Source organism: Atractosteus spatula, unplaced genomic scaffold (genome assembly GCF_055471065.1).
Source record: "Atractosteus spatula isolate fAtrSpa1 unplaced genomic scaffold, fAtrSpa1.hap1 Scaffold_25, whole genome shotgun sequence".
Taxonomy (NCBI): Eukaryota; Metazoa; Chordata; class Actinopteri; order Semionotiformes; family Lepisosteidae; genus Atractosteus; species Atractosteus spatula.
The window spans coordinates 40,001-295,071 of NW_028296819.1; the positions used below are offsets into that span (position 1 = coordinate 40,001).

The 255,071-nt window shown below is 58.7% G+C and overlaps 129 non-coding genes and 7 pseudogenes across 129 annotated transcripts; all 136 read left to right on the plus strand.

Moving 5' to 3' along the window:
* Positions 1-776: 776 nt before the first annotated feature.
* LOC148807932 (U2 spliceosomal RNA) lies at positions 777-967 on the plus strand. The gene has a single exon (XR_016088524.1). It is a non-coding gene; the product is annotated as a U2 spliceosomal RNA (small nuclear RNA).
* Positions 968-1,754: 787 nt separating this feature from the next.
* LOC148807933 (U2 spliceosomal RNA) lies at positions 1,755-1,945 on the plus strand. Its single transcript, XR_016088533.1, has one exon. It is a non-coding gene; the product is annotated as a U2 spliceosomal RNA (small nuclear RNA).
* Positions 1,946-2,732: 787 nt separating this feature from the next.
* Positions 2,733-2,924, plus strand: LOC148807934 (U2 spliceosomal RNA). Its single transcript, XR_016088512.1, has one exon. It is a non-coding gene; the product is annotated as a U2 spliceosomal RNA (small nuclear RNA).
* Positions 2,925-3,709: 785 nt separating this feature from the next.
* On the plus strand, positions 3,710-3,900 carry LOC148807935 (U2 spliceosomal RNA). The gene has a single exon (XR_016088543.1). It is a non-coding gene; the product is annotated as a U2 spliceosomal RNA (small nuclear RNA).
* A 786-nt stretch (positions 3,901-4,686) lies between these two features.
* Positions 4,687-4,877, plus strand: LOC148807936 (U2 spliceosomal RNA). The gene has a single exon (XR_016088545.1). It is a non-coding gene; the product is annotated as a U2 spliceosomal RNA (small nuclear RNA).
* A 785-nt stretch (positions 4,878-5,662) lies between these two features.
* On the plus strand, positions 5,663-5,853 carry LOC148807937 (U2 spliceosomal RNA). The gene has a single exon (XR_016088546.1). It is a non-coding gene; the product is annotated as a U2 spliceosomal RNA (small nuclear RNA).
* A 785-nt stretch (positions 5,854-6,638) lies between these two features.
* LOC148807938 (U2 spliceosomal RNA) lies at positions 6,639-6,829 on the plus strand. The gene has a single exon (XR_016088547.1). It is a non-coding gene; the product is annotated as a U2 spliceosomal RNA (small nuclear RNA).
* A 785-nt stretch (positions 6,830-7,614) lies between these two features.
* Positions 7,615-7,805, plus strand: LOC148807939 (U2 spliceosomal RNA). Its single transcript, XR_016088548.1, has one exon. It is a non-coding gene; the product is annotated as a U2 spliceosomal RNA (small nuclear RNA).
* Positions 7,806-8,597: 792 nt separating this feature from the next.
* Positions 8,598-8,768, plus strand: LOC148807940 (U2 spliceosomal RNA; annotated as a pseudogene).
* A 784-nt stretch (positions 8,769-9,552) lies between these two features.
* On the plus strand, positions 9,553-9,743 carry LOC148807941 (U2 spliceosomal RNA). The gene has a single exon (XR_016088549.1). It is a non-coding gene; the product is annotated as a U2 spliceosomal RNA (small nuclear RNA).
* A 785-nt stretch (positions 9,744-10,528) lies between these two features.
* LOC148807942 (U2 spliceosomal RNA) lies at positions 10,529-10,719 on the plus strand. The gene has a single exon (XR_016088550.1). It is a non-coding gene; the product is annotated as a U2 spliceosomal RNA (small nuclear RNA).
* Positions 10,720-11,504: 785 nt separating this feature from the next.
* On the plus strand, positions 11,505-11,695 carry LOC148807943 (U2 spliceosomal RNA). Its single transcript, XR_016088551.1, has one exon. It is a non-coding gene; the product is annotated as a U2 spliceosomal RNA (small nuclear RNA).
* Positions 11,696-12,480: 785 nt separating this feature from the next.
* Positions 12,481-12,671, plus strand: LOC148807944 (U2 spliceosomal RNA). The gene has a single exon (XR_016088552.1). It is a non-coding gene; the product is annotated as a U2 spliceosomal RNA (small nuclear RNA).
* A 785-nt stretch (positions 12,672-13,456) lies between these two features.
* Positions 13,457-13,647, plus strand: LOC148807945 (U2 spliceosomal RNA). The gene has a single exon (XR_016088554.1). It is a non-coding gene; the product is annotated as a U2 spliceosomal RNA (small nuclear RNA).
* A 785-nt stretch (positions 13,648-14,432) lies between these two features.
* LOC148807946 (U2 spliceosomal RNA) lies at positions 14,433-14,623 on the plus strand. Its single transcript, XR_016088555.1, has one exon. It is a non-coding gene; the product is annotated as a U2 spliceosomal RNA (small nuclear RNA).
* A 769-nt stretch (positions 14,624-15,392) lies between these two features.
* Positions 15,393-15,583, plus strand: LOC148807947 (U2 spliceosomal RNA). The gene has a single exon (XR_016088556.1). It is a non-coding gene; the product is annotated as a U2 spliceosomal RNA (small nuclear RNA).
* Positions 15,584-16,372: 789 nt separating this feature from the next.
* Positions 16,373-16,563, plus strand: LOC148807948 (U2 spliceosomal RNA). The gene has a single exon (XR_016088557.1). It is a non-coding gene; the product is annotated as a U2 spliceosomal RNA (small nuclear RNA).
* Positions 16,564-17,350: 787 nt separating this feature from the next.
* Positions 17,351-17,541, plus strand: LOC148807949 (U2 spliceosomal RNA). The gene has a single exon (XR_016088558.1). It is a non-coding gene; the product is annotated as a U2 spliceosomal RNA (small nuclear RNA).
* Positions 17,542-18,319: 778 nt separating this feature from the next.
* Positions 18,320-18,510, plus strand: LOC148807950 (U2 spliceosomal RNA). The gene has a single exon (XR_016088559.1). It is a non-coding gene; the product is annotated as a U2 spliceosomal RNA (small nuclear RNA).
* Positions 18,511-19,295: 785 nt separating this feature from the next.
* LOC148807951 (U2 spliceosomal RNA) lies at positions 19,296-19,486 on the plus strand. Its single transcript, XR_016088560.1, has one exon. It is a non-coding gene; the product is annotated as a U2 spliceosomal RNA (small nuclear RNA).
* A 769-nt stretch (positions 19,487-20,255) lies between these two features.
* Positions 20,256-20,446, plus strand: LOC148807952 (U2 spliceosomal RNA). The gene has a single exon (XR_016088561.1). It is a non-coding gene; the product is annotated as a U2 spliceosomal RNA (small nuclear RNA).
* A 5,817-nt stretch (positions 20,447-26,263) lies between these two features.
* On the plus strand, positions 26,264-26,441 carry LOC148807953 (U2 spliceosomal RNA; annotated as a pseudogene).
* Positions 26,442-27,208: 767 nt separating this feature from the next.
* LOC148807954 (U2 spliceosomal RNA) lies at positions 27,209-27,399 on the plus strand. Its single transcript, XR_016088562.1, has one exon. It is a non-coding gene; the product is annotated as a U2 spliceosomal RNA (small nuclear RNA).
* A 797-nt stretch (positions 27,400-28,196) lies between these two features.
* Positions 28,197-28,387, plus strand: LOC148807955 (U2 spliceosomal RNA). Its single transcript, XR_016088563.1, has one exon. It is a non-coding gene; the product is annotated as a U2 spliceosomal RNA (small nuclear RNA).
* A 787-nt stretch (positions 28,388-29,174) lies between these two features.
* LOC148807956 (U2 spliceosomal RNA) lies at positions 29,175-29,365 on the plus strand. Its single transcript, XR_016088565.1, has one exon. It is a non-coding gene; the product is annotated as a U2 spliceosomal RNA (small nuclear RNA).
* Positions 29,366-30,132: 767 nt separating this feature from the next.
* On the plus strand, positions 30,133-30,323 carry LOC148807957 (U2 spliceosomal RNA). The gene has a single exon (XR_016088566.1). It is a non-coding gene; the product is annotated as a U2 spliceosomal RNA (small nuclear RNA).
* A 767-nt stretch (positions 30,324-31,090) lies between these two features.
* Positions 31,091-31,281, plus strand: LOC148807958 (U2 spliceosomal RNA). The gene has a single exon (XR_016088567.1). It is a non-coding gene; the product is annotated as a U2 spliceosomal RNA (small nuclear RNA).
* A 799-nt stretch (positions 31,282-32,080) lies between these two features.
* On the plus strand, positions 32,081-32,271 carry LOC148807959 (U2 spliceosomal RNA). Its single transcript, XR_016088568.1, has one exon. It is a non-coding gene; the product is annotated as a U2 spliceosomal RNA (small nuclear RNA).
* Positions 32,272-34,931: 2,660 nt separating this feature from the next.
* LOC148807960 (U2 spliceosomal RNA) lies at positions 34,932-35,112 on the plus strand (annotated as a pseudogene).
* A 767-nt stretch (positions 35,113-35,879) lies between these two features.
* Positions 35,880-36,070, plus strand: LOC148807961 (U2 spliceosomal RNA). The gene has a single exon (XR_016088569.1). It is a non-coding gene; the product is annotated as a U2 spliceosomal RNA (small nuclear RNA).
* Positions 36,071-36,877: 807 nt separating this feature from the next.
* Positions 36,878-37,068, plus strand: LOC148807962 (U2 spliceosomal RNA). The gene has a single exon (XR_016088570.1). It is a non-coding gene; the product is annotated as a U2 spliceosomal RNA (small nuclear RNA).
* A 787-nt stretch (positions 37,069-37,855) lies between these two features.
* On the plus strand, positions 37,856-38,046 carry LOC148807963 (U2 spliceosomal RNA). The gene has a single exon (XR_016088571.1). It is a non-coding gene; the product is annotated as a U2 spliceosomal RNA (small nuclear RNA).
* Positions 38,047-38,813: 767 nt separating this feature from the next.
* Positions 38,814-39,004, plus strand: LOC148807964 (U2 spliceosomal RNA). Its single transcript, XR_016088572.1, has one exon. It is a non-coding gene; the product is annotated as a U2 spliceosomal RNA (small nuclear RNA).
* Positions 39,005-39,771: 767 nt separating this feature from the next.
* Positions 39,772-39,962, plus strand: LOC148807965 (U2 spliceosomal RNA). Its single transcript, XR_016088573.1, has one exon. It is a non-coding gene; the product is annotated as a U2 spliceosomal RNA (small nuclear RNA).
* Positions 39,963-40,747: 785 nt separating this feature from the next.
* Positions 40,748-40,938, plus strand: LOC148807966 (U2 spliceosomal RNA). The gene has a single exon (XR_016088574.1). It is a non-coding gene; the product is annotated as a U2 spliceosomal RNA (small nuclear RNA).
* A 763-nt stretch (positions 40,939-41,701) lies between these two features.
* Positions 41,702-41,892, plus strand: LOC148807967 (U2 spliceosomal RNA). Its single transcript, XR_016088576.1, has one exon. It is a non-coding gene; the product is annotated as a U2 spliceosomal RNA (small nuclear RNA).
* A 767-nt stretch (positions 41,893-42,659) lies between these two features.
* On the plus strand, positions 42,660-42,850 carry LOC148807968 (U2 spliceosomal RNA). Its single transcript, XR_016088577.1, has one exon. It is a non-coding gene; the product is annotated as a U2 spliceosomal RNA (small nuclear RNA).
* An 803-nt stretch (positions 42,851-43,653) lies between these two features.
* LOC148807969 (U2 spliceosomal RNA) lies at positions 43,654-43,846 on the plus strand. Its single transcript, XR_016088513.1, has one exon. It is a non-coding gene; the product is annotated as a U2 spliceosomal RNA (small nuclear RNA).
* An 806-nt stretch (positions 43,847-44,652) lies between these two features.
* Positions 44,653-44,843, plus strand: LOC148807970 (U2 spliceosomal RNA). Its single transcript, XR_016088578.1, has one exon. It is a non-coding gene; the product is annotated as a U2 spliceosomal RNA (small nuclear RNA).
* A 5,869-nt stretch (positions 44,844-50,712) lies between these two features.
* Positions 50,713-50,896, plus strand: LOC148807971 (U2 spliceosomal RNA). Its single transcript, XR_016088518.1, has one exon. It is a non-coding gene; the product is annotated as a U2 spliceosomal RNA (small nuclear RNA).
* A 5,816-nt stretch (positions 50,897-56,712) lies between these two features.
* Positions 56,713-56,890, plus strand: LOC148807972 (U2 spliceosomal RNA; annotated as a pseudogene).
* Positions 56,891-57,679: 789 nt separating this feature from the next.
* Positions 57,680-57,870, plus strand: LOC148807973 (U2 spliceosomal RNA). The gene has a single exon (XR_016088579.1). It is a non-coding gene; the product is annotated as a U2 spliceosomal RNA (small nuclear RNA).
* A 787-nt stretch (positions 57,871-58,657) lies between these two features.
* LOC148807974 (U2 spliceosomal RNA) lies at positions 58,658-58,848 on the plus strand. The gene has a single exon (XR_016088580.1). It is a non-coding gene; the product is annotated as a U2 spliceosomal RNA (small nuclear RNA).
* A 785-nt stretch (positions 58,849-59,633) lies between these two features.
* LOC148807975 (U2 spliceosomal RNA) lies at positions 59,634-59,824 on the plus strand. Its single transcript, XR_016088420.1, has one exon. It is a non-coding gene; the product is annotated as a U2 spliceosomal RNA (small nuclear RNA).
* Positions 59,825-60,609: 785 nt separating this feature from the next.
* Positions 60,610-60,800, plus strand: LOC148807976 (U2 spliceosomal RNA). Its single transcript, XR_016088421.1, has one exon. It is a non-coding gene; the product is annotated as a U2 spliceosomal RNA (small nuclear RNA).
* Positions 60,801-61,591: 791 nt separating this feature from the next.
* Positions 61,592-61,782, plus strand: LOC148807977 (U2 spliceosomal RNA). The gene has a single exon (XR_016088422.1). It is a non-coding gene; the product is annotated as a U2 spliceosomal RNA (small nuclear RNA).
* A 785-nt stretch (positions 61,783-62,567) lies between these two features.
* On the plus strand, positions 62,568-62,758 carry LOC148807978 (U2 spliceosomal RNA). The gene has a single exon (XR_016088423.1). It is a non-coding gene; the product is annotated as a U2 spliceosomal RNA (small nuclear RNA).
* Positions 62,759-63,545: 787 nt separating this feature from the next.
* LOC148807979 (U2 spliceosomal RNA) lies at positions 63,546-63,736 on the plus strand. The gene has a single exon (XR_016088424.1). It is a non-coding gene; the product is annotated as a U2 spliceosomal RNA (small nuclear RNA).
* A 3,045-nt stretch (positions 63,737-66,781) lies between these two features.
* LOC148807980 (U2 spliceosomal RNA) lies at positions 66,782-66,970 on the plus strand. The gene has a single exon (XR_016088534.1). It is a non-coding gene; the product is annotated as a U2 spliceosomal RNA (small nuclear RNA).
* A 786-nt stretch (positions 66,971-67,756) lies between these two features.
* Positions 67,757-67,947, plus strand: LOC148807981 (U2 spliceosomal RNA). The gene has a single exon (XR_016088426.1). It is a non-coding gene; the product is annotated as a U2 spliceosomal RNA (small nuclear RNA).
* Positions 67,948-68,734: 787 nt separating this feature from the next.
* LOC148807982 (U2 spliceosomal RNA) lies at positions 68,735-68,925 on the plus strand. Its single transcript, XR_016088427.1, has one exon. It is a non-coding gene; the product is annotated as a U2 spliceosomal RNA (small nuclear RNA).
* Positions 68,926-75,129: 6,204 nt separating this feature from the next.
* Positions 75,130-75,326, plus strand: LOC148807983 (U2 spliceosomal RNA). Its single transcript, XR_016088538.1, has one exon. It is a non-coding gene; the product is annotated as a U2 spliceosomal RNA (small nuclear RNA).
* Positions 75,327-77,862: 2,536 nt separating this feature from the next.
* LOC148807984 (U2 spliceosomal RNA) lies at positions 77,863-78,054 on the plus strand. The gene has a single exon (XR_016088530.1). It is a non-coding gene; the product is annotated as a U2 spliceosomal RNA (small nuclear RNA).
* A 6,732-nt stretch (positions 78,055-84,786) lies between these two features.
* On the plus strand, positions 84,787-84,978 carry LOC148807985 (U2 spliceosomal RNA). The gene has a single exon (XR_016088515.1). It is a non-coding gene; the product is annotated as a U2 spliceosomal RNA (small nuclear RNA).
* A 785-nt stretch (positions 84,979-85,763) lies between these two features.
* Positions 85,764-85,954, plus strand: LOC148807986 (U2 spliceosomal RNA). Its single transcript, XR_016088428.1, has one exon. It is a non-coding gene; the product is annotated as a U2 spliceosomal RNA (small nuclear RNA).
* A 6,104-nt stretch (positions 85,955-92,058) lies between these two features.
* On the plus strand, positions 92,059-92,236 carry LOC148807987 (U2 spliceosomal RNA; annotated as a pseudogene).
* A 787-nt stretch (positions 92,237-93,023) lies between these two features.
* Positions 93,024-93,214, plus strand: LOC148807988 (U2 spliceosomal RNA). The gene has a single exon (XR_016088429.1). It is a non-coding gene; the product is annotated as a U2 spliceosomal RNA (small nuclear RNA).
* A 791-nt stretch (positions 93,215-94,005) lies between these two features.
* Positions 94,006-94,196, plus strand: LOC148807989 (U2 spliceosomal RNA). The gene has a single exon (XR_016088430.1). It is a non-coding gene; the product is annotated as a U2 spliceosomal RNA (small nuclear RNA).
* Positions 94,197-100,454: 6,258 nt separating this feature from the next.
* LOC148807990 (U2 spliceosomal RNA) lies at positions 100,455-100,639 on the plus strand. The gene has a single exon (XR_016088540.1). It is a non-coding gene; the product is annotated as a U2 spliceosomal RNA (small nuclear RNA).
* Positions 100,640-101,434: 795 nt separating this feature from the next.
* On the plus strand, positions 101,435-101,625 carry LOC148807991 (U2 spliceosomal RNA). The gene has a single exon (XR_016088431.1). It is a non-coding gene; the product is annotated as a U2 spliceosomal RNA (small nuclear RNA).
* A 793-nt stretch (positions 101,626-102,418) lies between these two features.
* LOC148807992 (U2 spliceosomal RNA) lies at positions 102,419-102,609 on the plus strand. The gene has a single exon (XR_016088432.1). It is a non-coding gene; the product is annotated as a U2 spliceosomal RNA (small nuclear RNA).
* Positions 102,610-103,386: 777 nt separating this feature from the next.
* Positions 103,387-103,577, plus strand: LOC148807993 (U2 spliceosomal RNA). Its single transcript, XR_016088433.1, has one exon. It is a non-coding gene; the product is annotated as a U2 spliceosomal RNA (small nuclear RNA).
* Positions 103,578-104,364: 787 nt separating this feature from the next.
* Positions 104,365-104,555, plus strand: LOC148807994 (U2 spliceosomal RNA). The gene has a single exon (XR_016088434.1). It is a non-coding gene; the product is annotated as a U2 spliceosomal RNA (small nuclear RNA).
* A 3,135-nt stretch (positions 104,556-107,690) lies between these two features.
* On the plus strand, positions 107,691-107,884 carry LOC148807995 (U2 spliceosomal RNA). Its single transcript, XR_016088526.1, has one exon. It is a non-coding gene; the product is annotated as a U2 spliceosomal RNA (small nuclear RNA).
* A 777-nt stretch (positions 107,885-108,661) lies between these two features.
* On the plus strand, positions 108,662-108,852 carry LOC148807996 (U2 spliceosomal RNA). Its single transcript, XR_016088435.1, has one exon. It is a non-coding gene; the product is annotated as a U2 spliceosomal RNA (small nuclear RNA).
* A 5,941-nt stretch (positions 108,853-114,793) lies between these two features.
* LOC148807997 (U2 spliceosomal RNA) lies at positions 114,794-114,977 on the plus strand. Its single transcript, XR_016088527.1, has one exon. It is a non-coding gene; the product is annotated as a U2 spliceosomal RNA (small nuclear RNA).
* Positions 114,978-115,754: 777 nt separating this feature from the next.
* On the plus strand, positions 115,755-115,945 carry LOC148807998 (U2 spliceosomal RNA). Its single transcript, XR_016088437.1, has one exon. It is a non-coding gene; the product is annotated as a U2 spliceosomal RNA (small nuclear RNA).
* A 3,275-nt stretch (positions 115,946-119,220) lies between these two features.
* On the plus strand, positions 119,221-119,411 carry LOC148807999 (U2 spliceosomal RNA). The gene has a single exon (XR_016088517.1). It is a non-coding gene; the product is annotated as a U2 spliceosomal RNA (small nuclear RNA).
* A 777-nt stretch (positions 119,412-120,188) lies between these two features.
* LOC148808000 (U2 spliceosomal RNA) lies at positions 120,189-120,379 on the plus strand. The gene has a single exon (XR_016088438.1). It is a non-coding gene; the product is annotated as a U2 spliceosomal RNA (small nuclear RNA).
* A 786-nt stretch (positions 120,380-121,165) lies between these two features.
* On the plus strand, positions 121,166-121,356 carry LOC148808001 (U2 spliceosomal RNA). Its single transcript, XR_016088439.1, has one exon. It is a non-coding gene; the product is annotated as a U2 spliceosomal RNA (small nuclear RNA).
* A 791-nt stretch (positions 121,357-122,147) lies between these two features.
* On the plus strand, positions 122,148-122,338 carry LOC148808002 (U2 spliceosomal RNA). Its single transcript, XR_016088440.1, has one exon. It is a non-coding gene; the product is annotated as a U2 spliceosomal RNA (small nuclear RNA).
* Positions 122,339-128,717: 6,379 nt separating this feature from the next.
* Positions 128,718-128,908, plus strand: LOC148808003 (U2 spliceosomal RNA). Its single transcript, XR_016088522.1, has one exon. It is a non-coding gene; the product is annotated as a U2 spliceosomal RNA (small nuclear RNA).
* A 777-nt stretch (positions 128,909-129,685) lies between these two features.
* On the plus strand, positions 129,686-129,876 carry LOC148808004 (U2 spliceosomal RNA). The gene has a single exon (XR_016088441.1). It is a non-coding gene; the product is annotated as a U2 spliceosomal RNA (small nuclear RNA).
* A 6,203-nt stretch (positions 129,877-136,079) lies between these two features.
* Positions 136,080-136,284, plus strand: LOC148808005 (U2 spliceosomal RNA; annotated as a pseudogene).
* Positions 136,285-137,081: 797 nt separating this feature from the next.
* On the plus strand, positions 137,082-137,272 carry LOC148808006 (U2 spliceosomal RNA). The gene has a single exon (XR_016088442.1). It is a non-coding gene; the product is annotated as a U2 spliceosomal RNA (small nuclear RNA).
* Positions 137,273-138,063: 791 nt separating this feature from the next.
* On the plus strand, positions 138,064-138,254 carry LOC148808007 (U2 spliceosomal RNA). The gene has a single exon (XR_016088443.1). It is a non-coding gene; the product is annotated as a U2 spliceosomal RNA (small nuclear RNA).
* Positions 138,255-139,031: 777 nt separating this feature from the next.
* LOC148808008 (U2 spliceosomal RNA) lies at positions 139,032-139,222 on the plus strand. Its single transcript, XR_016088444.1, has one exon. It is a non-coding gene; the product is annotated as a U2 spliceosomal RNA (small nuclear RNA).
* Positions 139,223-139,997: 775 nt separating this feature from the next.
* Positions 139,998-140,188, plus strand: LOC148808009 (U2 spliceosomal RNA). Its single transcript, XR_016088445.1, has one exon. It is a non-coding gene; the product is annotated as a U2 spliceosomal RNA (small nuclear RNA).
* Positions 140,189-140,979: 791 nt separating this feature from the next.
* LOC148808010 (U2 spliceosomal RNA) lies at positions 140,980-141,170 on the plus strand. Its single transcript, XR_016088446.1, has one exon. It is a non-coding gene; the product is annotated as a U2 spliceosomal RNA (small nuclear RNA).
* Positions 141,171-141,955: 785 nt separating this feature from the next.
* Positions 141,956-142,146, plus strand: LOC148808011 (U2 spliceosomal RNA). The gene has a single exon (XR_016088448.1). It is a non-coding gene; the product is annotated as a U2 spliceosomal RNA (small nuclear RNA).
* A 6,195-nt stretch (positions 142,147-148,341) lies between these two features.
* On the plus strand, positions 148,342-148,541 carry LOC148808012 (U2 spliceosomal RNA). Its single transcript, XR_016088536.1, has one exon. It is a non-coding gene; the product is annotated as a U2 spliceosomal RNA (small nuclear RNA).
* Positions 148,542-149,330: 789 nt separating this feature from the next.
* On the plus strand, positions 149,331-149,521 carry LOC148808013 (U2 spliceosomal RNA). Its single transcript, XR_016088449.1, has one exon. It is a non-coding gene; the product is annotated as a U2 spliceosomal RNA (small nuclear RNA).
* Positions 149,522-150,298: 777 nt separating this feature from the next.
* LOC148808014 (U2 spliceosomal RNA) lies at positions 150,299-150,489 on the plus strand. The gene has a single exon (XR_016088450.1). It is a non-coding gene; the product is annotated as a U2 spliceosomal RNA (small nuclear RNA).
* Positions 150,490-151,276: 787 nt separating this feature from the next.
* LOC148808015 (U2 spliceosomal RNA) lies at positions 151,277-151,467 on the plus strand. The gene has a single exon (XR_016088451.1). It is a non-coding gene; the product is annotated as a U2 spliceosomal RNA (small nuclear RNA).
* Positions 151,468-152,256: 789 nt separating this feature from the next.
* On the plus strand, positions 152,257-152,447 carry LOC148808016 (U2 spliceosomal RNA). Its single transcript, XR_016088452.1, has one exon. It is a non-coding gene; the product is annotated as a U2 spliceosomal RNA (small nuclear RNA).
* A 6,236-nt stretch (positions 152,448-158,683) lies between these two features.
* On the plus strand, positions 158,684-158,891 carry LOC148808017 (U2 spliceosomal RNA; annotated as a pseudogene).
* A 793-nt stretch (positions 158,892-159,684) lies between these two features.
* LOC148808018 (U2 spliceosomal RNA) lies at positions 159,685-159,875 on the plus strand. The gene has a single exon (XR_016088453.1). It is a non-coding gene; the product is annotated as a U2 spliceosomal RNA (small nuclear RNA).
* A 6,653-nt stretch (positions 159,876-166,528) lies between these two features.
* Positions 166,529-166,722, plus strand: LOC148808019 (U2 spliceosomal RNA). Its single transcript, XR_016088523.1, has one exon. It is a non-coding gene; the product is annotated as a U2 spliceosomal RNA (small nuclear RNA).
* A 773-nt stretch (positions 166,723-167,495) lies between these two features.
* Positions 167,496-167,686, plus strand: LOC148808020 (U2 spliceosomal RNA). Its single transcript, XR_016088454.1, has one exon. It is a non-coding gene; the product is annotated as a U2 spliceosomal RNA (small nuclear RNA).
* A 797-nt stretch (positions 167,687-168,483) lies between these two features.
* LOC148808021 (U2 spliceosomal RNA) lies at positions 168,484-168,674 on the plus strand. The gene has a single exon (XR_016088455.1). It is a non-coding gene; the product is annotated as a U2 spliceosomal RNA (small nuclear RNA).
* Positions 168,675-169,461: 787 nt separating this feature from the next.
* On the plus strand, positions 169,462-169,652 carry LOC148808022 (U2 spliceosomal RNA). Its single transcript, XR_016088456.1, has one exon. It is a non-coding gene; the product is annotated as a U2 spliceosomal RNA (small nuclear RNA).
* A 787-nt stretch (positions 169,653-170,439) lies between these two features.
* Positions 170,440-170,630, plus strand: LOC148808023 (U2 spliceosomal RNA). Its single transcript, XR_016088457.1, has one exon. It is a non-coding gene; the product is annotated as a U2 spliceosomal RNA (small nuclear RNA).
* Positions 170,631-176,836: 6,206 nt separating this feature from the next.
* LOC148808024 (U2 spliceosomal RNA) lies at positions 176,837-177,020 on the plus strand. Its single transcript, XR_016088529.1, has one exon. It is a non-coding gene; the product is annotated as a U2 spliceosomal RNA (small nuclear RNA).
* Positions 177,021-177,807: 787 nt separating this feature from the next.
* LOC148808025 (U2 spliceosomal RNA) lies at positions 177,808-177,998 on the plus strand. The gene has a single exon (XR_016088459.1). It is a non-coding gene; the product is annotated as a U2 spliceosomal RNA (small nuclear RNA).
* A 785-nt stretch (positions 177,999-178,783) lies between these two features.
* LOC148808026 (U2 spliceosomal RNA) lies at positions 178,784-178,974 on the plus strand. The gene has a single exon (XR_016088460.1). It is a non-coding gene; the product is annotated as a U2 spliceosomal RNA (small nuclear RNA).
* A 3,036-nt stretch (positions 178,975-182,010) lies between these two features.
* Positions 182,011-182,202, plus strand: LOC148808027 (U2 spliceosomal RNA). Its single transcript, XR_016088535.1, has one exon. It is a non-coding gene; the product is annotated as a U2 spliceosomal RNA (small nuclear RNA).
* A 785-nt stretch (positions 182,203-182,987) lies between these two features.
* On the plus strand, positions 182,988-183,178 carry LOC148808028 (U2 spliceosomal RNA). The gene has a single exon (XR_016088461.1). It is a non-coding gene; the product is annotated as a U2 spliceosomal RNA (small nuclear RNA).
* Positions 183,179-183,967: 789 nt separating this feature from the next.
* On the plus strand, positions 183,968-184,158 carry LOC148808029 (U2 spliceosomal RNA). Its single transcript, XR_016088462.1, has one exon. It is a non-coding gene; the product is annotated as a U2 spliceosomal RNA (small nuclear RNA).
* A 789-nt stretch (positions 184,159-184,947) lies between these two features.
* Positions 184,948-185,138, plus strand: LOC148808030 (U2 spliceosomal RNA). Its single transcript, XR_016088463.1, has one exon. It is a non-coding gene; the product is annotated as a U2 spliceosomal RNA (small nuclear RNA).
* A 787-nt stretch (positions 185,139-185,925) lies between these two features.
* Positions 185,926-186,116, plus strand: LOC148808031 (U2 spliceosomal RNA). Its single transcript, XR_016088464.1, has one exon. It is a non-coding gene; the product is annotated as a U2 spliceosomal RNA (small nuclear RNA).
* Positions 186,117-186,905: 789 nt separating this feature from the next.
* Positions 186,906-187,096, plus strand: LOC148808032 (U2 spliceosomal RNA). The gene has a single exon (XR_016088465.1). It is a non-coding gene; the product is annotated as a U2 spliceosomal RNA (small nuclear RNA).
* A 6,192-nt stretch (positions 187,097-193,288) lies between these two features.
* On the plus strand, positions 193,289-193,477 carry LOC148808033 (U2 spliceosomal RNA). The gene has a single exon (XR_016088516.1). It is a non-coding gene; the product is annotated as a U2 spliceosomal RNA (small nuclear RNA).
* Positions 193,478-194,264: 787 nt separating this feature from the next.
* On the plus strand, positions 194,265-194,455 carry LOC148808034 (U2 spliceosomal RNA). The gene has a single exon (XR_016088466.1). It is a non-coding gene; the product is annotated as a U2 spliceosomal RNA (small nuclear RNA).
* A 785-nt stretch (positions 194,456-195,240) lies between these two features.
* LOC148808035 (U2 spliceosomal RNA) lies at positions 195,241-195,431 on the plus strand. The gene has a single exon (XR_016088467.1). It is a non-coding gene; the product is annotated as a U2 spliceosomal RNA (small nuclear RNA).
* Positions 195,432-196,220: 789 nt separating this feature from the next.
* LOC148808036 (U2 spliceosomal RNA) lies at positions 196,221-196,411 on the plus strand. The gene has a single exon (XR_016088468.1). It is a non-coding gene; the product is annotated as a U2 spliceosomal RNA (small nuclear RNA).
* A 787-nt stretch (positions 196,412-197,198) lies between these two features.
* Positions 197,199-197,389, plus strand: LOC148808037 (U2 spliceosomal RNA). The gene has a single exon (XR_016088470.1). It is a non-coding gene; the product is annotated as a U2 spliceosomal RNA (small nuclear RNA).
* Positions 197,390-198,174: 785 nt separating this feature from the next.
* LOC148808038 (U2 spliceosomal RNA) lies at positions 198,175-198,365 on the plus strand. Its single transcript, XR_016088471.1, has one exon. It is a non-coding gene; the product is annotated as a U2 spliceosomal RNA (small nuclear RNA).
* Positions 198,366-199,152: 787 nt separating this feature from the next.
* Positions 199,153-199,343, plus strand: LOC148808039 (U2 spliceosomal RNA). Its single transcript, XR_016088472.1, has one exon. It is a non-coding gene; the product is annotated as a U2 spliceosomal RNA (small nuclear RNA).
* Positions 199,344-200,132: 789 nt separating this feature from the next.
* LOC148808040 (U2 spliceosomal RNA) lies at positions 200,133-200,323 on the plus strand. Its single transcript, XR_016088473.1, has one exon. It is a non-coding gene; the product is annotated as a U2 spliceosomal RNA (small nuclear RNA).
* Positions 200,324-201,110: 787 nt separating this feature from the next.
* On the plus strand, positions 201,111-201,301 carry LOC148808041 (U2 spliceosomal RNA). Its single transcript, XR_016088474.1, has one exon. It is a non-coding gene; the product is annotated as a U2 spliceosomal RNA (small nuclear RNA).
* Positions 201,302-202,088: 787 nt separating this feature from the next.
* On the plus strand, positions 202,089-202,279 carry LOC148808042 (U2 spliceosomal RNA). The gene has a single exon (XR_016088475.1). It is a non-coding gene; the product is annotated as a U2 spliceosomal RNA (small nuclear RNA).
* Positions 202,280-203,062: 783 nt separating this feature from the next.
* LOC148808043 (U2 spliceosomal RNA) lies at positions 203,063-203,253 on the plus strand. The gene has a single exon (XR_016088476.1). It is a non-coding gene; the product is annotated as a U2 spliceosomal RNA (small nuclear RNA).
* Positions 203,254-204,048: 795 nt separating this feature from the next.
* On the plus strand, positions 204,049-204,239 carry LOC148808044 (U2 spliceosomal RNA). Its single transcript, XR_016088477.1, has one exon. It is a non-coding gene; the product is annotated as a U2 spliceosomal RNA (small nuclear RNA).
* A 785-nt stretch (positions 204,240-205,024) lies between these two features.
* On the plus strand, positions 205,025-205,215 carry LOC148808045 (U2 spliceosomal RNA). Its single transcript, XR_016088478.1, has one exon. It is a non-coding gene; the product is annotated as a U2 spliceosomal RNA (small nuclear RNA).
* A 785-nt stretch (positions 205,216-206,000) lies between these two features.
* LOC148808046 (U2 spliceosomal RNA) lies at positions 206,001-206,191 on the plus strand. The gene has a single exon (XR_016088479.1). It is a non-coding gene; the product is annotated as a U2 spliceosomal RNA (small nuclear RNA).
* A 779-nt stretch (positions 206,192-206,970) lies between these two features.
* On the plus strand, positions 206,971-207,161 carry LOC148808047 (U2 spliceosomal RNA). Its single transcript, XR_016088481.1, has one exon. It is a non-coding gene; the product is annotated as a U2 spliceosomal RNA (small nuclear RNA).
* Positions 207,162-213,060: 5,899 nt separating this feature from the next.
* LOC148808048 (U2 spliceosomal RNA) lies at positions 213,061-213,242 on the plus strand. Its single transcript, XR_016088521.1, has one exon. It is a non-coding gene; the product is annotated as a U2 spliceosomal RNA (small nuclear RNA).
* Positions 213,243-214,027: 785 nt separating this feature from the next.
* On the plus strand, positions 214,028-214,218 carry LOC148808049 (U2 spliceosomal RNA). Its single transcript, XR_016088482.1, has one exon. It is a non-coding gene; the product is annotated as a U2 spliceosomal RNA (small nuclear RNA).
* Positions 214,219-220,474: 6,256 nt separating this feature from the next.
* LOC148808050 (U2 spliceosomal RNA) lies at positions 220,475-220,658 on the plus strand. The gene has a single exon (XR_016088537.1). It is a non-coding gene; the product is annotated as a U2 spliceosomal RNA (small nuclear RNA).
* Positions 220,659-221,443: 785 nt separating this feature from the next.
* LOC148808051 (U2 spliceosomal RNA) lies at positions 221,444-221,634 on the plus strand. The gene has a single exon (XR_016088483.1). It is a non-coding gene; the product is annotated as a U2 spliceosomal RNA (small nuclear RNA).
* A 789-nt stretch (positions 221,635-222,423) lies between these two features.
* LOC148808052 (U2 spliceosomal RNA) lies at positions 222,424-222,614 on the plus strand. Its single transcript, XR_016088484.1, has one exon. It is a non-coding gene; the product is annotated as a U2 spliceosomal RNA (small nuclear RNA).
* Positions 222,615-228,390: 5,776 nt separating this feature from the next.
* Positions 228,391-228,586, plus strand: LOC148808053 (U2 spliceosomal RNA). Its single transcript, XR_016088532.1, has one exon. It is a non-coding gene; the product is annotated as a U2 spliceosomal RNA (small nuclear RNA).
* A 785-nt stretch (positions 228,587-229,371) lies between these two features.
* Positions 229,372-229,562, plus strand: LOC148808054 (U2 spliceosomal RNA). Its single transcript, XR_016088485.1, has one exon. It is a non-coding gene; the product is annotated as a U2 spliceosomal RNA (small nuclear RNA).
* Positions 229,563-235,778: 6,216 nt separating this feature from the next.
* LOC148808055 (U2 spliceosomal RNA) lies at positions 235,779-235,961 on the plus strand. The gene has a single exon (XR_016088531.1). It is a non-coding gene; the product is annotated as a U2 spliceosomal RNA (small nuclear RNA).
* Positions 235,962-236,752: 791 nt separating this feature from the next.
* On the plus strand, positions 236,753-236,943 carry LOC148808056 (U2 spliceosomal RNA). The gene has a single exon (XR_016088486.1). It is a non-coding gene; the product is annotated as a U2 spliceosomal RNA (small nuclear RNA).
* A 2,809-nt stretch (positions 236,944-239,752) lies between these two features.
* On the plus strand, positions 239,753-239,941 carry LOC148808057 (U2 spliceosomal RNA). The gene has a single exon (XR_016088525.1). It is a non-coding gene; the product is annotated as a U2 spliceosomal RNA (small nuclear RNA).
* Positions 239,942-245,994: 6,053 nt separating this feature from the next.
* Positions 245,995-246,185, plus strand: LOC148808058 (U2 spliceosomal RNA). Its single transcript, XR_016088520.1, has one exon. It is a non-coding gene; the product is annotated as a U2 spliceosomal RNA (small nuclear RNA).
* Positions 246,186-246,978: 793 nt separating this feature from the next.
* LOC148808059 (U2 spliceosomal RNA) lies at positions 246,979-247,169 on the plus strand. Its single transcript, XR_016088487.1, has one exon. It is a non-coding gene; the product is annotated as a U2 spliceosomal RNA (small nuclear RNA).
* Positions 247,170-247,958: 789 nt separating this feature from the next.
* LOC148808060 (U2 spliceosomal RNA) lies at positions 247,959-248,149 on the plus strand. Its single transcript, XR_016088488.1, has one exon. It is a non-coding gene; the product is annotated as a U2 spliceosomal RNA (small nuclear RNA).
* An 801-nt stretch (positions 248,150-248,950) lies between these two features.
* Positions 248,951-249,141, plus strand: LOC148808061 (U2 spliceosomal RNA). The gene has a single exon (XR_016088489.1). It is a non-coding gene; the product is annotated as a U2 spliceosomal RNA (small nuclear RNA).
* Positions 249,142-249,940: 799 nt separating this feature from the next.
* On the plus strand, positions 249,941-250,131 carry LOC148808062 (U2 spliceosomal RNA). Its single transcript, XR_016088490.1, has one exon. It is a non-coding gene; the product is annotated as a U2 spliceosomal RNA (small nuclear RNA).
* Positions 250,132-250,916: 785 nt separating this feature from the next.
* LOC148808063 (U2 spliceosomal RNA) lies at positions 250,917-251,107 on the plus strand. The gene has a single exon (XR_016088492.1). It is a non-coding gene; the product is annotated as a U2 spliceosomal RNA (small nuclear RNA).
* A 793-nt stretch (positions 251,108-251,900) lies between these two features.
* LOC148808064 (U2 spliceosomal RNA) lies at positions 251,901-252,091 on the plus strand. The gene has a single exon (XR_016088493.1). It is a non-coding gene; the product is annotated as a U2 spliceosomal RNA (small nuclear RNA).
* A 799-nt stretch (positions 252,092-252,890) lies between these two features.
* Positions 252,891-253,081, plus strand: LOC148808065 (U2 spliceosomal RNA). The gene has a single exon (XR_016088494.1). It is a non-coding gene; the product is annotated as a U2 spliceosomal RNA (small nuclear RNA).
* Positions 253,082-253,870: 789 nt separating this feature from the next.
* On the plus strand, positions 253,871-254,061 carry LOC148808066 (U2 spliceosomal RNA). The gene has a single exon (XR_016088495.1). It is a non-coding gene; the product is annotated as a U2 spliceosomal RNA (small nuclear RNA).
* Positions 254,062-254,850: 789 nt separating this feature from the next.
* On the plus strand, positions 254,851-255,041 carry LOC148808067 (U2 spliceosomal RNA). The gene has a single exon (XR_016088497.1). It is a non-coding gene; the product is annotated as a U2 spliceosomal RNA (small nuclear RNA).
* The last annotated feature ends 30 nt before the right edge of the window (positions 255,042-255,071 follow it).

Genomic DNA, 255,071 nt, shown 5'->3' on the forward strand with positions numbered 1-255,071 from the left:
TGAAAAGACAGACGTAGCTAGCAAGCAAGCGAGGTGGACCGGAGCTCCTTCCTCTCCGGTCTCGTCTCTCGTCCATCTGTGTGTCTCTGTGTCTCTCTCTCTCCCCCTCCCCGTTCCCGTGCTCCCTCCGTGCACTTTCCCGCGCCTCGACTCTCTCGGCAAGCAGGCCGGCCCCCTTTTCGGCTCCCGTGCGTTTTCCCTCCAAAAAACTTAGTTTTTTCCTCCTTTTTCCAGGGAGGCAGGCGTGGCTTGTGTGTGTGTGTGTGTGTGTGTGTGTGTGTGTGTGTGTGTGTGTGTGTGTGTGTCCCCGTCCTTGCAGGCGGGCCCCTTTCGACAGCCGGCCGTTTTCCCTCCAAAAAACTTAGTATATACACCTTTTCTTTCTTTTTTTCGGCAGGCAGGCAGGTGTGTGTGTGTCCCCGTCCCTCCCGAGAGAGCGCTGCCCCTTGCCTCTGCCCGCAGGTGCCGACGGTCCGCTTTCGCTTGCAGCTCACTCGGCACGGCTGCTGCTGGTGGGAGGGGCCTAAGCTAAGGAGGCCGGCCGGCTGGCGCCCCCCGCGGCTGCGGTCGTTGTCGGGCCGTTGACAGGAGATCAAAGAGCAGGGCCCCCGCCCGGGACTGGCGGGCAGGCAGGCGAGCAAGCAGGCAGGCAAGAGAGGGGGAGAGCGGAGTCCGGGCGGCCGGCAGCCGCGTGCGGACCGGGCTCCAGAGGCGTCGGCCTGCGCCGCTGCGCGCCAGCCGGACGCCCGCGCGCCCGCCCAAGGCCGGCGTCGGGCATCGCTTCTCGGCCTTTTGGCTAAGATCAAGTGTAGTATCTGTTCTTATCAGTTTAATATCTGATACGTCCCCCATCGGGGGACCACATATTAAACGGATTTTTGGAACAGGGAGCTGGATCAGGAGCTTGCTCCGTCCTCTCCACGCATCGGCCCGGTATTGCAGCGCCTCCGGGAACGGTGCACTACCTTCTCTCAGCGGTGAAAAGACAGACGTAGCTAGCAAGCAAGCGAGGTGGACCGGAGCTCCTTCCTCTCCGGTCTCGTCTCTCGTCCATCTGTGTGTCTCTGTGTCTCTCTCTCTCCCCCTCCCCGTTCCCGTGCTCCCTCCGTGCACTTTCCCGCGCCTCGACTCTCTCGGCAAGCAGGCCGGCCCCCTTTTCGGCTCCCGTGCGTTTTCCCTCCAAAAAACTTAGTTTTTTCCTCCTTTTTCCAGGGAGGCAGGCGTGGCTTGTGTGTGTGTGTGTGTGTGTGTGTGTGTGTGTGTGTGTGTGTGTGTGTGTGTGTCCCCGTCCTTGCAGGCGGGCCCCTTTCGACAGCCGGCCGTTTTCCCTCCAAAAAACTTAGTATATACACCTTTTCTTTCTTTTTTTCGGCAGGCAGGCAGGTGTGTGTGTGTCCCCGTCCCTCCCGAGAGAGCGCTGCCCCTTGCCTCTGCCCGCAGGTGCCGACGGTCCGCTTTCGCTTGCAGCTCACTCGGCACGGCTGCTGCTGGTGGGAGGGGCCTAAGCTAAGGAGGCCGGCCGGCTGGCGCCCCCCGCGGCTGCGGTCGTTGTCGGGCCGTTGACAGGAGATCAAAGAGCAGGGCCCCCGCCCGGGACTGGCGGGCAGGCAGGCGAGCAAGCAGGCAGGCAAGAGAGGGGGAGAGCGGAGTCCGGGCGGCCGGCAGCCGCGTGCGGACCGGGCTCCAGAGGCGTCGGCCTGCGCCGCTGCGCGCCAGCCGGACGCCCGCGCGCCCGCCCAAGGCCGGCGTCGGGCATCGCTTCTCGGCCTTTTGGCTAAGATCAAGTGTAGTATCTGTTCTTATCAGTTTAATATCTGATACGTCCCCCATCGGGGGACCACATATTAAACGGATTTTTGGAACAGGGAGCTGGATCAGGAGCTTGCTCCGTCCTCTCCACGCATCGGCCCGGTATTGCAGCGCCTCCGGGAACGGTGCACTACCTTCTCTCAGCGGTGAAAAGACAGACGTAGCTAGCAAGCAAGCGAGGTGGACCGGAGCTCCTTCCTCTCCGGTCTCGTCTCTCGTCCATCTGTGTGTCTCTGTGTCTCTCTCTCTCCCCCTCCCCGTTCCCGTGCTCCCTCCGTGCACTTTCCCGCGCCTCGACTCTCTCGGCAAGCAGGCCGGCCCCCTTTTCGGCTCCCGTGCGTTTTCCCTCCAAAAAACTTAGTTTTTTCCTCCTTTTTCCAGGGAGGCAGGCGTGGCTTGTGTGTGTGTGTGTGTGTGTGTGTGTGTGTGTGTGTGTGTGTGTGTGTGTGTGTCCCCGTCCTTGCAGGCGGGCCCCTTTCGACAGCCGGCCGTTTTCCCTCCAAAAAACTTAGTATATACACCTTTTCTTTCTTTTTTTCGGCAGGCAGGCAGGTGTGTGTGTGTCCCCGTCCCTCCCGAGAGAGCGCTGCCCCTTGCCTCTGCCCGCAGGTGCCGACGGTCCGCTTTCGCTTGCAGCTCACTCGGCACGGCTGCTGCTGGTGGGAGGGGCCTAAGCTAAGGAGGCCGGCCGGCTGGCGCCCCCCGCGGCTGCGGTCGTTGTCGGGCCGTTGACAGGAGATCAAAGAGCAGGGCCCCCGCCCGGGACTGGCGGGCAGGCAGGCGAGCAAGCAGGCAGGCAAGAGAGGGGGAGAGCGGAGTCCGGGCGGCCGGCAGCCGCGTGCGGACCGGGCTCCAGAGGCGTCGGCCTGCGCCGCTGCGCGCCAGCCGGACGCCCGCGCGCCCGCCCAAGGCCGGCGTCGGGCATCGCTTCTCGGCCTTTTGGCTAAGATCAAGTGTAGTATCTTGTTCTTATCAGTTTAATATCTGATACGTCCCCCATCGGGGGACCACATATTAAACGGATTTTTGGAACAGGGAGCTGGATCAGGAGCTTGCTCCGTCCTCTCCACGCATCGGCCCGGTATTGCAGCGCCTCCGGGAACGGTGCACTACCTTCTCTCAGCGGTGAAAAGACAGACGTAGCTAGCAAGCAAGCGAGGTGGACCGGAGCTCCTTCCTCTCCGGTCTCGTCTCTCGTCCATCTGTGTGTCTCTGTGTCTCTCTCTCTCCCCCTCCCCGTTCCCGTGCTCCCTCCGTGCACTTTCCCGCGCCTCGACTCTCTCGGCAAGCAGGCCGGCCCCCTTTTCGGCTCCCGTGCGTTTTCCCTCCAAAAAACTTAGTTTTTTCCTCCTTTTTCCAGGGAGGCAGGCGTGGCTTGTGTGTGTGTGTGTGTGTGTGTGTGTGTGTGTGTGTGTGTGTGTGTGTGTGTCCCCGTCCTTGCAGGCGGGCCCCTTTCGACAGCCGGCCGTTTTCCCTCCAAAAAACTTAGTATATACACCTTTTCTTTCTTTTTTTCGGCAGGCAGGCAGGTGTGTGTGTGTCCCCGTCCCTCCCGAGAGAGCGCTGCCCCTTGCCTCTGCCCGCAGGTGCCGACGGTCCGCTTTCGCTTGCAGCTCACTCGGCACGGCTGCTGCTGGTGGGAGGGGCCTAAGCTAAGGAGGCCGGCCGGCTGGCGCCCCCCGCGGCTGCGGTCGTTGTCGGGCCGTTGACAGGAGATCAAAGAGCAGGGCCCCCGCCCGGGACTGGCGGGCAGGCAGGCGAGCAAGCAGGCAGGCAAGAGAGGGGGAGAGCGGAGTCCGGGCGGCCGGCAGCCGCGTGCGGACCGGGCTCCAGAGGCGTCGGCCTGCGCCGCTGCGCGCCAGCCGGACGCCCGCGCGCCCGCCCAAGGCCGGCGTCGGGCATCGCTTCTCGGCCTTTTGGCTAAGATCAAGTGTAGTATCTGTTCTTATCAGTTTAATATCTGATACGTCCCCCATCGGGGGACCACATATTAAACGGATTTTTGGAACAGGGAGCTGGATCAGGAGCTTGCTCCGTCCTCTCCACGCATCGGCCCGGTATTGCAGCGCCTCCGGGAACGGTGCACTACCTTCTCTCAGCGGTGAAAAGACAGACGTAGCTAGCAAGCAAGCGAGGTGGACCGGAGCTCCTTCCTCTCCGGTCTCGTCTCTCGTCCATCTGTGTGTCTCTGTGTCTCTCTCTCTCCCCCTCCCCGTTCCCGTGCTCCCTCCGTGCACTTTCCCGCGCCTCGACTCTCTCGGCAAGCAGGCCGGCCCCCTTTTCGGCTCCCGTGCGTTTTCCCTCCAAAAAACTTAGTTTTTTCCTCCTTTTTCCAGGGAGGCAGGCGTGGCTTGTGTGTGTGTGTGTGTGTGTGTGTGTGTGTGTGTGTGTGTGTGTGTGTGTGTGCCCCGTCCTTGCAGGCGGGCCCCTTTCGACAGCCGGCCGTTTTCCCTCCAAAAAACTTAGTATATACACCTTTTCTTTCTTTTTTTCGGCAGGCAGGCAGGTGTGTGTGTGTCCCCGTCCCTCCCGAGAGAGCGCTGCCCCTTGCCTCTGCCCGCAGGTGCCGACGGTCCGCTTTCGCTTGCAGCTCACTCGGCACGGCTGCTGCTGGTGGGAGGGGCCTAAGCTAAGGAGGCCGGCCGGCTGGCGCCCCCCGCGGCTGCGGTCGTTGTCGGGCCGTTGACAGGAGATCAAAGAGCAGGGCCCCCGCCCGGGACTGGCGGGCAGGCAGGCGAGCAAGCAGGCAGGCAAGAGAGGGGGAGAGCGGAGTCCGGGCGGCCGGCAGCCGCGTGCGGACCGGGCTCCAGAGGCGTCGGCCTGCGCCGCTGCGCGCCAGCCGGACGCCCGCGCGCCCGCCCAAGGCCGGCGTCGGGCATCGCTTCTCGGCCTTTTGGCTAAGATCAAGTGTAGTATCTGTTCTTATCAGTTTAATATCTGATACGTCCCCCATCGGGGGACCACATATTAAACGGATTTTTGGAACAGGGAGCTGGATCAGGAGCTTGCTCCGTCCTCTCCACGCATCGGCCCGGTATTGCAGCGCCTCCGGGAACGGTGCACTACCTTCTCTCAGCGGTGAAAAGACAGACGTAGCTAGCAAGCAAGCGAGGTGGACCGGAGCTCCTTCCTCTCCGGTCTCGTCTCTCGTCCATCTGTGTGTCTCTGTGTCTCTCTCTCTCCCCCTCCCCGTTCCCGTGCTCCCTCCGTGCACTTTCCCGCGCCTCGACTCTCTCGGCAAGCAGGCCGGCCCCCTTTTCGGCTCCCGTGCGTTTTCCCTCCAAAAAACTTAGTTTTTTCCTCCTTTTTCCAGGGAGGCAGGCGTGGCTTGTGTGTGTGTGTGTGTGTGTGTGTGTGTGTGTGTGTGTGTGTGTGTGTGTGTCCCCGTCCTTGCAGGCGGGCCCCTTTCGACAGCCGGCCGTTTTCCCTCCAAAAAACTTAGTATATACACCTTTTCTTTCTTTTTTTCGGCAGGCAGGCAGGTGTGTGTGTGTCCCCGTCCCTCCCGAGAGAGCGCTGCCCCTTGCCTCTGCCCGCAGGTGCCGACGGTCCGCTTTCGCTTGCAGCTCACTCGGCACGGCTGCTGCTGGTGGGAGGGGCCTAAGCTAAGGAGGCCGGCCGGCTGGCGCCCCCCGCGGCTGCGGTCGTTGTCGGGCCGTTGACAGGAGATCAAAGAGCAGGGCCCCCGCCCGGGACTGGCGGGCAGGCAGGCGAGCAAGCAGGCAGGCAAGAGAGGGGGAGAGCGGAGTCCGGGCGGCCGGCAGCCGCGTGCGGACCGGGCTCCAGAGGCGTCGGCCTGCGCCGCTGCGCGCCAGCCGGACGCCCGCGCGCCCGCCCAAGGCCGGCGTCGGGCATCGCTTCTCGGCCTTTTGGCTAAGATCAAGTGTAGTATCTGTTCTTATCAGTTTAATATCTGATACGTCCCCCATCGGGGGACCACATATTAAACGGATTTTTGGAACAGGGAGCTGGATCAGGAGCTTGCTCCGTCCTCTCCACGCATCGGCCCGGTATTGCAGCGCCTCCGGGAACGGTGCACTACCTTCTCTCAGCGGTGAAAAGACAGACGTAGCTAGCAAGCAAGCGAGGTGGACCGGAGCTCCTTCCTCTCCGGTCTCGTCTCTCGTCCATCTGTGTGTCTCTGTGTCTCTCTCTCTCCCCCTCCCCGTTCCCGTGCTCCCTCCGTGCACTTTCCCGCGCCTCGACTCTCTCGGCAAGCAGGCCGGCCCCCTTTTCGGCTCCCGTGCGTTTTCCCTCCAAAAAACTTAGTTTTTTCCTCCTTTTTCCAGGGAGGCAGGCGTGGCTTGTGTGTGTGTGTGTGTGTGTGTGTGTGTGTGTGTGTGTGTGTGTGTGTGTGTCCCCGTCCTTGCAGGCGGGCCCCTTTCGACAGCCGGCCGTTTTCCCTCCAAAAAACTTAGTATATACACCTTTTCTTTCTTTTTTTCGGCAGGCAGGCAGGTGTGTGTGTGTCCCCGTCCCTCCCGAGAGAGCGCTGCCCCTTGCCTCTGCCCGCAGGTGCCGACGGTCCGCTTTCGCTTGCAGCTCACTCGGCACGGCTGCTGCTGGTGGGAGGGGCCTAAGCTAAGGAGGCCGGCCGGCTGGCGCCCCCCGCGGCTGCGGTCGTTGTCGGGCCGTTGACAGGAGATCAAAGAGCAGGGCCCCCGCCCGGGACTGGCGGGCAGGCAGGCGAGCAAGCAGGCAGGCAAGAGAGGGGGAGAGCGGAGTCCGGGCGGCCGGCAGCCGCGTGCGGACCGGGCTCCAGAGGCGTCGGCCTGCGCCGCTGCGCGCCAGCCGGACGCCCGCGCGCCCGCCCAAGGCCGGCGTCGGGCATCGCTTCTCGGCCTTTTGGCTAAGATCAAGTGTAGTATCTGTTCTTATCAGTTTAATATCTGATACGTCCCCCATCGGGGGACCACATATTAAACGGATTTTTGGAACAGGGAGCTGGATCAGGAGCTTGCTCCGTCCTCTCCACGCATCGGCCCGGTATTGCAGCGCCTCCGGGAACGGTGCACTACCTTCTCTCAGCGGTGAAAAGACAGACGTAGCTAGCAAGCAAGCGAGGTGGACCGGAGCTCCTTCCTCTCCGGTCTCGTCTCTCGTCCATCTGTGTGTCTCTGTGTCTCTCTCTCTCCCCCTCCCCGTTCCCGTGCTCCCTCCGTGCACTTTCCCGCGCCTCGACTCTCTCGGCAAGCAGGCCGGCCCCCTTTTCGGCTCCCGTGCGTTTTCCCTCCAAAAAACTTAGTTTTTTCCTCCTTTTTCCAGGGAGGCAGGCGTGGCTTGTGTGTGTGTGTGTGTGTGTGTGTGTGTGTGTGTGTGTGTGTGTGTGTGTGTCCCCGTCCTTGCAGGCGGGCCCCTTTCGACAGCCGGCCGTTTTCCCTCCAAAAAACTTAGTATATACACCTTTTCTTTCTTTTTTTCGGCAGGCAGGCAGGTGTGTGTGTGTCCCCGTCCCTCCCGAGAGAGCGCTGCCCCTTGCCTCTGCCCGCAGGTGCCGACGGTCCGCTTTCGCTTGCAGCTCACTCGGCACGGCTGCTGCTGGTGGGAGGGGCCTAAGCTAAGGAGGCCGGCCGGCTGGCGCCCCCCGCGGCTGCGGTCGTTGTCGGGCCGTTGACAGGAGATCAAAGAGCAGGGCCCCCGCCCGGGACTGGCGGGCAGGCAGGCGAGCAAGCAGGCAGGCAAGAGAGGGGGAGAGCGGAGTCCGGGCGGCCGGCAGCCGCGTGCGGACCGGGCTCCAGAGGCGTCGGCCTGCGCCGCTGCGCGCCAGCCGGACGCCCGCGCGCCCGCCCAAGGCCGGCGTCGGGCATCGCTTCTCGGCCTTTTGGCTAAGATCAAGTGTAGTATCTGTTCTTATCAGTTTAATATCTGATACGTCCCCCATCGGGGGACCACATATTAAACGGATTTTTGGAACAGGGAGCTGGATCAGGAGCTTGCTCCGTCCTCTCCACGCATCGGCCCGGTATTGCAGCGCCTCCGGGAACGGTGCACTACCTTCTCTCAGCGGTGAAAAGACAGACGTAGCTAGCAAGCAAGCGAGGTGGACCGGAGCTCGGAGCTCCTTCCTCTCCGGTCTCGTCTCTCGTCCATCTGTGTGTCTCTGTGTCTCTCTCTCTCCCCCTCCCCGTTCCCGTGCTCCCTCCGTGCACTTTCCCGCGCCTCGACTCTCTCGGCAAGCAGGCCGGCCCCCTTTTCGGCTCCCGTGCGTTTTCCCTCCAAAAAACTTAGTTTTTTCCTCCTTTTTCCAGGGAGGCAGGCGTGGCTTGTGTGTGTGTGTGTGTGTGTGTGTGTGTGTGTGTGTGTGTGTGTGTGTGTGTCCCCGTCCTTGCAGGCGGGCCCCTTTCGACAGCCGGCCGTTTTCCCTCCAAAAAACTTAGTATATACACCTTTTCTTTCTTTTTTTCGGCAGGCAGGCAGGTGTGTGTGTGTCCCCGTCCCTCCCGAGAGAGCGCTGCCCCTTGCCTCTGCCCGCAGGTGCCGACGGTCCGCTTTCGCTTGCAGCTCACTCGGCACGGCTGCTGCTGGTGGGAGGGGCCTAAGCTAAGGAGGCCGGCCGGCTGGCGCCCCCCGCGGCTGCGGTCGTTGTCGGGCCGTTGACAGGAGATCAAAGAGCAGGGCCCCCGCCCGGGACTGGCGGGCAGGCAGGCGAGCAAGCAGGCAGGCAAGAGAGGGGGAGAGCGGAGTCCGGGCGGCCGGCAGCCGCGTGCGGACCGGGCTCCAGAGGCGTCGGCCTGCGCCGCTGCGCGCCAGCCGGACGCCCGCGCGCCCGCCCAAGGCCGGCGTCGGGCATCGCTTCTCGGCCTTTTGGCTAAGATCAAGTGTAGTATCTGTTCTTATCAGTTTAATATCTGATACGTCCCCCATCGGGGGACCACATATTAAACGGGATCAGGAGCTTGCTCCGTCCTCTCCACGCATCGGCCCGGTATTGCAGCGCCTCCGGGAACGGTGCACTACCTTCTCTCAGCGGTGAAAAGACAGACGTAGCTAGCAAGCAAGCGAGGTGGACCGGAGCTCCTTCCTCTCCGGTCTCGTCTCTCGTCCATCTGTGTGTCTCTGTGTCTCTCTCTCTCCCCCTCCCCGTTCCCGTGCTCCCTCCGTGCACTTTCCCGCGCCTCGACTCTCTCGGCAAGCAGGCCGGCCCCCTTTTCGGCTCCCGTGCGTTTTCCCTCCAAAAAACTTAGTTTTTTCCTCCTTTTTCCAGGGAGGCAGGCGTGGCTGTGTGTGTGTGTGTGTGTGTGTGTGTGTGTGTGTGTGTGTGTGTGTGTGTGTCCCCGTCCTTGCAGGCGGGCCCCTTTCGACAGCCGGCCGTTTTCCCTCCAAAAAACTTAGTATATACACCTTTTCTTTCTTTTTTTCGGCAGGCAGGCAGGTGTGTGTGTGTCCCCGTCCCTCCCGAGAGAGCGCTGCCCCTTGCCTCTGCCCGCAGGTGCCGACGGTCCGCTTTCGCTTGCAGCTCACTCGGCACGGCTGCTGCTGGTGGGAGGGGCCTAAGCTAAGGAGGCCGGCCGGCTGGCGCCCCCCGCGGCTGCGGTCGTTGTCGGGCCGTTGACAGGAGATCAAAGAGCAGGGCCCCCGCCCGGGACTGGCGGGCAGGCAGGCGAGCAAGCAGGCAGGCAAGAGAGGGGGAGAGCGGAGTCCGGGCGGCCGGCAGCCGCGTGCGGACCGGGCTCCAGAGGCGTCGGCCTGCGCCGCTGCGCGCCAGCCGGACGCCCGCGCGCCCGCCCAAGGCCGGCGTCGGGCATCGCTTCTCGGCCTTTTGGCTAAGATCAAGTGTAGTATCTGTTCTTATCAGTTTAATATCTGATACGTCCCCCATCGGGGGACCACATATTAAACGGATTTTTGGAACAGGGAGCTGGATCAGGAGCTTGCTCCGTCCTCTCCACGCATCGGCCCGGTATTGCAGCGCCTCCGGGAACGGTGCACTACCTTCTCTCAGCGGTGAAAAGACAGACGTAGCTAGCAAGCAAGCGAGGTGGACCGGAGCTCCTTCCTCTCCGGTCTCGTCTCTCGTCCATCTGTGTGTCTCTGTGTCTCTCTCTCTCCCCCTCCCCGTTCCCGTGCTCCCTCCGTGCACTTTCCCGCGCCTCGACTCTCTCGGCAAGCAGGCCGGCCCCCTTTTCGGCTCCCGTGCGTTTTCCCTCCAAAAAACTTAGTTTTTTCCTCCTTTTTCCAGGGAGGCAGGCGTGGCTTGTGTGTGTGTGTGTGTGTGTGTGTGTGTGTGTGTGTGTGTGTGTGTGTGTGTCCCCGTCCTTGCAGGCGGGCCCCTTTCGACAGCCGGCCGTTTTCCCTCCAAAAAACTTAGTATATACACCTTTTCTTTCTTTTTTTCGGCAGGCAGGCAGGTGTGTGTGTGTCCCCGTCCCTCCCGAGAGAGCGCTGCCCCTTGCCTCTGCCCGCAGGTGCCGACGGTCCGCTTTCGCTTGCAGCTCACTCGGCACGGCTGCTGCTGGTGGGAGGGGCCTAAGCTAAGGAGGCCGGCCGGCTGGCGCCCCCCGCGGCTGCGGTCGTTGTCGGGCCGTTGACAGGAGATCAAAGAGCAGGGCCCCCGCCCGGGACTGGCGGGCAGGCAGGCGAGCAAGCAGGCAGGCAAGAGAGGGGGAGAGCGGAGTCCGGGCGGCCGGCAGCCGCGTGCGGACCGGGCTCCAGAGGCGTCGGCCTGCGCCGCTGCGCGCCAGCCGGACGCCCGCGCGCCCGCCCAAGGCCGGCGTCGGGCATCGCTTCTCGGCCTTTTGGCTAAGATCAAGTGTAGTATCTGTTCTTATCAGTTTAATATCTGATACGTCCCCCATCGGGGGACCACATATTAAACGGATTTTTGGAACAGGGAGCTGGATCAGGAGCTTGCTCCGTCCTCTCCACGCATCGGCCCGGTATTGCAGCGCCTCCGGGAACGGTGCACTACCTTCTCTCAGCGGTGAAAAGACAGACGTAGCTAGCAAGCAAGCGAGGTGGACCGGAGCTCCTTCCTCTCCGGTCTCGTCTCTCGTCCATCTGTGTGTCTCTGTGTCTCTCTCTCTCCCCCTCCCCGTTCCCGTGCTCCCTCCGTGCACTTTCCCGCGCCTCGACTCTCTCGGCAAGCAGGCCGGCCCCCTTTTCGGCTCCCGTGCGTTTTCCCTCCAAAAAACTTAGTTTTTTCCTCCTTTTTCCAGGGAGGCAGGCGTGGCTTGTGTGTGTGTGTGTGTGTGTGTGTGTGTGTGTGTGTGTGTGTGTGTGTGTGTCCCCGTCCTTGCAGGCGGGCCCCTTTCGACAGCCGGCCGTTTTCCCTCCAAAAAACTTAGTATATACACCTTTTCTTTCTTTTTTTCGGCAGGCAGGCAGGTGTGTGTGTGTCCCCGTCCCTCCCGAGAGAGCGCTGCCCCTTGCCTCTGCCCGCAGGTGCCGACGGTCCGCTTTCGCTTGCAGCTCACTCGGCACGGCTGCTGCTGGTGGGAGGGGCCTAAGCTAAGGAGGCCGGCCGGCTGGCGCCCCCCGCGGCTGCGGTCGTTGTCGGGCCGTTGACAGGAGATCAAAGAGCAGGGCCCCCGCCCGGGACTGGCGGGCAGGCAGGCGAGCAAGCAGGCAGGCAAGAGAGGGGGAGAGCGGAGTCCGGGCGGCCGGCAGCCGCGTGCGGACCGGGCTCCAGAGGCGTCGGCCTGCGCCGCTGCGCGCCAGCCGGACGCCCGCGCGCCCGCCCAAGGCCGGCGTCGGGCATCGCTTCTCGGCCTTTTGGCTAAGATCAAGTGTAGTATCTGTTCTTATCAGTTTAATATCTGATACGTCCCCCATCGGGGGACCACATATTAAACGGATTTTTGGAACAGGGAGCTGGATCAGGAGCTTGCTCCGTCCTCTCCACGCATCGGCCCGGTATTGCAGCGCCTCCGGGAACGGTGCACTACCTTCTCTCAGCGGTGAAAAGACAGACGTAGCTAGCAAGCAAGCGAGGTGGACCGGAGCTCCTTCCTCTCCGGTCTCGTCTCTCGTCCATCTGTGTGTCTCTGTGTCTCTCTCTCTCCCCCTCCCCGTTCCCGTGCTCCCTCCGTGCACTTTCCCGCGCCTCGACTCTCTCGGCAAGCAGGCCGGCCCCCTTTTCGGCTCCCGTGCGTTTTCCCTCCAAAAAACTTAGTTTTTTCCTCCTTTTTCCAGGGAGGCAGGCGTGGCTTGTGTGTGTGTGTGTGTGTGTGTGTGTGTGTGTGTGTGTGTGTGTGTGTGTGTCCCCGTCCTTGCAGGCGGGCCCCTTTCGACAGCCGGCCGTTTTCCCTCCAAAAAACTTAGTATATACACCTTTTCTTTCTTTTTTTCGGCAGGCAGGCAGGTGTGTGTGTGTCCCCGTCCCTCCCGAGAGAGCGCTGCCCCTTGCCTCTGCCCGCAGGTGCCGACGGTCCGCTTTCGCTTGCAGCTCACTCGGCACGGCTGCTGCTGGTGGGAGGGGCCTAAGCTAAGGAGGCCGGCCGGCTGGCGCCCCCCGCGGCTGCGGTCGTTGTCGGGCCGTTGACAGGAGATCAAAGAGCAGGGCCCCCGCCCGGGACTGGCGGGCAGGCAGGCGAGCAAGCAGGCAGGCAAGAGAGGGGGAGAGCGGAGTCCGGGCGGCCGGCAGCCGCGTGCGGACCGGGCTCCAGAGGCGTCGGCCTGCGCCGCTGCGCGCCAGCCGGACGCCCGCGCGCCCGCCCAAGGCCGGCGTCGGGCATCGCTTCTCGGCCTTTTGGCTAAGATCAAGTGTAGTATCTGTTCTTATCAGTTTAATATCTGATACGTCCCCCATCGGGGGACCACATATTAAACGGATTTTTGGAACAGGGAGCTGGATCAGGAGCTTGCTCCGTCCTCTCCACGCATCGGCCCGGTATTGCAGCGCCTCCGGGAACGGTGCACTACCTTCTCTCAGCGGTGAAAAGACAGACGTAGCTAGCAAGCAAGCGAGGTGGACCGGAGCTCCTTCCTCTCCGGTCTCGTCTCTCGTCCATCTGTGTGTCTCTGTGTCTCTCTCTCTCCCCCTCCCCGTTCCCGTGCTCCCTCCGTGCACTTTCCCGCGCCTCGACTCTCTCGGCAAGCAGGCCGGCCCCCTTTTCGGCTCCCGTGCGTTTTCCCTCCAAAAAACTTAGTTTTTTCCTCCTTTTTCCAGGGAGGCAGGCGTGGCTTGTGTGTGTGTGTGTGTGTGTGTGTGTGTGTGTGTGTGTGTGTGTGTGTGTGTCCCCGTCCTTGCAGGCGGGCCCCTTTCGACAGCCGGCCGTTTTCCCTCCAAAAAACTTAGTATATACACCTTTTCTTTCTTTTTTTCGGCAGGCAGGCAGGTGTGTGTGTGTCCCCGTCCCTCCCGAGAGAGCGCTGCCCCTTGCCTCTGCCCGCAGGTGCCGACGGTCCGCTTTCGCTTGCAGCTCACTCGGCACGGCTGCTGCTGGTGGGAGGGGCCTAAGCTAAGGAGGCCGGCCGGCTGGCGCCCCCCGCGGCTGCGGTCGTTGTCGGGCCGTTGACAGGAGATCAAAGAGCAGGGCCCCCGCCCGGGACTGGCGGGCAGGCAGGCGAGCAAGCAGGCAGGCAAGAGAGGGGGAGAGCGGAGTCCGGGCGGCCGGCAGCCGCGTGCGGACCGGGCTCCAGAGGCGTCGGCCTGCGCCGCTGCGCGCCAGCCGGACGCCCGCGCGCCCGCCCAAGGCCGGCGTCGGGCATCGCTTCTCGGCCTTTTGGCTAAGATCAAGTGTAGTATCTGTTCTTATCAGTTTAATATCTGATACGTCCCCCATCGGGGGACCACATATTAAACGGATTTTTGGAACAGGGAGCTGGATCAGGAGCTTGCTCCGTCCTCTCCACGCATCGGCCCGGTATTGCAGCGCCTCCGGGAACGGTGCACTACCTTCTCTCAGCGGTGAAAAGACAGACGTAGCTAGCAAGCAAGCGAGGTGGACCGGAGCTCCTTCCTCTCCGGTCTCGTCTCTCGTCCATCTGTGTGTCTCTGTGTCTCTCTCTCTCCCCCTCCCCGTTCCCGTGCTCCCTCCGTGCACTTTCCCGCGCCTCGACTCTCTCGGCAAGCAGGCCGGCCCCCTTTTCGGCTCCCGTGCGTTTTCCCTCCAAAAAACTTAGTTTTTTCCTCCTTTTTCCAGGGAGGCAGGCGTGGCTTGTGTGTGTGTGTGTGTGTGTGTGTGTGTGTGTGTGTGTGTGTGTGTGTGTGTCCCCGTCCTTGCAGGCGGGCCCCTTTCGACAGCCGGCCGTTTTCCCTCCAAAAAACTTAGTATATACACCTTTTCTTTCTTTTTTTCGGCAGGCAGGCAGGTGTGTGTGTGTCCCCGTCCCTCCCGAGAGAGCGCTGCCCCTTGCCTCTGCCCGCAGGTGCCGACGGTCCGCTTTCGCTTGCAGCTCACTCGGCACGGCTGCTGCTGGTGGGAGGGGCCTAAGCTAAGGAGGCCGGCCGGCTGGCGCCCCCCGCGGCTGCGGTCGTTGTCGGGCCGTTGACAGGAGATCAAAGAGCAGGGCCCCCGCCCGGGACTGGCGGGCAGGCAGGCGAGCAAGCAGGCAGGCAAGAGAGGGGGAGAGCGGAGTCCGGGCGGCCGGCAGCCGCGTGCGGACCGGGCTCCAGAGGCGTCGGCCTGCGCCGCTGCGCGCCAGCCGGACGCCCGCGCGCCCGCCCAAGGCCGGCGTCGGGCATCGCTTCTCGGCCTTTTGGCTAAGATCAAGTGTAGTATCTGTTCTTATCAGTTTAATATCTGATACGTCCCCCATCGGGGGACCACATATTAAACGGATTTTTGGAACAGGGAGCTGGATCAGGAGCTTGCTCCGTCCTCTCCACGCATCGGCCCGGTATTGCAGCGCCTCCGGGAACGGTGCACTACCTTCTCTCAGCGGTGAAAAGACAGACGTAGCTAGCAAGCAAGCGAGGTGGACCGGAGCTCCTTCCTCTCCGGTCTCGTCTCTCGTCCATCTGTGTGTCTCTGTGTCTCTCTCTCTCCCCCTCCCCGTTCCCGTGCTCCCTCCGTGCACTTTCCCGCGCCTCGACTCTCTCGGCAAGCAGGCCGGCCCCCTTTTCGGCTCCCGTGCGTTTTCCCTCCAAAAAACTTAGTTTTTTCCTCCTTTTTCCAGGGAGGCAGGCGTGGCTTGTGTGTGTGTGTGTGTGTGTGTGTGTGTGTGTGTGTCCCCGTCCTTGCAGGCGGGCCCCTTTCGACAGCCGGCCGTTTTCCCTCCAAAAAACTTAGTATATACACCTTTTCTTTCTTTTTTTCGGCAGGCAGGCAGGTGTGTGTGTGTCCCCGTCCCTCCCGAGAGAGCGCTGCCCCTTGCCTCTGCCCGCAGGTGCCGACGGTCCGCTTTCGCTTGCAGCTCACTCGGCACGGCTGCTGCTGGTGGGAGGGGCCTAAGCTAAGGAGGCCGGCCGGCTGGCGCCCCCCGCGGCTGCGGTCGTTGTCGGGCCGTTGACAGGAGATCAAAGAGCAGGGCCCCCGCCCGGGACTGGCGGGCAGGCAGGCGAGCAAGCAGGCAGGCAAGAGAGGGGGAGAGCGGAGTCCGGGCGGCCGGCAGCCGCGTGCGGACCGGGCTCCAGAGGCGTCGGCCTGCGCCGCTGCGCGCCAGCCGGACGCCCGCGCGCCCGCCCAAGGCCGGCGTCGGGCATCGCTTCTCGGCCTTTTGGCTAAGATCAAGTGTAGTATCTGTTCTTATCAGTTTAATATCTGATACGTCCCCCATCGGGGGACCACATATTAAACGGATTTTTGGAACAGGGAGCTGGATCAGGAGCTTGCTCCGTCCTCTCCACGCATCGGCCCGGTATTGCAGCGCCTCCGGGAACGGTGCACTACCTTCTCTCAGCGGTGAAAAGACAGACGTAGCTAGCAAGCAAGCGAGGTGGACCGGAGCTCCTTCCTCTCCGGTCTCGTCTCTCGTCCATCTGTGTGTCTCTGTGTCTCTCTCTCTCCCCCTCCCCGTTCCCGTGCTCCCTCCGTGCACTTTCCCGCGCCTCGACTCTCTCGGCAAGCAGGCCGGCCCCCTTTTCGGCTCCCGTGCGTTTTCCCTCCAAAAAACTTAGTTTTTTCCTCCTTTTTCCAGGGAGGCAGGCGTGGCTTGTGTGTGTGTGTGTGTGTGTGTGTGTGTGTGTGTGTGTGTGTGTGTGTGTGTCCCCGTCCTTGCAGGCGGGCCCCTTTCGACAGCCGGCCGTTTTCCCTCCAAAAAACTTAGTATATACACCTTTTCTTTCTTTTTTTCGGCAGGCAGGCAGGTGTGTGTGTGTCCCCGTCCCTCCCGAGAGAGCGCTGCCCCTTGCCTCTGCCCGCAGGTGCCGACGGTCCGCTTTCGCTTGCAGCTCACTCGGCACGGCTGCTGCTGGTGGGAGGGGCCTAAGCTAAGGAGGCCGGCCGGCTGGCGCCCCCCGCGGCTGCGGTCGTTGTCGGGCCGTTGACAGGAGATCAAAGAGCAGGGCCCCCGCCCGGGACTGGCGGGCAGGCAGGCGAGCAAGCAGGCAGGCAAGAGAGGGGGGGGGAGAGCGGAGTCCGGGCGGCCGGCAGCCGCGTGCGGACCGGGCTCCAGAGGCGTCGGCCTGCGCCGCTGCGCGCCAGCCGGACGCCCGCGCGCCCGCCCAAGGCCGGCGTCGGGCATCGCTTCTCGGCCTTTTGGCTAAGATCAAGTGTAGTATCTGTTCTTATCAGTTTAATATCTGATACGTCCCCCATCGGGGGACCACATATTAAACGGATTTTTGGAACAGGGAGCTGGATCAGGAGCTTGCTCCGTCCTCTCCACGCATCGGCCCGGTATTGCAGCGCCTCCGGGAACGGTGCACTACCTTCTCTCAGCGGTGAAAAGACAGACGTAGCTAGCAAGCAAGCGAGGTGGACCGGAGCTCCTTCCTCTCCGGTCTCGTCTCTCGTCCATCTGTGTGTCTCTGTGTCTCTCTCTCTCCCCCTCCCCGTTCCCGTGCTCCCTCCGTGCACTTTCCCGCGCCTCGACTCTCTCGGCAAGCAGGCCGGCCCCCTTTTCGGCTCCCGTGCGTTTTCCCTCCAAAAAACTTAGTTTTTTCCTCCTTTTTCCAGGGAGGCAGGCGTGGCTTGTGTGTGTGTGTGTGTGTGTGTGTGTGTGTGTGTGTGTGTGTGTGTGTGTGTGTCCCCGTCCTTGCAGGCGGGCCCCTTTCGACAGCCGGCCGTTTTCCCTCCAAAAAACTTAGTATATACACCTTTTCTTTCTTTTTTTCGGCAGGCAGGCAGGTGTGTGTGTGTCCCCGTCCCTCCCGAGAGAGCGCTGCCCCTTGCCTCTGCCCGCAGGTGCCGACGGTCCGCTTTCGCTTGCAGCTCACTCGGCACGGCTGCTGCTGGTGGGAGGGGCCTAAGCTAAGGAGGCCGGCCGGCTGGCGCCCCCCGCGGCTGCGGTCGTTGTCGGGCCGTTGACAGGAGATCAAAGAGCAGGGCCCCCGCCCGGGACTGGCGGGCAGGCAGGCGAGCAAGCAGGCAGGCAAGAGAGGGGGAGAGCGGAGTCCGGGCGGCCGGCAGCCGCGTGCGGACCGGGCTCCAGAGGCGTCGGCCTGCGCCGCTGCGCGCCAGCCGGACGCCCGCGCGCCCGCCCAAGGCCGGCGTCGGGCATCGCTTCTCGGCCTTTTGGCTAAGATCAAGTGTAGTATCTGTTCTTATCAGTTTAATATCTGATACGTCCCCCATCGGGGGACCACATATTAAACGGATTTTTGGAACAGGGAGCTGGATCAGGAGCTTGCTCCGTCCTCTCCACGCATCGGCCCGGTATTGCAGCGCCTCCGGGAACGGTGCACTACCTTCTCTCAGCGGTGAAAAGACAGACGTAGCTAGCAAGCAAGCGAGGTGGACCGGAGCTCCTTCCTCTCCGGTCTCGTCTCTCGTCCATCTGTGTGTCTCTGTGTCTCTCTCTCTCCCCCTCCCCGTTCCCGTGCTCCCTCCGTGCACTTTCCCGCGCCTCGACTCTCTCGGCAAGCAGGCCGGCCCCCTTTTCGGCTCCCGTGCGTTTTCCCTCCAAAAAACTTAGTTTTTTCCTCCTTTTTCCAGGGAGGCAGGCGTGGCTGTGTGTGTGTGTGTGTGTGTGTGTGTGTGTGTGTGTGTGTGTGTGTCCCCGTCCTTGCAGGCGGGCCCCTTTCGACAGCCGGCCGTTTTCCCTCCAAAAAACTTAGTATATACACCTTTTCTTTCTTTTTTTCGGCAGGCAGGCAGGTGTGTGTGTGTCCCCGTCCCTCCCGAGAGAGCGCTGCCCCTTGCCTCTGCCCGCAGGTGCCGACGGTCCGCTTTCGCTTGCAGCTCACTCGGCACGGCTGCTGCTGGTGGGAGGGGCCTAAGCTAAGGAGGCCGGCCGGCTGGCGCCCCCCGCGGCTGCGGTCGTTGTCGGGCCGTTGACAGGAGATCAAAGAGCAGGGCCCCCGCCCGGGACTGGCGGGCAGGCAGGCGAGCAAGCAGGCAGGCAAGAGAGGGGGAGAGCGGAGTCCGGGCGGCCGGCAGCCGCGTGCGGACCGGGCTCCAGAGGCGTCGGCCTGCGCCGCTGCGCGCCAGCCGGACGCCCGCGCGCCCGCCCAAGGCCGGCGTCGGGCATCGCTTCTCGGCCTTTTGGCTAAGATCAAGTGTAGTATCTGTTCTTATCAGTTTAATATCTGATACGTCCCCCATCGGGGGACCACATATTAAACGGATTTTTGGAACAGGGAGCTGGATCAGGAGCTTGCTCCGTCCTCTCCACGCATCGGCCCGGTATTGCAGCGCCTCCGGGAACGGTGCACTACCTTCTCTCAGCGGTGAAAAGACAGACGTAGCTAGCAAGCAAGCGAGGTGGACCGGAGCTCCTTCCTCTCCGGTCTCGTCTCTCGTCCATCTGTGTGTCTCTGTGTCTCTCTCTCTCCCCCTCCCCGTTCCCGTGCTCCCTCCGTGCACTTTCCCGCGCCTCGACTCTCTCGGCAAGCAGGCCGGCCCCCTTTTCGGCTCCCGTGCGTTTTCCCTCCAAAAAACTTAGTTTTTTCCTCCTTTTTCCAGGGAGGCAGGCGTGGCTTGTGTGTGTGTGTGTGTGTGTGTGTGTGTGTGTGTGTGTGTGTGTGTGTGTGTCCCCGTCCTTGCAGGCGGGCCCCTTTCGACAGCCGGCCGTTTTCCCTCCAAAAAACTTAGTATATACACCTTTTCTTTCTTTTTTTCGGCAGGCAGGCAGGTGTGTGTGTGTCCCCGTCCCTCCCGAGAGAGCGCTGCCCCTTGCCTCTGCCCGCAGGTGCCGACGGTCCGCTTTCGCTTGCAGCTCACTCGGCACGGCTGCTGCTGGTGGGAGGGGCCTAAGCTAAGGAGGCCGGCCGGCTGGCGCCCCCCGCGGCTGCGGTCGTTGTCGGGCCGTTGACAGGAGATCAAAGAGCAGGGCCCCCGCCCGGGACTGGCGGGCAGGCAGGCGAGCAAGCAGGCAGGCAAGAGAGGGGGAGAGCGGAGTCCGGGCGGCCGGCAGCCGCGTGCGGACCGGGCTCCAGAGGCGTCGGCCTGCGCCGCTGCGCGCCAGCCGGACGCCCGCGCGCCCGCCCAAGGCCGGCGTCGGGCATCGCTTCTCGGCCTTTTGGCTAAGATCAAGTGTAGTATCTGTTCTTATCAGTTTAATATCTGATACGTCCCCCATCGGGGGACCACATATTAAACGGATTTTTGGAACAGGGAGCTGGATCAGGAGCTTGCTCCGTCCTCTCCACGCATCGGCCCGGTATTGCAGCGCCTCCGGGAACGGTGCACTACCTTCTCTCAGCGGTGAAAAGACAGACGTAGCTAGCAAGCAAGCGAGGTGGACCGGAGCTCCTTCCTCTCCGGTCTCGTCTCTCGTCCATCTGTGTGTCTCTGTGTCTCTCTCTCTCCCCCTCCCCGTTCCCGTGCTCCCTCCGTGCACTTTCCCGCGCCTCGACTCTCTCGGCAAGCAGGCCGGCCCCCTTTTCGGCTCCCGTGCGTTTTCCCTCCAAAAAACTTAGTTTTTTCCTCCTTTTTCCAGGGAGGCAGGCGTGGCTTGTGTGTGTGTGTGTGTGTGTGTGTGTGTGTGTGTGTCCCCGTCCTTGCAGGCGGGCCCCTTTCGACAGCCGGCCGTTTTCCCTCCAAAAAACTTAGTATATACACCTTTTCTTTCTTTTTTTCGGCAGGCAGGCAGGTGTGTGTGTGTCCCCGTCCCTCCCGAGAGAGCGCTGCCCCTTGCCTCTGCCCGCAGGTGCCGACGGTCCGCTTTCGCTTGCAGCTCACTCGGCACGGCTGCTGCTGGTGGGAGGGGCCTAAGCTAAGGAGGCCGGCCGGCTGGCGCCCCCCGCGGCTGCGGTCGTTGTCGGGCCGTTGACAGGAGATCAAAGAGCAGGGCCCCCGCCCGGGACTGGCGGGCAGGCAGGCGAGCAAGCAGGCAGGCAAGAGAGGGGGAGAGCGGAGTCCGGGCGGCCGGCAGCCGCGTGCGGACCGGGCTCCAGAGGCGTCGGCCTGCGCCGCTGCGCGCCAGCCGGACGCCCGCGCGCCCGCCCAAGGCCGGCGTCGGGCATCGCTTCTCGGCCTTTTGGCTAAGATCAAGTGTAGTATCTGTTCTTATCAGTTTAATATCTGATACGTCCCCCATCGGGGGACCACATATTAAACGGATTTTTGGAACAGGGAGCTGGATCAGGAGCTTGCTCCGTCCTCTCCACGCATCGGCCCGGTATTGCAGCGCCTCCGGGAACGGTGCACTACCTTCTCTCAGCGGTGAAAAGACAGACGTAGCTAGCAAGCAAGCGAGGTGGACCGGAGCTCCTTCCTCTCCGGTCTCGTCTCTCGTCCATCTGTGTGTCTCTGTGTCTCTCTCTCTCCCCCTCCCCGTTCCCGTGCTCCCTCCGTGCACTTTCCCGCGCCTCGACTCTCTCGGCAAGCAGGCCGGCCCCCTTTTCGGCTCCCGTGCGTTTTCCCTCCAAAAAACTTAGTTTTTTCCTCCTTTTTCCAGGGAGGCAGGCGTGGCTGTGTGTGTGTGTGTGTGTGTGTGTGTGTGTGTGTGTCCCCGTCCTTGCAGGCGGGCCCCTTTCGACAGCCGGCCGTTTTCCCTCCAAAAAACTTAGTATATACACCTTTTCTTTCTTTTTTTCGGCAGGCAGGCAGGTGTGTGTGTGTCCCCGTCCCTCCCGAGAGAGCGCTGCCCCTTGCCTCTGCCCGCAGGTGCCGACGGTCCGCTTTCGCTTGCAGCTCACTCGGCACGGCTGCTGCTGGTGGGAGGGGCCTAAGCTAAGGAGGCCGGCCGGCTGGCGCCCCCCGCGGCTGCGGTCGTTGTCGGGCCGTTGACAGGAGATCAAAGAGCAGGGCCCCCGCCCGGGACTGGCGGGCAGGCAGGCGAGCAAGCAGGCAGGCAAGAGAGGGGGAGAGCGGAGTCCGGGCGGCCGGCAGCCGCGTGCGGACCGGGCTCCAGAGGCGTCGGCCTGCGCCGCTGCGCGCCAGCCGGACGCCCGCGCGCCCGCCCAAGGCCGGCGTCGGGCATCGCTTCTCGGCCTTTTGGCCAAGACCAGGGGAGAGATCGTTGGACCGCTACCAGTGCCTGCAGACTTTTGGATCCAGAGGGAATTTTCGTGTTGCTGGTTCCTGTTTTCCGGAGAGTTGCTTTTTCTTGCAAGGAGGATACTTTTGAAGACCTTTGAGAAGAGTGTCGGAAGGCTGTTTTCCCGCAATGGCCGAGGGCCAGGCCCCCCCCGGGTGGGCCAGCCAGGCTCCTCGGCTGAAATGGACCTTGCGTTTTAAATGGGTGAGAGAGAAAGAAATGATGGGTAGATATGAGTTTGAATGCAAGATTTTGTTTGGAATTCTGAAAGCGATACCTATTGAAGTGAAGTGTTTGCAAGGAAACAGGCCTTTTGGCTTTTTTGATGTGACCTTTAATAATGACCAGATCTATAAGAGAGTCTCTGGGAAGTGTGAGGAAATGGTGAATGATGAACTGTTACGGGACTTTGAGATTTTGGGTCTGGCTCAGGATGATGTGCGATTTATAATCGTAACTATGCATGACCCCTTCATTGAGGATGACATTATCACTGCTTACCTGTGGATGCATGTGGATGTCCTGGCAGGCCCCCAGATAATTGGTGACAGATTCCGGGTCTGGAACGGGAGGCGCAGATACCAGGTGCGGCTCAGGCGGAATGTTGGGCGCGCGGACGGGTTCTCGCACCCCCCGTCGGCTTTCTTCCTGGGTCAAAGCAAAGGTTACATTTATTATCAGAACCAGCCGTCCTACTGCAGGAAGTGTTGTTCCTTCGGCCACATGGACAAAGACTGCACTGCCACCTCCTGTTCGAGGTGTGGAGCACGGGACCACACTAAAGGGAGATGTTTCCAGAAAACTTGCTCTCTGTGTGGGGATACAAACCATCTGTATAGAGAATGCGTATGGAGAGACCCGGAGATGGCCAGGGAACAAGAGAGAGGCTTCCCAGATGCCGCACCGGTGGAATCTGACTCGGAGCAAGAAGGAGATGAGGAAGACGAAAGAAGAGAGGAAGGCAAAGGAACTGAGAGGACAGAGGGGAACAGGAATGAAAACGTCGAAACAGGTGACGGCAAAGAGATCGAGGGTGAGGAGAGAGCAGAAGTGGATGTGAGTGAAGCATCAGACACCGGTTTGGACAGCAGCGGTAGCTTACCTGCTGGTCAGGTGGCTAGAGCCGTGGACCTGTTCGAGCACCTGCCGCAAGATGGCCTGGCGATGGACCTGGGTGACTTCGACCTGGAGGGGAATGTGGCAGTCCAGAAAAGGCCAAGGGAGGATTCCGAAGAAGAGCTGCCTGCGGGGGAGGAGAAGAAGGCCAAGGAGGACGCTCACGCAGAGGAGGATGTAGAAGAAGGCATGGCGATGGAATCCTCCCCTGAGCGGGAGGAGGCTGCAGTGTCGCATTGGGGTCAGAAGGGGCACCTGTTAAAAGAAAGAGTACCGGAGTCGCCTTACCTGCGCTGCGTTTCGGTGGCTCCGAGCGTGGTGCAGTCCACTTCAGAGGAGGAGGGCTCAACCCCTTATAGGACAAGTGACACAAGTTCTTCGGAGACGGACAGCTCTGCAGAACCAGATGTGGATCCTGGGGGGAGAGATGGTGGGAGGTCGAGATGACCTTCAAAATTTTAACTGTAAATGTTAGAGGATTGAAAAATAGGTCTAAAAGGATTGCTGTGTTTAAAATTTTGCGTGAAAATAAGTTTGATATATGTTTTTTACAGGAAGTGCATTTGGGTGGTGATACAGATGTGAAGCGGTTTTCTAAAGATTGGGATTCGGGGAAGTCCTTTTGGTGTGTGGGGGGAGTACATTCTTCTGGGGTTGGTATATTATTTGGGAACAACCACATTGAGGTTACAGAAACTTATTTTGTGCGGCCAGGGAGAATTCTTGTGGTGGATGGGGTATACCTAAACATAAAAATGAGATTCATAGTCGTCTATGCACCGGCGGATAGGACATCAAGGGGGGGCTTCTTTTCAGACTTAGTCCCCTGGTGTGTAACTAATAGAAAATTAGTGATTGCCGGTGATTTTAATGAAGATCTAAATAAAAGAACAGCAGGATCCCGAGAAATTAACAAACTGTTGAGGGATTTTGACCTTTTTGATAGTTTTAGTCTCAAAGGGCCTGCAGCAGTAGGGTTGATTCCCCCAGTTACTTGGAGGAACGCAGCAGGGGCCGCCAAAAGATTGGATTACGTGTTCCTGTCTCGAGGGTTGGTGATTGCTAAAGCCTCGGTCGTACCTTTTTATTTTTCCGATCACGAATTGCTGGTGGTAGAGGTGGAAGGGGTGGGGGTCAAGTTTGGTCCAGGTTACTGGAAATTAAACACAGCCGTGCTGAGTGAGGACGGCTACAAAGAGCTAATTAGAGCCAAATGGTCCTTTTGGTTAGGACAGAAACAAGACTGGCCGTCACTAATTCAATGGTGGGAGTATGTTAAGTGGCAGGTGAAGGAAATCTCAATCCGGTATTGTAAGCGCCGAAACCAAAGAAAGAACTTTGAAGTGAGAAGGCTTCAAAAAGAGCTGGAAAACATGTATGAGGAGACAAACAAAGGTGCAGATTTTAATTTCTCGAAGGCCCAGGAGCTGAAGGCGCGACTTAGAGAACTTTACCTTAGACAACCCAGAGAGCTTTTAATCAGAGCTGGCATCGGCTTTCTGGATGGACAAGAAGAGGTCTCAGGTTTGCTCTTTAAATCAGTCAAAGCCAAGCGGGTTAAAAGAGCATTCGGGAGTTTGTTTACTGCAGAGGGGGAGGTGGTAAGTACTCCGTATGAAATGTTGGATGAAGCCGTAAAGTATTTTACTACTTACTTCAATAAGAGGGAGGGGGAGCCTGTAAAGGGGGTTGGTGGTTTGGAGCACATTGAGAAGAAGGTCAGTGCTGAGGAAAACAGGGCTCTAGTGACACGCATTGAGCTAGCCGAAGTTGAGGGGGCGACTCGGAGAATGAAAACTGGGAAAGTTCCGGGGGTTGACGGCATCCCGGTAGAATTTTACCTGACTTTCTGGGATTTGATAGGGTCATCACTGCTCGAAGTTTTTCAAGCAATTCTAGATGGTGGAGCTTTGGGAGACACAATGGCACAGGGAGTTCTGTCTCTATTATTTAAGAAAGGTGATCCTAAGAGGCTAGAAAATTGGAGGCCTATCCAATTATTGTGTGTCGAATATAAAATCTTGGCAAAAATCTTGTGTGATAGGATAAGGAAAGTTCTGCCATCAGTAATACAGCCGGATCAGACCTGCGGCGTGGCGGGTAGGTCCCTACACTGGAACCTTGGCCTGCTCAGAGATACCATTGCTTGGGCAGAAGACAGACATCAGTGTCTGTTGATAGCCAGTCTTGACCAAGAGAAGGCATTTGATAGGGTGGATCATCAATGCTTATGGGATGTGTTAGATCGTTATGGAGTCAGCGGTAGTTTCATCTCTTGGCTGAAGGCCCTGTATGGAGGTGCTTCCACCAGAGTCAACATAAACGGTTTTATGAGTGAACCCTTTGATGTAAGCAAGGGCGTCAGACAAGGCTGTCCTTTGTCTCCAATTTTATATGTAGTCTACATAGAGCCACTATTGGAGTTGATAAGACGAGATAGAAGGGTTGAGGGCATAGTGATCCCGGGAAGCGGAGGCCTCCAAACTAAAGTGTTGGCCTACGCGGATGATGTTGTCCTAACTTTGAGCTCAGATAGAAGTCTTTTAGTCGCACTGGAGCTGATAGAAGTCTTCAACCAATGCACAGGTGCAAGATTGAACAGAAATAAGAGCAGTGTGCAGTATTTCGGCCCTTGGAGTAATAGGGATGAGGTGGTAGGAGGTCTGTCTCTGGAAATGGATTCTTTGAAAATATTGGGAGTGCAGTTTGACAGGGAAGGGACTGGAAGAAGGAATTGGGAGACTCGTTTATCCCAGGTGAATAGCAAACTTGGCCTATGGAAGAAAAGATCACTGTCCTATTCAGGGAAGGTTGTGGTACTGAAAGGTGACATTTTACCAAGTCTTGTGCACATTGCAAAGGTCTTTCCTATGCCTGCTTGTTTTAGACGCTCCTTAACTAAGATGGTGTTTGATTTTGTATGGGGGGGTGGTTATGAGTATGTGAAGCGTCTAGATATGTACAGGGACATCAGGGAGGGAGGTAGAGAAGTCCCAGATTTACCCATTAAACTAGATGCCATATTTGTGGCTGACCTTTGTAAAGCGGTAGATGACAAGATCTCATATAAACATCAGTTCTTTGTCCGGCTTTGGTTCGCCTGGGTCGTCAAGCCTTCAGAAGTGTGGAGGAACGACGTTCCCAAGGCTGAAATTTTACCGTGGTTCTACGAACATGCGGCAGCATGGTTAAGGAAGTACGCAAAAGATGCGGACAGGTCAGTGATTGTCTCTCATAGGCTCTTATATAAGACAGCTAAGAGCAATGAAAAGGGAACAAATGTGGTGGTTCCGACTGATGTCTGGAAAAGGGTGCAACCTAAGAGCCTGGATAACAGGCTCAAAGACTTAAATTGGATGTGTGTTTGGGGACGTCTGCCTGTAAGGGAGGTAATGCACAGACATAAGCTGGCGCGTTCAGCGACTTGTCCAAGACCGCAATGTGCAGAGGTGGAGTCAATCACTCATGTGTTCTGGGGTTGCAGAATTGCAAAAGCAGTGTGGGGGCAGATGTCGGATCTTTTTAATAAACTGGAACCGGGGTTTGTTCTATCTGGGGATAAAATCTTGAGACGGTGGGGCAGGTCTTCAAGAACTGCGAGACATGACCTTGTAACCTGGTTTTTAATCAGTATGGTAAAATTTGTGTTATGGGGATCGAGAAACAATCTGGTCAAACATGGCCATGTGGAAGGGGCTGGGGCAATATGTGGGAGGGTTCGTTTTGAGCTGCAGAAGATGTTGTCAGTAGAAGTGCGTAGGTGGGGTTTTCACGCAGCAAAAGAAAAATGGAAACCGCTGCTGGATTAATGGAATAAGTTTTGCCGTTTGTGGATTGTGATTTATGTTCTGTGATTTTGTCTTGTATTGTCATAATAAATGTAAAAAAAAAAAAAAAAATCTGTTCTTATCAGTTTAATATCTGATACGTCCCCCATCGGGGGACCACATATTAAACGGATTTTTGGAACAGGGAGCTGGATCAGGAGCTTGCTCCGTCCTCTCCACGCATCGGCCCGGTATTGCAGCGCCTCCGGGAACGGTGCACTACCTTCTCTCAGCGGTGAAAAGACAGACGTAGCTAGCAAGCAAGCGAGGTGGACCGGAGCTCCTTCCTCTCCGGTCTCGTCTCTCGTCCATCTGTGTGTCTCTGTGTCTCTCTCTCTCCCCCTCCCCGTTCCCGTGCTCCCTCCGTGCACTTTCCCGCGCCTCGACTCTCTCGGCAAGCAGGCCGGCCCCCTTTTCGGCTCCCGTGCGTTTTCCCTCCAAAAAACTTAGTTTTTTCCTCCTTTTTCCAGGGAGGCAGGCGTGGCTTGTGTGTGTGTGTGTGTGTGTGTGTGTGTGTGTGTCCCCGTCCTTGCAGGCGGGCCCCTTTCGACAGCCGGCCGTTTTCCCTCCAAAAAACTTAGTATATACACCTTTTCTTTCTTTTTTTCGGCAGGCAGGCAGGTGTGTGTGTGTCCCCGTCCCTCCCGAGAGAGCGCTGCCCCTTGCCTCTGCCCGCAGGTGCCGACGGTCCGCTTTCGCTTGCAGCTCACTCGGCACGGCTGCTGCTGGTGGGAGGGGCCTAAGCTAAGGAGGCCGGCCGGCTGGCGCCCCCCGCGGCTGCGGTCGTTGTCGGGCCGTTGACAGGAGATCAAAGAGCAGGGCCCCCGCCCGGGACTGGCGGGCAGGCAGGCGAGCAAGCAGGCAGGCAAGAGAGGGGGAGAGCGGAGTCCGGGCGGCCGGCAGCCGCGTGCGGACCGGGCTCCAGAGGCGTCGGCCTGCGCCGCTGCGCGCCAGCCGGACGCCCGCGCGCCCGCCCAAGGCCGGCGTCGGGCATCGCTTCTCGGCCTTTTGGCTAAGATCAAGTGTAGTATCTGTTCTTATCAGTTTAATATCTGATACGTCCCCCATCGGGGGACCACATATTAAACGGATTTTTGGAACAGGGAGCTGGATCAGGAGCTTGCTCCGTCCTCTCCACGCATCGGCCCGGTATTGCAGCGCCTCCGGGAACGGTGCACTACCTTCTCTCAGCGGTGAAAAGACAGACGTAGCTAGCAAGCAAGCGAGGTGGACCGGAGCTCCTTCCTCTCCGGTCTCGTCTCTCGTCCATCTGTGTGTCTCTGTGTCTCTCTCTCTCCCCCTCCCCGTTCCCGTGCTCCCTCCGTGCACTTTCCCGCGCCTCGACTCTCTCGGCAAGCAGGCCGGCCCCCTTTTCGGCTCCCGTGCGTTTTCCCTCCAAAAAACTTAGTTTTTTCCTCCTTTTTCCAGGGAGGCAGGCGTGGCTTGTGTGTGTGTGTGTGTGTGTGTGTGTGTGTGTGTGTGTGTGTGTGTGTGTGTGTGTGTGTGTGTCCCCGTCCTTGCAGGCGGGCCCCTTTCGACAGCCGGCCGTTTTCCCTCCAAAAAACTTAGTATATACACCTTTTCTTTCTTTTTTTCGGCAGGCAGGCAGGTGTGTGTGTGTCCCCGTCCCTCCCGAGAGAGCGCTGCCCCTTGCCTCTGCCCGCAGGTGCCGACGGTCCGCTTTCGCTTGCAGCTCACTCGGCACGGCTGCTGCTGGTGGGAGGGGCCTAAGCTAAGGAGGCCGGCCGGCTGGCGCCCCCCGCGGCTGCGGTCGTTGTCGGGCCGTTGACAGGAGATCAAAGAGCAGGGCCCCCGCCCGGGACTGGCGGGCAGGCAGGCGAGCAAGCAGGCAGGCAAGAGAGGGGGAGAGCGGAGTCCGGGCGGCCGGCAGCCGCGTGCGGACCGGGCTCCAGAGGCGTCGGCCTGCGCCGCTGCGCGCCAGCCGGACGCCCGCGCGCCCGCCCAAGGCCGGCGTCGGGCATCGCTTCTCGGCCTTTTGGCTAAGATCAAGTGTAGTATCTGTTCTTATCAGTTTAATATCTGATACGTCCCCCATCGGGGGACCACATATTAAACGGATTTTTGGAACAGGGAGCTGGATCAGGAGCTTGCTCCGTCCTCTCCACGCATCGGCCCGGTATTGCAGCGCCTCCGGGAACGGTGCACTACCTTCTCTCAGCGGTGAAAAGACAGACGTAGCTAGCAAGCAAGCGAGGTGGACCGGAGCTCCTTCCTCTCCGGTCTCGTCTCTCGTCCATCTGTGTGTCTCTGTGTCTCTCTCTCTCCCCCTCCCCGTTCCCGTGCTCCCTCCGTGCACTTTCCCGCGCCTCGACTCTCTCGGCAAGCAGGCCGGCCCCCTTTTCGGCTCCCGTGCGTTTTCCCTCCAAAAAACTTAGTTTTTTCCTCCTTTTTCCAGGGAGGCAGGCGTGGCTTGTGTGTGTGTGTGTGTGTGTGTGTGTGTGTGTGTGTGTGTGTGTGTGTGTGTGTCCCCGTCCTTGCAGGCGGGCCCCTTTCGACAGCCGGCCGTTTTCCCTCCAAAAAACTTAGTATATACACCTTTTCTTTCTTTTTTTCGGCAGGCAGGCAGGTGTGTGTGTGTCCCCGTCCCTCCCGAGAGAGCGCTGCCCCTTGCCTCTGCCCGCAGGTGCCGACGGTCCGCTTTCGCTTGCAGCTCACTCGGCACGGCTGCTGCTGGTGGGAGGGGCCTAAGCTAAGGAGGCCGGCCGGCTGGCGCCCCCCGCGGCTGCGGTCGTTGTCGGGCCGTTGACAGGAGATCAAAGAGCAGGGCCCCCGCCCGGGACTGGCGGGCAGGCAGGCGAGCAAGCAGGCAGGCAAGAGAGGGGGAGAGCGGAGTCCGGGCGGCCGGCAGCCGCGTGCGGACCGGGCTCCAGAGGCGTCGGCCTGCGCCGCTGCGCGCCAGCCGGACGCCCGCGCGCCCGCCCAAGGCCGGCGTCGGGCATCGCTTCTCGGCCTTTTGGCTAAGATCAAGTGTAGTATCTGTTCTTATCAGTTTAATATCTGATACGTCCCCCATCGGGGGACCACATATTAAACGGATTTTTGGAACAGGGAGCTGGATCAGGAGCTTGCTCCGTCCTCTCCACGCATCGGCCCGGTATTGCAGCGCCTCCGGGAACGGTGCACTACCTTCTCTCAGCGGTGAAAAGACAGACGTAGCTAGCAAGCAAGCGAGGTGGACCGGAGCTCCTTCCTCTCCGGTCTCGTCTCTCGTCCATCTGTGTGTCTCTGTGTCTCTCTCTCTCCCCCTCCCCGTTCCCGTGCTCCCTCCGTGCACTTTCCCGCGCCTCGACTCTCTCGGCAAGCAGGCCGGCCCCCTTTTCGGCTCCCGTGCGTTTTCCCTCCAAAAAACTTAGTTTTTTCCTCCTTTTTCCAGGGAGGCAGGCGTGGCTTGTGTGTGTGTGTGTGTGTGTGTGTGTGTGTGTGTCCCCGTCCTTGCAGGCGGGCCCCTTTCGACAGCCGGCCGTTTTCCCTCCAAAAAACTTAGTATATACACCTTTTCTTTCTTTTTTTCGGCAGGCAGGCAGGTGTGTGTGTGTCCCCGTCCCTCCCGAGAGAGCGCTGCCCCTTGCCTCTGCCCGCAGGTGCCGACGGTCCGCTTTCGCTTGCAGCTCACTCGGCACGGCTGCTGCTGGTGGGAGGGGCCTAAGCTAAGGAGGCCGGCCGGCTGGCGCCCCCCGCGGCTGCGGTCGTTGTCGGGCCGTTGACAGGAGATCAAAGAGCAGGGCCCCCGCCCGGGACTGGCGGGCAGGCAGGCGAGCAAGCAGGCAGGCAAGAGAGGGGGAGAGCGGAGTCCGGGCGGCCGGCAGCCGCGTGCGGACCGGGCTCCAGAGGCGTCGGCCTGCGCCGCTGCGCGCCAGCCGGACGCCCGCGCGCCCGCCCAAGGCCGGCGTCGGGCATCGCTTCTCGGCCTTTTGGCTAAGATCAAGTGTAGTATCTGTTCTTATCAGTTTAATATCTGATACGTCCCCCATCGGGGGACCACATATTAAACGGATTTTTGGAACAGGGAGCTGGATCAGGAGCTTGCTCCGTCCTCTCCACGCATCGGCCCGGTATTGCAGCGCCTCCGGGAACGGTGCACTACCTTCTCTCAGCGGTGAAAAGACAGACGTAGCTAGCAAGCAAGCGAGGTGGACCGGAGCTCCTTCCTCTCCGGTCTCGTCTCTCGTCCATCTGTGTGTCTCTGTGTCTCTCTCTCTCCCCCTCCCCGTTCCCGTGCTCCCTCCGTGCACTTTCCCGCGCCTCGACTCTCTCGGCAAGCAGGCCGGCCCCCTTTTCGGCTCCCGTGCGTTTTCCCTCCAAAAAACTTAGTTTTTTCCTCCTTTTTCCAGGGAGGCAGGCGTGGCTTGTGTGTGTGTGTGTGTGTGTGTGTGTGTGTGTGTCCCCGTCCTTGCAGGCGGGCCCCTTTCGACAGCCGGCCGTTTTCCCTCCAAAAAACTTAGTATATACACCTTTTCTTTCTTTTTTTCGGCAGGCAGGCAGGTGTGTGTGTGTCCCCGTCCCTCCCGAGAGAGCGCTGCCCCTTGCCTCTGCCCGCAGGTGCCGACGGTCCGCTTTCGCTTGCAGCTCACTCGGCACGGCTGCTGCTGGTGGGAGGGGCCTAAGCTAAGGAGGCCGGCCGGCTGGCGCCCCCCGCGGCTGCGGTCGTTGTCGGGCCGTTGACAGGAGATCAAAGAGCAGGGCCCCCGCCCGGGACTGGCGGGCAGGCAGGCGAGCAAGCAGGCAGGCAAGAGAGGGGGAGAGCGGAGTCCGGGCGGCCGGCAGCCGCGTGCGGACCGGGCTCCAGAGGCGTCGGCCTGCGCCGCTGCGCGCCAGCCGGACGCCCGCGCGCCCGCCCAAGGCCGGCGTCGGGCATCGCTTCTCGGCCTTTTGGCTAAGATCAAGTGTAGTATCTGTTCTTATCAGTTTAATATCTGATACGTCCCCCATCGGGGGACCACATATTAAACGGATTTTTGGAACAGGGAGCTGGATCAGGAGCTTGCTCCGTCCTCTCCACGCATCGGCCCGGTATTGCAGCGCCTCCGGGAACGGTGCACTACCTTCTCTCAGCGGTGAAAAGACAGACGTAGCTAGCAAGCAAGCGAGGTGGACCGGAGCTCCTTCCTCTCCGGTCTCGTCTCTCGTCCATCTGTGTGTCTCTGTGTCTCTCTCTCTCCCCCTCCCCGTTCCCGTGCTCCCTCCGTGCACTTTCCCGCGCCTCGACTCTCTCGGCAAGCAGGCCGGCCCCCTTTTCGGCTCCCGTGCGTTTTCCCTCCAAAAAACTTAGTTTTTTCCTCCTTTTTCCAGGGAGGCAGGCGTGGCTTGTGTGTGTGTGTGTGTGTGTGTGTGTGTGTGTGTGTGTGTGTGTGTGTGTGTGTGTGTGTGTGTGTCCCCGTCCTTGCAGGCGGGCCCCTTTCGACAGCCGGCCGTTTTCCCTCCAAAAAACTTAGTATATACACCTTTTCTTTCTTTTTTTCGGCAGGCAGGCAGGTGTGTGTGTGTCCCCGTCCCTCCCGAGAGAGCGCTGCCCCTTGCCTCTGCCCGCAGGTGCCGACGGTCCGCTTTCGCTTGCAGCTCACTCGGCACGGCTGCTGCTGGTGGGAGGGGCCTAAGCTAAGGAGGCCGGCCGGCTGGCGCCCCCCGCGGCTGCGGTCGTTGTCGGGCCGTTGACAGGAGATCAAAGAGCAGGGCCCCCGCCCGGGACTGGCGGGCAGGCAGGCGAGCAAGCAGGCAGGCAAGAGAGGGGGAGAGCGGAGTCCGGGCGGCCGGCAGCCGCGTGCGGACCGGGCTCCAGAGGCGTCGGCCTGCGCCGCTGCGCGCCAGCCGGACGCCCGCGCGCCCGCCCAAGGCCGGCGTCGGGCATCGCTTCTCGGCCTTTTGGCTAAGATCAAGTGTAGTATCTGTTCTTATCAGTTTAATATCTGATACGTCCCCCATCGGGGGACCACATATTAAACGGATTTTTGGAACAGGGAGCTGGATCAGGAGCTTGCTCCGTCCTCTCCACGCATCGGCCCGGTATTGCAGCGCCTCCGGGAACGGTGCACTACCTTCTCTCAGCGGTGAAAAGACAGACGTAGCTAGCAAGCAAGCGAGGTGGACCGGAGCTCCTTCCTCTCCGGTCTCGTCTCTCGTCCATCTGTGTGTCTCTGTGTCTCTCTCTCTCCCCCTCCCCGTTCCCGTGCTCCCTCCGTGCACTTTCCCGCGCCTCGACTCTCTCGGCAAGCAGGCCGGCCCCCTTTTCGGCTCCCGTGCGTTTTCCCTCCAAAAAACTTAGTTTTTTCCTCCTTTTTCCAGGGAGGCAGGCGTGGCTTGTGTGTGTGTGTGTGTGTGTGTGTGTGTGTGTGTGTGTGTGTGTGTGTGTGTGTGTCCCCGTCCTTGCAGGCGGGCCCCTTTCGACAGCCGGCCGTTTTCCCTCCAAAAAACTTAGTATATACACCTTTTCTTTCTTTTTTTCGGCAGGCAGGCAGGTGTGTGTGTGTCCCCGTCCCTCCCGAGAGAGCGCTGCCCCTTGCCTCTGCCCGCAGGTGCCGACGGTCCGCTTTCGCTTGCAGCTCACTCGGCACGGCTGCTGCTGGTGGGAGGGGCCTAAGCTAAGGAGGCCGGCCGGCTGGCGCCCCCCGCGGCTGCGGTCGTTGTCGGGCCGTTGACAGGAGATCAAAGAGCAGGGCCCCCGCCCGGGACTGGCGGGCAGGCAGGCGAGCAAGCAGGCAGGCAAGAGAGGGGGAGAGCGGAGTCCGGGCGGCCGGCAGCCGCGTGCGGACCGGGCTCCAGAGGCGTCGGCCTGCGCCGCTGCGCGCCAGCCGGACGCCCGCGCGCCCGCCCAAGGCCGGCGTCGGGCATCGCTTCTCGGCCTTTTGGCTAAGATCAGGGTTTAAGCCGGCAAGCCCGCAATTCCGAGGTCTTAGTCCAGGGGGTCGGGAAGGCGAGGAGAGGCCGGATGGACTGGATGGACTGAAACGGGATCGTGGAGAGCGGAACCAGGAGGATCGGAGCAGTGACACGGAGGATTTTTGAAGCGGTGGATCGACTGGACGGCGACGGCGTTTTGTTGGAGTTGGTTGGAATCGGTTGCGGAACATGGCTGGATTTGTTGGGCTGAGGAAGGAGCGGAGGAAGAATTCCCTCCGCTTTTCACTGAGGAGCCGGGATGGATTGGATCAATGGACAAGAGCTAAGTTTAAAACTTTGATTTTGAAACAGTTGCTGGAGGTTAAAATGTCAGATGTGTTTTGTTTGCAAGACTTTTGTTCTAGAGGGATTTTTGATTTGACGATGACGACGGAAATGCTTTGTTTTGAACTGTGGGAAAAGGTGCAAGCCAGGAGGAAGGAGGCCCCCTTGAGCCTCTTCCAGGTGGACCCGATGTTTGCTGGGGAACTAAAACGCATGACGGTTCACGTGTCGGACCCCTTCATTGCGGAGGAAGATATCGTGAACCTTTTGGAGCAGTTTGTGTTTCTACAGGGAAAAGGGAAGAAGGAGCTTGATGAAGATGACAAGGTCTGGACTGGGAAAAGGATTTATTGGATGAGGCTGCGAGAAGGGAGAGAGGGGGTAATCCACCCCCCAGCGTCCTTTACAATTGGAACGGAGAAAGGGTACCTGGAGTATCCAGGCCAACCCCTTACATGCTGGAGGTGTATGGAGCCGGGACATTTTGCGTCACAATGTGGGACAGTGTGTTGCAGTCGATGTGGGTCAAGGGGTCATGAGACAAGGGCTTGTGTGCAGTGTTATGCGTGTGGGAAGATGGGGCATAGGGTTGTGAATTGTAAGGAGGGGAAACAGAAGGGTGGTTTGACAGAACAGAAGGGGATGGGGAGAACGGAAAGTGTGACAGGACCTGGTTTTTCGATTGCGTATAGTGTAGAGGACATAGGTGGTTTGACAGAGCAGAAGGGGATGGGGAGACATGAAAGTGTGATGGAACCTGTTTTTACGATTAGGCAGAGTGTAGAGGACATGACTGGACGCAGTGTGAATGGACCAGGTGATGTGTATGACATTGGAGTTTTTGTGCAGCGTGAGGACAGTGATTGTACTTGTACGGGGAGAGAGGAAAATGCAATGGAATCCAAAGTTGAGGAAATTCAACGGAAGGGGAGAGTGAAAAGAGTTAGAAAGAGAGTGGTGAATGTACGACTTAACGATACAGACGGAGACAGTGGGAGTGGTGTGAATGAATCTTCGAGTGTTAGTAGTGTGGATGAATCAGTTGAGGAGTATGTGACACGGGCAGGAATTTTGGGAAATAGACAGAGAAACGAGAGTGTTGAGAATGGACGGAGGAGTGTTAATGTGAGTAATAGTGGGCGGTGTGAAGACAGTGTAAGGAAGAAAGTTGAATGTGGTTGAGGCAGTATATAAGAGCAGAAGGAAATTTGCATAAGGGGCGGGATTAAGGAAATGAGGGCTGTTTGGGTTTGATGAAGCATATGATTGGGAGGTTACGAATTCTTGTGTATTGAGATGGGCGGGTTGAGGATCAGGTTTTTTGGGGTTTTAAGTTTGAACGACAATGGTTTTGTTTAGAATAAGATGAAGACTTGGTTATGATAGTTTATGTATGATATGTTACCATGACTTGTTGTACGGGTTTGTTATTCTGGGTTGAGTTTGTTTTGCTTTATGTTTTATTAGATTTCAGTATGTCGTACTTATATATTTGGTTGAAACTTATGTGAATGTGAAAAAAACGAACTTTAATGAACTGATTTTCAATAAAATATAAAAAAAATCTGTTCTTATCAGTTTAATATCTGATACGTCCCCCATCGGGGGACCACATATTAAACGGATTTTTGGAACAGGGAGCTGGATCAGGAGCTTGCTCCGTCCTCTCCACGCATCGGCCCGGTATTGCAGCGCCTCCGGGAACGGTGCACTACCTTCTCTCAGCGGTGAAAAGACAGACGTAGCTAGCAAGCAAGCGAGGTGGACCGGAGCTCCTTCCTCTCCGGTCTCGTCTCTCGTCCATCTGTGTGTCTCTGTGTCTCTCTCTCTCCCCCTCCCCGTTCCCGTGCTCCCTCCGTGCACTTTCCCGCGCCTCGACTCTCTCGGCAAGCAGGCCGGCCCCCTTTTCGGCTCCCGTGCGTTTTCCCTCCAAAAAACTTAGTTTTTTCCTCCTTTTTCCAGGGAGGCAGGCGTGGCTTGTGTGTGTGTGTGTGTGTGTGTGTGTGTGTGTGTCCCCGTCCTTGCAGGCGGGCCCCTTTCGACAGCCGGCCGTTTTCCCTCCAAAAAACTTAGTATATACACCTTTTCTTTCTTTTTTTCGGCAGGCAGGCAGGTGTGTGTGTGTCCCCGTCCCTCCCGAGAGAGCGCTGCCCCTTGCCTCTGCCCGCAGGTGCCGACGGTCCGCTTTCGCTTGCAGCTCACTCGGCACGGCTGCTGCTGGTGGGAGGGGCCTAAGCTAAGGAGGCCGGCCGGCTGGCGCCCCCCGCGGCTGCGGTCGTTGTCGGGCCGTTGACAGGAGATCAAAGAGCAGGGCCCCCGCCCGGGACTGGCGGGCAGGCAGGCGAGCAAGCAGGCAGGCAAGAGAGGGGGAGAGCGGAGTCCGGGCGGCCGGCAGCCGCGTGCGGACCGGGCTCCAGAGGCGTCGGCCTGCGCCGCTGCGCGCCAGCCGGACGCCCGCGCGCCCGCCCAAGGCCGGCGTCGGGCATCGCTTCTCGGCCTTTTGGCTAAGATCAAGTGTAGTATCTGTTCTTATCAGTTTAATATCTGATACGTCCCCCATCGGGGGACCACATATTAAACGGATTTTTGGAACAGGGAGCTGGATCAGGAGCTTGCTCCGTCCTCTCCACGCATCGGCCCGGTATTGCAGCGCCTCCGGGAACGGTGCACTACCTTCTCTCAGCGGTGAAAAGACAGACGTAGCTAGCAAGCAAGCGAGGTGGACCGGAGCTCCTTCCTCTCCGGTCTCGTCTCTCGTCCATCTGTGTGTCTCTGTGTCTCTCTCTCTCCCCCTCCCCGTTCCCGTGCTCCCTCCGTGCACTTTCCCGCGCCTCGACTCTCTCGGCAAGCAGGCCGGCCCCCTTTTCGGCTCCCGTGCGTTTTCCCTCCAAAAAACTTAGTTTTTTCCTCCTTTTTCCAGGGAGGCAGGCGTGGCTTGTGTGTGTGTGTGTGTGTGTGTGTGTGTGTGTGTGTGTGTGTGTGTGTGTGTGTGTGTGTGTGTGTGTGTGTGTCCCCGTCCTTGCAGGCGGGCCCCTTTCGACAGCCGGCCGTTTTCCCTCCAAAAAACTTAGTATATACACCTTTTCTTTCTTTTTTTCGGCAGGCAGGCAGGTGTGTGTGTGTCCCCGTCCCTCCCGAGAGAGCGCTGCCCCTTGCCTCTGCCCGCAGGTGCCGACGGTCCGCTTTCGCTTGCAGCTCACTCGGCACGGCTGCTGCTGGTGGGAGGGGCCTAAGCTAAGGAGGCCGGCCGGCTGGCGCCCCCCGCGGCTGCGGTCGTTGTCGGGCCGTTGACAGGAGATCAAAGAGCAGGGCCCCCGCCCGGGACTGGCGGGCAGGCAGGCGAGCAAGCAGGCAGGCAAGAGAGGGGGAGAGCGGAGTCCGGGCGGCCGGCAGCCGCGTGCGGACCGGGCTCCAGAGGCGTCGGCCTGCGCCGCTGCGCGCCAGCCGGACGCCCGCGCGCCCGCCCAAGGCCGGCGTCGGGCATCGCTTCTCGGCCTTTTGGCTAAGATCAAGTGTAGTATCTGTTCTTATCAGTTTAATATCTGATACGTCCCCCATCGGGGGACCACATATTAAACGGATTTTTGGAACAGGGAGCTGGATCAGGAGCTTGCTCCGTCCTCTCCACGCATCGGCCCGGTATTGCAGCGCCTCCGGGAACGGTGCACTACCTTCTCTCAGCGGTGAAAAGACAGACGTAGCTAGCAAGCAAGCGAGGTGGACCGGAGCTCCTTCCTCTCCGGTCTCGTCTCTCGTCCATCTGTGTGTCTCTGTGTCTCTCTCTCTCCCCCTCCCCGTTCCCGTGCTCCCTCCGTGCACTTTCCCGCGCCTCGACTCTCTCGGCAAGCAGGCCGGCCCCCTTTTCGGCTCCCGTGCGTTTTCCCTCCAAAAAACTTAGTTTTTTCCTCCTTTTTCCAGGGAGGCAGGCGTGGCTTGTGTGTGTGTGTGTGTGTGTGTGTGTGTGTGTGTGTGTGTGTGTGTGTGTGTGTCCCCGTCCTTGCAGGCGGGCCCCTTTCGACAGCCGGCCGTTTTCCCTCCAAAAAACTTAGTATATACACCTTTTCTTTCTTTTTTTCGGCAGGCAGGCAGGTGTGTGTGTGTCCCCGTCCCTCCCGAGAGAGCGCTGCCCCTTGCCTCTGCCCGCAGGTGCCGACGGTCCGCTTTCGCTTGCAGCTCACTCGGCACGGCTGCTGCTGGTGGGAGGGGCCTAAGCTAAGGAGGCCGGCCGGCTGGCGCCCCCCGCGGCTGCGGTCGTTGTCGGGCCGTTGACAGGAGATCAAAGAGCAGGGCCCCCGCCCGGGACTGGCGGGCAGGCAGGCGAGCAAGCAGGCAGGCAAGAGAGGGGGAGAGCGGAGTCCGGGCGGCCGGCAGCCGCGTGCGGACCGGGCTCCAGAGGCGTCGGCCTGCGCCGCTGCGCGCCAGCCGGACGCCCGCGCGCCCGCCCAAGGCCGGCGTCGGGCATCGCTTCTCGGCCTTTTGGCTAAGATCAAGTGTAGTATCTGTTCTTATCAGTTTAATATCTGATACGTCCCCCATCGGGGGACCACATATTAAACGGATTTTTGGAACAGGGAGCTGGATCAGGAGCTTGCTCCGTCCTCTCCACGCATCGGCCCGGTATTGCAGCGCCTCCGGGAACGGTGCACTACCTTCTCTCAGCGGTGAAAAGACAGACGTAGCTAGCAAGCAAGCGAGGTGGACCGGAGCTCCTTCCTCTCCGGTCTCGTCTCTCGTCCATCTGTGTGTCTCTGTGTCTCTCTCTCTCCCCCTCCCCGTTCCCGTGCTCCCTCCGTGCACTTTCCCGCGCCTCGACTCTCTCGGCAAGCAGGCCGGCCCCCTTTTCGGCTCCCGTGCGTTTTCCCTCCAAAAAACTTAGTTTTTTCCTCCTTTTTCCAGGGAGGCAGGCGTGGCTTGTGTGTGTGTGTGTGTGTGTGTGTGTGTGTGTGTCCCCGTCCTTGCAGGCGGGCCCCTTTCGACAGCCGGCCGTTTTCCCTCCAAAAAACTTAGTATATACACCTTTTCTTTCTTTTTTTCGGCAGGCAGGCAGGTGTGTGTGTGTCCCCGTCCCTCCCGAGAGAGCGCTGCCCCTTGCCTCTGCCCGCAGGTGCCGACGGTCCGCTTTCGCTTGCAGCTCACTCGGCACGGCTGCTGCTGGTGGGAGGGGCCTAAGCTAAGGAGGCCGGCCGGCTGGCGCCCCCCGCGGCTGCGGTCGTTGTCGGGCCGTTGACAGGAGATCAAAGAGCAGGGCCCCCGCCCGGGACTGGCGGGCAGGCAGGCGAGCAAGCAGGCAGGCAAGAGAGGGGGAGAGCGGAGTCCGGGCGGCCGGCAGCCGCGTGCGGACCGGGCTCCAGAGGCGTCGGCCTGCGCCGCTGCGCGCCAGCCGGACGCCCGCGCGCCCGCCCAAGGCCGGCGTCGGGCATCGCTTCTCGGCCTTTTGGCTAAGATCAAGTGTAGTATCTGTTCTTATCAGTTTAATATCTGATACGTCCCCCATCGGGGGACCACATATTAAACGGATTTTTGGAACAGGGAGCTGGATCAGGAGCTTGCTCCGTCCTCTCCACGCATCGGCCCGGTATTGCAGCGCCTCCGGGAACGGTGCACTACCTTCTCTCAGCGGTGAAAAGACAGACGTAGCTAGCAAGCAAGCGAGGTGGACCGGAGCTCCTTCCTCTCCGGTCTCGTCTCTCGTCCATCTGTGTGTCTCTGTGTCTCTCTCTCTCCCCCTCCCCGTTCCCGTGCTCCCTCCGTGCACTTTCCCGCGCCTCGACTCTCTCGGCAAGCAGGCCGGCCCCCTTTTCGGCTCCCGTGCGTTTTCCCTCCAAAAAACTTAGTTTTTTCCTCCTTTTTCCAGGGAGGCAGGCGTGGCTTGTGTGTGTGTGTGTGTGTGTGTGTGTGTGTGTGTCCCCGTCCTTGCAGGCGGGCCCCTTTCGACAGCCGGCCGTTTTCCCTCCAAAAAACTTAGTATATACACCTTTTCTTTCTTTTTTTCGGCAGGCAGGCAGGTGTGTGTGTGTCCCCGTCCCTCCCGAGAGAGCGCTGCCCCTTGCCTCTGCCCGCAGGTGCCGACGGTCCGCTTTCGCTTGCAGCTCACTCGGCACGGCTGCTGCTGGTGGGAGGGGCCTAAGCTAAGGAGGCCGGCCGGCTGGCGCCCCCCGCGGCTGCGGTCGTTGTCGGGCCGTTGACAGGAGATCAAAGAGCAGGGCCCCCGCCCGGGACTGGCGGGCAGGCAGGCGAGCAAGCAGGCAGGCAAGAGAGGGGGAGAGCGGAGTCCGGGCGGCCGGCAGCCGCGTGCGGACCGGGCTCCAGAGGCGTCGGCCTGCGCCGCTGCGCGCCAGCCGGACGCCCGCGCGCCCGCCCAAGGCCGGCGTCGGGCATCGCTTCTCGGCCTTTTGGCTAAGATCAAGTGTAGTATCTGTTCTTATCAGTTTAATATCTGATACGTCCCCCATCGGGGGACCACATATTAAACGGATTTTTGGAACAGGGAGCTGGATCAGGAGCTTGCTCCGTCCTCTCCACGCATCGGCCCGGTATTGCAGCGCCTCCGGGAACGGTGCACTACCTTCTCTCAGCGGTGAAAAGACAGACGTAGCTAGCAAGCAAGCGAGGTGGACCGGAGCTCCTTCCTCTCCGGTCTCGTCTCTCGTCCATCTGTGTGTCTCTGTGTCTCTCTCTCTCCCCCTCCCCGTTCCCGTGCTCCCTCCGTGCACTTTCCCGCGCCTCGACTCTCTCGGCAAGCAGGCCGGCCCCCTTTTCGGCTCCCGTGCGTTTTCCCTCCAAAAAACTTAGTTTTTTCCTCCTTTTTCCAGGGAGGCAGGCGTGGCTTGTGTGTGTGTGTGTGTGTGTGTGTGTGTGTGTGTGTGTGTGTGTGTGTGTGTCCCCGTCCTTGCAGGCGGGCCCCTTTCGACAGCCGGCCGTTTTCCCTCCAAAAAACTTAGTATATACACCTTTTCTTTCTTTTTTTCGGCAGGCAGGCAGGTGTGTGTGTGTCCCCGTCCCTCCCGAGAGAGCGCTGCCCCTTGCCTCTGCCCGCAGGTGCCGACGGTCCGCTTTCGCTTGCAGCTCACTCGGCACGGCTGCTGCTGGTGGGAGGGGCCTAAGCTAAGGAGGCCGGCCGGCTGGCGCCCCCCGCGGCTGCGGTCGTTGTCGGGCCGTTGACAGGAGATCAAAGAGCAGGGCCCCCGCCCGGGACTGGCGGGCAGGCAGGCGAGCAAGCAGGCAGGCAAGAGAGGGGGAGAGCGGAGTCCGGGCGGCCGGCAGCCGCGTGCGGACCGGGCTCCAGAGGCGTCGGCCTGCGCCGCTGCGCGCCAGCCGGACGCCCGCGCGCCCGCCCAAGGCCGGCGTCGGGCATCGCTTCTCGGCCTTTTGGCTAAGATCAAGTGTAGTATCTGTTCTTATCAGTTTAATATCTGATACGTCCCCCATCGGGGGACCACATATTAAACGGATTTTTGGAACAGGGAGCTGGATCAGGAGCTTGCTCCGTCCTCTCCACGCATCGGCCCGGTATTGCAGCGCCTCCGGGAACGGTGCACTACCTTCTCTCAGCGGTGAAAAGACAGACGTAGCTAGCAAGCAAGCGAGGTGGACCGGAGCTCCTTCCTCTCCGGTCTCGTCTCTCGTCCATCTGTGTGTCTCTGTGTCTCTCTCTCTCCCCCTCCCCGTTCCCGTGCTCCCTCCGTGCACTTTCCCGCGCCTCGACTCTCTCGGCAAGCAGGCCGGCCCCCTTTTCGGCTCCCGTGCGTTTTCCCTCCAAAAAACTTAGTTTTTTCCTCCTTTTTCCAGGGAGGCAGGCGTGGCTTGTGTGTGTGTGTGTGTGTGTGTGTGTGTGTCCCCGTCCTTGCAGGCGGGCCCCTTTCGACAGCCGGCCGTTTTCCCTCCAAAAAACTTAGTATATACACCTTTTCTTTCTTTTTTTCGGCAGGCAGGCAGGTGTGTGTGTGTCCCCGTCCCTCCCGAGAGAGCGCTGCCCCTTGCCTCTGCCCGCAGGTGCCGACGGTCCGCTTTCGCTTGCAGCTCACTCGGCACGGCTGCTGCTGGTGGGAGGGGCCTAAGCTAAGGAGGCCGGCCGGCTGGCGCCCCCCGCGGCTGCGGTCGTTGTCGGGCCGTTGACAGGAGATCAAAGAGCAGGGCCCCCGCCCGGGACTGGCGGGCAGGCAGGCGAGCAAGCAGGCAGGCAAGAGAGGGGGAGAGCGGAGTCCGGGCGGCCGGCAGCCGCGTGCGGACCGGGCTCCAGAGGCGTCGGCCTGCGCCGCTGCGCGCCAGCCGGACGCCCGCGCGCCCGCCCAAGGCCGGCGTCGGGCATCGCTTCTCGGCCTTTTGGCTAAGATCAAGTGTAGTATCTGTTCTTATCAGTTTAATATCTGATACGTCCCCCATCGGGGGACCACATATTAAACGGATTTTTGGAACAGGGAGCTGGATCAGGAGCTTGCTCCGTCCTCTCCACGCATCGGCCCGGTATTGCAGCGCCTCCGGGAACGGTGCACTACCTTCTCTCAGCGGTGAAAAGACAGACGTAGCTAGCAAGCAAGCGAGGTGGACCGGAGCTCCTTCCTCTCCGGTCTCGTCTCTCGTCCATCTGTGTGTCTCTGTGTCTCTCTCTCTCCCCCTCCCCGTTCCCGTGCTCCCTCCGTGCACTTTCCCGCGCCTCGACTCTCTCGGCAAGCAGGCCGGCCCCCTTTTCGGCTCCCGTGCGTTTTCCCTCCAAAAAACTTAGTTTTTTCCTCCTTTTTCCAGGGAGGCAGGCGTGGCTTGTGTGTGTGTGTGTGTGTGTGTGTGTGTGTGTGTCCCCGTCCTTGCAGGCGGGCCCCTTTCGACAGCCGGCCGTTTTCCCTCCAAAAAACTTAGTATATACACCTTTTCTTTCTTTTTTTCGGCAGGCAGGCAGGTGTGTGTGTGTCCCCGTCCCTCCCGAGAGAGCGCTGCCCCTTGCCTCTGCCCGCAGGTGCCGACGGTCCGCTTTCGCTTGCAGCTCACTCGGCACGGCTGCTGCTGGTGGGAGGGGCCTAAGCTAAGGAGGCCGGCCGGCTGGCGCCCCCCGCGGCTGCGGTCGTTGTCGGGCCGTTGACAGGAGATCAAAGAGCAGGGCCCCCGCCCGGGACTGGCGGGCAGGCAGGCGAGCAAGCAGGCAGGCAAGAGAGGGGGAGAGCGGAGTCCGGGCGGCCGGCAGCCGCGTGCGGACCGGGCTCCAGAGGCGTCGGCCTGCGCCGCTGCGCGCCAGCCGGACGCCCGCGCGCCCGCCCAAGGCCGGCGTCGGGCATCGCTTCTCGGCCTTTTGGCTAAGATCAAGTGTAGTATCTGTTCTTATCAGTTTAATATCTGATACGTCCCCCATCGGGGGACCACATATTAAACGGATTTTTGGAACAGGGAGCTGGATCAGGAGCTTGCTCCGTCCTCTCCACGCATCGGCCCGGTATTGCAGCGCCTCCGGGAACGGTGCACTACCTTCTCTCAGCGGTGAAAAGACAGACGTAGCTAGCAAGCAAGCGAGGTGGACCGGAGCTCCTTCCTCTCCGGTCTCGTCTCTCGTCCATCTGTGTGTCTCTGTGTCTCTCTCTCTCCCCCTCCCCGTTCCCGTGCTCCCTCCGTGCACTTTCCCGCGCCTCGACTCTCTCGGCAAGCAGGCCGGCCCCCTTTTCGGCTCCCGTGCGTTTTCCCTCCAAAAAACTTAGTTTTTTCCTCCTTTTTCCAGGGAGGCAGGCGTGGCTTGTGTGTGTGTGTGTGTGTGTGTGTGTGTGTGTGTGTGTGTGTGTGTGTGTGTGTGTGTGTGTGTGTGTGTCCCCGTCCTTGCAGGCGGGCCCCTTTCGACAGCCGGCCGTTTTCCCTCCAAAAAACTTAGTATATACACCTTTTCTTTCTTTTTTTCGGCAGGCAGGCAGGTGTGTGTGTGTCCCCGTCCCTCCCGAGAGAGCGCTGCCCCTTGCCTCTGCCCGCAGGTGCCGACGGTCCGCTTTCGCTTGCAGCTCACTCGGCACGGCTGCTGCTGGTGGGAGGGGCCTAAGCTAAGGAGGCCGGCCGGCTGGCGCCCCCCGCGGCTGCGGTCGTTGTCGGGCCGTTGACAGGAGATCAAAGAGCAGGGCCCCCGCCCGGGACTGGCGGGCAGGCAGGCGAGCAAGCAGGCAGGCAAGAGAGGGGGAGAGCGGAGTCCGGGCGGCCGGCAGCCGCGTGCGGACCGGGCTCCAGAGGCGTCGGCCTGCGCCGCTGCGCGCCAGCCGGACGCCCGCGCGCCCGCCCAAGGCCGGCGTCGGGCATCGCTTCTCGGCCTTTTGGCTCTAAGATCAAGTGTAGTATCTGTTCTTATCAGTTTAATATCTGATACGTCCCCCATCGGGGGACCACATATTAAACGGATTTTTGGAACAGGGAGCTGGATCAGGAGCTTGCTCCGTCCTCTCCACGCATCGGCCCGGTATTGCAGCGCCTCCGGGAACGGTGCACTACCTTCTCTCAGCGGTGAAAAGACAGACGTAGCTAGCAAGCAAGCGAGGTGGACCGGAGCTCCTTCCTCTCCGGTCTCGTCTCTCGTCCATCTGTGTGTCTCTGTGTCTCTCTCTCTCCCCCTCCCCGTTCCCGTGCTCCCTCCGTGCACTTTCCCGCGCCTCGACTCTCTCGGCAAGCAGGCCGGCCCCCTTTTCGGCTCCCGTGCGTTTTCCCTCCAAAAAACTTAGTTTTTTCCTCCTTTTTCCAGGGAGGCAGGCGTGGCTGTGTGTGTGTGTGTGTGTGTGTGTGTGTGTGTGTGTGTGTGTGTGTGTGTGTGTGTGTGTGTGTGTGTGTGTGTCCCCGTCCTTGCAGGCGGGCCCCTTTCGACAGCCGGCCGTTTTCCCTCCAAAAAACTTAGTATATACACCTTTTCTTTCTTTTTTTCGGCAGGCAGGCAGGTGTGTGTGTGTCCCCGTCCCTCCCGAGAGAGCGCTGCCCCTTGCCTCTGCCCGCAGGTGCCGACGGTCCGCTTTCGCTTGCAGCTCACTCGGCACGGCTGCTGCTGGTGGGAGGGGCCTAAGCTAAGGAGGCCGGCCGGCTGGCGCCCCCCGCGGCTGCGGTCGTTGTCGGGCCGTTGACAGGAGATCAAAGAGCAGGGCCCCCGCCCGGGACTGGCGGGCAGGCAGGCGAGCAAGCAGGCAGGCAAGAGAGGGGGAGAGCGGAGTCCGGGCGGCCGGCAGCCGCGTGCGGACCGGGCTCCAGAGGCGTCGGCCTGCGCCGCTGCGCGCCAGCCGGACGCCCGCGCGCCCGCCCAAGGCCGGCGTCGGGCATCGCTTCTCGGCCTTTTGGCTAAGATCAAGTGTAGTATCTGTTCTTATCAGTTTAATATCTGATACGTCCCCCATCGGGGGACCACATATTAAACGGATTTTTGGAACAGGGAGCTGGATCAGGAGCTTGCTCCGTCCTCTCCACGCATCGGCCCGGTATTGCAGCGCCTCCGGGAACGGTGCACTACCTTCTCTCAGCGGTGAAAAGACAGACGTAGCTAGCAAGCAAGCGAGGTGGACCGGAGCTCCTTCCTCTCCGGTCTCGTCTCTCGTCCATCTGTGTGTCTCTGTGTCTCTCTCTCTCCCCCTCCCCGTTCCCGTGCTCCCTCCGTGCACTTTCCCGCGCCTCGACTCTCTCGGCAAGCAGGCCGGCCCCCTTTTCGGCTCCCGTGCGTTTTCCCTCCAAAAAACTTAGTTTTTTCCTCCTTTTTCCAGGGAGGCAGGCGTGGCTTGTGTGTGTGTGTGTGTGTGTGTGTGTGTGTGTGTCCCCGTCCTTGCAGGCGGGCCCCTTTCGACAGCCGGCCGTTTTCCCTCCAAAAAACTTAGTATATACACCTTTTCTTTCTTTTTTTCGGCAGGCAGGCAGGTGTGTGTGTGTCCCCGTCCCTCCCGAGAGAGCGCTGCCCCTTGCCTCTGCCCGCAGGTGCCGACGGTCCGCTTTCGCTTGCAGCTCACTCGGCACGGCTGCTGCTGGTGGGAGGGGCCTAAGCTAAGGAGGCCGGCCGGCTGGCGCCCCCCGCGGCTGCGGTCGTTGTCGGGCCGTTGACAGGAGATCAAAGAGCAGGGCCCCCGCCCGGGACTGGCGGGCAGGCAGGCGAGCAAGCAGGCAGGCAAGAGAGGGGGAGAGCGGAGTCCGGGCGGCCGGCAGCCGCGTGCGGACCGGGCTCCAGAGGCGTCGGCCTGCGCCGCTGCGCGCCAGCCGGACGCCCGCGCGCCCGCCCAAGGCCGGCGTCGGGCATCGCTTCTCGGCCTTTTGGCCAAGGTCGGAGGTCGAGGGAGGGACGAGATCGGAGGACAACACCTTTCTACTGAGGACGCCGTTGGATTGTTTCATTTGGACCCCGGACTGTTTTCTTGGATTTGCGTTTGGATTTTGGACTTTTGGATTTGCGTTTCACTTGGGACTTTTGGTGCGTGGGCTGCTTGGCAGCCGAAAGGCTGCTTTTCGTCATGGCTGCGGATCCCGGGGAGGCGACGAAGGACGGGCTGAACCCCAGCGTACGATGGACCATCCGCTTTCATTGGAAGGCGGAGACGGAGCCTCCGGGACGTGAGCTTTTTGAAGACGAAGTGCTGTTCGGGATACTGGGATGTAAGGCGAGCGATCTTTTATGTCTGCAGGGGAACCGGGCACAGAAATTTATGGATGCCACCTTCACCAGTGCTACACTGCACAAGGAGGCGGCGGAGAGATGTGCACGAGCGAAGGCGGACGGGAAGCTGCGTGAGTATGAGTGCGGGGGCCTGCGAGGCGACAATAAAAGGTGGGTGGTCGTCCACATGTTCGAGCCTTTTTTGACTGACCAGGATGTGACGACCTTTTTGCGTCGGTACGTGGAGGTGCTTCAGGGCCCATATGTCATCAGTGACACCCGTACTGTCTGGACTGGGAAGCGCCGCTATCAGGTCGAGCTACGGCAGGATCTAAGGTCGCCGGACGGCTTCGCCCACCCACCGGGCAACTTTTTCATCGGGCCAGGTAGGGGGTATTTGTATTATTGGAACCAGCCGGATTTTTGCAGGAAGTGTCGTGGCTTTGGACATCGCGAGGGGTCGTGCACTGTCGGAGAGTGTGGGAAGTGCCACCGCACTGGCCACTCCACACGGGCATGCCCAGTAAAGGAGTGCTCCCTGTGTGGGAACACGGGGCATTTGTTCCGGCAGTGCAGCCAGAGGGGCAAGGACCTGGAGAAGGAGATCCGAGACTGGGTACAGCGGCCAGAGGAGACCGACGGGGAGGAGGAAGACCGACCGGAGGGCGGCAAGGCCCACAGGAAAGGGGGTAAGCACCGGGAGGAAAGGCAGGAGGAGGATGGAGGGCAGGAAGGAGGACAAGGAGAACTCGCAGGAGAAGAAGAGGCACGACCGGGAACTTCACGGGAGGTGAGGAACCCTAGCTGGGCAGATGTGGTGAGGGGGACGCGCCCCCTAGTGGCGGCAGAAACACCTGCAGCGTCGGGGCCGGTGGGAGAGGAGGGGGGGGCACCAGCTCTTACCCCCCTAGGAAAGAAACTGCAGAAACGGTCCCGAGCTGGGAGGCGGCAGAAGGAGACCCAGGAGAAGAAGAAGAGGACGGATGAAGGAGGAGACGACGGAGAACACCGGGAGGAGGTGACAGGCCCGGAACAGATGGTGGAAGAGACGCCCCAGTCAGCCTCGAGTGACTCCGAGTCTGATGACACCGCGGACTCTCTGCCTCCCGGACAGGGGTCCGGTCCGGCAATCTGCCACACCTTCTCGGTGGCGCAGGCTGCGACAGACGAGGGCAGCCCGATAGTGGACTGCCAGGCCGGCATGCTTACCCCCGAACAGGGTTTTCAATGCAGCCCCCTGGGGGGGGTCGCCTTTATGGAGACCTCGGACAGTGACACCTCTGCGAGTACAGCAGGGGCGGCGAGCTCACCCGAGCCCGGCCAGGGAGAGGAGATGGAGAGTGACAGCCCCCCCTTAGAGCCACCATGACCCTCGTGGTGGCAACAGCCAATGTGAGGGGTTTGAGGCAAAAGGACAAGCGGACGGCGGTGTTTTCATACCTGTCTCAGAAGAATCTGGATCTGTGTTTCCTCCAAGAAGTACATCTCAAGGACCTCGACGACGTGAGGGCCCTCCAGAAGGCGTGGAGGAGGGGTCCTTCGTGGTGGAGCGTCGGAGGGGTGAACTCTGCCGGTGTGGGTATCCTGTGTGGCTCGCCAAGCTTCGCCGTCCAGATGGTCAGCTCAGTGATCCCCGGACGTCTGCTGGTGGTGGATGGCGCCTTGAAGGGGACGAAGATCAGACTAATCGGTGTGTACGCCCCAGCAGACAGACGCCAGCAGGGCTCCTTTTTGAGAGATCTGGAGCCCTTGCTATACACCAACAGGGAGCTGATCATGGGCGGCGACTTCAATGTCGACTTAGGAGACTCGCACGGCGAGGGAGTTCACCTGCTGAGGTCCTTGATCACAGATTTCAGATTGCGAGACGGGTTTGATAACGTTGCACACCACACCTGGGACAACGGACGGGGGATTTTCAGACGCCTCGATTATATCCTCTCCACTGTAAAGTGGAAAGTCCTAAGCAGGCAGGTGACCCCCACCTGGTTTTCAGACCATCAGTTGCTGGCAGTCTCCTTTGGTGTCGAGGACCCCGGCTTCCAGGCCGGATACTGGAAGCTGAACAAGCAAGTCCTACTTGAGGCGAGATACCAAAGGAAGATGGAGGCAGTGCTTAGAGACCTTGAGAAGAGGAGAGCACTCTTCAGCTCCGCGGTGCACTGGTGGGAATCTTGTAAACTCATCATCGCAACGGTTACCAAAAGATACTGCTGGATCCGGCGAAGACTGGAGGAACGCCAGTGCACCCAACTCCAGCAGGAGCTTGAGGCACTGTATGGCCAGCTGAACCAGGGGGGCGCCTTCGATGGCGAACGAGTTGCGTACGTCAGAGGCCTGCTTAAGGACAAGTGGCTGCAGCGGGCACAGGACTTCCTTTTCAGGCTGCAGGGAATCTGGAGGGAAGGAGAAGAACGCTGCTCGGCCCAGTTCTTCAGCGCCGTGAGAAGACAGCAAGAGCGCAGTCTTTTCGACACCATCCGGCGCGAAGACGGGACTGCAGCCACGGATATACCCGGGATGTTGAGGTGCGCCACAGGATTCTACGAAGCCTTGTTTTCAGAGAAGGAGATCGACTCGAGCACTAAGGACAGGCTCTTGGAGGGTGTGGAGACGGCGGTAGAAGACCCATCCGCACTGGTCGGTCCAGTGTCGGGGGCAGAGGTCCGAACGGCAATGCTGGGTTTGAAGAAAGGCACTGTCCCTGGCGTTGACGGCCTGCCGACCGAGTTTTACCGCACCTTCTGGAGTCAGCTGGAGCCTTTCCTAGTGCAGGTCTTCAATGAGGTCCTGAACGGCGGAGGGTTGGGCCTCTCGATGAAGACCGGAGTCGTCTCCTTGATTTTCAAGAGTGGAGACAAGGCGGACCTGGGCAACTGGAGGCCGATCCAGCTCCTGTGCACGGACTATAAGATCTTGGCCAGGGTGCTGGGCGGCCGCCTGAGAACCGTAATGCCGGAGCTGGTCAAGGCTGACCAGACATGTGGCGTGGCAGGAAGAAAGATCAGCTGGACGCTGCAGCTGATCCGAGACGTCATCTCCTGGGTGGAGGACAGGGGCCTGCCGCTCATGCTGGTGAGCTTGGACCAGGCGAAGGCTTTTGACCGGGTCCATCATGGGATCCTGTGGGCGCTGTTGCGGAAGAAGGGTCTGCCTGACAGTTTTGTTAGGTGGATCAGGACTCTGTACGACGGCGCAATATCCCGGGTATGTATTAACGGCGCAGTGGGGAGGAGCATCCCCGTAAGGTGTGGTGTGCGACAGGGCTGTCCTCTCTCCCCCCTGTTGTACGTCATTTACATCGAGCTCCTGCTGGACCAGTTACGGACGGATCCCGGAGTGGAAGGAATCCGAGTGCCAGGTGGAGGAGGGCAGGAAGCCAAGATCGCCGCTTATGCGGACGACATCACGCTCTTCCTGGGCTCTGAAAGCGGCCTGGGGAGGGCGTTGGACATCGTGGAGGCCTTCTCTAGAGGCACCGGCGCCCGACTGAACCACGCCAAAAGCCTGGTTAAACTGTTCGGGACCTGGCCATGTGAACCACGGACGTTTGGAGGGCTGACGAGGACGACCGGCCCAGTGAAAGTCTTGGGGGTCCTCTTCCACAACGTGGACCCCGCGGGCTTGAACTGGGAGGCCAGGTTCCGAAGGATCAATCAACAGCTGGGCCTTTGGCAGAAGCGGTCTTTGACCTGGATAGGGAAGGCGCTGGTGCTGAAGGTAGAGATCCTGCCCCTGCTGCTCCACCTGGCAGTGGTATACCCCCTACCTGCAGGACGACGGAAGGAACTGGTGAGGACCATTTTTGGCTTTGTTTGGGGGCACTCATACGAGCGCATTAGACGAACGGACATGTGTAGGCCCGTCGCGGACGGCGGCAGAGGGATTCCAGACTTCCTGGTGAAGTTGGACTGTGTGTTCGTCGCCGGCCTGTGCGTCATCCTGCACGAGAACCCGCCCCACTTGTGTAGCCGGTTTGTGAGCCTCTGGCTCTCGACGAGCATGCGACACCTGACCGTCTGGAGCAACACGACCCCGAAGGCGGAGCGGCTCCCACTGCACTACCGGCACGCAGTGCAGTGGCTGCGGGCACACCCGGAGGTCAAAGGAGGAACGACTGCGCTGAGCCACAGGCTCATGTACAAGACCCTTTTGACGTCGGAAAGGCCAGCGATCCTGGGTGTGCCCAGGGAAATCTGGCAGCAGGCCCAACCAAAGGGCCTGGACAACAAGTTGAAGGACTTGAACTGGCTCTGCGTGTGGGGTCGGTTGGCGGTCAGGTCCGTCATGCATGCGCATGGACTATCACGGCAGAGTCAGTGCCCAAGACACGGCTGCACAGGTGAAGAGACCGTGAACCACGTGTTTTGGGAGTGCGGGTTCGTGCAGGGGGTGTGGAGGACCAGCAGACACCTATACGCACAGGTAGGTCTGGATTCCCCATTGTCACTGCGGATGGTGCTGCGAGGAGTGCCCGGTTCCCGTCCCTGGACCGCCAGCTTCTTACTGTGGCTCCTGATCAGTCTCACGAAGCTGTACGTGTGGGAAGCACGGACTGAGCTGGTCAGGAACGGCGTGGAGGTGACCATCGCAGGCATCCTGAGGAGAGTGAAAGCGGATGTGGTCCGAAGAATCCGATGGGATATAATGCGCTGGGGTTTCGCAGCCGCAAAGGAGCGCTGGAAGGACTTGATCACGTGGTGTTAAAGGTGGTGGGTAGATTAAACTTTTAAGCTCTGTTTTTGTACTGTTTTTCTAATAAATATAAAAAAAAAAATCTGTTCTTATCAGTTTAATATCTGATACGTCCCCCATCGGGGGACCACATATTAAACGGATTTTTGGAACAGGGAGCTGGATCAGGAGCTTGCTCCGTCCTCTCCACGCATCGGCCCGGTATTGCAGCGCCTCCGGGAACGGTGCACTACCTTCTCTCAGCGGTGAAAAGACAGACGTAGCTAGCAAGCAAGCGAGGTGGACCGGAGCTCCTTCCTCTCCGGTCTCGTCTCTCGTCCATCTGTGTGTCTCTGTGTCTCTCTCTCTCCCCCTCCCCGTTCCCGTGCTCCCTCCGTGCACTTTCCCGCGCCTCGACTCTCTCGGCAAGCAGGCCGGCCCCCTTTTCGGCTCCCGTGCGTTTTCCCTCCAAAAAACTTAGTTTTTTCCTCCTTTTTCCAGGGAGGCAGGCGTGGCTTGTGTGTGTGTGTGTGTGTGTGTGTGTGTGTGTGTCCCCGTCCTTGCAGGCGGGCCCCTTTCGACAGCCGGCCGTTTTCCCTCCAAAAAACTTAGTATATACACCTTTTCTTTCTTTTTTTCGGCAGGCAGGCAGGTGTGTGTGTGTCCCCGTCCCTCCCGAGAGAGCGCTGCCCCTTGCCTCTGCCCGCAGGTGCCGACGGTCCGCTTTCGCTTGCAGCTCACTCGGCACGGCTGCTGCTGGTGGGAGGGGCCTAAGCTAAGGAGGCCGGCCGGCTGGCGCCCCCCGCGGCTGCGGTCGTTGTCGGGCCGTTGACAGGAGATCAAAGAGCAGGGCCCCCGCCCGGGACTGGCGGGCAGGCAGGCGAGCAAGCAGGCAGGCAAGAGAGGGGGAGAGCGGAGTCCGGGCGGCCGGCAGCCGCGTGCGGACCGGGCTCCAGAGGCGTCGGCCTGCGCCGCTGCGCGCCAGCCGGACGCCCGCGCGCCCGCCCAAGGCCGGCGTCGGGCATCGCTTCTCGGCCTTTTGGCCAAGACCAGGGGAGAGATCGTTGGACCGCTACCAGTGCCTGCAGACTTTTGGATCCAGAGGGAATTTTCGTGTTGCTGGTTCCTGTTTTCCGGAGAGTTGCTTTTTCTTGCAAGGAGGATACTTTTGAAGACCTTTGAGAAGAGTGTCGGAAGGCTGTTTTCCCGCAATGGCCGAGGGCCAGGCCCCCCCCGGGTGGGCCAGCCAGGCTCCTCGGCTGAAATGGACCTTGCGTTTTAAATGGGTGAGAGAGAAAGAAATGATGGGTAGATATGAGTTTGAATGCAAGATTTTGTTTGGAATTCTGAAAGCGATACCTATTGAAGTGAAGTGTTTGCAAGGAAACAGGCCTTTTGGCTTTTTTGATGTGACCTTTAATAATGACCAGATCTATAAGAGAGTCTCTGGGAAGTGTGAGGAAATGGTGAATGATGAACTGTTACGGGACTTTGAGATTTTGGGTCTGGCTCAGGATGATGTGCGATTTATAATCGTAACTATGCATGACCCCTTCATTGAGGATGACATTATCACTGCTTACCTGTGGATGCATGTGGATGTCCTGGCAGGCCCCCAGATAATTGGTGACAGATTCCGGGTCTGGAACGGGAGGCGCAGATACCAGGTGCGGCTCAGGCGGAATGTTGGGCGCGCGGACGGGTTCTCGCACCCCCCGTCGGCTTTCTTCCTGGGTCAAAGCAAAGGTTACATTTATTATCAGAACCAGCCGTCCTACTGCAGGAAGTGTTGTTCCTTCGGCCACATGGACAAAGACTGCACTGCCACCTCCTGTTCGAGGTGTGGAGCACGGGACCACACTAAAGGGAGATGTTTCCAGAAAACTTGCTCTCTGTGTGGGGATACAAACCATCTGTATAGAGAATGCGTATGGAGAGACCCGGAGATGGCCAGGGAACAAGAGAGAGGCTTCCCAGATGCCGCACCGGTGGAATCTGACTCGGAGCAAGAAGGAGATGAGGAAGACGAAAGAAGAGAGGAAGGCAAAGGAACTGAGAGGACAGAGGGGAACAGGAATGAAAACGTCGAAACAGGTGACGGCAAAGAGATCGAGGGTGAGGAGAGAGCAGAAGTGGATGTGAGTGAAGCATCAGACACCGGTTTGGACAGCAGCGGTAGCTTACCTGCTGGTCAGGTGGCTAGAGCCGTGGACCTGTTCGAGCACCTGCCGCAAGATGGCCTGGCGATGGACCTGGGTGACTTCGACCTGGAGGGGAATGTGGCAGTCCAGAAAAGGCCAAGGGAGGATTCCGAAGAAGAGCTGCCTGCGGGGGAGGAGAAGAAGGCCAAGGAGGACGCTCACGCAGAGGAGGATGTAGAAGAAGGCATGGCGATGGAATCCTCCCCTGAGCGGGAGGAGGCTGCAGTGTCGCATTGGGGTCAGAAGGGGCACCTGTTAAAAGAAAGAGTACCGGAGTCGCCTTACCTGCGCTGCGTTTCGGTGGCTCCGAGCGTGGTGCAGTCCACTTCAGAGGAGGAGGGCTCAACCCCTTATAGGACAAGTGACACAAGTTCTTCGGAGACGGACAGCTCTGCAGAACCAGATGTGGATCCTGGGGGGAGAGATGGTGGGAGGTCGAGATGACCTTCAAAATTTTAACTGTAAATGTTAGAGGATTGAAAAATAGGTCTAAAAGGATTGCTGTGTTTAAAATTTTGCGTGAAAATAAGTTTGATATATGTTTTTTACAGGAAGTGCATTTGGGTGGTGATACAGATGTGAAGCGGTTTTCTAAAGATTGGGATTCGGGGAAGTCCTTTTGGTGTGTGGGGGGAGTACATTCTTCTGGGGTTGGTATATTATTTGGGAACAACCACATTGAGGTTACAGAAACTTATTTTGTGCGGCCAGGGAGAATTCTTGTGGTGGATGGGGTATACCTAAACATAAAAATGAGATTCATAGTCGTCTATGCACCGGCGGATAGGACATCAAGGGGGGGCTTCTTTTCAGACTTAGTCCCCTGGTGTGTAACTAATAGAAAATTAGTGATTGCCGGTGATTTTAATGAAGATCTAAATAAAAGAACAGCAGGATCCCGAGAAATTAACAAACTGTTGAGGGATTTTGACCTTTTTGATAGTTTTAGTCTCAAAGGGCCTGCAGCAGTAGGGTTGATTCCCCCAGTTACTTGGAGGAACGCAGCAGGGGCCGCCAAAAGATTGGATTACGTGTTCCTGTCTCGAGGGTTGGTGATTGCTAAAGCCTCGGTCGTACCTTTTTATTTTTCCGATCACGAATTGCTGGTGGTAGAGGTGGAAGGGGTGGGGGTCAAGTTTGGTCCAGGTTACTGGAAATTAAACACAGCCGTGCTGAGTGAGGACGGCTACAAAGAGCTAATTAGAGCCAAATGGTCCTTTTGGTTAGGACAGAAACAAGACTGGCCGTCACTAATTCAATGGTGGGAGTATGTTAAGTGGCAGGTGAAGGAAATCTCAATCCGGTATTGTAAGCGCCGAAACCAAAGAAAGAACTTTGAAGTGAGAAGGCTTCAAAAAGAGCTGGAAAACATGTATGAGGAGACAAACAAAGGTGCAGATTTTAATTTCTCGAAGGCCCAGGAGCTGAAGGCGCGACTTAGAGAACTTTACCTTAGACAACCCAGAGAGCTTTTAATCAGAGCTGGCATCGGCTTTCTGGATGGACAAGAAGAGGTCTCAGGTTTGCTCTTTAAATCAGTCAAAGCCAAGCGGGTTAAAAGAGCATTCGGGAGTTTGTTTACTGCAGAGGGGGAGGTGGTAAGTACTCCGTATGAAATGTTGGATGAAGCCGTAAAGTATTTTACTACTTACTTCAATAAGAGGGAGGGGGAGCCTGTAAAGGGGGTTGGTGGTTTGGAGCACATTGAGAAGAAGGTCAGTGCTGAGGAAAACAGGGCTCTAGTGACACGCATTGAGCTAGCCGAAGTTGAGGGGGCGACTCGGAGAATGAAAACTGGGAAAGTTCCGGGGGTTGACGGCATCCCGGTAGAATTTTACCTGACTTTCTGGGATTTGATAGGGTCATCACTGCTCGAAGTTTTTCAAGCAATTCTAGATGGTGGAGCTTTGGGAGACACAATGGCACAGGGAGTTCTGTCTCTATTATTTAAGAAAGGTGATCCTAAGAGGCTAGAAAATTGGAGGCCTATCCAATTATTGTGTGTCGAATATAAAATCTTGGCAAAAATCTTGTGTGATAGGATAAGGAAAGTTCTGCCATCAGTAATACAGCCGGATCAGACCTGCGGCGTGGCGGGTAGGTCCCTACACTGGAACCTTGGCCTGCTCAGAGATACCATTGCTTGGGCAGAAGACAGACATCAGTGTCTGTTGATAGCCAGTCTTGACCAAGAGAAGGCATTTGATAGGGTGGATCATCAATGCTTATGGGATGTGTTAGATCGTTATGGAGTCAGCGGTAGTTTCATCTCTTGGCTGAAGGCCCTGTATGGAGGTGCTTCCACCAGAGTCAACATAAACGGTTTTATGAGTGAACCCTTTGATGTAAGCAAGGGCGTCAGACAAGGCTGTCCTTTGTCTCCAATTTTATATGTAGTCTACATAGAGCCACTATTGGAGTTGATAAGACGAGATAGAAGGGTTGAGGGCATAGTGATCCCGGGAAGCGGAGGCCTCCAAACTAAAGTGTTGGCCTACGCGGATGATGTTGTCCTAACTTTGAGCTCAGATAGAAGTCTTTTAGTCGCACTGGAGCTGATAGAAGTCTTCAACCAATGCACAGGTGCAAGATTGAACAGAAATAAGAGCAGTGTGCAGTATTTCGGCCCTTGGAGTAATAGGGATGAGGTGGTAGGAGGTCTGTCTCTGGAAATGGATTCTTTGAAAATATTGGGAGTGCAGTTTGACAGGGAAGGGACTGGAAGAAGGAATTGGGAGACTCGTTTATCCCAGGTGAATAGCAAACTTGGCCTATGGAAGAAAAGATCACTGTCCTATTCAGGGAAGGTTGTGGTACTGAAAGGTGACATTTTACCAAGTCTTGTGCACATTGCAAAGGTCTTTCCTATGCCTGCTTGTTTTAGACGCTCCTTAACTAAGATGGTGTTTGATTTTGTATGGGGGGGTGGTTATGAGTATGTGAAGCGTCTAGATATGTACAGGGACATCAGGGAGGGAGGTAGAGAAGTCCCAGATTTACCCATTAAACTAGATGCCATATTTGTGGCTGACCTTTGTAAAGCGGTAGATGACAAGATCTCATATAAACATCAGTTCTTTGTCCGGCTTTGGTTCGCCTGGGTCGTCAAGCCTTCAGAAGTGTGGAGGAACGACGTTCCCAAGGCTGAAATTTTACCGTGGTTCTACGAACATGCGGCAGCATGGTTAAGGAAGTACGCAAAAGATGCGGACAGGTCAGTGATTGTCTCTCATAGGCTCTTATATAAGACAGCTAAGAGCAATGAAAAGGGAACAAATGTGGTGGTTCCGACTGATGTCTGGAAAAGGGTGCAACCTAAGAGCCTGGATAACAGGCTCAAAGACTTAAATTGGATGTGTGTTTGGGGACGTCTGCCTGTAAGGGAGGTAATGCACAGACATAAGCTGGCGCGTTCAGCGACTTGTCCAAGACCGCAATGTGCAGAGGTGGAGTCAATCACTCATGTGTTCTGGGGTTGCAGAATTGCAAAAGCAGTGTGGGGGCAGATGTCGGATCTTTTTAATAAACTGGAACCGGGGTTTGTTCTATCTGGGGATAAAATCTTGAGACGGTGGGGCAGGTCTTCAAGAACTGCGAGACATGACCTTGTAACCTGGTTTTTAATCAGTATGGTAAAATTTGTGTTATGGGGATCGAGAAACAATCTGGTCAAACATGGCCATGTGGAAGGGGCTGGGGCAATATGTGGGAGGGTTCGTTTTGAGCTGCAGAAGATGTTGTCAGTAGAAGTGCGTAGGTGGGGTTTTCACGCAGCAAAAGAAAAATGGAAACCGCTGCTGGATTAATGGAATAAGTTTTGCCGTTTGTGGATTGTGATTTATGTTCTGTGATTTTGTCTTGTATTGTCATAATAAATGTAAAAAAAAAAAAAAAAATCTGTTCTTATCAGTTTAATATCTGATACGTCCCCCATCGGGGGACCACATATTAAACGGATTTTTGGAACAGGGAGCTGGATCAGGAGCTTGCTCCGTCCTCTCCACGCATCGGCCCGGTATTGCAGCGCCTCCGGGAACGGTGCACTACCTTCTCTCAGCGGTGAAAAGACAGACGTAGCTAGCAAGCAAGCGAGGTGGACCGGAGCTCCTTCCTCTCCGGTCTCGTCTCTCGTCCATCTGTGCGTCTCTGTGTCTCTCTCTCTCCCCCTCCCCGTTCCCGTGCTCCCTCCGTGCACTTTCCCGCGCCTCGACTCTCTCGGCAAGCAGGCCGGCCCCCTTTTCGGCTCCCGTGCGTTTTCCCTCCAAAAAACTTAGTTTTTTCCTCCTTTTTCCAGGGAGGCAGGCGTGGCTTGTGTGTGTGTGTGTGTGTGTGTGTGTGTGTGTGTGTGTGTGTGTGTGTGTGTGTGTCCCCGTCCTTGCAGGCGGGCCCCTTTCGACAGCCGGCCGTTTTCCCTCCAAAAAACTTAGTATATACACCTTTTCTTTCTTTTTTTCGGCAGGCAGGCAGGTGTGTGTGTGTCCCCGTCCCTCCCGAGAGAGCGCTGCCCCTTGCCTCTGCCCGCAGGTGCCGACGGTCCGCTTTCGCTTGCAGCTCACTCGGCACGGCTGCTGCTGGTGGGAGGGGCCTAAGCTAAGGAGGCCGGCCGGCTGGCGCCCCCCGCGGCTGCGGTCGTTGTCGGGCCGTTGACAGGAGATCAAAGAGCAGGGCCCCCGCCCGGGACTGGCGGGCAGGCAGGCGAGCAAGCAGGCAGGCAAGAGAGGGGGAGAGCGGAGTCCGGGCGGCCGGCAGCCGCGTGCGGACCGGGCTCCAGAGGCGTCGGCCTGCGCCGCTGCGCGCCAGCCGGACGCCCGCGCGCCCGCCCAAGGCCGGCGTCGGGCATCGCTTCTCGGCCTTTTGGCTAAGATCAAGTGTAGTATCTGTTCTTATCAGTTTAATATCTGATACGTCCCCCATCGGGGGACCACATATTAAACGGATTTTTGGAACAGGGAGCTGGATCAGGAGCTTGCTCCGTCCTCTCCACGCATCGGCCCGGTATTGCAGCGCCTCCGGGAACGGTGCACTACCTTCTCTCAGCGGTGAAAAGACAGACGTAGCTAGCAAGCAAGCGAGGTGGACCGGAGCTCCTTCCTCTCCGGTCTCGTCTCTCGTCCATCTGTGCGTCTCTGTGTCTCTCTCTCTCCCCCTCCCCGTTCCCGTGCTCCCTCCGTGCACTTTCCCGCGCCTCGACTCTCTCGGCAAGCAGGCCGGCCCCCTTTTCGGCTCCCGTGCGTTTTCCCTCCAAAAAACTTAGTTTTTTCCTCCTTTTTCCAGGGAGGCAGGCGTGGCTTGTGTGTGTGTGTGTGTGTGTGTGTGTGTGTGTGTGTGTGTGTGTGTGTGTGTGTCCCCGTCCTTGCAGGCGGGCCCCTTTCGACAGCCGGCCGTTTTCCCTCCAAAAAACTTAGTATATACACCTTTTCTTTCTTTTTTTCGGCAGGCAGGCAGGTGTGTGTGTGTCCCCGTCCCTCCCGAGAGAGCGCTGCCCCTTGCCTCTGCCCGCAGGTGCCGACGGTCCGCTTTCGCTTGCAGCTCACTCGGCACGGCTGCTGCTGGTGGGAGGGGCCTAAGCTAAGGAGGCCGGCCGGCTGGCGCCCCCCGCGGCTGCGGTCGTTGTCGGGCCGTTGACAGGAGATCAAAGAGCAGGGCCCCCGCCCGGGACTGGCGGGCTGGCAGGCGAGCAAGCAGGCAGGCAAGAGAGGGGGAGAGCGGAGTCCGGGCGGCCGGCAGCCGCGTGCGGACCGGGCTCCAGAGGCGTCGGCCTGCGCCGCTGCGCGCCAGCCGGACGCCCGCGCGCCCGCCCAAGGCCGGCGTCGGGCATCGCTTCTCGGCCTTTTGGCTAAGATCAAGTGTAGTATCTGTTCTTATCAGTTTAATATCTGATACGTCCCCCATCGGGGGACCACATATTAAACGGATTTTTGGAACAGGGAGCTGGATCAGGAGCTTGCTCCGTCCTCTCCACGCATCGGCCCGGTATTGCAGCGCCTCCGGGAACGGTGCACTACCTTCTCTCAGCGGTGAAAAGACAGACGTAGCTAGCAAGCAAGCGAGGTGGACCGGAGCTCCTTCCTCTCCGGTCTCGTCTCTCGTCCATCTGTGCGTCTCTGTGTCTCTCTCTCTCCCCCTCCCCGTTCCCGTGCTCCCTCCGTGCACTTTCCCGCGCCTCGACTCTCTCGGCAAGCAGGCCGGCCCCCTTTTCGGCTCCCGTGCGTTTTCCCTCCAAAAAACTTAGTTTTTTCCTCCTTTTTCCAGGGAGGCAGGCGTGGCTTGTGTGTGTGTGTGTGTGTGTGTGTGTGTGTGTGTGTGTGTGTGTGTGTGTGTCCCCGTCCTTGCAGGCGGGCCCCTTTCGACAGCCGGCCGTTTTCCCTCCAAAAAACTTAGTATATACACCTTTTCTTTCTTTTTTTCGGCAGGCAGGCAGGTGTGTGTGTGTCCCCGTCCCTCCCGAGAGAGCGCTGCCCCTTGCCTCTGCCCGCAGGTGCCGACGGTCCGCTTTCGCTTGCAGCTCACTCGGCACGGCTGCTGCTGGTGGGAGGGGCCTAAGCTAAGGAGGCCGGCCGGCTGGCGCCCCCCGCGGCTGCGGTCGTTGTCGGGCCGTTGACAGGAGATCAAAGAGCAGGGCCCCCGCCCGGGACTGGCGGGCAGGCAGGCGAGCAAGCAGGCAGGCAAGAGAGGGGGAGAGCGGAGTCCGGGCGGCCGGCAGCCGCGTGCGGACCGGGCTCCAGAGGCGTCGGCCTGCGCCGCTGCGCGCCAGCCGGACGCCCGCGCGCCCGCCCAAGGCCGGCGTCGGGCATCGCTTCTCGGCCTTTTGGCTAAGATCAAGTGTAGTATCTGTTCTTATCAGTTTAATATCTGATACGTCCCCCATCGGGGGACCACATATTAAACGGATTTTTGGAACAGGGAGCTGGATCAGGAGCTTGCTCCGTCCTCTCCACGCATCGGCCCGGTATTGCAGCGCCTCCGGGAACGGTGCACTACCTTCTCTCAGCGGTGAAAAGACAGACGTAGCTAGCAAGCAAGCGAGGTGGACCGGAGCTCCTTCCTCTCCGGTCTCGTCTCTCGTCCATCTGTGCGTCTCTGTGTCTCTCTCTCTCCCCCTCCCCGTTCCCGTGCTCCCTCCGTGCACTTTCCCGCGCCTCGACTCTCTCGGCAAGCAGGCCGGCCCCCTTTTCGGCTCCCGTGCGTTTTCCCTCCAAAAAACTTAGTTTTTTCCTCCTTTTTCCAGGGAGGCAGGCGTGGCTTGTGTGTGTGTGTGTGTGTGTGTGTGTGTGTGTGTGTGTGTGTGTGTGTGTGTCCCCGTCCTTGCAGGCGGGCCCCTTTCGACAGCCGGCCGTTTTCCCTCCAAAAAACTTAGTATATACACCTTTTCTTTCTTTTTTTCGGCAGGCAGGCAGGTGTGTGTGTGTCCCCGTCCCTCCCGAGAGAGCGCTGCCCCTTGCCTCTGCCCGCAGGTGCCGACGGTCCGCTTTCGCTTGCAGCTCACTCGGCACGGCTGCTGCTGGTGGGAGGGGCCTAAGCTAAGGAGGCCGGCCGGCTGGCGCCCCCCGCGGCTGCGGTCGTTGTCGGGCCGTTGACAGGAGATCAAAGAGCAGGGCCCCCGCCCGGGACTGGCGGGCTGGCAGGCGAGCAAGCAGGCAGGCAAGAGAGGGGGAGAGCGGAGTCCGGGCGGCCGGCAGCCGCGTGCGGACCGGGCTCCAGAGGCGTCGGCCTGCGCCGCTGCGCGCCAGCCGGACGCCCGCGCGCCCGCCCAAGGCCGGCGTCGGGCATCGCTTCTCGGCCTTTTGGCTAAGATCAAGTGTAGTATCTGTTCTTATCAGTTTAATATCTGATACGTCCCCCATCGGGGGACCACATATTAAACGGATTTTTGGAACAGGGAGCTGGATCAGGAGCTTGCTCCGTCCTCTCCACGCATCGGCCCGGTATTGCAGCGCCTCCGGGAACGGTGCACTACCTTCTCTCAGCGGTGAAAAGACAGACGTAGCTAGCAAGCAAGCGAGGTGGACCGGAGCTCCTTCCTCTCCGGTCTCGTCTCTCGTCCATCTGTGCGTCTCTGTGTCTCTCTCTCTCCCCCTCCCCGTTCCCGTGCTCCCTCCGTGCACTTTCCCGCGCCTCGACTCTCTCGGCAAGCAGGCCGGCCCCCTTTTCGGCTCCCGTGCGTTTTCCCTCCAAAAAACTTAGTTTTTTCCTCCTTTTTCCAGGGAGGCAGGCGTGGCTTGTGTGTGTGTGTGTGTGTGTGTGTGTGTGTGTGTGTGTGTGTGTGTGTGTGTGTGTGTCCCCGTCCTTGCAGGCGGGCCCCTTTCGACAGCCGGCCGTTTTCCCTCCAAAAAACTTAGTATATACACCTTTTCTTTCTTTTTTTCGGCAGGCAGGCAGGTGTGTGTGTGTCCCCGTCCCTCCCGAGAGAGCGCTGCCCCTTGCCTCTGCCCGCAGGTGCCGACGGTCCGCTTTCGCTTGCAGCTCACTCGGCACGGCTGCTGCTGGTGGGAGGGGCCTAAGCTAAGGAGGCCGGCCGGCTGGCGCCCCCCGCGGCTGCGGTCGTTGTCGGGCCGTTGACAGGAGATCAAAGAGCAGGGCCCCCGCCCGGGACTGGCGGGCTGGCAGGCGAGCAAGCAGGCAGGCAAGAGAGGGGGAGAGCGGAGTCCGGGCGGCCGGCAGCCGCGTGCGGACCGGGCTCCAGAGGCGTCGGCCTGCGCCGCTGCGCGCCAGCCGGACGCCCGCGCGCCCGCCCAAGGCCGGCGTCGGGCATCGCTTCTCGGCCTTTTGGCTAAGATCAAGTGTAGTATCTGTTCTTATCAGTTTAATATCTGATACGTCCCCCATCGGGGGACCACATATTAAACGGATTTTTGGAACAGGGAGCTGGATCAGGAGCTTGCTCCGTCCTCTCCACGCATCGGCCCGGTATTGCAGCGCCTCCGGGAACGGTGCACTACCTTCTCTCAGCGGTGAAAAGACAGACGTAGCTAGCAAGCAAGCGAGGTGGACCGGAGCTCCTTCCTCTCCGGTCTCGTCTCTCGTCCATCTGTGCGTCTCTGTGTCTCTCTCTCTCCCCCTCCCCGTTCCCGTGCTCCCTCCGTGCACTTTCCCGCGCCTCGACTCTCTCGGCAAGCAGGCCGGCCCCCTTTTCGGCTCCCGTGCGTTTTCCCTCCAAAAAACTTAGTTTTTTCCTCCTTTTTCCAGGGAGGCAGGCGTGGCTTGTGTGTGTGTGTGTGTGTGTGTGTGTGTGTGTGTGTGTGTGTGTGTGTGTGTCCCCGTCCTTGCAGGCGGGCCCCTTTCGACAGCCGGCCGTTTTCCCTCCAAAAAACTTAGTATATACACCTTTTCTTTCTTTTTTTCGGCAGGCAGGCAGGTGTGTGTGTGTCCCCGTCCCTCCCGAGAGAGCGCTGCCCCTTGCCTCTGCCCGCAGGTGCCGACGGTCCGCTTTCGCTTGCAGCTCACTCGGCACGGCTGCTGCTGGTGGGAGGGGCCTAAGCTAAGGAGGCCGGCCGGCTGGCGCCCCCCGCGGCTGCGGTCGTTGTCGGGCCGTTGACAGGAGATCAAAGAGCAGGGCCCCCGCCCGGGACTGGCGGGCAGGCAGGCGAGCAAGCAGGCAGGCAAGAGAGGGGGAGAGCGGAGTCCGGGCGGCCGGCAGCCGCGTGCGGACCGGGCTCCAGAGGCGTCGGCCTGCGCCGCTGCGCGCCAGCCGGACGCCCGCGCGCCCGCCCAAGGCCGGCGTCGGGCATCGCTTCTCGGCCTTTTGGCTAAGATCAAGTGTAGTATCTGTTCTTATCAGTTTAATATCTGATACGTCCCCCATCGGGGGACCACATATTAAACGGATTTTTGGAACAGGGAGCTGGATCAGGAGCTTGCTCCGTCCTCTCCACGCATCGGCCCGGTATTGCAGCGCCTCCGGGAACGGTGCACTACCTTCTCTCAGCGGTGAAAAGACAGACGTAGCTAGCAAGCAAGCGAGGTGGACCGGAGCTCCTTCCTCTCCGGTCTCGTCTCTCGTCCATCTGTGCGTCTCTGTGTCTCTCTCTCTCCCCCTCCCCGTTCCCGTGCTCCCTCCGTGCACTTTCCCGCGCCTCGACTCTCTCGGCAAGCAGGCCGGCCCCCTTTTCGGCTCCCGTGCGTTTTCCCTCCAAAAAACTTAGTTTTTTCCTCCTTTTTCCAGGGAGGCAGGCGTGGCTTGTGTGTGTGTGTGTGTGTGTGTGTGTGTGTGTGTGTGTGTGTGTGTGTGTGTGTCCCCGTCCTTGCAGGCGGGCCCCTTTCGACAGCCGGCCGTTTTCCCTCCAAAAAACTTAGTATATACACCTTTTCTTTCTTTTTTTCGGCAGGCAGGCAGGTGTGTGTGTGTCCCCGTCCCTCCCGAGAGAGCGCTGCCCCTTGCCTCTGCCCGCAGGTGCCGACGGTCCGCTTTCGCTTGCAGCTCACTCGGCACGGCTGCTGCTGGTGGGAGGGGCCTAAGCTAAGGAGGCCGGCCGGCTGGCGCCCCCCGCGGCTGCGGTCGTTGTCGGGCCGTTGACAGGAGATCAAAGAGCAGGGCCCCCGCCCGGGACTGGCGGGCTGGCAGGCGAGCAAGCAGGCAGGCAAGAGAGGGGGAGAGCGGAGTCCGGGCGGCCGGCAGCCGCGTGCGGACCGGGCTCCAGAGGCGTCGGCCTGCGCCGCTGCGCGCCAGCCGGACGCCCGCGCGCCCGCCCAAGGCCGGCGTCGGGCATCGCTTCTCGGCCTTTTGGCTAAGATCAAGTGTAGTATCTGTTCTTATCAGTTTAATATCTGATACGTCCCCCATCGGGGGACCACATATTAAACGGATTTTTGGAACAGGGAGCTGGATCAGGAGCTTGCTCCGTCCTCTCCACGCATCGGCCCGGTATTGCAGCGCCTCCGGGAACGGTGCACTACCTTCTCTCAGCGGTGAAAAGACAGACGTAGCTAGCAAGCAAGCGAGGTGGACCGGAGCTCCTTCCTCTCCGGTCTCGTCTCTCGTCCATCTGTGCGTCTCTGTGTCTCTCTCTCTCCCCCTCCCCGTTCCCGTGCTCCCTCCGTGCACTTTCCCGCGCCTCGACTCTCTCGGCAAGCAGGCCGGCCCCCTTTTCGGCTCCCGTGCGTTTTCCCTCCAAAAAACTTAGTTTTTTCCTCCTTTTTCCAGGGAGGCAGGCGTGGCTTGTGTGTGTGTGTGTGTGTGTGTGTGTGTGTGTGTGTGTGTGTGTGTGTGTGTGTGTCCCCGTCCTTGCAGGCGGGCCCCTTTCGACAGCCGGCCGTTTTCCCTCCAAAAAACTTAGTATATACACCTTTTCTTTCTTTTTTTCGGCAGGCAGGCAGGTGTGTGTGTGTCCCCGTCCCTCCCGAGAGAGCGCTGCCCCTTGCCTCTGCCCGCAGGTGCCGACGGTCCGCTTTCGCTTGCAGCTCACTCGGCACGGCTGCTGCTGGTGGGAGGGGCCTAAGCTAAGGAGGCCGGCCGGCTGGCGCCCCCCGCGGCTGCGGTCGTTGTCGGGCCGTTGACAGGAGATCAAAGAGCAGGGCCCCCGCCCGGGACTGGCGGGCTGGCAGGCGAGCAAGCAGGCAGGCAAGAGAGGGGGAGAGCGGAGTCCGGGCGGCCGGCAGCCGCGTGCGGACCGGGCTCCAGAGGCGTCGGCCTGCGCCGCTGCGCGCCAGCCGGACGCCCGCGCGCCCGCCCAAGGCCGGCGTCGGGCATCGCTTCTCGGCCTTTTGGCTAAGATCAAGGTTTAAGCCGGCAAGCCCGCAATTCCAAGATCTTAGTCCGGGGGGTCGGGAAGGCGAGGGGAGGAACGGAAGGACCTGACGGAACGGAGTGCTGATGGTGGAGCCTGGAAGACTGGAGCGGTGGTGACGAGGATTTGCTGAGACGGTGGTCGGTGTTGGACAACGGCGGTTTTGCTTACCTGGAGGACCCGGAAGGAGCGCTGAGGATTTTGCTGGAACGATGGCTGGGCATCCCTGGGCGAGGAAGGAGCGGAGGAAGAACTCCCTTTCTTTTTCACTGAGGAGCCGCGACGGACCTGTGTGCTGGGATAGAGATAAGTTTAAAAAGTTTATGTTGATTCAATGTTTGGGGGTTAACTTGGCGGACGTTTTTTGCCTCCAGGATTATTGTGCCCGGGGAGTGTTCGAAGTGACTCTCGCATCAGAAGCTTTGTGCTTCGATGTGTGGAGAAAGGTTCAGGAGAAGAAGGATGAGGATCCGGTTAAATTATTTCGTGTGGAGCCAATGTTCGCCGGGGAACTGACAGTCATGATGGTTCATGTGTTTGATTCATTTGTTCCAGAGAAGGACATTGAGGCATTTCTACAACAATTTGTGGATTTGCAAGGAGCAGGGAAAAGACAGTTGGATCCTGATGGTGTATGGAATGGGAAGCGGACTTACCTGATGAGACTGCGACTGGGGAAGACGGCCGAGGAGGGGGTGATACACCCCCCTGCATTCTTCGAGATCGGGACCCATAGGGGCTACCTGGTTTATCCTGGGCAGCCCCTTGCGTGTATGGTATGCGGGGAACGTGGACATTTTGCTTCACAGTGTACGTTGGTGTCCTGCAAGCGGTGTGGGAAGACAGGTCACGTGGCCAGGAATTGCCTGCAAGAGAAAAAGTGTTATCTGTGTGACGAGCCGGGACATGTTTATCAGTGTTGTATAAAGAATGTGAAGAAGAGTGTTAATGTAAATTGTGTGAGTAGGAATGTAAGAGACACGGAGAAAGAAGGGAGTGATGTGCAGGGAGGAATTTATGACTCTGAGGACACGGTAGTGTATGCGGACGGGTTTATTGACAGCGACGAAGAGAGACGGTACTCTGACTTTGCGAAATCGTGTGAACTGGACTTAGTGAAGGAAGGGTACACGGGCATTTTGTTAGAGGGGCGGTTTCAGGGAGATAGTGGGATCGACAGTAGGACGAATGGCTTGGGGAGCGCGGAGAGAGATGTGTCAGGTGTTGAGGAGGGGTCAAACAGACTTAAGTTTCGTTGGGTGAATGGTGATGCTGGTGAAAGTGTATCAGGTTTGACTGTAGATGTGAAGGAGGAAGGGAATGAGAAGGGTGAGGTTAAGGTGGGACAGACAGTTAGGAAAAAAGGAAAAAAGAAAGGGAAGGGATGATGTAGATTTAAGGCATAGACGTTAGATGTTAGATTTCTTTTTTGCATAAGGGGCGGGATTAGGGAATTAGGTGGCGAGTTTGGGTTATATGGCGGGTTTTCTTCGAATGTTTGGACGTGAATAATGTGGAATTGTGATACTGGGTTTACTGTGTTTTTTGTTTTTTTGTTATTAACTGACTTGAATTTGTATAAGTATAACGAAGTTATTGTATTGAATGTTATGTGAAATTGATTGTTGAAATACTTGTAAAAGGGATGGGCAATGTAAATAGGACAGAGGTTTTGGGGTTGGTTAGTGGGAAAATTTGATTTGTTTCACTAGGACGGGATTTTGGATGTATATAGTAGAGTTACGGAAATGGATTGTACTGACAGTTGGGAAAAAAAGGGTATCTGGGTTAATTTGCATAATGGGCGGGATTATGGAGATGAGTGGAGGTTTTGGGGTATGTGATGGGATGTGAATAGGTTTGGTTGCGATTTGATTTGTTTGTGCAATTTTGTTGATATGAATGGGATTTGTTGGTAGTTTACTGAAGATTCTGTTAGCTGATTATGGAATGGAACTTTTGGGTTGAAATGTTATGTTTAATAGATGTACTGTTTCTGTATTAGCCTAGGCGTGTGTGCTGTGTTATAGGGTTGGATGACAAAGGCTGTGTATTTGGGTTAGTGAATTAATGGTTGATATGACCTTGTTTGTCAATATGAATAAGGTATTTGGTTGGTTGTGATTTGTTTCTTTTTTATGTTTTATTAGAAAACAGTACTTTGTGCTTATAAGTATGGTTGAAAATAATGTAAAGGAAAATAATGGAATTTAATGAACTGTTTTTCAATAAAAAAAAAAAAAAAAAAAAAAATCTGTTCTTATCAGTTTAATATCTGATACGTCCCCCATCGGGGGACCACATATTAAACGGATTTTTGGAACAGGGAGCTGGATCAGGAGCTTGCTCCGTCCTCTCCACGCATCGGCCCGGTATTGCAGCGCCTCCGGGAACGGTGCACTACCTTCTCTCAGCGGTGAAAAGACAGACGTAGCTAGCAAGCAAGCGAGGTGGACCGGAGCTCCTTCCTCTCCGGTCTCGTCTCTCGTCCATCTGTGCGTCTCTGTGTCTCTCTCTCTCCCCCTCCCCGTTCCCGTGCTCCCTCCGTGCACTTTCCCGCGCCTCGACTCTCTCGGCAAGCAGGCCGGCCCCCTTTTCGGCTCCCGTGCGTTTTCCCTCCAAAAAACTTAGTTTTTTCCTCCTTTTTCCAGGGAGGCAGGCGTGGCTTGTGTGTGTGTGTTGTGTGTGTGTGTGTGTGTGTGTGTGTGTGTGTGTGTGTGTCCCCGTCCTTGCAGGCGGGCCCCTTTCGACAGCCGGCCGTTTTCCCTCCAAAAAACTTAGTATATACACCTTTTCTTTCTTTTTTTCGGCAGGCAGGCAGGTGTGTGTGTGTCCCCGTCCCTCCCGAGAGAGCGCTGCCCCTTGCCTCTGCCCGCAGGTGCCGACGGTCCGCTTTCGCTTGCAGCTCACTCGGCACGGCTGCTGCTGGTGGGAGGGGCCTAAGCTAAGGAGGCCGGCCGGCTGGCGCCCCCCGCGGCTGCGGTCGTTGTCGGGCCGTTGACAGGAGATCAAAGAGCAGGGCCCCCGCCCGGGACTGGCGGGCAGGCAGGCGAGCAAGCAGGCAGGCAAGAGAGGGGGAGAGCGGAGTCCGGGCGGCCGGCAGCCGCGTGCGGACCGGGCTCCAGAGGCGTCGGCCTGCGCCGCTGCGCGCCAGCCGGACGCCCGCGCGCCCGCCCAAGGCCGGCGTCGGGCATCGCTTCTCGGCCTTTTGGCTAAGATCAAGTGTAGTATCTGTTCTTATCAGTTTAATATCTGATACGTCCCCCATCGGGGGACCACATATTAAACGGATTTTTGGAACAGGGAGCTGGATCAGGAGCTTGCTCCGTCCTCTCCACGCATCGGCCCGGTATTGCAGCGCCTCCGGGAACGGTGCACTACCTTCTCTCAGCGGTGAAAAGACAGACGTAGCTAGCAAGCAAGCGAGGTGGACCGGAGCTCCTTCCTCTCCGGTCTCGTCTCTCGTCCATCTGTGCGTCTCTGTGTCTCTCTCTCTCCCCCTCCCCGTTCCCGTGCTCCCTCCGTGCACTTTCCCGCGCCTCGACTCTCTCGGCAAGCAGGCCGGCCCCCTTTTCGGCTCCCGTGCGTTTTCCCTCCAAAAAACTTAGTTTTTTCCTCCTTTTTCCAGGGAGGCAGGCGTGGCTTGTGTGTGTGTGTGTGTGTGTGTGTGTGTGTGTGTGTGTGTGTGTGTGTGTGTGTCCCCGTCCTTGCAGGCGGGCCCCTTTCGACAGCCGGCCGTTTTCCCTCCAAAAAACTTAGTATATACACCTTTTCTTTCTTTTTTTCGGCAGGCAGGCAGGTGTGTGTGTGTCCCCGTCCCTCCCGAGAGAGCGCTGCCCCTTGCCTCTGCCCGCAGGTGCCGACGGTCCGCTTTCGCTTGCAGCTCACTCGGCACGGCTGCTGCTGGTGGGAGGGGCCTAAGCTAAGGAGGCCGGCCGGCTGGCGCCCCCCGCGGCTGCGGTCGTTGTCGGGCCGTTGACAGGAGATCAAAGAGCAGGGCCCCCGCCCGGGACTGGCGGGCTGGCAGGCGAGCAAGCAGGCAGGCAAGAGAGGGGGAGAGCGGAGTCCGGGCGGCCGGCAGCCGCGTGCGGACCGGGCTCCAGAGGCGTCGGCCTGCGCCGCTGCGCGCCAGCCGGACGCCCGCGCGCCCGCCCAAGGCCGGCGTCGGGCATCGCTTCTCGGCCTTTTGGCTAAGATCAAGTGTAGTATCTGTTCTTATCAGTTTAATATCTGATACGTCCCCCATCGGGGGACCACATATTAAACGGATTTTTGGAACAGGGAGCTGGATCAGGAGCTTGCTCCGTCCTCTCCACGCATCGGCCCGGTATTGCAGCGCCTCCGGGAACGGTGCACTACCTTCTCTCAGCGGTGAAAAGACAGACGTAGCTAGCAAGCAAGCGAGGTGGACCGGAGCTCCTTCCTCTCCGGTCTCGTCTCTCGTCCATCTGTGCGTCTCTGTGTCTCTCTCTCTCCCCCTCCCCGTTCCCGTGCTCCCTCCGTGCACTTTCCCGCGCCTCGACTCTCTCGGCAAGCAGGCCGGCCCCCTTTTCGGCTCCCGTGCGTTTTCCCTCCAAAAAACTTAGTTTTTTCCTCCTTTTTCCAGGGAGGCAGGCGTGGCTTGTGTGTGTGTGTGTGTGTGTGTGTGTGTGTGTGTGTGTGTGTGTGTGTGTGTGTCCCCGTCCTTGCAGGCGGGCCCCTTTCGACAGCCGGCCGTTTTCCCTCCAAAAAACTTAGTATATACACCTTTTCTTTCTTTTTTTCGGCAGGCAGGCAGGTGTGTGTGTGTCCCCGTCCCTCCCGAGAGAGCGCTGCCCCTTGCCTCTGCCCGCAGGTGCCGACGGTCCGCTTTCGCTTGCAGCTCACTCGGCACGGCTGCTGCTGGTGGGAGGGGCCTAAGCTAAGGAGGCCGGCCGGCTGGCGCCCCCCGCGGCTGCGGTCGTTGTCGGGCCGTTGACAGGAGATCAAAGAGCAGGGCCCCCGCCCGGGACTGGCGGGCAGGCAGGCGAGCAAGCAGGCAGGCAAGAGAGGGGGAGAGCGGAGTCCGGGCGGCCGGCAGCCGCGTGCGGACCGGGCTCCAGAGGCGTCGGCCTGCGCCGCTGCGCGCCAGCCGGACGCCCGCGCGCCCGCCCAAGGCCGGCGTCGGGCATCGCTTCTCGGCCTTTTGGCTGCGATCCTTAGTACGTGGCAGGCCCGCGGCTGAGGTAACACCAAAAGACCGGGGAGAGAAGACCGGAGAGGACACCGCCTGGAGGAGACTACGCTGCTGGATTTGCCGGATTTGGACTTTGGATTGGCCTGGACTGCGCTTCGGTTTTTCGTTTCCTGGATTGGACGCTTGGACACCAGAAGACTTCGGTTTTGGTGAGAAGGCTGCTTCGGCAGCCGCAAAGGCTGCGGAACGATGGCTGCGGATCCCGGGGCGGCGAGGACGGCTGAGGAGGGTCCCAAGATCCGGAAGACCATCCGCTTCATCTGGAAGCCGGATGGAGAGATGCCGGGGAGGGACGTCTTCGAAGAGGAGATCCTTTTTGGGATCCTGGGTTTGGACGTGGCGGATATCAAGTGCTTGCAGGGGAATCGGGCGCAGCGCTATATGGATCTCTCGTTCGTGGAGGAGAAAGGACATCGTGGCGCTTCCGAGAAGATCATGAAGGCTAAGGAAAGTGGCAGGCTGGAGAATTACGTGTGTCTGGGGCTCCAGAGCAACAATGAAAGGTCAGTGATTCTGCACATGTTTGACCCCTTTGTTCCCGATAGTGACGTCACGACCTTCCTCCGTCGTTACGTCGACGTGTTGGACCCCCCTCGTATCATCATGGACCCCTACAAGGTCTGGACCGGGAAGAGGCAGTATCACGTTGAGCTGAGGCCAGACGACAGAAGTAAGGACGGTTTCGCCCACCCGCCTGCCACTTTCGCCATTGGTCCAGGTAGGGGGTACTTGTTCTACGGGAATCAGCCGCCGTTCTGTCGGAAGTGTCGGGAGTCCGGGCACCGGGAGGCCGAGTGCAACGCGGCGGAGTGTGGGAAGTGCCACCGGCGGGGTCATCAGGCCCGGAATTGTCCCGTTAAAGAGTGTTCCTTGTGTGGCAACACTGGACATTTGTATCGCAACTGCCTCCTTAGGAACGCCGAGTATGCCAGAGCTGTCCATGACGGATCCGGCCTGGCGGTGGGAGAAACGGAGTCGGAAGGCAGTGAGGCTGGGGACACCGAGGACGAACATCAGGATGGTGGTGGAGCGGTCCCTGGGGGAGCCGGGAAGGATGCCGGATGGACGGTGGTGGTGCGGCCGAGACGGAAGGGGAAGGGGAAGGGGAAGGGGAGGCAGCATGAGGAGGACGGCGACGACCCGCAGGAGGGACCATCTCGGGCCGAAGACGGGGTGGTCGGGAGCTGGGCGGATGTGGTGAAGGCCCCCCCCGCCCGAGCAGACGCAGGACCAACCGCAGCGCGGGGGGCAGGTGAGGAGGAGGAGGAGATGCACCACATGCCCGTGTTGAGGAAGAAGCCTAGGAAGCGGTCGCAGGCTGGCAAGGGACAGATGGAGACGGGCGACAAGAAGAAGAAGACATCCAGGGAGTACTACGGGGAGGCGGAGCTCGTCCCGGAGACGGTAGCAGCTCTGGTGACGGCGCCAGAGCAGGAGGTGATGGCAGACCGGGAGGCGATGGCAGACCAGGAGGAGATGGAGGAGGGGGCAGCGCCAGCGTCAACGCAGGACGGCCAGGAGCTGGGGGACACCGCAGGCTCCCTCCCCCCTGGGCAGGGAGACAGAGTCGTGGCACGGGGCCCCTTCTCTGTGGCGCAGTGCCTTTCAGGTGAGGGGAGCCCTGTGGTGACGTGCCAGGTCGACACCCCGGACCGCGAGTACTCGCGCCGGCCTGACCCTGACCCGGGCTCCAGCCCCAACCCCTCTCCCGACCCCCCTCCCCCCGACCCCGACCCCGACCCCCACCCTGACCGGGGCCCCGACCCCGGCCTCGGTCTCAGCCCCGGATTTGTTCTCGATCCCGGGCCCGACCCCGTCTCTGACATGGAGGTGGGCGTGAGCCCAGTCCCTTCGGTCACCTACATCGAGGGGACAGACACCGACAGTTCGGTCAGTGCAGCAGGGGCAGAGCATCCACCCAGCTCTAGCTCCAGCGACGGTATGGAGAGTGACAGCCCCCCGGAGCAGCCATGACCTTCACAGTGGCCACGGCTAATGTGAGGGGTCTGCGGAACCGGGAGAAACGAGCTGGAGTTTTCCGATATTTGTCCCAAAGGCTTTTGGATATTTGCTTTTTGCAGGAGACCCATCTGAAAGACCACGACGATGTGCTCGCTTACCAGAAGGAGTGGACAAAGGGGCCCTCGTGGTGGAGCGTTGGGGGGGTGAACTCCTCTGGCGTGGGCATCCTGTGTGGTTCCCCAGGGTTTGCGGCACAGGTGGTCAGCTCTGTGGTCCCCGGGCGCCTGCTGGTGGTCGACGGGACCCGGCACGGGGTGCGGACCCGGCTGATCGGTGTGTATGTCCCGGCGGACCGGCGGCAGCAGGGCTCCTTCCTGAAAGATCTGGAGCCCCTGCTGTACACAAACAGAGAGCTGATCATCGGCGGGGATTTTAACATCGACCTGGGGGACTCACAAGGTGAGGGTGCCCATGGGTTACGGTCTCTGATTGCAGATTTTGGCCTGCGGGACGGATTTCAGAATGTCGCACATCACACCTGGGACAACGGAAGGGGGACCTTCAGGCGGCTGGATTATGTCTTCACTTCGGCGAACTGGACGACCCTAAGCAGGCAAGCGACCCCTACTTGGTTTTCCGACCATCACATGCTGACGGCTTCCTTTGGTGTTGAGGACCCTCGTTTCCAGGCCGGATACTGGAAGCTGAACAGGCAAGTCCTGCAGGAGGCGAGATACCAGAGGAAGATCGCTACAGTGCTGCGGGCATGTGCGGAGAGGAGGGACGCCTTCAGTTCGGCGGTGCACTGGTGGGAGTCCTGCAAGCGCACCATCGCGGTGGTGACGAAGAAGTACTGCAGGATCCGCCGCAGTTTGGAGGACCGCCAGTGCACCAAGCTCCAGGAGGAGCTCGAGGCACTGTATGCGCAGCTGAACCAAGGGGGCGCTTACGAGGGGGAGAAGATCGCCCACATCAAGAGCCTGCTTAGGGGTAAGTGGCTGCAGTGGGCTAAGGACTTTCTTTTCAGGCTCCGTGGAGTCTGGAGGGAGAATGACGAAAGCTGCTCGTCCCAGTTCTTCGGCGCCGTGAGGAGGCAACAAGAGCGAGGCTTCTTTGACGGCGTTCGGAGGACGGACGGGTCTGTAGCCACTTCCATACCCGGGATGTTGGAGTGTGCCACAGAATATTACAGCACCCTGTTTGCTGAGAAGGAGACCGACGCCGGTATCAGGAGCAGGCTCCTGGACGGAGTGGAGCCGGCGGTAGACGACCCCGCTGCTCTGGGCGGGGCAGTGTCAGGGGCAGAGATCCGATCTGCCCTGATGGGGATGAAGAAGGGCACTGTCCCTGGCATAGACGGTCTACCGACCGAGTTTTACCTCACCTTTTTTGACCAGCTGGAGCCGCTCTTGGTGCAGGTATTCAACGAGGTGCTGGATCGTGATGGGCTCGGTGCCACCATGAAGATCGGTGTCATCTCCCTCGTCCATAAGGGAGGTGACAAGGCAGACCTGGGGAATTGGCGGCCAATCCAGCTCCTGTGCACTGACTATAAGATCTTGGCCAGGGTGCTGGGCGGTCGCCTGAGAACAGTGATGCCGGCCTTGGTGCAGGCTGACCAGACGTGTGGTGTGGCAGGCCGCAAGATCAGCTGGACCCTGCAGCTGATCCGCGACGTCATCGCGTGGGTGGAAGATAGAGGCCTGCCGCTCCTGCTGGTGAGCCTCGACCAGACCAAGGCCTTTGACCGGGTCCATCACGAGATTCTGTGGGCACTCCTGGAGAGGAAGGGTCTGCCGGACGGGTTTGTCAGGTGGGTCCGGACCTTGTACAACGGGGTGGCATCCCGGGTATGCGTCAACGGAGCGTTGGGCGGGCATATTCCAGTGCGGTGTGGTGTGCGACAGGGCTGTCCTCTCTCGCCCCTGCTGTATGTGCTTTTCCTAGAGATCCTCCTGGACCAGCTCAGGAGGGATCCGGGAGTGGATGGGATCCTGGTGCCAGGTGGAGGAGGGCAGATGGCGAAGATCGCGGCATATGCAGACGACGTCACGCTCTTCCTGGGCTCTGAAGGCGGCCTGGGGAGGGCGCTCAGCATTGTCGAGGATTTCTCAAGAGGTACCGGCGCCCGACTGAACAGGGCCAAGAGCTTAGTGAAGGTCTTCGGGACCTGGCCGAGCGAGCCGCGGGACTTTGGCGGTCTGTCACGGACGACTGGGCCGCTGAAGATCCTGGGGGTGAGCTTTCACTCCACAGATCCTGGAGGTGTCAACTGGGAGGCCGGGTTCCGGAAAGTCAACCGGAAGCTAGGCCTGTGGCAGCAACGATCGCTAACCTGGATCGGGAAGGCGCTGGTACTGAAGGCGGAAGTCCTGCCTCTGCTTCTCCACCTGGCGGTAGTGTACCCCCTGCCGGTCCGGAAGCGGAGAGATCTGGTGAGGAGCATCTTCAACTTCGTCTGGGGTCACACCTACGAACGGGTGAAGAGGTGTGATATGTACAGACCCCTGGCCGATGGGGGTCGGGGGATCTTGGACTTCCCGGCGAAGTTGGACTGCGCCTTCATAGCGAGCCTGTGCACGGTCCTGCACGACAACCCGGCCCACCTGTGCAGCCGGTTTGTCAGTCTCTGGCTGGCGGCGAGCATGCGGCACCTGACGGTCTGGACCAACACGACCCCCAAAGCAGAGCGGCTCCCGCTGCACTACCGCCACGCAGTGCGGTGGCTGCGGGCACACCCGGGGATCAAGGAAGGGACGAACTGTTTGAATCACAGGACCATGTACAGGATGGTGAAGGCGGAAGAACGGCCGGCGATCCCGGGTGTGTCCCGGATCATCTGGCAGCGGGTCCAGCCGGAGGGGCTGGATAACAAGCTGAAGGACCTGAACTGGCTCTGCGTGTGGGGTCGGCTGACGGTCAGGGCCGTCATGCATGCGCACGGGCTCTCCAGACAGAGCCTGTGCCCGCGACACGGCTGCGCGGGCGAAGAGACGGTGGGTCACGTCTTCTGGGAGTGTGCCTTCGCCCAGAGGGTGTGGAGATCGTGCGGGACCCTCTTTGCACAGGTAAGCCCCGATTCCCCCATCACGCAAGCGTCCGTCCTGAAAGGGATCGCCGGCATCCGGGGCCGGAACCGGAAGTTCCTGCTGTGGCTACTGGTCAGCCTGGTCAAGGCCTTCATCTGGGATGCCCGGACAGACCTGGTGAAGCACGGCGTGGAGAAGCCTGCTTTTGGGATCCTGCGGAGGGTGAAGGAGGAGGTGGCCAGGAGGGTCCAGTGGGACATTCACAGATGGGGGTTTGCTGCAGCAAAAGAGCGCTGGAAGGATTTGTGCACGGGACATTAGGGGGGTGTTGGTGTGGGACTGTTTTATGATTTGTTAACGTACTTTTTTCTAATAAAAATATAAAAAAAAAAAAAAAAAAAAATCTGTTCTTATCAGTTTAATATCTGATACGTCCCCCATCGGGGGACCACATATTAAACGGATTTTTGGAACAGGGAGCTGGATCAGGAGCTTGCTCCGTCCTCTCCACGCATCGGCCCGGTATTGCAGCGCCTCCGGGAACGGTGCACTACCTTCTCTCAGCGGTGAAAAGACAGACGTAGCTAGCAAGCAAGCGAGGTGGACCGGAGCTCCTTCCTCTCCGGTCTCGTCTCTCGTCCATCTGTGCGTCTCTGTGTCTCTCTCTCTCCCCCTCCCCGTTCCCGTGCTCCCTCCGTGCACTTTCCCGCGCCTCGACTCTCTCGGCAAGCAGGCCGGCCCCCTTTTCGGCTCCCGTGCGTTTTCCCTCCAAAAAACTTAGTTTTTTCCTCCTTTTTCCAGGGAGGCAGGCGTGGCTTGTGTGTGTGTGTGTGTGTGTGTGTGTGTGTGTGTGTGTGTGTGTGTGTGTGTCCCCGTCCTTGCAGGCGGGCCCCTTTCGACAGCCGGCCGTTTTCCCTCCAAAAAACTTAGTATATACACCTTTTCTTTCTTTTTTTCGGCAGGCAGGCAGGTGTGTGTGTGTCCCCGTCCCTCCCGAGAGAGCGCTGCCCCTTGCCTCTGCCCGCAGGTGCCGACGGTCCGCTTTCGCTTGCAGCTCACTCGGCACGGCTGCTGCTGGTGGGAGGGGCCTAAGCTAAGGAGGCCGGCCGGCTGGCGCCCCCCGCGGCTGCGGTCGTTGTCGGGCCGTTGACAGGAGATCAAAGAGCAGGGCCCCCGCCCGGGACTGGCGGGCTGGCAGGCGAGCAAGCAGGCAGGCAAGAGAGGGGGAGAGCGGAGTCCGGGCGGCCGGCAGCCGCGTGCGGACCGGGCTCCAGAGGCGTCGGCCTGCGCCGCTGCGCGCCAGCCGGACGCCCGCGCGCCCGCCCAAGGCCGGCGTCGGGCATCGCTTCTCGGCCTTTTGGCTAAGATCAAGGTTTAAGCCGGCAAGCCCGCAATTCCGAGGTCTTAGTCCAGGGGGTCGGGAAGGCGAGGAGAGGCCGGATGGATTGGATGGATTGAAGCAGGATCGTGGAGCGTGGAGCTGAGGATCTGATGCAGTGCTGACGAGGAGAATCGGTGTGCGGAGAAAGAACGAGACGGCGACGACGACGGCGGTTTACCTGGACGGAGTGTTGAGAGCGTTGGCTGGAGTTGGCTGGAGCAATGGCTGGGCGTTTTGGACTGAGGAAGGAGCGGAGGAAGAACTCTATCCGTTTCTTACTCCAACGACGAGGAGAACTGGGAATCTGGAAAAGAGATGAGTTTAAGGATTTGATTTTGAAGCAGTGTTTGGGTTTAAAAATGTCTGAGGTTTTTTGTTTGCAGGATTTTTGTGATAAGGGTATTTTTGACGTGACATTGGTTTCCGAGACTTTGGTACGTGATGTATGGGAGAAGATGCAAGCACGGAAAGGAGAGGCTCCTTTGAGCCTCTTCAGATTTGAACCTTGGTTTGTGGACAATGTGCAGCGTTTGACAGTCTTTGTGCCGGACCCTTTTGTGTCGGAGGAAGACATTGCTGGTTTTTTGCAGAAGTACGGGATTTTACACGGACCGGGGAAGAAAGAACTGGATTGGGAAGGGGTTTGGACTGGAAAGCGGACTTATTGGATAAGCCTGTTCCGGGATATGCGTTTTGCGGATGGGTTGTCGCATCCGCCCGGGTATTTCAGAATAGGGTCGGAAATGGGGTCCCTGGTTTATCCAGGTCAGCCCACAACATGTAGAAGGTGTTGGGGTATTGGACATTATGCGAGAGAGTGTGAATGTAAGGTTTGTGCTCAATGTGGATTGCAGACTCACATGGAAAAGGATTGTGTGCGATGTTTTTTCTGTGGGGAATATGGGCATAGTTATAGAGCTTGTGGGGAGAGAAAGGGAAGTTCCGAGTTTATGGACCAGAAGACAGAGTGTAATGCCTCGTTGAGTGAGGAAGGGAGTGAAGTAGGACAGGATAGTGGGAGTAGTGTGGAGGGTGGAGTTGTAATGAGTGAGAGAGAGGTAAAAGGTGTGGAAAGCTTTCGGAGTGCGAGTGTTGTTAGAGAGCGTTGGGCTAAGGAAGTGTGTACGGAAATAAGGGAGAATGGGGAGCAAAGGAAAAATAATGCGAGTGAGAGTGGTCAGTATGCTGAGACGGTAAAGATAGACGCAACGGCGAAGTTGAGTGGGGATGTTGTGGTAGTAAAGAAGCGGAGGAAGAAAGTTGTAGAGAATGGGAAAGGTGTGGTGGGCAGATTGGAAGAAAGAGAAGCGAGTGGAGAAGGATAGCGTAAAGGAATAAGAGTGAGGAAGAGGTGATTTGCATAAAGGGTGGGATTATGGAAATGAGATTGTGTGGGTTGTGGGGATGAAGGTTTTTGGCAGGTTAAAACGTGTAAGAGGTATAGGGTTGGGATTTTGGGTTTTAAGTTTGAATAGTAATGTTTTGTTTGCAAAAAGACAATGTTTGGTTTGTGACAAGTTTTCAGTATGTTATGTTACCATGACTTGTTGTACGGGTATGTTATTCTGGGTTGGGTATGTATTGTTTTATGTTTATTAGAATTCAGTACGTGGTACTTGTAACTTTGGTTGAAATTTATGTGAATGTGATAATGGATTTGAGATTTGGGTATGATATTTGGGGTTTTTTTGGTTATAATGAGTTTTGATTTACGACCTTTGTATTTTGCAATAAAAAAAAAAAAAAAAAATCTGTTCTTATCAGTTTAATATCTGATACGTCCCCCATCGGGGGACCACATATTAAACGGATTTTTGGAACAGGGAGCTGGATCAGGAGCTTGCTCCGTCCTCTCCACGCATCGGCCCGGTATTGCAGCGCCTCCGGGAACGGTGCACTACCTTCTCTCAGCGGTGAAAAGACAGACGTAGCTAGCAAGCAAGCGAGGTGGACCGGAGCTCCTTCCTCTCCGGTCTCGTCTCTCGTCCATCTGTGCGTCTCTGTGTCTCTCTCTCTCCCCCTCCCCGTTCCCGTGCTCCCTCCGTGCACTTTCCCGCGCCTCGACTCTCTCGGCAAGCAGGCCGGCCCCCTTTTCGGCTCCCGTGCGTTTTCCCTCCAAAAAACTTAGTTTTTTCCTCCTTTTTCCAGGGAGGCAGGCGTGGCTTGTGTGTGTGTGTGTGTGTGTGTGTGTGTGTGTGTGTGTGTGTGTGTGTGTGTCCCCGTCCTTGCAGGCGGGCCCCTTTCGACAGCCGGCCGTTTTCCCTCCAAAAAACTTAGTATATACACCTTTTCTTTCTTTTTTTCGGCAGGCAGGCAGGTGTGTGTGTGTCCCCGTCCCTCCCGAGAGAGCGCTGCCCCTTGCCTCTGCCCGCAGGTGCCGACGGTCCGCTTTCGCTTGCAGCTCACTCGGCACGGCTGCTGCTGGTGGGAGGGGCCTAAGCTAAGGAGGCCGGCCGGCTGGCGCCCCCCGCGGCTGCGGTCGTTGTCGGGCCGTTGACAGGAGATCAAAGAGCAGGGCCCCCGCCCGGGACTGGCGGGCTGGCAGGCGAGCAAGCAGGCAGGCAAGAGAGGGGGAGAGCGGAGTCCGGGCGGCCGGCAGCCGCGTGCGGACCGGGCTCCAGAGGCGTCGGCCTGCGCCGCTGCGCGCCAGCCGGACGCCCGCGCGCCCGCCCAAGGCCGGCGTCGGGCATCGCTTCTCGGCCTTTTGGCTGCGATACCAGTACGTGGCAGGCCCGCGGCTGGGGGAACAGTCAAGAGGAAGGAAGGTGAAGGCTTTTTTCTGAGCCTGCCTATAGGCTAGGCAGGAGCTTTTTTTTCTTGTGGCGGAGACGGATCCGGCCATACCTGGAGAGATGGAGAGAAGACCGAGCGGCAGGGAGGCGAAGTTGCGGAACACCATTCGTTTTGTTTTGAAGGAGGATTGCGGAAACCAGGATTTCATCTACCGGGACGTTTTTGAAGATTTGGTCCTTGAAACGGCTTTGGGAGTGCGATGGGAGGACACCTTCTGCCTGCAGAGTTTTCCCGGGAAAAAGGTATACGACCTTTCATTAATCTCTGATGTACGATGTAAGGAAGTATGGGCAACTATAAATGCGCAACGGAATGAGGAGCCGCTAAAGGACTTTTATATAGAGCCTTTGTTTGCAAGGGAAGTGCGGTGGCTGACTGTTCATATGTTTAACCCTTATGTTGTGGAAGGAGACATTTTGATGTTTCTCAAGCGCTTTGTGGATGTGCAAGGTGAAGGGGTTAAGCAAATAGACCGGAAAAAATACTGGACTGGGAACTGGAGATACCGAGTGAGGTTCAGGTTCAGCGAGCAAGCAGCAGACGGTTTGGCGCATCCACCGGCGACATTTGCAATTGGCTCAGATCGGGGATACCTGTTTTACCCGGGACAGCCCCTCGCTTGCAGGCGGTGTGGGCAGGAAGGGCATATGGCCCTCAACTGTGAGACTCAAATATGTAGGCGGTGTGATGGGATTGGGCACACCTCGTCTCTGTGTACGGAGGAAATCAAGTGTAACCTCTGTGGAAAGCGAGGTCATGTTTTTAGGGAATGCCCCAGGAAGGCTGGCAGCTACTCGGCTGCCATTAGTAAGTCCTTGAGGGCTGAGAAAACCGACTCTGCTGACCATGAAGGTGAAGGAGGTAGAGCAGAAGATGGAGGCAGGGTGGCGGTTTCGGTTGTGAACACGCCATCAGAGCAGGAGGCAGCTGAAGAAGGGGTTGCTGGAGGTAATGCTGTGCAGGTGCAGAATGAAGAAATGGAGACAGGTCAACCAAGTGGTGAGAGCAGTGCCGGAACGCCTGGGCTGGCTTTTTTAAAACGAGCGGCCGAGGAGGTGGCGCAAGCGGAACCACTGGCTAGAAGGCAGAGTTGGGGAGAAGAGATGGATGAGAGGGAGGAGGAGGAAGGGGGCGCAGCCACGGCAAGGAGAACTGCGAAGAGGAAATCTGTGGGGTCAGAAGAGCTTTCCGCAAAGAAAGCGGGCAGAGAACGGGTGGGCTCATCACACAGTGACAGGCCTGAGTCTGGGACCCAAGGAGACAACTTACCTTCAGCCGAGGGGGAAGAAGAAGGGGAGATTCGAGAAGAAGAGGCAGTGGAGCTTCGCGGTAGCGCTTCCTCAGATTTCGACGAGACACCATGTGTTCCTGAAACGGCAGGCACTCACGAAAGTGGAGTTTCAATACTCACCCAAGCTCTGAAATCCGGCGCAGATCCACGGCAAGAGGAAGAGAAAGGCCTCTGGCTGGATTCGGAGTTGCCTCGGGACTTTGTGGAAGCCTGCAAATGGGATGAGAAGAAAAATAAGGTCCAGTGGCCTGTTGGGTTTGAGGAGCAAGAGATTCAAAAAAAAGAAATCAAGTATGAGTGTGTACTTGTAGGGAGGGACATTCAGCGGTTCCAGGTGTTTGGGAAAACGCATGCTGAAATAGTTGTCAAGAAAATCCTCTTTTCAGACATAGAGAAACGGTGGAGAAGCAATGGGGGTATGGCTAAGGAGGCATTTGCAGCTGGGGTAATTAGAACAGAGGGTAAAATAACGAAGGAGTTGGACGCGTCTGCTAATTTTCTCAGGCAGTGTGAATGGATGAATGGAAATGTGCGGTTCCCGGTACGAGCTGGTGGGCTAAAAAACATTCCGAAAGCTTTTCCGGGTGTTAAGTTAGACAGTGAAGGAAGATCAAGGAAAGTCTCTAGGTTATGCGTGTACGGGTCTAAGGAGAGTGAGGTGAGAGATGCATATATTGCAGCAATGAATATCATTAGAGGATGGGAAGAGAGAAAAGCTATTCTTAAATGAAGATCGCTACACTTAACACAAGAGGGCTTAGAGATAGAGTCAAGAGAACTGCTGTCTTTCAGTCCCTAAAAGACCTGAAGTTTGAGGTGTGCTTTTTACAGGAGGCGCACTTGAAGAATGAGAAGGATGTTGTGTTTTTTTCGCGTGAATGGGATAAGGGAGGATCCAAATGGAGTGTGGGTGGGGTTCACTCGTCGGGGGTGGGCATTTTGTTTGGTAACTGTGGAATGATTGTGGAGAATTGTAGTGTGATAGTGCCGGGAAGAGCCCTGAGTGTGGATGTATGTTATGGGAACAATAACTTTAGGTTTGTATGTGTGTATGCGCCCGCAATAAGTTCACTGAGAGCGGATTTTTATAAAGAGCTCTACCCGATATGTGCTACTAATAGGATGCTTGTCATCGGTGGTGATTTTAACGTTGATCTCAGTAGACAGGATGACGTGGGAGCTAAGCAGCTACGTGTGCTCCTAACCCGTTTCAACCTAGTGGATTGTGTTTTACGAGTCACAGCAGGTGCCGTGGCGCCCACCTGGAGGAACACAGCAGGAGTTGCGAGGCGCCTCGATTACATTTTTGCTTCAAGAGAGGTGAGAGTGGAGACAACGGCGGCGCGTCCGATGTGGTACTCTGACCACACGTTAGTGGAGGTTGAGCTGTGCCTATCGCAGAGGATGTATGGTCGAGGTATTTGGAGAATGAATGTTGAGATTTTGAAGGAGGAAAAGTATGTGGAAAGCATGAGGTTAAAATTGGATGAGTGGTGGTGTGCGAAGAAGGGGCACATCTCTGCCCTGGATTGGTGGGAGATAATGAAAAAGAAAATTAGAAAGGAGACTAAAGAATATAGCCTTAACCGAAGGAGAAGGGAGGCCAAGGAAGGGAGATTGCTGCAAGAAGAACTGAACAATCTCTACATGCAACTTAATGAGGGGACAGTAGTGAATCTTGACGAGGTGGCGGCTTCCAGAGCTAGACTGCAGGCTTATCACAAACAGAGGGCTAAGAGTTTTTTGTTCAAAGCACGAATAGACCTGTTGTTACAACAGCAGATGTGTGCTTCTTTTTTATTCAGGCAAGTGAGACGGCGGCAAAAGAAAAGACGAATGGATGGGGTTCGGGTAGATCAGGACAAGATTGTAGAGCACCCTGATGAGATGTTAGAAGCGGTCTATTCCTTTTACAAGAATCTCTTCTCAGCAGAAGCCTTAGAAGGAGTCTTAGAATCCGCTGCCCTTGGATGCATCTCCTCACGAGTGCCAGAGAGTGGCAGGCGTCTTTTAGAGAAGCCTATCACCATAGATGAACTTAGGGGAGCCCTGGCAGGGATGAAGAATGGGAAGGCGCCTGGTGTAGATGGTCTCCCTGCAGAATTCTATAAAACTTTTTGGGATTTGATAGGGCCCATAATGTTAGAAGTAACGCACGAGGTTTTCAACAGGAAAATGTTAGGAGACTCGATGCGAGAAGGGGTGCTGACTTTGTTGTTCAAAAAAGGGCAGGCAACTGATCTAGGCAATTGGAGGCCGCTCACGATGTTATGTACAGATTACAAGTTGATTGCTAAAGTTTTGGTTAACCGCATGAAAGAAGTGATGGGGACAGTGGTAGGGAAAGACCAGACCTGTGGCGTGCGGGGAAGGAGGATTGACTGGTCTCTCCAATTAATCAGAGACGCAATAGCGTGGTCCGAGCAACGGAATATTCCGCTAATATTAGCAAACTTAGATTTAGAGAAAGCTTTTGACAAAGTGTCGCACAATTTTTTGTGGGGCGTGCTGGAAAAGATGGGTTTTGGGACAATTTTTATAGGATGGTTGAAGACTTTATATACACAGGTGGGTAGCAGAGTGGTGGTTAATGGTTTTGTTGGCAAACTGGTGAGGCAACTTTCTGGGGTACGGCAAGGTTGCCCGCTGTCCCCTTTGTTGTTTGTCCTTTACATGGAACCATTTGCAAGGATGATAAACGGGGACCCAGGCATAGAGGGTTTACTGCTGCCTGGGAGTGGTGGAGAGCAGGTTAAGATGACTCTGTATGCAGATGATGTTACCTTGGTGTTGACCGCTGATCACAGCTTGCAAAGGTCTTTGGCCATCTTTGAGGACTTCGCCAGGGTATCAGGGGCCAGGCTAAACAGAAATAAAAGTAAAGTTCAGTTTTTTGGATCATGGAGAGACAGAGAAGGGGGCATATATGGCCTGGATTTCTGTAGAGGCCCTTTAAGGATTTTGGGTATCTCATTCCAAAAGCAGGGAACGGTGCACCATAACTGGCTTCAAGCTTTGGAGGCAATAAGGGTGCGATTGCTACGATGGGGTGACAAACACTTAACCTTTGTGGAAAAAGCAACTGTTTTAAAAGTGGACATTCTACCAGCCTTGATTTACTTGGCGAATGTATACCCGATGCCTGCGAGATATAATAGGTATCTCACTAGGGAACTTTTTGGTTTTCTTTGGAACAGAAGATACGAGTATATCAAGCGCCAGGATATGTACAGGTCAATTGATATGGGAGGTAGAGGAGTACCAAATATACCAATTAAGTTAAATTGTATATATGTGTCGGGGTTATGTGTTGCTTTAAGCCACTCTGTAGTGCATAGTTACCAGTTTTTTGTAAAGTTTTGGCTTGCCAACAGCTTGCGACATCTCACCTGTTGGAGGAACGACGTCCCGCACGGGGAGGACTTACCGTGGCATTACAGGCATGCGGTGTCCTGGGTCCGGAAGCATCGAGTGGCAGAGGATGTGCTGACTCTGCGCAACCACAGGGCACTGTACAGCGCTGTAATGGGACAAGAAGAGGACAGAATTGTGGGGAATGTGGCCGCCGAGACCTGGAGGAGGGTTCAACCCAAAGGTTTGCGGCCTGACATGATGGATCTGAACTGGCAGCTGGTCTGGAAGAGGCTTCCCGTGCGAGACGTCTTGCACAGGCATAAGCTGTCCAGACAAGCGGAGTGTCCTCGGGCAGACTGCCGGGCTAGAGAGACAATTGAACATGCTTTTTGGTTCTGTGTTTTTGCTCAGCGAGTGTGGGATAAATGTGCACCTTTATTGGAATCCGTAGAAGCTGGGTTTAAGGTAAATTTGGCCACTATAATGTTTGGGGTTAGAGGACGTGGGAGAACGAAAGGGGCGACATTCATATTGTGGTTTGTTGTGAGTTGTATTAAATTGTATTTGTGGGCGGCTAGGAACACTCTGGTCAAAAAAGGTGTGGTATGGAGTGTGAGTGGGGTTTACAACAAAATTGTGGGGGACATTAAGTGTATAGTGGCTGTAGATAAAGAAAAGTTACGGTATCACGCTGTAAAAGAAAAGTGGAAGTCTTTAGCGGACATTTAGAAGGATTGGTTGATTGATACCCAATAGCTATTTGTTTTTGTTAAGTATTTTTTGTCCGTTCTGTTCTTTTTGGATATGTTCAACGGAATGAATGGTAACTGGGAATCCGTAATGGACATTTGGGACTGGGCATAGTTTTTTTTTGAATCTGTAGTTTCCTTGTAAATTTGTAAATAGACTGTGTGGGAGATTTGGTGGGTGGGGGTTTAATTTGCATAAAGGGCGGGATCATGTAAATAGGGCTCGGGCTGTAGATCTTGTTTTGTGTATTTCCTAATATGTCGCTTCTTTTCTGTACGAATATCTGTTTTGAATTTAATTATGGGGTTGTTTTTTAGTGGGAAGAATAGTGAAGGGGTGGTTTGCGTTTATATAAGGACTGGGATTGTGATTCCTTTTGATTTAGCTGTGTAGTTGTTTTTGTTTTTGTTTTTGTGTTTGTAAATCGCTGTTTTTGACGTTTTGGTGTTTTCTTTTGTATTTTGTATAATAAAAAAAATATAAAAATCTGTTCTTATCAGTTTAATATCTGATACGTCCCCCATCGGGGGACCACATATTAAACGGATTTTTGGAACAGGGAGCTGGATCAGGAGCTTGCTCCGTCCTCTCCACGCATCGGCCCGGTATTGCAGCGCCTCCGGGAACGGTGCACTACCTTCTCTCAGCGGTGAAAAGACAGACGTAGCTAGCAAGCAAGCGAGGTGGACCGGAGCTCCTTCCTCTCCGGTCTCGTCTCTCGTCCATCTGTGCGTCTCTGTGTCTCTCTCTCTCCCCCTCCCCGTTCCCGTGCTCCCTCCGTGCACTTTCCCGCGCCTCGACTCTCTCGGCAAGCAGGCCGGCCCCCTTTTCGGCTCCCGTGCGTTTTCCCTCCAAAAAACTTAGTTTTTTCCTCCTTTTTCCAGGGAGGCAGGCGTGGCTTGTGTGTGTGTGTGTGTGTGTGTGTGTGTGTGTGTGTGTGTGTGTGTGTGTGTCCCCGTCCTTGCAGGCGGGCCCCTTTCGACAGCCGGCCGTTTTCCCTCCAAAAAACTTAGTATATACACCTTTTCTTTCTTTTTTTCGGCAGGCAGGCAGGTGTGTGTGTGTCCCCGTCCCTCCCGAGAGAGCGCTGCCCCTTGCCTCTGCCCGCAGGTGCCGACGGTCCGCTTTCGCTTGCAGCTCACTCGGCACGGCTGCTGCTGGTGGGAGGGGCCTAAGCTAAGGAGGCCGGCCGGCTGGCGCCCCCCGCGGCTGCGGTCGTTGTCGGGCCGTTGACAGGAGATCAAAGAGCAGGGCCCCCGCCCGGGACTGGCGGGCAGGCAGGCGAGCAAGCAGGCAGGCAAGAGAGGGGGAGAGCGGAGTCCGGGCGGCCGGCAGCCGCGTGCGGACCGGGCTCCAGAGGCGTCGGCCTGCGCCGCTGCGCGCCAGCCGGACGCCCGCGCGCCCGCCCAAGGCCGGCGTCGGGCATCGCTTCTCGGCCTTTTGGCTAAGATCAAGTGTAGTATCTGTTCTTATCAGTTTAATATCTGATACGTCCCCCATCGGGGGACCACATATTAAACGGATTTTTGGAACAGGGAGCTGGATCAGGAGCTTGCTCCGTCCTCTCCACGCATCGGCCCGGTATTGCAGCGCCTCCGGGAACGGTGCACTACCTTCTCTCAGCGGTGAAAAGACAGACGTAGCTAGCAAGCAAGCGAGGTGGACCGGAGCTCCTTCCTCTCCGGTCTCGTCTCTCGTCCATCTGTGCGTCTCTGTGTCTCTCTCTCTCCCCCTCCCCGTTCCCGTGCTCCCTCCGTGCACTTTCCCGCGCCTCGACTCTCTCGGCAAGCAGGCCGGCCCCCTTTTCGGCTCCCGTGCGTTTTCCCTCCAAAAAACTTAGTTTTTTCCTCCTTTTTCCAGGGAGGCAGGCGTGGCTTGTGTGTGTGTGTGTGTGTGTGTGTGTGTGTGTGTGTGTGTGTGTGTGTGTGTCCCCGTCCTTGCAGGCGGGCCCCTTTCGACAGCCGGCCGTTTTCCCTCCAAAAAACTTAGTATATACACCTTTTCTTTCTTTTTTTCGGCAGGCAGGCAGGTGTGTGTGTGTCCCCGTCCCTCCCGAGAGAGCGCTGCCCCTTGCCTCTGCCCGCAGGTGCCGACGGTCCGCTTTCGCTTGCAGCTCACTCGGCACGGCTGCTGCTGGTGGGAGGGGCCTAAGCTAAGGAGGCCGGCCGGCTGGCGCCCCCCGCGGCTGCGGTCGTTGTCGGGCCGTTGACAGGAGATCAAAGAGCAGGGCCCCCGCCCGGGACTGGCGGGCAGGCAGGCGAGCAAGCAGGCAGGCAAGAGAGGGGGAGAGCGGAGTCCGGGCGGCCGGCAGCCGCGTGCGGACCGGGCTCCAGAGGCGTCGGCCTGCGCCGCTGCGCGCCAGCCGGACGCCCGCGCGCCCGCCCAAGGCCGGCGTCGGGCATCGCTTCTCGGCCTTTTGGCCAAGATCCAAAAAGTACGTGGCAGGCCCGCGGCTTGAGGACTTGGCTGGGGGACGAGAAGGGCGACGGCGGAGAAGAGGAAGAGGAGAGAAGGCGCGGCGGAACCTTTTTTGAAGTCCGGGATACAGACGAGCCAGGAGGAGGGTCGGAGTCTTTTTTCTTTTGGAAGGATCGGGCGTCTCCAAGGACTGGTGAAGGCGATCGTCACCTTGCAGCGCGGCCTGGGTTCTCCTCAGCTCAGGGGTTACCCTGTGCTGGGGAGCCAGGCGATTTCCCGGGGCTTTTGTGACTTTCTTTTGCCGGCGACATGGAGGCTAGGAACTGGAGGGGTCAGCCTGCAGCAGGGCCTGGACTGAAGAACACCATCCAGTTCCGGTGGTTGGGTGATGTTGGCCTGATGCCGGGGAGAGAGGACTTCTCCCGGCATGTGTTGATGCGAGTTTTGAGCGTGGATTTGAAGGATGTGTTTTGCGTGCAGAGTTATGTCTCTCTGCGATTTTTCAATGTGACCTTTGAATCTGCAACGATGTACTGGAATGTGTTTCGGGCGGCCAGAGAAAAAAAGGATGCTGGACAATTGGAGAACTTTGAAGTGGTGGGACTTTGGGCACAAGAGGACAGAGTGGTGACGGTGCACATGCACAACCCTTTTGTGTTGGAAACGGACATTTATGCTTTTCTGAGTCGGTATGTGGAAATCTTGAACGATGGGTGGATGTTGAGGGATGGGGTGCGGGTATGGACGGGTCGGTGGCAGTATAGAGTCCGGTTTCAGCCGGACAATTCGTCGAAGGATGGTTTCAGGCATCCACCGGCTAATTTTTTCTTGGGTTCCAATCAGGGTTATTTGTTTTATGCAGGGCAACCGAAACTGTGTAGAAGATGTGGGGGGGAGGGTCACTTGGTGGCAAATTGCACTAAGATGATTTGTCGGAGGTGTGGGAAGGAGGGACACGAGGTGAGGGATTGCGAGGAGAGGCCGAGGTGCTCCTTGTGTAATGAGGCGGGACATTTGTTTAAAGATTGTTTTGAACGGCAGCCGGAGAGGGTAATAGCTCTTCGCACCGGACTAGCAGGGTTCCAGGAAGACGAAGGGACGAGCGAGGAGGAGGAGGAGGGAGTGCAGGAAGGTGGGGATATGGAATTGGGTGGTACAGAGGAGGAAGTTAGGAAGGTAGGGGGCGCAGGGAGGGGCAAGAAAAAGAAAAAGGGTAGGGGGAGGGCGAGGGAAGAGGGGGACGGGTTTAGAAGGGGTGGGGAAGGGGTTACAGTGGGGGAGGATAGAGATAAGGGAGCTGGGTTACCGGTGGAGGGGGGAGAGAGGAGTGAGGTTGAGAGAGAAGTAGCTGAAGATAAGGGGGATGGGGCGGGGGGTAGTGGTTTGGTGAGCGATAGGGTAGAGGGCACTGGGGAATCTGGGGACAGGGGAGATTTGGGAGAGGTGGGGGGGGGGGTGGGTTCTGGGGATCTGCAGGATATGGAGATGAGTGATGGTGACAGTACAGCAGAAGAGGGAAGCGGGGGAGATGACTTTGAAACAGTGGTGGGGAAAAAGAAAAAAAGGAAGCGGAAACAGAAGGACAAGCCTGGAGGGGAGTCGCTCTCGCCTCCCAGGTCAATAACGAAAGTTATAGGAAGGGAGGAAGCGGGTGAGGGTGGAGGTGTTGCTATGGAGGCCCCAGCTGTAGGGGGCGAGAGTTGGGGTAATACAGAAGATAGGTTGGGGGAGTGGGGCGGAAGCCAGATAGGTCATATCTGGTCTGCTAGCTCTCCGAGTAGCGTAGGCAGTTATGAGGGTCCAACACACGACACGGCTAATATAGAGGAATTTTTGAGTAGTGCGGATTTTAGTTAATAATGCAACAATGGGTTTTTTTGCCTTTACTGCAAATGTGAGAGGGTTGCAGGATAAGGTGAAAAGGACGGCGTTTTTTATATCTTTGAAGTCCGTGGTTTTTTCGGTTGCATTCTTACAGGAGGTTCATTTAAAGGATAGGAGAGATATAGGGTTTTTTTCTGAGGAATGGAAGGAGGGGGAAGCCAGATGGAGTGTGGGTGGGGTTCGTTCGTCGGGAGTGGGGATGGTGTTTAATGGGAGGGGGTGGGCGGTGGGCGATGCAATGTCTGTGTGGCCAGGCCGAGTGCTGTGTGTGGATGCGGAGTGGATGGGCGTGTGCTTGCGGTTAATCAATGTTTATGCCCCAGTGAACCTTAAGGAGAGGAAGGAATGTTTTGAAGCCATAACGCCACTGCTTTATACAAACCGTGTGGTGTTGTTGGGGGGAGATTTTAATGTGTGTTTGGATAAGGGGCGTGAGGTGGATTTTACAGGACAGTTTTGGGGGAGGGTAGTGAGGGAGTTTGGCCTGAAAGACGCGTATAGGTGTCTTTTCCCTAACCAGCAGGGATGTACGTGGAGGAACTCGCGGGGTGTCAGGAGCCGATTAGATTACTGGTTTGTGCCCCAGGGGGTGCGGGTGGTGGGCATGGTCTTGCGCCCATCGTGGTTCTCTGATCACGATGGGGTGCTGTGTGAGTTGGAGCTCGGCACGTTGAGCTTCGGAAGAGATGTGTGGAGGATGGATGTGACAGTTTTGCAGGATGAGAATTTCAGGAGGCAGTTTCGGGCATGGTTCAGGGAATGGGTTGGGTTGCAAGGTTGTTTTTCATCTTTGGTTGATTGGTGGGAATGTGTTAAAGGGAAGATCAGGGTGTTTGTTGGGGATTTTTGTAGAAGTGTTAGGAGGAAGGATATGAAAGAGGTGGAGAAAGCTGTGAAGAGGATCGAGATGTTGTATACTAGGGAGAATGCAGGGCAAGCCATGGATCACGGTTTATTGAGGGCCTTAAAAGCCCGTTTGAGAACCCTTTTTGAAGACAAAGCTCGGCGATTTTTGGTACGTAGGTGCCAGAATTATATTGACCAGCATGAGACGTGTTCTGCCTTCTTCTTTCAGCAGGTGAGGGTGAGACAGAGGGGGACAGTGATTAAAGCATTGCGCACTAGGGACGGTGATGTGGTGCATACGAACACAGAGATGGTGGAGTGTGCAACAGAATTTTATTCCAAGCTGTTTGAGGAGAAAGTGGTTGATGAAGGACTGGGGAATTATTTCTTGAGTTTTCTGAGAAACCGGTTGTCTAGCAGTGTGAAGGAGACCTTGGAGAAGCCCCTCACTTTAGAGGAATTGGAAAGTGCTCTAAAGTCTCTCAAGGATGGGAAGGTCCCAGGGGTGGATGGGCTCCCTAGGGAGTTCTATGCCGCCTTTTGGGATCTGCTGGGACCAGAGCTCCTTGCTGTCCTGAATGAGATCTACAGGGATGGCAAGTTGAGTAGGACTATGAGGGATGGTTCGATAGTGCTTTTGTTTAAAAAGGGGGATATGACGGACTTAAAGAACTGGAGACCAATCACCTTGTTGTCCACGGATTACAAGCTGGTTGCTAAGGTCCTCGTGAGCCGTTTGAGGACTGTGATGCCGGATTTGGTACATTCGGACCAAACCTGCGGAGTCCCGGGGCGATCGATTTTTTGGAACCTAGTTCTGGTCAGAGATGTGATCGCATGGGTGGAAGCTCAGAGGATCCCTTTGTTGCTGGTGAACGTGGATCAGGAGAAGGCTTTTGATAGAGTTCATCACGGGTTTTTATTTAGGATTTTGGCACATTTAGGGTTTGGGGATTTTTTTTTGCGTTGGTTAAGGATTTTGTACACAGAGGTAGGTAGCAGGGTGGTGGTTAATGGGCATAGGGGGGAGTGGTTTTTGCAGTCTTCTGGGGTGAGGCAAGGGTGCCCTCTGTCCCCCTTGTTGTATGTGCTGTTTGTAGAGGCTTTGGCATGTTGCTTGAGGGCAGACCCGGCGGTGCATGGGTTGTGGCTACCAGGGAGCGGAGGTGAGGTACTTAAAATCCTGCAGTACGCAGACGACGCCACACTGTTTTTGACATCTGAGAGTGGTGTGAGGCAAGCGCTGCACAGGTTCGGGCAGTTCGCAGCTGCCTCTGGGTCCAAGCTTAATGTGCAGAAGTCGGTGGCAATGGGGTGTGGCGGGTGGAGTACAGTGTGGTCGGTGCCGGGCGGGCTACAAGAATCTGAGAATGGGGTAAAGATTTTAGGGGTAGTTTTTCAAAAGAAAGGGAACGAGTTGCTTAATTGGAACTTGGTGTTTGCACGAGTGAGGGTGAAGTTTGGGTTGTGGAAGTCACGGCGGTTGTCCTTCTTGGGGAAGGTGATTGTTTTGAAAGCCGACGTTTTGCCAGCTTTAATGTATCTGGCTTATGTATATCCACTGCCAAAGACCTTTAGGAGACTGTTGACACGGATGGTCTTTGAGTTCATGTGGGGAGGGAAATATGAATACGTCAGGAGGGACATCATGTATATGGAGGTCAGTGAAGGTGGGAGGGGGGTCCCCAACTTCTCCCTCAAACTAGACTGTGTGTTTTTTTCAGGGTTGTGTAGGGTTCTTGGTGGAGGTGCTGGGGGGCGGTGCAAGAGTTTTGTGTGTCTGTGGTTTGAAGAGTGTATGAGGACAGTGTATGGGTGGTCGAATGCGAGGCCGCATGCAGCGTCAGCTCCCGCTCATTATAGGAGAGCGAGAGAGTTGAGGAAAGAAACGTTTCCTTTTGGGGACAAGGATGTCTGCCAGGACCATAGGAAACTGTATACATTGGTGATGGAGACTCGGAAGGTTACTCCGGTAGTATTGGGTATACGGACGGAGGTGTGGACCCGTGTTCAGCCTAAGGGGTTAGATCACGGCTTGATGGATCTGAACTGGAGGATCGTTCATGACAGATTGCCAGTGCGGCAGGTGCTTTATAGGCATAAGCTGTCTAAAACTAGAACTTGTCCAAGGGAGGGGTGTTCTGCAGAGGAAACAGTGCGGCACACTTTTTGGGAATGTGTTTTTGTTCGGGGACTATGGGGGGAATGTCAAGATGTACTGTTACAATTGTGTCCTCTTTTTGTTTTGTCATTTGATGTTATAAGATGGGGGTTCGTGTGCACTAATGTTTCATTGACAACAAGATTTCTGGGCTGGCTGCTTGTAAGCCTAGTTAAACAGGTGGTTTGGGACTTCCGTGAAGACACAGTCAAGAGGAATGTCGAGTGGTCGGTGGGGAGGGCAGTAGGGAGGGTAAAGGGGTTGGTGCGAGGGAGGGTTTTGAGGGATGTGCAGAAATATGGCTATTTTGCTGCCAGGGAGAAGTGGAAAAGCCTTTTTGAATTCTAATAGGTGGACCTTTGTTTCTGTATAGTGTTGTACTGTTGGTGTGTTGATTTGCTGTGTGTGAAATAAATTTTGTTAAAAAAAAAAAAATCTGTTCTTATCAGTTTAATATCTGATACGTCCCCCATCGGGGGACCACATATTAAACGGATTTTTGGAACAGGGAGCTGGATCAGGAGCTTGCTCCGTCCTCTCCACGCATCGGCCCGGTATTGCAGCGCCTCCGGGAACGGTGCACTACCTTCTCTCAGCGGTGAAAAGACAGACGTAGCTAGCAAGCAAGCGAGGTGGACCGGAGCTCCTTCCTCTCCGGTCTCGTCTCTCGTCCATCTGTGCGTCTCTGTGTCTCTCTCTCTCCCCCTCCCCGTTCCCGTGCTCCCTCCGTGCACTTTCCCGCGCCTCGACTCTCTCGGCAAGCAGGCCGGCCCCCTTTTCGGCTCCCGTGCGTTTTCCCTCCAAAAAACTTAGTTTTTTCCTCCTTTTTCCAGGGAGGCAGGCGTGGCTTGTGTGTGTGTGTGTGTGTGTGTGTGTGTGTGTGTGTGTGTGTGTGTGTGTGTGTCCCCGTCCTTGCAGGCGGGCCCCTTTCGACAGCCGGCCGTTTTCCCTCCAAAAAACTTAGTATATACACCTTTTCTTTCTTTTTTTCGGCAGGCAGGCAGGTGTGTGTGTGTCCCCGTCCCTCCCGAGAGAGCGCTGCCCCTTGCCTCTGCCCGCAGGTGCCGACGGTCCGCTTTCGCTTGCAGCTCACTCGGCACGGCTGCTGCTGGTGGGAGGGGCCTAAGCTAAGGAGGCCGGCCGGCTGGCGCCCCCCGCGGCTGCGGTCGTTGTCGGGCCGTTGACAGGAGATCAAAGAGCAGGGCCCCCGCCCGGGACTGGCGGGCTGGCAGGCGAGCAAGCAGGCAGGCAAGAGAGGGGGAGAGCGGAGTCCGGGCGGCCGGCAGCCGCGTGCGGACCGGGCTCCAGAGGCGTCGGCCTGCGCCGCTGCGCGCCAGCCGGACGCCCGCGCGCCCGCCCAAGGCCGGCGTCGGGCATCGCTTCTCGGCCTTTTGGCTAAGATCAAGTGTAGTATCTGTTCTTATCAGTTTAATATCTGATACGTCCCCCATCGGGGGACCACATATTAAACGGATTTTTGGAACAGGGAGCTGGATCAGGAGCTTGCTCCGTCCTCTCCACGCATCGGCCCGGTATTGCAGCGCCTCCGGGAACGGTGCACTACCTTCTCTCAGCGGTGAAAAGACAGACGTAGCTAGCAAGCAAGCGAGGTGGACCGGAGCTCCTTCCTCTCCGGTCTCGTCTCTCGTCCATCTGTGCGTCTCTGTGTCTCTCTCTCTCCCCCTCCCCGTTCCCGTGCTCCCTCCGTGCACTTTCCCGCGCCTCGACTCTCTCGGCAAGCAGGCCGGCCCCCTTTTCGGCTCCCGTGCGTTTTCCCTCCAAAAAACTTAGTTTTTTCCTCCTTTTTCCAGGGAGGCAGGCGTGGCTTGTGTGTGTGTGTGTGTGTGTGTGTGTGTGTGTGTGTGTGTGTGTGTGTGTGTGTGTGTCCCCGTCCTTGCAGGCGGGCCCCTTTCGACAGCCGGCCGTTTTCCCTCCAAAAAACTTAGTATATACACCTTTTCTTTCTTTTTTTCGGCAGGCAGGCAGGTGTGTGTGTGTCCCCGTCCCTCCCGAGAGAGCGCTGCCCCTTGCCTCTGCCCGCAGGTGCCGACGGTCCGCTTTCGCTTGCAGCTCACTCGGCACGGCTGCTGCTGGTGGGAGGGGCCTAAGCTAAGGAGGCCGGCCGGCTGGCGCCCCCCGCGGCTGCGGTCGTTGTCGGGCCGTTGACAGGAGATCAAAGAGCAGGGCCCCCGCCCGGGACTGGCGGGCTGGCAGGCGAGCAAGCAGGCAGGCAAGAGAGGGGGAGAGCGGAGTCCGGGCGGCCGGCAGCCGCGTGCGGACCGGGCTCCAGAGGCGTCGGCCTGCGCCGCTGCGCGCCAGCCGGACGCCCGCGCGCCCGCCCAAGGCCGGCGTCGGGCATCGCTTCTCGGCCTTTTGGCTAAGATCAAGTGTAGTATCTGTTCTTATCAGTTTAATATCTGATACGTCCCCCATCGGGGGACCACATATTAAACGGATTTTTGGAACAGGGAGCTGGATCAGGAGCTTGCTCCGTCCTCTCCACGCATCGGCCCGGTATTGCAGCGCCTCCGGGAACGGTGCACTACCTTCTCTCAGCGGTGAAAAGACAGACGTAGCTAGCAAGCAAGCGAGGTGGACCGGAGCTCCTTCCTCTCCGGTCTCGTCTCTCGTCCATCTGTGCGTCTCTGTGTCTCTCTCTCTCCCCCTCCCCGTTCCCGTGCTCCCTCCGTGCACTTTCCCGCGCCTCGACTCTCTCGGCAAGCAGGCCGGCCCCCTTTTCGGCTCCCGTGCGTTTTCCCTCCAAAAAACTTAGTTTTTTCCTCCTTTTTCCAGGGAGGCAGGCGTGGCTTGTGTGTGTGTGTGTGTGTGTGTGTGTGTGTGTGTGTGTGTGTGTGTGTGTGTGTGTCCCCGTCCTTGCAGGCGGGCCCCTTTCGACAGCCGGCCGTTTTCCCTCCAAAAAACTTAGTATATACACCTTTTCTTTCTTTTTTTCGGCAGGCAGGCAGGTGTGTGTGTGTCCCCGTCCCTCCCGAGAGAGCGCTGCCCCTTGCCTCTGCCCGCAGGTGCCGACGGTCCGCTTTCGCTTGCAGCTCACTCGGCACGGCTGCTGCTGGTGGGAGGGGCCTAAGCTAAGGAGGCCGGCCGGCTGGCGCCCCCCGCGGCTGCGGTCGTTGTCGGGCCGTTGACAGGAGATCAAAGAGCAGGGCCCCCGCCCGGGACTGGCGGGCAGGCAGGCGAGCAAGCAGGCAGGCAAGAGAGGGGGAGAGCGGAGTCCGGGCGGCCGGCAGCCGCGTGCGGACCGGGCTCCAGAGGCGTCGGCCTGCGCCGCTGCGCGCCAGCCGGACGCCCGCGCGCCCGCCCAAGGCCGGCGTCGGGCATCGCTTCTCGGCCTTCTGGCTAAGATCGGAAAGTACGTGGCAGGCCCGCGGCTTGATGACTTGGCTGGGGGACGAGAAGACGACGACGGAGAAGACGGAGAAGACGACGGCGGCGACGGCGGCGGAGAGGAGGGAGATCGAGGACCAACCAGAGGGAGGAGAACCAACCTGCCGGAGGAGGACGGAGGCCGCGGATTCCAAGCTACCACGGGTAGTCGCCCTGGGTTGAGCCCAGGGGGCGAAGTGGGGCTTCCTGATGGCGGCGGCGGCGGCGACGACGGCGGCGGCGGGTGAGTGGACCCGCGACCTGGCGGCTGGGCACCCTCTGTCCCGTGAGGGACAGATGCGGCGCACAGTGCGCTTCGTGGTGAAGACGGCGGAAGATAAGGCTACCTGGATGAAGAGGGACAAGTTTGAAAGAGACATTTTGTTTCATGGACTTGGGATTAAGGTCAAGGATATCACTAGTTTGCAGGATTTCCCGGGGAAAGGTATTTTTGATTTGACAATGGAGTCGGACAAGTTGTGCGAGACTGTGTGGCAGAAGGCGCAATCCGGGAAAAATTCTTTTCCGATGTCTTTGTTTTTGATGGAGCCTCTCTTTGCGAGGGAGCTGAGGACGCTTACCGTCCACCTGTTTAACACGTTGTTGCCTGAGCGAGACATTGTGATGTATTTAACCAGGTTTGTGGACATTCAAGGGGCCGGCAGCAAAGTGGTGGACGAGGCGGGGGTCTGGACCGGGAGGAGGAGGTATTTGGTCAGGCTCCGACCTCAGCCGTCTGGAGAGGAGGGCGTTTTGCATCCCCCTGCCTACTTTAATATCGGGTCAAACAGGGGCTACCTTTTCTACCCAGGGCAGCCCCTGACATGTAAAAAGTGTTTGCAACAGGGACACATTGCAGCGAACTGCCCAGGAGGTTTCTGCAGGAGGTGCGGTGCGGAGGGACACGAGGCGAAGAACTGCGGACAGGTACTGACATGTGATCTGTGTGGGTCAGCGGGTCACGTGTATCGCTCGTGTCCCAGAAAGCAGAAGAGCTTTGCGGACATTGTGAAGGCTCCCCCGAAAGATCCGAGACTGGAATTACCAGGACCCTCCGGTGGTCCGTTTATGTTTTTCGGGACTGTGGGGACAACTAAGGAGGGGGATAAGGGTGGACCAGGGCAAGCAGCAGAGGGGGCGGGTGAAGCGGGTGACGAACACCCAGAGTCCAGGTCCTGGGCTGATATGGTCCCAGAAGGCCGACCAGAGTCCCCGAGCTGGTCCCCGGTTTTAAGTAGGTCTACAAAGAGGAAGGGAGGGAGAGGGCCGAAGGGCCCTGATTTGCGACGCGCCAAGTTGGGGTTGCAAAATCGTTTCCGGGGGCTGCCTATTGAGACTTTAGGCAGCGATTCAGATGGAGTGGAGGAAGACAGTAGCCGGGAGGGGGTAGCATCCGGGAAATCCCTCGAGCCTGGTTTCGAAAAGGTGGAGGGTGCGGGTGGAGCGACGGGAAAGAAAGGAGAGGAGGTGGCGGGGAGGGGAAACGCAAGGGGGGAAAGGTCAGGGGAGGGATTGGAGGTGGAGGGGGGTACTCTTTCTGCCGTTTCAGTCACCCCTGAGGAATCAGAGGAGGTGGAGGTGAGCGAGGAGCCACTTCCTCCAGGTCAAGGTGAGCCGGTAGTGGCTAGTGAGGGAAGTGAGATGGAGGTAGGGAGTTTAAAAGAGATAGAACAGCCGGCTCACCCGCAGGTACCCGGGGATCCCGAGAGCGAGTCATCTTCCTCGGGGGAGGGGAGCTTGCAGCACTCCGGGGAGGGGGAGAGCGATTCAACATCAGCTGAGACAGATAACTCAGAGGTTAGCCAGGAAGAGGAGACTAGGGTACAAACTTCTCATGACCCGCCATGAGTCGTATTATTTGTACGGTAAATGTGAGGGGTTTGAGGAACCCTGCGAAGCGGACTGGCGTCTTCAAAGACCTTGCGAGTCGCCAGTTCGGCTTTTGTTTTGTTCAGGAGGTTCATTTGGGGTCACAGAAGGATGTAGCGGATTTTAAGAAAGAATGGCAAAAAGGAGAGTCCTGGTGGAGCATTGGAGGGGTGCACTCTTCAGGCATCGGGATTTTATGTGGGGTGTCAAATTTTGTGGGGGGTGAGGTTTGTGTGGTTGTTCCGGGGCGTTTATTGGTAGTGGATGGGGTGTGGGACGGCCTGAAAGTGCGCCTGATAGCGGTGTATGGACCGGCTGAAAGGCGCCTTCAGGCAGATTTTATAAGAAAGATCGAGCCACTCCTATTTACCAACAGAACGGTGGTGATGGGCGGGGATTTTAATGTCGATATTGGTGACACAAATAGGGCAGGGGCGCGAGCCCTGAGAGAGTTGGTGAGTCATTTTAAATTGCAGGACGGCCTTAACATCTCGGGCCCGGCCTCTAAACAGTTTACTTGGAGCAACGGCAAGGATATCTTCAGGAGACTGGATTACATCTTCACTACCCTAAGTGGACGGTCTACGGTAGGACATATTGTTCCTGTATGGTTTTCTGACCACATGTTGCTGTCTGCCTGTCTGACCTCGGATGACCCAGGCCCCAGATCAGGTTACTGGAGGCTAAATGTTAAGGTGTTGTCCGAGGTTGAGTTCAGAAGCAGGATAGTTGACCTGATTGAAAGTCTCTGCAGTCAGAGATGGAAATATCTGTCCGCTGTCAATTGGTGGGAGATGTGTAAAAGAGTTATATGCAAGGAATCGGTCAAATATTGCCGAGACAGGAGACGGAAGGAGAGGGAGGATTTAGATCAGCTCCAACAGGAGTTACAGACCCTCTATGAGGGATTTAATCAGGGAGGCTCTTTTGACGCACCGAAGGCGGCGGAGATCAGGCTTCGGATGAAAGAGTGGTGGTTGGCGCGAGCCAACGATTTTCTCTTTAGAGCGAAGGGAAATTGGAGGGAAAAGGATGAGAAATGCTCGGCTATGTTTTTCGGCTCGGTGCGTTCTCGGCAAGCCAGAACTTTGGTGGAGGGCCTAAAGCAAAAAGACGGTTCCGTTACCTCTGACCCAGCAGATATGGTCAGGTGTGCCTCGGATTTTTACAGGGAACTGTTCTCGGGGAAACCAGTGGACACTGACTTGTGGGAGGAGTGGTTGGCGGGAATAGTGACGGTAGAGGAGGGCATGCCTGAACTGGAGGGAGAGCTTTCGGGTGAGGAACTAAGGGAAGCCATGGCAGGGATGCGGAGGGGGACGGCTCCCGGAATTGATGGCTTGCCCATTGACTTTTACGTGGTGTTTTGGGATAAACTGCAGCCTATCCTGCTCGAAGTTTTTAACGAAATTTTAGAGTCAGGGGAGTTAACGGGAACTATGAAAACTGGAGTTCTGTCTTTGATTTTTAAGAAAGGGGACAAGGAGGACCTGGAAAACTGGAGGCCGATCCAATTGCTCTGCACTGACTATAAGATCCTGGCCAGGGTGCTGAGTAGGCGGCTGAGGAAGGTGATGCCGGGTCTGGTCTGCAGGGATCAGACCTGCAGTGTGGAAGGAAGGAAACTAGCCTGGAATCTCCAGTTGGTGAGAGACATCATTGAATGGGTGGAGGAAAGGGGCTTGGAGCTCATTCTGGTAAGCTTAGATCAAAGTAAAGCCTTTGACAGAGTGTGTCATCCCTTCCTTTGGGAGGTTTTAAAGAGACTAGGGATTGGTGGAACTTTTATCCGATGGCTCAGGATTTTATATAACGGGGTCATCTCAAGGGTATGTGTGAATGGAAGGTTGGGGATGGGGTTCGTGGTTAGCCGTGGGGTGAGGCAGGGGTGTCCCTTGTCCCCGCTCCTCTACGTGCTATACCTGGAGCCCTTTTTGCGACGAATCCAGAGTGACCCTTGGGTGGAGGGTGTACTAGTCCCGGGTAGCGGTGGAGCACAGGCAAAGTTGATGGCTTACGCAGACGATGTAACTTTGTTTCTTACCACTGACAGGTCTCTCACTCGGGTTCTGCAGATAGCGGACGCCATGGCTGCAGGAACGGGTGCACTGCTTAATCTCAGCAAGTGCACCGTCAAATATTTTGGCAGATGGAAGAACAGGCAGGATGTGGTAGGAGGTCTCAAACTAGAGACAGGGCCCGTGAAGATCTTGGGGGTCAGTTTCCATACTGCTGACTCTGCCACAATTAACTGGAGGAGTAAGATCTCAAAAGTGAATCAGAAGTTAGGTTTGTGGCAGAGTAGGCATTTGACACTGGTAGGAAAAGTCCTGGTAGTGAAGGTGGATATATTGCCGTTGCTCATCCATCTGGCCTGTGTTTTCCCGCTGCCTCCCAGGTTCCGTAGAGAGCTGGTGAGGACCATCTTCCGCTTCGTTTGGGGCGGAGGATATGAGTACATCAAGCGGGTGGACATGCACAGGCCGGTGGAGGAAGGAGGTCGGGCGGTGCCGGACCTGCCGGTGAAATTGGACTCACTTTTCATCTCGGGGCTGTGCAGACTTCTGAAGGAGAGTCCGGACCACCTGTGCGTCCCCTTTGCACACTTGTGGTTTGCCTCTGCAGTAAAACATTTGGTAGTGTGGACAAACACAACACCCAAGGCAGAAAGGCTGCCATGGTATTATAAACATGCGGTACAATGGCTAAAAAAGCACCCGGATGCTAAGGAAGGTACAGCACTGCTGGACCACAAGGCACTGTACCAGCTGGCTACTGCAAAGGAGGAGCCGGCTATTGTGGGAGTTCCGGGAGAGGTGTGGAGGCAGACGCAATCGGTAGGGCTGGAGAATAAGTTAAAGGACCTCAATTGGTTGGTGGTGTGGAACAGACTTCCAGTCCGAGAGACTTTACACAGACATGGTCTCTCCAGGCAGGACAAGTGCCCACGCACTGACTGCCAAGAAACCGAGTCCATCGCACACGTTTTATGGGATTGTGGGTTTGCACAGAGGGTATGGGACCAGTGTGGGGGCCTTTTAACGCAGGTGAAACTAGACTTTGTGGTGTCCAGACAAGTTATACTGCGTGGAATCCCAAAAACAAGGAGATGGGGGATCAATTTTTTGTTATGGCTGGTGATCAGTTTTGTAAAATATCATCTGTGGGCATCACGCAAAGACCTCACTGAGCATGGGGTCAGTGGAGCACCAGCCGCTGTCGTGCATAAAGTGAAATATGATATAGCATGTCGGGTAAAATGGGATATTCTGAGGTGGGGTTTTGCGGCAGCCAAGGAGAGGTGGAAGGGGCTATTTTCGTTGGGGTGATTATTATGTTTTGTATAGTAAAAGTCGGTATGGTTTTGGTGAATGTTTTGTTTTTTCAGATGTGGGGGTGGGTTTTGATTTGCATTTGAGGCGGGGTTAAGGAAATTGTATTTTGCTTGGGTTTTCAGAGGTGTGGGCTTTTGAATGTTGTTTTCTGTGTTTTTTGAGTAACATGTGGGTTGATTTTTTGTGTGATGGGTCTTTTTTGCTGTTTTGTATGTTTTATACGTTTCTAATAAAAAAAAAAAAAAAAAAATCTGTTCTTATCAGTTTAATATCTGATACGTCCCCCATCGGGGGACCACATATTAAACGGATTTTTGGAACAGGGAGCTGGATCAGGAGCTTGCTCCGTCCTCTCCACGCATCGGCCCGGTATTGCAGCGCCTCCGGGAACGGTGCACTACCTTCTCTCAGCGGTGAAAAGACAGACGTAGCTAGCAAGCAAGCGAGGTGGACCGGAGCTCCTTCCTCTCCGGTCTCGTCTCTCGTCCATCTGTGCGTCTCTGTGTCTCTCTCTCTCCCCCTCCCCGTTCCCGTGCTCCCTCCGTGCACTTTCCCGCGCCTCGACTCTCTCGGCAAGCAGGCCGGCCCCCTTTTCGGCTCCCGTGCGTTTTCCCTCCAAAAAACTTAGTTTTTTCCTCCTTTTTCCAGGGAGGCAGGCGTGGCTTGTGTGTGTGTGTGTGTGTGTGTGTGTGTGTGTGTGTGTGTGTGTGTGTGTGTGTGTGTGTGTCCCCGTCCTTGCAGGCGGGCCCCTTTCGACAGCCGGCCGTTTTCCCTCCAAAAAACTTAGTATATACACCTTTTCTTTCTTTTTTTCGGCAGGCAGGCAGGTGTGTGTGTGTCCCCGTCCCTCCCGAGAGAGCGCTGCCCCTTGCCTCTGCCCGCAGGTGCCGACGGTCCGCTTTCGCTTGCAGCTCACTCGGCACGGCTGCTGCTGGTGGGAGGGGCCTAAGCTAAGGAGGCCGGCCGGCTGGCGCCCCCCGCGGCTGCGGTCGTTGTCGGGCCGTTGACAGGAGATCAAAGAGCAGGGCCCCCGCCCGGGACTGGCGGGCAGGCAGGCGAGCAAGCAGGCAGGCAAGAGAGGGGGAGAGCGGAGTCCGGGCGGCCGGCAGCCGCGTGCGGACCGGGCTCCAGAGGCGTCGGCCTGCGCCGCTGCGCGCCAGCCGGACGCCCGCGCGCCCGCCCAAGGCCGGCGTCGGGCATCGCTTCTCGGCCTTTTGGCTAAGATCAAGTGTAGTATCTGTTCTTATCAGTTTAATATCTGATACGTCCCCCATCGGGGGACCACATATTAAACGGATTTTTGGAACAGGGAGCTGGATCAGGAGCTTGCTCCGTCCTCTCCACGCATCGGCCCGGTATTGCAGCGCCTCCGGGAACGGTGCACTACCTTCTCTCAGCGGTGAAAAGACAGACGTAGCTAGCAAGCAAGCGAGGTGGACCGGAGCTCCTTCCTCTCCGGTCTCGTCTCTCGTCCATCTGTGCGTCTCTGTGTCTCTCTCTCTCCCCCTCCCCGTTCCCGTGCTCCCTCCGTGCACTTTCCCGCGCCTCGACTCTCTCGGCAAGCAGGCCGGCCCCCTTTTCGGCTCCCGTGCGTTTTCCCTCCAAAAAACTTAGTTTTTTCCTCCTTTTTCCAGGGAGGCAGGCGTGGCTTGTGTGTGTGTGTGTGTGTGTGTGTGTGTGTGTGTGTGTGTGTGTGTGTGTGTGTGTGTGTCCCCGTCCTTGCAGGCGGGCCCCTTTCGACAGCCGGCCGTTTTCCCTCCAAAAAACTTAGTATATACACCTTTTCTTTCTTTTTTTCGGCAGGCAGGCAGGTGTGTGTGTGTCCCCGTCCCTCCCGAGAGAGCGCTGCCCCTTGCCTCTGCCCGCAGGTGCCGACGGTCCGCTTTCGCTTGCAGCTCACTCGGCACGGCTGCTGCTGGTGGGAGGGGCCTAAGCTAAGGAGGCCGGCCGGCTGGCGCCCCCCGCGGCTGCGGTCGTTGTCGGGCCGTTGACAGGAGATCAAAGAGCAGGGCCCCCGCCCGGGACTGGCGGGCAGGCAGGCGAGCAAGCAGGCAGGCAAGAGAGGGGGAGAGCGGAGTCCGGGCGGCCGGCAGCCGCGTGCGGACCGGGCTCCAGAGGCGTCGGCCTGCGCCGCTGCGCGCCAGCCGGACGCCCGCGCGCCCGCCCAAGGCCGGCGTCGGGCATCGCTTCTCGGCCTTTTGGCTAAGATCAAGTGTAGTATCTGTTCTTATCAGTTTAATATCTGATACGTCCCCCATCGGGGGACCACATATTAAACGGATTTTTGGAACAGGGAGCTGGATCAGGAGCTTGCTCCGTCCTCTCCACGCATCGGCCCGGTATTGCAGCGCCTCCGGGAACGGTGCACTACCTTCTCTCAGCGGTGAAAAGACAGACGTAGCTAGCAAGCAAGCGAGGTGGACCGGAGCTCCTTCCTCTCCGGTCTCGTCTCTCGTCCATCTGTGCGTCTCTGTGTCTCTCTCTCTCCCCCTCCCCGTTCCCGTGCTCCCTCCGTGCACTTTCCCGCGCCTCGACTCTCTCGGCAAGCAGGCCGGCCCCCTTTTCGGCTCCCGTGCGTTTTCCCTCCAAAAAACTTAGTTTTTTCCTCCTTTTTCCAGGGAGGCAGGCGTGGCTTGTGTGTGTGTGTGTGTGTGTGTGTGTGTGTGTGTGTGTGTGTGTCCCCGTCCTTGCAGGCGGGCCCCTTTCGACAGCCGGCCGTTTTCCCTCCAAAAAACTTAGTATATACACCTTTTCTTTCTTTTTTTCGGCAGGCAGGCAGGTGTGTGTGTGTCCCCGTCCCTCCCGAGAGAGCGCTGCCCCTTGCCTCTGCCCGCAGGTGCCGACGGTCCGCTTTCGCTTGCAGCTCACTCGGCACGGCTGCTGCTGGTGGGAGGGGCCTAAGCTAAGGAGGCCGGCCGGCTGGCGCCCCCCGCGGCTGCGGTCGTTGTCGGGCCGTTGACAGGAGATCAAAGAGCAGGGCCCCCGCCCGGGACTGGCGGGCAGGCAGGCGAGCAAGCAGGCAGGCAAGAGAGGGGGAGAGCGGAGTCCGGGCGGCCGGCAGCCGCGTGCGGACCGGGCTCCAGAGGCGTCGGCCTGCGCCGCTGCGCGCCAGCCGGACGCCCGCGCGCCCGCCCAAGGCCGGCGTCGGGCATCGCTTCTCGGCCTTTTGGCTAAGATCAAGTGTAGTATCTGTTCTTATCAGTTTAATATCTGATACGTCCCCCATCGGGGGACCACATATTAAACGGATTTTTGGAACAGGGAGCTGGATCAGGAGCTTGCTCCGTCCTCTCCACGCATCGGCCCGGTATTGCAGCGCCTCCGGGAACGGTGCACTACCTTCTCTCAGCGGTGAAAAGACAGACGTAGCTAGCAAGCAAGCGAGGTGGACCGGAGCTCCTTCCTCTCCGGTCTCGTCTCTCGTCCATCTGTGCGTCTCTGTGTCTCTCTCTCTCCCCCTCCCCGTTCCCGTGCTCCCTCCGTGCACTTTCCCGCGCCTCGACTCTCTCGGCAAGCAGGCCGGCCCCCTTTTCGGCTCCCGTGCGTTTTCCCTCCAAAAAACTTAGTTTTTTCCTCCTTTTTCCAGGGAGGCAGGCGTGGCTTGTGTGTGTGTGTGTGTGTGTGTGTGTGTGTGTGTGTGTGTGTGTGTGTGTGTGTCCCCGTCCTTGCAGGCGGGCCCCTTTCGACAGCCGGCCGTTTTCCCTCCAAAAAACTTAGTATATACACCTTTTCTTTCTTTTTTTCGGCAGGCAGGCAGGTGTGTGTGTGTCCCCGTCCCTCCCGAGAGAGCGCTGCCCCTTGCCTCTGCCCGCAGGTGCCGACGGTCCGCTTTCGCTTGCAGCTCACTCGGCACGGCTGCTGCTGGTGGGAGGGGCCTAAGCTAAGGAGGCCGGCCGGCTGGCGCCCCCCGCGGCTGCGGTCGTTGTCGGGCCGTTGACAGGAGATCAAAGAGCAGGGCCCCCGCCCGGGACTGGCGGGCAGGCAGGCGAGCAAGCAGGCAGGCAAGAGAGGGGGAGAGCGGAGTCCGGGCGGCCGGCAGCCGCGTGCGGACCGGGCTCCAGAGGCGTCGGCCTGCGCCGCTGCGCGCCAGCCGGACGCCCGCGCGCCCGCCCAAGGCCGGCGTCGGGCATCGCTTCTCGGCCTTTTGGCTAAGATCAAGTGTAGTATCTGTTCTTATCAGTTTAATATCTGATACGTCCCCCATCGGGGGACCACATATTAAACGGATTTTTGGAACAGGGAGCTGGATCAGGAGCTTGCTCCGTCCTCTCCACGCATCGGCCCGGTATTGCAGCGCCTCCGGGAACGGTGCACTACCTTCTCTCAGCGGTGAAAAGACAGACGTAGCTAGCAAGCAAGCGAGGTGGACCGGAGCTCCTTCCTCTCCGGTCTCGTCTCTCGTCCATCTGTGCGTCTCTGTGTCTCTCTCTCTCCCCCTCCCCGTTCCCGTGCTCCCTCCGTGCACTTTCCCGCGCCTCGACTCTCTCGGCAAGCAGGCCGGCCCCCTTTTCGGCTCCCGTGCGTTTTCCCTCCAAAAAACTTAGTTTTTTCCTCCTTTTTCCAGGGAGGCAGGCGTGGCTTGTGTGTGTGTGTGTGTGTGTGTGTGTGTGTGTGTGTGTGTGTGTGTGTGTGTGTGTGTGTCCCCGTCCTTGCAGGCGGGCCCCTTTCGACAGCCGGCCGTTTTCCCTCCAAAAAACTTAGTATATACACCTTTTCTTTCTTTTTTTCGGCAGGCAGGCAGGTGTGTGTGTGTCCCCGTCCCTCCCGAGAGAGCGCTGCCCCTTGCCTCTGCCCGCAGGTGCCGACGGTCCGCTTTCGCTTGCAGCTCACTCGGCACGGCTGCTGCTGGTGGGAGGGGCCTAAGCTAAGGAGGCCGGCCGGCTGGCGCCCCCCGCGGCTGCGGTCGTTGTCGGGCCGTTGACAGGAGATCAAAGAGCAGGGCCCCCGCCCGGGACTGGCGGGCAGGCAGGCGAGCAAGCAGGCAGGCAAGAGAGGGGGAGAGCGGAGTCCGGGCGGCCGGCAGCCGCGTGCGGACCGGGCTCCAGAGGCGTCGGCCTGCGCCGCTGCGCGCCAGCCGGACGCCCGCGCGCCCGCCCAAGGCCGGCGTCGGGCATCGCTTCTCGGCCTTTTGGCTAAGATCAAGGTTTAAGCCGGCAAGCCCGCAATTCCAAGATCTTAGTCCAGGGGGTCGGGAAGGCGACAGGAGGAATGCTGTGACGGAGACGACTGGATGGGGGACCGTGGAGTTTTGGAGCCAGAAGGATCGTGGTGACGAGAAGGGGGAACGGCGGTGGCGAGGAAATTTTGCTGAGCTGGACGGAGTCGGAGGGCGGCGGCGTGCTTACCTGGAGGTTTCCGGAAAGGGCGACGACGCAGTGGCTGGAGTGATGGCAGGGTACCCTTGGGCGAGGAACGAGCAGCGGAAGGACTCCCTCCGTTTCTCGCTGAGGAATTTGGATGGACTGATGACCTGGGACAGAGATAGGTTTAAAGAGTTGGTTCTGGTTAAATGCTTGGGGGTGCGTTTGTCAGATGTTTTCTGCTTGCAGGACTTTGTCAGATGCGGGATTTTCGAGGTGACTCTAGTATCGGACATCTTGTGTTTTGAAGTGTGGCGGATGGTACAGGAGAAGGAAGAGGAGTTTCCTGTAAAGTTGTTCCGTGTGGAGCCGATGTTTGTTGGAGATCTGAAAGTTATGACAGTTTTCTTTTCAGATCCATTTGTCCCTGAGGAGGACTTAGTCTCCTTCTTGAGGCGGTTTGTGGATCTGCAAGGAGCCGGTACGAGAGAGCTGGACAAGGATGGCGTGTGGTCTGGGAAACGGACATATTGGATGAGACTGAGATTGGGGAAGACAGCAGAGGAGGGGGTGATATACCCCCCAGCTTTCTTCATGATCGGGACACATAGGGGTTACCTGGTGTATTCCGGGCAACCCCTTGAATGCAGAGCGTGTGGTGGTCGGGGACATTTTGCGGCGCAGTGCGTGTCAGTGCACTGCAAACGGTGTGGGAAGATGGGACATGTGGTGAAGGATTGTGTACGAGAGAAAAGGTGTTTTAAGTGTGATGGGCTGGGACATGTGTCACGGGTTTGTTTGAGTAAGGGGATGGAGAGGGTTGGGGGGTCAGGGGTAGATGGGAGTGAGGAAGAGGGAGGGGAAATAGGAAACGATAGTGAGAGTAGGGTGGGAAGTTTTGATAAAATAGGTGTGAGGGTGGGATGTAAGAGTGAGAGAGAGAAGCGTTTGAGTTGTGCATTTTTTTTGGAGCCTTCGACAGATGTGGACCGAGATAGTAAGGTTAGTGAGATAAATGGGACTGGTACGGTAGTGGTGCAGAAGGGAGAGCAGTGGAATAATGTGGGGGAGACTAGTCAGTGTGATGAAAGGGGAAGGATGGAAGAGAGTGATGTGAAGGGAGGGATGATTGTTGTTGAAGGGGAGGAAATGTACACGAAGGGAGCGTATACAGAGATTTTGTTTGATAGTGACGGTGACATAGTTTTGACGGATCTTGAGGAGGAATGTGAAAGAGTGTGTTTGGGTGATGATGTCAGTGATAATGTGGTAGCTTCGACTGTGGAGGTGAAGGGTGAAGGACACGAGAAGAGGGAGGTAAGGGTGGGACAGATAGTCAAGAAAAAGGGAAAAAAGAAAGTGAAGAGATGAGGGAGATCAAGAAGGGGTGGAGGTTATCTGAATAAGGGGAGGGGATATGGAGATTTGGTTTACTTTGGGTGTGGGAACTAATGTAAGTGAATATAGATGTGTTAAGGATTTGTGTTTGCTGTGTAATGATTTTGGTTGGAAAAGAGCTTAGGATGTTATTAGTATAAGGGGATTATGGGGATGCGGGTTTTTCTTTTGGGTTTGAGAATTTAATGTGAGTGAACATGGAAGTGCCAAGGGTTTATGTTTAGTGTGTAACGATTTTGGTTGAAGTTAGGATGTTATTAGAATAAGGGGATTATGGAAATGTTTCAGTTGGGTTTGAGAGTTAATGTATGTGAATATGGAAGTGTTAAAGGATTTATGTTTATTGTGTAATGATTTGATTGAAGTTGGGAGGTAATTTGTGTAAGGGGTGGGGTTATGGTGATGAGGTTTTCTTCGGGTTAGAGAGTAATATGGTTTGGGAAGTTAATGTAAGTGAAGATGGATGTGTAAAGGGTTTATGTTCTGTTGTGTAACGATTAAGGTCGAATTTGGGAGGGTCAAGATGATGGGGTTTTGTTGTTAAGTCATGAATGTTTTTTGTTACCCTGAACTGTTGTACGGGTTTGTTATCATGAATTGGTCCGTTTTTGTGGTTATTGTGGTTGAGGTTTTGGTTGGAATTCATGTGATTATGGAATGTAAGGTTTATGAACTGTTTTATGTTATGTTTCCGGTTTGATGGAATATTTGAGTTTAAGGTACAATGATGTTTGGGTTTTGAGTATTTGGTGTAATATTGATTTTGTATTTTGCAATAAAAAAAAAAAAAAAAAAAATCTGTTCTTATCAGTTTAATATCTGATACGTCCCCCATCGGGGGACCACATATTAAACGGATTTTTGGAACAGGGAGCTGGATCAGGAGCTTGCTCCGTCCTCTCCACGCATCGGCCCGGTATTGCAGCGCCTCCGGGAACGGTGCACTACCTTCTCTCAGCGGTGAAAAGACAGACGTAGCTAGCAAGCAAGCGAGGTGGACCGGAGCTCCTTCCTCTCCGGTCTCGTCTCTCGTCCATCTGTGCGTCTCTGTGTCTCTCTCTCTCCCCCTCCCCGTTCCCGTGCTCCCTCCGTGCACTTTCCCGCGCCTCGACTCTCTCGGCAAGCAGGCCGGCCCCCTTTTCGGCTCCCGTGCGTTTTCCCTCCAAAAAACTTAGTTTTTTCCTCCTTTTTCCAGGGAGGCAGGCGTGGCTTGTGTGTGTGTGTGTGTGTGTGTGTGTGTGTGTGTGTGTGTGTGTCCCCGTCCTTGCAGGCGGGCCCCTTTCGACAGCCGGCCGTTTTCCCTCCAAAAAACTTAGTATATACACCTTTTCTTTCTTTTTTTCGGCAGGCAGGCAGGTGTGTGTGTGTCCCCGTCCCTCCCGAGAGAGCGCTGCCCCTTGCCTCTGCCCGCAGGTGCCGACGGTCCGCTTTCGCTTGCAGCTCACTCGGCACGGCTGCTGCTGGTGGGAGGGGCCTAAGCTAAGGAGGCCGGCCGGCTGGCGCCCCCCGCGGCTGCGGTCGTTGTCGGGCCGTTGACAGGAGATCAAAGAGCAGGGCCCCCGCCCGGGACTGGCGGGCAGGCAGGCGAGCAAGCAGGCAGGCAAGAGAGGGGGAGAGCGGAGTCCGGGCGGCCGGCAGCCGCGTGCGGACCGGGCTCCAGAGGCGTCGGCCTGCGCCGCTGCGCGCCAGCCGGACGCCCGCGCGCCCGCCCAAGGCCGGCGTCGGGCATCGCTTCTCGGCCTTTTGGCTAAGATCAAGTGTAGTATCTGTTCTTATCAGTTTAATATCTGATACGTCCCCCATCGGGGGACCACATATTAAACGGATTTTTGGAACAGGGAGCTGGATCAGGAGCTTGCTCCGTCCTCTCCACGCATCGGCCCGGTATTGCAGCGCCTCCGGGAACGGTGCACTACCTTCTCTCAGCGGTGAAAAGACAGACGTAGCTAGCAAGCAAGCGAGGTGGACCGGAGCTCCTTCCTCTCCGGTCTCGTCTCTCGTCCATCTGTGCGTCTCTGTGTCTCTCTCTCTCCCCCTCCCCGTTCCCGTGCTCCCTCCGTGCACTTTCCCGCGCCTCGACTCTCTCGGCAAGCAGGCCGGCCCCCTTTTCGGCTCCCGTGCGTTTTCCCTCCAAAAAACTTAGTTTTTTCCTCCTTTTTCCAGGGAGGCAGGCGTGGCTTGTGTGTGTGTGTGTGTGTGTGTGTGTGTGTGTGTGTGTGTGTGTGTGTGTGTGTGTGTGTGTGTCCCCGTCCTTGCAGGCGGGCCCCTTTCGACAGCCGGCCGTTTTCCCTCCAAAAAACTTAGTATATACACCTTTTCTTTCTTTTTTTCGGCAGGCAGGCAGGTGTGTGTGTGTCCCCGTCCCTCCCGAGAGAGCGCTGCCCCTTGCCTCTGCCCGCAGGTGCCGACGGTCCGCTTTCGCTTGCAGCTCACTCGGCACGGCTGCTGCTGGTGGGAGGGGCCTAAGCTAAGGAGGCCGGCCGGCTGGCGCCCCCCGCGGCTGCGGTCGTTGTCGGGCCGTTGACAGGAGATCAAAGAGCAGGGCCCCCGCCCGGGACTGGCGGGCAGGCAGGCGAGCAAGCAGGCAGGCAAGAGAGGGGGAGAGCGGAGTCCGGGCGGCCGGCAGCCGCGTGCGGACCGGGCTCCAGAGGCGTCGGCCTGCGCCGCTGCGCGCCAGCCGGACGCCCGCGCGCCCGCCCAAGGCCGGCGTCGGGCATCGCTTCTCGGCCTTTTGGCGAAGATCAGAGGTCGAGGGAGAGACGAACGAGAGGACAACACCACAAGGACTGCGCTTTTGGATTGCTTTTTTGGATTTTGAACCCGGATTGCTTTTTGGACAACCCTTTCTTGGATTTTGGACGTCGGTACTTTGGTTTTTGATCCCGGCTTCGTGACTGGGCTGCTTTGCAGCCGAAAGGCTGCATTGACCATGGCTGCGGAGCCTGGAGAGGCGAGGAGGGCTGGAAAGGACCCCAGCATCAAGTGGACCATCCGCTTTCATTGGAAAGCGGAGACGGGGCCACCTGGAAGGGAAGAATTCGAGGATGAGGTTTTGTTCGGAGCTTTGGGGCTGAAGGCTACTGACATCAAATGTGTGCAAGGGAACCGGGCACAGAAGTTTATCGACGCCACGTTCATGAGCGCAGAGATCCACAAGAGAATGGCGGAAAAATGTGGGAAGATCATCAAGGACGGCGGATTGCAGGAGTACGAATGTGGTGGACTAAAGGGCGACAGCAAGAGGTGGGTGGTCCTACATATGTTCGACCCGTTCATTTCAGATGCCGACGTGACAACCTTCCTGCGCAGATACGTGGAGGTGAGGAGGGGGCCTAACGTGGTCAGCGACACACGTACTGTGTGGACGGGGAAGCGTCGGTACGAGGTGGAATTGCGGCGGGATGACAGAGCAGAGGACGGGTTCACCCACCCACCAGCGACCTTCTCAATTGGATCAGGTAGGGGGTACCTGTACTATTGGGACCAACCCCAATTCTGCAGGAAGTGCCGGACTTCTGGGCACCAGGAAGGAGCGTGCGAAGCAGAGAAGTGTGGGAAGTGCAACCGCCAGGGCCACCACACACGGGAGTGTCCTGTAAAGGAGTGCTCCCTGTGTGGAGACACTAGGCACCTATACCGGCAGTGTCAGAGGAGGGGCAAGGACATCGACAAGGCGGTCGCGGAGTGGATGAGGCAGGCGGACGAGGAAAGCGAGAGGGAAGACCGGCCGGCGGGCAGCAGACCCCCAGGTAAGAGGGAGAAGAAGAGGGGAACACAACAGGGGAAGGAGCAGGAGGAGGAGGGGCGCCAGGCAGACGAGGACGGCAAGCGGCCCGGAACATCATGGGGATCGGACAGCGAGCAGCCGGGAACATCCGGGGGAGCAGACGGAGGAGCCGGAACCTGGGCGGAGGTGGTGAGACGAGGGCGCCCCCTGCAGGGGGGGAGAGGAACTGCAGCGCCAGCCACAGCGCCTGTAGAGGAGGAGGGGATGGTGACCCTGCAGAGCGCAGGGACGAAAAGGAAGACAAAGAGGGCGCGGGGGGAGAAGCGTCGGCCGGAGACGCTGGAGAAGAAGAAGAAGACGGCCGAGGAGAAAGGCCAGGAGGAAGACCAGGAGGAAGACCAGGGGGACCTCGCGGACTCTGAGGGGATGGAAGAGGAGGAGGGTGGCGTGTCGGCCTCGAGCGACTCGGAGGCCGAAAGCACCTCGGACTCTCTCCCCCCAGGGCAGGCGCCAGGACCAACACCAAGGAGCGCCTATTCAGTGGCGCCCAACATGAACGAGGAAGGAAGCCCCGTATTTAACTGCCAGCCGGAAACGCCTACTCCGGAACAGGAAGCCCTGGACAGCCCCGTGGCGGTCCAGTATATGGACACGGAGGACGACAGCTCGGTGAGTACAGCAGGGACTGCGAGCTCTCCCGATTTCAGCCGCCTGGAGGGAATGGAGAGTGACAGCCCCCCTCGAGAACCACCATGACCCTTACAGTAGCAACCGCTAACGTAAGGGGTCTGAGGAAGCAGGAAAAAAGAGCGGCGGTTTTTACTTACCTGTCTCGAAGGAATCTGGATGTGATCTTCCTACAAGAAGTTCACCTCAAGGACCTCGACGACGTGAGGACCCTACGGAGGGAGTGGAGGAGGGGTCCCTCGTGGTGGAGCGTCGGAGGGGTGAATTCTTCTGGCGTGGGTATCCTGTGCGGCTCGCCAGGGTTTGTCGCCCAGACAGTCAGCTCAGTGGTTCCCGGACGTCTGCTGGTGGTGGACGGAACCTGGAGGGGAGTGAAGATAAGGTTGGTCAACGTGTACGCCCCAGCAGACAGAAGGCAGCAGGGCTCCTTCCTGAAAGACCTGGAGCCCGTGCTATACACCAACAGAGAGCTGATTGTGGGCGGCGACTTCAACATCGACCTGGGAGACCCGCACGGCCAGGGAGTTCATCTGTTGAGGTCCTTGATTACGGATTTCAGCCTTCGAGACGGGTTTCGGAACGTTGCACACCACACCTGGGACAACGGAAGAGGGAGCTTTCGGCGCCTCGACTATATCCTCTCTACGGTGAAGTGGACGACGCTAAGCAGGCAAGTGACCCCCACCTGGTTCTCGGACCATCGGCTGCTCACGGTCACCTTCGGTGTTGAGGACCCGTGCTTCCAGGCCGGATACTGGAAGCTGAACAGACAAGTCTTACAGGAGGCGAGATACCGAAGGAAGATCGTATCAGTGCTGGAAGACCTTGGGAAGAGGAGGGGGCTGTTTAGCTCCGCGGTGCACTGGTGGGAATCGTGCAAACAGACTCTCGCGACGGTCACCAGGCGATACTGCTGGATCCGGCGGAGTCTGGAGGAACGCCAGTGCGCCCGGCTCCAGGAAGAGCTAGAAGCACTGTATGAGCAGCTGAACCAGGGGGGCGCCTTCAACGGCGAGAAGATCGCAAACGTCAGGAGCCTGCTTAGGGACAAGTGGCTGCAGAGAGCAAAAGACTACCTCTTCAGGCTGCGGGGAGTTTGGAGGGAGGGAGAAGAACAGTGCTCACCCCAATTCTTCAGCGCCGTGAGAAGACAGCAGGAGCGCAGCTGTTTTGAAAGCATACGGCGCGAAGATGGGACTGCAGTCACGGACTTACCCGGGATGCTGGAGTGTGCCACAGGGTTCTACACAGCCTTGTTTCAGGAGAAGGAGATCGACGCCAGCATCAAGGAGAGGCTCCTGGAGGGCGTGGAGAAGGCGGTGGACGACCCCGCCGCGCTGGTCGGGCCGGTGACAGGGGCGGAAATAAAAACAGCTTTGTTCGGATTGAAGAAGGGCACCGTCCCCGGTGTCGACGGCCTACCAGCGGAGTTCTACCGTACCTTCTGGGAACAACTGGAGCCTTTCCTGGTGCAGGTCTTCAATGAGGCCCTGGACAGCAGTGAACTGGGCCTCTCCATGAAGACCGGCGTCGTGACTCTGATCTACAAGGGAGGAGACAAGGCGGACCTGGGAAACTGGAGGCCGATCCAGCTCCTGTGCACGGACTATAAGATCTTGGCCAGGGTGCTGGGCGGCCGCCTGAGGACGGTGATGCCGGCGCTGGTCGGGGCGGATCAGACATGTGGCGTGGCAGGCCGGAAGATCAGCTGGACCCTGCAGCTGGTCCGGGACACCATCGCCTGGGTGGAGGACAGAGGCCTGCCGCTCATGCTGGTGAGCCTAGACCAAGCGAAGGCGTTCGACCGGGTCCATCACAAGATCCTGTGGGCACTCCTGAGGAAGAAAGGCCTGCCTGACACCTTTGTCAGGTGGATTGAGGCACTATACAGCGGTGCCACGTCCCGGGTAAGCGTCAACGGAGCTGTAGGGAGGAGGATATCGGTAAGGTGTGGTGTGCGACAGGGCTGTCCACTCTCGCCCCTGCTGTACGTCGTCTTCTTAGAGCTACTACTGGACCGCTTACGGAAGGATCCTGGAGTGACGGGAGTGAAAGTGCCAGGTGGAGGTGGGCAGGAAGTTAAGATCGCGGCCTACGCGGACGACGTGACACTCTTCCTCAGCTCTGACAGGAGCCTGGGGAGGGTGTTGGAGATCGTGGAGGCCTACTCCAGAGGCACCGGCGCCCAGCTGAACCGCGCAAAGAGCCTGGTGAAGCTGTTTGGAACCTGGCCGTACGTACCTGAAATCACTGGAGGATTGAAGGAGACAACAGACCCGGTGAAGATCCTGGGGGTCCTGTTTCACACCTTGGACCCCTCGGGACTGAACTGGGAGGCCAGGTTCCGGAAGATCAGGCAGAAGCTGGGCCTTTGGCAACATCGATCCCTCACGTGGATTGGGAAGGCGCTGGTGCTGAAGGTGGAGATCCTGCCCTTGCTGCTCCACCTGGCAGTGGTGTACCCCCTACCTGTGAGAAGGAGAAAAGAACTGGTTAAGACAATCTTCGCCTTTGTCTGGGGCCACTCCTATGAGCGCATCCGCCGGACTGAAATGTGCAGACCCATCGAGGAAGGAGGCAGGGGGATCCTGAACTTCCCAGTGAAGTTGGACTGCATTTTCGTCGCCAACCTGTGCGTCATCCTGCACGGAAACCCGCCCCACCTGTGTGGCCGGTTCGTGAGCCTCTGGCTGGCGGCGAGTATGAGACACCTGGCCGTCTGGAGCAACACGACCCCGAAGGCTGAGCGGCTCCCACTGCACTACCGCCACGCAGTGCAGTGGCTGCGGGCACATCCAGAGGTACGGGACAGTAAAATAGCGCTGAGCCATAGGCTGATGTACCAGACAATCACTGCAGTGGACAGGCCAGCGCTCCTGGGTGTGCCCAGGGACATCTGGCAGCAGGCCCAACCAAAGGGCCTGGACAACAGACTTAAAGACCTGAACTGGCTCGGCGTGTGGGGTCGGATGGCGGTCAGGGCCGTCATGTACTCGCATGGACTATCAAAACAGAGCCAGTGCCCGAGGCACGGCTGCACAGGGGAAGAAACTGTCAACCATGTCTTTTGGGAGTGCGGGTTCGTGCAGAGGGTGTGGAAGTCCAGCCAGCACCTTTACGCACAGGTAGGACTGGGGTCCCTCCTGTCTCTGAACGTGGTAATGAAGGGCGTGCCCGGTTCCCGGAAGTGGAATGCAGCCTTCCTGCTATGGCTTTTAATCAGCCTTACCAAGCTCCACGTGTGGGACGCAAGAGCAGAGCTGGTCAGACATGGTGTGGAGAGGTCTGTTCCAGCCATACTGAAGAGGGTGAAGAGAGACGTCTCACGGAAGATCCGGTGGGACGTCCTCCGATGGGGATTCGCCGCTGCGAGAGAAAGATGGAAGGACTTGATCACGTGGTGTTAAAGGTGGTGGGTAGTATAAACTTTTAAGCACTGTGTTTTGTACCGTTTTCTAATAAAAACATAAAAAAAATCTGTTCTTATCAGTTTAATATCTGATACGTCCCCCATCGGGGGACCACATATTAAACGGATTTTTGGAACAGGGAGCTGGATCAGGAGCTTGCTCCGTCCTCTCCACGCATCGGCCCGGTATTGCAGCGCCTCCGGGAACGGTGCACTACCTTCTCTCAGCGGTGAAAAGACAGACGTAGCTAGCAAGCAAGCGAGGTGGACCGGAGCTCCTTCCTCTCCGGTCTCGTCTCTCGTCCATCTGTGCGTCTCTGTGTCTCTCTCTCTCCCCCTCCCCGTTCCCGTGCTCCCTCCGTGCACTTTCCCGCGCCTCGACTCTCTCGGCAAGCAGGCCGGCCCCCTTTTCGGCTCCCGTGCGTTTTCCCTCCAAAAAACTTAGTTTTTTCCTCCTTTTTCCAGGGAGGCAGGCGTGGCTTGTGTGTGTGTGTGTGTGTGTGTGTGTGTGTGTGTGTGTGTGTGTCCCCGTCCTTGCAGGCGGGCCCCTTTCGACAGCCGGCCGTTTTCCCTCCAAAAAACTTAGTATATACACCTTTTCTTTCTTTTTTTCGGCAGGCAGGCAGGTGTGTGTGTGTCCCCGTCCCTCCCGAGAGAGCGCTGCCCCTTGCCTCTGCCCGCAGGTGCCGACGGTCCGCTTTCGCTTGCAGCTCACTCGGCACGGCTGCTGCTGGTGGGAGGGGCCTAAGCTAAGGAGGCCGGCCGGCTGGCGCCCCCCGCGGCTGCGGTCGTTGTCGGGCCGTTGACAGGAGATCAAAGAGCAGGGCCCCCGCCCGGGACTGGCGGGCAGGCAGGCGAGCAAGCAGGCAGGCAAGAGAGGGGGAGAGCGGAGTCCGGGCGGCCGGCAGCCGCGTGCGGACCGGGCTCCAGAGGCGTCGGCCTGCGCCGCTGCGCGCCAGCCGGACGCCCGCGCGCCCGCCCAAGGCCGGCGTCGGGCATCGCTTCTCGGCCTTTTGGCTAAGATCAAGTGTAGTATCTGTTCTTATCAGTTTAATATCTGATACGTCCCCCATCGGGGGACCACATATTAAACGGATTTTTGGAACAGGGAGCTGGATCAGGAGCTTGCTCCGTCCTCTCCACGCATCGGCCCGGTATTGCAGCGCCTCCGGGAACGGTGCACTACCTTCTCTCAGCGGTGAAAAGACAGACGTAGCTAGCAAGCAAGCGAGGTGGACCGGAGCTCCTTCCTCTCCGGTCTCGTCTCTCGTCCATCTGTGCGTCTCTGTGTCTCTCTCTCTCCCCCTCCCCGTTCCCGTGCTCCCTCCGTGCACTTTCCCGCGCCTCGACTCTCTCGGCAAGCAGGCCGGCCCCCTTTTCGGCTCCCGTGCGTTTTCCCTCCAAAAAACTTAGTTTTTTCCTCCTTTTTCCAGGGAGGCAGGCGTGGCTTGTGTGTGTGTGTGTGTGTGTGTGTGTGTGTGTGTGTGTGTGTGTGTGTGTGTGTGTGTGTGTCCCCGTCCTTGCAGGCGGGCCCCTTTCGACAGCCGGCCGTTTTCCCTCCAAAAAACTTAGTATATACACCTTTTCTTTCTTTTTTTCGGCAGGCAGGCAGGTGTGTGTGTGTCCCCGTCCCTCCCGAGAGAGCGCTGCCCCTTGCCTCTGCCCGCAGGTGCCGACGGTCCGCTTTCGCTTGCAGCTCACTCGGCACGGCTGCTGCTGGTGGGAGGGGCCTAAGCTAAGGAGGCCGGCCGGCTGGCGCCCCCCGCGGCTGCGGTCGTTGTCGGGCCGTTGACAGGAGATCAAAGAGCAGGGCCCCCGCCCGGGACTGGCGGGCAGGCAGGCGAGCAAGCAGGCAGGCAAGAGAGGGGGAGAGCGGAGTCCGGGCGGCCGGCAGCCGCGTGCGGACCGGGCTCCAGAGGCGTCGGCCTGCGCCGCTGCGCGCCAGCCGGACGCCCGCGCGCCCGCCCAAGGCCGGCGTCGGGCATCGCTTCTCGGCCTTTTGGCTAAGATCAAGGTTTAAGCCGGCAAGCCCGCAATTCCGAGGTCTTAGTCAGAGGGTCGGGAAGGCGGCGGGAGGACGGGAAAGGCTGGAAGGAGTGACGCAGCGGGAGAAGGATTGACCGGAGCAGCGGAGCGTTGGGTTGGAGCTTGGAGGATCGAGACGGCGGCGGTGACGAGTGGAATTGCTGGCCTGTGGATGTGAACGGGAGACGGTGGCGGAGCGTTCCTGGGACCTGGAAGTGCGTTTCGGATCCGTGGTTGGAGATGGAGGCGGGACATCCTTGGGCGAGGAAGGAGCAACGGAAGGACTCCATCCGTTTCACCTTGCGAGACCGAGAGGAACCCGGGACTTGGACCAGAGATAAGTTCAAGACTTTTGTTTTGAAAAAGGTTTTGGATGTGAAACTGCCGGACATACTATGTTTGCAGGACTATTGTGATCGCGGGATTTTTGAGTTAACCTTGGTTTCGAGTGAGCTTTGTTTTGAGTTATGGAGGAAGATTTTGGAGAGAAAGGGAGAGGCTCCGTTGAGCCTCTTCCGTGTGACTCCTATGTTTGCCGGAAGTTTACGGAAAATGACTGTTTTTGTTTTTGATCCATTTGTTTCAGAAGAGGACATTGAGGTTTTTTTGAATGAATTTGTGTTGTTGCAGGGAAAGGGGGAGAGGGAATTGGACTCTGAGGGGGTTTGGACGGGCAGGCGGGTTTACTGGATGAGGTTACGGTTTGGGGGTACAGAAGAGGGAGGGGTGCTACATCCCCCTGCCTTTTTTGAGATCGGGTCGGAGAGGGGATACCTGGTTTACCCAGGACAGCCCCTCGCATGTCGGAGATGTGGGGTTTTGGGTCATTATGCTGCAAAATGTACTATGGTGTTTTGTAGTCGATGTAAGGAACGGGGGCATGTACTGAAGGCCTGTAGGAAAGAGGTCCGATGTTTTTCATGTGGGGAGCTAGGTCATGTTTTTAGAAGCTGTGTGGGGAGGAAGACGGTTAGGGCTGAGCAAGATAAGTTAGAAGAAAAGACAAGGGTTGCTGACGGGAAAGGGGAGTTGGGTAGTGCGCAAGAGGAGGAAGTGGATAAGATGAGGAGGGATGGAATGGGATCTGCAGGGCTAAGTGTAGATGAAACAGTAGGAGGCAGTGTTGTTAAGGTACCAGATAAGGAGGGTGTGGATGAGAGTGTGGGGAGGGGCAATTGTGAGTTAGCGGTGGAGGTGAAGGGGGTTGCACAAGTTGTGACGCAGGAAGTGGAGAATGTAGTTAGGATAGGGGATTGTGTGGGATGCACGAGTGGGAGCGGAAAGGGTGGGATGAAGACAGATAAGGAAGGTGCGGTGGATGAGAGGGTTAGGAGTCAGGGGGTTAGTGTGGTTATGGATTTAGATAAGGAGGGGATGGGTGGGAGTACGGAAAGGGTTGTTGGTGAACAGGTGGAGGCGCCGATGGATGGTGTGCAAGTAGAGCTGTCCAAAGTGGAAGTGGTGGAAAGTATGAATGTTGGAGAAAGTGTGGGGCGTCCGAGGGAGAAGGCGGGAAAACAAATGGAAAAATGCGAGGACGGGGCGGTATCTAGTGGCAGAGAGGTGAGGGAGGTTGGCATGTGTGATAAACAAGCAGAGAGGAGTGCACCAGAGACTAGAGTAGAGGAGGCGAGAGGAGCAGCTGTAGATGTATGTGCGACAGGAAGACATAGTAACACCAATGAAGATCGAATGCGTACCTGGGATCTTACAGATAGCGATGTGGAGAGGGAGTACGCGGAATGTGTGAAACAATGTAGAATAGAATGGGAGAAGGAAGGGCACATCGAGGTTCCGTTACCGGGTATACCGTGGGACTTAATACCTGCAGCGAGGGTGCCAGAAGTTGAATTGAATGAAGAAAATTTTCCACCCTTAGGGTCCGTAGGGGCCGTGGGGGAGAAGAAAGGTATGAAGACAGGTTCTGTGGTAGTGGAGGGTACTGGGAAAAAAGGAAGCAATGGTGGGCAAGTAAGTGGAAGAGGGTGTACAGAGGGGCATCAACCGGAGAAGGCGAACAATACTTGTAAGGAGTGGAAGCAGGTTGAATTAAACCAGGATTGGCAGAAACGGATAAAGGTCAAACAGAAGAAATGCTTGGCTACAGTGCAAGAAGTAGAACGGAAGTTTCCAGGGTGTTGTATAGAATTGGTGAAGGAAGGGGATACTCCGGGTGCGTTTCGAATGGGTGGGGAAACGAGGGAGGAGTGTAAACAGATTAGCAAGATGTTGTATGGAGCTTTATGTAAAAGTTTGAAGATGTGAACGACGGTCTTTGTGGGTTTTATGTGTTGTGAGTATGGGAATGATTTGTGATTAGGGGAGGGATTGATTTGCATACAGGGTGGGGTTATGTTAATGAATGGTTGATATACGTTTGGTGTAGTTGAGATTTGGGTTTGATATTTGGGGTTTTTGGTTATAACGAGTTTTGATGTATGGACTTTTGTATTTTGTAATAAAAAAAAAAAAAAAATCTGTTCTTATCAGTTTAATATCTGATACGTCCCCCATCGGGGGACCACATATTAAACGGATTTTTGGAACAGGGAGCTGGATCAGGAGCTTGCTCCGTCCTCTCCACGCATCGGCCCGGTATTGCAGCGCCTCCGGGAACGGTGCACTACCTTCTCTCAGCGGTGAAAAGACAGACGTAGCTAGCAAGCAAGCGAGGTGGACCGGAGCTCCTTCCTCTCCGGTCTCGTCTCTCGTCCATCTGTGCGTCTCTGTGTCTCTCTCTCTCCCCCTCCCCGTTCCCGTGCTCCCTCCGTGCACTTTCCCGCGCCTCGACTCTCTCGGCAAGCAGGCCGGCCCCCTTTTCGGCTCCCGTGCGTTTTCCCTCCAAAAAACTTAGTTTTTTCCTCCTTTTTCCAGGGAGGCAGGCGTGGCTTGTGTGTGTGTGTGTGTGTGTGTGTGTGTGTGTGTGTGTGTGTGTCCCCGTCCTTGCAGGCGGGCCCCTTTCGACAGCCGGCCGTTTTCCCTCCAAAAAACTTAGTATATACACCTTTTCTTTCTTTTTTTCGGCAGGCAGGCAGGTGTGTGTGTGTCCCCGTCCCTCCCGAGAGAGCGCTGCCCCTTGCCTCTGCCCGCAGGTGCCGACGGTCCGCTTTCGCTTGCAGCTCACTCGGCACGGCTGCTGCTGGTGGGAGGGGCCTAAGCTAAGGAGGCCGGCCGGCTGGCGCCCCCCGCGGCTGCGGTCGTTGTCGGGCCGTTGACAGGAGATCAAAGAGCAGGGCCCCCGCCCGGGACTGGCGGGCAGGCAGGCGAGCAAGCAGGCAGGCAAGAGAGGGGGAGAGCGGAGTCCGGGCGGCCGGCAGCCGCGTGCGGACCGGGCTCCAGAGGCGTCGGCCTGCGCCGCTGCGCGCCAGCCGGACGCCCGCGCGCCCGCCCAAGGCCGGCGTCGGGCATCGCTTCTCGGCCTTTTGGCTAAGATCAAGTGTAGTATCTGTTCTTATCAGTTTAATATCTGATACGTCCCCCATCGGGGGACCACATATTAAACGGATTTTTGGAACAGGGAGCTGGATCAGGAGCTTGCTCCGTCCTCTCCACGCATCGGCCCGGTATTGCAGCGCCTCCGGGAACGGTGCACTACCTTCTCTCAGCGGTGAAAAGACAGACGTAGCTAGCAAGCAAGCGAGGTGGACCGGAGCTCCTTCCTCTCCGGTCTCGTCTCTCGTCCATCTGTGCGTCTCTGTGTCTCTCTCTCTCCCCCTCCCCGTTCCCGTGCTCCCTCCGTGCACTTTCCCGCGCCTCGACTCTCTCGGCAAGCAGGCCGGCCCCCTTTTCGGCTCCCGTGCGTTTTCCCTCCAAAAAACTTAGTTTTTTCCTCCTTTTTCCAGGGAGGCAGGCGTGGCTTGTGTGTGTGTGTGTGTGTGTGTGTGTGTGTGTGTGTGTGTGTGTGTGTGTGTGCCCCGTCCTTGCAGGCGGGCCCCTTTCGACAGCCGGCCGTTTTCCCTCCAAAAAACTTAGTATATACACCTTTTCTTTCTTTTTTTCGGCAGGCAGGCAGGTGTGTGTGTGTCCCCGTCCCTCCCGAGAGAGCGCTGCCCCTTGCCTCTGCCCGCAGGTGCCGACGGTCCGCTTTCGCTTGCAGCTCACTCGGCACGGCTGCTGCTGGTGGGAGGGGCCTAAGCTAAGGAGGCCGGCCGGCTGGCGCCCCCCGCGGCTGCGGTCGTTGTCGGGCCGTTGACAGGAGATCAAAGAGCAGGGCCCCCGCCCGGGACTGGCGGGCAGGCAGGCGAGCAAGCAGGCAGGCAAGAGAGGGGGAGAGCGGAGTCCGGGCGGCCGGCAGCCGCGTGCGGACCGGGCTCCAGAGGCGTCGGCCTGCGCCGCTGCGCGCCAGCCGGACGCCCGCGCGCCCGCCCAAGGCCGGCGTCGGGCATCGCTTCTCGGCCTTTTGGCTAAGATCAAGTGTAGTATCTGTTCTTATCAGTTTAATATCTGATACGTCCCCCATCGGGGGACCACATATTAAACGGATTTTTGGAACAGGGAGCTGGATCAGGAGCTTGCTCCGTCCTCTCCACGCATCGGCCCGGTATTGCAGCGCCTCCGGGAACGGTGCACTACCTTCTCTCAGCGGTGAAAAGACAGACGTAGCTAGCAAGCAAGCGAGGTGGACCGGAGCTCCTTCCTCTCCGGTCTCGTCTCTCGTCCATCTGTGCGTCTCTGTGTCTCTCTCTCTCCCCCTCCCCGTTCCCGTGCTCCCTCCGTGCACTTTCCCGCGCCTCGACTCTCTCGGCAAGCAGGCCGGCCCCCTTTTCGGCTCCCGTGCGTTTTCCCTCCAAAAAACTTAGTTTTTTCCTCCTTTTTCCAGGGAGGCAGGCGTGGCTTGTGTGTGTGTGTGTGTGTGTGTGTGTGTGTGTGTGTGTGTGTGTGTGTGTGTGTGTGTCCCCGTCCTTGCAGGCGGGCCCCTTTCGACAGCCGGCCGTTTTCCCTCCAAAAAACTTAGTATATACACCTTTTCTTTCTTTTTTTCGGCAGGCAGGCAGGTGTGTGTGTGTCCCCGTCCCTCCCGAGAGAGCGCTGCCCCTTGCCTCTGCCCGCAGGTGCCGACGGTCCGCTTTCGCTTGCAGCTCACTCGGCACGGCTGCTGCTGGTGGGAGGGGCCTAAGCTAAGGAGGCCGGCCGGCTGGCGCCCCCCGCGGCTGCGGTCGTTGTCGGGCCGTTGACAGGAGATCAAAGAGCAGGGCCCCCGCCCGGGACTGGCGGGCAGGCAGGCGAGCAAGCAGGCAGGCAAGAGAGGGGGAGAGCGGAGTCCGGGCGGCCGGCAGCCGCGTGCGGACCGGGCTCCAGAGGCGTCGGCCTGCGCCGCTGCGCGCCAGCCGGACGCCCGCGCGCCCGCCCAAGGCCGGCGTCGGGCATCGCTTCTCGGCCTTTTGGCTAAGATCAAGTGTAGTATCTGTTCTTATCAGTTTAATATCTGATACGTCCCCCATCGGGGGACCACATATTAAACGGATTTTTGGAACAGGGAGCTGGATCAGGAGCTTGCTCCGTCCTCTCCACGCATCGGCCCGGTATTGCAGCGCCTCCGGGAACGGTGCACTACCTTCTCTCAGCGGTGAAAAGACAGACGTAGCTAGCAAGCAAGCGAGGTGGACCGGAGCTCCTTCCTCTCCGGTCTCGTCTCTCGTCCATCTGTGCGTCTCTGTGTCTCTCTCTCTCCCCCTCCCCGTTCCCGTGCTCCCTCCGTGCACTTTCCCGCGCCTCGACTCTCTCGGCAAGCAGGCCGGCCCCCTTTTCGGCTCCCGTGCGTTTTCCCTCCAAAAAACTTAGTTTTTTCCTCCTTTTTCCAGGGAGGCAGGCGTGGCTTGTGTGTGTGTGTGTGTGTGTGTGTGTGTGTGTGTGTGTGTGTGTCCCCGTCCTTGCAGGCGGGCCCCTTTCGACAGCCGGCCGTTTTCCCTCCAAAAAACTTAGTATATACACCTTTTCTTTCTTTTTTTCGGCAGGCAGGCAGGTGTGTGTGTGTCCCCGTCCCTCCCGAGAGAGCGCTGCCCCTTGCCTCTGCCCGCAGGTGCCGACGGTCCGCTTTCGCTTGCAGCTCACTCGGCACGGCTGCTGCTGGTGGGAGGGGCCTAAGCTAAGGAGGCCGGCCGGCTGGCGCCCCCCGCGGCTGCGGTCGTTGTCGGGCCGTTGACAGGAGATCAAAGAGCAGGGCCCCCGCCCGGGACTGGCGGGCAGGCAGGCGAGCAAGCAGGCAGGCAAGAGAGGGGGAGAGCGGAGTCCGGGCGGCCGGCAGCCGCGTGCGGACCGGGCTCCAGAGGCGTCGGCCTGCGCCGCTGCGCGCCAGCCGGACGCCCGCGCGCCCGCCCAAGGCCGGCGTCGGGCATCGCTTCTCGGCCTTTTGGCTAAGATCTGAAGATACGTGGCATGACCGCGGTCTGAGGACTTAGCTGGGAGACCGAGAGAGCAGCGGCGGAGAGGAGAGAGGAGAGCATCGGCGGCGGCGGCAGCGGCGGCGGACGATTTCTACAACCCACCAGATGGAGCGGCGGAGCGGAGAGGACGGAGGGATGGAGCCGGCTCCTGAAGGCGCTTTTGATACGGCAGGGAGGACCCTGGCCGGAGAAGACCGTGGAAGAACTGGAAAAGGACCTGCGAAGGAGGGAGGAAGAAGTTATGCAGCAGCTGCGGCTTCATCTAGAAGTTCGGCGGGAAGACCACTAGAGGGCGCTGGCAGTCGTGAAGGTCAGTTGAGACACACAATTAGGTTTGTGCAGAAGGAAGAAGCTGGAGAAAGAGTTTTGAGGGACAGAGAAATTTTTGGGGATGATATCATTCGTGGTGTCTTTGGTCTGAGTCCCACTGATGTGTATTGTTTTCAAGATTTTTTGGGGAAAAAGACCTATGACCTGTTCTTGACCAGCAGAGCGGTTTGCCAAAAAGTCTGGGAGACAGCCAAAACTAAAAAAGAGGAGAAGCCATTATGTGATTATATTGTGGAACCTTTGTTTATAAGAGAAAACAGACCTCTGATTGTCCAGATGTTTAATCCCTATGTGCCCGAAGAAGACATTGAGGTATTTCTGAAGCGTTTTGTGGACTTAACAGCCAAAGGAACCAAAATAATGGACAGAAATAGGTATTGGACAGGGAAGATTAGGTTTTTTGCCCGTTTGAGGACTGCCAGCACTCAAGAAGACGGTTTTTTGCATCCCCCTGCGATGTTTTTTATTGGAGCGAATCGTGGATACCTCAGTTACCCGGGACAACCACTGACATGCAGGAGGTGTGGAGGTGAGGGACATTTCGCAGCTAATTGCAGGGAGCTGATGTGCAAACGCTGCGGGAAAACGGGACATCTGGGAGCAGACTGCAAGGCGACAAAGACATGCAACCTGTGCGGGGAGAATGGCCATTTGTATAAGGACTGCCCTCTGAGCCATATCTCGGTAAGCAGGGAGGCAGCAGGGGGCGTGTCTGGGGTTGCTGGGCCTTCTTTGTCCCTTTCTGTTTCAGGTACAGAGAAGGGAGAGGAGGCGACTGGAGTGTCAGAAGAAACAGAGGAGGATACAGGGAGAGAAGCAGCAGACGGGGGGAGGCAGAAATCGGTGGAAGATCGGGAGCTAGAGAGCAGAAGTCCCACCCCGGATCCAGAGGTAGACGCGGAAGATGGTTCAGCAACAGTAGAGGACATTGCTGCTCGGACGGCCAAAAACCTTGAGGCCATGCAGGACATAATGAGCAACATTGAGCAAACCATAGGGGTCAGAGAAGAGGTGGAACGAACTGGTGGAACTGCAAAAAGGAAATTAGAAATGGGAGGAAGTAGCGAGGAGGTCTCAACCCCTGAGGTGGTTGCTGACACGGCTCCTCAGACAAGTATGGAACCTGAAAAACAGACAGAAAGTTTTTTGGGCCACAGTAAACGACCCTGTGGCTTAGTTGGACTGATAGTGGCTGCGACAGAGGACTTTCTGTCTGAGCAGAAAATAAATGAGGAGGGGCAGATTGATTTTACATCTGTCCCAAATTTGGTTAAATTAGTACAAGAGGGCGTGGTCTTTGAAGTAGAGGGCAAAAACCTAATTAGGATCACAAGTAGGGAACAGAAGTCCGCTATGGCTGCGCAGCAGGTTCTGGTGGACCTAATTAAGGATAGGGAGGCCCAAAAGGCTGGGGATTTAGCTAGGAAAGACCGCCAGCGGAGGTATGAGGAGTTACGCCGGAAGGTGTGGCAGACAGGAAGCCTCTGGAGGCTTGATATCGAGACCACCAGTGCTTTCCTTAAGCAAACTACATGGTACAGGGAGGGGGTGAGATACCCGAAAGGGTTTGAGAAAATTAAGGACATCCTCAGGCAGTTCAGCAGTGTTAAGATCACTTTTGATCATAGTGGAAGGGAAGTGCTGGGGATGAGCCTTGAAGGTAAAAAGAAGGAGGACGTGATTAGATGCGGATCAGAATTACAGGCATATATCAAAGAGGGTGAGGGGAGAGCCCAAAAAGCCTGGACTTAACCCTTTTTTTCAATGAGCAGCATCTTGACAATTAATGTGCGAGGGCTGCGTGATAGGGCTAAGAGAGTGGCTGTTTTTGAATATATCAGAGATTTGAAACCGACTGTGTGTTTTTTACAGGAGGTACATATCAAGGATGAAAGAGATAAGGAGACGCTGTCCGCCTTGTGGGACCGTGGCCCCTCAAGGTGGAGCATTGGAAAGGTAAACTCTACCGGGGTAGGGATCCTGTTCGGGAACCCTCAAACGGAATGCGGAGAGGTGAGGGTGAGTGAGCCGGGAAGGTTGTTGTGTGTGGATGCGAGGGTCAACGGGATAGACGGTAGGTTTGTGTGTGTGTATGCTCCAGCTGCAATTAGGGAAAGGAGGGATTTCTTGACTAATTTGGGTCCTTTATGTGTGACAAACAAGGCTGTAGTGATTGGCGGGGATTTTAATATTGATATTGATAATGAGAAGGATGGGGATGCCCGAAAGGTAAAGAATATTTTGAGAATGTACAGTTTGAAGGACAGTCATAAAATGAGTATCCCACCCCAAGTGGGATGTACCTGGAGCAACACGAGGGGTGTGTGCAGAAAACTAGACTATGTTTTCGTATCTAGCACAATCAAGGTGGGAACCGTTAAAGTCACTCCAGTTTGGTTCTCTGACCATTGTGTTGTGAATGTTGGGATAGTGGATTTTGGAATTAATTTTGGAAGAGGGGTCTGGAGACTAAATTGTTCGGTTCTGGAAGAAACGAAGTACATAAAGAAGATGGAAAGGTTTTTAACAAGGTTTCTGAATAAAAGACCGGACGACAGATCTCTAGTAGAGATCTGGGAAGAAGCCAAGATGGTGATAGGAAAGATCTCCAGGAAATACTGTAGGGAGAGGAGGAAGGAGGAGAAGGAGGAATTAGAGAATCTCGAGAGAGATTTGGAGAAAGCCTATAACAGTGGAAATGGTACAGCGCCCTCTAGTGAGAAAAAAGTTACAACTCTTGTCAAACAGATAAAGGAGTATTATGAGAAGAGGGCAAGAGATTTTCTGTTCAGAGCGAGGGTGGAGTTTCTAGAAAAATATGAGACATGTTCTACCTTTTTCTTTAACAAGATTCGAAAGAGGCAGGAGAAGAGAGTATTACAAGCTGTCTCTGACTCTGGTGGTGGACAGATTACAGACCAAGAGGGAATGCTGCGAGAAGTATCTAGTTTTTATGGGAACCTTTTTTCAGAAAAGGTAAGTGAAAGGGAAGCAGCGGGAGCGATACTTCAGAACTTGCAGACAACCCTGTCAGAAGAACAGAAAGCTGATTTGGAAAAACCTTTTGAACTGCTTGAGCTGGAAGAGGCGATGAAGTCTCTGAAAAGGGGGAAGGTGCCGGGGGTTGATGGAATTCCAGTAGAGTTCTATGGCACTTTCTGGAGAATTTTAGGTCCTTTTCTTTTGGAACTAATAAAAGAGATTTTTAGCAAGGAACGTATGGGTAAGTCCATGAGGGAAGGCATTTTAACCCTGATTTTTAAGAAAGGAGACCGTACGTCCTTGAAAAACTGGAGGCCCCTAACGCTTTTATGCGCTGATTATAAGATAATGGCAAAAGCGCTTGTCTATCGTGTAGCTCAGGTGATGCCGAGCATAATAGGCAAGGACCAGACTAGTGGAGTGAAAGGGAGGTCGGGAAAATGGACCCTGCAGTTATTAAGGGATGCTGTATCATGGGCTGAACAGAGGAAGGTTCCTCTATTATTAGCCAACTTAGATCTGGAGAAGGCTTTTGACAGGGTCTCGCACAAATTCTTATGGCTGGTTTTGGAGAACTTAGGTTTTGGACCAACGGTGATCAGCTGGATCAGAACCCTATACAACGACGTGGGGAGCAGAGCGGCAGTGAATGGTTGGATAGGAGATTTTATCAACCAGAAAGCCGGAGTGAGGCAAGGTTGCCCTCTCTCGCCTTTGTTATTTGCGATCTACATAGAGCCTTTCGCATGTGCAATTAGAAGAGAGGACAAAATAGATGGCTTGATCTTGCCTGGGAGCGGAGGCGAAAGAGTTAAATTAACCATGTATGCAGATGATGTAACTTTATTAGCAGGCACAACATCTAGTTTGACCTTCGCTTTGGATGTTTTTAAAGTCTTTGCGAGAGCATCGGGCGCCTGTCTAAATGCAGAGAAAAGTACGGTGAAGGCTTTTGGTTCTAGCGAGATATCACAGCAGTGGGCCAGTGGTTTTAGATTATGTACAGGACCCATCAAGATCTTGGGTCTTGACTTTTTACGGAGGGGATCGGGGCAATGCAACTGGGCCTCTAGAATCAAGGAAGTCAGAAGGAAGCTGGGATTATGGAGCAAGTTAAAGCTGACCCTAGTTGGGAAGGTTTTAATCTTGAAAGTCGACATTTTACCGCTTTTAGTGTATTTGGTATACGTGTACCCACTGCCGGCAAGGTACAGACGCCTTTTAGTTGGTGAGGTGTTTCGTTTTATATGGGGAGGGAAATACGAATACATTAAAAGAGTGGATATGGTTCGACAAATAGAACAGGGTGGCAGAGAAGTCCCTGACTTTCCAATGAAGTTGGACTGTATCTATGTGTCTAACCTGTGTGTTGCTTTGAACTCACCTGTGAATCATGCTTATCAGTATTTTGTGAGATTTTGGCTGGCGCAGCATATGAGAATGGTGGTGACATGGTCGAACGCTGTGCCGCACGGGGGAGACCTCCCCTGGTATTATAAACATGCAACAGGGTGGATGAGGAAATATTGGGACAAGGGGGACGCCTCGATATTACTGAAACACAGATGTCTATACCAGCAAATAATAGAGACAACCAAGGTTCCGGCAGAGCGGAGAGGAAAAGAAGCTGTGTGGTCCCGAATCCAGCCACGGGGTTTGGACCATAAGTTTATTGATCTTAATTGGAGAATTGTGTGGGGAAGATTGCCGGTTAGAGAAGTGCTCTATAAGCACAAATTGACAAAGTCTGCAACATGTCCAAGAGAGGGATGTAAGAGCCCTGAGACAATTAAACATGCTTTAATGGAGTGTGGTTTTGCACAAAAAGTTTGGAAGAAATGTAACCGCTTCTTCAGGCTGTTGGACGAATCTTTTAGTATCTCAATGGCAGTAGTGCTGTATGGAATAAAGGGGGGGGGCAAAGTGGGCAGCGTCAACTTTTTACTATGGTTGATAATAAGTATGATTAAAGCAGAGATGTGGACGGCTCGGGACATTCTGATTAAAAAGGGGAAAGTAATAACGGTGCACAGCGTCTATCAGAAAGTACTACATGAAATAAAATGCCGAATAAAAAGAGATACACAGAGGTGGGGATATCACGCTGCCCGGGAGAGGTGGAAGGGTTTAGTTTTGTTGTAAGAATATGTATGTAATTTTGTGTTGAACCCTGTTTTTCTGTTTCAATGATGTACGATGGTAATGTTTAATGTCTTGGACTCTGTTTATGTATTTTTGATGTAAGTTTTATACTTTTGTAATAAAAAAAAAAAAAAAATCTGTTCTTATCAGTTTAATATCTGATACGTCCCCCATCGGGGGACCACATATTAAACGGATTTTTGGAACAGGGAGCTGGATCAGGAGCTTGCTCCGTCCTCTCCACGCATCGGCCCGGTATTGCAGCGCCTCCGGGAACGGTGCACTACCTTCTCTCAGCGGTGAAAAGACAGACGTAGCTAGCAAGCAAGCGAGGTGGACCGGAGCTCCTTCCTCTCCGGTCTCGTCTCTCGTCCATCTGTGCGTCTCTGTGTCTCTCTCTCTCCCCCTCCCCGTTCCCGTGCTCCCTCCGTGCACTTTCCCGCGCCTCGACTCTCTCGGCAAGCAGGCCGGCCCCCTTTTCGGCTCCCGTGCGTTTTCCCTCCAAAAAACTTAGTTTTTTCCTCCTTTTTCCAGGGAGGCAGGCGTGGCTTGTGTGTGTGTGTGTGTGTGTGTGTGTGTGTGTGTGTGTGTGTGTCCCCGTCCTTGCAGGCGGGCCCCTTTCGACAGCCGGCCGTTTTCCCTCCAAAAAACTTAGTATATACACCTTTTCTTTCTTTTTTTCGGCAGGCAGGCAGGTGTGTGTGTGTCCCCGTCCCTCCCGAGAGAGCGCTGCCCCTTGCCTCTGCCCGCAGGTGCCGACGGTCCGCTTTCGCTTGCAGCTCACTCGGCACGGCTGCTGCTGGTGGGAGGGGCCTAAGCTAAGGAGGCCGGCCGGCTGGCGCCCCCCGCGGCTGCGGTCGTTGTCGGGCCGTTGACAGGAGATCAAAGAGCAGGGCCCCCGCCCGGGACTGGCGGGCAGGCAGGCGAGCAAGCAGGCAGGCAAGAGAGGGGGAGAGCGGAGTCCGGGCGGCCGGCAGCCGCGTGCGGACCGGGCTCCAGAGGCGTCGGCCTGCGCCGCTGCGCGCCAGCCGGACGCCCGCGCGCCCGCCCAAGGCCGGCGTCGGGCATCGCTTCTCGGCCTTTTGGCTAAGATCAAGTGTAGTATCTGTTCTTATCAGTTTAATATCTGATACGTCCCCCATCGGGGGACCACATATTAAACGGATTTTTGGAACAGGGAGCTGGATCAGGAGCTTGCTCCGTCCTCTCCACGCATCGGCCCGGTATTGCAGCGCCTCCGGGAACGGTGCACTACCTTCTCTCAGCGGTGAAAAGACAGACGTAGCTAGCAAGCAAGCGAGGTGGACCGGAGCTCCTTCCTCTCCGGTCTCGTCTCTCGTCCATCTGTGCGTCTCTGTGTCTCTCTCTCTCCCCCTCCCCGTTCCCGTGCTCCCTCCGTGCACTTTCCCGCGCCTCGACTCTCTCGGCAAGCAGGCCGGCCCCCTTTTCGGCTCCCGTGCGTTTTCCCTCCAAAAAACTTAGTTTTTTCCTCCTTTTTCCAGGGAGGCAGGCGTGGCTTGTGTGTGTGTGTGTGTGTGTGTGTGTGTGTGTGTGTGTGTGTGTGTGTGTGTGTGTGTCCCCGTCCTTGCAGGCGGGCCCCTTTCGACAGCCGGCCGTTTTCCCTCCAAAAAACTTAGTATATACACCTTTTCTTTCTTTTTTTCGGCAGGCAGGCAGGTGTGTGTGTGTCCCCGTCCCTCCCGAGAGAGCGCTGCCCCTTGCCTCTGCCCGCAGGTGCCGACGGTCCGCTTTCGCTTGCAGCTCACTCGGCACGGCTGCTGCTGGTGGGAGGGGCCTAAGCTAAGGAGGCCGGCCGGCTGGCGCCCCCCGCGGCTGCGGTCGTTGTCGGGCCGTTGACAGGAGATCAAAGAGCAGGGCCCCCGCCCGGGACTGGCGGGCAGGCAGGCGAGCAAGCAGGCAGGCAAGAGAGGGGGAGAGCGGAGTCCGGGCGGCCGGCAGCCGCGTGCGGACCGGGCTCCAGAGGCGTCGGCCTGCGCCGCTGCGCGCCAGCCGGACGCCCGCGCGCCCGCCCAAGGCCGGCGTCGGGCATCGCTTCTCGGCCTTTTGGCTGCGATCCTTAGTACGTGGCAGGCCCGCGGCTGAGGTAACACCAAAAGACCGGGGAGAGAAGACCGGAGAGGACACCGCCTGGAGGAGACTACGCTGCTGGATTTGCCGGATTTGGACTTTGGATTGGCTTGGACTGCGCTTCGGATTTTCGTTTCCTGGATTGGACGCTTGGACACCAGAAGACTTCGGTTTTGGTGAGAAGGCTGCTTCGGCAGCCGCAAAGGCTGCGGAACGATGGCTGCGGATCCCGGGGCGGCGAGGACGGCTGAGGAGGGTCCCAAGATCCGGAAGACCATCCGCTTCATCTGGAAGCCGGATGGAGAGATGCCGGGGAGGGACGTCTTCGAAGAGGAGATCCTTTTTGGGATCCTGGGTTTGGACGTGGCGGATATCAAGTGCTTGCAGGGGAATCGGGCGCAGCGCTATATGGATCTCTCGTTCGTGGAGGAGAAAGGACATCGTGGCGCTTCCGAGAAGATCATGAAGGCTAAGGAAAGTGGCAGGCTGGAGAATTACGTGTGTCTGGGGCTCCAGAGCAACAATGAAAGGTCAGTGATTCTGCACATGTTTGACCCCTTTGTTCCCGATAGTGACGTCACGACCTTCCTCCGTCGTTACGTCGACGTGTTGGACCCCCCTCGTATCATCATGGACCCCTACAAGGTCTGGACCGGGAAGAGGCAGTATCACGTTGAGCTGAGGCCAGACGACAGAAGTAAGGACGGTTTCGCCCACCCGCCTGCCACTTTCGCCATTGGTCCAGGTAGGGGGTACTTGTTCTACGGGAATCAGCCGCCGTTCTGTCGGAAGTGTCGGGAGTCCGGGCACCGGGAGGCCGAGTGCAACGCGGCGGAGTGTGGGAAGTGCCACCGGCGGGGTCATCAGGCCCGGAATTGTCCCGTTAAAGAGTGTTCCTTGTGTGGCAACACTGGCCATTTGTATCGCAACTGCCTCCTTAGGAACGCCGAGTATGCCAGAGCTGTCCATGACGGATCCGGCCTGGCGGTGGGAGAAACGGAGTCGGAAGGCAGTGAGGCTGGGGACACCGAGGACGAACATCAGGATGGTGGTGGAGCGGTCCCTGGGGGAGCCGGGAAGGATGCCGGATGGACGGTGGTGGTGCGGCCGAGACGGAAAGGGAAGGGGAAGGGGAGGCAGCATGAGGAGGACGGCGACGACCCGCAGGAGGGACCATCTCGGGCCGAAGACGGGGTGGTCGGGAGCTGGGCGGATGTGGTGAAGGCCCCCCCCGCCCGAGCAGACGCAGGACCAACCGCAGCGCGGGGGGCAGGTGAGGAGGAGGAGGAGATGCACCACATGCCTGTGTTGAGGAAGAAGACTAGGAAGCGGTCGCAGGCTGGCAAGGGACAGATGGAGACGGGCGACAAGAAGAAGAAGACATCCAGGGAGTACTACGGGGAGGCGGAGCTCGTCCCGGAGACGGTAGCAGCTCTGGTGACGGCGCCAGAGCAGGAGGTGATGGCAGACCGGGAGGTGATGGCAGACCAGGAGGAGATGGAGGAGGGGGCAGCGCCAGCGTCAACGCAGGACGGCCAGGAGCTGGGGGACACCGCAGGCTCCCTCCCCCCTGGGCAGGGAGACAGAGTCATGGCACGGGGCCCCTTCTCTGTGGCGCAGTGCCTTTCAGGTGAGGGGAGCCCTGTGGTGACGTGCCAGGTCGACACCCCGGACCGCGAGTACTCGCGCCGGCCTGACCCTGACCCGGGCTCCAGCCCCAACCCCTCTCCCGACCCCCCTCCCCCCGACCCCGACCCCGACCCCCACCCTGACCGGGGCCCCGACCCCGGCCTCGGTCCCAGCCCCGGATTTGTTCTCGATCCCGGGCCCGACCCCGTCTCTGACATGGAGGTGGGCGTGAGCCCAGTCCCTTCGGTCACCTACATCGAGGGGACAGACACCGACAGTTCGGTCAGTGCAGCAGGGGCAGAGCATCCACTCAGCTCTAGCTCCAGCGACGGTATGGAGAGTGACAGCCCCCCGGAGCAGCCATGACCTTCACAGTGGCCACGGCTAATGTGAGGGGTCTGCGGAACCGGGAGAAACGAGCTGGAGTTTTCCGATATTTGTCCCAAAGGCTTTTGGATATTTGCTTTTTGCAGGAGACCCATCTGAAAGACCACGACGATGTGCTCGCTTACCAGAAGGAGTGGACAAAGGGGCCCTCGTGGTGGAGCGTTGGGGGGGTGAACTCCTCTGGCGTGGGCATCCTGTGTGGTTCCCCAGGGTTTGCGGCACAGGTGGTCAGCTCTGTGGTCCCCGGGCGCCTGCTGGTGGTCGACGGGACCCGGCACGGGGTGCGGACCCGGCTGATCGGTGTGTATGTCCCGGCGGACCGGCGGCAGCAGGGCTCCTTCCTGAAAGATCTGGAGCCCCTGCTGTACACAAACAGAGAGCTGATCATCGGCGGGGATTTTAACATCGACCTGGGGGACTCACAAGGTGAGGGTGCCCATGGGTTACGGTCTCTGATTGCAGATTTTGGCCTGCGGGACGGATTTCAGAATGTCGCACATCACACCTGGGACAACGGAAGGGGGACCTTCAGGCGGCTGGATTATGTCTTCACTTCGGCGAACTGGACGACCCTAAGCAGGCAAGCGACCCCTACTTGGTTTTCCGACCATCACATGCTGACGGCTTCCTTTGGTGTTGAGGACCCTCGTTTCCAGGCCGGATACTGGAAGCTGAACAGGCAAGTCCTGCAGGAGGCGAGATACCAGAGGAAGATCGCTACAGTGCTGAGGGCATGTGCGGAGAGGAGGGACGCCTTCAGTTCGGCGGTGCACTGGTGGGAGTCCTGTAAGCGCACCATCGCGGTGGTGACGAAGAAGTACTGCAGGATCCGCCGCAGTTTGGAGGACCGCCAGTGCACCAAGCTCCAGGAGGAGCTCGAGGCACTGTATGCGCAGCTGAACCAAGGGGGCGCTTACGAGGGGGAGAAGATCGCCCACATCAAGAGCCTGCTTAGGGGTAAGTGGCTGCAGTGGGCTAAGGACTTTCTTTTCAGGCTCCGTGGAGTCTGGAGGGAGAATGACGAAAGCTGCTCGTCCCAGTTCTTCGGCGCCGTGAGGAGGCAACAAGAGCGAGGCTTCTTTGACGGCGTTCGGAGGACGGACGGGTCTGTAGCCACTTCCATACCCGGGATGTTGGAGTGTGCCACAGAATATTACAGCACCCTGTTTGCTGAGAAGGAGACCGACGCCGGTATCAGGAGCAGGCTCCTGGACGGAGTGGAGCCGGCGGTAGACGACCCCGCTGCTCTGGGCGGGGCAGTGTCAGGGGCAGAGATCCGATCTGCCCTGATGGGGATGAGGAAGGGCACTGTCCCTGGCATAGACGGTCTACCGACCGAGTTTTACCTCACCTTTTTTGACCAGCTGGAGCCGCTCTTGGTGCAGGTATTCAACGAGGTGCTGGATCGTGATGGGCTCGGTGCCACCATGAAGATCGGTGTCATCTCCCTCGTCCATAAGGGAGGTGACAAGGCAGACCTGGGGAATTGGCGGCCAATCCAGCTCCTGTGCACTGACTATAAGATCTTGGCCAGGGTGCTGGGCGGCCGCCTGAGAACAGTGATGCCGGCCTTGGTGCAGGCTGACCAGACGTGTGGTGTGGCAGGCCGCAAGATCAGCTGGACCCTGCAGCTGATCCGCGACGTCATCGCGTGGGTGGAAGATAGAGGCCTGCCGCTCCTGCTGGTGAGCCTCGACCAGACCAAGGCCTTTGACCGGGTCCATCACGAGATTCTGTGGGCACTCCTGAAGAGGAAGGGTCTGCCGGACGGGTTTGTCAGGTGGGTCCGGACCTTGTACAACGGGGTAGCATCCCGGGTATGCGTCAACGGAGCGTTGGGCGGGCATATTCCAGTGCGGTGTGGTGTGCGACAGGGCTGTCCTCTCTCGCCCCTGCTGTATGTGCTTTTCCTAGAGATCCTCCTGGACCAGCTCAGGAGGGATCCGGGAGTGGATGGGATCCTGGTGCCAGGTGGAGGAGGGCAGATGGCGAAGATCGCGGCATATGCAGACGACGTCACGCTCTTCCTGGGCTCTGAAGGCGGCCTGGGGAGGGCGCTCAGCATTGTCGAGGATTTCTCAAGAGGTACCGGCGCCCGACTGAACAGGGCCAAGAGCTTAGTGAAGGTCTTCGGGACCTGGCCGAGTGAGCCGCGGGACTTTGGCGGTCTGTCACGGACGACTGGGCCGCTGAAGATCCTGGGGGTGAGCTTTCACTCCACAGATCCTGGAGGTGTCAACTGGGAGGCCGGGTTCCGGAAAGTCAACCGGAAGCTAGGCCTGTGGCAGCAACGATCGCTAACCTGGATCGGGAAGGCGCTGGTACTGAAGGCGGAAGTCCTGCCTCTGCTTCTCCACCTGGCGGTAGTGTACCCCCTGCCGGTCCGGAAGCGGAGAGATCTGGTGAGGAGCATCTTCAACTTCGTCTGGGGTCACACCTACGAACGGGTGAAGAGGTGTGATATGTACAGACCCCTGGCCGATGGGGGTCGGGGGATCTTGGACTTCCCGGCGAAGTTGGACTGCGCCTTCATAGCGAGCCTGTGCACGGTTCTGCACGACAACCCGGCCCACCTGTGCAGCCGGTTTGTCAGTCTCTGGCTGGCGGCGAGCATGCGGCACCTGACGGTCTGGACCAACACGACCCCCAAAGCAGAGCGGCTCCCGCTGCACTACCGCCACGCAGTGCGGTGGCTGCGGGCACACCCGGGGATCAAGGAAGGGACGAACTGTTTGAATCACAGGACCATGTACAGGATGGTGAAGGCGGAAGAACGGCCGGCGATCCCGGGTGTGTCCCGGATCATCTGGCAGCGGGTCCAGCCGGAGGGGCTGGATAACAAGCTGAAGGACCTGAACTGGCTCTGCGTGTGGGGTCGGCTGACGGTCAGGGCCGTCATGCATGCGCACGGGCTCTCCAGACAGAGCCTGTGCCCGCGACACGGCTGCGCGGGCGAAGAGACGGTGGGTCACGTCTTCTGGGAGTGTGCCTTCGCCCAGAGGGTGTGGAGATCGTGCGGGACCCTCTTTGCACAGGTAAGCCCCGATTCCCCCATCACGCAAGCGTCCGTCCTGAAAGGGATCGCCGGCATCCGGGGCCGGAACCGGAAATTCCTGCTGTGGCTACTGGTCAGCCTGGTCAAGGCCTTCATCTGGGATGCCCGGACAGACCTGGTGAAGCACGGCGTGGAGAAGCCTGCTTTTGGGATCCTGCGGAGGGTGAAGGAGGAGGTGGCCAGGAGGGTCCAGTGGGACATTCGCAGATGGGGGTTTGCTGCAGCAAAAGAGCGCTGGAAGGCTTTGTGCACGGGACATTAGGGGGGTGTTGGTGTGGGACTGTTTTATGATTTGTTAACGAACTTTTTTCTAATAAAAATATAAAAAAAAAAAAAAAAAAAAAAAAAAAAAATCTGTTCTTATCAGTTTAATATCTGATACGTCCCCCATCGGGGGACCACATATTAAACGGATTTTTGGAACAGGGAGCTGGATCAGGAGCTTGCTCCGTCCTCTCCACGCATCGGCCCGGTATTGCAGCGCCTCCGGGAACGGTGCACTACCTTCTCTCAGCGGTGAAAAGACAGACGTAGCTAGCAAGCAAGCGAGGTGGACCGGAGCTCCTTCCTCTCCGGTCTCGTCTCTCGTCCATCTGTGCGTCTCTGTGTCTCTCTCTCTCCCCCTCCCCGTTCCCGTGCTCCCTCCGTGCACTTTCCCGCGCCTCGACTCTCTCGGCAAGCAGGCCGGCCCCCTTTTCGGCTCCCGTGCGTTTTCCCTCCAAAAAACTTAGTTTTTTCCTCCTTTTTCCAGGGAGGCAGGCGTGGCTTGTGTGTGTGTGTGTGTGTGTGTGTGTGTGTGTGTGTGTGTGTGTGTGTGTGTGTGTGTGTGTGTCCCCGTCCTTGCAGGCGGGCCCCTTTCGACAGCCGGCCGTTTTCCCTCCAAAAAACTTAGTATATACACCTTTTCTTTCTTTTTTTCGGCAGGCAGGCAGGTGTGTGTGTGTCCCCGTCCCTCCCGAGAGAGCGCTGCCCCTTGCCTCTGCCCGCAGGTGCCGACGGTCCGCTTTCGCTTGCAGCTCACTCGGCACGGCTGCTGCTGGTGGGAGGGGCCTAAGCTAAGGAGGCCGGCCGGCTGGCGCCCCCCGCGGCTGCGGTCGTTGTCGGGCCGTTGACAGGAGATCAAAGAGCAGGGCCCCCGCCCGGGACTGGCGGGCAGGCAGGCGAGCAAGCAGGCAGGCAAGAGAGGGGGAGAGCGGAGTCCGGGCGGCCGGCAGCCGCGTGCGGACCGGGCTCCAGAGGCGTCGGCCTGCGCCGCTGCGCGCCAGCCGGACGCCCGCGCGCCCGCCCAAGGCCGGCGTCGGGCATCGCTTCTCGGCCTTTTGGCTAAGATCAAGTGTAGTATCTGTTCTTATCAGTTTAATATCTGATACGTCCCCCATCGGGGGACCACATATTAAACGGATTTTTGGAACAGGGAGCTGGATCAGGAGCTTGCTCCGTCCTCTCCACGCATCGGCCCGGTATTGCAGCGCCTCCGGGAACGGTGCACTACCTTCTCTCAGCGGTGAAAAGACAGACGTAGCTAGCAAGCAAGCGAGGTGGACCGGAGCTCCTTCCTCTCCGGTCTCGTCTCTCGTCCATCTGTGCGTCTCTGTGTCTCTCTCTCTCCCCCTCCCCGTTCCCGTGCTCCCTCCGTGCACTTTCCCGCGCCTCGACTCTCTCGGCAAGCAGGCCGGCCCCCTTTTCGGCTCCCGTGCGTTTTCCCTCCAAAAAACTTAGTTTTTTCCTCCTTTTTCCAGGGAGGCAGGCGTGGCTTGTGTGTGTGTGTGTGTGTGTGTGTGTGTGTGTGTGTGTGTGTGTGTGTGTGTGTGTGTCCCCGTCCTTGCAGGCGGGCCCCTTTCGACAGCCGGCCGTTTTCCCTCCAAAAAACTTAGTATATACACCTTTTCTTTCTTTTTTTCGGCAGGCAGGCAGGTGTGTGTGTGTCCCCGTCCCTCCCGAGAGAGCGCTGCCCCTTGCCTCTGCCCGCAGGTGCCGACGGTCCGCTTTCGCTTGCAGCTCACTCGGCACGGCTGCTGCTGGTGGGAGGGGCCTAAGCTAAGGAGGCCGGCCGGCTGGCGCCCCCCGCGGCTGCGGTCGTTGTCGGGCCGTTGACAGGAGATCAAAGAGCAGGGCCCCCGCCCGGGACTGGCGGGCAGGCAGGCGAGCAAGCAGGCAGGCAAGAGAGGGGGAGAGCGGAGTCCGGGCGGCCGGCAGCCGCGTGCGGACCGGGCTCCAGAGGCGTCGGCCTGCGCCGCTGCGCGCCAGCCGGACGCCCGCGCGCCCGCCCAAGGCCGGCGTCGGGCATCGCTTCTCGGCCTTTTGGCTAAGATCAAGTGTAGTATCTGTTCTTATCAGTTTAATATCTGATACGTCCCCCATCGGGGGACCACATATTAAACGGATTTTTGGAACAGGGAGCTGGATCAGGAGCTTGCTCCGTCCTCTCCACGCATCGGCCCGGTATTGCAGCGCCTCCGGGAACGGTGCACTACCTTCTCTCAGCGGTGAAAAGACAGACGTAGCTAGCAAGCAAGCGAGGTGGACCGGAGCTCCTTCCTCTCCGGTCTCGTCTCTCGTCCATCTGTGCGTCTCTGTGTCTCTCTCTCTCCCCCTCCCCGTTCCCGTGCTCCCTCCGTGCACTTTCCCGCGCCTCGACTCTCTCGGCAAGCAGGCCGGCCCCCTTTTCGGCTCCCGTGCGTTTTCCCTCCAAAAAACTTAGTTTTTTCCTCCTTTTTCCAGGGAGGCAGGCGTGGCTTGTGTGTGTGTGTGTGTGTGTGTGTGTGTGTGTGTGTGTGTGTGTCCCCGTCCTTGCAGGCGGGCCCCTTTCGACAGCCGGCCGTTTTCCCTCCAAAAAACTTAGTATATACACCTTTTCTTTCTTTTTTTCGGCAGGCAGGCAGGTGTGTGTGTGTCCCCGTCCCTCCCGAGAGAGCGCTGCCCCTTGCCTCTGCCCGCAGGTGCCGACGGTCCGCTTTCGCTTGCAGCTCACTCGGCACGGCTGCTGCTGGTGGGAGGGGCCTAAGCTAAGGAGGCCGGCCGGCTGGCGCCCCCCGCGGCTGCGGTCGTTGTCGGGCCGTTGACAGGAGATCAAAGAGCAGGGCCCCCGCCCGGGACTGGCGGGCAGGCAGGCGAGCAAGCAGGCAGGCAAGAGAGGGGGAGAGCGGAGTCCGGGCGGCCGGCAGCCGCGTGCGGACCGGGCTCCAGAGGCGTCGGCCTGCGCCGCTGCGCGCCAGCCGGACGCCCGCGCGCCCGCCCAAGGCCGGCGTCGGGCATCGCTTCTCGGCCTTTTGGCTAAGATCAAGTGTAGTATCTGTTCTTATCAGTTTAATATCTGATACGTCCCCCATCGGGGGACCACATATTAAACGGATTTTTGGAACAGGGAGCTGGATCAGGAGCTTGCTCCGTCCTCTCCACGCATCGGCCCGGTATTGCAGCGCCTCCGGGAACGGTGCACTACCTTCTCTCAGCGGTGAAAAGACAGACGTAGCTAGCAAGCAAGCGAGGTGGACCGGAGCTCCTTCCTCTCCGGTCTCGTCTCTCGTCCATCTGTGCGTCTCTGTGTCTCTCTCTCTCCCCCTCCCCGTTCCCGTGCTCCCTCCGTGCACTTTCCCGCGCCTCGACTCTCTCGGCAAGCAGGCCGGCCCCCTTTTCGGCTCCCGTGCGTTTTCCCTCCAAAAAACTTAGTTTTTTCCTCCTTTTTCCAGGGAGGCAGGCGTGGCTTGTGTGTGTGTGTGTGTGTGTGTGTGTGTGTGTGTGTGTGTGTCCCCGTCCTTGCAGGCGGGCCCCTTTCGACAGCCGGCCGTTTTCCCTCCAAAAAACTTAGTATATACACCTTTTCTTTCTTTTTTTCGGCAGGCAGGCAGGTGTGTGTGTGTCCCCGTCCCTCCCGAGAGAGCGCTGCCCCTTGCCTCTGCCCGCAGGTGCCGACGGTCCGCTTTCGCTTGCAGCTCACTCGGCACGGCTGCTGCTGGTGGGAGGGGCCTAAGCTAAGGAGGCCGGCCGGCTGGCGCCCCCCGCGGCTGCGGTCGTTGTCGGGCCGTTGACAGGAGATCAAAGAGCAGGGCCCCCGCCCGGGACTGGCGGGCAGGCAGGCGAGCAAGCAGGCAGGCAAGAGAGGGGGAGAGCGGAGTCCGGGCGGCCGGCAGCCGCGTGCGGACCGGGCTCCAGAGGCGTCGGCCTGCGCCGCTGCGCGCCAGCCGGACGCCCGCGCGCCCGCCCAAGGCCGGCGTCGGGCATCGCTTCTCGGCCTTTTGGCTAAGATCAAGTGTAGTATCTGTTCTTATCAGTTTAATATCTGATACGTCCCCCATCGGGGGACCACATATTAAACGGATTTTTGGAACAGGGAGCTGGATCAGGAGCTTGCTCCGTCCTCTCCACGCATCGGCCCGGTATTGCAGCGCCTCCGGGAACGGTGCACTACCTTCTCTCAGCGGTGAAAAGACAGACGTAGCTAGCAAGCAAGCGAGGTGGACCGGAGCTCCTTCCTCTCCGGTCTCGTCTCTCGTCCATCTGTGCGTCTCTGTGTCTCTCTCTCTCCCCCTCCCCGTTCCCGTGCTCCCTCCGTGCACTTTCCCGCGCCTCGACTCTCTCGGCAAGCAGGCCGGCCCCCTTTTCGGCTCCCGTGCGTTTTCCCTCCAAAAAACTTAGTTTTTTCCTCCTTTTTCCAGGGAGGCAGGCGTGGCTTGTGTGTGTGTGTGTGTGTGTGTGTGTGTGTGTGTGTGTGTGTGTGTGTGTGTGTGTGTCCCCGTCCTTGCAGGCGGGCCCCTTTCGACAGCCGGCCGTTTTCCCTCCAAAAAACTTAGTATATACACCTTTTCTTTCTTTTTTTCGGCAGGCAGGCAGGTGTGTGTGTGTCCCCGTCCCTCCCGAGAGAGCGCTGCCCCTTGCCTCTGCCCGCAGGTGCCGACGGTCCGCTTTCGCTTGCAGCTCACTCGGCACGGCTGCTGCTGGTGGGAGGGGCCTAAGCTAAGGAGGCCGGCCGGCTGGCGCCCCCCGCGGCTGCGGTCGTTGTCGGGCCGTTGACAGGAGATCAAAGAGCAGGGCCCCCGCCCGGGACTGGCGGGCAGGCAGGCGAGCAAGCAGGCAGGCAAGAGAGGGGGAGAGCGGAGTCCGGGCGGCCGGCAGCCGCGTGCGGACCGGGCTCCAGAGGCGTCGGCCTGCGCCGCTGCGCGCCAGCCGGACGCCCGCGCGCCCGCCCAAGGCCGGCGTCGGGCATCGCTTCTCGGCCTTTTGGCTAAGATCAAGTGTAGTATCTGTTCTTATCAGTTTAATATCTGATACGTCCCCCATCGGGGGACCACATATTAAACGGATTTTTGGAACAGGGAGCTGGATCAGGAGCTTGCTCCGTCCTCTCCACGCATCGGCCCGGTATTGCAGCGCCTCCGGGAACGGTGCACTACCTTCTCTCAGCGGTGAAAAGACAGACGTAGCTAGCAAGCAAGCGAGGTGGACCGGAGCTCCTTCCTCTCCGGTCTCGTCTCTCGTCCATCTGTGCGTCTCTGTGTCTCTCTCTCTCCCCCTCCCCGTTCCCGTGCTCCCTCCGTGCACTTTCCCGCGCCTCGACTCTCTCGGCAAGCAGGCCGGCCCCCTTTTCGGCTCCCGTGCGTTTTCCCTCCAAAAAACTTAGTTTTTTCCTCCTTTTTCCAGGGAGGCAGGCGTGGCTTGTGTGTGTGTGTGTGTGTGTGTGTGTGTGTGTGTGTGTGTGTGTGTGTGTGTCCCCGTCCTTGCAGGCGGGCCCCTTTCGACAGCCGGCCGTTTTCCCTCCAAAAAACTTAGTATATACACCTTTTCTTTCTTTTTTTCGGCAGGCAGGCAGGTGTGTGTGTGTCCCCGTCCCTCCCGAGAGAGCGCTGCCCCTTGCCTCTGCCCGCAGGTGCCGACGGTCCGCTTTCGCTTGCAGCTCACTCGGCACGGCTGCTGCTGGTGGGAGGGGCCTAAGCTAAGGAGGCCGGCCGGCTGGCGCCCCCCGCGGCTGCGGTCGTTGTCGGGCCGTTGACAGGAGATCAAAGAGCAGGGCCCCCGCCCGGGACTGGCGGGCAGGCAGGCGAGCAAGCAGGCAGGCAAGAGAGGGGGAGAGCGGAGTCCGGGCGGCCGGCAGCCGCGTGCGGACCGGGCTCCAGAGGCGTCGGCCTGCGCCGCTGCGCGCCAGCCGGACGCCCGCGCGCCCGCCCAAGGCCGGCGTCGGGCATCGCTTCTCGGCCTTTTGGCTAAGATCAAGTGTAGTATCTGTTCTTATCAGTTTAATATCTGATACGTCCCCCATCGGGGGACCACATATTAAACGGATTTTTGGAACAGGGAGCTGGATCAGGAGCTTGCTCCGTCCTCTCCACGCATCGGCCCGGTATTGCAGCGCCTCCGGGAACGGTGCACTACCTTCTCTCAGCGGTGAAAAGACAGACGTAGCTAGCAAGCAAGCGAGGTGGACCGGAGCTCCTTCCTCTCCGGTCTCGTCTCTCGTCCATCTGTGCGTCTCTGTGTCTCTCTCTCTCCCCCTCCCCGTTCCCGTGCTCCCTCCGTGCACTTTCCCGCGCCTCGACTCTCTCGGCAAGCAGGCCGGCCCCCTTTTCGGCTCCCGTGCGTTTTCCCTCCAAAAAACTTAGTTTTTTCCTCCTTTTTCCAGGGAGGCAGGCGTGGCTTGTGTGTGTGTGTGTGTGTGTGTGTGTGTGTGTGTGTGTGTGTGTGTGTGTGTGTGTGTCCCCGTCCTTGCAGGCGGGCCCCTTTCGACAGCCGGCCGTTTTCCCTCCAAAAAACTTAGTATATACACCTTTTCTTTCTTTTTTTCGGCAGGCAGGCAGGTGTGTGTGTGTCCCCGTCCCTCCCGAGAGAGCGCTGCCCCTTGCCTCTGCCCGCAGGTGCCGACGGTCCGCTTTCGCTTGCAGCTCACTCGGCACGGCTGCTGCTGGTGGGAGGGGCCTAAGCTAAGGAGGCCGGCCGGCTGGCGCCCCCCGCGGCTGCGGTCGTTGTCGGGCCGTTGACAGGAGATCAAAGAGCAGGGCCCCCGCCCGGGACTGGCGGGCAGGCAGGCGAGCAAGCAGGCAGGCAAGAGAGGGGGAGAGCGGAGTCCGGGCGGCCGGCAGCCGCGTGCGGACCGGGCTCCAGAGGCGTCGGCCTGCGCCGCTGCGCGCCAGCCGGACGCCCGCGCGCCCGCCCAAGGCCGGCGTCGGGCATCGCTTCTCGGCCTTTTGGCTGCGATCCTTAGTACGTGGCAGGCCCGCGGCTGAGGTAACACCAAAAGACCGGGGAGAGAAGACCGGAGAGGACACCGCCTGGAGGAGACTACGCTGCTGGATTTGCCGGATTTGGACTTTGGATTGGCTTGGACTGCGCTTCGGATTTTCGTTTCCTGGATTGGACGCTTGGACACCAGAAGACTTCGGTTTTGGTGAGAAGGCTGCTTCGGCAGCCGCAAAGGCTGCGGAACGATGGCTGCGGATCCCGGGGCGGCGAGGACGGCTGAGGAGGGTCCCAAGATCCGGAAGACCATCCGCTTCATCTGGAAGCCGGATGGAGAGATGCCGGGGAGGGACGTCTTCGAAGAGGAGATCCTTTTTGGGATCCTGGGTTTGGACGTGGCGGATATCAAGTGCTTGCAGGGGAATCGGGCGCAGCGCTATATGGATCTCTCGTTCGTGGAGGAGAAAGGACATCGCGGCGCTTCCGAGAAGATCATGAAGGCTAAGGAAAGTGGCAGGCTGGAGAATTACGTGTGTCTGGGGCTCCAGAGCAACAATGAAAGGTCAGTGATTCTGCACATGTTTGACCCCTTTGTTCCCGATAGTGACGTCACGACCTTCCTCCGTCGTTACGTCGACGTGTTGGACCCCCCTCGTATCATCATGGACCCTTACAAGGTCTGGACCGGGAAGAGGCAGTATCACGTTGAGCTGAGGCCAGACGACAGAAGTAAGGATGGTTTCGCCCACCCGCCTGCCACTTTCGCCATTGGTCCAGGTAGGGGGTACTTGTTCTACGGGAATCAGCCGCCGTTCTGTCGGAAGTGTCGGGAGTCCGGGCACCGGGAGGCCGAGTGTAACGCGGCGGAGTGTGGGAAGTGCCACCGGCGGGGTCATCAGGCCCGGAACTGCCCCGTTAAAGAGTGTTCCTTGTGTGGCAACACTGGCCATTTGTATCGCAACTGCCTCCTTAGGAACGCCGAGTATGCCAGAGCTGTCCATGACGGATCCGGCCTGGCGGTGGGAGAAACGGAGTCGGACGGCAGTGAGGCTGGGGACACCGAGGACGAACATCAGGATGGTGGTGGAGCGGTCCCTGGGGGAGCCGGGAAGGATGCCGGATGGACGGTGGTGGTGCGGCCGAGACGGAAAGGGAAGGGGAAGGGGAGGCAGCATGAGGAGGACGGCGACGATCCGCAGGAGGGACCATCTCGGGTCGAAGACGGGGTGGTCGGGAGCTGGGCGGATGTGGTGAAGGCCCCCCCCCCCGCCCGAGCAGACGCAGGACCAACCGCAGCACGGGGGGCAGGTGAGGAGGAGGAGGAGATGCACCACATGCCTGTGTTGAGGAAGAAGCCTAGGAAGCGGTCGCAGGCTGGCAAGGGACAGATGGAGACGGGCGACAAGAAGAAGAAGACATCCAGGGAGTACTACGGGGAGGCGGAGCTCGTCCCGGAGACGGTAGCAGCTCTGGTGACGGCGCCAGAGCAGGAGGTGATGGCAGACCGGGAGGTGATGGCAGACCAGGAGGAGATGGAGGAGGGGGCAGCGCCAGCGTCAACGCAGGACGGCCAGGAGCTGGGGGACACCGCAGGCTCCCTCCCCCCTGGGCAGGGAGACAGAGTCATGGCACGGGGCCCCTTCTCTGTGGCGCAGTGCCTTTCAGGTGAGGGGAGCCCTGTGGTGACGTGCCAGGTCGACACCCCGGACCGCGAGTACTCGCGCCGGCCTGACCCTGACCCGGGCTCCAGCCCCAACCCCTCTCCCGACCCCCCTCCCCCCGACCCCGACCCCGACCCCCACCCTGACCGGGGCCCCGACCCCGGCCTCGGTCCCAGCCCCGGATTTGTTCTCGATCCCGGGCCCGACCCCGTCTCTGACATGGAGGTGGGCGTGAGCCCAGTCCCTTCGGTCACCTACATCGAGGGGACAGACACCGACAGTTCGGTCAGTGCAGCAGGGGCAGAGCATCCACTCAGCTCTAGCTCCAGCGACGGTATGGAGAGTGACAGCCCCCCGGAGCAGCCATGACCTTCACAGTGGCCACGGCTAATGTGAGGGGTCTGCGGAACCGGGAGAAACGAGCTGGAGTTTTCCGATATTTGTCCCAAAGGCTTTTGGATATTTGCTTTTTGCAGGAGACCCATCTGAAAGACCACGACGATGTGCTCGCTTACCAGAAGGAGTGGACAAAGGGGCCCTCGTGGTGGAGCGTTGGGGGGGTGAACTCCTCTGGCGTGGGCATCCTGTGTGGTTCCCCAGGGTTTGCGGCACAGGTGGTCAGCTCTGTGGTCCCCGGGCGCCTGCTGGTGGTCGACGGGACCCGGCACGGGGTGCGGACCCGGCTGATCGGTGTGTATGTCCCGGCGGACCGGCGGCAGCAGGGCTCCTTCCTGAAAGATCTGGAGCCCCTGCTGTACACAAACAGAGAGCTGATCATCGGCGGGGATTTTAACATCGACCTGGGGGACTCACAAGGTGAGGGTGCCCATGGGTTACGGTCTCTGATTGCAGATTTTGGCCTGCGGGACGGATTTCAGAATGTCGCACATCACACCTGGGACAACGGAAGGGGGACCTTCAGGCGGCTGGATTATGTCTTCACTTCGGCGAACTGGACGACCCTAAGCAGGCAAGCGACCCCTACTTGGTTTTCCGACCATCACATGCTGACGGCTTCCTTTGGTGTTGAGGACCCTCGTTTCCAGGCCGGATACTGGAAGCTGAACAGGCAAGTCCTGCAGGAGGCGAGATACCAGAGGAAGATCGCTACAGTGCTGAGGGCATGTGCGGAGAGGAGGGACGCCTTCAGTTCGGCGGTGCACTGGTGGGAGTCCTGTAAGCGCACCATCGCGGTGGTGACGAAGAAGTACTGCAGGATCCGCCGCAGCTTGGAGGACCGCCAGTGCACCAAGCTCCAGGAGGAGCTCGAGGCACTGTATGCGCAGCTGAACCAAGGGGGCGCTTACGAGGGGGAGAAGATCGCCCACATCAAGAGCCTGCTTAGGGGTAAGTGGCTGCAGTGGGCTAAGGACTTTCTTTTCAGGCTCCGTGGAGTCTGGAGGGAGAATGACGAAAGCTGCTCGTCCCAGTTCTTCGGCGCCGTGAGGAGGCAACAAGAGCGAGGCTTCTTTGACGGCGTTCGGAGGACGGACGGGTCTGTAGCCACTTCCATACCCGGGATGTTGGAGTGTGCCACAGAATATTACAGCACCCTGTTTGCTGAGAAGGAGACCGACGCCGGTATCAGGAGCAGGCTCCTGGACGGAGTGGAGCCGGCGGTAGACGACCCCGCTGCTCTGGGCGGGGCAGTGTCAGGGGCAGAGATCCGATCTGCCCTGATGGGGATGAAGAAGGGCACTGTCCCTGGCATAGACGGTCTACCGACCGAGTTTTACCTCACCTTTTTTGACCAGCTGGAGCCGCTCTTGGTGCAGGTATTCAACGAGGTGCTGGATCGTGATGGGCTCGGTGCCACCATGAAGATCGGTGTCATCTCCCTCGTCCATAAGGGAGGTGACAAGGCAGACCTGGGGAATTGGCGGCCAATCCAGCTCCTGTGCACTGACTATAAGATCTTGGCCAGGGTGCTGGGCGGCCGCCTGAGAACAGTGATGCCGGCCTTGGTGCAGGCTGACCAGACGTGTGGTGTGGCAGGCCGCAAGATCAGCTGGACCCTGCAGCTGATCCGCGACGTCATCGCGTGGGTGGAAGATAGAGGCCTGCCGCTCCTGCTGGTGAGCCTCGACCAGACCAAGGCCTTTGACCGGGTCCATCACGAGATTCTGTGGGCACTCCTGAAGAGGAAGGGTCTGCCGGACGGGTTTGTCAGGTGGGTCCGGACCTTGTACAACGGGGTGGCATCCCGGGTATGCGTCAACGGAGCGTTGGGCGGGCATATTCCAGTGCGGTGTGGTGTGCGACAGGGCTGTCCTCTCTCGCCCCTGCTGTATGTGCTTTTCCTAGAGATCCTCCTGGACCAGCTCAGGAGGGATCCGGGAGTGGATGGGATCCTGGTGCCAGGTGGAGGAGGGCAGATGGCGAAGATCGCGGCATATGCAGACGACGTCACGCTCTTCCTGGGCTCTGAAGGCGGCCTGGGGAGGGCGCTCAGCATTGTCGAGGATTTCTCAAGAGGTACCGGCGCCCGACTGAACAGGGCCAAGAGCTTAGTGAAGGTCTTCGGGACCTGGCCGAGCGAGCCGCGGGACTTTGGCGGTCTGTCACGGACGACTGGGCCGCTGAAGATCCTGGGGGTGAGCTTTCACTCCACAGATCCTGGAGGTGTCAACTGGGAGGCCGGGTTCCGGAAAGTCAACCGGAAGCTAGGCCTGTGGCAGCAACGATCGCTAACCTGGATCGGGAAGGCGCTGGTACTGAAGGCGGAAGTCCTGCCTCTGCTTCTCCACCTGGCGGTAGTGTACCCCCTGCCGGTCCGGAAGCGGAGAGATCTGGTGAGGAGCATCTTTAACTTCGTCTGGGGTCACACCTACGAACGGGTGAAGAGGTGTGATATGTACAGACCCCTGGCCGATGGGGGTCGGGGGATCTTGGACTTCCCGGCGAAGTTGGACTGCGCCTTCATAGCGAGCCTGTGCACGGTCCTGCACGACAACCCGGCCCACCTGTGCAGCCGGTTTGTCAGTCTCTGGCTGGCGGCGAGCATGCGGCACCTGACGGTCTGGACCAACACGACCCCCAAAGCAGAGCGGCTCCCGCTGCACTACCGCCACGCAGTGCGGTGGCTGCGGGCACACCCGGGGATCAAGGAAGGGACGAACTGTTTGAATCACAGGACCATGTACAGGATGGTGAAGGCGGAAGAACGGCCGGCGATCCCGGGTGTGTCCCGGATCATCTGGCAGCGGGTCCAGCCGGGGGGGCTGGATAACAAGCTGAAGGACCTGAACTGGCTCTGCGTGTGGGGTCGGCTGACGGTCAGGGCCGTCATGCATGCGCACGGGCTCTCCAGACAGAGCCTGTGCCCGCGACACGGCTGCGCGGGCGAAGAGACGGTGGGTCACGTCTTCTGGGAGTGTGCCTTCGCCCAGAGGGTGTGGAGATCGTGCGGGACCCTCTTTGCACAGGTAAGCCCCGATTCCCCCATCACGCAAGCGTCCGTCCTGAGAGGGATCGCCGGCATCCGGGGCCGGAACCGGAAATTCCTGCTGTGGCTACTGGTCAGCCTGGTCAAGGCCTTCATCTGGGATGCCCGGACAGACCTGGTGAAGCACGGCGTGGAGAAGCCTGCTTTTGGGATCCTGCGGAGGGTGAAGGAGGAGGTGGCCAGGAGGGTCCAGTGGGACATTCATAGATGGGGGTTTGCTGCAGCAAAAGAGCGCTGGAAGGATTTGTGCACGGGACATTAGGGGGGTGTTGGTGTGGGACTGTTTTATGATTTGTTAACGGACTTTTTTCTAATAAAAAATATAAAAAAAAAAAAATCTGTTCTTATCAGTTTAATATCTGATACGTCCCCCATCGGGGGACCACATATTAAACGGATTTTTGGAACAGGGAGCTGGATCAGGAGCTTGCTCCGTCCTCTCCACGCATCGGCCCGGTATTGCAGCGCCTCCGGGAACGGTGCACTACCTTCTCTCAGCGGTGAAAAGACAGACGTAGCTAGCAAGCAAGCGAGGTGGACCGGAGCTCCTTCCTCTCCGGTCTCGTCTCTCGTCCATCTGTGCGTCTCTGTGTCTCTCTCTCTCCCCCTCCCCGTTCCCGTGCTCCCTCCGTGCACTTTCCCGCGCCTCGACTCTCTCGGCAAGCAGGCCGGCCCCCTTTTCGGCTCCCGTGCGTTTTCCCTCCAAAAAACTTAGTTTTTTCCTCCTTTTTCCAGGGAGGCAGGCGTGGCTTGTGTGTGTGTGTGTGTGTGTGTGTGTGTGTGTGTGTGTGTGTGTGTGTGTGTGTGTCCCCGTCCTTGCAGGCGGGCCCCTTTCGACAGCCGGCCGTTTTCCCTCCAAAAAACTTAGTATATACACCTTTTCTTTCTTTTTTTCGGCAGGCAGGCAGGTGTGTGTGTGTCCCCGTCCCTCCCGAGAGAGCGCTGCCCCTTGCCTCTGCCCGCAGGTGCCGACGGTCCGCTTTCGCTTGCAGCTCACTCGGCACGGCTGCTGCTGGTGGGAGGGGCCTAAGCTAAGGAGGCCGGCCGGCTGGCGCCCCCCGCGGCTGCGGTCGTTGTCGGGCCGTTGACAGGAGATCAAAGAGCAGGGCCCCCGCCCGGGACTGGCGGGCAGGCAGGCGAGCAAGCAGGCAGGCAAGAGAGGGGGAGAGCGGAGTCCGGGCGGCCGGCAGCCGCGTGCGGACCGGGCTCCAGAGGCGTCGGCCTGCGCCGCTGCGCGCCAGCCGGACGCCCGCGCGCCCGCCCAAGGCCGGCGTCGGGCATCGCTTCTCGGCCTTTTGGCTAAGATCAAGTGTAGTATCTGTTCTTATCAGTTTAATATCTGATACGTCCCCCATCGGGGGACCACATATTAAACGGATTTTTGGAACAGGGAGCTGGATCAGGAGCTTGCTCCGTCCTCTCCACGCATCGGCCCGGTATTGCAGCGCCTCCGGGAACGGTGCACTACCTTCTCTCAGCGGTGAAAAGACAGACGTAGCTAGCAAGCAAGCGAGGTGGACCGGAGCTCCTTCCTCTCCGGTCTCGTCTCTCGTCCATCTGTGCGTCTCTGTGTCTCTCTCTCTCCCCCTCCCCGTTCCCGTGCTCCCTCCGTGCACTTTCCCGCGCCTCGACTCTCTCGGCAAGCAGGCCGGCCCCCTTTTCGGCTCCCGTGCGTTTTCCCTCCAAAAAACTTAGTTTTTTCCTCCTTTTTCCAGGGAGGCAGGCGTGGCTTGTGTGTGTGTGTGTGTGTGTGTGTGTGTGTGTGTGTGTGTGTGTCCCCGTCCTTGCAGGCGGGCCCCTTTCGACAGCCGGCCGTTTTCCCTCCAAAAAACTTAGTATATACACCTTTTCTTTCTTTTTTTCGGCAGGCAGGCAGGTGTGTGTGTGTCCCCGTCCCTCCCGAGAGAGCGCTGCCCCTTGCCTCTGCCCGCAGGTGCCGACGGTCCGCTTTCGCTTGCAGCTCACTCGGCACGGCTGCTGCTGGTGGGAGGGGCCTAAGCTAAGGAGGCCGGCCGGCTGGCGCCCCCCGCGGCTGCGGTCGTTGTCGGGCCGTTGACAGGAGATCAAAGAGCAGGGCCCCCGCCCGGGACTGGCGGGCAGGCAGGCGAGCAAGCAGGCAGGCAAGAGAGGGGGAGAGCGGAGTCCGGGCGGCCGGCAGCCGCGTGCGGACCGGGCTCCAGAGGCGTCGGCCTGCGCCGCTGCGCGCCAGCCGGACGCCCGCGCGCCCGCCCAAGGCCGGCGTCGGGCATCGCTTCTCGGCCTTTTGGCTAAGATCAAGTGTAGTATCTGTTCTTATCAGTTTAATATCTGATACGTCCCCCATCGGGGGACCACATATTAAACGGATTTTTGGAACAGGGAGCTGGATCAGGAGCTTGCTCCGTCCTCTCCACGCATCGGCCCGGTATTGCAGCGCCTCCGGGAACGGTGCACTACCTTCTCTCAGCGGTGAAAAGACAGACGTAGCTAGCAAGCAAGCGAGGTGGACCGGAGCTCCTTCCTCTCCGGTCTCGTCTCTCGTCCATCTGTGCGTCTCTGTGTCTCTCTCTCTCCCCCTCCCCGTTCCCGTGCTCCCTCCGTGCACTTTCCCGCGCCTCGACTCTCTCGGCAAGCAGGCCGGCCCCCTTTTCGGCTCCCGTGCGTTTTCCCTCCAAAAAACTTAGTTTTTTCCTCCTTTTTCCAGGGAGGCAGGCGTGGCTTGTGTGTGTGTGTGTGTGTGTGTGTGTGTGTGTGTGTGTGTGTGTGTGTGTGTGTCCCCGTCCTTGCAGGCGGGCCCCTTTCGACAGCCGGCCGTTTTCCCTCCAAAAAACTTAGTATATACACCTTTTCTTTCTTTTTTTCGGCAGGCAGGCAGGTGTGTGTGTGTCCCCGTCCCTCCCGAGAGAGCGCTGCCCCTTGCCTCTGCCCGCAGGTGCCGACGGTCCGCTTTCGCTTGCAGCTCACTCGGCACGGCTGCTGCTGGTGGGAGGGGCCTAAGCTAAGGAGGCCGGCCGGCTGGCGCCCCCCGCGGCTGCGGTCGTTGTCGGGCCGTTGACAGGAGATCAAAGAGCAGGGCCCCCGCCCGGGACTGGCGGGCAGGCAGGCGAGCAAGCAGGCAGGCAAGAGAGGGGGAGAGCGGAGTCCGGGCGGCCGGCAGCCGCGTGCGGACCGGGCTCCAGAGGCGTCGGCCTGCGCCGCTGCGCGCCAGCCGGACGCCCGCGCGCCCGCCCAAGGCCGGCGTCGGGCATCGCTTCTCGGCCTTTTGGCTAAGATCAAGTGTAGTATCTGTTCTTATCAGTTTAATATCTGATACGTCCCCCATCGGGGGACCACATATTAAACGGATTTTTGGAACAGGGAGCTGGATCAGGAGCTTGCTCCGTCCTCTCCACGCATCGGCCCGGTATTGCAGCGCCTCCGGGAACGGTGCACTACCTTCTCTCAGCGGTGAAAAGACAGACGTAGCTAGCAAGCAAGCGAGGTGGACCGGAGCTCCTTCCTCTCCGGTCTCGTCTCTCGTCCATCTGTGCGTCTCTGTGTCTCTCTCTCTCCCCCTCCCCGTTCCCGTGCTCCCTCCGTGCACTTTCCCGCGCCTCGACTCTCTCGGCAAGCAGGCCGGCCCCCTTTTCGGCTCCCGTGCGTTTTCCCTCCAAAAAACTTAGTTTTTTCCTCCTTTTTCCAGGGAGGCAGGCGTGGCTTGTGTGTGTGTGTGTGTGTGTGTGTGTGTGTGTGTGTGTGTGTGTGTGTGTGTGTGTCCCCGTCCTTGCAGGCGGGCCCCTTTCGACAGCCGGCCGTTTTCCCTCCAAAAAACTTAGTATATACACCTTTTCTTTCTTTTTTTCGGCAGGCAGGCAGGTGTGTGTGTGTCCCCGTCCCTCCCGAGAGAGCGCTGCCCCTTGCCTCTGCCCGCAGGTGCCGACGGTCCGCTTTCGCTTGCAGCTCACTCGGCACGGCTGCTGCTGGTGGGAGGGGCCTAAGCTAAGGAGGCCGGCCGGCTGGCGCCCCCCGCGGCTGCGGTCGTTGTCGGGCCGTTGACAGGAGATCAAAGAGCAGGGCCCCCGCCCGGGACTGGCGGGCAGGCAGGCGAGCAAGCAGGCAGGCAAGAGAGGGGGAGAGCGGAGTCCGGGCGGCCGGCAGCCGCGTGCGGACCGGGCTCCAGAGGCGTCGGCCTGCGCCGCTGCGCGCCAGCCGGACGCCCGCGCGCCCGCCCAAGGCCGGCGTCGGGCATCGCTTCTCGGCCTTTTGGCTAAGATCAAGTGTAGTATCTGTTCTTATCAGTTTAATATCTGATACGTCCCCCATCGGGGGACCACATATTAAACGGATTTTTGGAACAGGGAGCTGGATCAGGAGCTTGCTCCGTCCTCTCCACGCATCGGCCCGGTATTGCAGCGCCTCCGGGAACGGTGCACTACCTTCTCTCAGCGGTGAAAAGACAGACGTAGCTAGCAAGCAAGCGAGGTGGACCGGAGCTCCTTCCTCTCCGGTCTCGTCTCTCGTCCATCTGTGCGTCTCTGTGTCTCTCTCTCTCCCCCTCCCCGTTCCCGTGCTCCCTCCGTGCACTTTCCCGCGCCTCGACTCTCTCGGCAAGCAGGCCGGCCCCCTTTTCGGCTCCCGTGCGTTTTCCCTCCAAAAAACTTAGTTTTTTCCTCCTTTTTCCAGGGAGGCAGGCGTGGCTTGTGTGTGTGTGTGTGTGTGTGTGTGTGTGTGTGTGTGTGTGTGTGTGTGTGTGTCCCCGTCCTTGCAGGCGGGCCCCTTTCGACAGCCGGCCGTTTTCCCTCCAAAAAACTTAGTATATACACCTTTTCTTTCTTTTTTTCGGCAGGCAGGCAGGTGTGTGTGTGTCCCCGTCCCTCCCGAGAGAGCGCTGCCCCTTGCCTCTGCCCGCAGGTGCCGACGGTCCGCTTTCGCTTGCAGCTCACTCGGCACGGCTGCTGCTGGTGGGAGGGGCCTAAGCTAAGGAGGCCGGCCGGCTGGCGCCCCCCGCGGCTGCGGTCGTTGTCGGGCCGTTGACAGGAGATCAAAGAGCAGGGCCCCCGCCCGGGACTGGCGGGCAGGCAGGCGAGCAAGCAGGCAGGCAAGAGAGGGGGAGAGCGGAGTCCGGGCGGCCGGCAGCCGCGTGCGGACCGGGCTCCAGAGGCGTCGGCCTGCGCCGCTGCGCGCCAGCCGGACGCCCGCGCGCCCGCCCAAGGCCGGCGTCGGGCATCGCTTCTCGGCCTTCTGGCTAAGATCGGAAAGTACGTGGCAGGCCCGCGGCTTGATGACTTGGCTGGGGGACGAGAAGACGACGACGGAGAAGACGGAGAAGACGACGGCGGCGACGGCGGCGGAGAGGAGGGAGATCGAGGACCAACCAGAGGGAGGAGAACCAACCTGCCGGAGGAGGACGGAGGCCGCGGATTCCAAGCTACCACGGGTAGTCGCCCTGGGTTGAGCCCAGGGGGCGAAGTGGGGCTTCCTGATGGCGGCGGCGGCGGCGACGACGGCGGCGGCGGGTGAGTGGACCCGCGACCTGGCGGCTGGGCACCCTCTGTCCCGTGAGGGACAGATGCGGCGCACAGTGCGCTTCGTGGTGAAGACGGCGGAAGATAAGGCTACCTGGATGAAGAGGGACAAGTTTGAAAGAGACATTTTGTTTCATGGACTTGGGATTAAGGTCAAGGATATCACTAGTTTGCAGGATTTCCCGGGGAAAGGTATTTTTGATTTGACAATGGAGTCGGACAAGTTGTGCGAGACTGTGTGGCAGAAGGCGCAATCCGGGAAAAATTCTTTTCCGATGTCTTTGTTTTTGATGGAGCCTCTCTTTGCGAGGGAGCTGAGGACGCTTACCGTCCACCTGTTTAACACGTTGTTGCCTGAGCGAGACATTGTGATGTATTTAACCAGGTTTGTGGACATTCAAGGGGCCGGCAGCAAAGTGGTGGACGAGGCGGGGGTCTGGACCGGGAGGAGGAGGTATTTGGTCAGGCTCCGACCTCAGCCGTCTGGAGAGGAGGGCGTTTTGCATCCCCCTGCCTACTTTAATATCGGGTCAAACAGGGGCTACCTTTTCTACCCAGGGCAGCCCCTGACATGTAAAAAGTGTTTGCAACAGGGACACATTGCAGCGAACTGCCCAGGAGGTTTCTGCAGGAGGTGCGGTGCGGAGGGACACGAGGCGAAGAACTGCGGACAGGTACTGACATGTGATCTGTGTGGGTCAGCGGGTCACGTGTATCGCTCGTGTCCCAGAAAGCAGAAGAGCTTTGCGGACATTGTGAAGGCTCCCCCGAAAGATCCGAGACTGGAATTACCAGGACCCTCCGGTGGTCCGTTTATGTTTTTCGGGACTGTGGGGAAAACTAAGGAGGGGGATAAGGGTGGACCGGGGCAAGCAGCAGAGGGGGCGGGTGAAGCGGGTGACGAACACCCAGAGTCCAGGTCCTGGGCTGATATGGTCCCAGAAGGCCGACCAGAGTCCCCGAGCTGGTCCCCGGTTTTAAGTAGGTCTACAAAGAGGAAGGGAGGGAGAGGGCCGAAGGGCCCTGATTTGCGACGCGCCAAGTTGGGGTTGCAAAATCGTTTCCGGGGGCTGCCTATTGAGACTTTAGGCAGCGATTCAGATGGAGTGGAGGAAGACAGTAGCCGGGAGGGGGTAGCATCCGGGAAATCCCTCGAGCCTGGTTTCGAAAAGGTGGAGGGTGCGGGTGGAGCGACGGGAAAGAAAGGAGAGGAGGTGGCGGGGAGGGGAAACGCAAGGGGGGAAAGGTCAGGGGAGGGATTGGAGGTGGAGGGGGGTACTCTTTCTGCCGTTTCAGTCACCCCTGAGGAATCAGAGGAGGTGGAGGTGAGCGAGGAGCCACTTCCTCCAGGTCAAGGTGAGTCGGTAGTGGCTAGTGAGGGAAGTGAGATGGAGGTAGGGAGTTTAAAAGAGATAGAACAGCCGGCTCACCCGCAGGTACCCGGGGATCCCGAGAGCGAGTCATCTTCCTCGGGGGAGGGGAGCTTGCAGCACTCCGGGGAGGGGGAGAGCGATTCAACATCAGCTGAGACAGATAACTCAGAGGTTAGCCAGGAAGAGGAGACTAGGGTACAAACTTCTCATGACCCGCCATGAGTCGTATTATTTGTACGGTAAATGTGAGGGGTTTGAGGAACCCTGCGAAGCGGACTGGCGTCTTCAAAGACCTTGCGAGTCGCCAGTTCGGCTTTTGTTTTGTTCAGGAGGTTCATTTGGGGTCACAGAAGGATGTAGCGGATTTTAAGAAAGAATGGCAAAAAGGAGAGTCCTGGTGGAGCATTGGAGGGGTGCACTCTTCAGGCATCGGGATTTTATGTGGGGTGTCAAATTTTGTGGGGGGTGAGGTTTGTGTGGTTGTTCCGGGGCGTTTATTGGTAGTGGATGGGGTGTGGGACGGCCTGAAAGTGCGCCTGATAGCGGTGTATGGACCGGCTGAAAGGCGCCTTCAGGCAGATTTTATAAGAAAGATCGAGCCACTCCTATTTACCAACAGAACGGTGGTGATGGGCGGGGATTTTAATGTCGATATTGGTGACACAAATAGGGCAGGGGCGCGAGCCCTGAGAGAGTTGGTGAGTCATTTTAAATTGCAGGACGGCCTTAACATCTCGGGCCCGGCCTCTAAACAGTTTACTTGGAGCAACGGCAAGGATATCTTCAGGAGACTGGATTACATCTTCACTACCCTAAGTGGACGGTCTACGGTAGGACATATTGTTCCTGTATGGTTTTCTGACCACATGTTGCTGTCTGCCTGTCTGACCTCGGATGACCCAGGCCCCAGATCAGGTTACTGGAGGCTAAATGTTAAGGTGTTGTCCGAGGTTGAGTTCAGAAGCAGGATAGTTGACCTGATTGAAAGTCTCTGCAGTCAGAGATGGAAATATCTGTCCGCTGTCAATTGGTGGGAGATGTGTAAAAGAGTTATATGCAAGGAATCGGTCAAATATTGCCGAGACAGGAGACGGAAGGAGAGGGAGGATTTAGATCAGCTCCAACAGGAGTTACAGACCCTCTATGAGGGATTTAATCAGGGAGGCTCTTTTGACGCACCGAAGGCGGCGGAGATCAGGCTTCGGATGAAAGAGTGGTGGTTGGCGCGAGCCAACGATTTTCTCTTTAGAGCGAAGGGAAATTGGAGGGAAAAGGATGAGAAATGCTCGGCTATGTTTTTCGGCTCGGTGCGTTCTCGGCAAGCCAGAACTTTGGTGGAGGGCCTAAAGCAAAAAGACGGTTCCGTTACCTCTGACCCAGCAGATATGGTCAGGTGTGCCTCGGATTTTTACAGGGAACTGTTCTCGGGGAAACCAGTGGACACTGACTTGTGGGAGGAGTGGTTGGCGGGAATAGTGACGGTAGAGGAGGGCATGCCTGAACTGGAGGGAGAGCTTTCGGGTGAGGAACTAAGGGAAGCCATGGCAGGGATGCGGAGGGGGACGGCTCCCGGAATTGATGGCTTGCCCATTGACTTTTACGTGGTGTTTTGGGATAAACTGCAGCCTATCCTGCTCGAAGTTTTTAACGAAATCTTAGAGTCAGGGGAGTTAACGGGAACTATGAAAACTGGAGTTCTGTCTTTGATTTTTAAGAAAGGGGACAAGGAGGACCTGGAAAACTGGAGGCCGATCCAATTGCTCTGCACTGACTATAAGATCCTGGCCAGGGTGCTGAGTAGGCGGCTGAGGAAGGTGATGCCGGGTCTGGTCTGCAGGGATCAGACCTGCAGTGTGGAAGGAAGGAAACTAGCCTGGAATCTCCAGTTGGTGAGAGACATCATTGAATGGGTGGAGGAAAGGGGCTTGGAGCTCATTCTGGTAAGCTTAGATCAAAGTAAAGCCTTTGACAGAGTGTGTCATCCCTTCCTTTGGGAGGTTTTAAAGAGACTAGGGATTGGTGGAACTTTTATCCGATGGCTCAGGATTTTATATAACGGGGTCATCTCAAGGGTATGTGTGAATGGAAGGTTGGGGATGGGGTTCGTGGTTAGCCGTGGGGTGAGGCAGGGGTGTCCCTTGTCCCCGCTCCTCTACGTGCTATACCTGGAGCCCTTTTTGCGACGAATCCAGAGTGACCCTTGGGTGGAAGGTGTACTAGTCCCGGGTAGCGGTGGAGCACAGGCAAAGTTGATGGCTTACGCAGACGATGTCACTTTGTTTCTTACCACTGACAGGTCTCTCACTCGGGTTCTGCAGATAGCGGACGCCATGGCTGCAGGAACGGGTGCACTGCTTAATCTCAGCAAGTGCACCGTCAAATATTTTGGCAGATGGAAAAACAGGCAGGATGTGGTAGGAGGTCTCAAACTAGAGACAGGGCCCGTGAAGATCTTGGGGGTCAGTTTCCATACTGCTGACTCTGCCACAATTAACTGGAGGAGTAAGATCTCAAAAGTGAATCAGAAGTTAGGTTTGTGGCAGAGTAGGCATTTGACACTGGTAGGAAAAGTCCTGGTAGTGAAGGTGGATATATTGCCGTTGCTCATCCATCTGGCCTGTGTTTTCCCGCTGCCTCCCAGGTTCCGTAGAGAGCTGGTGAGGACCATCTTCCGCTTCGTTTGGGGCGGAGGATATGAGTACATCAAGCGGGTGGACATGCACAGGCCGGTGGAGGAAGGAGGTCGGGCGGTGCCGGACCTGCCGGTGAAATTGGACTCACTTTTCATCTCGGGGCTGTGCAGACTTCTGAAGGAGAGTCCGGACCACCTGTGCGTCCCCTTTGCACACTTGTGGTTTGCCTCTGCAGTAAAACATTTGGTAGTGTGGACAAACACAACACCCAAGGCAGAAAAGCTGCCATGGTATTACAGACATGCGGTGCAATGGCTAAAAAAGCACCCGGATGCTAAGGAAGGTGCAGCATTGCTGGACCACAAGGCACTGTACCAGCTGGCTACTGCAAAGGAGGAGCCGGCTATTGTGGGAGTTCCAGGAGAGGTCTGGAAGCAAACGCAAGCGGTAGGGCTGGAAAATAAGCTGAAGGACCTCAATTGGTTGGTGGTGTGGAATAGACTTCCAGTCCGAGAGACTTTACACAGACATGGGCTCTCCAGGCAGGACAAGTGCCCACGCACTGACTGCCAAGAAACCGAGTCCATCGCACACGTTTTATGGGATTGTGGGTTTGCACAGAGGGTATGGGACCAGTGTGGGGGTTTTTTAACGCAGGTGAAGTCAGACTTTGTGGTGTCCAGACAAGTTCTACTGCGGGGACTCCCAAAAACACGTAGATGGGGGGTCAACTTTTTGTTATGGTTGGTTATTAGTTTGGTAAAATATCATTTGTGGGCATCACGCAAAGACCTCACTGAGCATGGGGTCAGTGGAGCACCAGCCGCTGTCGTGCATACGGTGAAATATGATATAGCATGTCGGGTAAAATGGGATATTCTGAGGTGGGGTTTTGCGGCAGCCAAGGAGAGGTGGAAGGGGCTATTTTCGTTGGGGTGATTATTATGTTTTGTATAGTAAAAGTCGGTATGGTTTTGGTGAATGTTTTGTTTTTTCAGATGTGGGGGTGGGTTTTGATTTGCATTTGAGGCGGGGTTAAGGAAATTGTATTTTGCTTGGGTTTTCAGAGGTGTGGGCTTTTGAATGTTGTTTTCTGTGTTTTTTGAGTAACATGTGGGTTGATTTTTTGTGTGATGGGTCTTTTTTGCTGTTTTGTATGTTTTATACGTTTCTAATAAAAAAAAAAAAAAAAAAAAAATCTGTTCTTATCAGTTTAATATCTGATACGTCCCCCATCGGGGGACCACATATTAAACGGATTTTTGGAACAGGGAGCTGGATCAGGAGCTTGCTCCGTCCTCTCCACGCATCGGCCCGGTATTGCAGCGCCTCCGGGAACGGTGCACTACCTTCTCTCAGCGGTGAAAAGACAGACGTAGCTAGCAAGCAAGCGAGGTGGACCGGAGCTCCTTCCTCTCCGGTCTCGTCTCTCGTCCATCTGTGCGTCTCTGTGTCTCTCTCTCTCCCCCTCCCCGTTCCCGTGCTCCCTCCGTGCACTTTCCCGCGCCTCGACTCTCTCGGCAAGCAGGCCGGCCCCCTTTTCGGCTCCCGTGCGTTTTCCCTCCAAAAAACTTAGTTTTTTCCTCCTTTTTCCAGGGAGGCAGGCGTGGCTTGTGTGTGTGTGTGTGTGTGTGTGTGTGTGTGTGTGTGTGTGTGTGTGTGTGTGTGTGTGTCCCCGTCCTTGCAGGCGGGCCCCTTTCGACAGCCGGCCGTTTTCCCTCCAAAAAACTTAGTATATACACCTTTTCTTTCTTTTTTTCGGCAGGCAGGCAGGTGTGTGTGTGTCCCCGTCCCTCCCGAGAGAGCGCTGCCCCTTGCCTCTGCCCGCAGGTGCCGACGGTCCGCTTTCGCTTGCAGCTCACTCGGCACGGCTGCTGCTGGTGGGAGGGGCCTAAGCTAAGGAGGCCGGCCGGCTGGCGCCCCCCGCGGCTGCGGTCGTTGTCGGGCCGTTGACAGGAGATCAAAGAGCAGGGCCCCCGCCCGGGACTGGCGGGCAGGCAGGCGAGCAAGCAGGCAGGCAAGAGAGGGGGAGAGCGGAGTCCGGGCGGCCGGCAGCCGCGTGCGGACCGGGCTCCAGAGGCGTCGGCCTGCGCCGCTGCGCGCCAGCCGGACGCCCGCGCGCCCGCCCAAGGCCGGCGTCGGGCATCGCTTCTCGGCCTTTTGGCTAAGATCAAGTGTAGTATCTGTTCTTATCAGTTTAATATCTGATACGTCCCCCATCGGGGGACCACATATTAAACGGATTTTTGGAACAGGGAGCTGGATCAGGAGCTTGCTCCGTCCTCTCCACGCATCGGCCCGGTATTGCAGCGCCTCCGGGAACGGTGCACTACCTTCTCTCAGCGGTGAAAAGACAGACGTAGCTAGCAAGCAAGCGAGGTGGACCGGAGCTCCTTCCTCTCCGGTCTCGTCTCTCGTCCATCTGTGCGTCTCTGTGTCTCTCTCTCTCCCCCTCCCCGTTCCCGTGCTCCCTCCGTGCACTTTCCCGCGCCTCGACTCTCTCGGCAAGCAGGCCGGCCCCCTTTTCGGCTCCCGTGCGTTTTCCCTCCAAAAAACTTAGTTTTTTCCTCCTTTTTCCAGGGAGGCAGGCGTGGCTTGTGTGTGTGTGTGTGTGTGTGTGTGTGTGTGTGTGTGTGTGTGTGTGTGTGTGTGTGTGTCCCCGTCCTTGCAGGCGGGCCCCTTTCGACAGCCGGCCGTTTTCCCTCCAAAAAACTTAGTATATACACCTTTTCTTTCTTTTTTTCGGCAGGCAGGCAGGTGTGTGTGTGTCCCCGTCCCTCCCGAGAGAGCGCTGCCCCTTGCCTCTGCCCGCAGGTGCCGACGGTCCGCTTTCGCTTGCAGCTCACTCGGCACGGCTGCTGCTGGTGGGAGGGGCCTAAGCTAAGGAGGCCGGCCGGCTGGCGCCCCCCGCGGCTGCGGTCGTTGTCGGGCCGTTGACAGGAGATCAAAGAGCAGGGCCCCCGCCCGGGACTGGCGGGCAGGCAGGCGAGCAAGCAGGCAGGCAAGAGAGGGGGAGAGCGGAGTCCGGGCGGCCGGCAGCCGCGTGCGGACCGGGCTCCAGAGGCGTCGGCCTGCGCCGCTGCGCGCCAGCCGGACGCCCGCGCGCCCGCCCAAGGCCGGCGTCGGGCATCGCTTCTCGGCCTTTTGGCCTAAGATCCCGTGTGCGTGGCCTGACCGCGGCTCGGGTTCTGAAGCCAAAGGAGGGAAGAGACGGACGGCGCAGCTTTTTTAAGCGACGGCGATTTTTTTCCGTGGCGGAAGGGACTCCGGCCACTTTGAGAATGGAGAAGATTTCCAGCAGGACCGCAAGACCAAGGCACACTGTACGTTTCGTGTTGCGAGAGGAGGCTTCGGACAAGGATTTTGCCAAGAGAGACGCTTTCGAGGACGTCGTCCTTTTCAAGCACCTGGCCTTGCAGCCTGAAGACATCTATTGCCTGCAGAACTTTCCAGGTAAAAGGATTTTTGATTTGTCACTATTTTCTGCGGTACAGTGCACGAAAATATGGTCCACATTGGCTGCTCGCAGACAGGAGGAACCTTTTGTTCATTTTTATCTCGAACCTTTGTTTGCTCGCGAGTCGAGACCCATATGGGTCCATATGAATAATCCTTTCACCCCGGAAGCAGACATCGTCAACTTTCTTAAAAGATTTGTTGACGTGCAAGATACAGGGACAAAAGTAATGGACAGGAAGAGAGTCTGGAACGGCAAAAGAAGGTTTCTTGTGCGTTTCAGAGCAGACCCCAGCGCAGAGGATGGGCTTTTGCACCCCCCTGCACACTTTTCAATTGGAGCTTACACAGGTTACCTGAACTATCCAGACCAGCCTTTCGCATGCAGACGGTGTAACCAGAGAGGCCACTACGCTGCCGACTGTGAAGCGGAGGTCTGCCGAAGATGCGACACCGTGGGACACAGCACCTTGATGTGCAGAGCCGAGCCAAAGTGCAATCTGTGCGGGGCTTCTGGACACATCTACAAGGTATGCCCGATAAAAGCACGGAGTTTCGCAGCAGTGACGGGTGGCTCGTTGGCAGTGCGTGCAACCGCAGCTCCTCTTACGGAAGACAGGGCAGCTGCGCCAGCAGAGAGATCGACACCGGTGTCACTGGTCCCGGACGCTGCTGAGGAGGAGATGGAACCTGAGGGGGTGGAACAAGGGCATAAAGAAACGGATCACGGGCAGACGACAACAGCACTTACCTCAGCAGATGATCGCCACGGCCAGGAAGAAGCGGAGATCCCGGTGAGCGCAGAGGGGGTCCCGGTGAGTGCAGAGGAGGAAGATGGGGTCTCGCTCGCCTCGCTTGAGCAACTGAGAGAGTTGGCGGAGGGCTCAAGCGTGCCCCCTGCGGAGAAAGAAATGTCAGATTGGGGAGAGATAGTGGATACTGCGGAGGCCATGGACACTGCCCTGGCCAAGAAGGGTGGGAAAAGGAAGGCGGAACACTATGCGCCCTTCCTGGTGAAAAAACCGGGCATGGACCCTCTGGACTACCTCGAGTCGATGGCCACAGATTCGTTGGCCCAGACTGAATCCACGCCATTAGGAACGGAGGGTGAGGTAAGTGGTGTGGGAGTCCCCCCCCTCACGGCGGAACCAGGAATGTCTTCGAGCTGTGTCATTCCAGAGACTGAGCTGACCCCGACCCCGGCAGGAGCCCCTGAGGAATGCATGCAGCCACGTGTCGCCCTGCAGAGAAAAGAACAGGACGTCTTTATTTTCGCAGAGGTACCCTTGAAATTCAAGGTATTTTGTAAATGGGACGAAAAGGCCAGCAAACTGATCTGGCCTTCGACCTTTAACGAGCAGCAGCTATCCCCGGCAGGGATCGTGGTGCGGTGTGGGCACTTTGGTGAGGAGATCACAACTCTGGAGGTAAGAGGCTGTAACCAGATGGACGCAGTCGCTAAGAAGATAGCGCTAAACAACCTGGTTAAGGAATGGTTTGCGGGCGACGGAGATCTGAAAGAGAGGTACGAGAGGGAGGTGGAAAGACGCCCAGGCAACGTGGTGGTGAATCTGGATTTTCCGGTGATGTTCATGGAGCGCTGCGCCTGGAAGAACGGAAACGTGCAGTACCCACCCCAGCCATCAGGCTTCCGGCGTTCGCTGAAGTCGCGGACTGGGAGGCAGACTGGAGTGACAATGAGCAGTACACGGACAGGAGATAAAATTAACACCTTATTCTTACAGGGGAAAGACGAGGAGCCAGTGCGTCGCGCATACATGGAACTGATGCAGTCGGTGTGCCGGCACTATGACTCTCCGTAACGGCCCCCAATGTTGAAAATACTAACTCTGAACATTCGGGGTTTAAGGAATTTGGTAAAGAGGACGGCCTTTTTTTCTTTCCTGAAAACCATAGTTTTCGATATCTGTCTGGTACAGGAAGTCCATCTAAGAGATGAAAGGGACGTCATACAGTTCACTCGTGAGTGGGACAGAGGGGACTCTAGATGGAATATCGGAGGCGTCCACTCCTCGGGAGTCGGCATTTTATTTGGTAATCATGATTTTATAGTGGAGAAGTGTGTGAATGTAGTGCCTGGAAGAGTTTTTTATCTGGATATCTGTTTGGGTGAGAGTTGCTTTCGGTGCGTGTGCGTGTACGCCCCGGCAATGATGGCTTTGCGGGCGGATTTTTTTAAAGAACTTTATCCTGTTTGCCTTACCAACAAACGGATCATCATGGGAGGTGATTTTAACGTGGACCTCCGAGATAAGAAGGACCCAGGAGCAAAGCAGCTCAATCTTCTACTAACACAGTTTGGGCTCTACGACTGCGCCTACCGGATCCAAAGGGAGAAAGCAGAGGCCACGTGGAGGAACGCCCAAGGTACTGTAAAGCGCCTCGATTACGTCTTCGCCTCACTGGACGTACCTGTTGAGATGGTGGTGGTGCAGCCGGTAGGTTTCTCTGATCATGCTCTCGTAGAGGCCCATTTTCCACACCTAAAGAGCCAGTTTGGGTGTGGGGTGTGGAAATTAAATACGGAGAGCCTAAAAGAGGACGAGTACATCAGGGCAATGAGGTTCAAACTGCAAACCTGGTGGAAGGAGAGGAATCTGAGCACCCCCCTGATTGATTGGTGGGAACATCTAAAGAAGAGAATTAGAACAGAGTCCAGAGCTTATTGCCGAGCAAGACTCAAACGCGAGCGACAGAAAGGCAGGGAGTTACAGGAAAGGTTAAACACCTTGTTCTCCCAGTGTAATAAGGATATGTCTGTGTGCCTTGATGAGATTTCAGCAGCTAAAGCTGAACTGCGCGCCTACCACGAGCAAAAGGCGAAGAGCTACCTGTTCAGAGCCCACGCGCAGTTCATACAAACCCACGAAACATGTTCCAGTTTTTTCTTCCGACAGATACGCCAGAGGCAGAAGCGCAGCGTGATGGCTGGCATTCAGACCCCGGAAGGGAAAATAGCAACTAGCAGTGAGGAGATGCTGGAAACTGTGAGGCGTTTTTACCAATGTCTTTTCTCCCTAAAGACAGTGGACGAGGCCATGGGGGCAAGGCTGCTGAGCAATATTACAGCACAGATTCCTGTCGAAGCCCAAGATCAGCTTGAGGCGCCTATAAGCTTACAGGAACTTGGCGACGCCTTGCTCGGCATGAAGACTGGCAAGGTACCAGGTAAAGACGGGCTACCAGCTGAATTTTATCGGACGTTCTGGGACATCTTAGGCCCAATTGTACTACAGGTGGCGGAGGAAATCTTTCGCAGGAAGACCATGTGTGAGTCCATGAGGGAGGGGATCCTTACACTGCTGTATAAAAAAGGGCCTGCAACGGACCTTAGAAACTGGAGGCCGCTGCAAATGTTGTGTGTGGACTATAAGCTGATTGCCAAAGTGCTGGTAAATCGCTTGAAGGGGGTCCTGGCCCATGTGATCGGTTGGGACCAAACCTGCGGGGTTCGAGGTCGTCGTGCCAGCTGGACCCTCCAGCTAGTGCGGGATGTGATTGCGTGGTCCGAAAACAGGAACGTCCCGTTGCTGATCGCCAGCCTGGACCTCGAAAAAGCATTTGACAATGTCTCACACACTTTTGTCTGGCAGGTAATGGAGAAGATGGGGTTCGGCCCCGTCATGCTGGGCTGGCTAAAAATACTGTACTCACAGGTTGGCAGCAGAGTACTGGTGAACGGGCACCTGGGAGGGCTGGTCCACCAAGAGTCCGGGGTGCGTCAGGGCTGCCCCCTGTCCCCGTTACTTTTTGCACTGTACATGGAGCCTTATGCGCGGGCAGTCCAGAAGGAGCCATCCATCGACGGGATCCTGGTACCTGGGAGTGGAGGGAACAGAGTTAAGGTGGCATTATACGCTGACGATGTGACCTTATTCCTCAGCTCTTACCTCAGTTTGCAGGCAGCCTTGGACGTCTTCGAGAACTTCTCCCTCGCGTCAGGTGCTCGGCTAAACAAGGGGAAAAGCCAGATTAAGCTCTTCGGGCCTTGGAAAGAACAACTCGGACCGGCACATGGACTAGGCATCTGTCAAGGCCCCCTTAAGATCCTGGGGGTGCTGTTCACGGCTCAGGATGCTGCCCGGTGCAATTGGTCCCAGAGGCTTGAGAAGGCGCGGCTGCAGCTGACGCACTGGAAGAACAAGCAGCTGTCCTTTGTGGGTAAAGTCCTGATCCTGAAAGTGGTGTACTTGCCCGTGCTGGTTTACCTGGCGTCCGTGTATCCCATGCCTGCGCGCTTTAACAGATACCTGGTAAGGGAGGTTTTCAAGTTCATGTGGGGGGGGAGATACGAGTACGTGCGCAGAGTCGACATGTATCGGCCGGTGGAAGAAGGCGGACGGGGGGTTCCTAACTTCCCCGCAAAACTCAACTGCATATATGTGTCTGGCCTGTGTATTGCTCTGCATTCCCCAGTCTCACACCCCTTTCAGTATTTTGTCAGGTTCTGGTTAGCAAGCCACGTGCGTGGCCTGGCCCAGTGGTCCAACAGTCTGCCCCATGGGAACGACCTCCCGTGGCACTACCGGCATGCGACACACTGGTTGAAGCAGCACCCTGAGCTAAGAGACCACCAGATCCTGCTCAACCACAGACGGCTCTACTCTGCAGTAACCCAAGCTGAGGAGGCCAGCCTCGTAGGAGGCGTCCCCAACGATGTCTGGCGGAGAGTCCAGCCCAGGGGGCTACAGCACCACCTGATGGACTTGAACTGGCTGTCTGCTTGGGGTCGTCTGGCAGTCCGTGAGGTCTTGTTCAAACACAAGCTGACGAAGCAGCAGGAGTGTCCAAGAGCCGGGTGTCACGCCGTGGAATCCATCAGCCACGTGTTCTGGGACTGTAATTTCGCTCAGCGAACTTGGAACAAATGTGAACCTTTGTTTGCTAGTCTGTCATCCACGTTCCGTGTACTTCCTGGGGTTATTTTGCGTGGGTTGAAGGTGGGAAGCAGGACAAACACCATGGGTTTTGTGTTATGGTTGCTTGTTAGTTTAATTAAGTTTGAGTTGTGGAATTCTCGGAATTTGTTAGTTAAAAGGGGAACTGTTTGTACAGTAGATGGGTTATACAGACGGCTTTTGTGGAACTTAAGAGGGTTGGTAGAAGGGGACATAAAGAGATGGGGTTTTCACGCCGCAAAGGAGAAATGGAAATCCATAGTGGATATTTGGGACTGGAAATAGTTTTTGAGCCTCTAGTTTCCTTGTAAATTTGTAAATAGACTGTTTGGGAGATTTGGTGGGCGGGTGGTTAATTTGCATAAAGGGCGGGATCATGTAAATAGGGTTTGGGCTGTAAATTGTGGTTTTGTGTATTTCCAAGTATGTCGCTCATTTTCTGTACGAATACCTGTTTTGAATTTGATTTTGGGGTTGCTTTTGAGTGGGAAGAATAGTAAAAGGGCGGTTTGTGTTTGTATAAGGGTGGGATTATGATACCTTTTTGATTTAGCTGTGTAATTGTTTTATTTTCGTCTTGTGTTTGTGAATTGATGTATTTGAAGTTTTGGTGTTTTCTTTTGTATTTTGTATAATAAAAAAAAAAAAAAAAAATCTGTTCTTATCAGTTTAATATCTGATACGTCCCCCATCGGGGGACCACATATTAAACGGATTTTTGGAACAGGGAGCTGGATCAGGAGCTTGCTCCGTCCTCTCCACGCATCGGCCCGGTATTGCAGCGCCTCCGGGAACGGTGCACTACCTTCTCTCAGCGGTGAAAAGACAGACGTAGCTAGCAAGCAAGCGAGGTGGACCGGAGCTCCTTCCTCTCCGGTCTCGTCTCTCGTCCATCTGTGCGTCTCTGTGTCTCTCTCTCTCCCCCTCCCCGTTCCCGTGCTCCCTCCGTGCACTTTCCCGCGCCTCGACTCTCTCGGCAAGCAGGCCGGCCCCCTTTTCGGCTCCCGTGCGTTTTCCCTCCAAAAAACTTAGTTTTTTCCTCCTTTTTCCAGGGAGGCAGGCGTGGCTTGTGTGTGTGTGTGTGTGTGTGTGTGTGTGTGTGTGTGTGTCCCCGTCCTTGCAGGCGGGCCCCTTTCGACAGCCGGCCGTTTTCCCTCCAAAAAACTTAGTATATACACCTTTTCTTTCTTTTTTTCGGCAGGCAGGCAGGTGTGTGTGTGTCCCCGTCCCTCCCGAGAGAGCGCTGCCCCTTGCCTCTGCCCGCAGGTGCCGACGGTCCGCTTTCGCTTGCAGCTCACTCGGCACGGCTGCTGCTGGTGGGAGGGGCCTAAGCTAAGGAGGCCGGCCGGCTGGCGCCCCCCGCGGCTGCGGTCGTTGTCGGGCCGTTGACAGGAGATCAAAGAGCAGGGCCCCCGCCCGGGACTGGCGGGCAGGCAGGCGAGCAAGCAGGCAGGCAAGAGAGGGGGAGAGCGGAGTCCGGGCGGCCGGCAGCCGCGTGCGGACCGGGCTCCAGAGGCGTCGGCCTGCGCCGCTGCGCGCCAGCCGGACGCCCGCGCGCCCGCCCAAGGCCGGCGTCGGGCATCGCTTCTCGGCCTTTTGGCTAAGATCAAGTGTAGTATCTGTTCTTATCAGTTTAATATCTGATACGTCCCCCATCGGGGGACCACATATTAAACGGATTTTTGGAACAGGGAGCTGGATCAGGAGCTTGCTCCGTCCTCTCCACGCATCGGCCCGGTATTGCAGCGCCTCCGGGAACGGTGCACTACCTTCTCTCAGCGGTGAAAAGACAGACGTAGCTAGCAAGCAAGCGAGGTGGACCGGAGCTCCTTCCTCTCCGGTCTCGTCTCTCGTCCATCTGTGCGTCTCTGTGTCTCTCTCTCTCCCCCTCCCCGTTCCCGTGCTCCCTCCGTGCACTTTCCCGCGCCTCGACTCTCTCGGCAAGCAGGCCGGCCCCCTTTTCGGCTCCCGTGCGTTTTCCCTCCAAAAAACTTAGTTTTTTCCTCCTTTTTCCAGGGAGGCAGGCGTGGCTTGTGTGTGTGTGTGTGTGTGTGTGTGTGTGTGTGTGTGTGTGTGTGTGTGTGTGTGTGTGTGTGTCCCCGTCCTTGCAGGCGGGCCCCTTTCGACAGCCGGCCGTTTTCCCTCCAAAAAACTTAGTATATACACCTTTTCTTTCTTTTTTTCGGCAGGCAGGCAGGTGTGTGTGTGTCCCCGTCCCTCCCGAGAGAGCGCTGCCCCTTGCCTCTGCCCGCAGGTGCCGACGGTCCGCTTTCGCTTGCAGCTCACTCGGCACGGCTGCTGCTGGTGGGAGGGGCCTAAGCTAAGGAGGCCGGCCGGCTGGCGCCCCCCGCGGCTGCGGTCGTTGTCGGGCCGTTGACAGGAGATCAAAGAGCAGGGCCCCCGCCCGGGACTGGCGGGCAGGCAGGCGAGCAAGCAGGCAGGCAAGAGAGGGGGAGAGCGGAGTCCGGGCGGCCGGCAGCCGCGTGCGGACCGGGCTCCAGAGGCGTCGGCCTGCGCCGCTGCGCGCCAGCCGGACGCCCGCGCGCCCGCCCAAGGCCGGCGTCGGGCATCGCTTCTCGGCCTTTTGGCTAAGATCAAGTGTAGTATCTGTTCTTATCAGTTTAATATCTGATACGTCCCCCATCGGGGGACCACATATTAAACGGATTTTTGGAACAGGGAGCTGGATCAGGAGCTTGCTCCGTCCTCTCCACGCATCGGCCCGGTATTGCAGCGCCTCCGGGAACGGTGCACTACCTTCTCTCAGCGGTGAAAAGACAGACGTAGCTAGCAAGCAAGCGAGGTGGACCGGAGCTCCTTCCTCTCCGGTCTCGTCTCTCGTCCATCTGTGTGTCTCTGTGTCTCTCTCTCTCCCCCTCCCCGTTCCCGTGCTCCCTCCGTGCACTTTCCCGCGCCTCGACTCTCTCGGCAAGCAGGCCGGCCCCCTTTTCGGCTCCCGTGCGTTTTCCCTCCAAAAAACTTAGTTTTTTCCTCCTTTTTCCAGGGAGGCAGGCGTGGCTTGTGTGTGTGTGTGTGTGTGTGTGTGTGTGTGTGTGTGTGTGTGTGTGTGTGTGTCCCCGTCCTTGCAGGCGGGCCCCTTTCGACAGCCGGCCGTTTTCCCTCCAAAAAACTTAGTATATACACCTTTTCTTTCTTTTTTTCGGCAGGCAGGCAGGTGTGTGTGTGTCCCCGTCCCTCCCGAGAGAGCGCTGCCCCTTGCCTCTGCCCGCAGGTGCCGACGGTCCGCTTTCGCTTGCAGCTCACTCGGCACGGCTGCTGCTGGTGGGAGGGGCCTAAGCTAAGGAGGCCGGCCGGCTGGCGCCCCCCGCGGCTGCGGTCGTTGTCGGGCCGTTGACAGGAGATCAAAGAGCAGGGCCCCCGCCCGGGACTGGCGGGCAGGCAGGCGAGCAAGCAGGCAGGCAAGAGAGGGGGAGAGCGGAGTCCGGGCGGCCGGCAGCCGCGTGCGGACCGGGCTCCAGAGGCGTCGGCCTGCGCCGCTGCGCGCCAGCCGGACGCCCGCGCGCCCGCCCAAGGCCGGCGTCGGGCATCGCTTCTCGGCCTTTTGGCTAAGATCAAGTGTAGTATCTGTTCTTATCAGTTTAATATCTGATACGTCCCCCATCGGGGGACCACATATTAAACGGATTTTTGGAACAGGGAGCTGGATCAGGAGCTTGCTCCGTCCTCTCCACGCATCGGCCCGGTATTGCAGCGCCTCCGGGAACGGTGCACTACCTTCTCTCAGCGGTGAAAAGACAGACGTAGCTAGCAAGCAAGCGAGGTGGACCGGAGCTCCTTCCTCTCCGGTCTCGTCTCTCGTCCATCTGTGTGTCTCTGTGTCTCTCTCTCTCCCCCTCCCCGTTCCCGTGCTCCCTCCGTGCACTTTCCCGCGCCTCGACTCTCTCGGCAAGCAGGCCGGCCCCCTTTTCGGCTCCCGTGCGTTTTCCCTCCAAAAAACTTAGTTTTTTCCTCCTTTTTCCAGGGAGGCAGGCGTGGCTTGTGTGTGTGTGTGTGTGTGTGTGTGTGTGTGTGTGTGTGTGTGTGTGTGTGTGTCCCCGTCCTTGCAGGCGGGCCCCTTTCGACAGCCGGCCGTTTTCCCTCCAAAAAACTTAGTATATACACCTTTTCTTTCTTTTTTTCGGCAGGCAGGCAGGTGTGTGTGTGTCCCCGTCCCTCCCGAGAGAGCGCTGCCCCTTGCCTCTGCCCGCAGGTGCCGACGGTCCGCTTTCGCTTGCAGCTCACTCGGCACGGCTGCTGCTGGTGGGAGGGGCCTAAGCTAAGGAGGCCGGCCGGCTGGCGCCCCCCGCGGCTGCGGTCGTTGTCGGGCCGTTGACAGGAGATCAAAGAGCAGGGCCCCCGCCCGGGACTGGCGGGCAGGCAGGCGAGCAAGCAGGCAGGCAAGAGAGGGGGAGAGCGGAGTCCGGGCGGCCGGCAGCCGCGTGCGGACCGGGCTCCAGAGGCGTCGGCCTGCGCCGCTGCGCGCCAGCCGGACGCCCGCGCGCCCGCCCAAGGCCGGCGTCGGGCATCGCTTCTCGGCCTTTTGGCTAAGATCAAGTGTAGTATCTGTTCTTATCAGTTTAATATCTGATACGTCCCCCATCGGGGGACCACATATTAAACGGATTTTTGGAACAGGGAGCTGGATCAGGAGCTTGCTCCGTCCTCTCCACGCATCGGCCCGGTATTGCAGCGCCTCCGGGAACGGTGCACTACCTTCTCTCAGCGGTGAAAAGACAGACGTAGCTAGCAAGCAAGCGAGGTGGACCGGAGCTCCTTCCTCTCCGGTCTCGTCTCTCGTCCATCTGTGTGTCTCTGTGTCTCTCTCTCTCCCCCTCCCCGTTCCCGTGCTCCCTCCGTGCACTTTCCCGCGCCTCGACTCTCTCGGCAAGCAGGCCGGCCCCCTTTTCGGCTCCCGTGCGTTTTCCCTCCAAAAAACTTAGTTTTTTCCTCCTTTTTCCAGAGAGGCAGGCGTGGCTTGTGTGTGTGTGTGTGTGTGTGTGTGTGTGTGTGTGTGTGTGTGTGTGTGTGTGTGTCCCCGTCCTTGCAGGCGGGCCCCTTTCGACAGCCGGCCGTTTTCCCTCCAAAAAACTTAGTATATACACCTTTTCTTTCTTTTTTTCGGCAGGCAGGCAGGTGTGTGTGTGTCCCCGTCCCTCCCGAGAGAGCGCTGCCCCTTGCCTCTGCCCGCAGGTGCCGACGGTCCGCTTTCGCTTGCAGCTCACTCGGCACGGCTGCTGCTGGTGGGAGGGGCCTAAGCTAAGGAGGCCGGCCGGCTGGCGCCCCCCGCGGCTGCGGTCGTTGTCGGGCCGTTGACAGGAGATCAAAGAGCAGGGCCCCCGCCCGGGACTGGCGGGCAGGCAGGCGAGCAAGCAGGCAGGCAAGAGAGGGGGAGAGCGGAGTCCGGGCGGCCGGCAGCCGCGTGCGGACCGGGCTCCAGAGGCGTCGGCCTGCGCCGCTGCGCGCCAGCCGGACGCCCGCGCGCCCGCCCAAGGCCGGCGTCGGGCATCGCTTCTCGGCCTTTTGGCTGCGATCCTTAGTACGTGGCAGGCCCGCGGCTGAGGTAACACCAAAAGACCGGGGAGAGAAGACCGGAGAGGACACCGCCTGGAGGAGACTACGCTGCTGGATTTGCCGGATTTGGACTTTGGATTGGCCTGGACTGCGCTTCGGTTTTTCGTTTCCTGGATTGGACGCTTGGACACCAGAAGACTTCGGTTTTGGTGAGAAGGCTGCTTCGGCAGCCGCAAAGGCTGCGGAACGATGGCTGCGGATCCCGGGGCGGCGAGGACGGCTGAGGAGGGTCCCAAGATCCGGAAGACCATCCGCTTCATCTGGAAGCCGGATGGAGAGATGCCGGGGAGGGACGTCTTCGAAGAGGAGATCCTTTTTGGGATCCTGGGTTTGGACGTGGCGGATATCAAGTGCTTGCAGGGGAATCGGGCGCAGCGCTATATGGATCTCTCGTTCGTGGAGGAGAAAGGACATCGTGGCGCTTCCGAGAAGATCATGAAGGCTAAGGAAAGTGGCAGGCTGGAGAATTACGTGTGTCTGGGGCTCCAGAGCAACAATGAAAGGTCAGTGATTCTGCACATGTTTGACCCCTTTGTTCCCGATAGTGACGTCACGACCTTCCTCCGTCGTTACGTCGACGTGTTGGACCCCCCTCGTATCATCATGGACCCCTACAAGGTCTGGACCGGGAAGAGGCAGTATCACGTTGAGCTGAGGCCAGACGACAGAAGTAAGGACGGTTTCGCCCACCCGCCTGCCACTTTCGCCATTGGTCCAGGTAGGGGGTACTTGTTCTACGGGAATCAGCCGCCGTTCTGTCGGAAGTGTCGGGAGTCCGGGCACCGGGAGGCCGAGTGCAACGCGGCGGAGTGTGGGAAGTGCCACCGGCGGGGTCATCAGGCCCGGAATTGTCCCGTTAAAGAGTGTTCCTTGTGTGGCAACACTGGACATTTGTATCGCAACTGCCTCCTTAGGAACGCCGAGTATGCCAGAGCTGTCCATGACGGATCCGGCCTGGCGGTGGGAGAAACGGAGTCGGAAGGCAGTGAGGCTGGGGACACCGAGGACGAACATCAGGATGGTGGTGGAGCGGTCCCTGGGGGAGCCGGGAAGGATGCCGGATGGACGGTGGTGGTGCGGCCGAGACGGAAGGGGAAGGGGAAGGGGAAGGGGAGGCAGCATGAGGAGGACGGCGACGACCCGCAGGAGGGACCATCTCGGGCCGAAGACGGGGTGGTCGGGAGCTGGGCGGATGTGGTGAAGGCCCCCCCCGCCCGAGCAGACGCAGGACCAACCGCAGCGCGGGGGGCAGGTGAGGAGGAGGAGGAGATGCACCACATGCCCGTGTTGAGGAAGAAGCCTAGGAAGCGGTCGCAGGCTGGCAAGGGACAGATGGAGACGGGCGACAAGAAGAAGAAGACATCCAGGGAGTACTACGGGGAGGCGGAGCTCGTCCCGGAGACGGTAGCAGCTCTGGTGACGGCGCCAGAGCAGGAGGTGATGGCAGACCGGGAGGCGATGGCAGACCAGGAGGAGATGGAGGAGGGGGCAGCGCCAGCGTCAACGCAGGACGGCCAGGAGCTGGGGGACACCGCAGGCTCCCTCCCCCCTGGGCAGGGAGACAGAGTCGTGGCACGGGGCCCCTTCTCTGTGGCGCAGTGCCTTTCAGGTGAGGGGAGCCCTGTGGTGACGTGCCAGGTCGACACCCCGGACCGCGAGTACTCGCGCCGGCCTGACCCTGACCCGGGCTCCAGCCCCAACCCCTCTCCCGACCCCCCTCCCCCCGACCCCGACCCCGACCCCCACCCTGACCGGGGCCCCGACCCCGGCCTCGGTCTCAGCCCCGGATTTGTTCTCGATCCCGGGCCCGACCCCGTCTCTGACATGGAGGTGGGCGTGAGCCCAGTCCCTTCGGTCACCTACATCGAGGGGACAGACACCGACAGTTCGGTCAGTGCAGCAGGGGCAGAGCATCCACCCAGCTCTAGCTCCAGCGACGGTATGGAGAGTGACAGCCCCCCGGAGCAGCCATGACCTTCACAGTGGCCACGGCTAATGTGAGGGGTCTGCGGAACCGGGAGAAACGAGCTGGAGTTTTCCGATATTTGTCCCAAAGGCTTTTGGATATTTGCTTTTTGCAGGAGACCCATCTGAAAGACCACGACGATGTGCTCGCTTACCAGAAGGAGTGGACAAAGGGGCCCTCGTGGTGGAGCGTTGGGGGGGTGAACTCCTCTGGCGTGGGCATCCTGTGTGGTTCCCCAGGGTTTGCGGCACAGGTGGTCAGCTCTGTGGTCCCCGGGCGCCTGCTGGTGGTCGACGGGACCCGGCACGGGGTGCGGACCCGGCTGATCGGTGTGTATGTCCCGGCGGACCGGCGGCAGCAGGGCTCCTTCCTGAAAGATCTGGAGCCCCTGCTGTACACAAACAGAGAGCTGATCATCGGCGGGGATTTTAACATCGACCTGGGGGACTCACAAGGTGAGGGTGCCCATGGGTTACGGTCTCTGATTGCAGATTTTGGCCTGCGGGACGGATTTCAGAATGTCGCACATCACACCTGGGACAACGGAAGGGGGACCTTCAGGCGGCTGGATTATGTCTTCACTTCGGCGAACTGGACGACCCTAAGCAGGCAAGCGACCCCTACTTGGTTTTCCGACCATCACATGCTGACGGCTTCCTTTGGTGTTGAGGACCCTCGTTTCCAGGCCGGATACTGGAAGCTGAACAGGCAAGTCCTGCAGGAGGCGAGATACCAGAGGAAGATCGCTACAGTGCTGCGGGCATGTGCGGAGAGGAGGGACGCCTTCAGTTCGGCGGTGCACTGGTGGGAGTCCTGCAAGCGCACCATCGCGGTGGTGACGAAGAAGTACTGCAGGATCCGCCGCAGTTTGGAGGACCGCCAGTGCACCAAGCTCCAGGAGGAGCTCGAGGCACTGTATGCGCAGCTGAACCAAGGGGGCGCTTACGAGGGGGAGAAGATCGCCCACATCAAGAGCCTGCTTAGGGGTAAGTGGCTGCAGTGGGCTAAGGACTTTCTTTTCAGGCTCCGTGGAGTCTGGAGGGAGAATGACGAAAGCTGCTCGTCCCAGTTCTTCGGCGCCGTGAGGAGGCAACAAGAGCGAGGCTTCTTTGACGGCGTTCGGAGGACGGACGGGTCTGTAGCCACTTCCATACCCGGGATGTTGGAGTGTGCCACAGAATATTACAGCACCCTGTTTGCTGAGAAGGAGACCGACGCCGGTATCAGGAGCAGGCTCCTGGACGGAGTGGAGCCGGCGGTAGACGACCCCGCTGCTCTGGGCGGGGCAGTGTCAGGGGCAGAGATCCGATCTGCCCTGATGGGGATGAAGAAGGGCACTGTCCCTGGCATAGACGGTCTACCGACCGAGTTTTACCTCACCTTTTTTGACCAGCTGGAGCCGCTCTTGGTGCAGGTATTCAACGAGGTGCTGGATCGTGATGGGCTCGGTGCCACCATGAAGATCGGTGTCATCTCCCTCGTCCATAAGGGAGGTGACAAGGCAGACCTGGGGAATTGGCGGCCAATCCAGCTCCTGTGCACTGACTATAAGATCTTGGCCAGGGTGCTGGGCGGTCGCCTGAGAACAGTGATGCCGGCCTTGGTGCAGGCTGACCAGACGTGTGGTGTGGCAGGCCGCAAGATCAGCTGGACCCTGCAGCTGATCCGCGACGTCATCGCGTGGGTGGAAGATAGAGGCCTGCCGCTCCTGCTGGTGAGCCTCGACCAGACCAAGGCCTTTGACCGGGTCCATCACGAGATTCTGTGGGCACTCCTGGAGAGGAAGGGTCTGCCGGACGGGTTTGTCAGGTGGGTCCGGACCTTGTACAACGGGGTGGCATCCCGGGTATGCGTCAACGGAGCGTTGGGCGGGCATATTCCAGTGCGGTGTGGTGTGCGACAGGGCTGTCCTCTCTCGCCCCTGCTGTATGTGCTTTTCCTAGAGATCCTCCTGGACCAGCTCAGGAGGGATCCGGGAGTGGATGGGATCCTGGTGCCAGGTGGAGGAGGGCAGATGGCGAAGATCGCGGCATATGCAGACGACGTCACGCTCTTCCTGGGCTCTGAAGGCGGCCTGGGGAGGGCGCTCAGCATTGTCGAGGATTTCTCAAGAGGTACCGGCGCCCGACTGAACAGGGCCAAGAGCTTAGTGAAGGTCTTCGGGACCTGGCCGAGCGAGCCGCGGGACTTTGGCGGTCTGTCACGGACGACTGGGCCGCTGAAGATCCTGGGGGTGAGCTTTCACTCCACAGATCCTGGAGGTGTCAACTGGGAGGCCGGGTTCCGGAAAGTCAACCGGAAGCTAGGCCTGTGGCAGCAACGATCGCTAACCTGGATCGGGAAGGCGCTGGTACTGAAGGCGGAAGTCCTGCCTCTGCTTCTCCACCTGGCGGTAGTGTACCCCCTGCCGGTCCGGAAGCGGAGAGATCTGGTGAGGAGCATCTTCAACTTCGTCTGGGGTCACACCTACGAACGGGTGAAGAGGTGTGATATGTACAGACCCCTGGCCGATGGGGGTCGGGGGATCTTGGACTTCCCGGCGAAGTTGGACTGCGCCTTCATAGCGAGCCTGTGCACGGTCCTGCACGACAACCCGGCCCACCTGTGCAGCCGGTTTGTCAGTCTCTGGCTGGCGGCGAGCATGCGGCACCTGACGGTCTGGACCAACACGACCCCCAAAGCAGAGCGGCTCCCGCTGCACTACCGCCACGCAGTGCGGTGGCTGCGGGCACACCCGGGGATCAAGGAAGGGACGAACTGTTTGAATCACAGGACCATGTACAGGATGGTGAAGGCGGAAGAACGGCCGGCGATCCCGGGTGTGTCCCGGATCATCTGGCAGCGGGTCCAGCCGGAGGGGCTGGATAACAAGCTGAAGGACCTGAACTGGCTCTGCGTGTGGGGTCGGCTGACGGTCAGGGCCGTCATGCATGCGCACGGGCTCTCCAGACAGAGCCTGTGCCCGCGACACGGCTGCGCGGGCGAAGAGACGGTGGGTCACGTCTTCTGGGAGTGTGCCTTCGCCCAGAGGGTGTGGAGATCGTGCGGGACCCTCTTTGCACAGGTAAGCCCCGATTCCCCCATCACGCAAGCGTCCGTCCTGAAAGGGATCGCCGGCATCCGGGGCCGGAACCGGAAGTTCCTGCTGTGGCTACTGGTCAGCCTGGTCAAGGCCTTCATCTGGGATGCCCGGACAGACCTGGTGAAGCACGGCGTGGAGAAGCCTGCTTTTGGGATCCTGCGGAGGGTGAAGGAGGAGGTGGCCAGGAGGGTCCAGTGGGACATTCACAGATGGGGGTTTGCTGCAGCAAAAGAGCGCTGGAAGGATTTGTGCACGGGACATTAGGGGGGTGTTGGTGTGGGACTGTTTTATGATTTGTTAACGTACTTTTTTCTAATAAAAATATAAAAAAAATCTGTTCTTATCAGTTTAATATCTGATACGTCCCCCATCGGGGGACCACATATTAAACGGATTTTTGGAACAGGGAGCTGGATCAGGAGCTTGCTCCGTCCTCTCCACGCATCGGCCCGGTATTGCAGCGCCTCCGGGAACGGTGCACTACCTTCTCTCAGCGGTGAAAAGACAGACGTAGCTAGCAAGCAAGCGAGGTGGACCGGAGCTCCTTCCTCTCCGGTCTCGTCTCTCGTCCATCTGTGTGTCTCTGTGTCTCTCTCTCTCCCCCTCCCCGTTCCCGTGCTCCCTCCGTGCACTTTCCCGCGCCTCGACTCTCTCGGCAAGCAGGCCGGCCCCCTTTTCGGCTCCCGTGCGTTTTCCCTCCAAAAAACTTAGTTTTTTCCTCCTTTTTCCAGGGAGGCAGGCGTGGCTTGTGTGTGTGTGTGTGTGTGTGTGTGTGTGTGTGTGTGTGTGTGTGTGTGTGTGTCCCCGTCCTTGCAGGCGGGCCCCTTTCGACAGCCGGCCGTTTTCCCTCCAAAAAACTTAGTATATACACCTTTTCTTTCTTTTTTTCGGCAGGCAGGCAGGTGTGTGTGTGTCCCCGTCCCTCCCGAGAGAGCGCTGCCCCTTGCCTCTGCCCGCAGGTGCCGACGGTCCGCTTTCGCTTGCAGCTCACTCGGCACGGCTGCTGCTGGTGGGAGGGGCCTAAGCTAAGGAGGCCGGCCGGCTGGCGCCCCCCGCGGCTGCGGTCGTTGTCGGGCCGTTGACAGGAGATCAAAGAGCAGGGCCCCCGCCCGGGACTGGCGGGCAGGCAGGCGAGCAAGCAGGCAGGCAAGAGAGGGGGAGAGCGGAGTCCGGGCGGCCGGCAGCCGCGTGCGGACCGGGCTCCAGAGGCGTCGGCCTGCGCCGCTGCGCGCCAGCCGGACGCCCGCGCGCCCGCCCAAGGCCGGCGTCGGGCATCGCTTCTCGGCCTTTTGGCTAAGATCAAGTGTAGTATCTGTTCTTATCAGTTTAATATCTGATACGTCCCCCATCGGGGGACCACATATTAAACGGATTTTTGGAACAGGGAGCTGGATCAGGAGCTTGCTCCGTCCTCTCCACGCATCGGCCCGGTATTGCAGCGCCTCCGGGAACGGTGCACTACCTTCTCTCAGCGGTGAAAAGACAGACGTAGCTAGCAAGCAAGCGAGGTGGACCGGAGCTCCTTCCTCTCCGGTCTCGTCTCTCGTCCATCTGTGTGTCTCTGTGTCTCTCTCTCTCCCCCTCCCCGTTCCCGTGCTCCCTCCGTGCACTTTCCCGCGCCTCGACTCTCTCGGCAAGCAGGCCGGCCCCCTTTTCGGCTCCCGTGCGTTTTCCCTCCAAAAAACTTAGTTTTTTCCTCCTTTTTCCAGGGAGGCAGGCGTGGCTTGTGTGTGTGTGTGTGTGTGTGTGTGTGTGTGTGTGTGTGTGTGTGTGTGTGTCCCCGTCCTTGCAGGCGGGCCCCTTTCGACAGCCGGCCGTTTTCCCTCCAAAAAACTTAGTATATACACCTTTTCTTTCTTTTTTTCGGCAGGCAGGCAGGTGTGTGTGTGTCCCCGTCCCTCCCGAGAGAGCGCTGCCCCTTGCCTCTGCCCGCAGGTGCCGACGGTCCGCTTTCGCTTGCAGCTCACTCGGCACGGCTGCTGCTGGTGGGAGGGGCCTAAGCTAAGGAGGCCGGCCGGCTGGCGCCCCCCGCGGCTGCGGTCGTTGTCGGGCCGTTGACAGGAGATCAAAGAGCAGGGCCCCCGCCCGGGACTGGCGGGCAGGCAGGCGAGCAAGCAGGCAGGCAAGAGAGGGGGAGAGCGGAGTCCGGGCGGCCGGCAGCCGCGTGCGGACCGGGCTCCAGAGGCGTCGGCCTGCGCCGCTGCGCGCCAGCCGGACGCCCGCGCGCCCGCCCAAGGCCGGCGTCGGGCATCGCTTCTCGGCCTTTTGGCTAAGATCAAGTGTAGTATCTGTTCTTATCAGTTTAATATCTGATACGTCCCCCATCGGGGGACCACATATTAAACGGATTTTTGGAACAGGGAGCTGGATCAGGAGCTTGCTCCGTCCTCTCCACGCATCGGCCCGGTATTGCAGCGCCTCCGGGAACGGTGCACTACCTTCTCTCAGCGGTGAAAAGACAGACGTAGCTAGCAAGCAAGCGAGGTGGACCGGAGCTCCTTCCTCTCCGGTCTCGTCTCTCGTCCATCTGTGTGTCTCTGTGTCTCTCTCTCTCCCCCTCCCCGTTCCCGTGCTCCCTCCGTGCACTTTCCCGCGCCTCGACTCTCTCGGCAAGCAGGCCGGCCCCCTTTTCGGCTCCCGTGCGTTTTCCCTCCAAAAAACTTAGTTTTTTCCTCCTTTTTCCAGGGAGGCAGGCGTGGCTTGTGTGTGTGTGTGTGTGTGTGTGTGTGTGTGTGTGTGTGTGTGTGTGTGTCCCCGTCCTTGCAGGCGGGCCCCTTTCGACAGCCGGCCGTTTTCCCTCCAAAAAACTTAGTATATACACCTTTTCTTTCTTTTTTTCGGCAGGCAGGCAGGTGTGTGTGTGTCCCCGTCCCTCCCGAGAGAGCGCTGCCCCTTGCCTCTGCCCGCAGGTGCCGACGGTCCGCTTTCGCTTGCAGCTCACTCGGCACGGCTGCTGCTTGTGGGAGGGGCCTAAGCTAAGGAGGCCGGCCGGCTGGCGCCCCCCGCGGCTGCGGTCGTTGTCGGGCCGTTGACAGGAGATCAAAGAGCAGGGCCCCCGCCCGGGACTGGCGGGCAGGCAGGCGAGCAAGCAGGCAGGCAAGAGAGGGGGAGAGCGGAGTCCGGGCGGCCGGCAGCCGCGTGCGGACCGGGCTCCAGAGGCGTCGGCCTGCGCCGCTGCGCGCCAGCCGGACGCCCGCGCGCCCGCCCAAGGCCGGCGTCGGGCATCGCTTCTCGGCCTTTTGGCTAAGATCAAGGTTTAAGCCGGCAAGCCCGCAATTCCAAGATCTTAGTCCGGGGGGTCGGGAAGGCGAGGGGAGGAACGGAAGGACCTGAAGGAACGGAGTGCTGATGGTGGAGCCTGGAAGACTGGAGCGGTGGTGACGAGGATTTGCTGAGACGGTGGTCGGTGTTGGACAACGGCGGTTTTGCTTACCTGGAGGATCCGGAAGGAGCGCTGAGGATTTTGCTGGAACGATGGCTGGGCATCCCTGGGCGAGGAAGGAGCGGAGGAAGAACTCCCTTTCTTTTTCACTGAGGAGCCGCGACGGACCTGTGTGCTGGGATAGAGATAAGTTTAAAAAGTTTATGTTGATTCAATGTTTGGGGGTTAACTTGGCGGACGTTTTTTGCCTCCAGGATTATTGTGCCCGGGGAGTGTTCGAAGTGACTCTCGCATCAGAAGCTTTGTGCTTCGATGTGTGGAGAAAGGTTCAGGAGAAGAAGGATGAGGATCCGGTTAAGTTATTTCGTGTGGAGCCAATGTTTGCCGGGGAACTGACAGTCATGATGGTTCATGTGTTTGATTCATTTGTTCCAGAGAAGGACATTGAGGCATTTCTACAACAATTTGTGGATTTGCAAGGAGCAGGGAAAAGACAGTTGGATCCTGATGGTGTATGGAATGGGAAGCGGACTTACCTGATGAGACTGCGACTGGGGAAGACGGCCGAGGAGGGGGTGATACACCCCCCTGCATTCTTCGAGATCGGGACCCATAGGGGCTACCTGGTTTATCCTGGGCAGCCCCTTGCGTGTATGGTATGCGGGGAACGTGGACATTTTGCTTCACAGTGTACGTTGGTGTCCTGCAAGCGGTGTGGGAAGACAGGTCACGTGGCCAGGAATTGCCTGCAAGAGAAAAAGTGTTATCTGTGTGACGAGCCGGGACATGTTTATCAGTGTTGTATAAAGAATGTGAAGAAGAGTGTTAATGTAAATTGTGTGAGTAGGAATGTAAGAGACATGGAGAAAGAAGGGAGTGATGTGCAGGGAGGAATTTATGACTCTGAGGACATGGTAGTGTATGCGGACGGGTTTATTGACAGCGACGAAGAGAGACAGTATTCTGACTTTGTGAAATCATGTGAACTGGACTTAGAGAAGGAAGGGTACACGGGCATTTTGTTAGAGGGGCGGTTTCAGGGAGATAGTGGGATCGACAGTAGGACGAATGGTTTGGGGAGCGCGGAGAGAGATGTGTCAGGTGTTGAGGAGGGGTCAAACAGACTTAAGTTTCGTTGGGTGAATGGTGATGCTGGTGAAAGTGTATCAGGCTTGACTGTAGATGTGAAGGAGGAAGGGAATGAGAAGGGTGAGGTTAAGGTGGGACAGACAGTTAGGAAAAAAGGAAAAAAGAAAGGGAAGGGATGATGTAGATTTAAGGTATAGACGTTAGATGTTAGGTTTCTTTTTTGCATAAGGGGCGGGATTAGGGAATTAGGTGGCGAGTTTGGGTTATATGGCGGGTTTTCTTCGAATGTTTGGACGTGAATAATGTGGAATTGTGATACTGGGTTTGCTGTGTTTTTTGTTTTTTGTTATTAACTGACGTGAATTTGTATAAGTATAACGAAGTTATTGTATTGAATGTTATGTGAAATTGATTGTTGAAATACTTGTAAAAGGGATGGGCAATGTAAATAGGACAGAGGTTTTGGGGTTGGTTAGTGGGAAAATTTGATTTGTTTCACTAGGACGGGTTTTTGGATGTATATAGTAGAGTTACGGAAATGGATTGTACTGACAGTTTGGAAAAAAGGGTATCTGGGTTAATTTGCATAATGGGCGGGATTATGGAGATGAGTGGAGGTTTTGGGGTATGTGATGGGATGGGAATAGGTTTGGTTGCGATTTGATTTGTTTGTGCAATTTTGTTGATATGAATGGGATTTGTTGGTAGTTTACTGAAGATTCTGTTAGCTGATTATGGGATGGAACTTTTGGGTTGAAATGTTATGTTTAACAGATGTACTGATTCTGTATTAGCCTAGGCGTGTGTGCTGTGCTATAGGGTTGGATGACAAAGGCTGCGTATTTGGGTTTGTGAATTAATGGTTGATATGACCTTGTTTGTCAATATGAATAAGGTATTTAGTTGGTTGTGATTTGTTTCCTTCTATGTTTTATTAGAAAACAGTACTTTGTGCTTATAAGTATGGTTGAAAATAAGGTAAAGGAAAATAATGGAATTTAATGAACTGTTTTTCAATAAAAAAAAAAAAAAAAAAAAAAAAAATCTGTTCTTATCAGTTTAATATCTGATACGTCCCCCATCGGGGGACCACATATTAAACGGATTTTTGGAACAGGGAGCTGGATCAGGAGCTTGCTCCGTCCTCTCCACGCATCGGCCCGGTATTGCAGCGCCTCCGGGAACGGTGCACTACCTTCTCTCAGCGGTGAAAAGACAGACGTAGCTAGCAAGCAAGCGAGGTGGACCGGAGCTCCTTCCTCTCCGGTCTCGTCTCTCGTCCATCTGTGTGTCTCTGTGTCTCTCTCTCTCCCCCTCCCCGTTCCCGTGCTCCCTCCGTGCACTTTCCCGCGCCTCGACTCTCTCGGCAAGCAGGCCGGCCCCCTTTTCGGCTCCCGTGCGTTTTCCCTCCAAAAAACTTAGTTTTTTCCTCCTTTTTCCAGGGAGGCAGGCGTGGCTTGTGTGTGTGTGTGTGTGTGTGTGTGTGTGTGTGTGTGTGTGTGTGTGTGTGTCCCCGTCCTTGCAGGCGGGCCCCTTTCGACAGCCGGCCGTTTTCCCTCCAAAAAACTTAGTATATACACCTTTTCTTTCTTTTTTTCGGCAGGCAGGCAGGTGTGTGTGTGTCCCCGTCCCTCCCGAGAGAGCGCTGCCCCTTGCCTCTGCCCGCAGGTGCCGACGGTCCGCTTTCGCTTGCAGCTCACTCGGCACGGCTGCTGCTGGTGGGAGGGGCCTAAGCTAAGGAGGCCGGCCGGCTGGCGCCCCCCGCGGCTGCGGTCGTTGTCGGGCCGTTGACAGGAGATCAAAGAGCAGGGCCCCCGCCCGGGACTGGCGGGCAGGCAGGCGAGCAAGCAGGCAGGCAAGAGAGGGGGAGAGCGGAGTCCGGGCGGCCGGCAGCCGCGTGCGGACCGGGCTCCAGAGGCGTCGGCCTGCGCCGCTGCGCGCCAGCCGGACGCCCGCGCGCCCGCCCAAGGCCGGCGTCGGGCATCGCTTCTCGGCCTTTTGGCTAAGATCAAGTGTAGTATCTGTTCTTATCAGTTTAATATCTGATACGTCCCCCATCGGGGGACCACATATTAAACGGATTTTTGGAACAGGGAGCTGGATCAGGAGCTTGCTCCGTCCTCTCCACGCATCGGCCCGGTATTGCAGCGCCTCCGGGAACGGTGCACTACCTTCTCTCAGCGGTGAAAAGACAGACGTAGCTAGCAAGCAAGCGAGGTGGACCGGAGCTCCTTCCTCTCCGGTCTCGTCTCTCGTCCATCTGTGTGTCTCTGTGTCTCTCTCTCTCCCCCTCCCCGTTCCCGTGCTCCCTCCGTGCACTTTCCCGCGCCTCGACTCTCTCGGCAAGCAGGCCGGCCCCCTTTTCGGCTCCCGTGCGTTTTCCCTCCAAAAAACTTAGTTTTTTCCTCCTTTTTCCAGAGAGGCAGGCGTGGCTTGTGTGTGTGTGTGTGTGTGTGTGTGTGTGTGTGTGTGTGTGTGTGTGTGTGTGTGTCCCCGTCCTTGCAGGCGGGCCCCTTTCGACAGCCGGCCGTTTTCCCTCCAAAAAACTTAGTATATACACCTTTTCTTTCTTTTTTTCGGCAGGCAGGCAGGTGTGTGTGTGTCCCCGTCCCTCCCGAGAGAGCGCTGCCCCTTGCCTCTGCCCGCAGGTGCCGACGGTCCGCTTTCGCTTGCAGCTCACTCGGCACGGCTGCTGCTGGTGGGAGGGGCCTAAGCTAAGGAGGCCGGCCGGCTGGCGCCCCCCGCGGCTGCGGTCGTTGTCGGGCCGTTGACAGGAGATCAAAGAGCAGGGCCCCCGCCCGGGACTGGCGGGCAGGCAGGCGAGCAAGCAGGCAGGCAAGAGAGGGGGAGAGCGGAGTCCGGGCGGCCGGCAGCCGCGTGCGGACCGGGCTCCAGAGGCGTCGGCCTGCGCCGCTGCGCGCCAGCCGGACGCCCGCGCGCCCGCCCAAGGCCGGCGTCGGGCATCGCTTCTCGGCCTTTTGGCTAAGATCAAGTGTAGTATCTGTTCTTATCAGTTTAATATCTGATACGTCCCCCATCGGGGGACCACATATTAAACGGATTTTTGGAACAGGGAGCTGGATCAGGAGCTTGCTCCGTCCTCTCCACGCATCGGCCCGGTATTGCAGCGCCTCCGGGAACGGTGCACTACCTTCTCTCAGCGGTGAAAAGACAGACGTAGCTAGCAAGCAAGCGAGGTGGACCGGAGCTCCTTCCTCTCCGGTCTCGTCTCTCGTCCATCTGTGTGTCTCTGTGTCTCTCTCTCTCCCCCTCCCCGTTCCCGTGCTCCCTCCGTGCACTTTCCCGCGCCTCGACTCTCTCGGCAAGCAGGCCGGCCCCCTTTTCGGCTCCCGTGCGTTTTCCCTCCAAAAAACTTAGTTTTTTCCTCCTTTTTCCAGGGAGGCAGGCGTGGCTTGTGTGTGTGTGTGTGTGTGTGTGTGTGTGTGTGTGTGTGTGTGTGTGTGTGTGTGTCCCCGTCCTTGCAGGCGGGCCCCTTTCGACAGCCGGCCGTTTTCCCTCCAAAAAACTTAGTATATACACCTTTTCTTTCTTTTTTTCGGCAGGCAGGCAGGTGTGTGTGTGTCCCCGTCCCTCCCGAGAGAGCGCTGCCCCTTGCCTCTGCCCGCAGGTGCCGACGGTCCGCTTTCGCTTGCAGCTCACTCGGCACGGCTGCTGCTGGTGGGAGGGGCCTAAGCTAAGGAGGCCGGCCGGCTGGCGCCCCCCGCGGCTGCGGTCGTTGTCGGGCCGTTGACAGGAGATCAAAGAGCAGGGCCCCCGCCCGGGACTGGCGGGCAGGCAGGCGAGCAAGCAGGCAGGCAAGAGAGGGGGAGAGCGGAGTCCGGGCGGCCGGCAGCCGCGTGCGGACCGGGCTCCAGAGGCGTCGGCCTGCGCCGCTGCGCGCCAGCCGGACGCCCGCGCGCCCGCCCAAGGCCGGCGTCGGGCATCGCTTCTCGGCCTTTTGGCTAAGATCAAGTGTAGTATCTGTTCTTATCAGTTTAATATCTGATACGTCCCCCATCGGGGGACCACATATTAAACGGATTTTTGGAACAGGGAGCTGGATCAGGAGCTTGCTCCGTCCTCTCCACGCATCGGCCCGGTATTGCAGCGCCTCCGGGAACGGTGCACTACCTTCTCTCAGCGGTGAAAAGACAGACGTAGCTAGCAAGCAAGCGAGGTGGACCGGAGCTCCTTCCTCTCCGGTCTCGTCTCTCGTCCATCTGTGTGTCTCTGTGTCTCTCTCTCTCCCCCTCCCCGTTCCCGTGCTCCCTCCGTGCACTTTCCCGCGCCTCGACTCTCTCGGCAAGCAGGCCGGCCCCCTTTTCGGCTCCCGTGCGTTTTCCCTCCAAAAAACTTAGTTTTTTCCTCCTTTTTCCAGAGAGGCAGGCGTGGCTTGTGTGTGTGTGTGTGTGTGTGTGTGTGTGTGTGTGTGTGTGTGTGTGTGTGTGTCCCCGTCCTTGCAGGCGGGCCCCTTTCGACAGCCGGCCGTTTTCCCTCCAAAAAACTTAGTATATACACCTTTTCTTTCTTTTTTTCGGCAGGCAGGCAGGTGTGTGTGTGTCCCCGTCCCTCCCGAGAGAGCGCTGCCCCTTGCCTCTGCCCGCAGGTGCCGACGGTCCGCTTTCGCTTGCAGCTCACTCGGCACGGCTGCTGCTGGTGGGAGGGGCCTAAGCTAAGGAGGCCGGCCGGCTGGCGCCCCCCGCGGCTGCGGTCGTTGTCGGGCCGTTGACAGGAGATCAAAGAGCAGGGCCCCCGCCCGGGACTGGCGGGCAGGCAGGCGAGCAAGCAGGCAGGCAAGAGAGGGGGAGAGCGGAGTCCGGGCGGCCGGCAGCCGCGTGCGGACCGGGCTCCAGAGGCGTCGGCCTGCGCCGCTGCGCGCCAGCCGGACGCCCGCGCGCCCGCCCAAGGCCGGCGTCGGGCATCGCTTCTCGGCCTTTTGGCTAAGATCAAGTGTAGTATCTGTTCTTATCAGTTTAATATCTGATACGTCCCCCATCGGGGGACCACATATTAAACGGATTTTTGGAACAGGGAGCTGGATCAGGAGCTTGCTCCGTCCTCTCCACGCATCGGCCCGGTATTGCAGCGCCTCCGGGAACGGTGCACTACCTTCTCTCAGCGGTGAAAAGACAGACGTAGCTAGCAAGCAAGCGAGGTGGACCGGAGCTCCTTCCTCTCCGGTCTCGTCTCTCGTCCATCTGTGTGTCTCTGTGTCTCTCTCTCTCCCCCTCCCCGTTCCCGTGCTCCCTCCGTGCACTTTCCCGCGCCTCGACTCTCTCGGCAAGCAGGCCGGCCCCCTTTTCGGCTCCCGTGCGTTTTCCCTCCAAAAAACTTAGTTTTTTCCTCCTTTTTCCAGGGAGGCAGGCGTGGCTTGTGTGTGTGTGTGTGTGTGTGTGTGTGTGTGTGTGTGTGTGTGTGTGTGTGTGTGTCCCCGTCCTTGCAGGCGGGCCCCTTTCGACAGCCGGCCGTTTTCCCTCCAAAAAACTTAGTATATACACCTTTTCTTTCTTTTTTTCGGCAGGCAGGCAGGTGTGTGTGTGTCCCCGTCCCTCCCGAGAGAGCGCTGCCCCTTGCCTCTGCCCGCAGGTGCCGACGGTCCGCTTTCGCTTGCAGCTCACTCGGCACGGCTGCTGCTGGTGGGAGGGGCCTAAGCTAAGGAGGCCGGCCGGCTGGCGCCCCCCGCGGCTGCGGTCGTTGTCGGGCCGTTGACAGGAGATCAAAGAGCAGGGCCCCCGCCCGGGACTGGCGGGCAGGCAGGCGAGCAAGCAGGCAGGCAAGAGAGGGGGAGAGCGGAGTCCGGGCGGCCGGCAGCCGCGTGCGGACCGGGCTCCAGAGGCGTCGGCCTGCGCCGCTGCGCGCCAGCCGGACGCCCGCGCGCCCGCCCAAGGCCGGCGTCGGGCATCGCTTCTCGGCCTTTTGGCTAAGATCAAGTGTAGTATCTGTTCTTATCAGTTTAATATCTGATACGTCCCCCATCGGGGGACCACATATTAAACGGATTTTTGGAACAGGGAGCTGGATCAGGAGCTTGCTCCGTCCTCTCCACGCATCGGCCCGGTATTGCAGCGCCTCCGGGAACGGTGCACTACCTTCTCTCAGCGGTGAAAAGACAGACGTAGCTAGCAAGCAAGCGAGGTGGACCGGAGCTCCTTCCTCTCCGGTCTCGTCTCTCGTCCATCTGTGTGTCTCTGTGTCTCTCTCTCTCCCCCTCCCCGTTCCCGTGCTCCCTCCGTGCACTTTCCCGCGCCTCGACTCTCTCGGCAAGCAGGCCGGCCCCCTTTTCGGCTCCCGTGCGTTTTCCCTCCAAAAAACTTAGTTTTTTCCTCCTTTTTCCAGGGAGGCAGGCGTGGCTTGTGTGTGTGTGTGTGTGTGTGTGTGTGTGTGTGTGTGTGTGTGTGTGTGTGTGTGTGTCCCCGTCCTTGCAGGCGGGCCCCTTTCGACAGCCGGCCGTTTTCCCTCCAAAAAACTTAGTATATACACCTTTTCTTTCTTTTTTTCGGCAGGCAGGCAGGTGTGTGTGTGTCCCCGTCCCTCCCGAGAGAGCGCTGCCCCTTGCCTCTGCCCGCAGGTGCCGACGGTCCGCTTTCGCTTGCAGCTCACTCGGCACGGCTGCTGCTGGTGGGAGGGGCCTAAGCTAAGGAGGCCGGCCGGCTGGCGCCCCCCGCGGCTGCGGTCGTTGTCGGGCCGTTGACAGGAGATCAAAGAGCAGGGCCCCCGCCCGGGACTGGCGGGCAGGCAGGCGAGCAAGCAGGCAGGCAAGAGAGGGGGAGAGCGGAGTCCGGGCGGCCGGCAGCCGCGTGCGGACCGGGCTCCAGAGGCGTCGGCCTGCGCCGCTGCGCGCCAGCCGGACGCCCGCGCGCCCGCCCAAGGCCGGCGTCGGGCATCGCTTCTCGGCCTTTTGGCTGCGATCCTTAGTACGTGGCAGGCCCGCGGCTGAGGTAACACCAAAAGACCGGGGAGAGAAGACCGGAGAGGACACCGCCTGGAGGAGACTACGCTGCTGGATTTGCCGGATTTGGACTTTGGATTGGCTTGGACTGCGCTTCGGATTTTCGTTTCCTGGATTGGACGCTTGGACACCAGAAGACTTCGGTTTTGGTGAGAAGGCTGCTTCGGCAGCCGCAAAGGCTGCGGAACGATGGCTGCGGATCCCGGGGCGGCGAGGACGGCTGAGGAGGGTCCCAAGATCCGGAAGACCATCCGCTTCATCTGGAAGCCGGATGGAGAGATGCCGGGGAGGGACGTCTTCGAAGAGGAGATCCTTTTTGGGATCCTGGGTTTGGACGTGGCGGATATCAAGTGCTTGCAGGGGAATCGGGCGCAGCGCTATATGGATCTCTCGTTCGTGGAGGAGAAAGGACATCGCAGTGCTTCCGAGAAGATCATGAAGGCTAAGGAAAGTGGCAGGCTGGAGAATTACGTGTGTCTGGGGCTCCAGAGCAACAATGAAAGGTCAGTGATTCTGCACATGTTTGACCCCTTTGTTCCCGATAGTGACGTCACGACCTTCCTCCGTCGTTACGTCAACGTGTTGGACCCCCCTCGTATCATCATGGACCCCTATAAGGTCTGGACCGGGAAGAGGCAGTATCACGTTGAGCTGAGGCCAGACGACAGAAGTAAGGACGGTTTCGCCCACCCGCCTGCCACTTTCGCCATTGGTCCAGGTAGGGGGTACTTGTTCTACGGGAATCAGCCGCCGTTCTGTCGGAAGTGTCGGGAGTCCGGGCACCGGGAGGCCGAGTGCAACGCGGCGGAGTGTGGGAAGTGCCACCGGCGGGGTCATCAGGCCCGGAACTGCCCCGTTAAAGAGTGTTCCTTGTGTGGCAACACTGGCCATTTGTATCGCAACTGCCTCCTTAGGAACGCCGAGTATGCCAGAGCTGTCCATGACGGATCCGGCCTGGCGGTGGGAGAAACGGAGTCGGACGGCAGTGAGGCTGGGGACACCGAGGACGAACATCAGGATGGTGGTGGAGCGGTCCCTGGGGGAGCCGGGAAGGATGCCGGATGGACGGTGGTGGTGCGGCCGAGACGGAAAGGGAAGGGGAAGGGGAGGCAGCATGAGGAGGACGGCGACGATCCGCAGGAGGGACCATCTCGGGTCGAAGACGGGGTGGTCGGGAGCTGGGCGGATGTGGTGAAGGCCCCCCCCGCCCGAGCAGACGCAGGACCAACCGCAGCGCGGGGGGCAGGTGAGGAGGAGGAGGAGATGCACCACATGCCCGTGTTGAGGAAGAAGCCTAGGAAGCGGTCGCAGGCTGGCAAGGGACAGATGGAGACGGGCGACAAGAAGAAGAAGACATCCAGGGAGTACTACGGGGAGGCGGAGTTCGTCCCGGAGACGGTAGCAGCTCTGGTGACGGCGCCAGAGCAGGAGGTGATGGCAGACCGGGAGGTGATGGCAGACCAGGAGGAGATGGAGGAGGGGGCAGCGCCAGCGTCAACGCAGGACGGCCAGGAGCTGGGGGACACCGCAGGCTCCCTCCCCCCTGGGCAGGGAGACAGAATCATGGCACGGGGCCCCTTCTCTGTGGCGCAGTGCCTTTCAGGTGAGGGGAGCCCTGTGGTGACGTGCCAGGTCGACACCCCGGACCGCGAGTACTCGCGCCGGCCTGACCCTGACCCGGGCTCCAGCCCCAACCCCTCTCCCGACCCCCCTCCCCCCGACCCCGACCCCGACCCCCACCCTGACCGGGGCCCCGACCCCGGCCTCGGTCCCAGCCCCGGATTTGTTCTCGATCCCGGGCCCGACCCCGTCTCTGACATGGAGGTGGGCGTGAGCCCAGTCCCTTCGGTCACCTACATCGAGGGGACAGACACCGACAGTTCGGTCAGTGCAGCAGGGGCAGAGCATCCACTCAGCTCTAGCTCCAGCGACGGTATGGAGAGTGACAGCCCCCCGGAGCAGCCATGACCTTCACAGTGGCCACGGCTAATGTGAGGGGTCTGCGGAACCGGGAGAAACGAGCTGGAGTTTTCCGATATTTGTCCCAAAGGCTTTTGGATATTTGCTTTTTGCAGGAGACCCATCTGAAAGACCACGACGATGTGCTCGCTTACCAGAAGGAGTGGACAAAGGGGCCCTCGTGGTGGAGCGTTGGGGGGGTGAACTCCTCTGGCGTGGGCATCCTGTGTGGTTCCCCAGGGTTTGCGGCACAGGTGGTCAGCTCTGTGGTCCCCGGGCGCCTGCTGGTGGTCGACGGGACCCGGCACGGGGTGCGGACCCGGCTGATCGGTGTGTATGTCCCGGCGGACCGGCGGCAGCAGGGCTCCTTCCTGAAAGATCTGGAGCCCCTGCTGTACACAAACAGAGAGCTGATCATCGGCGGGGATTTTAACATCGACCTGGGGGACTCACAAGGTGAGGGTGCCCATGGGTTACGGTCTCTGATTGCAGATTTTGGCCTGCGGGACGGATTTCAGAATGTCGCACATCACACCTGGGACAACGGAAGGGGGACCTTCAGGCGGCTGGATTATGTCTTCACTTCGGCGAACTGGACGACCCTAAGCAGGCAAGCGACCCCTACTTGGTTTTCCGACCATCACATGCTGACGGCTTCCTTTGGTGTTGAGGACCCTCGTTTCCAGGCCGGATACTGGAAGCTGAACAGGCAAGTCCTGCAGGAGGCGAGATACCAGAGGAAGATCGCTACAGTGCTGAGGGCATGTGCGGAGAGGAGGGACGCCTTCAGTTCGGCGGTGCACTGGTGGGAGTCCTGTAAGCGCACCATCGCGGTGGTGACGAAGAAGTACTGCAGGATCCGCCGCAGCTTGGAGGACCGCCAGTGCACCAAGCTCCAGGAGGAGCTCGAGGCACTGTATGCGCAGCTGAACCAAGGGGGCGCTTACGAGGGGGAGAAGATCGCCCACATCAAGAGCCTGCTTAGGGGTAAGTGGCTGCAGTGGGCTAAGGACTTTCTTTTCAGGCTCCGTGGAGTCTGGAGGGAGAATGACGAAAGCTGCTCGTCCCAGTTCTTCGGCGCCGTGAGGAGGCAACAAGAGCGAGGCTTCTTTGACGGCGTTCGGAGGACGGACGGGTCTGTAGCCACTTCCATACCCGGGATGTTGGAGTGTGCCACAGAATATTACAGCACCCTGTTTGCTGAGAAGGAGACCGACGCCGGTATCAGGAGCAGGCTCCTGGACGGAGTGGAGCCGGCGGTAGACGACCCCGCTGCTCTGGGCGGGGCAGTGTCAGGGGCAGAGATCCGATCTGCCCTGATGGGGATGAAGAAGGGCACTGTCCCTGGCATAGACGGTCTACCGACCGAGTTTTACCTCACCTTTTTTGACCAGCTGGAGCCGCTCTTGGTGCAGGTATTCAACGAGGTGCTGGATCGTGATGGGCTCGGTGCCACCATGAAGATCGGTGTCATCTCCCTCGTCCATAAGGGAGGTGACAAGGCAGACCTGGGGAATTGGCGGCCAATCCAGCTCCTGTGCACTGACTATAAGATCTTGGCCAGGGTGCTGGGCGGCCGCCTGAGAACAGTGATGCCGGCCTTGGTGCAGGCTGACCAGACGTGTGGTGTGGCAGGCCGCAAGATCAGCTGGACCCTGCAGCTGATCCGCGACGTCATCGCGTGGGTGGAAGATAGAGGCCTGCCGCTCCTGCTGGTGAGCCTCGACCAGACCAAGGCCTTTGACCGGGTCCATCACGAGATTCTGTGGGCACTCCTGAAGAGGAAGGGTCTGCCGGACGGGTTTGTCAGGTGGGTCCGGACCTTGTACAACGGGGTGGCATCCCGGGTATGCGTCAACGGAGCGTTGGGCGGGCATATTCCAGTGCGGTGTGGTGTGCGACAGGGCTGTCCTCTCTCGCCCCTGCTGTATGTGCTTTTCCTAGAGATCCTCCTGGACCAGCTCAGGAGGGATCCGGGAGTGGATGGGATCCTGGTGCCAGGTGGAGGAGGGCAGATGGCGAAGATCGCGGCATATGCAGACGACGTCACGCTCTTCCTGGGCTCTGAAGGCGGCCTGGGGAGGGCGCTCAGCATTGTCGAGGATTTCTCAAGAGGTACCGGCGCCCGACTGAACAGGGCCAAGAGCTTAGTGAAGGTCTTCGGGACCTGGCCGAGCGAGCCGCGGGACTTTGGCGGTCTGTCACGGACGACTGGGCCGCTGAAGATCCTGGGGGTAAGCTTTCACTCCACAGATCCTGGAGGTGTCAACTGGGAGGCCGGGTTCCGGAAAGTCAACCGGAAGCTAGGCCTGTGGCAGCAACGATCGCTAACCTGGATCGGGAAGGCGCTGGTACTGAAGGCGGAAGTCCTGCCTCTGCTTCTCCACCTGGCGGTAGTGTACCCCCTGCCGGTCCGGAAGCGGAGAGATCTGGTGAGGAGCATCTTCAACTTCGTCTGGGGTCACACCTACGAACGGGTGAAGAGGTGTGATATGTACAGACCCCTGGCCGATGGGGGTCGGGGGATCTTGGACTTCCCGGCGAAGTTGGACTGCGCCTTCATAGCGAGCCTGTGCACGGTCCTGCACGACAACCCGGCCCACCTGTGCAGCCGGTTTGTCAGTCTCTGGCTGGCGGCGAGCATGCGGCACCTGACGGTCTGGACCAACACGACCCCCAAAGCAGAGCGGCTCCCGCTGCACTACCGCCACGCACTGCGGTGGCTGCGGGCACACCCGGGGATCAAGGAAGGGACGAACTGTTTGAATCACAGGACCATGTACAGGATGGTGAAGGCGGAAGAACGGCCGGCGATCCCGGGTGTGTCCCGGATCATCTGGCAGCGGGTCCAGCCGGAGGGGCTGGATAACAAGCTGAAGGACCTGAACTGGCTCTGCGTGTGGGGTCGGCTGACGGTCAGGGCCGTCATGCATGCGCACGGGCTCTCCAGACAGAGCCTGTGCCCGCGACACGGCTGCGCGGGCGAAGAGACGGTGGGTCACGTCTTCTGGGAGTGTGCCTTCGCCCAGAGGGTGTGGAGATCGTGCGGGACCCTCTTTGCACAGGTAAGCCCCGATTCCCCCATCACGCAAGCGTCTGTCCTGAGAGGGATCGCCGGCATCCGGGGCCGGAACCGGAAATTCCTGCTGTGGCTACTGGTCAGCCTGGTCAAGGCCTTCATCTGGGATGCCCGGACAGACCTGGTGAAGCACGGCGTGGAGAAGCCTGCTTTTGGGATCCTGCGGAGGGTGAAGGAGGAGGTGGCCAGGAGGGTCCAGTGGGACATTCATAGATGGGGGTTTGCCGCAGCAAAAGAGCGCTGGAAGGATTTGTGCACGGGACATTAGGGGGGTGTTGGTGTGGGACTGTTTTATGATTTGTTAACGAACTTTTTTCTAATAAAAATATAAATCTGTTCTTATCAGTTTAATATCTGATACGTCCCCCATCGGGGGACCACATATTAAACGGATTTTTGGAACAGGGAGCTGGATCAGGAGCTTGCTCCGTCCTCTCCACGCATCGGCCCGGTATTGCAGCGCCTCCGGGAACGGTGCACTACCTTCTCTCAGCGGTGAAAAGACAGACGTAGCTAGCAAGCAAGCGAGGTGGACCGGAGCTCCTTCCTCTCCGGTCTCGTCTCTCGTCCATCTGTGTGTCTCTGTGTCTCTCTCTCTCCCCCTCCCCGTTCCCGTGCTCCCTCCGTGCACTTTCCCGCGCCTCGACTCTCTCGGCAAGCAGGCCGGCCCCCTTTTCGGCTCCCGTGCGTTTTCCCTCCAAAAAACTTAGTTTTTTCCTCCTTTTTCCAGAGAGGCAGGCGTGGCTTGTGTGTGTGTGTGTGTGTGTGTGTGTGTGTGTGTGTGTGTGTGTGTGTGTGTGTCCCCGTCCTTGCAGGCGGGCCCCTTTCGACAGCCGGCCGTTTTCCCTCCAAAAAACTTAGTATATACACCTTTTCTTTCTTTTTTTCGGCAGGCAGGCAGGTGTGTGTGTGTCCCCGTCCCTCCCGAGAGAGCGCTGCCCCTTGCCTCTGCCCGCAGGTGCCGACGGTCCGCTTTCGCTTGCAGCTCACTCGGCACGGCTGCTGCTGGTGGGAGGGGCCTAAGCTAAGGAGGCCGGCCGGCTGGCGCCCCCCGCGGCTGCGGTCGTTGTCGGGCCGTTGACAGGAGATCAAAGAGCAGGGCCCCCGCCCGGGACTGGCGGGCAGGCAGGCGAGCAAGCAGGCAGGCAAGAGAGGGGGAGAGCGGAGTCCGGGCGGCCGGCAGCCGCGTGCGGACCGGGCTCCAGAGGCGTCGGCCTGCGCCGCTGCGCGCCAGCCGGACGCCCGCGCGCCCGCCCAAGGCCGGCGTCGGGCATCGCTTCTCGGCCTTTTGGCTAAGATCAAGTGTAGTATCTGTTCTTATCAGTTTAATATCTGATACGTCCCCCATCGGGGGACCACATATTAAACGGATTTTTGGAACAGGGAGCTGGATCAGGAGCTTGCTCCGTCCTCTCCACGCATCGGCCCGGTATTGCAGCGCCTCCGGGAACGGTGCACTACCTTCTCTCAGCGGTGAAAAGACAGACGTAGCTAGCAAGCAAGCGAGGTGGACCGGAGCTCCTTCCTCTCCGGTCTCGTCTCTCGTCCATCTGTGTGTCTCTGTGTCTCTCTCTCTCCCCCTCCCCGTTCCCGTGCTCCCTCCGTGCACTTTCCCGCGCCTCGACTCTCTCGGCAAGCAGGCCGGCCCCCTTTTCGGCTCCCGTGCGTTTTCCCTCCAAAAAACTTAGTTTTTTCCTCCTTTTTCCAGGGAGGCAGGCGTGGCTTGTGTGTGTGTGTGTGTGTGTGTGTGTGTGTGTGTGTGTGTGTGTGTGTGTGTCCCCGTCCTTGCAGGCGGGCCCCTTTCGACAGCCGGCCGTTTTCCCTCCAAAAAACTTAGTATATACACCTTTTCTTTCTTTTTTTCGGCAGGCAGGCAGGTGTGTGTGTGTCCCCGTCCCTCCCGAGAGAGCGCTGCCCCTTGCCTCTGCCCGCAGGTGCCGACGGTCCGCTTTCGCTTGCAGCTCACTCGGCACGGCTGCTGCTGGTGGGAGGGGCCTAAGCTAAGGAGGCCGGCCGGCTGGCGCCCCCCGCGGCTGCGGTCGTTGTCGGGCCGTTGACAGGAGATCAAAGAGCAGGGCCCCCGCCCGGGACTGGCGGGCAGGCAGGCGAGCAAGCAGGCAGGCAAGAGAGGGGGAGAGCGGAGTCCGGGCGGCCGGCAGCCGCGTGCGGACCGGGCTCCAGAGGCGTCGGCCTGCGCCGCTGCGCGCCAGCCGGACGCCCGCGCGCCCGCCCAAGGCCGGCGTCGGGCATCGCTTCTCGGCCTTTTGGCTAAGATCAAGTGTAGTATCTGTTCTTATCAGTTTAATATCTGATACGTCCCCCATCGGGGGACCACATATTAAACGGATTTTTGGAACAGGGAGCTGGATCAGGAGCTTGCTCCGTCCTCTCCACGCATCGGCCCGGTATTGCAGCGCCTCCGGGAACGGTGCACTACCTTCTCTCAGCGGTGAAAAGACAGACGTAGCTAGCAAGCAAGCGAGGTGGACCGGAGCTCCTTCCTCTCCGGTCTCGTCTCTCGTCCATCTGTGTGTCTCTGTGTCTCTCTCTCTCCCCCTCCCCGTTCCCGTGCTCCCTCCGTGCACTTTCCCGCGCCTCGACTCTCTCGGCAAGCAGGCCGGCCCCCTTTTCGGCTCCCGTGCGTTTTCCCTCCAAAAAACTTAGTTTTTTCCTCCTTTTTCCAGGGAGGCAGGCGTGGCTTGTGTGTGTGTGTGTGTGTGTGTGTGTGTGTGTGTGTGTGTGTGTGTGTGTGTGTGTCCCCGTCCTTGCAGGCGGGCCCCTTTCGACAGCCGGCCGTTTTCCCTCCAAAAAACTTAGTATATACACCTTTTCTTTCTTTTTTTCGGCAGGCAGGCAGGTGTGTGTGTGTCCCCGTCCCTCCCGAGAGAGCGCTGCCCCTTGCCTCTGCCCGCAGGTGCCGACGGTCCGCTTTCGCTTGCAGCTCACTCGGCACGGCTGCTGCTGGTGGGAGGGGCCTAAGCTAAGGAGGCCGGCCGGCTGGCGCCCCCCGCGGCTGCGGTCGTTGTCGGGCCGTTGACAGGAGATCAAAGAGCAGGGCCCCCGCCCGGGACTGGCGGGCAGGCAGGCGAGCAAGCAGGCAGGCAAGAGAGGGGGAGAGCGGAGTCCGGGCGGCCGGCAGCCGCGTGCGGACCGGGCTCCAGAGGCGTCGGCCTGCGCCGCTGCGCGCCAGCCGGACGCCCGCGCGCCCGCCCAAGGCCGGCGTCGGGCATCGCTTCTCGGCCTTTTGGCTAAGATCAAGTGTAGTATCTGTTCTTATCAGTTTAATATCTGATACGTCCCCCATCGGGGGACCACATATTAAACGGATTTTTGGAACAGGGAGCTGGATCAGGAGCTTGCTCCGTCCTCTCCACGCATCGGCCCGGTATTGCAGCGCCTCCGGGAACGGTGCACTACCTTCTCTCAGCGGTGAAAAGACAGACGTAGCTAGCAAGCAAGCGAGGTGGACCGGAGCTCCTTCCTCTCCGGTCTCGTCTCTCGTCCATCTGTGTGTCTCTGTGTCTCTCTCTCTCCCCCTCCCCGTTCCCGTGCTCCCTCCGTGCACTTTCCCGCGCCTCGACTCTCTCGGCAAGCAGGCCGGCCCCCTTTTCGGCTCCCGTGCGTTTTCCCTCCAAAAAACTTAGTTTTTTCCTCCTTTTTCCAGGGAGGCAGGCGTGGCTTGTGTGTGTGTGTGTGTGTGTGTGTGTGTGTGTGTGTGTGTGTGTGTGTGTGTGTCCCCGTCCTTGCAGGCGGGCCCCTTTCGACAGCCGGCCGTTTTCCCTCCAAAAAACTTAGTATATACACCTTTTCTTTCTTTTTTTCGGCAGGCAGGCAGGTGTGTGTGTGTCCCCGTCCCTCCCGAGAGAGCGCTGCCCCTTGCCTCTGCCCGCAGGTGCCGACGGTCCGCTTTCGCTTGCAGCTCACTCGGCACGGCTGCTGCTGGTGGGAGGGGCCTAAGCTAAGGAGGCCGGCCGGCTGGCGCCCCCCGCGGCTGCGGTCGTTGTCGGGCCGTTGACAGGAGATCAAAGAGCAGGGCCCCCGCCCGGGACTGGCGGGCAGGCAGGCGAGCAAGCAGGCAGGCAAGAGAGGGGGAGAGCGGAGTCCGGGCGGCCGGCAGCCGCGTGCGGACCGGGCTCCAGAGGCGTCGGCCTGCGCCGCTGCGCGCCAGCCGGACGCCCGCGCGCCCGCCCAAGGCCGGCGTCGGGCATCGCTTCTCGGCCTTTTGGCTAAGATCAAGTGTAGTATCTGTTCTTATCAGTTTAATATCTGATACGTCCCCCATCGGGGGACCACATATTAAACGGATTTTTGGAACAGGGAGCTGGATCAGGAGCTTGCTCCGTCCTCTCCACGCATCGGCCCGGTATTGCAGCGCCTCCGGGAACGGTGCACTACCTTCTCTCAGCGGTGAAAAGACAGACGTAGCTAGCAAGCAAGCGAGGTGGACCGGAGCTCCTTCCTCTCCGGTCTCGTCTCTCGTCCATCTGTGTGTCTCTGTGTCTCTCTCTCTCCCCCTCCCCGTTCCCGTGCTCCCTCCGTGCACTTTCCCGCGCCTCGACTCTCTCGGCAAGCAGGCCGGCCCCCTTTTCGGCTCCCGTGCGTTTTCCCTCCAAAAAACTTAGTTTTTTCCTCCTTTTTCCAGAGAGGCAGGCGTGGCTTGTGTGTGTGTGTGTGTGTGTGTGTGTGTGTGTGTGTGTGTGTGTGTGTGTGTCCCCGTCCTTGCAGGCGGGCCCCTTTCGACAGCCGGCCGTTTTCCCTCCAAAAAACTTAGTATATACACCTTTTCTTTCTTTTTTTCGGCAGGCAGGCAGGTGTGTGTGTGTCCCCGTCCCTCCCGAGAGAGCGCTGCCCCTTGCCTCTGCCCGCAGGTGCCGACGGTCCGCTTTCGCTTGCAGCTCACTCGGCACGGCTGCTGCTGGTGGGAGGGGCCTAAGCTAAGGAGGCCGGCCGGCTGGCGCCCCCCGCGGCTGCGGTCGTTGTCGGGCCGTTGACAGGAGATCAAAGAGCAGGGCCCCCGCCCGGGACTGGCGGGCAGGCAGGCGAGCAAGCAGGCAGGCAAGAGAGGGGGAGAGCGGAGTCCGGGCGGCCGGCAGCCGCGTGCGGACCGGGCTCCAGAGGCGTCGGCCTGCGCCGCTGCGCGCCAGCCGGACGCCCGCGCGCCCGCCCAAGGCCGGCGTCGGGCATCGCTTCTCGGCCTTTTGGCTAAGATCAAGTGTAGTATCTGTTCTTATCAGTTTAATATCTGATACGTCCCCCATCGGGGGACCACATATTAAACGGATTTTTGGAACAGGGAGCTGGATCAGGAGCTTGCTCCGTCCTCTCCACGCATCGGCCCGGTATTGCAGCGCCTCCGGGAACGGTGCACTACCTTCTCTCAGCGGTGAAAAGACAGACGTAGCTAGCAAGCAAGCGAGGTGGACCGGAGCTCCTTCCTCTCCGGTCTCGTCTCTCGTCCATCTGTGTGTCTCTGTGTCTCTCTCTCTCCCCCTCCCCGTTCCCGTGCTCCCTCCGTGCACTTTCCCGCGCCTCGACTCTCTCGGCAAGCAGGCCGGCCCCCTTTTCGGCTCCCGTGCGTTTTCCCTCCAAAAAACTTAGTTTTTTCCTCCTTTTTCCAGGGAGGCAGGCGTGGCTTGTGTGTGTGTGTGTGTGTGTGTGTGTGTGTGTGTGTGTGTGTGTGTGTGTGTGTCCCCGTCCTTGCAGGCGGGCCCCTTTCGACAGCCGGCCGTTTTCCCTCCAAAAAACTTAGTATATACACCTTTTCTTTCTTTTTTTCGGCAGGCAGGCAGGTGTGTGTGTGTCCCCGTCCCTCCCGAGAGAGCGCTGCCCCTTGCCTCTGCCCGCAGGTGCCGACGGTCCGCTTTCGCTTGCAGCTCACTCGGCACGGCTGCTGCTGGTGGGAGGGGCCTAAGCTAAGGAGGCCGGCCGGCTGGCGCCCCCCGCGGCTGCGGTCGTTGTCGGGCCGTTGACAGGAGATCAAAGAGCAGGGCCCCCGCCCGGGACTGGCGGGCAGGCAGGCGAGCAAGCAGGCAGGCAAGAGAGGGGGAGAGCGGAGTCCGGGCGGCCGGCAGCCGCGTGCGGACCGGGCTCCAGAGGCGTCGGCCTGCGCCGCTGCGCGCCAGCCGGACGCCCGCGCGCCCGCCCAAGGCCGGCGTCGGGCATCGCTTCTCGGCCTTTTGGCTAAGATCAAGTGTAGTATCTGTTCTTATCAGTTTAATATCTGATACGTCCCCCATCGGGGGACCACATATTAAACGGATTTTTGGAACAGGGAGCTGGATCAGGAGCTTGCTCCGTCCTCTCCACGCATCGGCCCGGTATTGCAGCGCCTCCGGGAACGGTGCACTACCTTCTCTCAGCGGTGAAAAGACAGACGTAGCTAGCAAGCAAGCGAGGTGGACCGGAGCTCCTTCCTCTCCGGTCTCGTCTCTCGTCCATCTGTGTGTCTCTGTGTCTCTCTCTCTCCCCCTCCCCGTTCCCGTGCTCCCTCCGTGCACTTTCCCGCGCCTCGACTCTCTCGGCAAGCAGGCCGGCCCCCTTTTCGGCTCCCGTGCGTTTTCCCTCCAAAAAACTTAGTTTTTTCCTCCTTTTTCCAGGGAGGCAGGCGTGGCTTGTGTGTGTGTGTGTGTGTGTGTGTGTGTGTGTGTGTGTGTGTGTGTGTGTGTGTGTCCCCGTCCTTGCAGGCGGGCCCCTTTCGACAGCCGGCCGTTTTCCCTCCAAAAAACTTAGTATATACACCTTTTCTTTCTTTTTTTCGGCAGGCAGGCAGGTGTGTGTGTGTCCCCGTCCCTCCCGAGAGAGCGCTGCCCCTTGCCTCTGCCCGCAGGTGCCGACGGTCCGCTTTCGCTTGCAGCTCACTCGGCACGGCTGCTGCTGGTGGGAGGGGCCTAAGCTAAGGAGGCCGGCCGGCTGGCGCCCCCCGCGGCTGCGGTCGTTGTCGGGCCGTTGACAGGAGATCAAAGAGCAGGGCCCCCGCCCGGGACTGGCGGGCAGGCAGGCGAGCAAGCAGGCAGGCAAGAGAGGGGGAGAGCGGAGTCCGGGCGGCCGGCAGCCGCGTGCGGACCGGGCTCCAGAGGCGTCGGCCTGCGCCGCTGCGCGCCAGCCGGACGCCCGCGCGCCCGCCCAAGGCCGGCGTCGGGCATCGCTTCTCGGCCTTTTGGCTAAGATCAAGTGTAGTATCTGTTCTTATCAGTTTAATATCTGATACGTCCCCCATCGGGGGACCACATATTAAACGGATTTTTGGAACAGGGAGCTGGATCAGGAGCTTGCTCCGTCCTCTCCACGCATCGGCCCGGTATTGCAGCGCCTCCGGGAACGGTGCACTACCTTCTCTCAGCGGTGAAAAGACAGACGTAGCTAGCAAGCAAGCGAGGTGGACCGGAGCTCCTTCCTCTCCGGTCTCGTCTCTCGTCCATCTGTGTGTCTCTGTGTCTCTCTCTCTCCCCCTCCCCGTTCCCGTGCTCCCTCCGTGCACTTTCCCGCGCCTCGACTCTCTCGGCAAGCAGGCCGGCCCCCTTTTCGGCTCCCGTGCGTTTTCCCTCCAAAAAACTTAGTTTTTTCCTCCTTTTTCCAGAGAGGCAGGCGTGGCTTGTGTGTGTGTGTGTGTGTGTGTGTGTGTGTGTGTGTGTGTGTGTGTGTGTGTGTCCCCGTCCTTGCAGGCGGGCCCCTTTCGACAGCCGGCCGTTTTCCCTCCAAAAAACTTAGTATATACACCTTTTCTTTCTTTTTTTCGGCAGGCAGGCAGGTGTGTGTGTGTCCCCGTCCCTCCCGAGAGAGCGCTGCCCCTTGCCTCTGCCCGCAGGTGCCGACGGTCCGCTTTCGCTTGCAGCTCACTCGGCACGGCTGCTGCTGGTGGGAGGGGCCTAAGCTAAGGAGGCCGGCCGGCTGGCGCCCCCCGCGGCTGCGGTCGTTGTCGGGCCGTTGACAGGAGATCAAAGAGCAGGGCCCCCGCCCGGGACTGGCGGGCAGGCAGGCGAGCAAGCAGGCAGGCAAGAGAGGGGGAGAGCGGAGTCCGGGCGGCCGGCAGCCGCGTGCGGACCGGGCTCCAGAGGCGTCGGCCTGCGCCGCTGCGCGCCAGCCGGACGCCCGCGCGCCCGCCCAAGGCCGGCGTCGGGCATCGCTTCTCGGCCTTTTGGCTAAGATCAAGTGTAGTATCTGTTCTTATCAGTTTAATATCTGATACGTCCCCCATCGGGGGACCACATATTAAACGGATTTTTGGAACAGGGAGCTGGATCAGGAGCTTGCTCCGTCCTCTCCACGCATCGGCCCGGTATTGCAGCGCCTCCGGGAACGGTGCACTACCTTCTCTCAGCGGTGAAAAGACAGACGTAGCTAGCAAGCAAGCGAGGTGGACCGGAGCTCCTTCCTCTCCGGTCTCGTCTCTCGTCCATCTGTGTGTCTCTGTGTCTCTCTCTCTCCCCCTCCCCGTTCCCGTGCTCCCTCCGTGCACTTTCCCGCGCCTCGACTCTCTCGGCAAGCAGGCCGGCCCCCTTTTCGGCTCCCGTGCGTTTTCCCTCCAAAAAACTTAGTTTTTTCCTCCTTTTTCCAGGGAGGCAGGCGTGGCTTGTGTGTGTGTGTGTGTGTGTGTGTGTGTGTGTGTGTGTGTGTGTGTGTGTGTGTCCCCGTCCTTGCAGGCGGGCCCCTTTCGACAGCCGGCCGTTTTCCCTCCAAAAAACTTAGTATATACACCTTTTCTTTCTTTTTTTCGGCAGGCAGGCAGGTGTGTGTGTGTCCCCGTCCCTCCCGAGAGAGCGCTGCCCCTTGCCTCTGCCCGCAGGTGCCGACGGTCCGCTTTCGCTTGCAGCTCACTCGGCACGGCTGCTGCTGGTGGGAGGGGCCTAAGCTAAGGAGGCCGGCCGGCTGGCGCCCCCCGCGGCTGCGGTCGTTGTCGGGCCGTTGACAGGAGATCAAAGAGCAGGGCCCCCGCCCGGGACTGGCGGGCAGGCAGGCGAGCAAGCAGGCAGGCAAGAGAGGGGGAGAGCGGAGTCCGGGCGGCCGGCAGCCGCGTGCGGACCGGGCTCCAGAGGCGTCGGCCTGCGCCGCTGCGCGCCAGCCGGACGCCCGCGCGCCCGCCCAAGGCCGGCGTCGGGCATCGCTTCTCGGCCTTTTGGCTAAGATCAAGTGTAGTATCTGTTCTTATCAGTTTAATATCTGATACGTCCCCCATCGGGGGACCACATATTAAACGGATTTTTGGAACAGGGAGCTGGATCAGGAGCTTGCTCCGTCCTCTCCACGCATCGGCCCGGTATTGCAGCGCCTCCGGGAACGGTGCACTACCTTCTCTCAGCGGTGAAAAGACAGACGTAGCTAGCAAGCAAGCGAGGTGGACCGGAGCTCCTTCCTCTCCGGTCTCGTCTCTCGTCCATCTGTGTGTCTCTGTGTCTCTCTCTCTCCCCCTCCCCGTTCCCGTGCTCCCTCCGTGCACTTTCCCGCGCCTCGACTCTCTCGGCAAGCAGGCCGGCCCCCTTTTCGGCTCCCGTGCGTTTTCCCTCCAAAAAACTTAGTTTTTTCCTCCTTTTTCCAGGGAGGCAGGCGTGGCTTGTGTGTGTGTGTGTGTGTGTGTGTGTGTGTGTGTGTGTGTGTGTGTGTGTCCCCGTCCTTGCAGGCGGGCCCCTTTCGACAGCCGGCCGTTTTCCCTCCAAAAAACTTAGTATATACACCTTTTCTTTCTTTTTTTCGGCAGGCAGGCAGGTGTGTGTGTGTCCCCGTCCCTCCCGAGAGAGCGCTGCCCCTTGCCTCTGCCCGCAGGTGCCGACGGTCCGCTTTCGCTTGCAGCTCACTCGGCACGGCTGCTGCTGGTGGGAGGGGCCTAAGCTAAGGAGGCCGGCCGGCTGGCGCCCCCCGCGGCTGCGGTCGTTGTCGGGCCGTTGACAGGAGATCAAAGAGCAGGGCCCCCGCCCGGGACTGGCGGGCAGGCAGGCGAGCAAGCAGGCAGGCAAGAGAGGGGGAGAGCGGAGTCCGGGCGGCCGGCAGCCGCGTGCGGACCGGGCTCCAGAGGCGTCGGCCTGCGCCGCTGCGCGCCAGCCGGACGCCCGCGCGCCCGCCCAAGGCCGGCGTCGGGCATCGCTTCTCGGCCTTTTGGCTAAGATCAAGTGTAGTATCTGTTCTTATCAGTTTAATATCTGATACGTCCCCCATCGGGGGACCACATATTAAACGGATTTTTGGAACAGGGAGCTGGATCAGGAGCTTGCTCCGTCCTCTCCACGCATCGGCCCGGTATTGCAGCGCCTCCGGGAACGGTGCACTACCTTCTCTCAGCGGTGAAAAGACAGACGTAGCTAGCAAGCAAGCGAGGTGGACCGGAGCTCCTTCCTCTCCGGTCTCGTCTCTCGTCCATCTGTGTGTCTCTGTGTCTCTCTCTCTCCCCCTCCCCGTTCCCGTGCTCCCTCCGTGCACTTTCCCGCGCCTCGACTCTCTCGGCAAGCAGGCCGGCCCCCTTTTCGGCTCCCGTGCGTTTTCCCTCCAAAAAACTTAGTTTTTTCCTCCTTTTTCCAGGGAGGCAGGCGTGGCTTGTGTGTGTGTGTGTGTGTGTGTGTGTGTGTGTGTGTGTGTGTGTGTGTGTGTGTGTGTGTGTCCCCGTCCTTGCAGGCGGGCCCCTTTCGACAGCCGGCCGTTTTCCCTCCAAAAAACTTAGTATATACACCTTTTCTTTCTTTTTTTCGGCAGGCAGGCAGGTGTGTGTGTGTCCCCGTCCCTCCCGAGAGAGCGCTGCCCCTTGCCTCTGCCCGCAGGTGCCGACGGTCCGCTTTCGCTTGCAGCTCACTCGGCACGGCTGCTGCTGGTGGGAGGGGCCTAAGCTAAGGAGGCCGGCCGGCTGGCGCCCCCCGCGGCTGCGGTCGTTGTCGGGCCGTTGACAGGAGATCAAAGAGCAGGGCCCCCGCCCGGGACTGGCGGGCAGGCAGGCGAGCAAGCAGGCAGGCAAGAGAGGGGGAGAGCGGAGTCCGGGCGGCCGGCAGCCGCGTGCGGACCGGGCTCCAGAGGCGTCGGCCTGCGCCGCTGCGCGCCAGCCGGACGCCCGCGCGCCCGCCCAAGGCCGGCGTCGGGCATCGCTTCTCGGCCTTTTGGCTAAGATCAAGTGTAGTATCTGTTCTTATCAGTTTAATATCTGATACGTCCCCCATCGGGGGACCACATATTAAACGGATTTTTGGAACAGGGAGCTGGATCAGGAGCTTGCTCCGTCCTCTCCACGCATCGGCCCGGTATTGCAGCGCCTCCGGGAACGGTGCACTACCTTCTCTCAGCGGTGAAAAGACAGACGTAGCTAGCAAGCAAGCGAGGTGGACCGGAGCTCCTTCCTCTCCGGTCTCGTCTCTCGTCCATCTGTGTGTCTCTGTGTCTCTCTCTCTCCCCCTCCCCGTTCCCGTGCTCCCTCCGTGCACTTTCCCGCGCCTCGACTCTCTCGGCAAGCAGGCCGGCCCCCTTTTCGGCTCCCGTGCGTTTTCCCTCCAAAAAACTTAGTTTTTTCCTCCTTTTTCCAGGGAGGCAGGCGTGGCTTGTGTGTGTGTGTGTGTGTGTGTGTGTGTGTGTGTGTGTGTGTGTGTGTGTGTCCCCGTCCTTGCAGGCGGGCCCCTTTCGACAGCCGGCCGTTTTCCCTCCAAAAAACTTAGTATATACACCTTTTCTTTCTTTTTTTCGGCAGGCAGGCAGGTGTGTGTGTGTCCCCGTCCCTCCCGAGAGAGCGCTGCCCCTTGCCTCTGCCCGCAGGTGCCGACGGTCCGCTTTCGCTTGCAGCTCACTCGGCACGGCTGCTGCTGGTGGGAGGGGCCTAAGCTAAGGAGGCCGGCCGGCTGGCGCCCCCCGCGGCTGCGGTCGTTGTCGGGCCGTTGACAGGAGATCAAAGAGCAGGGCCCCCGCCCGGGACTGGCGGGCAGGCAGGCGAGCAAGCAGGCAGGCAAGAGAGGGGGAGAGCGGAGTCCGGGCGGCCGGCAGCCGCGTGCGGACCGGGCTCCAGAGGCGTCGGCCTGCGCCGCTGCGCGCCAGCCGGACGCCCGCGCGCCCGCCCAAGGCCGGCGTCGGGCATCGCTTCTCGGCCTTTTGGCTAAGATCAAGTGTAGTATCTGTTCTTATCAGTTTAATATCTGATACGTCCCCCATCGGGGGACCACATATTAAACGGATTTTTGGAACAGGGAGCTGGATCAGGAGCTTGCTCCGTCCTCTCCACGCATCGGCCCGGTATTGCAGCGCCTCCGGGAACGGTGCACTACCTTCTCTCAGCGGTGAAAAGACAGACGTAGCTAGCAAGCAAGCGAGGTGGACCGGAGCTCCTTCCTCTCCGGTCTCGTCTCTCGTCCATCTGTGTGTCTCTGTGTCTCTCTCTCTCCCCCTCCCCGTTCCCGTGCTCCCTCCGTGCACTTTCCCGCGCCTCGACTCTCTCGGCAAGCAGGCCGGCCCCCTTTTCGGCTCCCGTGCGTTTTCCCTCCAAAAAACTTAGTTTTTTCCTCCTTTTTCCAGGGAGGCAGGCGTGGCTTGTGTGTGTGTGTGTGTGTGTGTGTGTGTGTGTGTGTGTGTGTGTGTGTGTGTCCCCGTCCTTGCAGGCGGGCCCCTTTCGACAGCCGGCCGTTTTCCCTCCAAAAAACTTAGTATATACACCTTTTCTTTCTTTTTTTCGGCAGGCAGGCAGGTGTGTGTGTGTCCCCGTCCCTCCCGAGAGAGCGCTGCCCCTTGCCTCTGCCCGCAGGTGCCGACGGTCCGCTTTCGCTTGCAGCTCACTCGGCACGGCTGCTGCTGGTGGGAGGGGCCTAAGCTAAGGAGGCCGGCCGGCTGGCGCCCCCCGCGGCTGCGGTCGTTGTCGGGCCGTTGACAGGAGATCAAAGAGCAGGGCCCCCGCCCGGGACTGGCGGGCAGGCAGGCGAGCAAGCAGGCAGGCAAGAGAGGGGGAGAGCGGAGTCCGGGCGGCCGGCAGCCGCGTGCGGACCGGGCTCCAGAGGCGTCGGCCTGCGCCGCTGCGCGCCAGCCGGACGCCCGCGCGCCCGCCCAAGGCCGGCGTCGGGCATCGCTTCTCGGCCTTTTGGCTAAGATCAAGTGTAGTATCTGTTCTTATCAGTTTAATATCTGATACGTCCCCCATCGGGGGACCACATATTAAACGGATTTTTGGAACAGGGAGCTGGATCAGGAGCTTGCTCCGTCCTCTCCACGCATCGGCCCGGTATTGCAGCGCCTCCGGGAACGGTGCACTACCTTCTCTCAGCGGTGAAAAGACAGACGTAGCTAGCAAGCAAGCGAGGTGGACCGGAGCTCCTTCCTCTCCGGTCTCGTCTCTCGTCCATCTGTGTGTCTCTGTGTCTCTCTCTCTCCCCCTCCCCGTTCCCGTGCTCCCTCCGTGCACTTTCCCGCGCCTCGACTCTCTCGGCAAGCAGGCCGGCCCCCTTTTCGGCTCCCGTGCGTTTTCCCTCCAAAAAACTTAGTTTTTTCCTCCTTTTTCCAGGGAGGCAGGCGTGGCTTGTGTGTGTGTGTGTGTGTGTGTGTGTGTGTGTGTGTGTGTGTGTGTCCCCGTCCTTGCAGGCGGGCCCCTTTCGACAGCCGGCCGTTTTCCCTCCAAAAAACTTAGTATATACACCTTTTCTTTCTTTTTTTCGGCAGGCAGGCAGGTGTGTGTGTGTCCCCGTCCCTCCCGAGAGAGCGCTGCCCCTTGCCTCTGCCCGCAGGTGCCGACGGTCCGCTTTCGCTTGCAGCTCACTCGGCACGGCTGCTGCTTGTGGGAGGGGCCTAAGCTAAGGAGGCCGGCCGGCTGGCGCCCCCCGCGGCTGCGGTCGTTGTCGGGCCGTTGACAGGAGATCAAAGAGCAGGGCCCCCGCCCGGGACTGGCGGGCAGGCAGGCGAGCAAGCAGGCAGGCAAGAGAGGGGGAGAGCGGAGTCCGGGCGGCCGGCAGCCGCGTGCGGACCGGGCTCCAGAGGCGTCGGCCTGCGCCGCTGCGCGCCAGCCGGACGCCCGCGCGCCCGCCCAAGGCCGGCGTCGGGCATCGCTTCTCGGCCTTTTGGCTAAGATCAAGTGTAGTATCTGTTCTTATCAGTTTAATATCTGATACGTCCCCCATCGGGGGACCACATATTAAACGGATTTTTGGAACAGGGAGCTGGATCAGGAGCTTGCTCCGTCCTCTCCACGCATCGGCCCGGTATTGCAGCGCCTCCGGGAACGGTGCACTACCTTCTCTCAGCGGTGAAAAGACAGACGTAGCTAGCAAGCAAGCGAGGTGGACCGGAGCTCCTTCCTCTCCGGTCTCGTCTCTCGTCCATCTGTGTGTCTCTGTGTCTCTCTCTCTCCCCCTCCCCGTTCCCGTGCTCCCTCCGTGCACTTTCCCGCGCCTCGACTCTCTCGGCAAGCAGGCCGGCCCCCTTTTCGGCTCCCGTGCGTTTTCCCTCCAAAAAACTTAGTTTTTTCCTCCTTTTTCCAGGGAGGCAGGCGTGGCTTGTGTGTGTGTGTGTGTGTGTGTGTGTGTGTGTGTGTGTGTGTGTGTGTGTGTGTGTGTGTGTGTCCCCGTCCTTGCAGGCGGGCCCCTTTCGACAGCCGGCCGTTTTCCCTCCAAAAAACTTAGTATATACACCTTTTCTTTCTTTTTTTCGGCAGGCAGGCAGGTGTGTGTGTGTCCCCGTCCCTCCCGAGAGAGCGCTGCCCCTTGCCTCTGCCCGCAGGTGCCGACGGTCCGCTTTCGCTTGCAGCTCACTCGGCACGGCTGCTGCTGGTGGGAGGGGCCTAAGCTAAGGAGGCCGGCCGGCTGGCGCCCCCCGCGGCTGCGGTCGTTGTCGGGCCGTTGACAGGAGATCAAAGAGCAGGGCCCCCGCCCGGGACTGGCGGGCAGGCAGGCGAGCAAGCAGGCAGGCAAGAGAGGGGGAGAGCGGAGTCCGGGCGGCCGGCAGCCGCGTGCGGACCGGGCTCCAGAGGCGTCGGCCTGCGCCGCTGCGCGCCAGCCGGACGCCCGCGCGCCCGCCCAAGGCCGGCGTCGGGCATCGCTTCTCGGCCTTTTGGCCAAGGTCGGAGGTCGAGGGAGGGACGAGATCGGAGGACAACACCTTTCTACTGAGGACGCCGTTGGATTGTTTCATTTGGACCCCGGACTGTTTTCTTGGATTTGCGTTTGGATTTTGGACTTTTGGATTTGCGTTTCACTTGGGACTTTTGGTGCGTGGGCTGCTTGGCAGCCGAAAGGCTGCTTTTCGTCATGGCTGCGGATCCCGGGGAGGCGACGAAGGACGGGCTGAACCCCAGCGTACGATGGACCATCCGCTTTCATTGGAAGGCGGAGACGGAGCCTCCGGGACGTGAGCTTTTTGAAGACGAAGTGCTGTTCGGGATACTGGGATGTAAGGCGAGCGATCTTTTATGTCTGCAGGGGAACCGGGCACAGAAATTTATGGATGCCACCTTCACCAGTGCTACACTGCACAAGGAGGCGGCGGAGAGATGTGCACGAGCGAAGGCGGACGGGAAGCTGCGTGAGTATGAGTGCGGGGGCCTGCGAGGCGACAATAAAAGGTGGGTGGTCGTCCACATGTTCGAGCCTTTTTTGACTGACCAGGATGTGACGACCTTTTTGCGTCGGTACGTGGAGGTGCTTCAGGGCCCATATGTCATCAGTGACACCCGTACTGTCTGGACTGGGAAGCGCCGCTATCAGGTCGAGCTACGGCAGGATCTAAGGTCGCCGGACGGCTTCGCCCACCCACCGGGCAACTTTTTCATCGGGCCAGGTAGGGGGTATTTGTATTATTGGAACCAGCCGGATTTTTGCAGGAAGTGTCGTGGCTTTGGACATCGCGAGGGGTCGTGCACTGTCGGAGAGTGTGGGAAGTGCCACCGCACTGGCCACTCCACACGGGCATGCCCAGTAAAGGAGTGCTCCCTGTGTGGGAACACGGGGCATTTGTTCCGGCAGTGCAGCCAGAGGGGCAAGGACCTGGAGAAGGAGATCCGAGACTGGGTACAGCGGCCAGAGGAGACCGACGGGGAGGAGGAAGACCGACCGGAGGGCGGCAAGGCCCACAGGAAAGGGGGTAAGCACCGGGAGGAAAGGCAGGAGGAGGATGGAGGGCAGGAAGGAGGACAAGGAGAACTCGCAGGAGAAGAAGAGGCACGACCGGGAACTTCACGGGAGGTGAGGAACCCTAGCTGGGCAGATGTGGTGAGGGGGACGCGCCCCCTAGTGGCGGCAGAAACACCTGCAGCGTCGGGGCCGGTGGGAGAGGAGGGGGGGGCACCAGCTCTTACCCCCCTAGGAAAGAAACTGCAGAAACGGTCCCGAGCTGGGAGGCGGCAGAAGGAGACCCAGGAGAAGAAGAAGAGGACGGATGAAGGAGGAGACGACGGAGAACACCGGGAGGAGGTGACAGGCCCGGAACAGATGGTGGAAGAGACGCCCCAGTCAGCCTCGAGTGACTCCGAGTCTGATGACACCGCGGACTCTCTGCCTCCCGGACAGGGGTCCGGTCCGGCAATCTGCCACACCTTCTCGGTGGCGCAGGCTGCGACAGACGAGGGCAGCCCGATAGTGGACTGCCAGGCCGGCATGCTTACCCCCGAACAGGGTTTTCAATGCAGCCCCCTGGGGGGGGTCGCCTTTATGGAGACCTCGGACAGTGACACCTCTGCGAGTACAGCAGGGGCGGCGAGCTCACCCGAGCCCGGCCAGGGAGAGGAGATGGAGAGTGACAGCCCCCCCTTAGAGCCACCATGACCCTCGTGGTGGCAACAGCCAATGTGAGGGGTTTGAGGCAAAAGGACAAGCGGACGGCGGTGTTTTCATACCTGTCTCAGAAGAATCTGGATCTGTGTTTCCTCCAAGAAGTACATCTCAAGGACCTCGACGACGTGAGGGCCCTCCAGAAGGCGTGGAGGAGGGGTCCTTCGTGGTGGAGCGTCGGAGGGGTGAACTCTGCCGGTGTGGGTATCCTGTGTGGCTCGCCAAGCTTCGCCGTCCAGATGGTCAGCTCAGTGATCCCCGGACGTCTGCTGGTGGTGGATGGCGCCTTGAAGGGGACGAAGATCAGACTAATCGGTGTGTACGCCCCAGCAGACAGACGCCAGCAGGGCTCCTTTTTGAGAGATCTGGAGCCCTTGCTATACACCAACAGGGAGCTGATCATGGGCGGCGACTTCAATGTCGACTTAGGAGACTCGCACGGCGAGGGAGTTCACCTGCTGAGGTCCTTGATCACAGATTTCAGATTGCGAGACGGGTTTGATAACGTTGCACACCACACCTGGGACAACGGACGGGGGATTTTCAGACGCCTCGATTATATCCTCTCCACTGTAAAGTGGAAAGTCCTAAGCAGGCAGGTGACCCCCACCTGGTTTTCAGACCATCAGTTGCTGGCAGTCTCCTTTGGTGTCGAGGACCCCGGCTTCCAGGCCGGATACTGGAAGCTGAACAAGCAAGTCCTACTTGAGGCGAGATACCAAAGGAAGATGGAGGCAGTGCTTAGAGACCTTGAGAAGAGGAGAGCACTCTTCAGCTCCGCGGTGCACTGGTGGGAATCTTGTAAACTCATCATCGCAACGGTTACCAAAAGATACTGCTGGATCCGGCGAAGACTGGAGGAACGCCAGTGCACCCAACTCCAGCAGGAGCTTGAGGCACTGTATGGCCAGCTGAACCAGGGGGGCGCCTTCGATGGCGAACGAGTTGCGTACGTCAGAGGCCTGCTTAAGGACAAGTGGCTGCAGCGGGCACAGGACTTCCTTTTCAGGCTGCAGGGAATCTGGAGGGAAGGAGAAGAACGCTGCTCGGCCCAGTTCTTCAGCGCCGTGAGAAGACAGCAAGAGCGCAGTCTTTTCGACACCATCCGGCGCGAAGACGGGACTGCAGCCACGGATATACCCGGGATGTTGAGGTGCGCCACAGGATTCTACGAAGCCTTGTTTTCAGAGAAGGAGATCGACTCGAGCACTAAGGACAGGCTCTTGGAGGGTGTGGAGACGGCGGTAGAAGACCCATCCGCACTGGTCGGTCCAGTGTCGGGGGCAGAGGTCCGAACGGCAATGCTGGGTTTGAAGAAAGGCACTGTCCCTGGCGTTGACGGCCTGCCGACCGAGTTTTACCGCACCTTCTGGAGTCAGCTGGAGCCTTTCCTAGTGCAGGTCTTCAATGAGGTCCTGAACGGCGGAGGGTTGGGCCTCTCGATGAAGACCGGAGTCGTCTCCTTGATTTTCAAGAGTGGAGACAAGGCGGACCTGGGCAACTGGAGGCCGATCCAGCTCCTGTGCACGGACTATAAGATCTTGGCCAGGGTGCTGGGCGGCCGCCTGAGAACCGTAATGCCGGAGCTGGTCAAGGCTGACCAGACATGTGGCGTGGCAGGAAGAAAGATCAGCTGGACGCTGCAGCTGATCCGAGACGTCATCTCCTGGGTGGAGGACAGGGGCCTGCCGCTCATGCTGGTGAGCTTGGACCAGGCGAAGGCTTTTGACCGGGTCCATCATGGGATCCTGTGGGCGCTGTTGCGGAAGAAGGGTCTGCCTGACAGTTTTGTTAGGTGGATCAGGACTCTGTACGACGGCGCAATATCCCGGGTATGTATTAACGGCGCAGTGGGGAGGAGCATCCCCGTAAGGTGTGGTGTGCGACAGGGCTGTCCTCTCTCCCCCCTGTTGTACGTCATTTACATCGAGCTCCTGCTGGACCAGTTACGGACGGATCCCGGAGTGGAAGGAATCCGAGTGCCAGGTGGAGGAGGGCAGGAAGCCAAGATCGCCGCTTATGCGGACGACATCACGCTCTTCCTGGGCTCTGAAAGCGGCCTGGGGAGGGCGTTGGACATCGTGGAGGCCTTCTCTAGAGGCACCGGCGCCCGACTGAACCACGCCAAAAGCCTGGTTAAACTGTTCGGGACCTGGCCATGTGAACCACGGACGTTTGGAGGGCTGACGAGGACGACCGGCCCAGTGAAAGTCTTGGGGGTCCTCTTCCACAACGTGGACCCCGCGGGCTTGAACTGGGAGGCCAGGTTCCGAAGGATCAATCAACAGCTGGGCCTTTGGCAGAAGCGGTCTTTGACCTGGATAGGGAAGGCGCTGGTGCTGAAGGTAGAGATCCTGCCCCTGCTGCTCCACCTGGCAGTGGTATACCCCCTACCTGCAGGACGACGGAAGGAACTGGTGAGGACCATTTTTGGCTTTGTTTGGGGGCACTCATACGAGCGCATTAGACGAACGGACATGTGTAGGCCCGTCGCGGACGGCGGCAGAGGGATTCCAGACTTCCTGGTGAAGTTGGACTGTGTGTTCGTCGCCGGCCTGTGCGTCATCCTGCACGAGAACCCGCCCCACTTGTGTAGCCGGTTTGTGAGCCTCTGGCTCTCGACGAGCATGCGACACCTGACCGTCTGGAGCAACACGACCCCGAAGGCGGAGCGGCTCCCACTGCACTACCGGCACGCAGTGCAGTGGCTGCGGGCACACCCGGAGGTCAAAGGAGGAACGACTGCGCTGAGCCACAGGCTCATGTACAAGACCCTTTTGACGTCGGAAAGGCCAGCGATCCTGGGTGTGCCCAGGGAAATCTGGCAGCAGGCCCAACCAAAGGGCCTGGACAACAAGTTGAAGGACTTGAACTGGCTCTGCGTGTGGGGTCGGTTGGCGGTCAGGTCCGTCATGCATGCGCATGGACTATCACGGCAGAGTCAGTGCCCAAGACACGGCTGCACAGGTGAAGAGACCGTGAACCACGTGTTTTGGGAGTGCGGGTTCGTGCAGGGGGTGTGGAGGACCAGCAGACACCTATACGCACAGGTAGGTCTGGATTCCCCATTGTCACTGCGGATGGTGCTGCGAGGAGTGCCCGGTTCCCGTCCCTGGACCGCCAGCTTCTTACTGTGGCTCCTGATCAGTCTCACGAAGCTGTACGTGTGGGAAGCACGGACTGAGCTGGTCAGGAACGGCGTGGAGGTGACCATCGCAGGCATCCTGAGGAGAGTGAAAGCGGATGTGGTCCGAAGAATCCGATGGGATATAATGCGCTGGGGTTTCGCAGCCGCAAAGGAGCGCTGGAAGGACTTGATCACGTGGTGTTAAAGGTGGTGGGTAGATTAAACTTTTAAGCTCTGTTTTTGTACTGTTTTTCTAATAAATATAAAAAAAAATCTGTTCTTATCAGTTTAATATCTGATACGTCCCCCATCGGGGGACCACATATTAAACGGATTTTTGGAACAGGGAGCTGGATCAGGAGCTTGCTCCGTCCTCTCCACGCATCGGCCCGGTATTGCAGCGCCTCCGGGAACGGTGCACTACCTTCTCTCAGCGGTGAAAAGACAGACGTAGCTAGCAAGCAAGCGAGGTGGACCGGAGCTCCTTCCTCTCCGGTCTCGTCTCTCGTCCATCTGTGTGTCTCTGTGTCTCTCTCTCTCCCCCTCCCCGTTCCCGTGCTCCCTCCGTGCACTTTCCCGCGCCTCGACTCTCTCGGCAAGCAGGCCGGCCCCCTTTTCGGCTCCCGTGCGTTTTCCCTCCAAAAAACTTAGTTTTTTCCTCCTTTTTCCAGGGAGGCAGGCGTGGCTTGTGTGTGTGTGTGTGTGTGTGTGTGTGTGTGTGTGTGTGTGTGTGTGTGTGTCCCCGTCCTTGCAGGCGGGCCCCTTTCGACAGCCGGCCGTTTTCCCTCCAAAAAACTTAGTATATACACCTTTTCTTTCTTTTTTTCGGCAGGCAGGCAGGTGTGTGTGTGTCCCCGTCCCTCCCGAGAGAGCGCTGCCCCTTGCCTCTGCCCGCAGGTGCCGACGGTCCGCTTTCGCTTGCAGCTCACTCGGCACGGCTGCTGCTGGTGGGAGGGGCCTAAGCTAAGGAGGCCGGCCGGCTGGCGCCCCCCGCGGCTGCGGTCGTTGTCGGGCCGTTGACAGGAGATCAAAGAGCAGGGCCCCCGCCCGGGACTGGCGGGCAGGCAGGCGAGCAAGCAGGCAGGCAAGAGAGGGGGAGAGCGGAGTCCGGGCGGCCGGCAGCCGCGTGCGGACCGGGCTCCAGAGGCGTCGGCCTGCGCCGCTGCGCGCCAGCCGGACGCCCGCGCGCCCGCCCAAGGCCGGCGTCGGGCATCGCTTCTCGGCCTTTTGGCTAAGATCAAGTGTAGTATCTGTTCTTATCAGTTTAATATCTGATACGTCCCCCATCGGGGGACCACATATTAAACGGATTTTTGGAACAGGGAGCTGGATCAGGAGCTTGCTCCGTCCTCTCCACGCATCGGCCCGGTATTGCAGCGCCTCCGGGAACGGTGCACTACCTTCTCTCAGCGGTGAAAAGACAGACGTAGCTAGCAAGCAAGCGAGGTGGACCGGAGCTCCTTCCTCTCCGGTCTCGTCTCTCGTCCATCTGTGTGTCTCTGTGTCTCTCTCTCTCCCCCTCCCCGTTCCCGTGCTCCCTCCGTGCACTTTCCCGCGCCTCGACTCTCTCGGCAAGCAGGCCGGCCCCCTTTTCGGCTCCCGTGCGTTTTCCCTCCAAAAAACTTAGTTTTTTCCTCCTTTTTCCAGAGAGGCAGGCGTGGCTTGTGTGTGTGTGTGTGTGTGTGTGTGTGTGTGTGTGTGTGTGTGTGTGTGTGTCCCCGTCCTTGCAGGCGGGCCCCTTTCGACAGCCGGCCGTTTTCCCTCCAAAAAACTTAGTATATACACCTTTTCTTTCTTTTTTTCGGCAGGCAGGCAGGTGTGTGTGTGTCCCCGTCCCTCCCGAGAGAGCGCTGCCCCTTGCCTCTGCCCGCAGGTGCCGACGGTCCGCTTTCGCTTGCAGCTCACTCGGCACGGCTGCTGCTGGTGGGAGGGGCCTAAGCTAAGGAGGCCGGCCGGCTGGCGCCCCCCGCGGCTGCGGTCGTTGTCGGGCCGTTGACAGGAGATCAAAGAGCAGGGCCCCCGCCCGGGACTGGCGGGCAGGCAGGCGAGCAAGCAGGCAGGCAAGAGAGGGGGAGAGCGGAGTCCGGGCGGCCGGCAGCCGCGTGCGGACCGGGCTCCAGAGGCGTCGGCCTGCGCCGCTGCGCGCCAGCCGGACGCCCGCGCGCCCGCCCAAGGCCGGCGTCGGGCATCGCTTCTCGGCCTTCTGGCTAAGATCGGAAAGTACGTGGCAGGCCCGCGGCTTGATGACTTGGCTGGGGGACGAGAAGACGACGACGGAGAAGACGGAGAAGACGACGGCGGCGACGGCGGCGGAGAGGAGGGAGATCGAGGACCAACCAGAGGGAGGAGAACCAACCTGCCGGAGGAGGACGGAGGCCGCGGATTCCAAGCTACCACGGGTAGTCGCCCTGGGTTGAGCCCAGGGGGCGAAGTGGGGCTTCCTGATGGCGGCGGCGGCGGCGACGACGGCGGCGGCGGGTGAGTGGACCCGCGACCTGGCGGCTGGGCACCCTCTGTCCCGTGAGGGACAGATGCGGCGCACAGTGCGCTTCGTGGTGAAGACGGCGGAAGATAAGGCTACCTGGATGAAGAGGGACAAGTTTGAAAGAGACATTTTGTTTCATGGACTTGGGATTAAGGTCAAGGATATCACTAGTTTGCAGGATTTCCCGGGGAAAGGTATTTTTGATTTGACAATGGAGTCGGACAAGTTGTGCGAGACTGTGTGGCAGAAGGCGCAATCCGGGAAAAATTCTTTTCCGATGTCTTTGTTTTTGATGGAGCCTCTCTTTGCGAGGGAGCTGAGGACGCTTACCGTCCACCTGTTTAACACGTTGTTGCCTGAGCGAGACATTGTGATGTATTTAACCAGGTTTGTGGACATTCAAGGGGCCGGCAGCAAAGTGGTGGACGAGGCGGGGGTCTGGACCGGGAGGAGGAGGTATTTGGTCAGGCTCCGACCTCAGCCGTCTGGAGAGGAGGGCGTTTTGCATCCCCCTGCCTACTTTAATATCGGGTCAAACAGGGGCTACCTTTTCTACCCAGGGCAGCCCCTGACATGTAAAAAGTGTTTGCAACAGGGACACATTGCAGCGAACTGCCCAGGAGGTTTCTGCAGGAGGTGCGGTGCGGAGGGACACGAGGCGAAGAACTGCGGACAGGTACTGACATGTGATCTGTGTGGGTCAGCGGGTCACGTGTATCGCTCGTGTCCCAGAAAGCAGAAGAGCTTTGCGGACATTGTGAAGGCTCCCCCGAAAGATCCGAGACTGGAATTACCAGGACCCTCCGGTGGTCCGTTTATGTTTTTCGGGACTGTGGGGAAAACTAAGGAGGGGGATAAGGGTGGACCAGGGCAAGCAGCAGAGGGGGCGGGTGAAGCGGGTGACGAACACCCAGAGTCCAGGTCCTGGGCTGATATGGTCCCAGAAGGCCGACCAGAGTCCCCGAGCTGGTCCCCGGTTTTAAGTAGGTCTACAAAGAGGAAGGGAGGGAGAGGGCCGAAGGGCCCTGATTTGCGACGCGCCAAGTTGGGGTTGCAAAATCGTTTCCGGGGGCTGCCTATTGAGACTTTAGGCAGCGATTCAGATGGAGTGGAGGAAGACAGTAGCCGGGAGGGGGTAGCATCCGGGAAATCCCTCGAGCCTGGTTTCGAAAAGGTGGAGGGTGCGGGTGGAGCGACGGGAAAGAAAGGAGAGGAGGTGGCGGGGAGGGGAAACGCAAGGGGGGAAAGGTCAGGGGAGGGATTGGAGGTGGAGGGGGGTACTCTTTCTGCCGTTTCAGTCACCCCTGAGGAATCAGAGGAGGTGGAGGTGAGCGAGGAGCCACTTCCTCCAGGTCAAGGTGAGCCGGTAGTGGCTAGTGAGGGAAGTGAGATGGAGGTAGGGAGTTTAAAAGAGATAGAACAGCCGGCTCACCCGCAGGTACCCGGGGATCCCGAGAGCGAGTCATCTTCCTCGGGGGAGGGGAGCTTGCAGCACTCCGGGGAGGGGGAGAGCGATTCAACATCAGCTGAGACAGATAACTCAGAGGTTAGCCAGGAAGAGGAGACTAGGGTACAAACTTCTCATGACCCGCCATGAGTCGTATTATTTGTACGGTAAATGTGAGGGGTTTGAGGAACCCTGCGAAGCGGACTGGCGTCTTCAAAGACCTTGCGAGTCGCCAGTTCGGCTTTTGTTTTGTTCAGGAGGTTCATTTGGGGTCACAGAAGGATGTAGCGGATTTTAAGAAAGAATGGCAAAAAGGAGAGTCCTGGTGGAGCATTGGAGGGGTGCACTCTTCAGGCATCGGGATTTTATGTGGGGTGTCAAATTTTGTGGGGGGTGAGGTTTGTGTGGTTGTTCCGGGGCGTTTATTGGTAGTGGATGGGGTGTGGGACGGCCTGAAAGTGCGCCTGATAGCGGTGTATGGACCGGCTGAAAGGCGCCTTCAGGCAGATTTTATAAGAAAGATCGAGCCACTCCTATTTACCAACAGAACGGTGGTGATGGGCGGGGATTTTAATGTCGATATTGGTGACACAAATAGGGCAGGGGCGCGAGCCCTGAGAGAGTTGGTGAGTCATTTTAAATTGCAGGACGGCCTTAACATCTCGGGCCCGGCCTCTAAACAGTTTACTTGGAGCAACGGCAAGGATATCTTCAGGAGACTGGATTACATCTTCACTACCCTAAGTGGACGGTCTACGGTAGGACATATTGTTCCTGTATGGTTTTCTGACCACATGTTGCTGTCTGCCTGTCTGACCTCGGATGACCCAGGCCCCAGATCAGGTTACTGGAGGCTAAATGTTAAGGTGTTGTCCGAGGTTGAGTTCAGAAGCAGGATAGTTGACCTGATTGAAAGTCTCTGCAGTCAGAGATGGAAATATCTGTCCGCTGTCAATTGGTGGGAGATGTGTAAAAGAGTTATATGCAAGGAATCGGTCAAATATTGCCGAGACAGGAGACGGAAGGAGAGGGAGGATTTAGATCAGCTCCAACAGGAGTTACAGACCCTCTATGAGGGATTTAATCAGGGAGGCTCTTTTGACGCACCGAAGGCGGCGGAGATCAGGCTTCGGATGAAAGAGTGGTGGTTGGCGCGAGCCAACGATTTTCTCTTTAGAGCGAAGGGAAATTGGAGGGAAAAGGATGAGAAATGCTCGGCTATGTTTTTCGGCTCGGTGCGTTCTCGGCAAGCCAGAACTTTGGTGGAGGGCCTAAAGCAAAAAGACGGTTCCGTTACCTCTGACCCAGCAGATATGGTCAGGTGTGCCTCGGATTTTTACAGGGAACTGTTCTCGGGGAAACCAGTGGACACTGACTTGTGGGAGGAGTGGTTGGCGGGAATAGTGACGGTAGAGGAGGGCATGCCTGAACTGGAGGGAGAGCTTTCGGGTGAGGAACTAAGGGAAGCCATGGCAGGGATGCGGAGGGGGACGGCTCCCGGAATTGATGGCTTGCCCATTGACTTTTACGTGGTGTTTTGGGATAAACTGCAGCCTATCCTGCTCGAAGTTTTTAACGAAATCTTAGAGTCAGGGGAGTTAACGGGAACTATGAAAACTGGAGTTCTGTCTTTGATTTTTAAGAAAGGGGACAAGGAGGACCTGGAAAACTGGAGGCCGATCCAATTGCTCTGCACTGACTATAAGATCCTGGCCAGGGTGCTGAGTAGGCGGCTGAGGAAGGTGATGCCGGGTCTGGTCTGCAGGGATCAGACCTGCAGTGTGGAAGGAAGGAAACTAGCCTGGAATCTCCAGTTGGTGAGAGACATCATTGAATGGGTGGAGGAAAGGGGCTTGGAGCTCATTCTGGTAAGCTTAGATCAAAGTAAAGCCTTTGACAGAGTGTGTCATCCCTTCCTTTGGGAGGTTTTAAAGAGACTAGGGATTGGTGGAACTTTTATCCGATGGCTCAGGATTTTATATAACGGGGTCATCTCAAGGGTATGTGTGAATGGAAGGTTGGGGATGGGGTTCGTGGTTAGCCGTGGGGTGAGGCAGGGGTGTCCCTTGTCCCCGCTCCTCTACGTGCTATACCTGGAGCCCTTTTTGCGACGAATCCAGAGTGACCCTTGGGTGGAGGGTGTACTAGTCCCGGGTAGCGGTGGAGCACAGGCAAAGTTGATGGCTTACGCAGACGATGTAACTTTGTTTCTTACCACTGACAGGTCTCTCACTCGGGTTCTGCAGATAGCGGACGCCATGGCTGCAGGAACGGGTGCACTGCTTAATCTCAGCAAGTGCACCGTCAAATATTTTGGCAGATGGAAGAACAGGCAGGATGTGGTAGGAGGTCTCAAACTAGAGACAGGGCCCGTGAAGATCTTGGGGGTCAGTTTCCATACTGCTGACTCTGCCACAATTAACTGGAGGAGTAAGATCTCAAAAGTGAATCAGAAGTTAGGTTTGTGGCAGAGTAGGCATTTGACACTGGTAGGAAAAGTCCTGGTAGTGAAGGTGGATATATTGCCGTTGCTCATCCATCTGGCCTGTGTTTTCCCGCTGCCTCCCAGGTTCCGTAGAGAGCTGGTGAGGACCATCTTCCGCTTCGTTTGGGGCGGAGGATATGAGTACATCAAGCGGGTGGACATGCACAGGCCGGTGGAGGAAGGAGGTCGGGCGGTGCCGGACCTGCCGGTGAAATTGGACTCACTTTTCATCTCGGGGCTGTGCAGACTTCTGAAGGAGAGTCCGGACCACCTGTGCGTCCCCTTTGCACACTTGTGGTTTGCCTCTGCAGTAAAACATTTGGTAGTGTGGACAAACACAACACCTAAGGCAGAAAGGCTGCCATGGTATTATAAACATGCGGTACAATGGCTAAAAAAGCACCCGGATGCTAAGGAAGGTACAGCACTGCTGGACCACAAGGCACTGTACCAGCTGGCTACTGCAAAGGAGGAGCCGGCTATTGTGGGGGTTCCGGGAGAGGTGTGGAGGCAGACGCAATCGGTAGGGCTGGAGAATAAGCTGAAGGACCTCAATTGGTTGGTGGTGTGGAACAGACTTCCAGTCCGAGAGACTTTACACAGACATGGTCTCTCCAGGCAGGACAAGTGCCCACGCACTGACTGCCAAGAAACCGAGTCCATCGCACACGTTTTATGGGATTGTGGGTTTGCACAGAGGGTATGGGACCAGTGTGGGGGCCTTTTAACGCAGGTGAAACTAGACTTTGTGGTGTCCAGACAAGTTATACTGCGGGGAATCCCAAAAACAAGGAGATGGGGGATCAATTTTTTGTTATGGCTGGTGATCAGTTTTGTAAAATATCATCTGTGGGCATCACGCAAAGACCTCACTGAGCATGGGGTCAGTGGAGCACCAGCCGCTGTCGTGCATAAAGTGAAATATGATATAGCATGTCGGGTAAAATGGGATATTCTGAGGTGGGGTTTTGCGGCAGCCAAGGAGAGGTGGAAGGGGCTATTTTCGTTGGGGTGATTATTATGTTTTGTATAGTAAAAGTCGGTATGGTTTTGGTGAATGTTTTGTTTTTTCAGATGTGGGGGTGGGTTTTGATTTGCATTTGAGGCGGGGTTAAGGAAATTGTATTTTGCTTGGGTTTTCAGAGGTGTGGGTTTTTGAATGTTGTTTTTCTGTGTTTTTTGAGTAACATGTGGGTTGATTTTTTTGTGTGATGGGTCTTTTTTGCTGTTTTGTATGTTTTATACGTTTCTAATAAAAAAAAAAAAAAAAAATCTGTTCTTATCAGTTTAATATCTGATACGTCCCCCATCGGGGGACCACATATTAAACGGATTTTTGGAACAGGGAGCTGGATCAGGAGCTTGCTCCGTCCTCTCCACGCATCGGCCCGGTATTGCAGCGCCTCCGGGAACGGTGCACTACCTTCTCTCAGCGGTGAAAAGACAGACGTAGCTAGCAAGCAAGCGAGGTGGACCGGAGCTCCTTCCTCTCCGGTCTCGTCTCTCGTCCATCTGTGTGTCTCTGTGTCTCTCTCTCTCCCCCTCCCCGTTCCCGTGCTCCCTCCGTGCACTTTCCCGCGCCTCGACTCTCTCGGCAAGCAGGCCGGCCCCCTTTTCGGCTCCCGTGCGTTTTCCCTCCAAAAAACTTAGTTTTTTCCTCCTTTTTCCAGGGAGGCAGGCGTGGCTTGTGTGTGTGTGTGTGTGTGTGTGTGTGTGTGTGTGTGTGTGTGTGTGTGTGTCCCCGTCCTTGCAGGCGGGCCCCTTTCGACAGCCGGCCGTTTTCCCTCCAAAAAACTTAGTATATACACCTTTTCTTTCTTTTTTTCGGCAGGCAGGCAGGTGTGTGTGTGTCCCCGTCCCTCCCGAGAGAGCGCTGCCCCTTGCCTCTGCCCGCAGGTGCCGACGGTCCGCTTTCGCTTGCAGCTCACTCGGCACGGCTGCTGCTGGTGGGAGGGGCCTAAGCTAAGGAGGCCGGCCGGCTGGCGCCCCCCGCGGCTGCGGTCGTTGTCGGGCCGTTGACAGGAGATCAAAGAGCAGGGCCCCCGCCCGGGACTGGCGGGCAGGCAGGCGAGCAAGCAGGCAGGCAAGAGAGGGGGAGAGCGGAGTCCGGGCGGCCGGCAGCCGCGTGCGGACCGGGCTCCAGAGGCGTCGGCCTGCGCCGCTGCGCGCCAGCCGGACGCCCGCGCGCCCGCCCAAGGCCGGCGTCGGGCATCGCTTCTCGGCCTTTTGGCTAAGATCAAGTGTAGTATCTGTTCTTATCAGTTTAATATCTGATACGTCCCCCATCGGGGGACCACATATTAAACGGATTTTTGGAACAGGGAGCTGGATCAGGAGCTTGCTCCGTCCTCTCCACGCATCGGCCCGGTATTGCAGCGCCTCCGGGAACGGTGCACTACCTTCTCTCAGCGGTGAAAAGACAGACGTAGCTAGCAAGCAAGCGAGGTGGACCGGAGCTCCTTCCTCTCCGGTCTCGTCTCTCGTCCATCTGTGTGTCTCTGTGTCTCTCTCTCTCCCCCTCCCCGTTCCCGTGCTCCCTCCGTGCACTTTCCCGCGCCTCGACTCTCTCGGCAAGCAGGCCGGCCCCCTTTTCGGCTCCCGTGCGTTTTCCCTCCAAAAAACTTAGTTTTTTCCTCCTTTTTCCAGGGAGGCAGGCGTGGCTTGTGTGTGTGTGTGTGTGTGTGTGTGTGTGTGTGTGTGTGTGTGTGTGTGTGTGTGTCCCCGTCCTTGCAGGCGGGCCCCTTTCGACAGCCGGCCGTTTTCCCTCCAAAAAACTTAGTATATACACCTTTTCTTTCTTTTTTTCGGCAGGCAGGCAGGTGTGTGTGTGTCCCCGTCCCTCCCGAGAGAGCGCTGCCCCTTGCCTCTGCCCGCAGGTGCCGACGGTCCGCTTTCGCTTGCAGCTCACTCGGCACGGCTGCTGCTGGTGGGAGGGGCCTAAGCTAAGGAGGCCGGCCGGCTGGCGCCCCCCGCGGCTGCGGTCGTTGTCGGGCCGTTGACAGGAGATCAAAGAGCAGGGCCCCCGCCCGGGACTGGCGGGCAGGCAGGCGAGCAAGCAGGCAGGCAAGAGAGGGGGAGAGCGGAGTCCGGGCGGCCGGCAGCCGCGTGCGGACCGGGCTCCAGAGGCGTCGGCCTGCGCCGCTGCGCGCCAGCCGGACGCCCGCGCGCCCGCCCAAGGCCGGCGTCGGGCATCGCTTCTCGGCCTTTTGGCTAAGATCAAGTGTAGTATCTGTTCTTATCAGTTTAATATCTGATACGTCCCCCATCGGGGGACCACATATTAAACGGATTTTTGGAACAGGGAGCTGGATCAGGAGCTTGCTCCGTCCTCTCCACGCATCGGCCCGGTATTGCAGCGCCTCCGGGAACGGTGCACTACCTTCTCTCAGCGGTGAAAAGACAGACGTAGCTAGCAAGCAAGCGAGGTGGACCGGAGCTCCTTCCTCTCCGGTCTCGTCTCTCGTCCATCTGTGTGTCTCTGTGTCTCTCTCTCTCCCCCTCCCCGTTCCCGTGCTCCCTCCGTGCACTTTCCCGCGCCTCGACTCTCTCGGCAAGCAGGCCGGCCCCCTTTTCGGCTCCCGTGCGTTTTCCCTCCAAAAAACTTAGTTTTTTCCTCCTTTTTCCAGAGAGGCAGGCGTGGCTTGTGTGTGTGTGTGTGTGTGTGTGTGTGTGTGTGTGTGTGTGTGTGTGTGTGTGTCCCCGTCCTTGCAGGCGGGCCCCTTTCGACAGCCGGCCGTTTTCCCTCCAAAAAACTTAGTATATACACCTTTTCTTTCTTTTTTTCGGCAGGCAGGCAGGTGTGTGTGTGTCCCCGTCCCTCCCGAGAGAGCGCTGCCCCTTGCCTCTGCCCGCAGGTGCCGACGGTCCGCTTTCGCTTGCAGCTCACTCGGCACGGCTGCTGCTGGTGGGAGGGGCCTAAGCTAAGGAGGCCGGCCGGCTGGCGCCCCCCGCGGCTGCGGTCGTTGTCGGGCCGTTGACAGGAGATCAAAGAGCAGGGCCCCCGCCCGGGACTGGCGGGCAGGCAGGCGAGCAAGCAGGCAGGCAAGAGAGGGGGAGAGCGGAGTCCGGGCGGCCGGCAGCCGCGTGCGGACCGGGCTCCAGAGGCGTCGGCCTGCGCCGCTGCGCGCCAGCCGGACGCCCGCGCGCCCGCCCAAGGCCGGCGTCGGGCATCGCTTCTCGGCCTTTTGTCGAAGATCGGGGAGAGGATTGCGACCGGAACAACGACCTGCGGACCAGGATTTGCCTGTGGACTTCATTTTGACTTTTGGATTTCCTTGATTGTGTGGATTGCCTTGGATTTTCTTTGCGTCTGGACTGGAGGGGACTCTTCGAGGAGCTGGCCTGGAGGCCTCCTCCAGGATGGCGGAAGGGTTGGACTCCTTCGACCGGCCCGGGGAGGCTCCCAGGCTGAAATGGACTTTGCGTTTTCGTTGGATGCGTGGAGGAGAACCGCCCGGGAGACGTGAGTTCGAAGACTATGTTTTGTTTGGGTGTTTGGGCCTACGGGCAGAGGAGATTCTGTGTGCACAAGGGAATAGGCCTCTAAAGTATATGGACGTTACTTTGAGAGACGAGGAGATCTATAAGAGGGTGTCTGCAAGATACATGGACAAGAAGGATGAGCAGTTTGTGAGGGATTTTGAAGTGTTGGGCTGCTACCATGACAATTTTCGGGTGGTAATTGTACATTTGTATGATCCCTTTTTGGGTGACGACGATGTTACAGCGTTTTTGCTTCGACATGTTTCTGTTATCGGCCAGCCGGAGAGAATTCTGGATAGCCGTAATGTTTGGGCCGGGAAGCGGAAGTACAGGGTGAAACTGCGTTCGGACGCACGAGGGGCAGGGGGCTTTCACCACCCCCCGGCATCCTTTTCGCTTGGAGCTAGTAGGGCATATCTCTATTATCAGAATCAGCCCAAGTTTTGTAGGCGATGTCGTGGTTTCGGACATCAGGCTGCTGAGTGCCGCGGGAATGAGTGCGTAGTGTGTGGAGCATTTGGACACGTCGCAAGGGAGTGCCGGAAGAAAGTGTGCACCTTGTGTGAGACGGAAGGACATTTGTTCAAGAATTGTGTGTGGAGGGATGTGCAAAGAGCGAGGGAGTATGACGAAGGACTATTGAGGGTGGATGGAGAGGAGGAGGAGGAAGCTGCTCCGGTGATTGTGGAGGAAGTTGCTGGCGGGGTGATGGAAGTAGTTCCGGCTCCTGCGGATGTGCAGGAGGCCGTGCTTCCGCAGGAAGTGGGGCAAGGCCTGGCTGACCCGGAGCCGGAAGAGGAGATTGCAACAGTTCCGGAGACGGCGGAAAGCGAGCAGGAGCAGGGGAAAGCATTGGCCAAGCGACGGCATGAGGAGGTCGAGAGTGATTCTGGGGCGGAGGAGGAGAAGAAGGTGAGGGAGGATCCGGTGGAGGAGTTTCTGGAGGTGCACGGGGAGGAACGACGGCTGCCAGAGATGGAGATGGAGGTGGAGGCGGAGGGGTCGGGAGACACGTTTGGTGAGGAGTCGCCGGCTCCGGTACGGAGGAGGGGCAGGGCTTCTTTGAGGGCCATGTCGGTGGCCCCGGACGTGGCTGATTCGACTTCTGGGGAGGATATTCCACACTGTTCCGCATCGGGTGGATACTCACCTGTGTCAGACATTTCGGACAGTTCCACCTCCAGCCAGTCCAATGGCTCGGAGAGAGAGACAGATCTTGATCCGCCATGAGCCTTCTCGTTCGAACAGTTAATGCGAGAGGCTTGAAGGACATAGTGAAGAGGACTGCGGTCTTTAAGTTCTTAAGAGAACAAAGGTTTGATGTGTGCTTCCTACAGGAAGTGCACTTGGCTGGGGAAGGAGACATTCGTCGTTTTACAAAGGACTGGGGTGACTTGAAATCTCGGTGGAGTGTGGGGGGAGTGTATTCGGCAGGGGTGGGTATTGTTTTTGGGAGCACGGTGGTGGAAGAAACTGAGTTCTTTGTTGTAAGTCCGGGGAGAGTGATTGTGGTGGATGGGGTGTGGGCGGGTACTAAGATTCGTTTAATTTGTGTTTATGCACCTGCAGAGCGCAGTGCAAGGAGGGGTTTTTTTTCTGATTTGGCGCCTTGGTGTACCACGAACCGGCGTGTTTTTCTGGGGGGTGATTTTAATGAGGATATTTTGTCCCGGACCACGGGGGCGATTGAACTTAGTCGCTTGTTGCGTGATTTTGAGTTACGGGACAGTTTTATAGGTCACTTCTCTGCCTTTCCGGTTACATGGAGGAATTCCAGGGGTGTGGGAAGGAGACTAGACTACGTGTTTGTGTCTTCCGGTATCCCGGTTCGAAAGGTCAAGGTGTCACCTGTTTGGTTTTCGGACCATGTTATTGTTGATGTGGAGATGGGTGATGTGAGTGTTTGCTATGGGAAGGGTGTGTGGAAGCTTAACACGGCTGTTTTGCGAGAGCATGATTACTTCTTGTTAATCAGAGGCAAGCTGCAGCTATGGTTGGCCCAAAAGAGTACTCGGCCTGCCTTGCTTGACTGGTGGGAAGGCCTAAAGCGCAGACTTAAAATGGTTTCGCAGCAGTATTGCTCCTTGCGGGCGCACAGGGAGAACAGGGAGGTATGGCGCTTGCAGAGTGCGCTGCAGAAGATTTATGAGCAAGGGAACAGCGGTCTGGCTTTTGACTTCCAGGCAGCCCAGGAGTTGAAGGTACAACTAAAGGGGATTTACGGGAGGAAGGCACGGGATTTTCTGTTCCGTGTACGGGACAGGGTTATGGAACCATTGGAGGAGGTGACTGGTCAGTTGTTTCGGTCGGTGAGGGCAAAGCAAGGGAGGAGGGTTTTTGAGGGTATCCGGGTGAGTCCGGATACGGTTGTTAAGTCTGCAGAAGGTATGGTGGAGGCTGCGGCCCGGTATTATGAAGCCTGTTTTAAAGAGGAAGTCACAAACACAGACCACATGGAGGAGATCGTTAATGTGGTATTGAATAGATCTGATGCACAGGAGATGGAAGGGATGGACGCCAGGATCAGTTTGTTGGAAGTGGAAAGTGCAGCGCGCAGTCTAGGTAAAGGCAAAGTTCCTGGCATTGATGGGCTGCCCGTTGAATTTTATCTGGCCTTTTGGGACCTGCTTGGTCCGGTTCTGGTGGAGGTTTTTGAAGAAATTTTAGGTGGGCGGGGTTTATGCGAATCGATGCGGCAGGGGGTTTTGGCCTTGCTTTTTAAAAAGGGGGATCCCTTGGACCTGGGAAACTGGAGGCCGATACAATTGCTTTGTGTCGACTATAAGATCCTTGCTAAGGTCCTGAGCACAAGATTACGACAGGTTTTGTCGATCCTGATTCACCCTGACCAGACGTGCGGTGTGGCTGGACGATCAATTTTTTGGAACCTGCGACTTGTCAGGGACGCAATTGCCTGGGTGGAGGATCGGCGTCTACCTCTGCTGGTTGTGAGTTTGGACCAGGAAAAGGCCTTTGACAAGGTCCACCTCCCTTTTCTGTGGATGGTGCTGTCTAGGGCAGGCCTGAGACCACAGTTTGTGGACTGGCTGAAATTGCTATACTGCAACGTTGGTTTTCGGGTCTGTATTAATGGACACCTGGGGGAGAAGGTTAGGATAGGGAGAGGGGTGCGGCAGGGATGTCCTTTGTCGCCCCTTTTGTATATTTTATATTTGGAACCCTTGCTTACCTTGATTAGAACTAATAGCAGGGTGGATGGTTTGTGTGTGCCAGGGAATGGAGGGCGTCAGACAAAGCTTGCCGCATATGCCGATGATATCACCTTGCTGTTGAGCTCGGAATCTGGTCTGCAATATGCCTTGGAGACGGTGGACATCTTTGGCCGGGCGACAGGTTCCAGGGTTAATCGGGACAAGAGTGTGGTAAAAGTGTTTGGGTTTTGGCGGAATAAGGCTGAGGTGGTGGGGGTTTTGAAGGCAGAGCTTGGGCCCGTAAAGATTTTGGGGGTGGATTTTGGATCCGGTGGTTTGGGGCAACAGAATTGGGAGGCACTGATGAACCGGGTTAGTCGTAAATTAGGTATGTGGAGAGCTCGGCAGTTATCGTATATTGGGAAGGTGATGGTCCTGAAGCTGGATATCCTCCCAATGTTGGTTTTTTTGGCGCACGTCTTTCCGGTCCCTGTGGGTTATACCAAGCAGCTCACGAGGTTAGCCTTCCAATTTATTTGGAATGGGAAGTACGAATACATAAAGCGGATAGACATGTATAGGGGCACTCACCAGGGTGGGCGGGCTGTCCCGGATCTCCCCTTAAAACTTAACGCGATTTTTGTAGCGGGTGTGTGTGGGGCTGTATACGGGGAGGTGCAGCATGAGCATCAGTTGTTCGCTAGGTTCTGGTTCTCGTGGGCGGCACGACCCTTGTGCAGCTGGACGAACGCCTTTCCCAAGGCAGAACAACAGCCGTGGTTTTATAGGCTGGCGACTACCTGGCTGAAAAGGTATTCCGGGGCCAAGGTGGATGAGGGATGTATGCAGCACCGGGTTCTGTATGAGCGGGCGAGAGAGGTGTGTGTGCGGAAGGAGTATCCAAGGATTACGGTGTCGGAGCAGCGTTGGAGATTCCTTCACCACAAGGGTCTCCCTAACAGAATGAAGGACCTAAATTGGTTGTGTGGGTGGCAGAGGCTCTCTGTGCGGGAGGTCATGTGCCAACATAGACTGACGAGGTCTCCGGTGTGCCCGAGAATTGGATGTTCCGCGGTGGAATCCATCGCTCACGTGTTCTGGGGTTGTGGGGTCGCACAGGCTGTTTGGGTTCAGCATCGACCCCTTTTTGCGGGATTGTGGGCAAATTTTACTTTGACTGCGCATATGGTTTTATGGGGATGGCAGTCGGTTGTGGGTGGTGGGAGAACCAATTTTTTATTATGGTTGCTGGTGTGCCTGATTAAAATGGTTTTGTGGGATTGCAGGAACCACTTAGTGAGATATGGGGCTGATGTGGGTGTGCAGGGGATAAGTGGGCGGATCAGGCACGAATTACGTGTACTGCAGAGACAGGATTATAGGAGATGGGGTTACCATGCGGCTAAAGAGCGGTGGAAGACCCTTTTGGAGTTAGACTGAAGACGGGTTGGTTTTCGGTGTTTTTGGTTTTGTGCTGTTCTTGTGTTGTTTTGTGCTGTATTGTGATGCTTTGTGATGACTTGTTCTCTTTTGTACTTTAATTAAAAAACAAAAAAAAAAAAAAAATCTGTTCTTATCAGTTTAATATCTGATACGTCCCCCATCGGGGGACCACATATTAAACGGATTTTTGGAACAGGGAGCTGGATCAGGAGCTTGCTCCGTCCTCTCCACGCATCGGCCCGGTATTGCAGCGCCTCCGGGAACGGTGCACTACCTTCTCTCAGCGGTGAAAAGACAGACGTAGCTAGCAAGCAAGCGAGGTGGACCGGAGCTCCTTCCTCTCCGGTCTCGTCTCTCGTCCATCTGTGTGTCTCTGTGTCTCTCTCTCTCCCCCTCCCCGTTCCCGTGCTCCCTCCGTGCACTTTCCCGCGCCTCGACTCTCTCGGCAAGCAGGCCGGCCCCCTTTTCGGCTCCCGTGCGTTTTCCCTCCAAAAAACTTAGTTTTTTCCTCCTTTTTCCAGGGAGGCAGGCGTGGCTTGTGTGTGTGTGTGTGTGTGTGTGTGTGTGTGTGTGTGTGTGTGTGTGTGTGTCCCCGTCCTTGCAGGCGGGCCCCTTTCGACAGCCGGCCGTTTTCCCTCCAAAAAACTTAGTATATACACCTTTTCTTTCTTTTTTTCGGCAGGCAGGCAGGTGTGTGTGTGTCCCCGTCCCTCCCGAGAGAGCGCTGCCCCTTGCCTCTGCCCGCAGGTGCCGACGGTCCGCTTTCGCTTGCAGCTCACTCGGCACGGCTGCTGCTTGTGGGAGGGGCCTAAGCTAAGGAGGCCGGCCGGCTGGCGCCCCCCGCGGCTGCGGTCGTTGTCGGGCCGTTGACAGGAGATCAAAGAGCAGGGCCCCCGCCCGGGACTGGCGGGCAGGCAGGCGAGCAAGCAGGCAGGCAAGAGAGGGGGAGAGCGGAGTCCGGGCGGCCGGCAGCCGCGTGCGGACCGGGCTCCAGAGGCGTCGGCCTGCGCCGCTGCGCGCCAGCCGGACGCCCGCGCGCCCGCCCAAGGCCGGCGTCGGGCATCGCTTCTCGGCCTTTTGGCTAAGATCAAGTGTAGTATCTGTTCTTATCAGTTTAATATCTGATACGTCCCCCATCGGGGGACCACATATTAAACGGATTTTTGGAACAGGGAGCTGGATCAGGAGCTTGCTCCGTCCTCTCCACGCATCGGCCCGGTATTGCAGCGCCTCCGGGAACGGTGCACTACCTTCTCTCAGCGGTGAAAAGACAGACGTAGCTAGCAAGCAAGCGAGGTGGACCGGAGCTCCTTCCTCTCCGGTCTCGTCTCTCGTCCATCTGTGTGTCTCTGTGTCTCTCTCTCTCCCCCTCCCCGTTCCCGTGCTCCCTCCGTGCACTTTCCCGCGCCTCGACTCTCTCGGCAAGCAGGCCGGCCCCCTTTTCGGCTCCCGTGCGTTTTCCCTCCAAAAAACTTAGTTTTTTCCTCCTTTTTCCAGGGAGGCAGGCGTGGCTTGTGTGTGTGTGTGTGTGTGTGTGTGTGTGTGTGTGTGTGTGTGTGTGTGTGTGTGTGTGTGTGTGTCCCCGTCCTTGCAGGCGGGCCCCTTTCGACAGCCGGCCGTTTTCCCTCCAAAAAACTTAGTATATACACCTTTTCTTTCTTTTTTTCGGCAGGCAGGCAGGTGTGTGTGTGTCCCCGTCCCTCCCGAGAGAGCGCTGCCCCTTGCCTCTGCCCGCAGGTGCCGACGGTCCGCTTTCGCTTGCAGCTCACTCGGCACGGCTGCTGCTGGTGGGAGGGGCCTAAGCTAAGGAGGCCGGCCGGCTGGCGCCCCCCGCGGCTGCGGTCGTTGTCGGGCCGTTGACAGGAGATCAAAGAGCAGGGCCCCCGCCCGGGACTGGCGGGCAGGCAGGCGAGCAAGCAGGCAGGCAAGAGAGGGGGAGAGCGGAGTCCGGGCGGCCGGCAGCCGCGTGCGGACCGGGCTCCAGAGGCGTCGGCCTGCGCCGCTGCGCGCCAGCCGGACGCCCGCGCGCCCGCCCAAGGCCGGCGTCGGGCATCGCTTCTCGGCCTTTTGGCTGCGATCCTTAGTACGTGGCAGGCCCGCGGCTGAGGTAACACCAAAAGACCGGGGAGAGAAGACCGGAGAGGACACCGCCTGGAGGAGACTACGCTGCTGGATTTGCCGGATTTGGACTTTGGATTGGCCTGGACTGCGCTTCGGATTTTCGTTTCCTGGATTGGACGCTTGGACACCAGAAGACTTCGGTTTTGGTGAGAAGGCTGCTTCGGCAGCCGCAAAGGCTGCGGAACGATGGCTGCGGATCCCGGGGCGGCGAGGACGGCTGAGGAGGGTCCCAAGATCCGGAAGACCATCCGCTTCATCTGGAAGCCGGATGGAGAGATGCCGGGGAGGGACGTCTTCGAAGAGGAGATCCTTTTTGGGATCCTGGGTTTGGACGTGGCGGATATCAAGTGCTTGCAGGGGAATCGGGCGCAGCGCTATATGGATCTCTCGTTCGTGGAGGAGAAAGGACATCGTGGCGCTTCCGAGAAGATCATGAAGGCTAAGGAAAGTGGCAGGCTGGAGAATTACGTGTGTCTGGGGCTCCAGAGCAACAATGAAAGGTCAGTGATTCTGCACATGTTTGACCCCTTTGTTCCCGATAGTGACGTCACGACCTTCCTCCGTCGTTACGTCGACGTGTTGGACCCCCCTCGTATCATCATGGACCCCTACAAGGTCTGGACCGGGAAGAGGCAGTATCACGTTGAGCTGAGGCCAGACGACAGAAGTAAGGACGGTTTCGCCCACCCGCCTGCCACTTTCGCCATTGGTCCAGGTAGGGGGTACTTGTTCTACGGGAATCAGCCGCCGTTCTGTCGGAAGTGTCGGGAGTCCGGGCACCGGGAGGCCGAGTGCAACGCGGCGGAGTGTGGGAAGTGCCACCGGCGGGGTCATCAGGCCCGGAATTGTCCCGTTAAAGAGTGTTCCTTGTGTGGCAACACTGGACATTTGTATCGCAACTGCCTCCTTAGGAACGCCGAGTATGCCAGAGCTGTCCATGACGGATCCGGCCTGGCGGTGGGAGAAACGGAGTCGGAAGGCAGTGAGGCTGGGGACACCGAGGACGAACATCAGGATGGTGGTGGAGCGGTCCCTGGGGGAGCCGGGAAGGATGCCGGATGGACGGTGGTGGTGCGGCCGAGACGGAAGGGGAAGGGGAAGGGGAAGGGGAGGCAGCATGAGGAGGACGGCGACGACCCGCAGGAGGGACCATCTCGGGCCGAAGACGGGGTGGTCGGGAGCTGGGCGGATGTGGTGAAGGCCCCCCCCGCCCGAGCAGACGCAGGACCAACCGCAGCGCGGGGGGCAGGTGAGGAGGAGGAGGAGATGCACCACATGCCCGTGTTGAGGAAGAAGCCTAGGAAGCGGTCGCAGGCTGGCAAGGGACAGATGGAGACGGGCGACAAGAAGAAGAAGACATCCAGGGAGTACTACGGGGAGGCGGAGCTCGTCCCGGAGACGGTAGCAGCTCTGGTGACGGCGCCAGAGCAGGAGGTGATGGCAGACCGGGAGGCGATGGCAGACCAGGAGGAGATGGAGGAGGGGGCAGCGCCAGCGTCAACGCAGGACGGCCAGGAGCTGGGGGACACCGCAGGCTCCCTCCCCCCTGGGCAGGGAGACAGAGTCGTGGCACGGGGCCCCTTCTCTGTGGCGCAGTGCCTTTCAGGTGAGGGGAGCCCTGTGGTGACGTGCCAGGTCGACACCCCGGACCGCGAGTACTCGCGCCGGCCTGACCCTGACCCGGGCTCCAGCCCCAACCCCTCTCCCGACCCCCCTCCCCCCGACCCCGACCCCGACCCCCACCCTGACCGGGGCCCCGACCCCGGCCTCGGTCTCAGCCCCGGATTTGTTCTCGATCCCGGGCCCGACCCCGTCTCTGACATGGAGGTGGGCGTGAGCCCAGTCCCTTCGGTCACCTACATCGAGGGGACAGACACCGACAGTTCGGTCAGTGCAGCAGGGGCAGAGCATCCACCCAGCTCTAGCTCCAGCGACGGTATGGAGAGTGACAGCCCCCCGGAGCAGCCATGACCTTCACAGTGGCCACGGCTAATGTGAGGGGTCTGCGGAACCGGGAGAAACGAGCTGGAGTTTTCCGATATTTGTCCCAAAGGCTTTTGGATATTTGCTTTTTGCAGGAGACCCATCTGAAAGACCACGACGATGTGCTCGCTTACCAGAAGGAGTGGACAAAGGGGCCCTCGTGGTGGAGCGTTGGGGGGGTGAACTCCTCTGGCGTGGGCATCCTGTGTGGTTCCCCAGGGTTTGCGGCACAGGTGGTCAGCTCTGTGGTCCCCGGGCGCCTGCTGGTGGTCGACGGGACCCGGCACGGGGTGCGGACCCGGCTGATCGGTGTGTATGTCCCGGCGGACCGGCGGCAGCAGGGCTCCTTCCTGAAAGATCTGGAGCCCCTGCTGTACACAAACAGAGAGCTGATCATCGGCGGGGATTTTAACATCGACCTGGGGGACTCACAAGGTGAGGGTGCCCATGGGTTACGGTCTCTGATTGCAGATTTTGGCCTGCGGGACGGATTTCAGAATGTCGCACATCACACCTGGGACAACGGAAGGGGGACCTTCAGGCGGCTGGATTATGTCTTCACTTCGGCGAACTGGACGACCCTAAGCAGGCAAGCGACCCCTACTTGGTTTTCCGACCATCACATGCTGACGGCTTCCTTTGGTGTTGAGGACCCTCGTTTCCAGGCCGGATACTGGAAGCTGAACAGGCAAGTCCTGCAGGAGGCGAGATACCAGAGGAAGATCGCTACAGTGCTGCGGGCATGTGCGGAGAGGAGGGACGCCTTCAGTTCGGCGGTGCACTGGTGGGAGTCCTGCAAGCGCACCATCGCGGTGGTGACGAAGAAGTACTGCAGGATCCGCCGCAGTTTGGAGGACCGCCAGTGCACCAAGCTCCAGGAGGAGCTCGAGGCACTGTATGCGCAGCTGAACCAAGGGGGCGCTTACGAGGGGGAGAAGATCGCCCACATCAAGAGCCTGCTTAGGGGTAAGTGGCTGCAGTGGGCTAAGGACTTTCTTTTCAGGCTCCGTGGAGTCTGGAGGGAGAATGACGAAAGCTGCTCGTCCCAGTTCTTCGGCGCCGTGAGGAGGCAACAAGAGCGAGGCTTCTTTGACGGCGTTCGGAGGACGGACGGGTCTGCAGCCACTTCCATACCCGGGATGTTGGAGTGTGCCACAGAATATTACAGCACCCTGTTTGCTGAGAAGGAGACCGACGCCGGTATCAGGAGCAGGCTCCTGGACGGAGTGGAGCCGGCGGTAGACGACCCCGCTGCTCTGGGCGGGGCAGTGTCAGGGGCAGAGATCCGATCTGCCCTGATGGGGATGAAGAAGGGCACTGTCCCTGGCATAGACGGTCTACCGACCGAGTTTTACCTCACCTTTTTTGACCAGCTGGAGCCGCTCTTGGTGCAGGTATTCAACGAGGTGCTGGATCGTGATGGGCTCGGTGCCACCATGAAGATCGGTGTCATCTCCCTCGTCCATAAGGGAGGTGACAAGGCAGACCTGGGGAATTGGCGGCCAATCCAGCTCCTGTGCACTGACTATAAGATCTTGGCCAGGGTGCTGGGCGGTCGCCTGAGAACAGTGATGCCGGCCTTGGTGCAGGCTGACCAGACGTGTGGTGTGGCAGGCCGCAAGATCAGCTGGACCCTGCAGCTGATCCGCGACGTCATCGCGTGGGTGGAAGATAGAGGCCTGCCGCTCCTGCTGGTGAGCCTCGACCAGACCAAGGCCTTTGACCGGGTCCATCACGAGATTCTGTGGGCACTCCTGGAGAGGAAGGGTCTGCCGGACGGGTTTGTCAGGTGGGTCCGGACCTTGTACAACGGGGTGGCATCCCGGGTATGCGTCAACGGAGCGTTGGGCGGGCATATTCCAGTGCGGTGTGGTGTGCGACAGGGCTGTCCTCTCTCGCCCCTGCTGTATGTGCTTTTCCTAGAGATCCTCCTGGACCAGCTCAGGAGGGATCCGGGAGTGGATGGGATCCTGGTGCCAGGTGGAGGAGGGCAGATGGCGAAGATCGCGGCATATGCAGACGACGTCACGCTCTTCCTGGGCTCTGAAGGCGGCCTGGGGAGGGCGCTCAGCATTGTCGAGGATTTCTCAAGAGGTACCGGCGCCCGACTGAACAGGGCCAAGAGCTTAGTGAAGGTCTTCGGGACCTGGCCGAGCGAGCCGCGGGACTTTGGCGGTCTGTCACGGACGACTGGGCCGCTGAAGATCCTGGGGGTGAGCTTTCACTCCACAGATCCTGGAGGTGTCAACTGGGAGGCCGGGTTCCGGAAAGTCAACCGGAAGCTAGGCCTGTGGCAGCAACGATCGCTAACCTGGATCGGGAAGGCGCTGGTACTGAAGGCGGAAGTCCTGCCTCTGCTTCTCCACCTGGCGGTAGTGTACCCCCTGCCGGTCCGGAAGCGGAGAGATCTGGTGAGGAGCATCTTCAACTTCGTCTGGGGTCACACCTACGAACGGGTGAAGAGGTGTGATATGTACAGACCCCTGGCCGATGGGGGTCGGGGGATCTTGGACTTCCCGGCGAAGTTGGACTGCGCCTTCATAGCGAGCCTGTGCACGGTCCTGCACGACAACCCGGCCCACCTGTGCAGCCGGTTTGTCAGTCTCTGGCTGGCGGCGAGCATGCGGCACCTGACGGTCTGGACCAACACGACCCCCAAAGCAGAGCGGCTCCCGCTGCACTACCGCCACGCAGTGCGGTGGCTGCGGGCACACCCGGGGATCAAGGAAGGGACGAACTGTTTGAATCACAGGACCATGTACAGGATGGTGAAGGCGGAAGAACGGCCGGCGATCCCGGGTGTGTCCCGGATCATCTGGCAGCGGGTCCAGCCGGAGGGGCTGGATAACAAGCTGAAGGACCTGAACTGGCTCTGCGTGTGGGGTCGGCTGACGGTCAGGGCCGTCATGCATGCGCACGGGCTCTCCAGACAGAGCCTGTGCCCGCGACACGGCTGCGCGGGCGAAGAGACGGTGGGTCACGTCTTCTGGGAGTGTGCCTTCGCCCAGAGGGTGTGGAGATCGTGCGGGACCCTCTTTGCACAGGTAAGCCCCGATTCCCCCATCACGCAAGCGTCCGTCCTGAAAGGGATCGCCGGCATCCGGGGCCGGAACCGGAAGTTCCTGCTGTGGCTACTGGTCAGCCTGGTCAAGGCCTTCATCTGGGATGCCCGGACAGACCTGGTGAAGCACGGCGTGGAGAAGCCTGCTTTTGGGATCCTGCGGAGGGTGAAGGAGGAGGTGGCCAGGAGGGTCCAGTGGGACATTCACAGATGGGGGTTTGCTGCAGCAAAAGAGCGCTGGAAGGATTTGTGCACGGGACATTAGGGGGGTGTTGGTGTGGGACTGTTTTATGATTTGTTAACGTACTTTTTTCTAATAAAAATATAAAAAAATCTGTTCTTATCAGTTTAATATCTGATACGTCCCCCATCGGGGGACCACATATTAAACGGATTTTTGGAACAGGGAGCTGGATCAGGAGCTTGCTCCGTCCTCTCCACGCATCGGCCCGGTATTGCAGCGCCTCCGGGAACGGTGCACTACCTTCTCTCAGCGGTGAAAAGACAGACGTAGCTAGCAAGCAAGCGAGGTGGACCGGAGCTCCTTCCTCTCCGGTCTCGTCTCTCGTCCATCTGTGTGTCTCTGTGTCTCTCTCTCTCCCCCTCCCCGTTCCCGTGCTCCCTCCGTGCACTTTCCCGCGCCTCGACTCTCTCGGCAAGCAGGCCGGCCCCCTTTTCGGCTCCCGTGCGTTTTCCCTCCAAAAAACTTAGTTTTTTCCTCCTTTTTCCAGGGAGGCAGGCGTGGCTTGTGTGTGTGTGTGTGTGTGTGTGTGTGTGTGTGTGTGTGTGTGTGTGTGTGTGTGTGTCCCCGTCCTTGCAGGCGGGCCCCTTTCGACAGCCGGCCGTTTTCCCTCCAAAAAACTTAGTATATACACCTTTTCTTTCTTTTTTTCGGCAGGCAGGCAGGTGTGTGTGTGTCCCCGTCCCTCCCGAGAGAGCGCTGCCCCTTGCCTCTGCCCGCAGGTGCCGACGGTCCGCTTTCGCTTGCAGCTCACTCGGCACGGCTGCTGCTTGTGGGAGGGGCCTAAGCTAAGGAGGCCGGCCGGCTGGCGCCCCCCGCGGCTGCGGTCGTTGTCGGGCCGTTGACAGGAGATCAAAGAGCAGGGCCCCCGCCCGGGACTGGCGGGCAGGCAGGCGAGCAAGCAGGCAGGCAAGAGAGGGGGAGAGCGGAGTCCGGGCGGCCGGCAGCCGCGTGCGGACCGGGCTCCAGAGGCGTCGGCCTGCGCCGCTGCGCGCCAGCCGGACGCCCGCGCGCCCGCCCAAGGCCGGCGTCGGGCATCGCTTCTCGGCCTTTTGGCTAAGATCAAGTGTAGTATCTGTTCTTATCAGTTTAATATCTGATACGTCCCCCATCGGGGGACCACATATTAAACGGATTTTTGGAACAGGGAGCTGGATCAGGAGCTTGCTCCGTCCTCTCCACGCATCGGCCCGGTATTGCAGCGCCTCCGGGAACGGTGCACTACCTTCTCTCAGCGGTGAAAAGACAGACGTAGCTAGCAAGCAAGCGAGGTGGACCGGAGCTCCTTCCTCTCCGGTCTCGTCTCTCGTCCATCTGTGTGTCTCTGTGTCTCTCTCTCTCCCCCTCCCCGTTCCCGTGCTCCCTCCGTGCACTTTCCCGCGCCTCGACTCTCTCGGCAAGCAGGCCGGCCCCCTTTTCGGCTCCCGTGCGTTTTCCCTCCAAAAAACTTAGTTTTTTCCTCCTTTTTCCAGGGAGGCAGGCGTGGCTTGTGTGTGTGTGTGTGTGTGTGTGTGTGTGTGTGTGTGTGTGTGTGTGTGTGTGTGTCCCCGTCCTTGCAGGCGGGCCCCTTTCGACAGCCGGCCGTTTTCCCTCCAAAAAACTTAGTATATACACCTTTTCTTTCTTTTTTTCGGCAGGCAGGCAGGTGTGTGTGTGTCCCCGTCCCTCCCGAGAGAGCGCTGCCCCTTGCCTCTGCCCGCAGGTGCCGACGGTCCGCTTTCGCTTGCAGCTCACTCGGCACGGCTGCTGCTGGTGGGAGGGGCCTAAGCTAAGGAGGCCGGCCGGCTGGCGCCCCCCGCGGCTGCGGTCGTTGTCGGGCCGTTGACAGGAGATCAAAGAGCAGGGCCCCCGCCCGGGACTGGCGGGCAGGCAGGCGAGCAAGCAGGCAGGCAAGAGAGGGGGAGAGCGGAGTCCGGGCGGCCGGCAGCCGCGTGCGGACCGGGCTCCAGAGGCGTCGGCCTGCGCCGCTGCGCGCCAGCCGGACGCCCGCGCGCCCGCCCAAGGCCGGCGTCGGGCATCGCTTCTCGGCCTTTTGGCTAAGATCAAGGTTTAAGCCGGCAAGCCCGCAATTCCGAGGTCTTAGTCCAGGGGGTCGGGAAGGCGACAGGAGGAATGCTGTGACGGAGACGACTGGATGGGGGATCGTGGAGTTTTGGAGCCAGAAGGATCGTGGTGACGAGAAGGGGGAACGGCGGTGGCGAGGAAATTGCTGTGGACAGGATTTGCTGTGCGGTGAACAGGATCGGAGGACGTCGGATTGTTTGGAGAGATCGGAAGCGGGCTGAGCATGGCGTTTGTTGCGATGGCCGGAATCCCTTGGGCGAGGAAAGAGTGGAGGAAGAACTCCCTGCGTTTCTCGCTTCGGAGCCGGGAAGGACCTGAAATTTGGACAAGGGATAAGTTTAAGTTATTTTTGATTCGGTTTTTTGATTTGCGGTTTGCGGAGGTGATGTGTTTACAGGATTTTGTTAAACGCGGAGTTTTTGAGTTAACTTTGGTGTCGGGGGATCTTTGCCTGGATTTGTGGAAGATGGTGCAAGAAAGGAAGGAGGAGGCTCCGTTGAACCTCTTCCATGTGGAGCCGATGTTTGCGGGACAATTGCTTCGCATGACAGTGTGGGTATCGGACCCATTCGTCTCGGAGGAGGAAATTGCCTCCTTTTTGCGACGATATGTGGTTTTACAAGCTGAAGGGAAGAAAGACTTGGACAATGATGGGGTCTGGGCTGGGAAATGGACCTTTTGGGTGCGGCTGTATATGGATATAGCAAGAGGAGAGGGGGTGGTTCACCCTCCAGCGTTTTTTGGAAATGGGTCCCGAAGGGGGTACCTGGTTTATCCGGGACAACCCCTAATGTGCAGAAGGTGTGGGGAGGGGGGTCATTATGCTGTGCAATGCACAACAGCGTTGTGCAGCCGGTGTCAGTCACGGGATCATGTGACAAGGGACTGTGTGTATGGTGTTCGGTGTCTTTCGGGTGGGAAGGTTGGGTTTGGTGATGTGCATTGTCAAATAACCGGGACTAAGGAATGGAAGGGGAATGGGAAAAGGACCGGGGCTGTGGCTGCGAAAAGTAGGAGTGTGGAGAGTGTTCGTTTGAGTGATACAGATGGTGATAGTGAAGATGGAGTAAGTGAAAATGGTGCGGTTGAATTAGTGAGTGCGGAGAGTGTGCGGTCGAGTGCTGGATCGGAGAGTGGGGGGACGGTTGTGCGGAAGGGTGTTGTGGATGGGGGTGAGGAAGAGAGGCGATTGAGTTGGACAAGTTTTTTTGTGCCTTTGACAGATGTGGTCCAAGACAGTAATGGGGTAGTGGAAAGTAGGAGTGTTGGGGGTGTACGGTTGAGTGATACAGATAGAGACAGTGATGATGACGGTAGTGGGAATGGTGAATCAGTGAAGGTGGAATATGTACGAAAAGAAAGGGAAGAGATGAGGGTGATTATGAAGGGAAGGAGGTAATTTGACTAAGGGGAGGGGTTATGGAGCTGTAGTTTATTTTGGGTTTGGGAACTAATGTAAGTGGATACGGATGTGTTAAGGGTTTATGTTTGTTGTGTAATGGTTTTGGTTGCAGGTAGGATGTCATTAGTAGAAGGGGATTATGGGAATGTGGGGTTTTGGGGTTTGAGAATTCATGTTTGTGAATAGGGAAGTGTTTGGGGTTTATGTTTGCTGTGTAATGCTTTCGGTTGAAGTTCGGAGGTAATTTGCATAAGGGGTGGGATTATGGTGAGGGGGCTTTCTTTGGGTTGGAGAGCAACATGGTTTGGGGATTAACGAGAGTAAAGAAGGATGTGTTCAGGGTTTATGTTTGCTGTGTAATGGTTTCGGTTGTAGTTGGGAGGGTTAAGGTGATGGGGTTTGTTTATGTTAAGTTATGTATATTTTGTTACCCTGGATTGTCGTACGGGTTTGTCATCCTGGGTTGTTATGTGAAATGTGGACGGTAATGGTTTGAATGGTTCTGAAGTTTGGTGTATTTGAGATTTAGGTATGACATTTGGGGTTTTGGGTTATAATGAGTTTTGATTTACGACCTTTGTATTTTGCAATAAAAAAAAAAAAAAATCTGTTCTTATCAGTTTAATATCTGATACGTCCCCCATCGGGGGACCACATATTAAACGGATTTTTGGAACAGGGAGCTGGATCAGGAGCTTGCTCCGTCCTCTCCACGCATCGGCCCGGTATTGCAGCGCCTCCGGGAACGGTGCACTACCTTCTCTCAGCGGTGAAAAGACAGACGTAGCTAGCAAGCAAGCGAGGTGGACCGGAGCTCCTTCCTCTCCGGTCTCGTCTCTCGTCCATCTGTGTGTCTCTGTGTCTCTCTCTCTCCCCCTCCCCGTTCCCGTGCTCCCTCCGTGCACTTTCCCGCGCCTCGACTCTCTCGGCAAGCAGGCCGGCCCCCTTTTCGGCTCCCGTGCGTTTTCCCTCCAAAAAACTTAGTTTTTTCCTCCTTTTTCCAGGGAGGCAGGCGTGGCTTGTGTGTGTGTGTGTGTGTGTGTGTGTGTGTGTGTGTGTGTGTGTGTGTGTGTGTGTGTGTGTGTGTGTGTGTCCCCGTCCTTGCAGGCGGGCCCCTTTCGACAGCCGGCCGTTTTCCCTCCAAAAAACTTAGTATATACACCTTTTCTTTCTTTTTTTCGGCAGGCAGGCAGGTGTGTGTGTGTCCCCGTCCCTCCCGAGAGAGCGCTGCCCCTTGCCTCTGCCCGCAGGTGCCGACGGTCCGCTTTCGCTTGCAGCTCACTCGGCACGGCTGCTGCTGGTGGGAGGGGCCTAAGCTAAGGAGGCCGGCCGGCTGGCGCCCCCCGCGGCTGCGGTCGTTGTCGGGCCGTTGACAGGAGATCAAAGAGCAGGGCCCCCGCCCGGGACTGGCGGGCAGGCAGGCGAGCAAGCAGGCAGGCAAGAGAGGGGGAGAGCGGAGTCCGGGCGGCCGGCAGCCGCGTGCGGACCGGGCTCCAGAGGCGTCGGCCTGCGCCGCTGCGCGCCAGCCGGACGCCCGCGCGCCCGCCCAAGGCCGGCGTCGGGCATCGCTTCTCGGCCTTTCGGCTAAGATCGGAAAAGTACGTGGCAGGCCCGCGGCTTGAAGACTTGGCTGGGGGACGAGAAGGGCGGCGGCGGAGAGACCGTGAGAGGAGACCGAGAGGACAGCACTGCGGAGACGCGTTTGGATTGCTTTGGATTGACCCGGATTGCCTTTGGATTACGTTTTTTGCCTTTTGGACGTCGGAACTTTTGATTTTTCTTTGCCCGGCTTTGCATTCCCTGGCTGTTTGGCGGCCGAAAGGCTGCACCAACCATGGCTGCAGGGCCAGGAGAGGCGAGGAGGGCTGGGAAGGACCCCAGCATCAAGTGGACTCTCCGCTTCCATTGGAAACCGGAGACGGCACCACCTGGAAGGGAGCAATTTGAGGACGATGTCCTGTTTGGTGCTTTGGGGCTGAAGGCAGCAGATATCAAGTGCGTGCAGGGGAACCAGCCACAGAAGTTCATCGACACCACCTTCATCAGTGCGGACATCCACAAGAAAATGGTAGGAAAATGCAACGATATCATTAAGAGCGGCGGATTCCGGGAGTATGAGTGTGGTGGATTGCAGAGCGACAGTAAGAGGTGGGTGGTTTTGCACATGTTTGATCCCTTTGTGACGGATGCCGACGTGACTACCTTCCTAAGCAGGTATGTGGATGTGAGAACTGGGCCTTTGGTGCTCAGCGACACACGCACTGTGTGGACGGGAAAGCGTCGGTACCTGGTGGAACTGCGACGGGACCCAACAACAAAGGATGGATACAGCCACCCACCGGCTACGTTCGCAATCGGAGGAGGTAGGGGGTACATGTTTTACTGGGACCAGCCTGAATTTTGCAGGAAGTGTCGGACCACCGGGCACCGTGAGGGGGCATGTACGGCGGAGAAGTGTGGGAAGTGCGGCCGCCCGGGACACCACACCCGAGACTGCCAGGTGAAGGAGTGCTCCCTGTGCGGGGACAGAGGCCACCTTTTCCGGCAGTGCAGCAAGAGGGGCGCGGCCACGGAGAGGACGGCCAAGGAGAGAACGGCCACGGAGAAGGCGGCCACGGAGGAGGCGGTTAAGGAGTGGATCAGGCAGGCGGATGAGGCCAGCGAGGGGGAAGGCCGGCCGACGAGCAGCAGGCCCCCCGGTAAGGGAGAGAAGAGGGGAGGAAAGAAACAGGGACGGGAACAGGTGGAGGAGGAGCGCCAGGGAGAAGAGGATGGTGAGCGTCCAGGAACATCGTGGGGCTCAGACATGGAGCAGCGGGAGGCAGCCCGGGGATCGGATAGCGAACGACCGGGAACATCGCGGGGAGCGGACGGAGGGGCTGGAACCTGGGCGGAAGTGGTGAGGAAGGGGCGCCCCCTGATGGGCGGGGGAAGAACTGCGCCTGCACCGACGCCAGCAGAGGAGGAGGGGATGGTGGCCCTGCAGAGCGCGGGGCAGAAGAGGAAGACGAAGAGGCTGCGGGCAGGAAAACGCCGGCAAGAGACGCAGGAGAAGAAGAAGAAGACGGTCGAGGAGGAAGGCCAGGAGGAAGACCCGGGAGACCTCGCAGACTCTGAGGGGATGGAAGAGGAGGAGGGAGTCTCGTCGGCCTTGAGCGACTCCGAGGCCGAAAGCACCTCGGAATCTCTTCCCCCAGGGCAGGGGTCAGGGGCGGTACCGATGGCCGTCTTTTCAGTATTGGGCAATGTGACGGACGAAGGCAGCCCTGTAGTCGCCTGCCTGACTGAACCGCTTACTCCCGAGCAAGAGGCCCCGGATACCCCAGTCCAGTTCATGGACACGGAGGATGGCAGCTCAGGAAGTACAGCAGGGACGGCGAGCTCTCCGGATTCCAGCCGCTCGGAGGGAATGGAGAGTGACAGTCTCCCTCAAGACCCGCCATGACCCTCACAGTTGCAACAGCTAACGTGAGGGGTCTGAGGAAGCAGGAGAAGAGAGTGGCAGTGTTTTCCTACCTGTCTCGAAGGAAGCTGGATGTGACCTTTCTGCAGGAAGTCCATCTCAAGGACCTCGACGACGTGAGGACCCTTCAGAGGGAGTGGAGGAGGGGTCCCTCGTGGTGGAGCGTCGGAGGGGTGAACTCTTCTGGCGTGGGTATCCTGTGCGGCCTGCCAGGGTTCGCCGCCCAAACAGTCAGCTCAGTGATTCCCGGACGTCTGCTGGTGGTGGACGGAACCTGGAGGGGAGTGAAGATAAGGTTAGTCAACGTGTACGCCCCAGCAGACAGAAGGCAGCAGGGCTCCTTTTTGAAAGACCTGGAGCCCGTGCTGTATACCAACAGGGAGCTGATTGTCGGCGGCGACTTCAACATCGACCTGGGAGACCCGCACGGACAGGGAGTTCATCTGTTGAGGTCCTTGATCGCAGACTTCGGCCTTCGAGACGGGTTTCAGAACGTTGCACACCACACCTGGGACAACGGGAGAGGAAGTTTTCGACGCCTCGACTACATCCTCTCTACTGTGAAGTGGACAACATTGAGCAGGCAAGTGACCCCTACCTGGTTCTCGGATCACCAGCTGCTCACGATCTCCTTCGGTGTTGAGGACCCGCGCTTCCAGGCTGGGTACTGGAAGCTGAACAAACAAGTTCTACAAGAGGAGAGATACCGGAGGAAGATTGGGACAGTGCTGAAAGACCTAGGGAGGAGAAGAGAGCTCTTTAGCTCGGCGGTGCACTGGTGGGAATCGTGTAAACAGACTCTCGCGACGGTCACCAGGCGATACTGCTGGATCCGGCGGAGTCTGGAGGAACGCCAGTGCGCCCAGCTCCAAGAGGAGCTAGAAGCACTGTACGAGCAGCTGAACCAGGGGGGCGCCTTCAACGGCGAGAAGATTGCCATCGTCAGGAGCCTGCTGAGAGACACGTGGCTGCAGAGAGCAAAGAACTTTCTTTTCAGGCTGCGGGGAGTTTGGAAGGAGGGAGAAGAACAGTGCTCTCCCCAATTCTTCAGCGCCGTGAGGAGGCAGCAGGAGCGCTGCTGCTTCGAAAGCTTGCGGCGCGAAGATGGGACTGCAGTCACGGACTTACCCGGGATGCTGGAGTGTGCCACAGGGTTTTACGCTACCTTGTTCCAGGAGAAGGAGATCGACGCCAGCACCAAGGAGAGGCTCCTGGAGGGTGTTGAGAAGGCGGTGGACGATCCCGCCTCGCTGGTCGGGCCTGTGACGGGGGCGGAAATCAAGACAGCATTGTTTGGTTTGAAGAAGGGGACCGTCCCCGGAGTCGACGGCCTACCAGCGGAGTTCTACCGCACCTTCTGGGACCAGCTAGAGCCCTTTCTGGTGCAGGTCTTTAATGAGGCCCTGGACAGCAATGAACTGGGCCTCTCTATGAAGACCGGCGTCGTGACCCTGATCTACAAGGGAGGAGACAAGGCGGACCTGGGAAACTGGAGGCCGATCCAGCTCCTGTGCACGGACTATAAGATCTTGGCCAGGGTGCTGGGCGGCCGTCTGAGAACGGTGATGCCGGAGCTGGTCGGGGCGGACCAGACATGTGGCGTGGCAGGCCGGAAGATCAGCTGGAACCTGCAGCTGATCCGGGACACCATCGCCTGGGTGGAGGACAGAGGCCTGCCGCTCATGCTGGTGAGCCTAGATCAGGCGAAGGCGTTCGACCGGGTCCACCATGAGACCCTGTGGGCACTCCTAAGGAGGAAGGGTCTGCCTGACGCTTTCGTCAGGTGGATCGAAGCGCTCTACAACGGCGCCACGTCCCGGGTAAGAGTCAACGGAGCAGTAGGGAGGAGGATTCCGGTAAGGTGTGGTGTGCGACAGGGATGTCCACTCTCGCCCCTGCTGTATGTCATCTTTCTTGAGCTGCTGCTGGATCCCTTACGGAAGGATCCCGGAGTGGAGGGAATTAAAGTGCCAGGTGGAGGTGGGCAGGAAGCTAAAACCGCGGCCTACGCGGATGACGTGACACTCTTCCTCAGTTCTGACAGGAGTCTGGGGAGAGTGTTGGACATCGTGGAGGCCTACTCCAGAGGCACCGGCGCCCAACTGAATCGCGCCAAGAGCCTGGTGAAGCTTTTTGGAACCTGGCCGTATGCACCGGAGATCACCGGAGGACTGAAAGAGACAGCCGGCCCGGTGAAAATCCTGGGGGTCCTATTTCACACCCTGGACCCCTCAGGGCTGAACTGGGAGGCCAGGTTCCGGAAGATCAGGCAGAAGCTGGGCCTTTGGCAGCATCGATCCCTGACATGGATAGGGAAGGCGCTGGTGCTGAAGGTGGAGATCCTGCCCTTGCTTCTCCACCTGGCAGTAGTGTACCCCCTACCTAAAAGGAAAAGGAAGGAACTGGTAAGAACAGTCTTTGCATTCGTTTGGGGCCACTCATACGAACGGATTCGCCGGATAGACATGTGCAGACCTACCATGGAAGGAGGCAGAGGGATCCCAAACTTCCCAGTGAAGTTGGACTGTGTTTTCGTTGCCAACCTGTGCGTCATCCTGCACGGAAACCCGCCCCACCTGTGTGGCCGGTTCGTGAGCCTCTGGCTGGCAGCGAGCATGAGACACCTGGCCGCATGGAGCAACACGACCCCGAAGGCCGAGCGGCTCCCACTGCACTACCGACACGCAGTGCAGTGGCTGAGGGCACATCCAGAGGTACGGGACAAAGACATCGCGCTGAGCCATAGGAAGATGTACCAGGTGGTCACAGCACTGGACAGGCCAGCGCTCCTGGGTGTGCCCAGTGACATCTGGCAGCAGGCCCAGCCAAAGGGCCTGGATAACAGACTAAAGGACCTGAACTGGCTCGGCGTGTGGGGTCGAATGGCGGTCAGGGCCGTCATGTGCTCGCATGGCTTGTCAAAGAAGAGCCAGTGCCCGAGGCACGGCTGCACAGGGGAAGAAACAGTAAATCATGTCTTTTGGGAGTGCGGGTTCGTGCAGAGGGTGTGGAAGTCCAGCCAGCACCTCTACGCACAGGTAGGCCTGGGGTCTCTCCTGACTCTGAACACGGTGATGAAGGGCGTGGCTGGTTCCCGAAAATGGAATGCGGCGTTTCTCCTGTGGCTCCTGATCAGCCTGACCAAGCTCCACGTGTGGGACGCGAGGTCAGAGCTGGTCAAACACGGCGTGGAGAGGTCAGTGCCGGCCATCTTGAGGAGAGTCAAGAGGGACGTCTCACGGAAGATCCGGTGGGACGTCCTCCGATGGGGATTCGCCGCAGCACGCGAAAGATGGAAGGACTTGATCACATGGGTGTAAGGTGGAGGGTAGAGTAAACTTTTGAAAGCACTGTTTTTTACTGATTTCTAATAAAACATAAAAAAAATCTGTTCTTATCAGTTTAATATCTGATACGTCCCCCATCGGGGGACCACATATTAAACGGATTTTTGGAACAGGGAGCTGGATCAGGAGCTTGCTCCGTCCTCTCCACGCATCGGCCCGGTATTGCAGCGCCTCCGGGAACGGTGCACTACCTTCTCTCAGCGGTGAAAAGACAGACGTAGCTAGCAAGCAAGCGAGGTGGACCGGAGCTCCTTCCTCTCCGGTCTCGTCTCTCGTCCATCTGTGTGTCTCTGTGTCTCTCTCTCTCCCCCTCCCCGTTCCCGTGCTCCCTCCGTGCACTTTCCCGCGCCTCGACTCTCTCGGCAAGCAGGCCGGCCCCCTTTTCGGCTCCCGTGCGTTTTCCCTCCAAAAAACTTAGTTTTTTCCTCCTTTTTCCAGGGAGGCAGGCGTGGCTTGTGTGTGTGTGTGTGTGTGTGTGTGTGTGTGTGTGTGTGTGTGTGTGTGTGTGTGTGTGTCCCCGTCCTTGCAGGCGGGCCCCTTTCGACAGCCGGCCGTTTTCCCTCCAAAAAACTTAGTATATACACCTTTTCTTTCTTTTTTTCGGCAGGCAGGCAGGTGTGTGTGTGTCCCCGTCCCTCCCGAGAGAGCGCTGCCCCTTGCCTCTGCCCGCAGGTGCCGACGGTCCGCTTTCGCTTGCAGCTCACTCGGCACGGCTGCTGCTTGTGGGAGGGGCCTAAGCTAAGGAGGCCGGCCGGCTGGCGCCCCCCGCGGCTGCGGTCGTTGTCGGGCCGTTGACAGGAGATCAAAGAGCAGGGCCCCCGCCCGGGACTGGCGGGCAGGCAGGCGAGCAAGCAGGCAGGCAAGAGAGGGGGAGAGCGGAGTCCGGGCGGCCGGCAGCCGCGTGCGGACCGGGCTCCAGAGGCGTCGGCCTGCGCCGCTGCGCGCCAGCCGGACGCCCGCGCGCCCGCCCAAGGCCGGCGTCGGGCATCGCTTCTCGGCCTTTTGGCTAAGATCAAGTGTAGTATCTGTTCTTATCAGTTTAATATCTGATACGTCCCCCATCGGGGGACCACATATTAAACGGATTTTTGGAACAGGGAGCTGGATCAGGAGCTTGCTCCGTCCTCTCCACGCATCGGCCCGGTATTGCAGCGCCTCCGGGAACGGTGCACTACCTTCTCTCAGCGGTGAAAAGACAGACGTAGCTAGCAAGCAAGCGAGGTGGACCGGAGCTCCTTCCTCTCCGGTCTCGTCTCTCGTCCATCTGTGTGTCTCTGTGTCTCTCTCTCTCCCCCTCCCCGTTCCCGTGCTCCCTCCGTGCACTTTCCCGCGCCTCGACTCTCTCGGCAAGCAGGCCGGCCCCCTTTTCGGCTCCCGTGCGTTTTCCCTCCAAAAAACTTAGTTTTTTCCTCCTTTTTCCAGGGAGGCAGGCGTGGCTTGTGTGTGTGTGTGTGTGTGTGTGTGTGTGTGTGTGTGTGTGTGTGTGTGTGTGTGTCCCCGTCCTTGCAGGCGGGCCCCTTTCGACAGCCGGCCGTTTTCCCTCCAAAAAACTTAGTATATACACCTTTTCTTTCTTTTTTTCGGCAGGCAGGCAGGTGTGTGTGTGTCCCCGTCCCTCCCGAGAGAGCGCTGCCCCTTGCCTCTGCCCGCAGGTGCCGACGGTCCGCTTTCGCTTGCAGCTCACTCGGCACGGCTGCTGCTTGTGGGAGGGGCCTAAGCTAAGGAGGCCGGCCGGCTGGCGCCCCCCGCGGCTGCGGTCGTTGTCGGGCCGTTGACAGGAGATCAAAGAGCAGGGCCCCCGCCCGGGACTGGCGGGCAGGCAGGCGAGCAAGCAGGCAGGCAAGAGAGGGGGAGAGCGGAGTCCGGGCGGCCGGCAGCCGCGTGCGGACCGGGCTCCAGAGGCGTCGGCCTGCGCCGCTGCGCGCCAGCCGGACGCCCGCGCGCCCGCCCAAGGCCGGCGTCGGGCATCGCTTCTCGGCCTTTTGGCTAAGATCAAGTGTAGTATCTGTTCTTATCAGTTTAATATCTGATACGTCCCCCATCGGGGGACCACATATTAAACGGATTTTTGGAACAGGGAGCTGGATCAGGAGCTTGCTCCGTCCTCTCCACGCATCGGCCCGGTATTGCAGCGCCTCCGGGAACGGTGCACTACCTTCTCTCAGCGGTGAAAAGACAGACGTAGCTAGCAAGCAAGCGAGGTGGACCGGAGCTCCTTCCTCTCCGGTCTCGTCTCTCGTCCATCTGTGTGTCTCTGTGTCTCTCTCTCTCCCCCTCCCCGTTCCCGTGCTCCCTCCGTGCACTTTCCCGCGCCTCGACTCTCTCGGCAAGCAGGCCGGCCCCCTTTTCGGCTCCCGTGCGTTTTCCCTCCAAAAAACTTAGTTTTTTCCTCCTTTTTCCAGGGAGGCAGGCGTGGCTTGTGTGTGTGTGTGTGTGTGTGTGTGTGTGTGTGTGTGTGTGTGTGTGTGTGTGTGTGTGTGTGTGTGTCCCCGTCCTTGCAGGCGGGCCCCTTTCGACAGCCGGCCGTTTTCCCTCCAAAAAACTTAGTATATACACCTTTTCTTTCTTTTTTTCGGCAGGCAGGCAGGTGTGTGTGTGTCCCCGTCCCTCCCGAGAGAGCGCTGCCCCTTGCCTCTGCCCGCAGGTGCCGACGGTCCGCTTTCGCTTGCAGCTCACTCGGCACGGCTGCTGCTGGTGGGAGGGGCCTAAGCTAAGGAGGCCGGCCGGCTGGCGCCCCCCGCGGCTGCGGTCGTTGTCGGGCCGTTGACAGGAGATCAAAGAGCAGGGCCCCCGCCCGGGACTGGCGGGCAGGCAGGCGAGCAAGCAGGCAGGCAAGAGAGGGGGAGAGCGGAGTCCGGGCGGCCGGCAGCCGCGTGCGGACCGGGCTCCAGAGGCGTCGGCCTGCGCCGCTGCGCGCCAGCCGGACGCCCGCGCGCCCGCCCAAGGCCGGCGTCGGGCATCGCTTCTCGGCCTTTTGGCTAAGATCAAGTGTAGTATCTGTTCTTATCAGTTTAATATCTGATACGTCCCCCATCGGGGGACCACATATTAAACGGATTTTTGGAACAGGGAGCTGGATCAGGAGCTTGCTCCGTCCTCTCCACGCATCGGCCCGGTATTGCAGCGCCTCCGGGAACGGTGCACTACCTTCTCTCAGCGGTGAAAAGACAGACGTAGCTAGCAAGCAAGCGAGGTGGACCGGAGCTCCTTCCTCTCCGGTCTCGTCTCTCGTCCATCTGTGTGTCTCTGTGTCTCTCTCTCTCCCCCTCCCCGTTCCCGTGCTCCCTCCGTGCACTTTCCCGCGCCTCGACTCTCTCGGCAAGCAGGCCGGCCCCCTTTTCGGCTCCCGTGCGTTTTCCCTCCAAAAAACTTAGTTTTTTCCTCCTTTTTCCAGGGAGGCAGGCGTGGCTTGTGTGTGTGTGTGTGTGTGTGTGTGTGTGTGTGTGTGTGTGTGTGTGTGTGTGTGTGTGTGTGTGTCCCCGTCCTTGCAGGCGGGCCCCTTTCGACAGCCGGCCGTTTTCCCTCCAAAAAACTTAGTATATACACCTTTTCTTTCTTTTTTTCGGCAGGCAGGCAGGTGTGTGTGTGTCCCCGTCCCTCCCGAGAGAGCGCTGCCCCTTGCCTCTGCCCGCAGGTGCCGACGGTCCGCTTTCGCTTGCAGCTCACTCGGCACGGCTGCTGCTGGTGGGAGGGGCCTAAGCTAAGGAGGCCGGCCGGCTGGCGCCCCCCGCGGCTGCGGTCGTTGTCGGGCCGTTGACAGGAGATCAAAGAGCAGGGCCCCCGCCCGGGACTGGCGGGCAGGCAGGCGAGCAAGCAGGCAGGCAAGAGAGGGGGAGAGCGGAGTCCGGGCGGCCGGCAGCCGCGTGCGGACCGGGCTCCAGAGGCGTCGGCCTGCGCCGCTGCGCGCCAGCCGGACGCCCGCGCGCCCGCCCAAGGCCGGCGTCGGGCATCGCTTCTCGGCCTTTTGGCTAAGATCAAGTGTAGTATCTGTTCTTATCAGTTTAATATCTGATACGTCCCCCATCGGGGGACCACATATTAAACGGATTTTTGGAACAGGGAGCTGGATCAGGAGCTTGCTCCGTCCTCTCCACGCATCGGCCCGGTATTGCAGCGCCTCCGGGAACGGTGCACTACCTTCTCTCAGCGGTGAAAAGACAGACGTAGCTAGCAAGCAAGCGAGGTGGACCGGAGCTCCTTCCTCTCCGGTCTCGTCTCTCGTCCATCTGTGTGTCTCTGTGTCTCTCTCTCTCCCCCTCCCCGTTCCCGTGCTCCCTCCGTGCACTTTCCCGCGCCTCGACTCTCTCGGCAAGCAGGCCGGCCCCCTTTTCGGCTCCCGTGCGTTTTCCCTCCAAAAAACTTAGTTTTTTCCTCCTTTTTCCAGGGAGGCAGGCGTGGCTTGTGTGTGTGTGTGTGTGTGTGTGTGTGTGTGTGTGTGTGTGTGTGTGTGTGTCCCCGTCCTTGCAGGCGGGCCCCTTTCGACAGCCGGCCGTTTTCCCTCCAAAAAACTTAGTATATACACCTTTTCTTTCTTTTTTTCGGCAGGCAGGCAGGTGTGTGTGTGTCCCCGTCCCTCCCGAGAGAGCGCTGCCCCTTGCCTCTGCCCGCAGGTGCCGACGGTCCGCTTTCGCTTGCAGCTCACTCGGCACGGCTGCTGCTTGTGGGAGGGGCCTAAGCTAAGGAGGCCGGCCGGCTGGCGCCCCCCGCGGCTGCGGTCGTTGTCGGGCCGTTGACAGGAGATCAAAGAGCAGGGCCCCCGCCCGGGACTGGCGGGCAGGCAGGCGAGCAAGCAGGCAGGCAAGAGAGGGGGAGAGCGGAGTCCGGGCGGCCGGCAGCCGCGTGCGGACCGGGCTCCAGAGGCGTCGGCCTGCGCCGCTGCGCGCCAGCCGGACGCCCGCGCGCCCGCCCAAGGCCGGCGTCGGGCATCGCTTCTCGGCCTTTTGGCTAAGATCAAGTGTAGTATCTGTTCTTATCAGTTTAATATCTGATACGTCCCCCATCGGGGGACCACATATTAAACGGATTTTTGGAACAGGGAGCTGGATCAGGAGCTTGCTCCGTCCTCTCCACGCATCGGCCCGGTATTGCAGCGCCTCCGGGAACGGTGCACTACCTTCTCTCAGCGGTGAAAAGACAGACGTAGCTAGCAAGCAAGCGAGGTGGACCGGAGCTCCTTCCTCTCCGGTCTCGTCTCTCGTCCATCTGTGTGTCTCTGTGTCTCTCTCTCTCCCCCTCCCCGTTCCCGTGCTCCCTCCGTGCACTTTCCCGCGCCTCGACTCTCTCGGCAAGCAGGCCGGCCCCCTTTTCGGCTCCCGTGCGTTTTCCCTCCAAAAAACTTAGTTTTTTCCTCCTTTTTCCAGGGAGGCAGGCGTGGCTTGTGTGTGTGTGTGTGTGTGTGTGTGTGTGTGTGTGTGTGTGTGTGTGTGTGTGTGTGTGTCCCCGTCCTTGCAGGCGGGCCCCTTTCGACAGCCGGCCGTTTTCCCTCCAAAAAACTTAGTATATACACCTTTTCTTTCTTTTTTTCGGCAGGCAGGCAGGTGTGTGTGTGTCCCCGTCCCTCCCGAGAGAGCGCTGCCCCTTGCCTCTGCCCGCAGGTGCCGACGGTCCGCTTTCGCTTGCAGCTCACTCGGCACGGCTGCTGCTTGTGGGAGGGGCCTAAGCTAAGGAGGCCGGCCGGCTGGCGCCCCCCGCGGCTGCGGTCGTTGTCGGGCCGTTGACAGGAGATCAAAGAGCAGGGCCCCCGCCCGGGACTGGCGGGCAGGCAGGCGAGCAAGCAGGCAGGCAAGAGAGGGGGAGAGCGGAGTCCGGGCGGCCGGCAGCCGCGTGCGGACCGGGCTCCAGAGGCGTCGGCCTGCGCCGCTGCGCGCCAGCCGGACGCCCGCGCGCCCGCCCAAGGCCGGCGTCGGGCATCGCTTCTCGGCCTTTTGGCTAAGATCAAGTGTAGTATCTGTTCTTATCAGTTTAATATCTGATACGTCCCCCATCGGGGGACCACATATTAAACGGATTTTTGGAACAGGGAGCTGGATCAGGAGCTTGCTCCGTCCTCTCCACGCATCGGCCCGGTATTGCAGCGCCTCCGGGAACGGTGCACTACCTTCTCTCAGCGGTGAAAAGACAGACGTAGCTAGCAAGCAAGCGAGGTGGACCGGAGCTCCTTCCTCTCCGGTCTCGTCTCTCGTCCATCTGTGTGTCTCTGTGTCTCTCTCTCTCCCCCTCCCCGTTCCCGTGCTCCCTCCGTGCACTTTCCCGCGCCTCGACTCTCTCGGCAAGCAGGCCGGCCCCCTTTTCGGCTCCCGTGCGTTTTCCCTCCAAAAAACTTAGTTTTTTCCTCCTTTTTCCAGGGAGGCAGGCGTGGCTTGTGTGTGTGTGTGTGTGTGTGTGTGTGTGTGTGTGTGTGTGTGTGTGTGTGTGTGTGTGTGTGTGTCCCCGTCCTTGCAGGCGGGCCCCTTTCGACAGCCGGCCGTTTTCCCTCCAAAAAACTTAGTATATACACCTTTTCTTTCTTTTTTTCGGCAGGCAGGCAGGTGTGTGTGTGTCCCCGTCCCTCCCGAGAGAGCGCTGCCCCTTGCCTCTGCCCGCAGGTGCCGACGGTCCGCTTTCGCTTGCAGCTCACTCGGCACGGCTGCTGCTGGTGGGAGGGGCCTAAGCTAAGGAGGCCGGCCGGCTGGCGCCCCCCGCGGCTGCGGTCGTTGTCGGGCCGTTGACAGGAGATCAAAGAGCAGGGCCCCCGCCCGGGACTGGCGGGCAGGCAGGCGAGCAAGCAGGCAGGCAAGAGAGGGGGAGAGCGGAGTCCGGGCGGCCGGCAGCCGCGTGCGGACCGGGCTCCAGAGGCGTCGGCCTGCGCCGCTGCGCGCCAGCCGGACGCCCGCGCGCCCGCCCAAGGCCGGCGTCGGGCATCGCTTCTCGGCCTTTTGGCTAAGATCAAGTGTAGTATCTGTTCTTATCAGTTTAATATCTGATACGTCCCCCATCGGGGGACCACATATTAAACGGATTTTTGGAACAGGGAGCTGGATCAGGAGCTTGCTCCGTCCTCTCCACGCATCGGCCCGGTATTGCAGCGCCTCCGGGAACGGTGCACTACCTTCTCTCAGCGGTGAAAAGACAGACGTAGCTAGCAAGCAAGCGAGGTGGACCGGAGCTCCTTCCTCTCCGGTCTCGTCTCTCGTCCATCTGTGTGTCTCTGTGTCTCTCTCTCTCCCCCTCCCCGTTCCCGTGCTCCCTCCGTGCACTTTCCCGCGCCTCGACTCTCTCGGCAAGCAGGCCGGCCCCCTTTTCGGCTCCCGTGCGTTTTCCCTCCAAAAAACTTAGTTTTTTCCTCCTTTTTCCAGGGAGGCAGGCGTGGCTTGTGTGTGTGTGTGTGTGTGTGTGTGTGTGTGTGTGTGTGTGTGTGTGTGTGTGTGTCCCCGTCCTTGCAGGCGGGCCCCTTTCGACAGCCGGCCGTTTTCCCTCCAAAAAACTTAGTATATACACCTTTTCTTTCTTTTTTTCGGCAGGCAGGCAGGTGTGTGTGTGTCCCCGTCCCTCCCGAGAGAGCGCTGCCCCTTGCCTCTGCCCGCAGGTGCCGACGGTCCGCTTTCGCTTGCAGCTCACTCGGCACGGCTGCTGCTGGTGGGAGGGGCCTAAGCTAAGGAGGCCGGCCGGCTGGCGCCCCCCGCGGCTGCGGTCGTTGTCGGGCCGTTGACAGGAGATCAAAGAGCAGGGCCCCCGCCCGGGACTGGCGGGCAGGCAGGCGAGCAAGCAGGCAGGCAAGAGAGGGGGAGAGCGGAGTCCGGGCGGCCGGCAGCCGCGTGCGGACCGGGCTCCAGAGGCGTCGGCCTGCGCCGCTGCGCGCCAGCCGGACGCCCGCGCGCCCGCCCAAGGCCGGCGTCGGGCATCGCTTCTCGGCCTTTTGGCTAAGATCAAGTGTAGTATCTGTTCTTATCAGTTTAATATCTGATACGTCCCCCATCGGGGGACCACATATTAAACGGATTTTTGGAACAGGGAGCTGGATCAGGAGCTTGCTCCGTCCTCTCCACGCATCGGCCCGGTATTGCAGCGCCTCCGGGAACGGTGCACTACCTTCTCTCAGCGGTGAAAAGACAGACGTAGCTAGCAAGCAAGCGAGGTGGACCGGAGCTCCTTCCTCTCCGGTCTCGTCTCTCGTCCATCTGTGTGTCTCTGTGTCTCTCTCTCTCCCCCTCCCCGTTCCCGTGCTCCCTCCGTGCACTTTCCCGCGCCTCGACTCTCTCGGCAAGCAGGCCGGCCCCCTTTTCGGCTCCCGTGCGTTTTCCCTCCAAAAAACTTAGTTTTTTCCTCCTTTTTCCAGGGAGGCAGGCGTGGCTTGTGTGTGTGTGTGTGTGTGTGTGTGTGTGTGTGTGTGTGTGTGTGTGTGTGTGTGTCCCCGTCCTTGCAGGCGGGCCCCTTTCGACAGCCGGCCGTTTTCCCTCCAAAAAACTTAGTATATACACCTTTTCTTTCTTTTTTTCGGCAGGCAGGCAGGTGTGTGTGTGTCCCCGTCCCTCCCGAGAGAGCGCTGCCCCTTGCCTCTGCCCGCAGGTGCCGACGGTCCGCTTTCGCTTGCAGCTCACTCGGCACGGCTGCTGCTTGTGGGAGGGGCCTAAGCTAAGGAGGCCGGCCGGCTGGCGCCCCCCGCGGCTGCGGTCGTTGTCGGGCCGTTGACAGGAGATCAAAGAGCAGGGCCCCCGCCCGGGACTGGCGGGCAGGCAGGCGAGCAAGCAGGCAGGCAAGAGAGGGGGAGAGCGGAGTCCGGGCGGCCGGCAGCCGCGTGCGGACCGGGCTCCAGAGGCGTCGGCCTGCGCCGCTGCGCGCCAGCCGGACGCCCGCGCGCCCGCCCAAGGCCGGCGTCGGGCATCGCTTCTCGGCCTTTTGGCTAAGATCAAGTGTAGTATCTGTTCTTATCAGTTTAATATCTGATACGTCCCCCATCGGGGGACCACATATTAAACGGATTTTTGGAACAGGGAGCTGGATCAGGAGCTTGCTCCGTCCTCTCCACGCATCGGCCCGGTATTGCAGCGCCTCCGGGAACGGTGCACTACCTTCTCTCAGCGGTGAAAAGACAGACGTAGCT